We start from the raw sequence: 288,358 nt of genomic DNA, 5'->3' as shown, positions 1-288,358 counted from the left end.
GACAGCTAGTGTGGATGTATGTTGGGTGGGTGTCTGCAAGTGTGGTGAGTGTGCTGCATGTGTCAACTACAGTAGAGGTGGTGAGTGCAGGTGTGGTGTATGGGGTGCATGTATGGCTGTCTGCTATTGTGGAGAGTGCAAGAAGAGGAGCAGTAACAGTGAGTGAAGGTGCAGTGCATGAGGGTGTGATGCAGAGGGGACAGACAAGGAGGCGGAAGAGGTGGGCACATTGGGGGAAGTGGACGTTGTGTGTGCAGGTGTCTGTTGGCTGTGTGAACACTTGTGGTGGGAGGTGTGGTGCTTGTGTTTTGAAGTGTGCTTCTTGTGTGTTGATGTGCCTGTCAGTGGGTCTGATTGTGTGCTTTGGACAGGTGAAGGGAGTGGGGTGCTGGAAGGGGTAGAGGAGGTTGGAGGCGGGATGGGATGGCCAGGGAAACTGGCTGCCGTCCGAGAGGAGGCCAGAGCCTGAAAAGATTTCTGTGGGGCAGAAACGGCACCAGAATGCCATCCAGATAGGCATTGGTCTGCTGCACCTCTGATGCTAGCCCCTGGATGGTATTGACAATGGTTGTCTGCCCTACAGAGATGGTTTTCAGGAGGTCAATAGCCTCCTCTGTGAGGGCAGCAGGGCTGACTGGGGCAGGGGAGGAGGTGCCTGGGGCGAAGGAGACGCCCACCTTTCTGGGTGGGCAGGCACGGGCAACTCGGTGGGGAACAGAAGGGAGGGCCGTGAAGGTATGGGGGTGGCAGAAGATCTCACGGTAGTGGAGTGTGTACTAGGGTTCGCCACCAACAGAGGACCCCCATCGGAGGAGGTCTCAGAGTCACTACCTCCTGTGGTAGTAGCCTCCCCCGTGGAAGTCCCCTCACCCTCCCACCCACTGGTCCCCTGGGCGTCCGTTGTCTCTGCCTCAGAGGATCCGTGGGCCGCTGCTTCCCACTTGCCGATGCCTCAGCTCCCTCGCCTGATGTTGATGCTGTACCAAACCAACACAAGAGAACAGGGATGGGGAGACAAAACAGGGGAGCTACTTGTAAATAGCTGAATGCTGATACAGAATGGCCAGACATACACCAACCCAGCAAACACACCCAACAGGCAGCACGGTACACTATGCCCATGGCCATGCCCCTGACTACTGACTAGATTACTGCTGAACACCCATCCCCTGAAATACTTTTGGAGCTGAGGTAGGTGAAACCTGACAGGGACACCCATACACCCTTTGGGGGAACATACAGTAGATGGACACCAGTCAAATTCCCTGCTCTAAGCAGCATGAGCTCTATTGCACACCCAGTCAATCTTCCAGACTGAAGTATGTGAAATGAGTACTCACCCCCTTGTGACTGCTGTTCAGCCTTCGAGCGCCCATCCAGATCTGGGTACGCTACCTCCAGGATCCGTCGCATGAGGGGGGTCAATGCCCGACGGGCACCCCTTCCATGTTTGGAGGACTTCCCCAGCTGGGCCTCACTGATCTTTCACGCCCAGCGCCGCAGGTCTTCCCACCTCTTTCGACAGTGGGTGCTTCGCCGGTTTTAGACCCCCAGGGTCCGCACCTCCTTGGCGATGGCATGCCAATGTGCCCTCTTCTGGTGGGCGCTGACCTAGAAGGGTGACACAGAAATGGAACACAGAGGTCAGGCACTTGCACGATAGGAACAGCTGGCAAATTGTCCAACATTGGACTGACAGAACTCTCAGACATACAGGACAGTCACACGCAGCATTCCATGCACCATGGCCCATGCAGGCTCAGAGGAGCACACATATGTGCAATCCACACCATCCATTACACACACAGTGCCACCCAAACCCAGACTCACCTGTACCTCTGGCCGTCCGTAGAGTTTGCCGTACAGGGGCAGGACCTCATCCACTAGCTTCTCCAGTTCTTCCTGGGTGAAGGCCGGGGCCCTTTCACCTGCACCATGTGGCACATCCATAGCCAGAGGCAGGCCACAGCAGTTCACAGAGTGGAGTACCTGTCCGTACGAGATCAGGGAGTCAAGTGATCAAACTCGCCGGCGGCGATCATGATACGCCAGGATTCCCCATTGGCATCCATGTTAGCCAATGAGGGTGCGAACAGCCGTCAACCGCTAGCGGTATGTGGTCACTTCCATAACGAAGCGGCAGATCTACAGTTGGCAGACATTTTTCCATCACCTACGCATCTTGAAATTCCTACTACTCACAAACCAGGGCCTACTAGCCACATGAAGCACCTAGGCCTCTATCCATTCCGTATAGTAGCACACATGAATTACTCTGTTCCCTCCTAGTGATGTACATGTATATCTGTCAGGTAGCAGTTATTGTAGAGACACTACAATGAACAATGCAGTGCAGAAATGTTCAAAAGTGTGCCTATGTATGTGTCTACATCACTCCTTTTTGTAACCCCTCGTAGGTACCGACCCTTGTGGCGAGGAAGGGCACCATTGGTGTACAGAACACTTGTGGATATGGGAATCATGGTGGAGCGTCAGACTCACACGTGCAACTATTCAGGACCTTTGTGCATTACTGGATCCTGCACTAACTCCGGGAAATCATAATCAGAATGCCATTCCAACTGAGGTGCAGGTGCTCTCCGCACTCCATTTCCTGGCCACAGGCTCATTTCAAGTGACAGTGGGCATGGGTGCTGGTTTCTCCCAGCCAATGTTCAGCCAGGTACTGACAAGATTTCTGAATGCATTTGTACAACATCTGCAGTCCTCTGTGCGATTTCCCCAAAGTACTGATCCCCCTGCCATCAAGTCTGACTTCTATGCCTTTGCAAACATTCCCCATGTCATAGGTGCCATCGACGGCACACGCATAGCTATCATACTCCCAAGAGTTGTACAGAAACAGGAAGAACTTTCACTCCATGAACATCCAATTGGTGTGTACTGCAGACCAGTACATTTCCCATGTGAATGCCATATTTCTGGGTTCAGTCCATGATTCATTTGTGTTGAGGAACAGTAGTGTGCCACAGAAGATGGAACAACTACAAGAGGACAGAGGGTGGATCATAGGTAAGTTTGCCTGTCATTAACTGACACATTGCAGAAAACCAGCCTGTCTGACTAAGGGACATTATAATGACGACTCTGTATTGAACCATTTTGTAGGTGATTCTGGCTATCCAAACTTGCATTGGCTCCTGACACCAGTGAGGAATCCCAGGACGGGTGCAGAGAGGAAATACAATGAGGCCCATGGACGTACTAGGAGGGTCATAGAGCGTACTATAGGTCTCCTGAAGGCTAGATTCCGGTGTCTACATATCTCTGGGGGTTCCCTGGCCTATGGGCCTGATAAGGTGTGCAGAATAGTGGTGGCTGGGTGCATGCTGCACAACATAGCAGTGAGACATTCTATCTCCCTTTTGGAGGTGGAGTGTGCTATAGGTCCTGATCAGATACCTCAGAGAGGTGAGGAGAGCGATGATGAGGAAGGGGAAGATGTCAATTCCAGGAACCAACTGATACAACTCTACTTCCAATAACTGTGTGGGACTTAAGCCCGTCAATGGGGTTAGTGACTAATACTGTCAGTGTGCTCTGTCATATAGGGGGGATTGGTCATGATAGGCGATACATGGACCACTTCTGCATGGTACTGACAAAAAATATATGCATTCCCTCCTTGCCAAAATTTGGGCACACAGTACCACCATCAAGCACAATAAAGTTGTTCTCTGCCAGTTGCATCCATACTCCACTTTGTTCACAATTTAAGACAGGGGACAGTGTTACAGGTGTGACATGTGTTTTATTGGTAGAATTGAGTGAATTGTGCTATATACAGTGATGGGAGTCATAAGGGTTGGGTGTCCTCAAAACCAACTTGGTGGCAGCCCTGTTGGATGTTATAGATGGGTCCATTTTGTAGAACAGTACTTCAATTTGCCCTCAGCTAAGTGATGTTGGGATGGTTGCTTTGCAATAGTAACAGTGTCAATTGTTGGAGGGGGCCTTGTTCTTAGCTGGGTTTTCAGTGCCATATCTTGGCCTAAGAGTAAGTTTGGGCACCTGCTGTGGAGCTTCTTGGGGTGGCCCTTGGGTTTCCTGGGAGGGTATTTCCTTTGGTGTTTCTGCTGCTTGGATCATCAGTTGCTGGTTGTCCTGGGCTGTTGTGTGGGCCTCTTGTCTGGTGTGGGTGTCAGACTGTTTTTTTTACCAACTGCAGCAGTGCCCCAGCAATGGTGGCCATTGTGGCATTGTGCTCTTTCCACTGCTCCATGGCCTGTTGGTGTTGTTGCTTTTGAATCCTCTGACTTTGCTCCAGGGTGGACACAATCTGTGCCAAACTGGCTTGGGTATGTTGGTAGGCCCCCAATACCTATGCAATAACATCCTGACCTGCTGCATCCATCCGGTGGCCTCCCCCCTGACCCACTGGGACAATTGAACTTGCCCTAGCCCCCTGTGCCTGTGTCCCCTGCACAGGTCTGGACGTGCCACTTGTACTGGGGCCCTCGCCTTCCTGCATGTTGGGAGTGGGAGACTGTGGCCTCTGTAGCTGTGTTCCACCAGTCTGTGCCCTGGGTACATTGGTGTGGGTAGGCCTCCCCTGGCCTGCTGGTTTTGACTGGGTGTTAGGGGTGACAGTGGTTTCCTGGGTGGGGCTGCTGCATGGTGAGAATCCAGGACTGTGTGAGGGGCCTGCTACTCATCAGTGTCAAGGGATCCTTCTCCAAGGTCTTGTGAGGTGGCTCTGTCTCCCAGGTGGGCAGTGGCACTCCTTGTCCCGTTCATTAGGGTTGCATGGGTGGGGGTGCCTGTTGGGGGACATACACATGTCTGTTACATATGCATGTAGGTTGGAGGTGTACAGGACTGTGCTATTTTGTGCTGGTGTTAATTTCAGTGGCCTTCCAAGGTGCCTTTGTGAGGTTGACATAGCATTTAGTGGCAGTGGTGGGGTTGCATTGTGGTTGGGGGTATTATTCCATTGTGGGTACGTGCAGGGGTGGGTGGCTGTGCACAGCAGGAGGGATGTGGGCCTGTTAGTGGGTTGTAGGTGATGCCGGGTGGTGGATGTGGTGGGTAATGGCTGGGTGGGGTGTAGGTCCGTGTGGGTGGGGTGGTGCATGCATTGCAGATGTGTTCTATATGGGGGAATTGTAGATGACTTACCTGAGTCCATTCCTCCAGTGAGTACCTCTGGGTTCAGGATGGTGAGAACCTTCTACTCCCAGTCGGTGTAGTCGGTGGTTTTGGTGGCGATCCTCCCCCAGTCTTCTGCACTGCGATGTGGTGCCTAGATGCCATGGCCCTGACCTTCCCCCGCAGGTCATTCCATCTCTTCTGGATGTCGTCCCTGGTGCGTGGATGGTGTCCCACTACATTCACCCTGTTGCCAGTGGTCTGCCACAGCTCCAATTTCAGCGCAATGGGTGTGTGCTGCACCTCGGACCTGAATATTTGTGGCTCCACCTGCAGGATCTCGTCCACCATGGTCCTTAGCTCCCTTTCGGTGAAGCGTGGATTTTTGGGGGGTACATGGTGAGTGTGGTGGATGGTGTCTGGACTGGGGACGGGGTAAGGGTGCTCCTCTGTGGGTCAATATGCGTTTCCTGTATGCTGCTGTTCGCTGTCTGACTCTGGTGCTCTCCGTCTTCTGGTCCTGATTTCGTTGCAAGGTATTGTGGGGGTGTGTCTGGGGGTGTTTTATGGGGTTCTGGATGTGTGTCAGGTGTGTGGGTGATACGCCTATCCAATGTGTGCACTTGTTGCTGTTGTGTCCACTTGCTGCCCGTGGCGGTCGCACCCGCCAATGGTCGTCTGGCCTCTACTGTCCGCTGAGGTCATTTGTGCATCATTATTTGGAGGGCGGGATGTGGGTGTGCTTGGCGGTCGTGTGGTGGGGTGGGCTGGGATTCCCGCCGACCGAGTCCTGGCGGGGAGTGGTGGTCTGGGAATTTTTGGCGGGGTTGGGTTTTTCGTTCACTATATGGCGGGTTTCCATTCACCGCCAATGGTGGGATTCTGTTCACCGTCGACACGTTGGTCAGCGGTCTTTCCCGCCATGTTCACAATGACCGCCATAGCCTGGAATAGAGTTCAATGGCATTGAGTGTCGTAGAGTGAAGTTGCATAGAGCGTTGCAGAGTGGTGTAAGGCAGAGTGGAATGGAGTAGAGGGTTTTGTGCAGAGTGGAGTACAGTTTTGTAGAGTTAGATTGGCATAGAGTGGAGTAGTGTAGGAGAGTGGAATTGCATAAAGTAGCATAGAGTGTTGTAGATTTGAGTGATGTAGAGTGGAGTGGCATAGTGTTTTAGACTGGAGTTGCATAGAGTGGAGTAGAATTGAGTAGAGTGAGGTGGAGTAGTGCATCTTAGAATAGAGTGGAGTAAAGTGGCATGGACTGGCATAGAGGGAGTTGTGTAGAGCACTGTAGAGTGGGATAGTGTTGTAGAGTGGCATAGAGGGGAGTAGTGTTGTAGAGTGGAGTGGCACAGAGTGGAGTAGATTTTAATGGAGTAGATGATCTTGGAGTGGAGTATTGTAGAGTGTAATGTTGTAGAGGGGAGTAGAGTGGCCTGGAATGAAGTGGTGTAAACTATAGTGGTACAAAGTAGATTGGCATAGAGTGCATTGTTTTTGAGTAAAGTGTTGTAAAGTTAATTGGCATAGAGTGCAGTTACAAAGAGTTCAGTGACATAGAATAGAGTGGCTTAGAGTGCAGTGGCATTAAGAAGAGTGAAGTGCAGTGGTGTTGAGTAGATTGTTTCAGAATAAAGTGACGTGTGTTGTGGTGCAGGATTGAGTGCGGAGTACAGTGGCAAAGAGTGCAGAAGTGTGGAGTACAGTAGTGTAGAGTGCAGTGGCATTGAGCTCAGTGGTGCAGAACAGATTAGAGTAGTTTGGAGTCATGCAGAGTGTAATGGCTTAGAGTGCAGTGGTGTAGAGTGGCACAGAGTAGACTAGAGTGGCATAACATGCAGTGGTGGAGAGTGTGGTCTTGTGGAGTATAGTGGCACTGAGCAGAGGTGCGAAGAGTAGAATAGAGTGGCGCAGAGTGCAATGGCATAGAGTGCAGTTATGTAGAGTGTTGCAGAGTGCAGTGGTGCAGAGTAGTTGGCATAGAGTGCCTTGTGTAGGCATTTGTTTTGAGTAAAGTGGTGTAGAGTGCATTGGCGTAGATTCCAGTGGTTTACAGTAGAGTGGTGTAGAGAACAGTTGCACAGCATAGAGGGAAGTGGCATAGAGTTCAGTGGCAGAGAGGGTAGTGTTGTCATAAAGTGCAGTGGGGTATAGTAGAGTGATGACGAGTGAATTGGAATGGAGTGCAGTGGCATAGAGTGGTGCAAAGTAGAGTGGCATTGAGAGCAGTGGTGTAATGTACAGTGGTGCAGAGTAGAATAGAGTGGTATAGAGTGCAGTGACATAAAGTACAAATGAGTAAAGTGCAGTGGTGCAAAGTGTTGCAGAGTAAAGCATAGTGGTGTAGAGTGTAGTGGAACAGAGTAGATTAGCATAGAGTGTAGTGGCATACTGTGCATTGGTTTTGCATCAAACGGATTCGAGTGCGTTTGCAGAGAGTGGAGTGGCGCTAAGTGGAGTGGCGCTGAGAGTAATGGTGCTGAGCTCAGTGGCACTGAGTGCAGTGGCATTGAGTAGAATGTCTCAGGGTTGTACATGGTAGAGTACAGTGGCATGAGGTAGAGTGGCAAAGAGTGCAGAGTATGTTATAGTGGTGCAGAGTGGATTGGCATAGAGTGGAGTTGTACAGAGTAGAGTGCAGTGGCATAGAATGGAGTGACGGAGAGTGGAATGGTGTAGAGTGAAGTGGCAAAGAGTGTAGTGGTGCATAGTAGAGTAGTCTGGTGTAGAGTGCATTGGCATAGAATAGAGTGGTGTAGAGTAGAGAGGCAGAGTGAAGTGGCATAGAGTGGAGCTGTGTGGAATAGAGTGCAATGATGCTTTGTGGAGTGGAGTAGCGTAGTGTGGAGAGGTGGAGAGTGGAGTGGAGTGGTGTTGAGTGGAATATGCATGGTGTGGTAGCACACTGCCATTACAAACAGCACATCTTCAATTGAAATGACCATTACATTTGCACAACATATAGCTTCACTGATAAAAGTACACAGTGCACAAACAGTAATGTGTGGAAATGTCAACACCTACTGTATTGATTTGTTTGAATCGTATTAAATTATGTTTCCACTACACTTCAGAATTACAAAAAAATGTGCTTCATTTGTGCTTATCTAATTCTGAGATCTGCTGAGTTAATGTACAGTCATTTACATGTTGTAAACATTGTACATTCTTCCCCAAACACTCCCCCAGTAGCCAGCATGATTGTCTCATAATTCCTCTCAATTTGCAGTCAGAGAAAGAAAAGTAAACTCCAGGCACCCTGGAAGACAGAGCCTGATATTTGACCTCTGTCTTTGAATGCACAGAAATCATGAATAAATAAGAACGAGAGTTAAGGACTGTTTACAGAAATCCAATACTAGTGGAAGTGTACAGCAAATAGGATTTGAACACAGGGGGGACACACTCAAGCTTGAAAGCCTAAAACAAACATAGCCAGTAAATAGAAAGCCAGTGGTAAGCAATGGGTGGCATACATTGCACTGAAGCTTTCCAAATGTTGCCAAGATGTTGTTAGCAAAACACGGGCCCTCACATATGGTTGTTACCCCTGTGATGCGATTTAAGAAATATCTATACATGCTGTACCTGTGTAACGACATTAGCTACCTAAAATCTGAGTAGAATGAATTTATAAACACCCCATCATCCGAGGCTTCAAAACAAAATCTGAGGTCTGCATGAAAGAATAGAAAAGCATGTTGGGGAAGAGCCCCATGTTTGTTCACTATGCTTAAGAGACCAGCTCGCTTTTGGGTTTTGCTTTGCGTGCCTGCTCATTCTGTGAGTCCCGGTTCCACTTATGGAAGGCCAGACTGGTATGCATGTGCACCTGTCTGCGTCAAGTCATAATGGGGTTGTGGCGATGCTATTGCAACTGTGCACATTTTCAACCTCGCATTTAGACTGTGCACACATTTAGTAAAATGGGCCTAGTCAGCTTGTTTTTTTGTACAGGAATGTAACCATCATGGATCTACTGTGTATACAATGTACACTGGCAGCTCATGGAACCTGGAGGTTGAAGAGTGAGTCAGTCTGTTGGCAACTGAAGAAGGACTCTTGTTTGCATCTTTCAAAAAGTGTCTTAATGTGCCAGAATATACACACACCCAAATGCAAGGAAAGCAGTGCTGTGCACTGGAGCTTGTGTTCAGGAGATGTGAGTCCTCGTCACATATATTGAAGGTACACTAGGAGTAAAGTAGATGTCTTCCAGTGAAGTTGTCATATATGGTACTTGTTATATTGAAAAGCAGTAAGAAGTAACTTGTTCATTTTGCATCAGAATAGTACCTAGCTGTAGGAAGTTGGCTCTGTATGCACTATTTCAAAGTAAGGAATAGTATGCACAGAGTCCAAGGGTTCCCCTTAGAGGTAAGATAGTGGCAAAAAGAGATAATACTAATGCTCTATGTTGTGGTAGTGTGGTCGAGCAGTAGCTTATCAAAGGAGTAGTGTTAAGCATTTGTTGTACATACACACAGGCAATAAATGAGGAACACACACTCAGAGACAAATCCAGCCAATAGGTTTTGTTATAGAAAAATATATTTTCTTAGTTTATTTTAAGAACCACAGGTTCAAATTCTACATGTAATATCTCATTTGAAAGGTATTGCAGGTAAGTACTTTAGGAACTTTGAATAATCACAGTAGCATATATACTTTTTACATAAAACACAATAAGCTGTTTTAAAAGTGGACACTGCAATTTTCACAGTTCCTGGGGGAGGTAAAGTAATGTTAGTTTTTGCAGGTAAGTAAACCACCTACGAGGTTAAGATTGGGGTCCAAGGTAGCCCACCGTTGGGGGTTCAGAGCAACCCCAAAGTCACCACACCAGCAGCTCAGGGCCGGTCAGGTGCAGAGTTCAAAGTGGTGCCCAAAACGCATAGACTTCAATGGAGAGAAGGGGGTGCCCCGGTTCCAGTCTGCCAGCAGGTAAGTACCCGCGTCTTCGGAGGGCAGACCAGGGGGGTTTTGTAGGGCACCGGGGGGGACACAAGTCCACACAGAAAGTACACCCTCAGCAGCGCGGGGGCGGCCGGGTGCAGTGTGCAAACAAGCGTCGGGTTTCCAATGGGAGTCAATGGGAGACCAAGGGGTCTCTTCAGCGGTGCAGGCAGGCAGGCAAGGGGGGGCTCCTCAGGGTAGCCACCACCTGGGCAAGGGAGAGGGCCTCCTGGGGGTCACTCCTGCACTGAAGTTCCGATCCTTCAGGTGCTGGGGGCTGTGGGTGCAGGGTCTTTTCCAGCCGTCGGGATTTTAGAGTCAGGCAGTCGCGGTCAGGGGGAGCCTCGGGATTCCCTCTGCAGGCGTCGCTATGGGGGCTCAGGGGGGACAACTTTGGTTACTCACAGTCTCGGAGTCGCCGGAGGGTCCTCCCTGAGGTGTTGTTTCTCCACCAGTCGAGTCGGGGTCGCCGGGTGCAGTGTTGCAAGTCTCACGCTTCTTGTGGGGATTGCAGGGGTCTTTAAATCTGCTCCTCTGAAACAAAGTTGCAGTCTTTTTGGAGCAGGGCCGCTGTCCTCGGGAGTTTCTTGTTCCTCTTGAAGCAGGGCAGTCCTCTGAGGATTCAGAGGTCGCTGGTCCTGGAGAAAGCGTCGCTGGAGCAGGTTTCTTTAGAAGGCAGGAGCCAGGCCGGTAGGACTGGGGCCAAAGCAGTTGGTGTCTTCTTTCTTCTTCTGCATGGGTTTTCAGCTCAGCAGTCTTCTTCTTCGGTAAGCTGCATGAATCTACATTCTTAGGTTCAGGGAAGCCCTTAAATACTAAATTTAAGGGCGTGTTTAGGTCTGGGGGGTTAGTAGCCAATGGCTACTAGCCCTGAGGGTGGGTACACCCACTTTGTGCCTCCTCCCAAGGGGAGGGGGTCACATTCCTATCCCTATTGGGGGAATCCTCCATCTGCAAGATGGAGGATTTCTAAAAGTTAGAGTCACTTCAGCTCAGGACACCTTAGGGGCTGTCCTGACTGGCCAGTGACTCCTTATTGTTATTCTCATTATCTCCTCCGGCCTTGCCGCCAAAAGTGGGGCCGTGACCGGAGGGGGCGGGCAACTCCACTAGCTGGAGTGCCCTGTGGTGCTGGAACAAAGGGGGTAAGCCTTTGAGGCTCACCACCAGGTGTTACAGCTCCTGCCTGGGGGAGGTGATAGCATCTCCACCCAGTGCAGGCTTTGTTACAGGCCACAGAGTGACAAAGGCACTCTCCCCATGTGGCCAGCAACATGTCTCGAGTGTGGCAGGCTGCTAGAACCAGTCAGCCTACACGGGTAGTTGGATTAGGTTTCAGGGGGCACCTCTAAGGTGCCCTCTGGGGTGTATTTTACAATAAAATGTACACTGGCATCAGTGTGCATTTATTGTGCTGAGAAGTTTGATACCAAACTTCCCAGTTTTCAGTGTAGCCATTATGGTGCTGTGGAGTCCGTGTTTGACAGACTCCCAGACCATATACTCTTATGGCTACCCTGCACTCACAATGTCTAAGGTTTGGCTTAGACACTGTAGGGGCACAGTGCTCATGCACTGGTGCCCTCACCTATGGTATAGTGCACCCTGCCTTAGGGCTGTAAGGCCTACTAGAGGGGTGACTTATCTATACTGCATAGGCAGTGTGAGGTTGGCATGGCACCCTGAGGGGAGTGCCATGTCGACTTACTCGTTTTGTTCTCACCAGCACACACAAGCTGGCAAGCAGTGTGTCTGTGCTGAGTGAGGGGTCCCCAGGGTGGCATAAGATATGCTGCAGCCCTTAGAGACCTTCCCTGGCATCAGGGCCCTTGGTACTAGGGGTACCAGTTACAAGGGACTTACCTGGATGCCAGGGTGTGCCAATTGTGGAATCAAAAGTACAGGTTAGGGAAAGAACACTGGTGCTGGGGCCTGGTTAGCAGGCCTCAGCACACTTTCAATTTCAAACATAGCATCAGCAAAGGCAAAAAGTCAGGGGGTAACCATGCCAAGGAGGCATTTCCTTACACAACCGCCCCCCCAAACGAAAGAGGATGAGACTAACCTTTCCCAAGAGAGCCTTCATTTTCTAAGTGGAAGAACCTGGAAAGGCCATCTGCATTGGCATGGGCAGTCCCAGGTCTGTGTTCCACTATAAAGTCCATTCCCTGTAGGGAGATGGACCACCTCAACAGTTTTGGATTTTCACCTTTCATTTGCATCAGCCATCTGAGAGGTCTGTGGTCAGTTTGAACTAGGAAGTGAGTACCAAAGAGGTATGGTCTCAGCTTCTTCAGGGACCAAACCACAGCAAAGGCCTCCCTCTCAATGGCACTCCAACGCTGCTCCCTGGGGAGTAACCTCCTGCTAATGAAAGCAACAGGCTGGTCAAGGCCATCATCATTTGTTTGGGACAAAACTGCCCCTATCCCATGTTCAGAGGCATCTGTCTGCACAATGAACTGCTTGGAGTAGTCTGGAGCTTTTAGAACTGGTGCTGTGCACATTGCTTGTTTCAGGGTGTCAAAGGCCTGTTGGCATTCTACAGTCCAGTTTACTTTCTTGGGCATTTTCTTGGAGGTGAGTTCTGTGAGGGCTGTCACAATGGATCCATATCCCTTCACAAACCTCCTATAGTACCCAGTCAAGCCAAGGAATGCCCTGACTTGAGTCTGGGTTTTTGGAGCTGCCCAGTCCAGAATAGTCTGGATCTTAGGCTGGAGTGGCTGAACTTGGCCTCCACCTACAAGGTGTCCCAAGTAAACCACAGTTCCCTGCCCTATCTGGCATTTGGATGCCTTGATAGAGAGGCCTGCAGATTGCAGAGCCTTCAAAACCTTCTTCAGGTGGACCAGGTGATCCTGCCAGTTGGAGCTAAAGACAGCAATATCGTCAAGATAAGCTGCACTAAAGGACTCCAAGCCAGCAAGGACTTGATTCACCAACCTTTGGAAGGTGGCAGGGGCATTCTTTAAACCAAAGGGCATAACAATGAACTGATAATGCCCATCAGGTGTGGAGAATGCTGTATTTTCTTTTGCTCCAGGTGCCATTTTGATTTGCCAGTACCCTGCTGTTAAGTCAAAGGTACTTAAGAATTTGGCAGCACCTAATTTGTCTATCAGTTCATCAGCTCTAGGAATGGGATGGGCATCTGTCTTGGTGACAGAATTAAGTCCTCTGTAGTCCACACAAAACCTCATCTCTCTCTTTCCATCTTTGGTGTGAGGTTTGGGGACTAAGACTACTGGGCTGGCCCAGGGGCTGTCAGAGTACTCAATTACTCCCAATTCCAGCATCTTGTGGACTTCCACCTTGATGCTTTCCTTAACTTGATCAGACTGTCTGAATATTTTGTTTTTGACAGGCATGCTGTCTCCTGTGTCCACATCATGGGTACACAGGTGTGTCTGACCAGGGGTTAGGGAAAAGAGCTCAGCAAACTGTTGCAGGACCTTCCTGCAGTCAGATTGCTGTTGGCCAGAGAGGGTGTCTGAATAGATCACTCCATCTACTGAGCCATCATTAGGGTTTGATGACAGAAGATCAGGGAGAGGCTCACTCTCAGCTTCCTGATCCTCATCTGTTACCATTAACAGATTTACATCAGCCCTGTCATGGAAGAGCTTAAGGCGGTTCACATGGATCACCCTCTTGGGGCTCCTGCTTGTGCCCAGGTCCACCAGGTAGGTGACCTGACTCTTCCTCTCTAACACTGGGTAAGGGCCACTCCATTTGTCCTGAAGTGCCCTGGGAGCCACAGGCTCCAAAACCCAGACTTTCTGCCCTGGTTGAAATTCAACCAGTGCAGCCTTTTGGTCATACCAAAACTTCTGGAGCTGTTGGCTGGCCTCAAGGTTTTTACTTGCCTTTTCCATGTACTCTGCCATCTTTGAGCGAAGGCCAAGTACATAGTCCACTATGTCTTGTTTAGGCTCATGAAGAGGTCTCTCCCAGCCTTCTTTCACAAGAGCTAGTGGTCCCCTTACAGGGTGGCCAAACAGAAGTTCAAAGGGCGAGAATCCTACTCCCTTCTGAGGCACCTCTCTGTAAGCGAAGAGCAGACATGGCAGGAGGACATCCCATCTCCTTTTGAGTTTTTCTGGGAGCCCCATGATCATGCCCTTTAATGTCTTGTTGAATCTCTCAACAAGGCCATTAGTTTGTGGATGATAGGGTGTAGTGAATTTATAAGTCACTAAACACTCATTCCACATGTGTTTCAGGTATGCTGACATGAAGTTGGTACCTCTGTCAGACACCACCTCCTTAGGGAAGCCCATTCTGGTAAAGATACCAATGAGGGCCTTGGCTACTGCAGGGGCAGTAGTCGACCTAAGGGGAATAGCTTCAGGATACCTAGTAGCATGATCCACTACTACTAGGATGTACATATTTCCTGAGGCTGTGGGAGGTTCAAGTGGACCCACTATGTCCACACCCACTCTTTCAAAGGGGACCCCCACCACTGGAAGTGGAATGAGGGGGGCCTTTGGATGTCCACCTGTCTTACCACTGGCTTGACAGGTGGTACAGGAGACACAAAACTCCTTAACTTTCTGGGACATGTTGAGCCAGTAGAAGTGGTTGACTAGTCTCTCCCACGTCTTGGTTTGTCCCAAATTCCCAGCAAGGGGAATATCATGGGCTAAGGTCAGAATGAACTCTCTGAACTCCTGAGGCACTACCACTCTCCTAGTGGTACCAGGTTTGGGATCTTTTGCCTCAGTGTACAGGAGCCCATCTTCGCTATAGACCCTATGTATTCCAGTTTTCTTGCCATTGGACTCTTCAGCAGCTTGCTGCCTAAGGCCTTCAAGAGAGGGACAGGTTTCTTGCCCCTTACACAACTGCTCCCTTGAGGGTCCCCATGGGCCTAAGAGCTCAACCTGATAAGGTTCTAACTCCATAGGCTCAGTTCCCTCAGAGGCAGAACTTCTTCCTGAGAAGAGAGGTTCTCTTTTTGTTGTTGTGTTGCAGCTGGTTTCCCAGCTGGCTTTCCTTTTCTCTTGGTAGGCTGGGCCCTTTTTCCAGACTCCAGCTCTACTTTTTCACCCTGTGCCTTGCACTGTGCCCTTGTCTTGACACACACCAGTTCAGGGATACCCAGCATGGCTGCATGGGTTTTCAGTTCTACCTCAGCCCATGCTGAGGACTCCAGGTCATTTCCAAGCAAACAGTCTACTGGGATATTTGAGGAGACCACCACCTGTTTTAGGCCATTGATCCCTCCCCACTCTAAAGTTACCATAGCCATGGGATGTACTTTAGTCTGATTGTCAGCGTTGGTGACTGGATAAGTTTGTCCAGCCAGGTATTGACCAGGGGAAACCAGTTTCTCTGTCACCATGGTGACACTGGCACCTGTATCCCTCAGGCCTTCTGCACTTGTCCCATTAATTAAGAGTTGCTGCCTGTATTTTTGCATGTTAGGAGGCCAGGCAGCCAGTGTGGCTAAATCCACCCCACCCTCAGAGACTAATGTAGCTTCAGTGTAACACCTGATTTGCTCTGGGCACACTGTTGATCCCACTTGGAGACTGGCCATTCCAGTTTTAGCTGGAGTGGAGTTTGAAGTGGTACTTTTCTTGGGACAGGCCTTGTCTCCAGTTTGGTGTCCAGGCTGATTACAGCTACGACACCAGGCCTTTTTGGGATCAATGTTTTTACCCTTGTACCCAAAATTGGTTTGTGAAGAGGCTCTGGGCCCACCCTCCTGTGCAGGTTTTTGGGGGCCTGTAGAAGACTCTTTACTATTTTTGTTTTTGGATGTCTCAACACTCTTCCCCTGGGGAGGCTTTGTGACCCCTTTCTTTTGGTCACCCACTGTGGAAGTCTTGGTCACCCTAGTCTCGACCCAATGGTCCGCCTTCTTTCCCAATTCTTGGGGAGAAATTGGTCCTAGGTCTACCAGATGCTGATGCAGTTTGTCATTGAAACAATTACTTAACAGGTGTTCTTTCACAAATAAATTGTACAGCCCATCATAATTATTTACACCACTGCCTTGAATCCAACCATCCAGTGTTTTCACTGAGTAGTCTACAAAATCAACCCAGGTCTGGCTCAAGGATTTTTGAGCCCCCCTGAATCTAATCCTATACTCCTCAGTGGAGAATCCAAAGCTCTCAATCAGGGTTCCCTTCATGAGGTCATAAGATTCTGCATCTTCTCCAGAGAATGTGAGGAGTCTATCCCTACACTTTCCAGTGAACATTTCCCAAAGGAGAGCACCCCAGTGAGATTTGTTCACTTTTCTGGTTACACAAGCCCACTCAAAAGCTATGAACCATTTGGTGATGTCATCACCATCTTCATATTTAGTTACAATCCCTTTAGGGATTTTCAACATGTCAGGAGAATCTCTGACCCTAGTTATGTTGCTGCCACCATTGATGGGTCCTAGGCCCATCTCTTTTCTTTCCCTTTCTATGGTTAGAATCTGTCTTTCCAGAGCCAATCTCTTGGCCATCCTGGCTAACTGGATGTCCTCTTCACTGGAGTTATCCTCAGTGATTTCAGAGATGTTGGTCTCTCCTGTGAGGGAAACAGCATCTCTGACTATTATGTTTGGAGTCAGGGCTTGAGCAGCCCTGTTCTCCCTAAGTAGGACTGGAGGGGGGGAATTTCCCTCCAAGTCACTATCTTCATCCTCTGTGTTGCCATCCTCAGAGGGGTTGGCTCTTTCAAACTCTGCCAAAAGCTCCTGGAGCTGTATTTTGGAAGGTCTGGGGCCGATTGTTATTTTCTTTATTTTACAGAGTGACCTTAGCTCCCTCATCTTAAGATGGAGGTAAGGGGTGATGTCGAGTTCCACCACATTCATCTCTGTACTAGACATTATGCTTCTAAAAGTTGGAATACTTTTTAAGAATCTAAAACTAGTTCTAGGTTCTAATTCAAACTTTCACAAACTTTTAAACTCTAAAAGAAATGCTAAACAGGATCTAACACAAGGCCCTAGCAGGTCTTTTAAGAATTTAGAAAAATAGTTCAAATTGCAAAAATCTATTTCTAATGACAATTTTTTGAATTTGTCGTGTGATCAGGTAGTGGCTGAGTAGTCCAGCAAATGCAAAGTCTTGTACACCACCGCTGATCCACCAATGTAGGAAGTTGGCTCTGTATGCACTATTTCAAAGTAAGGAATAGTATGCACAGAGTCCAAGGGTTCCCCTTAGAAGTAAGATAGTGGCAAAAAGAGATAATACTAATGCTCTATTTTGTGGTAGTGTGGTCGAGCAGTAGGCTTATCAAAGGAGTAGTGTTAAGCATTTGTTGTACATACACACAGGCAATAAATGAGGAACACACACTCAGAGACAAATCCAGCCAATAGGTTTTGTTATAGAAACATATCTTTTCTTAGTTTATTTTAAGAACCACAGGTTCAAATTCTACATGTAATATCTCATTTGAAAGGAATTGCAGGTAAGTACTTTAGGAACTTTGAATAATCACAGTAGCATATATACTTTTTACATAAAACACAATAAGCTGTTTTAAAAGTGGACACAGTGCAATTTTCACAGTTCCTGGGGGAGGTAAAGTAATGTTAGTTTTTGCAGGTAAGTAAACCACCTACGAGGTTAAGATTGGGGTCCAAGGTAGCCTACCGTTGGGGGTTCAGAGCAACCCCAAAGTCACCACACCAGCAGCTCAGGGCCGGTCAGGTGCAGAGTTCAAAGTGGTGCCCAAAACGCATAGGCTTCAATGGAGAGAAGGGGGTGCCCCGGTTCCAGTCTGCCAGCAGGTAAGTCTTCGGAGGGCAGACCAGGGGGGTTTTGTAGGGCACCGGGGGGGACACAAGTCCACACAGAAAGTACACCCTCAGCAGCGCGGGGGCGGCCGGGTGCAGTGTGCAAACAAGCGTCGGGTTTCCAATGGGAGTCAATGGGAGACCAAGGGGTCTCTTCAGCGGTGCAGGCAGGCAAGGCGGGGGCTCCTCGGGGTAGCCACCCCCTCGGCAAGGGAGAGGGCCTCCTGGGGGTCACTCCTGCACTGAAGTTCCGATCCTTCAGGTGCTGGGGGCTGCGGGTGCAGGGTCTTTTCCAGCCATCGGGATTTTAGAGTCAGGCAGTCGCGGTCAGGGGGAGCCTCGGGATTCCCTCTGCAGGCGTCGCTGTGGAGGTCAGGGGGGACAACTTTGGTTACTCACAGTCTCGGAGTCGCCGGAGGGTCCTCCCTGAGGTGTTGTTTCTCCACCAGTCGAGTCGGGGTCGCCGGGTGCAGTGTTGCAAGTCTCACTCTTCTTGCGGGGATTGCAGGGGTCTTTAAATCTGCTCCTCTGAAACAAAGTTGCAGTCTTTTTGGAGCAGGGCCGCTGTCCTCTGGAGTTTCTTGTTCCTCTTGAAGCAGGGCAGTCCTCTGAGGATTCAGAGGTCGCTGGTCCTGGAGAAAGCGTCGCTGGAGCAGGTTTCTTTAGAAGGCAGAAGACAGGCCGGTAGGACTGGGGCCAAAGCAGTTGGTGTCTTCTTTCTTCTTCTGCAGGGGTTTTCAGCTCAGCAGTCTTCTTCTTCGGTAAGCTGCAGGAATCTAAATTCTTAGGTTCAGGGAAGCCCTTAAATACTAAATTTAAGGGCGTGTTTAGGTCTGGGGGGTTAGTAGCCAATGGCTACTAGCCCTGAGGGTGGGTACACCCTCTTTGTGCCTCCTCCCAAGGGGAGGGGGTCACATTCCTATCCCTATTGGGGGAATCCTCCATCTGCAAGATGGAGGATTTCTAAAAGTTAGAGTCACTTCAGCTCAGGACACCTTAGGGGCTGTCCTGACTGGCCAGTGACTCCTCCTTGTTATTCTCATTATCTCCTCCGGCCTTGCTGCCAAAAGTGGGGCCGTGACCGGAGGGGGCGAGCAACTCCACTAGCTGGAGTGCCCTGTGGTGCTGGACCAAAGGGGGTAAGCCTTTGAGGCTCACCGCCAGGTGTTACAGCTCCTGCCTGGGGGAGGTGATAGCATCTCCACCCAGTGCAGGCTTTGTTACAGGTCACAGAGTGACAAAGGCACTCTCCCCATGTGGCCAGCAACATGTCTCGAGTGTGGCAGGCTGCTAGAACCAGTCAGCCTACACGGGTAGTTGGATTAGGTTTCAGGGGGCACCTCTAAGGTGCCCTCTGGGGTGTATTTTACAATAAAATGTACACTGGCATCAGTGTGCATTTATTGTGCTGAGAAGTTTGATACCAAACTTCCCAGTTTTCAGTGTAGCCATTATGGTGCTGTGGAGTCAGTGTTTGACAGACTCCCAGACCATATACTCTTATGGCTACCCTGCACTTACAATGTCTAAGGTTTGGCTTAGACACTGTAGGGGCACAGTGCTCATGCACTGGTGCCCTCACCTATGGTATAGTGCACCCTGCCTTAGGGCTGTAAGGCCTACTAGAGGGGTGACTTATCTATACTGCATAGGCAGTGTGAGGTTGGCATGGCACCCTGAGGGGAGTGCCATGTCGACTTACTCGTTTTGTTCTCACCAGCACACACAAGCTGGCAAGCAGTGTGTCTGTGCTGAGTGAGGGGTCCCCAGGGTGGCATAAGATATGCTGCAGCCCTTAGAGACCTTCCCTGGCATCAGGGCCCTTGGTACTAGGGGTACCAGTTACAAGGGACTTACCTGGATGCCAGGGTGTGCCAATTGTGGAATCAAAAGTACAGGTTAGGGAAAGAACACTGGTGCTGGGGCCTGGTTAGCAGGCCTCAGCACACTTTCAATTCAAAACATAGCATCAGCAAAGGCAAAAAGTCAGGGGGTAACCATGCCAAGGAGGCATTTCCTTACACTAGCTTATTCTGCTTGGAAACCAAATCTAAACATGCATGTCTCCCTGAAGACATTCATTTAGGATACATCAGGAGAAAGGCTATATCCTGGGATCTTGGTTGATTTTGCCTTGGTGAGCACAGAAGAACAAGTGTGCAATTTGTGAGAGTCCACGCTTGGATGCTGTTCTCGGTAAATAAACCATGTTTTGGGAATTTAGAGATATTTAATTGAGGTGCTTGGTTGGCAGGTTGGTGCTGCTAATGTTAAAGGATTTATGTTGCAGAAAACGTAGCTGTGCTAGCACAAGACATCCTATGAACAGGAGGAGTGTGAAATTCTCAGTTCAGTTCAGGTAAGCCCTAGCTTCTTCCAGGAAGGGTAAAGTGCAAATTAGAACACAGTGTTAGGCACCTTTTCCTCTTTGCCTCAGATGGTCTGAATGGGTGGTGGGGTGAAATTGTTACTGTAACATGATTTGGGACTCTGTACCTTATTTGATGAGTCAATTTTGGGAGAGGACTTTAGTCTCACTTGATGCATTCTTTGTGCTTTGTCTAGAGAATGGGTCCTTGTTTTGGTGGTGTGGTATCTAAGCAATGTTGTGAATGTTCTAGGTTTGCATTCTGGTGAGGCGATTCAGAACACTGGGAGTGGAATGTACAGGGAGACAAGGACGGTTGAAGGGAGGGACAGAGTTGGAGGCTGGCATAGGGCTTTTACATGATATTACTTAAAGAATAAATACTTCTTTCATCCCGACGCTAACCTACTGGACTTTGGAGTGTTCTCTTTATTACTCAGATGTCGCACTTCACATTGGCGACGAGCGACGTGCAGGCGACAGAAACGAAGACAAGCCCTAACAACACAACAGTTCTCCGAAAAGGGAATCGCTGACTTGAGGAGCGCTTTGCCCGCAGAAACGCTTGGAAAATTCAAAAGGTACATTAATTTTAGCTTGATTTACCTCTGGATCGGAGAGCACTCAGCAGAAAACGGTTTCTGCACGAGCGCGCATAGCAGGCACGCAAGCTCTGGAGGCACGAGCACTTGTGGCCGCATGTCGCACACGCTTGTTCTCCTTAGTAACGGGCGATCAACAAAGGGTGCGCCATGAATGAGGGCCGGACACCTCCAGAACAACAATTTACATGTTGCGTATGCTTGGTCTCCATAACAGTGGGAGATCAGCAAGTAGTACGCGACGTGTGCTAGTTGGACGCTTCCGCCCTAACTATTTACAGTACGTGCCTTGCGGTAATACGCACACCATAGCAATTGGAAAAAAAACGCTTCAGTGTGCGTTCAAGCGGTGTTATGCACACCATACAGAATTTTGCCTGTTATTCACCCTAATAATTACCTTTGGCTCTTTGTGGATTTGGAACAGTGAGTTACATACGGTGATACGCACACCATACAGAACACACCTTATAAAGAAAGTATCAAGGGACAACTCAACTTTTGTGCTGTCAAAATGCAAAATGTGCCAGCTGCTCCATTTTTTCTATCATCTCCTGGTGATCCGCCAATACCTTGGCAGGAGTGGAAAAAGGTTTTTAACAATTATGCCAGTATGTGTGGAACTTCTCTCAGCATGGAAAGGAAAACATCTCTTTTAATGCACTGCCTGGGCACAGAGGGCCAGGGGGTCCATGACAATTTACCAGATTTATCGGATGGAGACTCTACAGGTCTCAATGAATTTGAAATATGTATAAAAAAACTTGATTTGCACTACTTACCCAAAGTGAGCACTGTTTTCCGAACGGTATCAGTTTGGGAAAAGGATGCAACGTCAAGGTGAGACAGCAGAGCGATATATAACAGAGCTACAGAAACTTGCGTCTACTTGCATGTTTGGGAACTCCTACGAGGAACGATTAAGAGATCTGTTTATGTTAGGCTGCTCACTAGAGAAGGCAAATGTGGCAAAAGGACAATCCATCTTTGGCAGAAATTTCAGTTGGAGCAAAAACCTGGGAACACTCGACAAAATGTGTTGAAGTACTTCATAAAGACAATGCTAACACTGACACAGATGCAAAAGAAGAAGGCGCTACTGTAAAAACAGTGCAGAGCGGCTCAATGATGTATAATTACAATAGAAGTAGTAATGAATTTATGAAATTAAGAAAGCCCTTTGCTGGGAAATGTTTTAGGTGGGGGGGTGTTGGTCATATGGCCAACAACAAAGAATGTCCTGTTTGGAGGATGACCTGCAAAAATTGTGATAAGACGGGTTATCTTGCAAAGTGTTGCAGGACAAAGAGCAACACAAAAACCTGGGAACACTCGAGAAAATGTGTTGAAGTACTTCATAAAGACAATGCTAACACTGACACAGATGGAAAAGAAGAAGGCGCTACTGTAAAAACAGTACAGAGCGGCTCAATGATGTACAATTACAATAGAAATAGTAATGAATCTATGAAATTAAGAAAGCCCTTTGCTGGGAAATGTTTTAGGTGTGGGGGAGTTGGTCATATGGCCAACAACAAAGAATGTCCTGTTTGGAGGATGACCTGCAAAAATTGTGGTAAGACGGGTCATCTTGCAAAGTGGCAGGACAAAGAGCAACACTAAAAAAGTAAGGGAGATAATGTGCAAATATGACACAAGCGACGTAGGGGCAGTAGGTGAAGCGCACATTTTGTAAACAAGATGTGGGTCTTTCGATGGTCCCGTAGAATCAATCTTAGTTAATGGTAAGCCAGTCAAAATTTTATTTTATCCTGGGGCAAAGATCACGTTGATACTAAAGTCAATCTATGATCTGCATCTGAAGGGGAAAGTTAACTTGTTGAAGCCAGATGTGAGACCGAAAGGTTATGGTGATGAACCAATCAAATTGTTAGGTTACTTTTGGGGAAGTATAGAATGTATTATACCAGCAGAAGTATATATCTCAGTGGAGGGAGACTCTTTAATTAGTTGGTTTCATCAACGTGATCTGCGTGTCCTACTAGACCCAAATAAAGATCCACCAGTTAGACTTAAAGATGCCCCTGTGGTTCAAGCTGTGTCTGAGGATGTAAGTGGGTGAGTGAACAGATTCCCAGATGTGTTCAGCAGAGACTTAGGCTGCCTCAAGAATTATATGCATAAGATCAGACTCAAGCCTGGAGTGCTACCCAAGGCAACAAGGCTGAGGTATGTCCCATTGATGGTTAGAGACAAAATGAAAATTGAGATTGATAAACTCTTTATGAATTCAAGAAGTGGAAGCTTCGGAATGGGTGGCACCGATAGTTATGGCAAGGAAGGCCGGTGGGGAGGCCAGGCTTTCTGTTGATCACAGAGAATTAAATAAGTCGGTCATAGTAGATCATTATCCTCTTCCTAAGATTACGGAGATGTTGTGCTCTCTTAATGGAGCAAAGCACTTCTCAACACTTGATTTGGCTTCTGCCTACCACCAGATAAACTTACACAGCTTATCTCAAGAACTGACCACCTTTATAACTTCTTTTGGCACATTTAAGTTTCTCAGGATGCTGTTTGGCTTGATATCAGCTGCCTCGGTGTTTCAGAGGGCCACAGAGAAAATATTGAAGGGTGCAAAGAGAGTGAAGGTATACCAGATGACCTGTTGATCTTTGGGCCGATTTTGAAGAACATAATGAAAGGTTAAGGGAGGTCTTAGAGAGGGCGACAAGGACGGTTGAAGGGAGGAACGGAGTTGGAGGCTGGCATAGGGCTTTTACATGATCTTACTTAAAGAATAAATACTTCTTTCATCACAGTGCTAACCAACTGGACTTTGGAGTGTTCTCTTCATTACTCAGATGTCACACTTCACAGGTTCACAGTGTTCGTACTTTCTTGTTGCATGAAGTGCAGTGCGTGTGCACATGTATATGTACTGTCCCTTGTTGGGTGGCATCATAATAAAGGAGGGAGAAGCGTGGTCTCTTGTGACTTGTACTATTCTACGTCTGCCTGTCGAGTCTTCCCTTTGTCACTGCTATTTTTAAGATGTGTGTATTTTCATGTCTTATGAGAAACTGGCATTAGCCAAGTGATGCCAGACCCAAGTGCTCTATGGAGCTGAACAAGAAACCACATTGTTCCTGGTCCCATGCATATTAGTGAAACGTTTGACTTATATGTTATCTACTGCCATACATATTAATGAATAAAAAGCAACTTTTTTGACTTTGGGTTCAAGTGGTTCCTGCGTGCTTTCAACTTTTCTGCTCCACTTCCAACACTGTGCTCTATGAGATAGCATGGTGAAGTGCCTTTCCAGTTGGTTTACTAAGCTGAGTCACTCCTTGAATTGGTGAAGGGCAGATGCAAGCTCCAGGCCCAAACCACAATGCATGTTTACTCTTCACCCGGACTCTCCACTCTAACGTGCACCCCTTACAGCACCTGCCATTCTCAAAGAAGGCTCCATCTTGCTTTTGCCATTCTTGTTGCAGCATCTTACGAGCAAGGATTCCACACAGGCAGCCTCTGATGACACAAGTAGATTTCACTAGTGGAGTCATTATTGCCTGGACAGCCATACGGGGATCAGCGCTGCCATTTTTTAATCCAACCACCCAGTCTCGACTTCATCTTCCAGGTTATTGCTGTAAGAGGCAGTGAAAAATAAAAATGCCTCGATGTTTTGCCTTTTTGTGGATTATTCTTTTAAGAGGGAACCTCCTACTTTATCTAGGCAGTTAGAAAGTCACAGGGCCAGAGGTCATGAAAGTACACTTTGAGGATTGGCTCTTCCTTGGATCCTGGCCAGCCCTGCCCACTTGATCATTTTTAGTTCGAGCGCGCAAGCGCTCTGACATGTTGTAATCTATCTGTGGGTTTTTAACCATGAGCATCATTATCACTCGTTCATGGGCTTGCCTTTCAAAAATTATTTTTTACCATTGGTAAACGCTTTACGTTTGTCCCTCCTTTGGGGGGGGTTTGTTACCATCTCCTTGAGGACTGCCCCTGTTACTTGCATAATTGCATGATTGCCGATATATTTGACTGAGAGCGAATTTCTTTTTCCTTTTGTGTCTCGCCTTCGCGCACATGCTCATGTGGCGATTTGAATGGGCTTGCATATATCAACTTTTTTACTTTTCATTTTCAATTTGTGTGGCAAGAAAAGTCCAGTTAGGAATTTACAACGTTAATGGCTGTAACTCGAGCAACCGCGATACTCATTGTATTGAGAATGCTTGCTTAAAGATTGTAGCAAGCTTTGAGTGCAGGCAATGATCAGGGAAGAAAAAATTGTTGTAAGAAACACCAATACAATATTTCTTTTGGCTCCTTTACCTACGTTTGTCCCTTGGTCATGCGTCCCAGGCTTTCAATTCAGCATTTATGAGGCTCTAAAGGAGGTCTTTTACCCCTTCGTTTTTCTGTCCATGCTGAATTTTGCTTTTTGCTTTTTTTGTTTTCCCCATCTCCCGTTTGAGTTACCAGGGTTATCACTGCTAGCATGCTAATTATCAGTTAACTAATGAACAAGGGAAATTTCCCTCGAGAATGCAGGTGCAACATTAGACTCCAAAGAATATTTGTAAGTGCAATGTCACAATAACAGATGAAAAACGTTCAGTTTTCTATGTTTATTAATGTAATAGTTTAATGTTTCAGTTGTTTCAAGGAGTGCGTCTGCAAAATATACATTTTATGCTCCCATAAAAGAAGTTAGATGAAACATCTTTATGTTCTATGGAACACGATGCTGTGCGTCGTGGAAAAGCCTGAAAAGAGCCAATGAAGTGTGCCAAGTGTAGCAAACCGCCGCCCGCGCTGGCATCCGCGGTACCTCTAGCTAGAAGGAGTAATGCTGGCCCTCTTCGCTTCTTTGAGCTGGGCAACCAAGAGACTGACGAGAGAAAAGAGTGCAATTGTAGCAGACATGGCGGAAGCAGAGTGTGAAGAACATTTTACAGCTTGCACAGGCTTGGCAAATGACTGTAAAAGGCTGGGCATGCGCTCAAGTCTTAGGCAGGCAGGCACTGCCATGACAAACACGTTTTCAGCAAATTCCATTTGCAACGTTCTATGTCACTTTGATGACAATGATGAAATATGCCAGCTAGAATCGAGATTCTGTCGCCATTGATCTTGATGCAGCAACGGCTGCTCAGGCACATTCCTTGGAGATCAGGGACCCAAACTGCTATACTTGGAGCCCTCCCTGACAGCAGAACCCAACCAGATTCATTCAGCAAGCGCCTAGAAACTAAATTGTTTAAACTAGTTTTTCAAACGGACTCTTGAGTGGTAATCACCAAATATTTGTATGGGCACCGCCCTAGCTGACTAGGCACTTCTCACCCACACATCGCTCCCTTGAAAGACTGTATCATGACTTGCTCTGAAGTAACTAGGTTTCTGCACTTAGAATACTGACCCCCCCCCCCCAAATAAACAAATAAGTATCTGGTTAAGTACAGCTATGCCTTTCGGAATGATCGCCTAATGTACAGTGCACGGAATCCCTCAGATGCCGCGGTTGCAGGGGGCGCACTGGCACTCAGTTTTGAGGGAAAGGATTTATTTTTCATCATCAGACATTGACCCAGTGCAAGAAAGAGAAATGTATGAAAGGGAGAAAGGAGGAATACAAAGAGAGAAATGCTGACAGAGGGATGAAGCATCGACAAGGCCAATAAGTCTGGTCTATGAGACCTATTGGCTTTACCAATATTTTAGCCATGATTTACAGCATCAAGGCTGATGGGCAGCATTGCTAAAAAAAAAAAAAAAAGCACATTGATGCTGCCACCGCATCATTTTCTTGGCACGCGCATGTGCTCAGTATGCAAGTGCACTCCCTGGAAAATGACACAGGCATTTTTTTGTTTACCAATTCCAGATGGATCAGTCAATAAAAAAACAAAATTAAAAGTGCCTTTAAAAAAACATTTTTTTTAAGCATCTGAACAGTTGAGCAGGTTAGTGGTACACGAATACCACGGTCGGTGGGAGAAGCAATACAACGGGCAGGGGGTGAAGTAACACAGTGGACAAAGAAGCAACATGAAGGAGACAACATAGGGCCAAAGAGGAAGAACCAACACAGTTTACAGAGAAGCAACATGAGGGAGAAAATATAGGGGACAAAGAGGGAAACACACAGTCAAAAGAGAGGGACGTGGAGTGATGGGAGGAGCACCTGGGTGAGATGAAGCACTATAAGTGCGGGTGGAGGGAGAAAAGCACATGGGGAGAGGGCAATGTGAAGGATACAGAGAAAAGTACACAACAGCGACAGACAGAAAGCACATGCACTCTCATGTAGTGGTAGAACAAAACGAAAAAAGTAGTTCCGTAAAAGCAAGTGGTGGAAGCATAGAAGTCAGCCGATGAAAGAGATGATAAAGAGCCTATGCTACAGGGGAGGGAAAACACAAGATGCGCAGGCTGAACCAAGGGAAGTAATGGACTAGTCAGCAAGCAAATAAGAGTGACAATAAAACAAGCCAGTGGTAAGCAATGGATGGGCTTTAAAACCCACATAAGCTCTAGGAAAGCCCACAAAATGTATTTGCAAGGAGATAGCTGTGCTGTGCAGTAGGCTCAACCTAAAAAGCAAGAAAGAAAAAAGAACCTACAGGAGTGACAGAAAGTACTGGAAGGGTGGGGTAATGAGGTGAACCCAAATGTGCAACCTTCCCATTAGGGAACACTGACATTCAACAGAGGTGGTGGTGGGCTCCTAAGAAAATCTTTGGTCTCCTTCACGTATTGTTATAAACAAATTTAGCTCCGAATGCACTTGTTGTGTCTTGAGTTCTAGTAGGAGGATTTTTATTACAACTGCTGAACAAGGTTCACTGTGTGAAACAAACATAACCTGCAGTTAACAGAAACAAAAGCTCAAGGTCTAACAGTCTGGGCAGTGCCTGAGGCAGAACAACAAATAATTTATTGAATGTCTGGGTGGTCCTGGTTACATTCTGTGCTTGCATATTTCATTAAAGCTTGAACCACAAATTTAACACAAATATTTTTCCTAAGGCATCCCTGAGCAGACAAAGAGCTTGGTAAAATAAGAGGAATAATTAACAACAGTTGTGTTATTCACAGAGTCGCTCTACATTATATTTTGAGTGTTTTGTGACGTCCAGAAATTCATGCTTGATGAAGCAACATTTTGATAATGTAAAGATATATTTGCTTTTAAAAATAGTTTAAAAGGCCTGTTGGTATTTATTTACCCGATAATTGAGAAAGTTCATGCTTATAAACCACTGAATATACAGCCATGTGTCTTTCCAGTTCATAAAATATCGTAAACATACAGTTATATATTGAGAGGTGTAACACATTTTATTTATTTAGCATTTCTATGTAGTGTGTACAAGCCCCAAGAGCATTAGCTTTCCAAGAGAGACGCTCTACAAGTCAGAAACACATAAGCAGGTGTTTGGTAGCACCTGGCAATTGAAATCCAATAGTATGTTAAACAATTCCATACAAACCATTAGCTAATTTAGAAAGCCATGAAAGGTAATTTAAGGATAGAGGGTGACCATATCAATGGGGCGATCCTCAATTTCAGTTAAATAAGAAGACACAGTTTCAGTAAACCTTTGATATCCGCCAAAGATCACATCCTAGTGAGAAGGTGGATGGAAGGATTATTCGAGGAGACAGAGGTTTAGTTCCTTTTGCCGAAAATTCAGAGTTGATGACGTGGATGGAGGGAGGAACAGAGTTCCATACTTTGTGTGTGTGTCACCAGAGCGATTAGTTTAAGGTTTGCCATTTGTTGAAGACTGGGAATCGCTCTCCTTCCTCAGAGGAAAAGCCCAGAGAGCCAGGCTGCCACCATTCACATCAGAGACCAAGAAGCTGACATGCAGTGTCCCACAGTGTTCATCCCTCAGCCCCACTCTTTTCAACACATGCTTGACACTGTTCGCCAACATTATCTGGTCACAGGACATCACCGTCAACGCCTACCTCAATAACACCCAACTCATCCTCTCCCTGATGAACAAGACAAACACCACCAGAACCAACTTCACCAACTGCATGACCATGGTAGCAGGCTGGATGTGAACCAACTGCCTGAAGCTCAATTCCTATAAGACGGAAGTACTGGTCTTTGGCAACAAGATCCCCCCCATGGGATACCATCTGGTGGCTGTTGGAGCTAGGATCAACACCCACACCCACAGACCACACACGAAATGTAGGGCTCATCCTAGAAGATAAGCTCAACATGACGGCTGAAGTCAACGCAACATTCACCTCCTGCTTGCACATCCTGCGCATGTTGCGAAAGATCTTCAAATGCTTGCCTCAGAACACCAGACAGACTGTCACAAAAGCACTCATCCCTACGGCAACATTCTCTATGTTAGAATCTCCAATCAACTCCTACACAGACTCCAGACTATCCAGAATCCAGTCAAAAGACTCCTACTCGACTTCCCAAGCCACACTCACATCACATTGCACCTCGGAAAGCTTTACTGGCTTCCTATTCACAAGTGCAGCCAATTCAAACTTCTCACGCACACACATGAAGCCCTACTCAATACAGCACCAGAATACCTAAACAGCCACATACACTTTCACCAACCCACAAGACACCTATGCTGTGCCTCATTCTCCCTTGTACACACATCTCACATCCACCAAAGCCAAAATGGAGGTCGCTTATTCTCTTACATTGCACCCAAGACATGGAACAGAACGACCTCCCTCAACACATCAGTGTTTCCTTCTCACTTATTGTGTTCCACAAGAAACTGAAGATCTTGTTTTTCATGTAAGCACCTTGGGACCACATACCATCACACCTTGCCCGAGCACATGGATACCCTCTCAGGTGATTAGTGCGCTATACAAATCAACATAACATACAATAACATCATTTAAGCCTAATCTGAGGCATCAAACCTTTCTTACCAAAAATGGATTTCAAGAACTTTGTTCAAGCTTTGGTGGCATCCATACTTGACTGTGCAAATGCCGTCCTTTTGGGCAACTAAAAAATTGACGCTGCCCCACTTATGACATCCTTACAGACAGCAGCATGCCTGATCTCTGGGACTTGACACCATCATCACAATTCCAGTACTAAACTAAGATGGCTCCCTTGTGATGGGACATGCTCTTACAAACTGACTTGCATAGCGAATAAGCTGTTACTACATGTCCAATCTCACCAGATGGCAAAAAATTTAAAGAACGCAGATGGCTCTTGCAAACTTAGAAGCTCCATGCCATGTCTTCTAAACACTACATGCAATATATGTTAGTCATCCCTCTAGCAGGCCTTACAGCCCTAAGGCAGGGTGCATTATATTACAAGTGAGGGCATATATGCGTGAGCAGATATACTCCTGCTATGTCTTTGTCACTTCTCAGACATAGTAAGTGCTCAGGGAAGCCATTTTAATTGCATGTGCTAGACTCTGGTCACTACGAGTTCCCCAGCTACACCCAGTGACCCAGGTCTCTCCAGATGGTGAAAATGACCAACCCCACTGTCCTGACCCCACTTTTGGTGGCAGCACAGGTGGGCAAATTAGTTAAGTTAGGAGGAGTGACCACTCCATGCCAGGCCCACCCCTAAGGTGGACGAGCTGATGTGGACACCACTTTTAAAATCCCTTGCTTGGAAGCAATTAGGCCGCTAGGGTTAGGGTTATAACCACTTCTCAGAGCAAGTGGTCATAAGAAGGGTGCAGTCACCCTAAAGGTGGTCAGCCCAATGGCTACCACCTGGCACTCCCTGCAATGCATCTAAATTGAGTATTTAGCTGGCACCCCTAAAACCTTGAAATAAGATTTTGACAACCCAAGAAGACCCGGACAAAAAAGAGTTGCAACCACAGAAAAGGAAACAAGAAGCAGCTTACCTGGAATCAACCTCTCCGGCCTGCCTGCTGACCTCAAAAGATCCTGCACAAAATGCTAACTCACCCACCCTTTAATTAAAGACTCAAATCTCCCCTGGGCAGCGGACTTGCCCTGCAAGAAGAAAACTCCAAAGAAAAGTCTCTGCAGCTGCTGGACCCCGGAAACCTGACACTAGAAGTGACCAATGCACCTGACATCCACGACCTGAGGTGAGGCAAACCAATGGTGCCAACAAAGGTCCCCAGCTGCCCAGAGACTGAGTCCAGTGTGGTCTCACCCATCTTGGACTCCCCCAAGACGCCTGCAGCTTCTGCACACAGACCATCTTTCCCATAGTGTGTGGAGAGAGAAAATCCGACAGCTACAGCAATCACTGCACCCGTGACCCCAGCTGAGATGGGTCATCAGTGCCAACGATGTTCTGCGGCTCCTAGGAGCTTGAGTCCACCCTAGGTCCACTCCTGCAAGACTCCCTCAACACTTGCAGCCTCAACGTACAGGACCCCCCTGAACGCGAGTGCTCTTGGACGTGAAAACCAATGCCTAAGGATACCACTGCATCCATCGTGCCTGGGCACAGAAGAGGACCAAAGGTGCACCTACATTCCAGAGCACCCTAAGTCTGGTACCTAGCTGTTTGTTGTCACTGATTGGCTTCCTAGCCAGAGCCTGCAGCCTGTCTTCATGAGGACCAAACTCCTATAAGGAACCATTGAGCACCCAACGCCTTACTGCACCTCTGCACCTGTTGGTGTGTTTCTGTTCAGTGCTCAGTACTCACCTTAACTCCCTGAGGTTGGCTTCATAAGTCGGTGTTAACCCTGTGTTTGCTGAACATCATTTTCCTCCATAGGATAACATTGAGAGAACTCTGAAAATTGTACTATTTCTGAAACAAACAGTCTTCATGCTTAAAAGTCTACTTAATTGATTACGAAGTTCTTGGATTTCAAACATATATAAAAATAAATGCTATTTTCCTAAATTGGTCTCAGAGTTATTCTTTGAGCGTGTTTCTCATTTATTGCCTCTGTGAGTACAACAGATGCTTAGCGCTACCCTCTGATAAGCCTAACTTCTCACTCATGCTACCACAAATAGCACCTTAGTCCTATCTACTTTTGCCTCTGCAATACCTGACGTTCCACTGGAGACTCTGCACAGTGCACTTCATTTTAGTGCACTATATATAGAGAGCCAGCTTCCTACAGAAATCAATAATAAAACCTGGCCTGGCAGACCATAAAACAGGTCACAAACAGCCAACAACTTGGTCCACAATCCTGTCAGACCAGCCCATCAGGCACTACTTGATTGCCCTATAAGCCAGCCCGACTGTGGTGGGGTTGGTCTGATAAACCAATAATAACTGCCCTTAAGTTGGGCTGCTCAAAAAATTCAATAAGGATGATTGGTAACGATCACCTGGTGAGAAGTATTCCAAACCTGTTGCTGGCATGTTTTCAATGGTATCTCTCAGTTGGACTCCTTTAAATAGTGCATAGGTTTCCTTGCACGCATAGCATTAGAAGTTGTGCTCTATGCTTCTTTTGTGAGTTTTCATGTTAGTGAAATTGGTGGTTGTTAGACCTGACAGCCTTAGGGTGGTCACCCCTTACTTTTTGCCTTCCTCCCTCCACTTTTTGGACTCTGTTTTTGCTGGCTTTTAGACTCTGCACACTTTACCACTGCTAACCAGTGCTAAAGTGCATATGCTCTCTCCCTTTAAACATGGAAACCTTGGATCATACCCAATTGGACTATTTAATTTGCTCATAAGTCCCTAGTAATGTGCACTATATGTGCCTAGGGCCTGTAGATTAAATGCTACTCGTGGGCCTGCATCACTGGTTGTGCCACCCACTCAAGTAGCCACTCTTACCTTGTCTCAGGCCTGCCATTGCAAGGCCTGGTTGTGCAGTTTCACTGTCACTTCGACTGGCATTTAAAAGTACTTGCCAAGCCTAAACCTCCTCTTTCTCTACATGTAAGTCACCCCTAATGTGTGCCCTAGGTAACCCCTAGGGCAGGATGCTGTTTGGGTAAAAGGCAGGACATGTACCTGTGTAGTTTACATGTCCTGGTAGTATAAAACTCCTAAATTCGTTTTTACACTACTGTGAGGCCTGCTCCCTTCATAGGCTAACATTGGGGCTGCCCTCATACATTGTTGAATTGGTAGCTGCTGATCTGAAAGGAGTAGGAATGTCATATTTAGTATGGCCAGAATGGTAATACAAAATCCTGCTGACTGGTGAAGTTGAATTTAATATTACTATTTTAGAAATGCCACTTTTAGAAAGTGAGCATTTCTCTGCACTTAAAATCATTCTGTGACTTACAATCCACGTCTGGCTAGGTTTAGTTGACAGCTCCTTGGGCATTCACTCAGACACACCCCAAACACAGGGTACTCATCCTCACTTGCATACATCTGCATTTTGAATGGGTCTTCCTGGGCTGGGAGGGTGGAGGGCCTGCTCTGACACAAAGGACTGCCACACCCCCTACTGGGACCCTGGCAGACAGGATTGAACTGAAAGGGGACCTGGTGCACTTCTAAGCCACTCTTTGAAGTCTCCCCCACTTCAAAGACACATTTGGGTATAAAACAGGGCCTCTGCCCTACCACCTCAGACACTTGCTGGAGAAGAAACCTGAACCAGAAGCTGCATCCTGCCAAGAAGAACTGCCTGGCTGCTCAAAGAACTCACCTGACTGCTTTCTACAAAGGACTGCTGCCTTGCTGTTGGCCTGCTGCCTTGCTGAACTCTTGCCTTGCTGCAGAAGTGCTCTCCAAGGGCTTGGATAGAGCTTGCCTCCTGTTCCCTGAAGTCTCAGGACCAAAAAGACTTCTATCTTTCAACTGGACTCCTTGTGCGCTGAAAAATTCGACGCACAGCTTGCTCCGCGGTGATCCGGAAAGACGCTGCTCGACCCCGCAAGGAAAAGATCGACGCGACGCCTGCGGTGCAACCGGAACTTTGACGCACGGCCCGCCTGGACAACACCGCCCGACTTCCAGAAAGGAAATCGACGCAGCGCCTGCCGTGAGGAAGAAAATTCCACGCACAGCCCACCGGAACGACACGTAGCCGGACAACAAGCCCAGGATTCCACGCACAGACCCTGGGGCGTCTGAAAACCCCACGACCCACAGAAGAGACCTGCCCGTGTGCCAGAAATCGACGCACGTCTTCCCCGCGTGAAAAATAATGACGCAAGTCCGTGTGTGAAGGGGTGAAACCGACGCACACACCATTTTTTCACGCATCTCCTCCTCTGCGGCCCTTTCCGGAGATTTTTCACTCCAAACCAGGTACGTTGTGCTTGAGACTTTGTTTGCTTTTTAAAGACTTAAGACAGTTCATGTCACTTTTCAGTGATATCTCTACAATTTCTTATTGCATCTTTTATCGTTTTTGACCTGCAAATACCCAGATAAATATTATATATTTTTCTAAACACTGTGTGGTGTATTTTTGTGGTGCTATATTGTGTTATTGTATGATTTATTGCACAAATACTTTACACATTGCCTTCTAAGTTAAGCCAGACTGCTCAGTGCCAAGCTACCTGAGGGTGGGCACAGGATAATTTGGATTGTGTGTGACTTACCCTGACTAGAGTGAGGGTCCTTGCTTGGACAGTGGGTAACCTGACTGCCAACCAAAGACCCCATTTCTAACAGTGGTGTTGTGTATTCTTGTGGTACTGATGGCGTGGTACCTTGAAAGACAGTTTGGGGGAATATCTGGGGTGGGATGTGTGCAAATAATTGGTGCCATAGTAGGGACATGTGTATTATCCTTTGCTTTCGGGCACCTCATGTACACATGGAGTTCACATCATGGAAATAACACTTGCAGACCTCTCTTATTGTGACAGCCTGCAGTCTTCGTTGCATACCAGACTGTTGTCCCAGTAACAGAATCTAAGTGCTATTCACTGGTTCCAGCTCAGTAAATAAAGTCCCATAAGCCATGATGGGAGGAAGGTGGTGTGAAGGAGGAGTGGGATTGCATGTTTAAACTGGAGTTAGCTTGCTGGCAAGAAGTTGGTGCAGGATCAGGGTGTAGTCATGAGTAAGAGAGAAGACAGGAGATAGCTGGACTTGGAGTGGACCTAGTTGGTACATAAAAGAGGTTAGATTAACTGAGACAAGTTACCCAGGCAGTTTGTCTCTCTCAAACAGCACCTAATCATAGAGTGTGCCTTGGTGTGTAGGGACTGCTCAAGGCACATGTGAACTCAAAAGAAATCCATAGGAGGTGGAGAGGTCCTTGGATTGGCTCAGATGGCTTTATTGTTTCTCTTTTGAAAGCCCACAAAGTCCTTGGGGGAGTTCATAGGTGAAGGAATTATCTGACAAATACATAACAGCACCGTCTTGACACAGGGCTTACTCTTGAGGAGTTGACATATTCTTGTCAGGTAGTATTTTGAACCTAAACATATGCATATATGTTTTTGACATTATTTTTTTCAAACAGTGAACATTGACATCTTAATCACACATTAGTGAGCATAGAAGGTGGCATATACTGCACCCTGTAAATATCATTACCTCATAGTGTTGGAATACCTCCTATTGTAAGTTTATCAGGGACAAATGAGGCATATAGTGTGAAATTGGTGTTTACAGCACTCATTTCAGCATGTTTCCCTTTTCCTGGCTGTATTCTCCTAATACAATATGGCCTAATCTAATACATTTCTGGCCTAATCTGTCACTGAAAAAATTAGGTGATTACAGCTTTAATGCGTAACTCAGAATTCTTATCTTTGCAGAAACCTTTATTCACCCAGTGATCGGAATTCATTACTCAACTTATAAATAGAGCCTTGGTCTTTTTCTTGAAATGTACCTGTTTGTGGTAGAAGATTATTACATTTACTTGTTGCATGTAGGGAATCTCCCTTTTCTGTGTGGACACCCAGTACTTAACTCCTTATGCTGGATGCTGTATGTTTGCTGATTTTAGAACTTTAACCCTACCAACCAATGCTGAACTTTAACCTTACCAACTAACTTGTGCTCGCCCCTTTAAACATGACTGATTTGGAATATTCCTAAATTGGTATATTTAATGTACCTGTAAGTCCCTAGTATATGGTACAAATTATACCCAGGGCCTGTAAGGGAGGTGTCTTTAATGGACTACGGCACCTATTGTTCCATCCACTAGAATGACAGTGTAAAACATGGCTTCATGCCTACCACTGTAACCTGACAATGGCAGTTTCAAAACTACAATTTAATCTGTCCCAATAAACCCTGTTGACAGTTCAACCTCCACTTTAAATATCAATAAGTATCTCCTATGTAGGCCTTATGGCCTGCAAGGCAGTCTGCATGGTAATAAAAAGTAGGACATGTATAAAATTAATGCTAACATATCCTAACAGTGACTAGCACCCAATAACTATTCAATATTGATTTGTACATAATCTGCCACTTTAGTAGGTGGGAGCCATACAGAAGACCTAAAGTGGATAATATCCTCTGGCTTGAAGGTGAGGACCTCTGGAGGTTGTTGGGCCATGTGGGAGTGGCAGGACTTCCGTTTTTCACTTGCACAGGGCCTCGATCGTCCCCTTTATCCGAACTCTGGGAGGAAGAGGATGAACTAAAATCATTCTGATGGGACACATTTATGGTGGTAAAAGATGTGCTATAATCGTGATCTTTTGCAAGCGATCTCACCAACTTCTCAAAATTCGCCACATGGGGGTCCCTAGTGACGCTGGCACTTGGGCTGGCCTGAGAGGCCGAGGTTTCGCCTTCACTGCCTGTAGGAGGGGGAGGGATCTAACCTTGCTGTTCTGTAAAACCCATACAGGTATTGTTTTATTGGTTGAATGGCCTTAAAAGGGCCAAAAGGGCCAAATTGACAGTGTTGTACCCCAGTGTCCAGTGCAGACACCAGGTCTTGCTCAAAATAGTAACCATCGACATTTTCATCCTTATATTCAGACATGGACACAGTATGTAGGGCACAGATGAGTTTTCCTGGAGGTAAGGTCCAGAATTAAGAAAGGCCCGCTCCAATCCAATAAGAGCTAATAATGGGGAAGTCATTCAATAAAGAACCCCAAGGCAGGTGATAGACAGAACCAATGAGGTTTCTGATGCAGAACAATAAAGCGTGGAGGGAGACCTGCCAGTACTCTAGGCAATGCCTGTAATGGTTATTGCAACCCTGTTAGTAACAACCAGAGCTTATACATGGAGTTGCTGGTTTTGTGGTCTGGAGACCATCACATGCGTCTCTCCCGTGTAGTGCAAAACTCAGAATTCCGGGGGTCGAAGCCGGCAACTTGTGCATGCGTGCTAGACCCAAACAATAGTAATAGAAAGAGGACAGCACAGCAGGCAGCTGCGCATCCTCACTCCCCTTCCCCACAGAAAAACTCAAACGAGGCAGCTAGCCGCCTCGATGGTAGGAAGAACGCTCCGTCTGTGATGGCAGTGTGACGCTGCGGGAACAATAGCAAGGCCAATGTAAATAATCTAAATAGAAATGAAATGTGAATCCTGCGCAAGATGCGCTTAGGAAACACACAAAGCTAATGCTCTAGATAAAGTCCTTAACAAAAAAAGTCCATAAATTATGCGGATAGTAAGTATGTAAAATGACACATAACAGAAAGCACAAAGCATGTACAGCACTTAACTGATTGGGAAGCAGCAAAGAACGGGGAAGATGTTTGGCTGCATAAGGTTTACATAGGGCTGGGTCTCTATGGTTAGTCATGGGACTGAGATGTGATCATGAAAATTGTAGTGTTTTTAACTTTCACTTGAATGGCTGCTGAGAATAGAAAGTGAGGAAAGAGAAGCATACTCAGAGCCTCCGGTCCTGACATAGAATTGTATAATATTTGTGTTTCCAGCTATCTAACCTTGTATAAGTGGCCTACTTCTGCATTTACATACCCTTGCTCACTATCAATGTCTTTCTACACTGTGTGAGCTCTGAGGCACTCAGCACCATCGTTTTTTTTTGGGAAAGTAGCTTTTGGTTTTGAGAGAGTAGATATTAAAATAATCTTTTCACTGGCTAGCTACTTGTCCACCATTAATTGCAATAGGTCTTAATTTGCTGTGATATATATGCTTCAACATATACAAATGAGTGCATAGGGAACCACTATTGTGCATCTATAATTGTACCCATGTTCTTTCTAGGCGTATTGAGATGCCCTTGTCTTCTGTTACTACTGACTGGATATATGCTTCTGAAATATGCAATGGCTTAATTTCTTCATGCTGCTAAGAGACGTTCAGCTGCTTTGTGCACATGGTGTGTGCTTCCTGCTCTCACGACCTTCCTATAGATGCTGCAGACGAATTAAAATCACCGTGCAAATGGCTGTGAAGGTGTGTCACAGAAACTGAGCGCTCAAAACAGTGTTTACCAGTCACATTTCACATCTGGTCTGACGAAATTAGCTGCTCAATGAGACTGTTTCAAATACGGGTAAACAGAATGAATTTCCATGGCAGCAGAAAAACAATATCTCCAGACTGCAATGACATTCGATTTGTTGCCTCCACAGTCCCCATGAGTCTTAAAGATAATTAATTTGAAACAAATGTTGTTCGGCCAGAGCTGTGTACTCAAGTTATTTAGCAGCGTTTTCACGAGGCCCTGGTGGCCCAGAAAGATGCATCCTCTGTAGTATTTGGAAATTCAATTTTGTGTGCACTCTTGAAAATCCAGTGTTATGCTATTACATTTAAACAGAAGAGCGCAATAAGGGATGAGTGTTACTTCTATGTTCAAAGCAAGTAAAACAAGCATTGGCAACTAGGGCAGCTTTGAAATTCTTGAGCAGTATTTAATATTTTTTCTTTTTAATTGCACACATATGCCATGACAACAAAAAGAAGAAAAGAAGGCAAAGACGCCGCCTAAATGTGGCAGCCATATGCTTGCAATAAAAATATTGAAATTAGAAAAAAATTACCATGCATACACTTCTACTAGAACAGTACAAATGTCCTCTAGAAGACAGGTACATTTACAACATGTACAGAAACTCTTTTCAGTTTTAATGCACCTCACACACTTATGATACTCGGTGCAAATAAAAGAGACTATCGCCTTTTCTTCTTCAAATATTTTTATTGAACATTTTCAAGTAGTGTTATAGTACAATACATCGACAACCTCTCGACTCTTCTTAGTAATGCAAAATTAATAAGAGAGAAAAAAACATTTAACCAATCAAGCTTAGAAAAGCCAAATAAAAACTGGCAATGCGTTATATTTTCTGAAAAAGGTAAAACAACCAAATCAAAAATAAACCAACAATCGTCCCACCCCCGCAGACAAAATCTCGGGAGAAGAGGTGAGAAAAGTGAGAGGTTTTTAGTCACCCCTGGGAGGGGAACGGGGAGGGCGTCTCATCTTGATCAGACAAGTTGTGAGGTGAGGGGCCAATACGGACGGCTGCCAGTGGGTCTATATGTCGGAATGTCACGATGCTCGATTCCTACCAGCGAGTTGGAAAGGGTGGTGAAAAGGTGGTATTGATTCAAGAGTCCCCTTGCCCCCTCATTCAGTGAAAAATATGAAGCGCTCTCAATCTTGGGCAGTAGGTGAGGTGAAGCAGAGTAATTATAGTCGGGATATATAGTCAGCTAGGGACTGCCATTGAACTGCAGACCTGCCAACTTCACCAAAAACCTCCCAGTATGAGGAGGGGTCGTGGCTTCATGCTGAGAAGCACCTAGGAGGCATTTTTGCCCCCATCCTGGCCCCAAACCCCCACCTAAAAAAAAAAAGCATGCTGAGGCTGCTTGGCTCGCACCCATTGGCGGACATGGGCAGTTAAAAGCCTCCGAAAATGGGCTGAAAACCACGATTTACAATGGTTTTCAGCTCGTTTTCCCTGCCACCGTGAGATATTGGTCCTTCACTGAGAGATATGTGAGGGGAGCCAATATTGTGTGCCACATGTTGGCACTCTGTGAATTGGCAGGTCTGGAACTGTCCATTTTTGTTTTCAGAGGGGTGAATTTATGGGTTATTTGTTTCATGGCTAATCTCTACCATAGTGTTATAGCGGACGGGGGGGCTTTCTTTATCCAATATAGAGCAATAACTTGCTTAGCTGCACCTGACGTAGGTCAGATTAGGGCTTAGCCTGCCCTTGTCACACGCTCCATATCTGATGGTTGTGCAGACTTGAATCTGCTAGGATTTAGTATTGTAGTGTTCCCTTAATATGACCCCAGAATTCCTTTGCAGAAGGCTTGTTTAACAACACAGGTCCACCAAATATGTATAATGGTACCAGTGGCTCGATCACAATGCCAGCATTTTGTGGATGTCAAAGGCAATTTTGGCCCAGCCTTGTAGGGGTTAAGTACAACTGATACACCTCTTTATAAGCTGATTCCCTGTGAGGGATGCTTCTGTGGTTTTGTGGAATATTGTGTCATACTTGTTGCCACTTGAGCACCTCAATTTCTCTCTCCCAGTGATTACTGAATGGGTGTCTAATGAATGGCTTGGACTACTGAAGAGTACTATTGGTTTTGAAAAAAAGACCCTATGTCCACCTCATGTGTGTATATCACTTTTTCAAAGTATGTGAGGGACCTTATGTCAGTGCATTGAGTGGGTGTAATGCCCAATGTCGTAGTTGGAATTATTGGAAGCGTTTCCACTGACATGAAAATCCTATTTGTATTGTTCAAACAGTTTTATTACTGCAGCCTTGAAGAGGTAGCTCATGCCCTGTGTTCACCCCAGCTGACTCTTGTATGGACAAGGATGCCACTGCTGGGGTGAAGTCCAGGTTCTTAGATGTATGGGTGATTCCCTTTTTAACATCCAGTTGGTCCTAAATGTTTGGTGTTGTTTTGGTAGGAGTGGCAAGATACACACCCTTGGGCCTGTGGTGTCATGGAAGCAAAGGTATGCCCCAAAGCGGGTGACAAGCAGCCACTCAGTCATATAAAGACCATTTTCTTGGTCTCTTACATCATCCAGTCTGAAACAAAATGGAAATGTGCTGCCCAGTAATATTCTAGAAGGTTGGGGCAGGCTACGCCACCATGTTCCTTCTGCAGCATAAGAAGGTTGGTTGAAATTTGAAGTTTATTCCCTCCCCAGATGGTGTCCCTCAACCTCTTCTATAGGGTGCTAATATCATGGGTGAGGATTAGAGTTTGGGAAGGTTTGAAAGAGGTATTTAGTATATTAGGGAGGAGATTCATCTTTTTGACATTAATGTGACCCAACCAAGAGATCTAAAGAGGGTGCCACCGTCTGAGTCTCCCAATATATTCTTGCAGTACCTGGACCAGTTAGCTTTGGTCCACCTATCTAGGTGGCTGGTTATTTTGAAACCAAGATGCCTGAGGGAACTGGTGGCCAATTGGAAAGTTGCAGGGCCTGTAGTTGTGGCAGGGCTTACCTAAGATCATTAAGTTTAAAACATGGGACTTTTCCTTATTAACCTTGAATCCTGAGACTTGTTCGTAACTATCAAGCAGATTCAAGAATTGAGGTAGGGATGCCATGGGATCTGTCAGCATGAGCAGCAGGTTATCATTGGATAAATAACTCCTGAGGAACCACAAATGTGATACCCAACTAGGGCTGGGCAGATGTCACGGAGTTTCACTCTGAGGAATTCCACAGAGTCATAAAAAAACTCTGTAGAATTCTGCAGAGTTCTAGTTGCAGGTGGAGTACTCAGCCACCCCTACTTTAAACATGTTGCGTTTTGACTGGTGTTAGAGATCTTATTTAAATTAACAGACGCTAGCCATTTTAGGAGTTCTGGGAGGCCGGCAGACTGCAAATGACAGAATATTTAAAGATTAATTTAATAAGTTACGGCACCCACATTGTACCATTTCACATAGTGAAAAAAATGACATCACTCACATGCACAATTCGGTTGCTGATCCCCTGACACCTGGTAGACTGTAATGATGTGGGCGATTAGAGTTGTTGTCATAAACCTGGATATAAAAGTCCGTGCCTCTGCCTGTACTCCAACCTACGTACAACGGTTAACGCTATGGAAACAGAAGAAAGGCAATACAGCCAGTGCTTAATTTGTAAATAAAGAGGGTCCGGTGCTCAAAGCCCTTCTCTTAAACACGAGGCTGTTGTAATTTAATCTCCCAGCACTGAATACTGAGGCAGCGTAATCCTGAAGCCATCTCGGGCCTCTTCAATCCATTTACGGCCACCCATGCCCCTTCAGCTCATCCTGCAGCTTTCTGCTTTCCCCCTTTGAGACGCTTTTTCGTTTTTCCCTTCCTCCGTCTTTTCTATATGTGTCTTTTGCTCGCAGCAAATGCGTGAGGCAGAAGAATAAGTCCCGGCCCTCACAAATAAGTGCTGGTGCTCAGCACCGGAAACAACAAGTATAAATTTAGCACTGAAGACAACCCAGCTGTCACAGGCCACAGCTCACTAACGCAACCTGGTGGCCATCTTTAACAAGCATTTGCAATGCAACGGGTCTCGCGTTTGCTCATGTTAGAGCTGATAGCGTTGTAAACTCCTAACCCGACTTTTCACCTATCGGGCAAAAGTGCATTTATATACGTAACCCGAAAAAGTGCAATTAACTATGTAAAGCGCTCGACTTCTGCCTAGCGAGATCGCGCTCGTAAATTCGAGAAAAAGAAGTCCACGAGCCCGATGGAAAACAGCAAGCCTCGCCTGTTTTCTGTACTTGGTCGCTGCGCTCGAGGAGGGTTAGCCACCGGAAAAGGCATGACGTACGCGTGCCTTCGACTAATGAAAGCAAGCAGATTTTAATAGTCAAGCCCACGAACCAATAAAAAACACTGACGTGACGTTGACAGGGCTCCGAGCCCTTTTCTGAACACTAAAGAGTCTCGCTGCGATACGCATGAGTGAGCGCATGCAACGCAGGCTCGACCCTAAAAAGTGATGTGATTATTGAAGCATTGTAGGTAAGAAAGTACTCATCAAAGCCGTTGATGGGATCGAACCTGTGCCGAGCTGAGATCCACAGCTTTGAAGGTGCCCAGGGGCAATGGCACAGGGCGCTGGATGTGCCATCTTCCCAGCTCTGTGGCATCGCTCCCTCTCCGAGGCTGCTGATGATTTGAGTGAGGGGTGTCTTTTTTCACCCTGTTGCTGCAATCTCTCTCCTTTCCCATTAACTGTGTGGACTCCCTGCCTGTAAGTAGTCAAAGTAACTTTCTGTGGAATAATCAGTTATGGTTGCAGTTTTTTAGGGGTGAGCGCGAGCGTGCCAGTAAACTCCGTTCTGCCGATGGCAAGCAGAGTTTTTTTTTTCAAACTTCACACTCCAAGCGGGGCACGGGGTAGCAAAAACTCCGAGAACTCCGCCAGTTGAGCAGAGTTTGCCACCCACCTCTTTTCCCGACGCCTTTTATGAATGTCTAATTGTGATTGGCCAAGGCTCTATGAAAAGAGTAAATAGACAACACCTCTGCCTTGTTCCCTTCACAAGCATTAGAGCACTGGGCAATAATTATAATTATTACTGCAGTATTTGCCTTTATAATCTTATTTTTCATCACAAGTCTCAATTGGATTTTGCCTGGGACGGTATTCAAAACAGCCCAGCTGACCAGATGAATGCTTTCTCAGTGTCTAAGGACAGAACTAGGTCTGGAATATTACATAGTAACATCAACAGGTGGCTGGGTATTTGATGTCAGATGCACACCCACTGTCGCATTGAAAGCCCATCTACATGTATCTCATCCAACCTTTGGCACTCTGAAAGGGAAGGTGTCCACCACACAGTCTTCAATAGCCAATATTATCTCTTTTTTGTAAAAGCCTTTGAGCATACTGTGACTAATACTCCACAGTGAAATTATCCAATATTGCATCTCCTTAGATATATTCTTCATACCTCTATCTTACTCAAGATGCTTTTTCTACATGGAATACTCTGGGTTCGACTGGTGCTGAGCACATATCGATTGGTCTTTATCTATTCTATTTAAATTACTTCATGATATGTGTGACGAACTATACATATTTTGTACACTGATGAAGTTGAAGGAATAACTCCAGAACTATGAAATACGTGTTGGCTAGAGGCTTGAAGAATATAATAAAAGAGATACAAGATTGGATAATTTCATTGTGGACCATTAATCACAGTGTTCATAACAGCTAACAGCTTTTAAAAAAATAGAGCTATCACCGGGACATTACATCTCCAAGATTTTTCAACCAGGTGTGCGAGCCTTCTAATGCTGCCTGTCTCTTGGCAATTGAGAATGAACTCAACTTGGTCTGAATCTATCAAGTTAGGGATATTGGGGTCCAGATACAGTGCAAGGGTTGTTTTGTATAGATCTCTGTTTGTGATAAGCAGTCTTCACGAAGTGGGATTTGTTGGGCCTTTACCTGGTTTGAGGATCAAGATGATTTTGCCTTCACCCATGGGCAGTATTGTGGTGAAGTGCATAAAGGCCTTTATTTTAGATTGTACATTTTTAACTTGACATCTCTTTCTAATGGTGACTTTTTGCATGTTTTACACTTATGCAAAAATGTACTTATTTCTAGTAAGTCTTGCTGTCTGTACCCTCTGTCCAAGGCTGGGCACATGGAACTTGATGCGCTTGTGTCATGATTTTGTTGGAGACAGAGGGCCTGATTCTAACCTTGGAGGACGGTGTTAAACCGTCCCAAAAGTGGCGGATATACCACCTACCGTATTACGAGTTCCATAGGATATAATGGACTCGTAATACGGTAGGTGGTATATCCGCCACTTTTGGGACGGTTTAACACCGTCCTCCAAAGTTAGAATCAGGCCCAGAGAGTCTCCAGACAAATCATTGCATCAGCTTTGCACCTTTGACACAGTGCAATACGAACGGTGCTTTTATTATATAAACTGCCTTTGTGCTACATTTGGCAGAGGATCACTTCTGCTGGGATTATCCTGGAACACAGTGCACTGTGATTGAGATGTAGCCCTGCTAACTTTGACCCCCATCCTGTAAAGTACGATCAATCCATCAATCAAGTGGTATAGAGTGTGGCTTGCCACCCGTGAGGGTATCCAGGTGCTTGCTGTAGGTTTAATTTGAAGAGTGAGGTTTTGAGCCCCTTCCTGAAGTCGGTCAGCGAGGGGGAGGTGCAGAGGTGGAGGAAAAGGGTGTTCCAGGCTTTGGCAGCAAGATGGGAGAAGAAGCATCCTCTGGTGTGGCAGCAGTGTATGAGAGGGAACTGCGCAAGGGCGTGGTGTGCTGAGTGGAGGTTCCTGGGGGGGAATGGTGGAAGTGCAGACTGTGGTTCAAGTAGGCGGTTCCTTGGTCGTGGAGGGCTTTTTAGGCGTGGGTCAGGAAATTGAAGTGCCATCTCTCCTGTACAGAGAGCCAGTGAAGGTCTTCCAGGTGCTAGGTTTTCTTAGGCAGGTCAAGGATCAGGATGGAGGCTCCATTCTGGTTCGTCTGGACCCTTTGCATGAGTTTGGTGGTGATTCCTACAAAGAGTGCATTGCTGTAGTGCAGTTGGTTGGTGATGAGGGCGTGCGTTACTGTCTTTCTGGTATTGATGGGGAGCCACTTGAAGATTTTGCAGAGCGTTTGAAAGCAGGCTGAGGAGATGGCATTGACCTGATGTTTCATGGAGAGTTCACTGTCTAGGATGATGCCGAGATTGCGGGTGTGGTCTTTCAGCATGGGGTCTGGTCCGAGTTCAGACTGCCACCAGGAGTCTTTCTGGAGGGCGGTGTGTTTGCCGAAGATGACAACTTCCTTCTTGTCCGTGTTGAGCTCCTTCCATGCTGAGACATTCTTGTGGAACTTAGTCTTCATTGAGGTGGGGTCGGCAGAGAGCGATAGGATGATCTGTGTGTCATCAGCTTAGCAGATGATGTTGATGTCGTGCAATCTGACGATGTCTGCGAGTAGTGTCATGTAGACTATGAAGAGTGTTGGGCTGAGCGATGAGTCCTGGGGAATGCTGCAGACGTTGCGCTTGGCTTGTGATGTAAAGGGAGGGAGGCAGACTTTCTGGGTGCCACCTGTGAGAAATACGTCATCTGTTATACCAATCTGGCACAGGCGATCGATGAGTGTGTGGTGGGAGACCATGTCGAAGGCGGCAGAGAGGTCAAGCAGGATCAAGGCGGCTGATTCTCCTCTGTCCAGTAGGGTGAGGATGTTGTCTGTTGTGGAGATCAGAGCTGTCTCGGTGCTGTGATTGGTTCTGAATCCTGATTGGAAGGGGTCAAGTAGGTTATTTTTCTCCAGGTGTTTGGTGAGTTAAAGGTTGATGGCCTTCTCCAGGACTGTGGTGGGGAACGGAAGCAGTGAGATGGGGCAGTAGTTTTGGAGTTCCTTGGGGTCTGCCGAGGGTTTCTTGAGGAGGTGTCTGACCTCGGTGTGTTTCCAGATGTCGGGAAAGGTGGTCGTGGTTAGCAAGGCATTGATGATGGTGGTGTTTTGGCAGCTGATCTCGTCTCTTCCGAGGTTGGAGAGTCGGTGGGGCAGGGGTCGTTGATGGAGTTCATAAGGGCGGTTGTGGTTGATGAGCTGAGTTGTTTCAAAGTGGTGAGCGGGTGGTCAGCTATGGTGGGTGATCAGAGGCTGTAGGGGTTGGAGGGTTGGGGATTGAAGTTCTTATCGATGGTTGCTATCTTGTTGTGGAAATGGTCAGCGAGGGCATTCCTGTGATGTGGAGATTGAGTTTTTGGTGGCTGCGGGGCAGGTGAACTCTCTGACAGTGGTGAACAGTTCCTTGCTTTGTTTGGTGCTGGTGTTGATTCGGTGGGTCAGGGCCACCCTTTTTGCTGCCCTGATCTGTAAATGGTAGTTGTTGAGGGATGATTTGAAAGTGGCTCTGTACATTTGGTTCCTTCTGCTGGGCAGCCTTCTTTCAAGTTGTTTGCACCTATGTTTCTACATGCTGTGTTCGGGGTGGCTTGTTTAGAGAGTCTGTGCATTTGTCTGGTTTGGTGGGAGTGACTTAGTCGGTGCGCTGGTGATCCAGTCATTGAAGTTCTGTACTGCGTGGTCCAGGTTGGTGGTGTATTTGGGCAGTGTGATGCCGAGGGCATCAGTCCATTGTTGCTAAGTGACCTTGGACCAGATGCTGAAGGGGACGTTGTGACTGTATGGGACAGTGCGAGCCTGTCCAGTGATGGGGAAGTGTACGATAGAGTGGTCCGGCCAGGTGAGATCTGATTTGTGGTTGTAACTGATTCTGTTGCTAGATGTTAATATGGGGTTCATCGTGTATCCTGCTGTGTGCATGGGGTCAGTGACTAGCTGCTTGAGGCCAATGTTGTCCAGTCTTTCCAGGAGGTATGTGGATTTGGTGTCAGTGGGGTCGTCTAGGTGGAAGTTGAGGCCTTCCAGGAAGACGTATTGTTCAGATTCCATGGCGAGTAGAGTGATGAATTCAGCAATGGTGTTGCTTATTCTGATCTTTACGCGAGGGTTCCTTTGATGGTGGTGTCATTGTCGTTGCGGAGCTGGAGGTTCATGTGTTCCATGATTGGTGTTGTCTTTATTTGTGATGGTGCAGGTGAATGATTCCTTGTGTATCATGGCGATACCGCCTCCATGTTGTGAAGTTGCGGTGTTTCATCTTGTAGCCAATGGGTTTTGCCCTGGCGATGTCTGAGGTTGATTCTGGGGTGAGCCAGATTTCTGTGTTGAAGGTTACATCTGTGGGGAGGGTAGAAATGATGTCCCAGATTCTGGTGGTGTGTTTGCAGAGAGATCTGATGTTGAGCAGGGAGGATCTGAGTTGATTGGTGGGGATGGTGATGTGTGGGACCCTGCAGAAGGGACCGGTCCTGGAGTGAAAGAGAAGCAGAAGTGGAGACAGGTGAACGTTCCTGCTGTGGAGCAGGGAGATGTGAGGCAGCAGTTGTTGTTGCAACCGAGATCTAGGGTATGAAGATCGGAGGCGGAGTACCTGTGGAGTCTGGAGGTCTAGGGTTCCTGGCGCTGGGAGTGGTCCAGGTATGGACAGGCACAGATGGGCTTGCTTCTGGTGCACCAGTGAACCGGCTGCTGTGCAAGTAGGTCCTGAGAGTGGCCCTGGGGAGGCAGGAGAGGGGGTATCTGGAGAGTGGGATGCAGGAGAGTAGGTAAACGGCGAGGGGGCAAAAAGACTGCCAAGGCTCCTAGTGTCAGGTGACCATGGCGCTATTCCTGGGAGGCAGAATGAGCCTAGCATTTACTGCTGCTGGACGACTGTCAGGTCAGGCAGGCAGGCCTGCAGTCGCTGGCAATTGTCACGGGAGAGCTGGTCTGAACGATAGTCTGCACTACATCAGACCGGCTTCCTGGCATATCTTACCCAGGTATGGGGGATTAGGCTAACCCAAGGGATCTGGCAGAGGGTACTCCCACTATGCTTTTGACAGTGTAGGCAGTGACAGATAGGAGTGTCACAAGGTAGTAACATTACCATGGCTGAATTGTTTAACTTTGTCATCATTTTTATAATGCTGGTTTCATCTGCCTAATAATAATTGCAACGCATGCTTTCTATACAAGAATACAGTTGTTTCAATAAATGTTTGAAAAAACATTTTCGTATCTTTGTTATGTTTACCTTGGGCTTGCAAAGTAATGACAAAAGAAAAGGTCTGTTTGCACGATTTCTTTGTAAATCAGAGTGGCCTTGTTCAAGGATGCTGATACCATCTGATACTCTGATAAGGTTAGGGGTTCAGATGTGAGCACTGTGAGCTAGCTAGGAATTGTGTCAACATTTCCTGATGGTATAGATGGACTAAGTCCCTATATCCTGAAGTTCATGTTGACCTAATACACAGTCCTACTTAATTTGTAGGAACCATATAACATGGCACAACTAATGTTCTAAGTCAGGTACTTATTTAATGGCTCTCCTGAATAGTTTGTGCGCATGTCCAAGGTCCCCTTTACACCTTTATACAGAGGCGTCTGTGGTGTCAGGGGTCAATCCTCCTATTTTTGTCTGAAGGTTGTTCAAACTTGAACTTTTAAAAGGATCACCCACCTATAGTATTTTCCTTTCTCTGAATTTCACTCATTAAAATGACAAACACGGTTAACATTCCTGTTAATTGTAAACATGTTATTACAGACATTTGCTGGCACAAGGGCTCCCTATTGTGGTTGGAGATGTTACGTTCATGGTTGAGGCACACGAAGCATATAAATGCAAAGCTTTTTATTCTTGGGTGAATTTTCCTGCAGCAGATGCTACTACACAGTGATTTCATACACACACTGAGGCCTCAATACCTAATCAATACAGACATTATTAACAATTAAAAATAGCATTAACTTTTCAGGAACATCAAACTTGATTCCAAGTTGCCCTCCTACATTCGCTTTAACATGTAAGGGTAGGTCCTGCAATGATGGGGCAACCTGGCAAGTCCTAGCTGGCTATACACCATAGCCAAACTTGGGAGCATTAAATGCTCAAGAATTAACTACACTAGATAATCACATTGTTAAATTATACTGTCTCCTAATACAATACATTATTCACACACTGACTGTTGTCCCAGGACAGGCTGTTCCAACTGGGCAGCCACAGTCATCTGTGACTGCAATTAGTCCTGTTACTATCAATGCAATTATGGGTTAGGTTCCCATCAAGTGGGAGGAAATTCCATTTTCGATAGCACTCAAGGTTTCGCAGACAAACTGGCAAACCATTATACAATCAAGTCAGACATGTTGAACTCCTATTTAAAACAAAGGAAATTCACTGGCACCAACCCGTTTCCAAAAGTTCCCTCCAAGAGTAAGCCAACCCAGCCTCAGCACTCCTTCAAACAAATATCACAAAGTACATTTATGGATCTGGTCAAAGCAAGCAGGCCTGCAATTAGTCCTGTTACTGTCAATGCAATCATGGGTAAAGTTCCCATCAAGCGGGAGGAAATTCCGTTTTGGATTGCACAAAAAACAAATCAGCTTGAACTAATGTTTCCCCATACAAAACCCACAAGACAAACGGAATTCTCACAATGTGTCTACCTCTCTGTATGGTTCACCCATAGAAGACTGTGTATATTCTGTTAAGTTTGCATAGCTGCAGTTTGTCTTGAATGTTGTTTGATTCGTTGCAGCCTTCTGATTTGTTGTTTTATCTTTTTTAATTCTGTATTTCTCGAAGGTGCTTGTTTTCTTTTGTCCTGTTTAGTTTTGCTTAGTGGTGTAAGGATATCAAAAGCTTCCTGTAGCCTCTTGTAAAGTTTTTGAACAGAATTTATTGTTTCTAAATCTGTGTTGCCTGTTAGTTGTGTATGTAAGTGTTCAAAATTTGTTTCATGGTCGATAGGTGGAAATATGTAAGGTGGTCTTGGGTGTGTTGATGTGTGGTGTTTTATGTTGGAAAGTAACCAAATGGTGGTCTGACCATGTGACTGGTGTGATGCTTTGAACTGTAACTAGTTTTGTGTCTAGGATGTGTCCAGCAATGTGTGTGGGATTGTATAAAATCTGAAGTAGGTTCAATGTGAGCTTTTGGACGGGGCATATCGGGTTTGTCAAACCAAATGCGTAGATCCCCAAGAATGCATAGATTAGAGTATGGCCTTAGAAGGTTTGAAACTGCTTATATAAATGTGTCTTGGAATGTAGAATTGCTAGGTGGTGGTCTGTAAAAGAGGAGGAAGTTACAGGAGGAAGTTGGTGTAGGGTTGAATCTGATGATGAGGGCCTCACAACCTTGTATGGAGATGTCATCTGTTTTGCTGAGATTTATTGCTTGTTTGAATGTAACAGCTAGTCCACCTCCTTTTTGCCTATACGATTTGGTGTGATGGTTTGATAGCCGGGAGGAACGACTTCATGCATTACTGGGGCCATGTCATCTCCCAACCATGATTCAGTTATGAGGAATAAGTCAGTTTGTGTGTCAAAGAGTAGGTTGTACATGTGGTACTTGTTTTCAGAGAGTGATCGAGCATTTATGAGTAGTCAGTTTAGAGATTGTGCATTGGTGGTGGTGTGATTTTCTTTTGTAGAGGAGTAATCAGTATATTTTGAACTTGTAGCAGGTGTGTCATTGGTGTTCACATTAAATATATGGGAGTCACAATATTGTTGTTTTTCTAGATTGTCTTCCGGACCACCAGGCTTAGAAGGCATTTGGTTGGGCATGTGTGTGTTGGCAGTGGAGATGGTGGTTGTGAGCAAGATGGTGAGTTGTGTTGTTTCTGTAGAGTAGCCTTCATTTGTAATAGACATGGGGATGCAAAATTGTAAAGGCTGTCATGTTGTATATTTGTTTTGCGTCTGTTTAGGCTGGAAGGTGCATGGTATAGGGGTGGTGGTGGAGCATGTGGGACATATTGTAAGACTCTAAATTGTACAATGGATGAGAGCGGGTAAATGAATGTTGCTGTGTTGGGGTGTTTGTGGTAGATATTGGTGAAGAATGTGAATGTTGGGGTAAAATTGTTTTTGGATTTGCATTATTTGTGTGGTCAGGAGGGTGGTAGTAGGTGTGATTGAAAGTATTTTTTAAGTGTTTGTGATTTTGATGTGCTTGTGTGTCAGTGTTGTTTTGTTTTTGTGGAGTAGAAAGGGGAGATATGGATATAGTTTTATTTTGTGAAGGATTTGTATGTGAGTTACTGCTGGTGAGTGTTGTCTGAAAAGTGTAGAAGTGTGTGTGTTGTGAGTAAGAGGGGATGGACAAGAGTTATGATTGTTTGTGTTAGATTTGAATACTGGAAAAGGTAATATGTGTGGTGGATTGGAGTGTAAGAAATCTATAGTTGGGTGTAATTGGTAAAAAGAGGAGGAGGTTGTTTGTGGATGGTATGATGGAAGGCTGAGTATAGGTTTTGTCAACATAAAAAGGGGTCTGTTATGAGTATGTAGAGGGAAGAACTGGTGATTAGTATGAACATGGAGTGTATGTCTGCATGCATTATAGTGTTTTTATAATATGGCTTTGTATTATGTTTGTAATGTGTGGATGTGCTGGTGTATAGGACAGAGCTGTATTTTTTCTTAGAATGAAGGTGCCATAGTATTGTAAATGGGGTAGAATGGAGTGTAGGTGTGCTTTTGTAGTGGTTGTTGGGACATTGAGAGTTCAATCAATCAATCAATCAATCAGAAATTTGTAAAGCGCACTACTTACCCATGAGTGTCTCAAGGCGCTGAGGAGGGGAGGGGGGAGAAGGGGAGGAGGTGCTGCTATTGTATGAGGTTTGTTTGTGGTGTATGTGTAGAATGCATTTGCTGATATTGTGTTTGGATATTGGAGGATGTAGAGGTATTAAGTTCCTTTTTACAAAATGGAAGATTGGGCAGCATCTCTGACCCTAGGTCAAACCAGTCCCGACTAGGCTCAAACAAGCAGCTGACCTTGTCCTATCCACCTTTAGCCTCGACGCCCAGGCTGAGACACCATGAGACATAGGCTTAAATAGCCGTATTGGCCAATGGAGCCCTAACCAATCAGAATCCTAACCCTAATCTAAAGAGCTAGTGGGAGATCTGGCCCTATCAACCAATCACAACCCTAACCCTAACAGCCAATCAGAACAGTAACCCTAAACCCTTAGGCCAATTGGAACCCTAGCTCTAGTACCAATCAGAATGCCAACCCTAGACTCTTACTCCCTTAGGAAACCCTAGCCCTAGGGCCAATCAGAATACAAACCCTAAGCCCTTAAGCCAATAGAAATACTAGCCACAACCAATCAATACAACAAATACAACAACCAATGGAGACTTATATAAGGGGAGAGGTGCTCCTATATTCAGTCTCCTTAGATACAGACAGGCACAAGCCACACTTCCAAGCTAGCAGATTCTACTTTTCAGGTAAGGGACAAATTTGAAACCACTAAAATACTGCTTGTCGGGCACTCAAATATATGACTTTTTATATAAAACATGGTACTCTGTCCATTGCTGTTTTGCCTGAAGTAATAAAGCAGGTTAAAAAGTAATACAGGGTTGCCCTTGCTCAGTGTTTGGGAACTTAGGGCCAGATGTAGGTACAAAATAATTTGCGACTTGCAAATTGCAAGTCCTTCCGACTCGCAAATTGCAACTCGCAAACTGGTATGCAGAAAGGTGTCTCAGACACCTTCTGCGACTCACTATGGGGTCGCAAAGACCCACCTCATGAATATTCATGAGGTGGGTCGCAGTTTGCGACCCCATAGTGAGTCTAGGCACTCACGGGGATGGTGGCCTGCTGGAGACAGCAGACCACCATGTCCGTGACTGCTTTTTTAATAAAGCAGTTTTTTTTTTCTCTTTGCAGCCCGTTTTCCTTAAAGGAAAACGAGCTGCAAAAAGAAAAAATTCCGAAACCATTTGGTTTCGTTTTTTTCAGAGTAGGCAGTGGTCCATAGGACCACTGCCTGCTCTGAAAAAATATTTTTGTGGGCATTCACATAGGGGAAGGGGTCCCATGGGAACCCCTTACCTTTTGCGAATGAGTTATCCTCCACCTCAAGTGGATGGTAACTGCGAGTTGGTTTGCGATCGCATTCGCGGTCCCAAAGCAACTCTACATCACGATGCGGTCGCAAATAGGAAGGGAACACCCCTTCCTATTTGCGAGTCGGAATCACATTTTGCGAGTCGGTACCGACTCGCAAAATGTGATTCTGCATCACGTTCAGCCTTTTGCGCCTCGCAAACTGCGTTTTTCGCCGTTTGCGAGGCGCAAAAGGCTTCCTACATCTGGCCCAAAATTATTTGGCAACTTTTCCACAGTTTCCTCAATTATTTCAAGTAATATCAAAGGGGAGGCAGCAGCGCTGGCAGTACGCCAACGCCTCGTGCAGGTTCCCGTTATGGACAAAGAGCATAATTTACTAAAAATGATTGCCGAAATCTATACATCTATAGATCAGGATAATTTGAGAGCCAGGCCTAATAAGCCACAGCTTAAAGGTAAATTGGAATCAGATAATACCAAACAGACACCAGAGTCTTCTAAAAAATGCTGCGACAAAAGGAAAAATAAAGATAACAAAAGAAAACATGAGGTGTCTACTGAAAAACGTAACAGTGATACACTTAAACAGCCTGATAGGCATCAGTACACTGATACACATCCTTCTTGTTCCTTTCAGGATTCACCAGACAAATGCTCAGAGAGAGGAGGATGAACAGAAGGCAGGCATTAAGAGAATGTGAAACCAAAAACAGACTCCCAGTGCTCATCTGACATCATCATAAAAAAGGAAGAGAAACTTTCACAACAAAATGCCCCAGTTTAAATAGAAGGTAGTGGCAGGTATTTCAGCTAAATATGCCATATATATTGTGAATACTCTTCAGAACAAGACGTGGGCATTGAAACTTCTAGACAGAGCAGCAAAGGTCATGATAGTTTGACAGAATCTTCAAGTTTTTCTGGTTTTGAGAGCAACTAATGAATTTATGCAAGTTGAAACACCAGATCAATGGATTAGCTCTCCCGTTAGGCTTTATGACTTGGACATCCAAATTGAGGGTGACATACCACGCACTATTAAAGTAATTTTCTGGGAAAATGTAACCACCACCTATGAGAATCTTGTGGCTGAGGTAGACTGGCCACCTGAGTTTTATAGAAAAGTTCCACAATGAGAGGATGTAATTATACTTTCATTCTCTGTTCTTGTCCCTCAAGCTGTTAAACTGGCATATGCCGTAGAATGGGCTCTTCCTATCATATAGTCTTAGACTATAGACATTTGAACAGTCATACACACACTTTTGGAATTCAAAATTCAGACAGTACAGCTTTAATGAAAAATATTGTCCTTAAAAATATAAAACATTGGAATTTTCCAATGCATTTTTCTGCCAAACCATAGCACCTGAATGCAGAGGCTTAACTGCATTTAGCGCTTTAGGGGTCCAGAGAAAATTCTGTCTACTCCCACAGTGGTATGAGAACAGTCCAATACGGTTTGCTGTCCGAGTAAGGTCAATTCCTCAAGAAATTGCATCAGAAGCATGGTCCTACGTTGATGACATAAACCTCACAGACGATGACTTGAACACACATTTAGCCAGAGTAGATCCATAGTGTTGGAAATTGTTGAGCATGGCTACAATTTCAATTTCACAAAACAAAAAAATACCTTTCTCAGTGTGCTGTTTTTGGAAAAGAGTTATCAAACTATGGCAAAAGAAATGTGCTCTCTTGCAACCACTAAACATGATAAAAAAACTACAAACACTTTTGGGCGTTCTGAACTCTGGTATACCATACATACCAGATTATGCACAATGGGTTAAACCATTGTATGATTTATTTCGTCCTGACTCCTCGAGTACGCATTGGACATCAGAAAGCACACAGATTCTCAGACACTGCAAACTGACATGCTTGCATCCAAACATTTACACACTTGTGTCAGCACAACTAACCTGGTGATCTGCATAGTTGCAGGGTCCACTGGATATACTTATGTCTTCTTTAATGAGGGTGATATTGTGCTAATTGCTTATAAATTGTATTTATACTCCAATGCTGAAATGTGTTTTGCATCAACAGAAAACACACTGACTGCAGTTCAGACAGCTGTTATAAAGGAAAGACCATTGATGCTGTTACCCGGAGTGTAGATCGCATTGGTGCAGTCGATGCAGTGGCCTGGGGGCCTGTTGAACCATGTAAACTTCTGTATTTTACTATCCCAAGAGCAGTGGCCATTTTCCTTGCTTGCAGCAGAGCCCATGGCATCCTTGCTGCTACTGGCTATTACTACTCTGAATCCAACTTTTTCCCAAAAATGGGCATAACTCAGAGTTGTGTCGCTGCTAGCATTTATGGAGGATTATATTTTTTGTAAGGAGTGGATTTGCTTAGAAACTCGCACAGATAACAATAAAAATACTATGACTCACCAAAGCACCACTGTCTGAGTGATACCTCTGCCTACGCCTTCTTGGTTAATGCATGCCTCCCTTTCACCTAAAATACGTTTTTTTATCTCATTTGCAAACACAGTTTACTTTAATAAATGTAGGAGTAATAGTAGATTTTAGTGTGTATGATTTTAGAAACACTGTCCATACGATTATAAATACATGTGTTTTAGATATAGACACCACACTCTCTCTTACACCAAAAGTGTTTACAATATCCTGGCCCTGTATCAATTATACTGTAGTCTATGTAATGTTCATGATTGTCCAGGATAGGGAGAAAACACTGTTACAAAAAGTTGTGGTGCACTTTAAGTTGTGTTGCACTGTAGAAGAGATCTTATTACTATATTATGTTATGTTTATTTATAAAGAGTACTATCACCCATGAGGGTATCCTGGTGATAAGCAGGTGTTTGTGGCTAGTCCTGCATATGGTAGGTTGGTTAATTGAAAAGCCAGGTCTTGAGCTTCTTGCGTAGTTCCTAAAAAGAGGATGATGTGGAATGGAAGGGCTGTTCCATGCTTTAGGAGCATCCTCCTGATCTGGTTCTGTACACGTGCAGGATGTGTGCAAGTAGGAGTCCTCTGGAGCAGAGGTCTCTAGGTGGTTGGTGGAAGGAGAAGTGACTATTCAAGTAGGTGGGAACTAAGCTGTGTAGTGCCTTGAATGTGTCTGTGAGGAGTTTGAAATAAGCTTGTTTGTGAATGGGGAGCCAGCGGAGCTCCCTGAGGTGTGATGTGATGTAAGTTCTGTGTGAGAGGTTGAGGATGATTCTGGCTGATGAGTTCTGGATGGTTTGTAGTCCTCTAGTGAGTTGCTTGGTGATCCTGGCATCAAGGGTTTTCCTTTAGTCCAACTCATTGTTCACTAGAGCATGAGTGACAGTTGTTCTAGTGTTGAATGTGTGGAAGAGTTCCACAACTTTCAAAATACATCACCAAAGGGGGATTTTGAATTAGAGGAGATGAAAGAAAGTATGTGCAGAAGAAAGTGGAAAAGCAATGCTGCAGAGGAAACAGATGACGTGTGAGATATGCATAAGAAGGATTTCATTTAGACATGGAGAAAAGGGTATACATGTTTAACAGAGTGAGAGACTGCAAACAAAAGTAGTGTAAAGGGCAGAGATTTTGAGTTCACATTATCACAACAAAATCAGTGTTACTCATTTATTTGATTCTGCCAAAAAGCATTGGCAAAGCCAATAGGTCTGGCTTGTTTTTGGAAGAGGTCCATTGTTGTGTTGTGTGTGGATATAGTAAAAGAAAACTCCTACAGGCACCCAAATGATGGTTAGAATTGTATGTCTTCTCAACTCCTTCACACATGCACATAGGGTCAGGGAGACAGGTTCAAACACTCCCCCTTGATACCGATGATGGAAAAGTGCATTTGTGGTCCACCACATAATATGTTATGATGGTATGGTCGTGGTCTCAGGGACCTGTTGTGATTTCAATCTCTCAGGTTTCTAGGGTGATGATTCAGTTTGAATAGCTCTTCGGGTAACAAATTGATGCTGCATCTGCGATGTAATGTCACAGTTGAGTGTCAGGTTTTAGGACTGTGGAAGTCTGCTACCCAATTATTATTGTATCGAAGTCTGTCATCTTCATTTTGCAATGCTATCATCTATACTCCTACAAATAAACTTAAATGCCAGTGTTAGAAAAATAACCTAATTTTGATTACAAAGAGCCTGTATCATATTTGGTTCAGGCCATTTGCTGTATCTTTTATAGTGGGATCTTCTGAAGGATAGTATCTGGCTAATTCCTTCATATGAATTTACTAAATCGGCCAGCTCTACCACTTGGGCAGCATGAATGCCGGGGGAAAAACTGCATCACAGAAGGTGTAACACACAATGCAGTTTTTTAAACCTGCAAAGCTTAACAAATGTTAAAAAGGAACACACAAGAACATGCCTGATTGGCCTAAACTGGAAACCTAGGTAACTTTTGCAGGCATTGTTGGTTTCTTGCCGCACATAGCCTTGGCTGCAGTGCACAGAGAACTTACACTATTACACAAGGAACAAAAAAATAAAAGAAGCATTGGTCACAATCTTTAAGATATGCCTTGATATCAGTTGTGTGTTTATTCCTTTGGCTATAGAGTGACTGGTAAAAATTATGAAAGGCCTCCTGATTCTCCCTTTTCTTCGTTGGCCAGCTCCCCGTCTATGTTTTGACCTTAGCCGTCTGTAATTTAGCTCTGCGTAGGTGTATTTTACATACAAGGAGATTACCTACTCTCCTTTCTCATAAAAACGTTGTCCAGGGGTGACTAAATACCTTTTTTGGCCGGTTTATTCTCAGGGGCTTATTTACAAGCCATGTGTGTCGCCAGTCTCGTCACTTATTGTGATGCACTGGCAGCGCATTGGGCAGTCCCATATGTACAAGGCCTCGCAAAGCCACTTTGCGTGGCTTTTCATGGCCTTGTAGAGATGGTGTAAGTTAACACAGCGCACATCGCTGTATTGCCTTGAAGTGCATCAGGGAGGCATTCCATGGGCGTTGTGATACATTTTCCCATGCAACACCCATGTGTTTTGGCGCATTCTTAGATTTACAAAGCACTGTAAACCTGGGAATGCGTCAAAATCTTTCGCCTCCATAAGTGAGGCACAACAAGGAGAAATATCTTTATATTCCCTCTTTCGATGTGTCCTGCATTTTGCAGCACACATAGAAGGGGAAAAAAATCTCCATGGACTATTCTTGTGCAGGAAAGTGTCCCTTCCTGCACAGAAACAATCCTGTCTGTGATGCAGGCATCCTTGCACCATGGTGCAAGGGTGCCTGTATCAGTGCTAGATGCTCATTGTGAGCCAGCACAGGCAGACAAGACAGAAGTGAGCTGTATTTTCCCTGTGGTGCAGGGCAGAGCAGCAAGGTCACTGCACTGCCCTGCGTCACGGAGCTTATAATTAAGCCCCTATGTGCTTTGAGTTGCCTTCTTAAAATAGCCAATTGACTATCAATGCTTTTGGTTGGTTACTGCTTATCTTATTCTGAAAAAGCCTTCATTTCAGAGGTCAGATTTTGCTCCAGACTACAAACCTTGCATGTTGTGTCTATCACAATGGCACTAATAGTGCCCCTAATGCTGGATTTGAAGATGTCTGAGACGGGTGAGGTGGCATGTCAGGATTAGTGTTGAGAGAGAAGTACTCTTTGATTGCTATCATAGTTGTGGCTCTATTGGGTCTCTGAGGATGTTGGACATTATTTTGTGGGTGTGGTCCATACTTAGATCTCCTGGAAAATGTGTTTAGTGAGGCTCATGATATTATCTTCTTCCGCGCCCCTCACCATGCTGCAGATGTATATGTTGTTTTGCCTGTCTCCTGTTCTCCAAGTCCTCCTGTTTGTTTGCAGTTCAACATGTTGTTCTTCCAAGGCCTGGACCCTCTGTGACAGCGCTGGTGTCTGCGTCCACTCGAGGTCATCCACTCTTGTACCTAGCTTCACTCTTGTATCACTGTTGATCCACTCTTCTACCTAGTCCACATACCCTCTTCGGAATTTTCTGCATACATGTCTTAAAGTCCGTTTTTATGGAGGCAATCGTGGTGTGTATTTTGCTCAGGAAACGTTTCACATATTCTTCAGGTAAGGAAGCTCCTGCTGCCAACACATTACCCTGCAGAGAGCCTTCTTCCCACCTTTCTCCATTTCTTGGTATGAATTGTTATAATATCTTTGTCACGGGTACTCACTCTGTGGTGTACCCTTAACCGTCATGAATATCACTTGTGGGACTTTGGTGCAAAACAGGGATAGAAAGGTTGGTGAGAGGCCATTGCTAGGAGCAGGGAAGAAATATCACTATACTATCCCCTCTGACCTATATGGTACTCTATTTAGGCCTCTCATGGGAGGGTGCTAGTTGTTTATTTAGAGTAAAACAATGTTTTGGTGGTTTCGTCAGTGCCAAGTGAGCTTAGATTTTGTGGAGCTTTTCACTTTCTTCTGCCTTATGTTTTTTCAATATTTTCTCCTTTGGATCAGCCAGATAAATGTATCTTTCTAGGTTGAGAAGGCAGGTTGTCTATTGGAAAGCAGCCACAAAGTCCTGCCAACAAAAAGTCTAGAATGAGGTGTAGAAGTCAGCCCTCTCTGCCACAGGGCAACCTTCATCCGACAGTTTATGTGTATCAAGTTGCAGTATTCTCTATAATGCCTCAGACACAGTCCCCTGGGTCCAACCTTGCAGAGCAGTCAGGAGAAGTGCATGCCTTAACTTCTTTTGAACATCCATGGGGTCTTGGGGTCCTGGTCTACTGCCTGACCGCTAATTTGTTTCAGTCTTGGTTACACTGCGGGCCACCGATCACTGTGATAGTCTTTAAGGATGGATAGGTTATAAGGCTCTACAGGGTCTGTGCCAGAGGGGCTTGGTTGGTCTTGGCATGCCCCATCTGTAGATTAAATGTGCATCTCCTAACTGTGCCAATCTCTTCCCCTTGACTGCTCACCACTTTCAACCCAGCAAAGTTGGGGTGTCTCATTGGGTATTGGTATCCAAGGTATCCAAGGTGCTTCAATATCCACCTCTTTCAGGTTCTTTGTCTTGCAGTCTCAAGGGACCCCAGGGCCTTTCATCTGTCCCAAATGTTGCCAATGTTGCCACAGGGCCTCTCTGCGTGTGGCCTTCTCAAGATCTTTAGTGTCACCTCCTCTGTGCGTGTTACCACCTCCTCCGAATTCAAACCCAAGGGTTTCTCCAAAATCCCAAGGTCTCCCCCACTGGTCTGATCCTGATTGTGACCCAAATGCAGCTTCAGCTCGTGTGTTTGGCACCATCCAGAGCTCATGATAGTGGACAGAAACTGTTGCTTCAGGGGGCACTCTGGAAGCTGCATGACTCGATTTGGTGAGGAGCTGCAAGGATCTGCCTTCTATGTCATGCCTGACATGGCCACACCCCACTGCTGACTTTTAATAACTATAAACTAAAGACCTAATTTAAACACATGAGGAAGATTAAAAAAGCAGTGGTCAATTAATATATTGCCCTATCAGCCTTGGTACTAAGATTACCTTCTTTTTAGGTGGATGTGCGCATAGGATCAGGAACAAATGTTGTCTCTCACAGTAGCTGAAGGGGGCTAACCTATTGCCCCATATTATATGCTGTAGTGGGTGGAAGCAAAATATGAATGACAGATTAATAGCTAAGGATGGTTGAAGTAGTCAGCCTATGTATCTGTATACACATGTATTTGTATATAGGAAGTGTTTTGATTACATGTACTTGTAAAATGGAACATTCTCCCAGAATGGATTGCACTACTGCTAAGAATAACAAGATACAAGAATATTGTGGACAAAATATTTAAGGCCAAAATGTTGAAACGTAAGTGCATATAGTGGAAGTATAGATTTACTAACTCCACATCTACGTACCTTGAAGATTTTCAATTAGAAAACATAGATTAAAGCTTAGTTATAGTTAGGAAAACATATTTTCCTTATGCAAACCTAGTTTAAACTACAGAAACATTAAAAAACCTAAGTTATAGTTATCACTTTAATTTACAATGTATGCACCACCTTCAACTTATTATTAGTTGTGGACCTCTTTACACACTCTTTTCAGCTCGCTACCCTAACATTACTAACTACAGTACAGTGGATTACTGTAAAGTCGAGTAGAATACAGTGGAACATCTTTTAGTGGAATACTGTACAGTGAAGTGTAGAAGATTGGAGTGGCATAGAGTGGAATAGCTTAGAGTGGAGTGGTGTACAGTGTAGTAGCAGAGAGTGGAGCAGGGTACAGTGGATTAGAGGAGAGTGGGGTGACATACATTGAAGTGGCATAGCATAGAGTCAACAAAACTGTTATAAATTAAAGTGGCATCTCATACAGTATAGTGGAATGCTGTGTTGTACGGTGTTGGGAACTATCATAGAGTGGAGTAGAGCGTTGTGCAATACAGTGTATGGGCATAGAGTTGAGCACAACTTTCGAAGGGAAGTGTACAGGGATAAAGTGGAGTAGAGTCTAGTAGAGTGGCATAGAGTGTAGTAGAGTTTTGCACAATGGAGTTATATAGAGTGGAGGAGAATACACAGGAGTAACATAGAGTGGAGTAGCCTACAATGGAGTGGCATAAAGTGGAATAGCGTAGAGTAACATAGGATGGAGAAGCATACAGTGAAGTGGAGTGTAATAGCGTATAGTGTAGTAGAGTACAGTAGAGTGGCGTATAGTGCAGAAGCATACATTGAAGTGGGAAACAGTGGAGTGGTTTCGACTAGACAGGCATATTGTGGGGTGGGGTACAGTGTAATAGCATACAGTGAAGTGCTATATACTAGAGTGGAGAGGAGAATACAATACAGATGACGGGCAAAGGTTGAAGTTGCGTACACTGTAATAGCACAGAATGGAATGGCATACAGTGGAATAGGATAGAGTGGACCACTATGGAGTGGCATAGAGTAGGATAGCGTAGAGTGGAGTGGCATACAGGGAAGTGGTGTGGAGTGAAGTGACATACACTGGAATGGGGTAGAGTAGAATAGCATAGAGTGAAGTGCGGGCCTCAAAAAATCTACTTGCCGACGCGCTTTGGTGAGTCATATTTTATGGGGTCAAGCTATTTTTAGGACCTACTTGCCCCTTCTGGTAAGTCGACAAAGAACAGTTGTTCTGTTAGTCAGAAAGTGAAGGAGCAATAAAAAAGCCTTTAAATCTTGTTCTTATCTTGTCACATTTGCTCTGTGTTCAGAAACAGAGGTCAAAAGTCAGTTTGTCTTCTCACATTTAATTTTCCTTCTGACTGCAGAGTTCCAGGATTTTGTAATGTGATCTGTCTGACCTGCTGTACAAAGAGTGTGAAATGAAAGCCTGTAGAGTGTTCTTTTTTCCTAACACACAACATTTAAATAACAAAGGGCCTGGTTTAGAGTTTGGCAGGTTGGGTTATACGTCACAACAAATCTGCTGTCTTACTATTGCGTTATGTCCAGTGGACATCATAATACAGCGGAAGGGATATCCGTCACGTTTGTGACAGAGTAACCCCTCTTCCAAAGTCTAAATCAGGCCTTAAGTCAACTCTACAAACATTCTGAAATATATTTCAGTGGTTGTGAAAGCTCATTTGTTGTACTTCTGTGTGATGAAAAAAAAATTAATAGTATGAAAACAAATCAGAACATTTTACTTGGTGATATGCTAAGGACAAATATGTTTTCTGAAACCCAATTTTCACAGATTATTGTTAATGCACTAAACTGTTTTTTCAGTAAAGCTGTAAGTTAGTGGTACAGTTCTTGAATATTTCTTGGAAATTTACTGTCAATAAATGACAGTGTGCTAGCATGTCATGCTTTAGTAATATATTTGTTAAAAGTGAGTGTTTAAACATAAACTGAGAAATACTCCTTCCCTGATGGCAATGCTATTAGTAAGCTAAGAGGCAAGTCCTGGATCATGTGTCCCCTGTATATGGGATAGTTTATTATTAATACATGGGGGAAACATCTAGTCTATTTAACCAAACAAAATAGGTTTTCTGGTACAGCAGAAATGCTGAGCTCGCATGTCTGAAGGGGCACTTTTATGAGAGAATGTAGAAAAAGGTGACTGTAAACTAAAATATTTGCCTAGGATCACAAAATTTGAGACATGTTTACGGGTCAAGTACACTACAGTTAGGTTGGGTAGATTATTCAAGTTACTCGACCTGCAAGTCTAGTAACATTTTTATGATTTTTCAAGGCCTGGAATGGAGAGACATACAGTGGAATCACATAACATGGAATAGCATATACTGGAGTAGTGTATAACGGAGTGGCATACAGTGAAGTGGCGTACACTGAAGAGGCATAAAGTAGAGTTGCATTCAGTGTAATAGCGTAGAGTGGACTGGCATAGAGTGGAGTTGTGTACAATGTAATAGTGTGGAGTGAAGTGGGGTAGGGCATGGTTTTGCACAGTGGAATTGCATAGAGTGTAGTAGTGTATAGTGGAGTAACATACAGTGGAGTGGCATATACTGGAATGGTGTAGACTGGAGTGGCATACAGTGGTGTGGGGGCAGAGTGTAATAGCATACACGGGAATGCCGTATATTAGAGAGGTGTCCAATCGAATAGCATAGAATGAAGTGCCATGCACTGGAGTGGCATAGAGTGGAGTGGTGTAGAGTGGCATACAGCCGAATAGCGTACAGTGTAGTGTTGTAGAGTCGAGTGGCATACAGTGGAATCAAGTAAACTGTAGTGGTGTACAGTAGAATGGCATAGAGTGGAATAGTGTATAGTGGAGTAGCCAACAGTGGCGCAATATAGACTGGTGTGGGGTACAGTGGCATTGCATACAGTGTAATAGCGTAGAGTGGAGTCTCATACAGTGGAGAGGCATAGAGTGGAGTAGTGTGGAATGGAATAGCATTTAGTGGAGTGGCTGCAGCGGTGTGGCATATGGATGTATGTGAAATTTAGCAGCAATGCAGATAATAGTGTGAAGAGCATCGCAAAACAGTGAATTACACTGACTTGGCCACGCATGGCAGCCTTGTGTTTCTTTGTAAATATGACTACAGTATTTTCATTGCACATGCAACACCATGAGTGACGCAAGGCCTTACTTATAGTTTGGGCCATGTTATACTGTGATAACTTTGCAGTATACCATAATGACAAGACAGTATATAATTGGGTAAAAGCTGTTTCTAGAGAATGGAAAGGCAGCAGTATTGTTGTTACTACACTTTAGCTGTGTTCAGTGTTAGATTAGGTAAGTTGTTAAGTAAGTAGGGAAACTTTTTAAATATTTGTTTCGATATTTTTACATACTTTTATGGTCATGTACCATGGTAGTTTTACCAAATTTTGTGAAATTCTGTGAAAGTACTGCAGTAACATATATCACTAAGTTTACTTGTCCTTATAACTTAAAAATACTTACCCTACTTAACAGCAGTATCCAAAAAGCATCATTTCTGACCCATAAGGTATAACCTTGATAAATTTCATGCAAATCCATCCAGCCGTTTTTGTGCTACGTCAAATACAAAAGCCTGTGGAAAATGCATTGGTGAAAAAACATGTTTTTGGACTCCTTTTTTATCTTTGCACCCCCTGAACTAATCACCACAAATATTAACATAATCTCACAATGCTAGAGGAGTGGAAAGTTTTGTGGTGATTTGTCAAACAAGTAGAAAGTTATTAGAGAGTTAATATCAGAGGAATTCCTATCTTTGGGAATGCTAACTAAAACTACAGAGTGGAAATCAGATTTAATGAGATTGTGCTACATGTGAAGCCCAAAGTGAATGACAGGCAATCATTGTTGTTATAAAAATGAAGATTATTTTGTTTCCTAATGGCTAATTATCATGTCCTCCACACAGCAGTTTGTGTAGCTCACTGCTATGTGACATTTCCATTGTGTTGCACTGGAGTACATAAGGGAGATGGTTTTAGTTTGGCTTGTTCAGCCAGTTTTATTTTGTGAGCCAGACAGCATGCAAAGAAAATGTAAGTAGATTCAGATGTATTCTATTTGTTGTCTATTTGTTTATAGGTTTCATTTAGCTTGTGACCATAAATGAGTCTTTTAGCTGTTCATGTAGTAAATCTGAAACTTTACATATGCAGCCTAGTTTATTTTTAGGGCTTCCTTTCTACTTTTAGTAGTATTGTGATACAAGATATTGCTAAGATAAAAATATCCCCCACACAATCATCTGCACTCCCTAATATGTAATACTGCCAAATTTAATAAAAATCCAGTTGATGTTTTTGTGCTATGCAAAATACAAACGTTCATGGAAAATGAATTGGCTTTGAAGCCCGTTTTGTGACCCCCGTCCCCTTTTTTATTTGCATCTCCTTGACCAAACACAGCGAAACTTTCAGTCCTCCCAAAATGAAACTGGGCAGCAGGACTCAAAATTTCACACACATCTGTCAAACTGGTTATAATGGGACACAAATCCAAAAACCCTATCCCTGGTCACCCTATTACTACAGTATATATATGTGGAGTTAGATATAGAAAATCTTTAAATACTTGCCTTTCAGTATTTCGCCTTTGATAGTTGCATACCTCAATAGTCTCACTTCGATATTCAAGGGGCATACCCCAGAAAGCAGTGGCGGCTGGCAGCTTTAGGAGGGAGGGGGTGGGCGGGAAGCACATACACACAACGTCATTCATTTACACACAGACACGCACGCACGTACGCACATCCATTAACAACACTCATAACATTCAAACATGCACGCATGCACCAAACATTAATTTTAAAACATCACACACACTTACTTAGAGCCTCAAGGTCCTAGGAGGGTTGGGACTACTGCCTTCCCTAGCCAGTGAGGGAAGGCAGCAGTCCCAGCCTCGTCACAGAGTGGGATGGGGTCAGTGATACTGCTGACCCCACCCGACTCTGTGATGAAGTGTCACTGATTGACACTCGCCCTGGGCACTTTAGGGCTTAAACCTGAAGCCCCCAGGTCGAAGTCAGTAGGTGACGCTTTCCTCGTCACCCAGGGGAGGGCCTCGAGGCACCTTTGCTGAGCAGAGGAGGTCACGCCCATAGGAGCTGTGACCTCCTCAGCCCAGCAAAGTTCAGCTCAGGCAGCAGGAGTCTGCGCAAATCACGCATGTCTCACTCCTGGCTGTCTGAGCTGAAAATGAAGAGTGTCTGTCAGGCTGACCTTTGTTCAGCCTGACAGACACTCTTCATGAGGGGCAAAAGGTGGGGGGGCGTGGCCCCTCCACCCTAAAGGACGGGCCACGCCTGCCAGAAAGGTATCTTAAAGCTGAATAATAGATGCTCAACTCAATGATACTCATTTCAACGATCTCAGAAAGATGAAAGGGTGAGTGGACCCTTCTGGGTAGGACCTGTGACCATGAGGCCAAACATGGAGCCTGCAGTAGATGCATTGGTTCAATAAGCCACAAGATCCTCTCTGAGACTAGTAGGACAGCTAAAGCTTTCTATGAGCCAGGCCTAATAATGGGAATGCTCCCCCTTTGGTACAAAATGCATTTGCAGATGTGGGAACTAATTCACAAATATTGTTCTTTTTGATGGTTTGACTTACCCCTGATGCAATCCTCCCTTAGTGGTTAATTATCTTGAGTCAATCAATCAATCAATCGAATTTCTTAAGTGCTCTACTCACCCGGTAGGGTCTCAAGGCGCTGTGGGTGGGGCGGGAGGGTGTTACTGCTCGAAGAGCCAAGTTTTGAAGCGCTTTCTGAAAGTTAGGAGGTCCTGGGTCTTGCATAGGTTGGTGGGGAGGGAGTTCCAGGTTTTGGCGGCGATGTGGGAGAAGGATCTGCCACTGGTGGTAGTGTGTTGGATGCGGGGGACTTTTGCGAGGGCGAGGTCGGTGGAGCTGAGCTGGCCGGTTGGGATGTGGAAGTTGATTCGTTCGTTGAGGTAGGCCGGTCCGGTGTCGTAGAGGGCTTTGTGTGCGTGGATTAGGATTTTGAAGATGATCCTTTTGTTGATGGGCAGCCAGTGTAGGGTTCTGAGGTGGGCGGAGATGTGCTTGTGGCGAGGGAGGTGCGGCGGCGTTCTGGATGCTCTGGAGTTTTCTCTGAAGCTTGGCTGTGGTCCCTACGTAGATGGCGTTGCCGTAGTCCAGTCTGCTGATGATGAGGGCATGGGTGACCGTTTTTCTGGTTTCTATTGGAATCCATTTGAATGTCTTGCGTAGCATGCAGAGGGTGTTGAAGCATGAGGACGATATGGTGTTGATTTGCTGAGTCATGGACGAGACGAGTCAAGTACGATGCTGAGATTGCATGCGTGGGTGATGGGTGTCGGGGGTGGTCCTAGGGTGGTAGGCCACCAAGAGTCATTCCATGGTGTCTTGTTGGGTCCGAAGATGATGATCTCTGTTTTTCCTGAGTTCATTTTGAGGTGACTTGCTGTCATCCAGCTAGCGATGGTGAGGAGTCCAGCATGTAGGTTGTTCTTGGCCGTAGATGGGTTTCTCGTGAGGGAGAGGATGAGCTGGGTGTCGTCGGCGTATGAAATGATGTTGAGGCCGTGGGGGCGGACGGTGCTGGCGAGCAGAACCATGTAGATATTGAAGAGGGTGGGGCTGAGTGAGGATCCTTGGGGGACCCCACAAATGGTTTTGGTGGCTTTGGACCGGAATGGGGGGAGGTGAACTCTTTGGGTTCTTTTGGAAAGGAAGGAGGTGAGCCGGTCCAGGGCTTTGTGGTGAATTCCGGCGTCGAAAAGGCCTGTACGAAGAGTTTGGTGGCATACAGTGTCAAACGCTGCGGAGAGGTGTAGAAGGATGAGGGTGACGGTTTCACCGTTGTCCAGTCTGGTCCTGATGTCATCTGTGCAGGCGATGAGGGTGGTCTCTGTGCTCTGGTTTTTGCGGAAACCAGACTGGGAGACGTTGAGTATGTTGTTGTCCTCCAGAAAGCGGGACACTTGTTTGTTTCCTATCTTCTCTATGACCTTCACAGGGAAGGAGAGTAGAGAGATAGGTCAGTAGTTTGTGAGGTCTTCGGGGTCTGCTTTGGGTTTTTTGAGCAGGGCGTTGACTTCGGCGTGTTTCCAAATATCTGGCAAGGTTGCGGTCTCGAAGGAACTGTTGATGACGGCCTGGAGCTGGGGAGCGATGATTTGGCTAGCCTTGTTGAAGACAAGGTGGGGGCAGGGGTCTGTTGGGCAGTCAGAGTGGATGGAGCTCATGGTTTTGCTGGTTTCTTCATCGTCAGTGGGGGTCCAGGTGTTCAGCCAGATGGTGCAGCAGGGTGCTGCGTCAGTGGTGGTGGGTCGCGATGATATGAAGCTTTCTTATATGTCTGCGATCTTGCGGTGGAAGTAGCTGGAGAGGGAGTCGCAGAGGTCTTGAGAGTGTGGAGGGTGGATGGTGCAGGATTTGGGTTTGGTGAGTTCTTTAATGATGGTGAAATGTTCCCTGCTGTTGTGTGCGTTGTCTATGCATTCTTTGTAGTAGGAACGTTTGGTGGTCCGGATGAGCTGGTGGTGTTTGCGCATGGCTGATTTGAGGGCGGAGAAGTTGCTCGCTGATGGCTCTTGTCGCCAGGCTTTCTCAATTTTCCGGCATTCTCGTTTGGAAGTCTGAAGTTCTGTGGTGAACCAGGGAGCTGTCTTGTTGGTGCGGGTGTTGTTGGTTTTTTTGAGAGGGGCTAGGGAGTTAGCGCATACGTTGAGCCATCGTGTGAGGTTGAGGGCGGCGGCGTTGGGGTCGTTGGTAAAGGGTGGTGGGGCTTGGGTGAGGTTGGACATCAGTTGTTCCTTGGAGATCTTGTTCCATTTGCGGTAGGGGATAGGATGTTGTTGGTGGTGGGCTTCAGGAATGAGAAGTGGACGCAGTGATGGTCAGTCCAATGGAGTTCGGTGGTGTGAGTGAAGGTGATGTGTTTGCTGGACGAGAAGATGGCGTCAAGCGTGTGACCGGCTGAGTGGGTGGGTGAGGTGAGGTGACCAGTTGCATGAGGCCGAGGTTTGCGAGGTTGTCCAGCAGGGCAGTGGAGTTGCAGTGGTTAGTGTTCTCTAGGTTTAAGTTTAGGTTACCGAGGTGGAGGCGAGGGTGTGGGAGCTGATAGCATTGGCGATGGTGTCACAGAATGGGGGGGGCGGAGTCCCGGTGGTCTGTAGATGAGGGTTCCTCTCAAGGTGGTGTTGGCATTGATGTGTATCTGAAAGTGTAGGTCCTCTGCGGCGTCCAGGGTGTCGTTGGTGTTAGTGGAAATTCTGATGGAATCTCTCTGTATTATGGTGATTCCTCCTCCTGGTTTGTTGATACGGTCTCTTCAGGTGATTTTATATCCCTCCAGGATGGCTATGGTGATGTTGGGTTCCGATGATGGGTTCATCCATGTTTCAGTGAGAAAGGGGATGTCGGGAGAGGTTGTGGTGAGTAGGTCCCAGAGCTCGATGGTGTGCTTGTGGACAGAGCGGGTGTTGAGGAGGATGCAGTTGAGGTGATAGGTGTATTTGGTGTTGTTGTGGTGCTTGTTGGTGTGAGTGCAGGAGAAGTGGCATGAGTGACATGTGAAAGGTCCGTGGGTGTGTCTGGGGTCAGCTTGGGTTCAGGCGGTGTGTCGGCCGGGGTTGAGAGCAAGAAGCTCTGTGGAGGAGTAGAGGCGCTTGGGGACGCAGGCGGTGCATGGACCAGGGGGACGGGCGCAGACGGGCTTGCCTCTGGGAGGGAGGAGCAGCTGGGAGGCGGGAGGCGGAGGGAGTGGCGAATGGGGGCGGGGCCGCAGGGGACACAGCGGCTGGGAGGAAAACCGGCAAGAGCCGGAAAATACAAACCGGGCAGGACAAAAACAGGCAGAAAAGCGGAGCAACAGCAATGGGCACAGAATTTTAAAAAGTACGGGGAAACAGAGTGCAAAACAACAGAATACAAAACAGTTTACATAAATACAGTAATTACAACAAATGCAAGATATGCCTACCACTAAGTCACATCTTCTCATCCTATCACTATTCTGAATTCTCCACTTAAGAATGGAAGATACCACTGTAATAAGGCATGTGTTCTGTATCCCAAAAGGTGTAAAACTAAGAATGTTGAAGCCAGGAGTGGCTTGCGGTGCTTGGAGGGGGCGGGGCGGTGCACGGGGGGGGGGGTAGGTGGGATGGGCATGCGAGAAATAAACATTAAAATACATTTTTTGAAAATAAAACACTTACCTCGTTCCTCACTGTGCCCACGCTGCTCCTCTCCCGTCTTGCTGTTGTAGGCAGCCTGTGCAGGATCTCTCCAGCCCGGCAGAGACAGCCTTCCGTGCATGTATGTTTGGCCGGCCAAACATACATGTGCTGTGAGGGGGAGTCCGTGGCCCCGCCCCTTCAAAAGAAAAGGATAATAAACAAAGTTTATTATCCTTTTTTTTCAAAGGTTTGCAGCTGCTGCTGCTGGCGGGGGTGGTGGGGAACGCTCCTCCACCCTAAAGGAGGAGCCGCCCCTGCTTGTAGCGCTATCCCCCGTACAATTTGTGCAAAAAGTATGTGGTAATTTTGCACAGGTTGGAATTTCAATTTGAGTTCAAACTCCTATTTTGTAACAAATCTGGATTCTCACAGCACCGGAAAGAGGCTTTTAGCCTAGGACATAAATCTAGACATTAAAAACAAGCCTTCTTTAAAAAGTTCACTGTGCCTGCGAGGTTTTCTGTATGGGTTTGTAGGAGAGCGGTACAAGATGAACAATAGAAGAAGAAAATTATATATGTTATCATTTATGTACATGCTTTGGCAAAGCCTGGAGTCCCAATAACTAATATTCATTTATGCATTATGAAATTAGTCCTGCTTAAGGAGCACAATGTAGTAACACAAGTTGGATTTAAAGATCTAAACCTTGCCATCCATTATTCCTCTGACTAGTTAGATCATAGCGCCATGACCTAAATTAAGCCATTTCACTATTTACATGACTGACATCATCCAAGATATTTCCAGACCCTTCATAATTATAAACATTTTTGTAATGTGCCCTTCCGGTTCCTGCGAACAGTTATCAAATCAGGAAATGCCACATATTTTAATGTGCAATTTTGATGGAAATCTCGCAGGTACCAGGATTCGGCCTCTTATTATTGAATCCAACAAAATTAGGCTTCTAATAACCCCGTTTATCATATAAGACAGACTGTATTTTGCTGCTCCGCCATTTTCTGTCCACACAAACGTAAGGTCTCTGCTCAAACAGCAGCATGCAAAGTTGTGATCCTGGAACGACAGCAAAGTGTATTTTGTTGGTCTGCCTTGGAAGTTGTACTTCCAAATAGTGTGCCCAACCCACTCAGCTGAGGTCAACTCCAATCACTTTGAATAGCAATGAGGGCCTGACAGGCCGAGTGGGAACTTTTACTTTTTCCAAGTACCCTGCAAGGTAAGGGGGCTGCTTTCGGGTCTGGGTGAGCTGTCATGACCCATCCTTGAGAGCGCTGTGCCAATGTACTAGAAACAAGCATTGGCGAAGCCAATTGGTCAAGTGGTGGCTACCAGCATTTTGGCTTTGTCACTGCATGCTTTGCCTTTTTTATTATAAAATGTTACTGCCATGGAGATGCTGTGTCTACACCAATATGAAATAAACACATTTTCAGCCCCAAAATGCATACAGTGCCCATAAGTCCTAGCACTGAAGGGAACTACATTGTATGTGGAAGTGTTTCTTGTGAAAGAGCAGAATGCTGTCACTCAGAGTGAAACTAGCCAGTGATTGAATAGGGCTGACCCATTGTATTATACTGTACCCTGTTTTAGGGGACGAAGAAAAATGTGAATGACACAACAGCCGACCAGTGGACCAAAGGCTGACAGAGTGCACACAAAAGTATATTATATATGCATTTTTTTAGTAAAATCGAAAGAACTTTGGAAACCCAGACCTTAAAAAGGTCTTGTAAAATGCACTCGTTTTAACCCATTTCGCTACACTCGCTGTACTGGCCAATACGTGGCTGATTTAAATGCGTTTGATATAGTTTATGTTCTCTGCCGTTGGGTTAATATACCATTAAAATGGACGAGAGTCACAAGCATGCAAGACAGCTACGGCATCCATCTGGCTTCACTAAGTGTAACTGGCACTACACTATCCATGCAAAATGCAAACAGAGGTTATTTCACATTCTCCGGACTTTCTCATTAAGGGACACACTACTTTACTATACTGCCTAATTTGTAAAAAACTAAAAAACAATAAAATAAGTGCAGAGGCTCAGGTTTTACTGACGAACCCGTCGGCGATTCTTTTGTATGTTGATGTTGCTGAATACCAAGGAGAGGCTTAACACAAGGCACTGCAGCCCCAGTTTTGAAGCGTGCCCCCCTCCTCCTTCTACCCAAAGTTTATAAAGCTCTGTGACATATGGACAGTGTTAGGGCCCCCTCAACACATTCTGTAGGGGAACACCATCATTTTCCGTTACACCACTGAGGCACCACTGATAACAAAGCTCTCCCAATTTCATTTTACCTTATGCCTCCTTCTCTCACGACCCTACAGTTCCTGTCTCTTTATCTCACTCTTGCAGGCTTTGTCGTCTCACTTACTACTGTTTTTACTGATTTTTTTTCTTTCTGTTCCTCCCACCTCCTCGCTTTTCTGTCTTCCTCTGTTTTGCGTAGAGTCAAACTCTAAAGACTAAAAAGTTCTAATTCTCAAAAATGAGTGTGTGTGCCCACCACTGGCAAATTAAGAACTGCAAAGTGCATATATGTTAACTGTTGCACATTAAAAGGGTGGTAACAAGTCAATTACAAACTGACATTTATCTTGTAATGTCGGCGGTAGGAAAATATGCTTACCACAGGTTAGGGGACCGAAAGCAAGCGAGACTCAAACCAGCCACTCAATGGTATCTACATCAAAAGTTTTCGGAATGATCGTGGGCTTTTAGTATCAGTCCATTGTATTGAAAAACCTTGAGACATATTTAACAAACTATCATGCAGCAAGTCACCCTGCTGTGCTGCATGGTCTGGAGAATGCAGGAATGTGCCATACTTAACATTGTGCGTGCATTCCTGTCTTTTCCCTGCGCTGGCACACAATGTGCTTCCCAGTACCAATACAGGCACTCTTGCACCATGGTGAAAGGATGCTGAGTTGCAGACAAAAATGTTTTTGTGCAGGAAGGGGCACCTTCCTTATAAAAACAATGCTGAGAGGCATTTTCCTCTTTCTATGTGTGCTGCACTGTGCAGCACACAGAAAGAGGAGAAAGATATGTCTTCTTCTTACGCCGCACCTGGGGGAGGCGTAGGATTTTGACACATTTCCAGTCTACCAGTAATGGTAAATCTGGGAAGGGGACAGAATTCATGGGTCGATGCGTAGGAACACCCACGCTCCACCATTGGAGCACCTTCCCAGGGTAGAGTAACGCAACGCAGCAATTTGTGCTGTATTGTGCTACTCTAGATTTATCAAGCCAGGCAAGGGCACACAAGGGGGCCTTGTGTAGCTTGATAAATCTAACTTGTGCCTTGTTGCATGGAGCAAGAGCAACACAACTCTTTGTTAAATCTATCTATCTATCTATCTATCTATCTATCTATCTATCTATCTATCTATCTATCTATCTATCTATCTACCTAATCATAGGTATTTGCAAAAGGCACAACGTGTATCCCTAAAAAGGGAGTTGAAACTACAGAAACCACAAAGCCATTTTACCGAGGTGTCAGGTTTAAAAGCAAGCTTTAATTTTTCTGAGAAAATATAATATGTTTGGTTCCACTTTACGTGGCAGAGGGAGAGATTTTCATAGTTTGGAACCCTACACTAAAAAGGACTACACTGCATATCTGTCTGGTTTAAAAGATGAAATAATACAAAGTATCTTAGTTGAATTTAAAGGTTGATACATGAAAAAGAGTGTCGGAACAAATATGCCAGGAAGGCGCATAAAGCAGGCCATTTTCAACATTTCCTTTTTTTTACATGGCCAGCCGATGGAGACGTCTGAGTTTCCTGGAATTAGGCTCAACTATTTTCAGGCCCATGACTCTCACTCTGGCATATCATATTTATTTGGTTGAAGTGTATTCTTTTTGCTTTAAACATGTTGTTTCTTGCAACTCAGAGTGGTTCTTTGTGTAGAACTCATGCAAATCGAGCATAGATGATTCTGGGATAGTTTTACGACGACAAATGAAGATCAGTACAGTTATGGAATACATAATTAAAGAAATATCTTGATTTCTGATTTAGAAGGGGATAATGTTGTTCAACCGCTCTGTAATTGAAGATTTGGAGGTCTAAAATGCTATATACCTAGAAATTTGTATATTGCCTTTGCCGCTTGAATTTTTTTCAGGCAGCTGTTTGCTCATTGAATGGAAATTCCTTTTCAGATTATATAGAGCCAGCTTCCTCATTTAGGCCAGGCCACAGTTCCATTACATTTTATTCTTGGTACATTAAGCTTTGACATTATTCTTGGCTTCTGCCGATAGACAGTTGAGTCCTTATGTTCTGTATTATCCCTTTTCATATAATTGAAGCCTACCCTTGCCACCTGGTTCTACAAGTTCTGGAGCTCATCACTAACTTGCCAATGTAAGATATGTTCACTGGGGCAGTGGACAGCTGTAAATTCGGAGCACAGTTACTCCAAACTTTAAATCAGCCCTTAGTCTTTTTATGGAACTCAAAATCCTCCAACAGGGCAAACCTGAATCTGTATCCCATAAAGGTGTATCAAAATAGGACTCCTTTGCCACAAAATCCTCCTGACAGATCCAGAGGTCTTGGAAGTTCAAAATGTTCAAAGTCCTGCTTTTTCAGGTTTTCTGGATCAGCTTCTCTGAGTCATTTCTAAGAGTCCCAGAACCTCAGGGTCTTCACTTCTGGAACAAAGGCCTCTTGCCCAAGTTGCCACACAGGAGATCAGCCAACTGACCATTGGAGTCTACTTCTTTTTTCTGGGTACAAAAGGGAGCAAGCCCAGTCCTTCAGGGCTCATCGCAGGTCACAGACAGCAGGTCTCGTCTCTTCTAATCTTCCACAGGTCCATAAAGTGTTCTAAGGAGGGTGCACTGAGGTAGCACATTTAAGTGTGACACTAGCTAGTGAGTGGCAGTCACTCCGGACGTCTCCCTACCCAATAGAGTAAAAGTACCCTGGGGAAACTCTACTCACTTTTTCAACAAATCTTGTTTTAGTTGTGGTTTAGTTAGTTTGTGAAACTGGTTTGCATTTATCTCTTTAAGCCATATGAAGGTAGATTTGTGTTACATTTGTGTGCATCTGAGATCGCAACAACTGTTGCTTGTTTACCTAGGCTATGGGTTCATGTAAGCATAAAGAGCAATAGTGGCGACTCTAAGGGAATGAACATGGGATCCTATCCTTAGAGAACTCTGAAAACATCATATATATTTCCTGGATATGACTACCAAAGAGTGATAGCACATACTTTGTAGTCGCACCAAAGATTCAGATCCATTGTTTTAGTCTTTTTTAGTAGGGTGTCACCATCTATTAGCATATACGCAGATGGTAGGTTAAGCTAAATGAAGGCTGGATGGTGGTTTTCATAGAGGGGACTCAAGAGATCATCTGTTACATTAATAATTGATTCTGTGACTCTGCAGAACTTGTATTTTAATTCTTAAATTCCAAGCCGACACCAAATATTAAGGTTGCACTCTATTCCTGTGTGGAGCTAATCTTTGATGAGGTTCATTAGCCATAGGGGATGTAACTCTAGTAATTTCTACACTGAAAGCTTTCATTGTGTTTCTGTATTAATTACATCCTCAACTTTCCTTAGCTTTAATATCGAGAAGTCTTTAATTGCTTGCGTCTGCTAAGGTAAGATTTGTCATTAGGTTAAGTGAGATCTGAAAGGTCTCTCTTCTGGCGTCCCAATGTAATTAGTATGGAAAGTAATTTTTACAAGTCCTTTAAAGGGGGTGCATTCCACATCCCAAGTGTGACAGTCTAGAAAATCTCCTTGTTGATGTGCACTGATTGGGTAGTTGTTTTGTGGCATCTAAGAAAAATAGAATCCCAAGGCTCCTGGAACCTTTCGTAGTATTCTTTCATAAGTAGGATTGGATACAAAATGCTGGCAAGTCCATGATGATGATGTTTGGTCGGTGTCTTTTGTATTAAATAGTTTACAGAATGAAAATTTGAATTCTGAAAAGCAAGGGACTCCCTTTGCTCCTTTCTGCTTGATCTTTACAACATCAGTTAGTTGGTTGGCTCTGGCTGCTCTATCTACATAGAAGGTGAAGAAAGTTATGGGAAGTGTATTATGTAGGGATAGTTCTGCAGATTCCATTCTGATACAATTGTGGAGAAATAGAACAGATCCGTGAAGCAGCTGCTTAGAGTTCTCATTTACACAAAAGTTGAATGGGTCTATCTTGAACTGGGGTGGGTTCCAGTGTCAGATGAGTTAAATGCATTGCCAGTCTTATACCAGGTGAAAATATGGACGCGTTTAGAAAGAGAGGTAGTTTGTTTCTAGTTTTCATTTCCCAAACTCTGAACTCGGAGGGAAGACCATATAGTTGAATATCTAACATCAAACATGTTAGATTTACAGCTTTTTAGGTAGGCCTTGTTAGCCATTGCATATAAACCAGTTATTATATCTAAATCCTCCTTAAGGAGCTAATTGATAGCTTGGAGCCACATTTTCACCTCGTTGGGAAGGTATAGAAGAGCTTACTCCTCATATCTGCATTTGAATACTCTTCCTCTATGTGGTAGGTTGACTAGATGGGGAATGTTCAAGAGTAGATGATTTACAAGTGCTCACTCCTCACATATCTGTAACTAGTTGCCCTGCTCTTATGCTGTAGGATGACTAGATGGGGAATGTTTAATGGCATATCTCTTACAAGTGCTCACTTCTCATATATCTGTAACTGAATGCCCTTCTACTATGGCATAGGATGACTAGGAAGGAAATGTTGATTGGTAGATCACTAACAAGTGCTCATTCTTCATATTACTGCAACTGGATCCCCTGTTCTTATATCATAGGACTAGGTGTGGAATAATTAATCGTAGATCCTTTATAAGTAATCAGCCATAAATCTGCACTTAGATGCCCTGCCCCTATGGCGTAGGATGACCAATAGATAATGTTTAATGGTAGATCTATTACACGTGCTCACTTCTCATATATCTGTAACTGAATGCCCTGCTACTATGGCATAGGATGATTAGGAAGGAAATGTTGATTGGTAGATCACTTACAAGTTCTCATTCTTCATATTCCTGCAACTGGATCCCCTGTTCTTATGTCATAGGACTAGGTGTGGAATATTTAATCGTAGATCCTTTATAAGTAATCAGCCATAAATCTGCACTTGGATGCCCTGCCCCTATGGCATAGGATGACCAATAGATAATGTTTAATGGTAGATCTCTTACAAGTGCTCACTCCTCATGTATCTGCAACTGGATGCCCTGCCCCCAATGAGTAGGATAACTAAGTGGGGAATGTTTATTGATAGATCTTTTCTAAGTGCTCCCTCATATATCTGCATCTGAATGCTCTGTCCCTATGTTGTAGGTTGACTAGGCAGGAAACATATAAAGGTAGATCTCTTTATGAGTGTAATTGCTATGACTTCACTAGTGTCTTACATTTTTGCACCTAAATGTACAATAATCTATAGACTTATCTGACATTTTTGAGCCAGGATATTGATAACTCTCCATTCAAACTTTTAGTGTAAGTTCTTATCTGTTGGTGTCTATATCCCTTTTATGTAACACATAGGTTTTCCTAAAATGTTTGATTGATCAGAAATATACATGTATATAATAAGGTATTGGCTGTGTATAGTGCTTCTGAGTTGATGGGAATGAGTTCACGTGGTTTTATAACTGCTTCAACTCTGGACAGTAGAATGTAAGGATGTTGGAAGTTATTAAGCCATACAAGCCTTGGGGCACATTTTATTTTGGTGTGACGCACTGCTGTACTTGCATCATTGTAATATGACAGATCATTAACAATAACAGATGTTATATAATTTTATGGTATTATCGTCATGTGTGATGTTGGGTTATTGTGACTAAGTGCAATACAGTTGCTTTCTGTTGTATTATTCGGTTTCATCATGTAGAAGATGCTCATCAAATCAGTAGTTTTCAGTGACTGACTACTTCACTCATTTGATTGCTTGTCTAATTGATGTGTTTGCATACAACATTGTTCTTTCTTCACTGTTCCAACGGTCCAAATGAATATGACAATTTGATTTCATACGTTCCATGCCACATTGTTGGACTACTGCTATTTCTTTGGCATTTTTGCATGGGACGGAGTCTACCCAGTGTCTTTCACATATTGCACTACAATGCTTCTAACCAGCCCACCTTGACTTTAGGGTTGTTGGCTTTTTGTCTAAGATGTTGCATGTTTTTTACCTGATTGTTACAAATGGGGTCAATAGTTTGCAGTGGTTTGTACCCTGTCCAGGTACGGCCCTCACTCTAGTCAGATAAGGAACTCACACATCTAAGATAACCCCAGCCTCTCCCCCTTGGTAGCTTGCTCAAGCAGTCAGGCTTATGGCAATGTGTAAAGTATTTGTACACACACACACACAGTAGCACAGTGAAAACACCACAAATGTACTCCACACGAGTTTGGAAAAACACCCAATATTTATCCTAGTAGAACAAGACCAAAACGACAAAAATCCAATATACATAAGCAAAGATATGAATTTTTAAAGATTAAATCTCAGTAAAGCGCTTAAAAACACAATAGCTCCAACAGGGGATATCACAACGTCTTGACAGAGTCATTCCCAACTGTCCAATGCCACTCATGAGGGTGTGCGGCCCAGTCACAGTACCTTTGAAAATGATAAGGAAACAAAGACTTTGCACCGAGTTGGGGAGTTGAGGCGTCACTGGAGCTAATGTGGCTTCGGTTCCTTACTGCTAGCGGGGAGGTGAGGCATCAGTTTCTTACTGCTAGGCAGGTGAGGTGAGGTGAGGTGTCGGTTCCTTACGGTTCCAGGAGAGACGATTCGGCGTCGGTGGTGAGGCGTCAGTTCCTTACATTCTGTTGGGGTCAGTGAATGCAGCAGATCTAGACGCGAGGCGTTTACTTTGCAGTGTTGCGATCACACCACTGGGCCACAGGTGCTGTGACGGAGCAGGGTGTTCTGGACGTAAGTGGCATGGCACTCGGGACTCATGCTGTGGCAGACTCTAGAGTCGCTGCAGCAGCATCGGGCCAGTGGTGTCGGTCACGGTTGTTGCGCTCAGTGGGGCCCATGGCTCCGGTGGAGGCAGCAGCATCTTCTTCGGACAGCGACACTGGCTCCAAACTCACACTGGAGTCAATGTTCTTGGTTTCATCTTGGTTACACTAGAACTCCCTGCCAAGGGCACAGGAACTGGAATTAGCACCACTTGGCCAGTAAGGACTCTCAGCAAGAGAGCCCAGGTGCTGGCAGTTGAAGTCCTTGATGCCTCTAAGACTTCTAACAATAGGAAAGCTCAGTCCAAGCACTTGGAGAACCTTTGGAAGCAGGATGTAGAAAGCAAAGTCCAGTCCTTTCAATCCCAGGACAAAGGCAGCAAACAGCAGGCCAGCACAACAAGCAACAGGCAGAGTGGCAGTTTCTCCTACATAATCCAGCTTTTCTTCCTGGCCCAAGACACACTCCAGGGGGCTGGGGACTGCTTTGTGTGAAGACAGACACATCCCTATTCAGGTGGAAGTGTCAGCTCCTCCCACCACTGTAGCCCAGGAAGACCCATCAGGATATTCAGGCCACAACTCAACTCCCTTTGTGAGACTGTCAAGAGTGGATTCACAAACACCCCAACTGTCATCCTGATCCAGATGTGTATTCCACAGCCAAGCAAAGGCACAGAATGGTTAAGTAAGAAAATGCCCACTTTCTAAAAATGGCATTTTCAAACTTACAAATTAAAAACAAACTTGACCAAAAGATGTGTTTTTAAATTGTGAGTTCAGATACCCCAAACTCCATATCTCTACCTGCTCCCAATGGGACATTAAACTTCAAAGATATTTCAAAGCAATCCTCATGCTAACCTATGGTGGAGATAAGCCTTGCAATAGTGAAAACCAAATTTAGCAGTATTTCACTATCAGGACATGCAAAACACAACCGTACATGTCCTACCTATTCAATACACTGCGCCCTGCCCATGGAGTAGCCTTGGGCCTATCTTAGGGGTGACTTACATTTAGTAAAAGGAAAGGGTTTGGGCCTGGCAAGTGGGTGCACTTGCCAGGTTTAGCAGGCAGTTTAAATCTGCACACACAGGCACTGCAGTGGCAGGTCTGATACATGTTTACAGTGCTTCTCATGGGGTGGCATAATCAGTACTGAAAGCCCACTTGTAGCATTTAATTTACAGGCCCTTGGCACACACAGTGTGCTTTACTAGGGACTTACTGGTAAATTAAATATGGCAATCATTGGTAAACCCATTACCAATACTATTTATACAGGGAGCACTTGCTCTTTAGTACTGGTCAGCAGTGGTAAAGTGCCCTGAGTCCTAAAGCCAGCAAAAACAAAGTTCAGCACAGGATCAAAACAGGAGGTCAGAAGCCAAAAAGACAGGGGAAAACATGCCAAGAGCTGACAGGTGTAACAGTTATGCACCCCAGCTGAAAGTGGGGAGAACTACCCATCCTCATGGGAATTCTCATCACTAAGGCAGAAGAACCTGGACAGACCATCAGCACTGGCGTGTTCTGTGCAAGGGCCATGTTCCACTGTATAGTCCCTTCCCTGTAGGGAGATGGACCACCAAAACAGTTTATGATTCTCACCCCTCATCTGCATTAACCATTTGAGGGACCTGTGAACTGTCTGAACCCAGGAGTGACTCCCAAACAAGTAGGATCTTAACTTCTTCAATGCCCAGACCACAAGAAAAATCTCCCTTTCAATATCATTGCACCTCTGCTCCCAGGGAAGTAATCTCTTACTCATGAAGGCTACAGATTGATCTAAGCCCTCTTCATTAAGTGGTCTTGATAGTGAGGCCTGCACTTTGCAGAGCCCTCACCATTTCCTGGAGGTGGTACAAGTGGTCCAGGGGTGAGTGAGAACATAGAGATGAACTGTCCCAGCAACTGGTGACAGTGCCTCTGCTGTTCTAAGGTCAGAGTAGGGGATAGGTTAACACCCACTAATGACCCATCCTGCTCTTTTTCAGACAGGAGGTCAGGGAGAGGCTCACTCCACCCCATCATCCGTGACCAAGAGCATGGTCAACTAAGACGTCTCAAAATGTGGCTTGAGGTGGTTCATGTGCAGGACCCTCAAAGGGTTCCTTGAAATCTGCATGTCCGCCAGGTAGGTGACATTACTCTTGCGCTCCTTTACCTGAAAAGGCCTAGACCAATGGTTTTGGAGAGCACCATCACCCACATCTTCTGGCCAGGCTGAAACTCAACCAGAGTGGTATTCTGGTCATACTAACGCTTCCTGTCCTCCTGGCTAGCTTCCAGATTCTCTTGGGCAAGTTTCTGGAAGAGGGCTGTCTGGTTCCTGAAGGGCCAGCATGTAACTGAATACATCCTGGTGTGGCTTCTTGGGAGCTTTCTCAAAGCACTCCTTCACCAAACTGAGAGGCCCTCTGACCGAGTGCCCATACAGAAGTTCAAAAGGGCTGAAGCCAACCTCCTTCTGCACTACCCCCGTAGGCAAACAGCAGCATGGTGACAGGACATCCTACTTACACCTCATGGGTTCCAGAGAGACCCATAATCATGCCCTTGAGGGTACGGTTGTATCTCTCAACCAACCCATTGTTCTGGGGGATGTAAGGCGTGGTGAACTTGTAGGCAACACCACACACCTTCCACATGGCCTTCATGTACAGCGACCGGAAATAGGTACCCCTGTCAGATACCACCTTCCTAGGGAACCCCACATGGGTAAAGTTCCCCATCAGTTCCCTAGCCACAGTGGGTGCAGCCACTGTCCTCAGAGGGATAGCTTTCAGGTACCAGGTGGCATGGTCCGCCAAGACCAGGATAAACTTGTTACCTGTGGCTGTCTTGGGATCTAGAGGCCCCACAATTTCAATGCCCACCTGCTCAAAAGGGGTACTCACAACAGGAAATGGTTGAAGAGGAGCCTTGTGCCTCTTTCCATATTTGCCACTTGCCTGGCAGGTCTGACAGGTCCTGAAGTACGCATCTGAGGCCTTCCTCATTTGGGCCAATAAAAGTGGGTGACAAGCATGTCAAAGGTCTTGTCCTGCCCCAAATGACCTGCCAGTGGCACATCATGAGCCAGATCCACTAGGAAGGCTCTGAAACACTGGGGTACCATATGCACACGGCCTGCCACAGGCTTAGCAACCTTAGTCTCACTACACAGGAGATCATTCTTCCAGTAAATCAGGTGAGATCCAGAGGTGTTACCAGCTTCCTGGGCCTCGGCTTGTTTTCAAAGGCCCTCAAGATTGGGGCATGCTTTCTGCACTGCACAGAATTCATCCCTGGTGGGACCTCCTTTCCGCTGCCAATGGGACAGCTCAGGCAGGAACCCCAGTTCGGCCACTTCTTCCCCTGTAGTTTCTGGGGTGTCCCCCCTCAGGTTCAACCTCCTCCCAGACTTTGGAAATGTCAGGAGTGGGTTTCCTGTACCCCCTACCCCTTCTCCTCCTGGTAGGAACCTGGGCCACTGTTTCAGGCTCCAGGTTCTTCTGATCACCATTTCTGGCGGCCATGGACTGTGTGGTCATGCACGCCCACTCTGGCAATCCTAACATTTCCAAGTGGGACCTGAGTTCTACCTCCTTCCAGGCAGTATGTTCCAGGTCATTCCCTAGCAGACAGTGAACAGGTGTAGATGGACTCACAGCTACCCTTAATAAATCAGAGACCCCCCTGTTCAAAGGGAACCTGAGGTACCAAGCATTGGCACTCACTGTTTTGCTATAACTTGGTGGGCCACATTAGGGATTACCTTCCCTTGAAACACCAGGTGACAGTGGACAGCTGTCATACTGGCTCCTCTGTCTCTCAGAGCCTCAACCAGCCTCCCATTGATGGTCACCCACTGCCTGTACTTTTTAGTGTTGTCAGGCATGAGGGTTCTCTGGACCATCTCACACAGGGAGACAAGGTTCAATTCGGCTGGCTCCCCACTATTAACTGGGGCCAACTCCTCCCCAAGTGCTACACTCGCCACCCCTAGGGTCTGCCCACCAGTGGGGGGCTGTGTCTGCTTTGGACTCCCCCTGAATTGCCCTTCCTGGCCACAGGTGAAACACTTCAGTGGTCCCTTCCCTGCAGGCTTACCTGAAGGGAACCAACTTTTCTTCTGAACAGGGGGTTGGGAATCCTTACCCTGGGAACTAGTTTGAGGCCCTTTTGAGAACTCCTTACGTTTATCCTTGTCTTCCCCCTTATTCTTCTGTTGAGGACCCTGCCCACCCTTGGCTGAGTCTCCCACCTACAACTACTTTTGGACCCTGGTGCTGAGCCAGAAGTTGGCCTCCTTGGAAAGCTTCCTGGGTCAGTAAGCTTGCTGTCAATCAAGCGCTGGTGCAGCTCTGGAAACAACTACTAGACAAGTGCTCCCATGCAATCATACTGTACAGCCCCTCATAGTCTGTTACCTTGCTGCCCTGCACCCAACCCTCCATTGCTCTGCAGAAAGAATCAACATACTTTACCCAAGTTTAGCACTCACCCTGAACTTGACACTGTAACTCTCTGGGGTGAGACCATACCTCCTGGTCACAGCATCCTTCATGGCAGGGTACCTCATCTGATCCTCCACTCCTAAGGCCAAGAAGGTGTCCCTCCCCTTTATTGAGAAATACTTCCACAGGCCTGCCCCCAATCTCTTTCAGGGACCCTGTTCATCCTCAGTGCCATCTCATACGCCCTGGACCACTGTCCAATGTCGTCACCCACAAGAAAATCTTTCACCACATCTCTGGGTACATGCACCTTCTCCTCAGACCACATTGAGGAACTGCTGCCACCATATGTGCTGGCCTTAGCTTTCAAGTCAGCTCCTTTAAGCTCAGCTTGTGAGCAAACATCATTTTTCTCTCCTTTATGGCCAGTTTCTTTGTCTCCATTTCCAACTGGAGCCTTTCAATCTCCAAAGAGTGTTTCCTAGCCTACCGCCTGTCCTCCAGCTCCTCTGGGGTCAGACCCTTGGAAGAAACACTGCGTCCTGCCCTAGAGGGTGCCTTTCCCCCAGGCAGAACCTGTTGTACCACAAAATCACCATGTAGACTCTGCTCCTCCAGATTCACATTGTTTACTTCTGCATGCTCACCAGCCTCCCTGGCTGCCAACCATGCCCTCAGTGCCTTTACCAGCTCCTCCTTTCTAGTAAGGCCTTTGAAAGGACACCTGAACTCTTTGCAGAACTTTTTGAGCCGAGGCACCGTATAGGTTTCCAGCCTCTCCTGCAGAAACATCAAACTTGCAATAACTGCTGCTGGCTCACCAGACTGAGTCATTCATGACTGTGGATGAAACTTAGAGGTTGCACAAAAACTCCAGACAGCACAAAGAAAAAGGTAAAAAAAGAAAAAAACAGTATGTGATTGCGTAATGGTCAGCAATATGAAAATAGCTACACCAATCACTGTATGTCAATTACAAATACAAGTCCTATCCCACCGCTGCCACCAATGTTAGAAATCGGGTCTCTAGTTGGGAGTAGTTTGCACACTCTCCAAGTAGGGACCCCCACTATAGTCAAGATAAGGGGGTCATACAGCTAAGATAACCCCTGCTCACACCATTGGTAGCTTGGCTCAAGCAGACAAGCTTATCTCAGAGGCAATGTGTAAAGTATTTGTACACACACACACACACACACAGTAACACAGTGAAAACACCATAAAGTACTCCACACCAGTTTAGAAACATAGCCAATGTTCATCTAAGTAAAACAAGACTAAAACTACAAGAATCTAACATACACAAGCAAAGATATGAATTTTTAAAGAATAAGGCGGTCAGTATGAACATGGCGGGAAAGACCGCCGACTGCGGTGTTGGCGGTGAGCAGAATCCCGCCGTTGGCCGTGAATGGAAACCCGCCATATAATGATCGAAAATCCCAACCCCGCCAAAAATTCCCACACCACCATGTCGGTGGGAATCCCAGCTCCCCCCCACCCCGCCACCGCCAAGCACACCCACATCCCGCCCTCCAAATAATGAGGCACAAATCACCTCGGAGGCCAGACGACCATTGGCAGCTGCGACCGCCACGGGCGGCAAGTGGACTCAACAGCAACAAGTGCACACATTGGATAGGCGTATCACCCACACACCTGACACACATCCAGAACCCCATTAAACACCCCCAGACACACCCCACAATCCCTTGCAACGAAACCAGGACAAGAAGAAGGAGAGCAGCAGAACTGCAGCATACATGAGATGCACATCGATCCACAGAGGAGCACCCTTACCCCGTCCCCAGTCCCGACGCCATCCACCACACTCACTCACTATGTTCCCCCCAAAAATCCATGCTTCACCGAAAGGGAGCTAAGGACCATGGTGGACGAAATCCTGAAGGTAGAGCCACAAATAATCGGGCCGAGGTGCAGCACACACCCATCGCTGCAAATTGGAGCTGTGGCAGGCACCCATTGTCAACAGGGTGAATGCAGTGGGACACCATCCACGCACCAGGGACGACATCCGGAAGAGATGGAACGACCTGCGGGGGAAAGCCAGGGCTATGGCATCTAGGCACCACATCGCAGTGCAGAAGACTGGGGAAGGGCCACCACCAACACCACCCAACTACACCGACTGGGAGGAGAAGGTCCTCGCCATCCTGCACCCAGAGGGACTCATTGGACTCACTGGAGGAATGGACTCGGGTAAGTCATCTACAATTACCCCATATACACCACAACTGCAATGCATGCACCACCCCACCCCACCCACACCCACCTGGACCTACGCCTCACCCAGCCATTACCCACCACATCCACCACCCTGCATTACCCACAACCCACTAACAGGCCCACATCACTCCCACTGTGCATAGCCACCCACCCCTGCACGTACCTACAATGGAACAATAAGCCCCATCACAATGCAACCCCACCACTGGCGCTAAATGCTATGTCAACCTCACAAAGGCACCCTGGAAGGCCACTGAATTTAACACCAGCACAAAATAGCACAGTCCTGTACACCTCAAACCTACATGCATATGTAACTGACATGTGTATGTCCCCCAACAGGCATCACCTCCTATGCAACCCTAACGGACGGGACAAGGAGTGCCACAGCCCTCCAGGGAGACAGAGCCACCTCACAAGACCTTGGTGAAGGATCCCTGGACACTGATGAGCAGGCAGACCCCTCACACAGTCCTGGATTCTCACCATGCAGCAGCCCCACCCAGGAAACCACTGTCACCTCTAACACCCAGTCAAGACCAGCAGGCCAGGGGAGGCGTACCCACACCAGTGTACCCAGGGCACAGACTGGTGTAACACAGCTACAGAGGCCACAGTCTCCCACTCCCAACATGCAGGAAGGCAAGGGCCCCAGAACAAGTGGCATGTCAAGACCTGTGCAGGGGACACAGGCACAGGGGGCTAGGGCAAGTTCAAGTGTCCCAGTGGGCCAGGTGGGAGGCCACAGGATGGATGCAGCAGCCCAGGACATTATTGCACAGGTATTGGGGGCCTACCAAGATACCCAAGACAGGTTGGCACAGATTGTGCCCACCCTGGAGCAAAGTCAGAGGATGCAGCAGCAACAACACCAAAAGGCCATGGAGCAGTGGAAAGAGCACAATGCCACAATGGCCACCATTGCTGGAGCACTGCTGCAGTTGGTAAAAGACCAGTCTGACACCCACACCGGATAAGAGGCCCCCACAACAGCCCTGGACAACCAGCATCTGATGACCCAAGCAACAGAAACATCACAGGAAATACCCTCCCAGGAAACACAAGGGCCAACCATGCGACCCCAAGAAGCTTCACAGCAGGTGCCCAAACGTACTCTTAGGCCAAGATATGGCACTGGAAACCCAGCTAAGAACAAGGCCCCCTCCAACAATTGACTCTGCTACTATTGCAAAGCAACCATCACACACATTCACCAACAACACTTAGCTGAGGGCAATTTGAAGTACTGCTCGACAAAATGGACCCATCTAAACCATCCAACAGGGCTGCCACCAAGTTGGTGTTGAGGACACTCAACCCTTACGACTCCCATCACTGTATATAGGACATTTCACTCAATTCTACCAATAAAACACATTTCACACCTGTAACACTGTCCCCTGTCTTACATTGTGAACAAAGTAGAGTACGGATGTAACTGGCAGAGAACAACTTTATTGTCACTTTTTGCTTGATGGTGGTACTGTGTGCCCAAATGGTGGCCAGGAGGTAATATATTTTTTGTCAGTACCATGCGGAAGTGGTCCATGTAACGCCTATCATGACCAATCCCCCCTATATGACAGAGCACACTGACAGTATTAATCATTAACCCCAAATGACAGGCTTAAGTCCCACACAGTTATTAGAAGTAGAGTTGTATCAGTTGGTTCCTGGACTGGACATGTTCCCCTTCCTCATCCTCACCATCACTCTCCTCACCTCTCTGAGGTAGCTGATCAGGACCTATAGAACCCTCCACCTCCAAGAGGGGGATAGAATGCCTCACTGCCACGTTGTGCAGCATGCAGCAGGCCACCACTATTCTACACACCTTATCAGGGCCATAGGCCAGGGAACACCCAGATATATGTTGACACCAGAATCTAGCCTTCAGGAGACCTATAGTACGCTCTATTACCCTCCTAGTACGTCCATGGGCCTCGTTGTATTTCCTCTCTGCATCCGTCCTGGGATTCCTCACTGGTGTCAGGAGCCTACGCAAGTTTGGATAGCCAGAATCACCTACAAAATGGTTCAATACAGACTCGTCATTGTTATGTCCCTTAGTCAGACAGGCTGGTTTTCAGCAATGTGTCAGCTATTGACAGGCAAACATACCTATAATCCACCCTCTGTCCTCTTGTAGTTGTTCCATCTTCTGTGGCACACTACTGTTCCTCAACACAAATGAATCATGGACTGAACCTGGAAACATGGCATTCACATGTGAAATGTACTGGTCTGCAGTACACACCAATTGGATGTTCATGGAGTGAAAGTTCTTCCTGTTCTGTACACCTGTTCAGTCACTCTTGGGGGGATGATAGGTATGTGTGTGCCATCGATGGCACCTATGACATGGGGAATGTTTGCAAAGGCAAAGAAGTCAGACTTGATGGCAGGGAGGTCAGTACTTTGGGGAAACTGCACATAGGATTGCAGATGTTGTACAAAAGCATTCAGAAATCTTGTCAGTACCTGGCTGAACATTGGCTGTGAGAAACCAGCACCCATGCCCACTGTCACTTGAAATGAGCCTGTGGCCAGGAAATGGAGTGTGGAGAGCACCTGCACCTCAGTTGGAATGGCATGCTGATTATTATTTCCCAGAGTTAGTGCAGGATCCAGTAATGCACAAATGTCCTGAATAGTTGCATGTGTGAGTCTGTAAGTGATTATGATCTGACGCTCCACCATGGTCCCCATATCCACAAGTGGTCTGTACACCGATGGTGACCTTCCTCGCCACAAGGGTCGGTACCTACGAGGGGTTACAAGAAGGAGTGATGTAGACACATACATAGGCACACTTCTCAACATTTCTGCACTGCATTGTTCATTGTAGTGTCTCTACAATAACTGCTACCTGACAGATATGCATGTACATCACTAGGAGAAAACAGAGTAATTTATGTGTGCTACTATACAGAATGGATAGAGGCCTAGGTGCTTCATGTGGCTAGTAGGCCCTGCATTGTGAGCAGTAGGAAATTCAAGATGCGTAGGTGATGGCAAAATGTCTGCCCACTGTAGATCTGCCCCTTCGTTGTGGAAGTGACCTCATACCACTAGCGGTTGACGTCACAGCGTAAGGCGGTGTTGACTGATGTTCGCACCCTCATTAGCTAACATGGATGCCAATGGGGAACCCTGGTGTATCATGATCGCTGTCGGCGGTGACGGTGCATACCGCCGTGGAACGTACATGTGCTCGTCATCGTTTGATCACTTGACTCCCTGATCTCGTGCGGACATGTACTCTACTCTGTGTACTGCTGTGGCCTGCCTCTGGCTATGGATGTGCCACGTGGTGCAGGTGAAAGGGCCCCGGCCTTCACTAAGAACGAACTGGAGAAGCTAGTGGACGGGTTCCTGCCCTTGTACGGCAAACTCTATGGACGGCCAGAGGTACAGGTGAGTCTGGATTTGTAATGGATGGTGTGGATTGGACATATATGTGCTCCTCTGAGCCTGCATGGGCCATGGTGCATGGAATGATGCATGTGACTGTCCTGTATGTCTGAGAGTACTGTCCATCCCATGTTGGACAATTTGCCAGCTGTTCCTATCGTGCATGTGCCTGACCTCTGTTTTCCATTTATGTGTTGCCCATCTAGGTCAGCGCCCACCAGAAGAGGGCAAATTGGCATGCCATCGCCAAGGACGTGCCGACCCTGGGGGTCTACAACCGGCGGAGCACCCACTGTCGAAAGAGGTAGGAGGACCTGCGACGCTGGGTGCAAAAGATCAGTGAGGCCCAGCTGGGGAAGTCCTCCCAAAGTGGAAGGGGTGCCCGTCGGGGACTGACCCCCCTCACACGAAGGATCCTGGCGGTGGCGTACCCAGATCTGGGTGGGCGCTTGAAGGCTGAGGCACCGGCAAGTGGGGAGGCAGCAGCCTACGGATCCTCCGAGGCAGAGACAACGGACGCCCAGGGGACCAGTGGGTGGGAGGGCGAGGGGACTTCCACGGGGGCTACTACCACAGGAGGTAGTGACTCTGAGACCTCCTCCGATTGGGGTCCCCAGCAGTGGCAGACCCTAGAGCACACACCACTACCGTGAGATCTTCCGCCACCCCCATACCATCACCGCCCTCCCTTCTGCTCCCCACCGAGTTGCCCACCCACCCAGAAAGGTGGGCATCTCCTTCACCCCAGGAACCTCCTCCCCTGCCCCAGTCAGCCCTGCTGCCCTCACAGAGGAGGCTATTGACCACCTGAGAACCATCTCTGTAGGGCAGACAACCATCGTCAATGCCATCCAGGGGCTAGCATCAGAGGTGTAGCAGACCAATGCCTATCTGGATGGCATTCACGGTGCTGTGTCTCCCCTACAGAGATCTTTTCAGGCTCTGGCCTCCTCTCGGATGGCACCAGTTTCCCTGGCCATTCCATCCCCCCTTCAACCACCTCTACCCCTTCCAGCACTCACTCCCTTCACCCGTCCAAAGCACACAATCAGACCCGCTGACAGGCACATCAACACACAAGAAGCACTCTTCAAAACACAAGCACCACACCTCCCACCACAAGCATTCACAAAGCCAACAGACACCTGCACACACATCAACGTCCACTTCCCGCATGTGCCCACCTCTTCCGCCTCCCTGTCTGTCCCCTCTACATCCACACCCTCATGCACTGTACCTTCACTCACTGTTACTGCTCCTCTTCCTGCACTCACCACAATCGCAGACAGCCATACATGCACCCCATACACCACACCTGCACTCACCACCTCTACTGTAGTTGATACATGCAGCACACTCACCAGACTTGCAGACACCCACACAACATACATCCATACTAGCTGTCTGTCTTCTCCCACTGTGTCCACCACCCCACCTCCCAAAACACACAAACGTACCAAGACACCCACCCATCAGACATCCACCACACGACAGCATACTGAGCAGTCACCTGCACCCACTACACGCACCCCTACACCCCATACATCCACTCCCTCTGCCTCCACTCCCACACCCTCATCCACACTCACCCCAATTGCTCCCTAGAAACTTTTCCTCTCCTGTGCTGACCTCTTACAACCCACTGGCCCACCCCGTCTTGTCCCCAAACGTGCCCACCTCCTTGCCCTTCCCGCTCCTTCCACATCACAGCCCACCCCGGTCCACCCTTCACATTCCCATGCCCATTCCCCAGAGAAGAAGAAGGGCCGGTCAGAGCCCAGGCCATCCAGCTCCACCGAGCCAAACAGCCCCCACCCCTTCAAAGGAGAAGCCCACCCCCCCTCCACCCTCCACAAGAAAGTCAAAAGCCCACCCCGTTGAAAATCCCCACCCCACAACCTCCTGCCCCCCTTCTGTGAGGTGCCTGGATCCCCATATGGTGCCCCGTTCTGTGGAGTACCCAGCACTTGTGGGAGTCAGGTGTGGGCCATTGTGGCCCATGCCAATTGGGAATTTACGGACTGGCCATTGGCCCTGTTTGCACTGTTTGGCTCAGTGAGCTTCTTATTAAACTTTCTGTGTGGCCTGTGTTTGGGCTGCACGCAGTTACACCCTGTTTATACGTAGGTCAAATTGCATTAGCCTTCGGTCGGGTACGTCCCTCTTGGTGTGGGGTGTATGACTTGTGCTGCTGGGAAGGGTTGGGGGGCATTGCCTGATGGGTGGAGTGGGTGGGTATGTAACTGTGCCCTTTCCTCCCTTGTTTCATAGGTTGCGGTACTTACCGTCATTGTCTTCGTCGGCGGTCTCAGTCGTGTAGGTATATGGCAAGGAGCAGGGCTGGCATGATCTGCAGCTCTCTATCCATGGCTGCCGCTGCACGTTCTGTGGGACTGTGGTACGTGGTTCCTAATATTTGGTTAATTTCCGTCTGGCTTTGTGTGGCTGTGGTTCCCGCCTGGAACTGGTGGCGGAATGGTGGTTCATAATTTGATGGGCGGGTTAGGCCTTTCCGACGGCCTGTGGGCGGACTCTGCCGTCATCAGCGGGACTCCTCTCCTGGCGGTGGGTGGTTAGCGGGATGCATGTGTTTTGTTTGGATCATTATTTGGCGGTCCAGACCGCTCCTCTGTTGGCGGTTTCTACCGCCAGCGTAGCGGAACGGACCGCCATGTTCGTAATGAGGGCCTAAATCTCAGTGAAGCGCTTAGAAACACAATAACTCCAACGGGGGCTAATATGATGTCTTAACAGAGTTGTTCCCAACAGGTTGATGCCACTTGCAAGGGAGTGCGGGCTGGTCACAGAGTTGCACAGACCTCAGGCACAGTACCTTTGAAAACGGTGAGGAAACAAAGACGTTGCACAGGGTCGGGGAGATGAGGCATCCCTGGAGCCGGTGTGGCATGAGTTCATTACTCTTAGCGGAGAGGTGGGGCGTTGGCTCCTTACTGCTTGGCAGGGGAGGTGAGGTGTTGGTTTCATATGGTTACTGGGGAGGGTATGTGGTGTTGGTTCCTCACGATCCGGCGGGGTCAATGAATCCAGCAGGTCAAGAAACAAGGCGTCAACTTTGTGGTTTCGCGATCACATCACAGGGCCACAGGTGCTGCGGTGGAATGGGAGTTGGGTGTCCTGGACGTCGTGGGCATGGCGCTCGGAACTCATGCAGAGGCGATACAGCGAGGTTGGGCCTGTGGCATTGGGCACGGTTGTTGCACTAAGTGGGGACCCTGGCTCCGGTGCAGTTCCTCCTACAGCATCCTGCTCTTCTTCCTGGCAGAATGTCCTCAGTCCTGAAGTGTTCTGAAGTTGTGGTCTCAGAGGCCCAACCTAACAGAAAAGCTTTGTGTCATTCAACGTCTTTTCTTCTTCTAGAATAGGGAGCCCTGTACTTACATAAGAGGTAAACTCAGGCTTCCACCTTGAGGCTGTGGCAATGCTTATTCCCGCTTCCACAAGTTACTTGTCAGTCACAAGTAATTGTTCTATTTGAGTATATTGCCTGCATGCACAGTGAGACATCATGACAATTACAATACCTGGTCCCATGGTTCCCTTGAGAGTGAGGCATAAGAAAAGTGCATACACTGCTGATATAAACATGTCAAAAGTTTAGAATCTGATTTTAACACAGCGACTTTTTATACTTTGCTCCTATGGTCAAATGTTTTTGAAGGTATTACATGAGCACCAGTTATATCACACTAGGACACATTCATTTTTAAGTCGAAGCCGACCAGACAGCACAGCTGTCTGGTTGCTAATTGCTTCTTGGAGACATTGTGACTGCTGACCAATGAATACATTCCGCCCATTGCTTATCATTGAGTTTGTGGTTTGTAAATGTGTTTGCTGGCTTTATTTGTTTTAGGCTGTCCAATATGTCTTTGTCCCTCCTGTAGAGCATTATCTGTTTACTATATTCTTCCACAAGTGTTCACTTTCTGTTACCAGACTTTTATATTTTGTTTGTATCTTGTCACATTTGCTGTGCATTCAAAGATAGAGGTATAATTTCAGGCACTGTCTTACGACGGAGATTAAAGTTTACTTTTCTCTCTCTGACTTCAAAGTGAGAGGTTTTATCTTACAATCTGAGGGTGTGAATGAAAGGCTTTTTCTAGCGCAAAAAATAAATCTAAATGTCTGTAAATTAACTGTACAACTGTTTCAGAATATATCAGAATTAGAGAAGCACAAATGAAGCACTTTTTCTGTAATTCTCAAGCGTGGTGGAAAAAAATATTTTAATATGATCAAGACAAATCAATACAGTAGGTGTTGCCATTTCAATATACTATTGTTTGTGTGCTGTATAGTTTTATCAGTAAAACTATATGCCTGTGCAAATGTAATGGTCATTTCAATTGAAAATGTGTTGTCTGTAATGGCAGCACACTACCTCCATGCATACTTTACTATATGACTCTCCAGTCTAAGACACTCTACTCCACAATACTCTCCTCTACTCTATGCCACTCTGCACCCTTTCACTCTAGGCCACGCCACTCTATTTCAGTTCACGCCATTCCACGCCACTCCACAGTACCCTACTCTATGCCAGTTTACTCTACTCTACTCTACTCCAATCTATTCCATGCCACTCCACCATACTCTACTCCTCTCTATGCCACTCAACTCTAATTTGCTCTGTCACTCTTTCCACTCTACACTGCTCCACTACTCCACTCCACTCTACGACACATTACTCTACGACACTCTATGACCCTCCACTTTATGACCTTTTACTCCACTCTACAACACTCTACTCTTCTCTATGCCACTCAACACCACTCTGGGCAACTCTACCTCACTCTATGACACTCTATGACACTCCATGCTACCTTACAACACTGTACACCACTTGTCTTTAGGCTACTCCACTCTATGACACTCCGTGGCTATCCAGTCTATGCCCCTCTACTCAACAACACTCTGGCCCTCATTATGGCCTTGGCGGTAGATACAGAATACCGCTGTGCTGACTACCACCAGCATACCGCCGTGGAGGCGGACATCTGTCTGCCACATTATGACACATACATACAAAATTAACAGAAAACATCCACAACCATAAATCTGCCAGGCCCACTGAACGTGATAAACCGTCAGTACTACCACCCAAAACATTAAGCACCAACACTACGCCCTCCAAATAATGACCCACCGATCACCACAGCGGACATTCAACGACGGTGAACCATTGGCGGTGAGCACCGCCGCAGCGGATGAGGCCACCCAAAGACAAAACAAGACTACATTGGCCAGAACAAAAAATTCCACACCTGACACAATAACACACACCCGCACACCCACCAACAGCACCATAAAACACACACCCACAATCCTTTGCTCACACAAAAAGACTGCTATAGCTAGACACGCAAATCAGAGAGACAACTACACACACACACACACCACAACCACCCATTTACCCATCACGCACCACACCCCCCACACACCACCACATTACTCAACACCCTCTGCACACCACACACCACACAACACCCATGGCCCTAAAAAGGCACCCCGTTTCACTGATGAGGAGTTGCGGGTCATGGTTAAGGAAACAGCCATGGTAGAGCCACAGCTGTTTGGAGCACAGATTCAGCACATCTCCATTGCCAGGAAAATTTAGCTATGGCGGAGAATCGTGGACTGGGTGAACGCCGTGGGACGGCATCCATGAACAAGGGACGACATCAGGAAGAGGTGGAATGACCTAAGGGGGAAGGTATGTTCCATAGCAGCAAGGCACCAGCTCACTGTCCGAAGTACTGGCGATGGACCCCCACCTCCTTTCCTCCAGCTGATAGCATGGGAGGAGCAAGTTTTGGCAATCCTGCATCCTGAGGGATTCACTGGAGCTGCCGGAGGACTGGACACTGGTGAGTCAATATTTACTACTTATCCTTCCCATACCTGCATGCCACCACCCCCCCTCACCCCGACACTCATAACTCCACTCCATCCCACACAGTGCACCACCACAATTAACCAACCTAAATGCCCAGCCCTGCATGCCATACCCACTGCTTGCAAATCCCTTCCAGCCCTGCATGTACACCCACCACCAATGCATGCACAGCATGGAGAACTTACAATACTACAATACATCACCATATACAAACAAAGGTGGCAGGTCAACACCAACAATATAGAGGAAGCTAGGGCTGCAGAATATGTCACAGACATGTAGCATAAAACACCACTTACAGGTGCACCAGCCAATTTCAGCTGCACGGCTACCCAGTCCCCCATCAGAAGATGCCCCCAGTGATGACAGCAACTCTGGAGTTCTGGATCTGATTGAACTCCCTGGCCCATCAGGGACCACTGGTCAGTCGGATACCCCAGACCACACCCAGTCCACCACAGAGCCTCCCCCCTCAGTATCCAACACCACAGCAGCCACCCAATGTCCAATGGCAAGACAATGAGGGTCCTGGGGACAGTGGCAGTGGGCACCCCGTTCAGGAGACACAGGCACAGAGGGCCAGAGACACTTGGAGGACAGCTGTGCGCCAGGGGGAGGACAGACCCAGGAAACCGACTGTCCAGGAGGCACTCACTAATGTCCTGGGGGCTTACCAACAATCCCAGGACAAGATGGGTCAGGTGATAGACATCATGCAGGAGAACCAGTGGCTGCAGAAGGAACACCACCAAGAGATCAAGAAAGAATTGCAGGCCCTGAACACCACCATGGTCTCCATAGCAGGGGTGCTGGGTGATATGGCCAACATCATGAGGGAGTACACATCTCACCAGCAGGCCCCTTCCACTAGACAGTCAACTGACCAGCCCTCCACATCTGCTGCAGCTAGTGGACAGGAGGCCCTGCCACAGGACCCACAGGCCACCAGCACCTCTCCCCCTGCAAAAGGTGAACAACCCCGCAAACGGTCCATGCAACCCAGACAGACACCAGAGACACTTGCCATGACCAAGACCACTGCCAGGAAATGAGCTCCTCCTGAATGTACCCCTTGTGTTCCACTGTGTCACCTTGTCTACTTTGAACTGCCATTGCTTCCTTTCCTATGGCCCCTTGGACACTGGACCTGTGCTACAAACAGTCTGGATCACTACCCTGGACTATTCCCAACCATCAACTCATTCTATTGCACTTCCCATTGTAGAACAATTTTCAATAAATACCGTTGGACACAACTTGAGTAATAATGCTTTATCTACAGGTAATGTACAATGTAATGAACATTAATGAACTTCATGATCCTGTGGAACATGTTGATCCATCCAACAAATGTGTCTCGGCAGTCTGCACACATTACAGCAGTACACTGTTGAAACAACACCAACATCTGCAATAAGGGAAGGCATAGGCGACAGTCAGGAGGGATGCAAAGGAATTGACTGGCATCATGCTGCATTCACACTGTACAACACTAAAATGTAGAAATGTTCAGTTTAACAGTCTTACCTGAGTGTCATTGGAAGTACAGTTGGATCAAATGAGACCTGTTGTCCACATCCTCCTCCTCTTCCTCCTCCTCACTGTCCTCAGTGTCCACTGCTACCACAGCTGCATTGTCACACCCCTCCTCCTGCAGATAGGGTACATGCCGTCTGAGGGGCAAAATTGTGCAACATGCAGCATACAACAACGATTCTGCAGACCTTCTCAGGGGAGAGGCATAGGGATCCACCTGTCAGCTGGAGGCACCTGAACCTAGCCTTCAGGAGACTGAAGGTCCTTTCTACAATCCTCCTGGTATGCCCATGAGCATCATTGTACCTATTTTCAGCCCCTGTTCTCGGATTCCTAACAGAGGCCATGAGCCAGGACAGGTTTGGGCAACCAGAATCACCTGCAAGAAGTAAGGGACACATATTAGCCCTGCAAAATGGCATGCACCATGACTCCTGAAGGCATACACTCACAAACACTGGGTGGGGACACAGGCTCACCTATTAGCCACACTCTGTGCCTCTGTAGTTGTGCCATCAGCTGTGGGACACTGCAATTCCTTAGGACAAAGGCGTCATGCACCGACCCTGGATACTTGGCAGTGACGTGGGAGATGTACTGGTCAGCCAGGCACACCATCTGGACATTGAGTGAGTGGAAACTCTTCTGATTCCTGTACACTTGTTTATTGGCCCTGGGGGGTACTAAGGCAATATGGGTCAGTCGATGGCCCCAATAACATGAGGTATATGTCCCATTGCATAGAATCCAGCCTTCACAGTGGGTAAATCATCTACCTGGGGGAATGCAATGTAGCTGCATATGTGTTTGAGCAAGGCAGACAAAACCCTTGCAAGCACAATAGAGAACATTGGCTGTGACATCCCTGCAGCCAAGCCCACTGTCACATGGAAAGAGCTTGTTGTCAGGAAATGGAGCACTGAGAATACCTGCACAAGAGGGGGGTTTATTGTGGTGCTACAGATAGCAGGTAGTAGATCAGGCTCCAATTGTTCACACAGCTGTGTGATTGTGGCCCTGTCCAGGCCCTGGGTGAGTATGATGTGCCGGTCCTCCAGTGTAGCCAAGTCCACAAGGGGTCTGTACACGGGTGCTTGCCTCCTCCTATTCCTCTGTAGTGGTTGGTACCTAAGGGACCCAAATGTAAGAAAGGAGTGACAACAGGAACCATGAACACACTACAGCAGTGTACACAGAGCATGTTTGCATGTTGGACACTGGAACTGTGTAGGTGAGTACATTCGACTTCAATGATGCACTTATTAATCTGTACATGTGTACCAGCATTAAAACTTGGCACCCACCTGTCCTGTATTCAAGGACAGGTGGAAGTGACCTCACACAATTCCTCATTGGCTAACATGGCCCTCTATGGATAATGGGGACCAATGATGATCAACGCCGGCGGTGACGGTGTTCACCGCCGCGGACGTGACTACCATTTCCTTTCTATCACTTCACTTGATTCTTGACTTTCCACAAATCGACATCTCCACTGCGTGTGCTGGTGTGACCTGTGTTTGGAGCCTGCCATGGCTCGTGCAGCAGGGGAAGGGACCCCAGCCTTCAAGTCGGAGGAGTTGGAGTGTCCTCCCCCAGTATGGCCAGTTGTATGGGCCTCCAGACCAATAAGTGAGGACACCATGGGTGCAATGACTCCATGGAGATATGTGTGTGTGCTGGCAGTGTGTCAGATGGGGGTATGGCTGATGGCAGCGTCATTGCAGGGGTATGGGTCATGTGTGTGCCTGATGAGGAGAAATGTTTTCTGTGGGCCATATGTGTGACAGGGTGGATTGTCAGGTTCATGGTGTACCGCCTTCTGTGTTTCCTCTGCAGGTCAGCGCCCATCAGAAGAAGGGATTGTGGTGTGCCATCACCAAGGACGTTCGGTTCCTGGGGGTCTTTAGCAGGCGGAGCACCCACTACAGGAAACAGTGGGAGGACCTGAGACGCTGGGCCCAGAAGACTGCAGATGCCCAGCTGGGGATTGCATCCCAGGGAGGGAGGGATGCCCGATGGAACCTGATCCCCATGATGGCCTGCATACTGGTGGTGGCCTATTCAGAGCTGGATGGGCGCTTGAGGGCATCACAGCAGCAAAAAAGGGGGTGAGTACAGTGTGTTTGTCAACCATCTCTGTTGCCTGGCATGAGATTTGGGTGTAGGGTACCAGTCAGTGGATGCCCCAATATGCCAGGTCGGATATTGCTGCGTGATCCCTCTCAGGTTGATAGGGTGTAAAGCATGTATTAGATAGCTAGGTAGGTGGCTTCTAATGTCAGACAGGGCTTAGCAGGTCCCAGTTGGTGTGTAGTTGGCAGTGTTAGCTGTGACATGCTGTGGTAATTAGCCACTGGTATGCCAGTGTGGTTCGTACTGCCCATTCTCAGTCTCAATGTGTGACAGTGATGTGTCTGCCATCTGTGCTGTTGGTGCTGAGATTAACCCTGTGCTCCCTTCCTCTCCCCCACCTCCATTTGTCATCCTGTCCATGTGTGCATTAGCATCATCTGGTGAGGGAGCAGGGGCGTCGGCGAGTGAGGGAGCTGCAGCCCACGGGACCCAAAAGGCAGAGTCCACTGATGCTGAGGGGACCAGTGGGACAGAGGGCGAGGGGAGCACCATGGCGGGACAGGAGGTGACAACACTGACTTTGATTCGTCCTCCGATGGGAGCTCCCTGGTGGTGGCGGACCCCTCTGGGACCACCCCAGCTACGGGTTCTACCGCCACCCCCGTACCAGCACTTGTCTTCCCAGTAGCCCCCCACCGAGTTGCCCATGCCCGCTCCCCAAGGAGGTTTGACATCTCCTTCACCCCAGGCACCTCAGGTCTTGCCCCAGTCAGAACCTGCTCCCTTCAGTGAGGAGGCTATTGACCTCCTGAGATCCACCTCTGTAGGGCAGTCAACCATTGTGAATGCCATTCAGGGGCTGGCATCCCAGATGCAGCAATGCAATGCCTTCCTGGAGGGCATCCACGGTGGGTTGGAGGCACTACAGAGATTGTTTCAGTCTCTGGCCTCCTCATTGATGGCAGCCAGTGTCCCTGTTTCATCCTTCACCCTCTCCAAGAACCACTTCCCAGTCCCCTCACCCCAACCCATCCAACGTACACATTCTGACAAGCATGCATCCAAAACAACACACAAAACTCGCACAAACACAAGCAGCACACTTCAGTCCATAAGCACTCACACAGCCAACAGACAGATGCACACACAATATTATCCACTGTCTCCCCTGTCTCCCACTCCTCCCCCTCCTTCACAGTCACATACTCACTCACACCTGCATGCACTGCATCAACAGTCCTAGATCCTGCCACCTGCACAGCCTTGTCCACAGTCACAACAACAGCAGACCCACAGACATGCACCCCACACACAACATGCGCAGTCACCACCACCACCATTTCATGCAGCACAACCACCTCACTTGCAGACACCACAACTTCCATACACATGTCATGTTTGTCCTGCCTCACCCTGTCTGCCTCCCCCTCCAGTAACACACACACGCTTGCACTCAGACCCCCAACAGCCATCCACCTCACACATGCACACTGTCCATGCACCTGCACCCAAGTCCAGCCCACCTCCTCCTCCTACAACCACTCCCTCTACCTCCACTCCCATTCCCCCTCCCACATCCCACCCCATTGGCCCTAAGAAGCTTTTCCTTGCCCGTCTTGACCTCTTCCCCCCCTCCTGCCCGTAAGGGTAAGGTCACACCACCCCAGCCCAGAACCTCAAGCACCCAGCCCAACACATCTCCATCCCCAAAGTCTCCAGCTGACACTAAGGGGCACATGAGTGAGAAGCTGGACCCCCGCAACAAGGACCCCTCCCCAAATGGAGGGCTAAAGTGCCGCCCCCCTCTCAACCAGAATGGCAGGACCATGAGACCACCTCCAAAACCGAGGGCCAAGGAGGCCCCAACGAAATCCCTGCCCATGGAGGCCCCACAAAAATCAAACGCCAAGGAGGCCCCCCAGAAATCAAAGGCAAAGGAGGCCCCCCAGAAATCAAAGGCCAAGGAGGCCCCCTAAAAATCAAAGGCCAAGGAGGCCCCCCAGAAATCCCTGGAAAAGGAGGCCCCCCAGAAATCCCTGGACAAGTAGGCCCCCCAGAAATCCATGGCCAAGGAGCCCCCACTCAATATTGTGGCCAAGAAGCAGCATCCAGAACCAGAGGCCAAGGAGCAGCATCCAGAACCAGAGGCCAAGGGCCTTCATCAATAACCAGTGGGCAGGCACTCCCCTCCTCATCCGGTGGACAGGAAGCCCCATCCTCAACTTGTGGGCAGGAAGCCCCCTCCAGAACCAGTGGGCAGGCAGCCCCCTCCTCATCCTGTGGGCAGGAAGCCCCATCCTCAACCTGTGGGCAGGAAGCCCTCTCCAGAACCAGTGGACAGGCAGCCAACTCACAATGAGTTGCAACCCCCACCGACTCCATCCCCCCACCCCCTGAGGTGCCTGCCCATTACCAACATGATGCGCTGGAACAGTTGAGTCCCAATGTTGTCAGGAGTCAAGCTGGGACTTGGACTTTGTCCTGTGGGCATTAGTGACTTTGGACTGGCCATTGGGCCTGCATTTATTTATTTCTGCAGTTGTGCATGTTTTTGCATTTTACATATTCGTGCAAAAGGAATGTGGTTGGAACCATGTATGTGTCCTGCATTTATTTACTACGGGGTTCTGTTACAGTTATATTTCTGTGCATGTGTTTCTGGGTGTGTGGTGTGTGTATGGTGTGTGTTGTGCATGTGTGTGTGTGTCACTCTTCTCCCCCCCTCTTTCCCGCCCTTGTGTGCTAGGCGGCTGTACTAACCTTCATCGTCTTCATCGGCATTAATGCTCCAAGACGGCCATGGCGTGGTACAGCATCGGGAATACTTGCAGTTCAGGTTCCATGGTGGCCGTGGACTCCTGTGTGTCCCTAGAGGTGAGTGGCTCTGTTTAAATTATGTGTTTCTGCCAGGCTTTTGGTGTTGTTGCTACCACACCAGAAATCATGGTGGTGTGCTATGTCATAATGTGGTGGGCGGATCCTTGTCTTCCGCCTGCCTGTAGTTGGATACCGCTGAGTTCAGTGTTTGTACCGCGCTGGTGGTTGGTGTGGTACATTGGCTGTCTATGGGATGGATCACCGCCGTGGTCATAATTTGACGGTCATTACCGTGAGCCTGTTGGTTGCCTGTGATATGGCACTCTACTCTACTCTCTGCCACTGTGTGCTACTCCACTCTACGTCACTTCACACCGTCACACTCTACTCCACTCGACTCTAGGCCACTTTACTCCTCTCTATGTCACTCCACTCTATGACACTCCTCGACACTCCACTCTATGGCACTCCACTCTCCGACACTCCACGATACTCTACACAATTCCACTCTACAGTATGTCATCTGCGACACTCTATGCCACTCCCTGTGATGCCACTGTACTACACTCCACAGCACTTTACTCCACTCTACTCTATGCTATGCCACTCTACTCAGCTCTACAACACTTTACTCGACTCTACGCTGTGTCACTCAACACTCCACTCTACATCATTCTACTCAATGACACTCTATTCAACTCTATGCCACTCCACACAACTCTATGCCACTTAACTCTAGGCCTTTCTACTCCACTCTACGACTCTAATCCTCTGTAGGCCATTCCACTCTCTGACACTCCAATGTATGGGATTGCACTCTATGAAACGCCATTCTACAGCACTCTATGTCACTTCACACTAAACCACGTGACTCCACTCTAGTCTACTCCACTCTACGACGCTTTACTCAACTCTACACCCCTTACTCTGCAACACTCCTTTCCGCTTTGACACCCCACAACCCTCTATGTCACTCTATTCTCCTTCACTCTACTCTATTCCACTCTACGACACTCCGTGCCACCCTACAACACTCTAATGTACACCGAGCTATGCCACTCCACTCTAATTTATGCCACTCCACTCTACTCAATAACACTTTACCCAACTCCATGCTACGCCTCTCCACTCTGTGCCACTTCACTTTATCCCACTTCACTCTTCAACACTCCTCTCCACTCTACAATACTCCATGCTAAGCCCCTCCGCTCTACAACACTTTACTTCACCCTACTCAAAGCCCCCACGACACTCCACTCTACCCCATGCCACTCTACGTCCCTTTACTTCACTCCACTCCATGCCACTCTACGAACCCTCCACTGTACTCTATGACACTCCACCCTAAGACACTCTACACCAAACCAGGACACTTTAATCCACTCTGTGCCACTCCAGGACACAACACTCTACTTCTACATCACTTTACTCCGTCTATACCACTCCACTATACTTTACATCATTAACTTTTAGCCATGCTGAACAGCAGCCATGCTGGTGTACAACATGGCTAAAACACATTACAAAGCCAATAGATCTACCTATTGTTTTTTTTCAATGCTTGTTTTTTTTTTCTAGGCACAGTAATTTTAAGCGATTTGCCTAGAATCATAGAATATTGAGCCAGCACTGATACTCAAACCTGGTTCCCCAGTTCCAAAGTCTGCAGCTCTGGCCATAACACCACATCCTCTCCTTGACAGGCAACAAGCACATTGGGTTTAGGGATTAATATAGTGTTTACATGCAAAACTTGAATTCACAGCTGGAGGGAATTTGCTAATGATACAGCCAATATGTCTCGTCTTTATAGTGTGAGGGACAAGCTGTGGCTTTTGCCATTGTTTGACTGTAAAGTATTGAGTGTGTGTGTGTTGTATTTCGTGCGCCTGTCTCCGCTATATATGCTTTCATTGCTGCAGTGTGTGCACTGGTGGTCTGCGTTTTTATTCTAATGCAAGTGTTAATGGAGTATGTATTTGTGCGTGCTGTGTTGCCTTTTCCTGGATGGCCACAGTTTGTGTAATGGATTTTGAGTGAGAGAGATGTACAGAAAAGTGTGTTGTAGAGTATTTATCTCCGACACATGGGTTTATTGACACAGTGGTTTTGTGTTTGTATAATATAAGGGGATTGTGAAGCAGAGAAAGGGAAGGCAGGATAGAGGAGTGCAGGAGAGCGAGAGAGTTGCTGAAAACCACCCAGTCAGATAGTTTTTTTTCCAATCCGTTGTTTCAGCAAGTGTGCTGCCAAAGGTCACATAAAGGAGCAGTGGTGAAGTCACCAGGTACTGGATAGTTAGTAAACAAGGCTGTGGCTGGTACATAGAAACCTTCAGATTCATAGTGTAGCTGGGGAGCACTGCCGGCCCCAGGGACAGTGATATGATCTCTTCCAGCATGTTAAGTTTCAGGGCTGCAGTTACACACTACTTCCTCTTGTGGACCGCAGTTTTTTAACAAAGGAATGACTGTTGGTCAGATGTAAAAAAGTTCAATGACTTAGAGTGAAAAAAGAGCACTTCACTTACAAAACACACAGGGAAGGATGAACAGAGCGCTGCTATTCAGTGACCCCGGTGATTTCTTCTTGTATACAGTTCACTGGGGGGGTGGGACTTTGTGTTTTCATAAGTGCAGCGCACTAGCATTGGCTCAGAAATACGTTTTAAAAAGCTATGACGTGGCCAGCATTGACTGCGTCATAGCTCCAGAAAATAGTACCTGAAATCCAGCACGAGCTGCAGATGGCCAGTGGAGTGCCACCACTCAAAAAGGTTATTAATCTGTACTTTGTCTGTGCGCCAATGCCAGCAATGGGCGTGACATATGGCAACAGCTGCCCAACAAGATGGCATCAAGGAAAAGTGACAATGATGTAGAGAAATGGAAAACCATGGGAGGTGTTAGACCTGAAAGCCTTAGGGTGGTCACCCCTAACTTTTTGCCTGCCTCCCTCCACTGTTTAGATACTGTTTTTGCTGGTTATAAGACTGTACACTTTACCACTGCTAACCAGTGCTAAAGTGCATATGCTCGCTCCCTTTAAACATGGTAACATTGGATCATACCCAATTGGACTATTTAATTTACTTATAAGTCCCTAGTAGAGTGCACTATATGTGCCCAGGGCCTGTAGATTAAATGCTACTAGTGTGCCTGCAGCACTGATTGTGCCACCCACTTAAGTAGCCCCTTAACCTTGTCTCAGGCCTGCCATTGCAAGGCCTGTGTGTGCAGTTTCACTGCCAATTTGACTTGGCATTTAAAAGTCCTTGCAAAGCCTAAAACACCCCTTTTTCTACATATAAGACACCCCTAAGGTATGCTCTAGGTAACCCATAGGGCAGGGTACTGTGTAGGCAAAAGGCAGGACATATACCTGTGTGGTCTACATGTCCTGGTAGTGTTAAACTCCTAAATTTGTTTTTACACTGCTGTGAGGCCTGCTCCCTTCATAGGCTAATATTGGGGCTGCCCTCATACATTGTTTGAGTGGTAGCTGCTGATCTGAAAGGAGTAGGAAGGTCATATTTAGTATGACCAGAATGGTGATACAAAATCCTGCTTACTGGTGAAGCTGGATATAATATTACTCTTTTAGAAATGCCACTTTTAGAAAGTGAGCATTTCTCTGCACTTAAATCTTTCTGTGCCTTACAATCCACTTCTGGCTGGGTTTAGTTGACAGCTCCTTGTGCATTCACTCAGACACACCCCAAACACAAGACACTCCGCCTCACTTGCATACATCTGCATTTTGAGTGGGTCTTCCTGGGCTGGGAGGGTGGAGGGCCTGGCACTTGCATGTCAAAGGACAGTAGCCTGCCCTCACACAAAGGACTGCCACACCCCCTACTGGGACCCTGGCAGACAGGATTGAACTAAAAGAGGACCTTGTGCACTTCTAAGCCACTCTTTGAAGTCTCCCCACTTCAAAAGCACATTTGGGTATTTAAACACGGCCTCTGCCCCTACCAACTCAAACACTTCTGAACAAGACACTTCCTAGGGAAGAAACTGGAATCAGAACCTGCATCCTGCCAAGAAGAATTACCTGGCTGCCCAAAGGACTCACCTGTCTGCTTTCTGTGAAGGACTGCTGCCTTGCTGTTGCTCTGCTGCCTTGCTGCTCTCTGGCTGTGGTGAAGAAGTGCTCCCCAAGGGCTTGGATAGAGCTTGCCTCCTGTTCCTTGAACTTTCAGGACCAAAAATACTTCATCTCTACAAGAAGGACTCCTTGTGCTGTGAAATTCGACGCACAGCCTGCCAGAAATGATGCACAGCCTACACCGCAGTGAAAATTTCACCGCACACCGAACCGGAACGACACAGCCTGACTTTGCATCGAAAAGATCAATGCAGCGCAGCGACCAGAAATTCGACGCACGGCCCACCGGATCGACGGACAGCCGAGCCGGAACGACGCAGCCCAACTTCCACAGAGGAATCGGTACAGCGCCTGCCGTGCGGTAGAAAATTTGATGCAGCGCCCACCGGATCGATGCAGCTCCTGTGACTTCGTCCTGCCAGTTCAGGAAATCCACGCATCATCCCCTGGGCATCCAATAACCCCGCAACCCAAAGAGGATCCACGACTGAGTGCCAGAAATCGACGCGCAGCTGTCCCTGCGTGAAAACTAAATGACGCATCGCCATGTGCGGCCTGAGAAATCGACGCACACCCCTTTGTTTCCACGCATCTCCTCCTCTGCAGTTCTTTGCAGAAATTTTTCACGTGAACCAGGTACTTTGTGCTTGAAAGAGACTTTGGCCCTCATTACGACCCTGGCGGTATAGAACCGCCAGGGCCTCGGCACGCGGGAGCACCGCCGACAAGCCGGCGGTGCTCCAATGGGCATTCCGACCGCGGCGGTAAAGCCGCGGTCGGACCGGCAACACTGGCGGTCTCCCGCCAGTGTACCGCCGCCCATTGGAATCCTCCAAGGCGGCGCAGCTAGCTGCGCCGCCGAGGGGATTCCGACCCCCCCTACCGCCATCCAGTTCCCGGCGGTTCTCCCGCCGGGAACCGGATGGCGGTAGGGGGGGTCGTGGGGCCCCTGGGGGCCCCTGCAGTGCCCATGCCAATGGCATGGGCACTGCAGGGGCCCCCGTAAGAGGGCCCGCTAGTATTTCACTGTCTGCATAGCAGACAGTGAAATACGCGACGGGTGCCGTAGCACCCGTCGCACCTTCCCACTCCGCCGGCTCGATTACGAGCCGGCTTCATGGTGGGAAGGTCGTTTTCCCCTGGGCTGGCGGGCGGCCTTTCGGCGGCCGCCCGTCAGCCCAGGGGAAAAGTCAAAATACCCGCCGCGGTCTTGCGACCGCGGTACGGTATTTTGACGGCTGGACTTTGGCGGGCGGCGGAGTCCGAATGAGGGCCTTTGTTTGCTTTTAAGACTTAAGACACTTTATATCACTTTTCCAGTGATTTCCCAACATATACTTATTGCATTTTAATCGTTTTGACCTGCATCTTATCAGATAAATATTATATATTTTTCTAAACACTGTGTGGTGTATTTTTGTGGTGTTATATTGTGTTATTGTAGGATTTATTGCACAAATACTTTACACATTGCCTTCTAAGTTAAGCCTGACTTCTCCATGCCAAGCTACCAGAGGGTGGGCACAGGATAATTTGGATTGAGTGTGATTTAGCCTGACTAGAGTGAGGGTCCTTGCTTGGACAGGGGGTAACCTGACTGCCAACCAAAGACCCCTTTTCTAACAAGAGGGTACTAAGGGCCACAAGTTATATCTTTTCTCTCGGGACGTTTGCAATGAGAAAAAGGCATTTGGGTACGTACAGACCGAGCTCTGCGATTCGGTAATCTATTTACCGAATCGCAAAAAGGGTTTGCGAGTCATAATTAGGAAGGGGCGTTCCCTTCCTAGTTGCGAGTCGCTGTCCGATGTATGATTGTTTTGTGACCACAAATGGGGTCACAAAACAATCGAAGTTAGCACCAGTTTCAAATTGGTGCTAATCCATTCACAAAGAGGAAGGGTGAATGCACGCTAAAACATTTTTTCAGAGGAGGCAGTGGTCCCTGATTTTTGTTTTTTAAATGCATTCCATCTTCCTTTAAGGAAAACAGGCTGCCTTTAAAAACAAAAAAAATACTGTTTTATTTAAAAGCAGTCAAAGACATGGTGGTCTGCTGACCCCAGCAGGCCACCATCCCTGTGGGGGTCGCAAATTGGACCTACCTGATGAATATTCATGAGGTAGGTCATTTACGACTCCATTGGGTATCGCAAACAGTGTGAAGTACACTTTTGTACATACGGTTTTGCGACTCGCAATTTGCAACTTGCAAATGAGTCGCAAATTGTGAGTTGCAAAACTTGGGGTCGTACATCTTGCCCTAAGTCCGTTATTGACTGCAAGAGTCTCGGGAGCACGACCTAACAAGGAGGGTTCCTGCTATTCCGTATGCGTGCATACTTCTCAGGAAATAAACAGATCAACAATAGTTTTCCTTCTTGTATGGTAACACTGGACAGATTTTGATTGGATTTTCACCCTTTTCTCTGTGAGAGATGATCCAATCCTTGTTTGTTTAGTTTAATATTTTTATTAAAGATTTTAAAATACGAGGTAAACTTAACCATTCAAGCAGTATAATGAAGAATAATATAATAGTCGTCATTGTCCAATCTTATAACTAAAAGTTATATATATATACAGTATACACACTCGTGCAACATATAACTATATACTGGTAAACGTAGGTCTACAACGTATATACAACTAAATTATTAGAAAAAAAGATAAGGTTAAATGAGAACATAAGCAAAGGAGAACGAGCAAAGGAAGGGCTAAGAACAGATTAAGAGAAAGGCAGAAAGGAGAAATGAAAAAAGAATTTGGAATACTATAATTAATTAATGGATTTCCTTTTAATGCGCCATTTTATGTCAGTCTGACAACTGCACGAATTAAGTTTCTGTATATTTGGAGGCTTCTAGTTCCCAGCCTGCTGTCGATGAATTTCTAAAATCTGGAGGTTGGAATCTCCAGAGAACAAGCGCCGATATCTTGTCACGCATTAAACCCCCCTGGGAAGATTGTCAAACAACGCCGGTTCGTGATAGGATACTACGTGGGCCCAAGGGTGCGGCGGAAGATCCTGAATCCCTTTTAAACATTCCCTGCGGAGGTTCAAATAGAAGGGGTGTTTATGATTCTACGGAAGCCGCAGGAGAAACTGACTTTGTTCTTCCGGTGTTTCATCACTGCTGTCAGCCGCAAACAGCTGCCGCAGGAGGTAGAAGGCGCCCTCTCCGTTTTCTCGTGCTTTCCCACATCTTCTCCCATCCAGGAAACAGGATAGGCCCTAGCCTGCACTATCACCTTTTGTCACTAAGGTTAACTAAGGTCTAGAGGAATCCATTTTTTAAACAGACAATGTTATATCGATTTGTTAATTGGTGTGACATTTGGCAGCGAGAGAATGAGATTTACCAGTGTTTACAAGTCGTAATTAATAATATTTAAACATTGGCCTGCAGCACTACATAATCATAGAAACTATAAAAGGCAAGGTAGAGCGGGCGGGGACATTGAACTAGCAGACATTCTACCACCATCAAAATGATATGGATATCATCCTCCCCTTTTGCCCCAAGCAGACTACGCGCATATCCCGTGAGCTCAGAGTCAGGCATTGAGGCCTCCTAATTATGTCATTTTAACCGAGCAGTGAATATATATGGGGTTTAAGGTCAGTTTCAGTAGTAAACTAACTGTGCATCCACCCAATTTCAGCCTTCAATATATCCATCAATAACATCAAGATAAGCTTGAATATTTCACGCCATGGTTGCCATTTTAAGGGAGGAGTAACCTGCAAATACTAAAGATGGTGGCGGTGGTGACACATCTTCAGTGGTATTCCTTTATAGATTGTACATACAATAGGGATCGGAGTTGCTGCTCACAAATGGAATCTTTGTGTCATTCATCTTCTTATTGAGGTGGCAGACACGGAACTCATAATCCCCCAGGGCAGCGCTGCCCTGGCGGATTAAAATGACCTGCACCGTCAGACCATCGGCCGGCGTAAAAGTGGCGGGGCTGGTGGTCGGACCGAGGCGCTTTTGCCACGGTCTTAATGTGGCTGTCGCACTGCCACCGCGGGTCTGGCGGTCCTAGGACCACCAGACTCGTAATAAGGGCCTAAATGTGGGGTAATCCACCAAATTTCAATTCAAATAATCAGAGCAATACACATATTGTCTGATCTATTTTATTTTTGTGCTTTATTTTGAAGTGAAACATTAATAAAACAAGAGCCATTCATCTCGATTTGTTTATAGCTGATGTGCCTTTTGCATCGTACATTTCCCCTCCAACTGATAGCAGCTAGCAATGTACACACAACATCCAATGCCAGCAAAATTCATGTGACCTGATTTAGATCTTAACGATAGTCCCCTTGTCCTACCGTGACAGTGGCTCCAAGTACTCTGTCAAGCTGAATGACTTCTCACTGCTGTATTTAGTTTTATGGCGGCTGAGCCTCTGTCTGCGTCGACAGAGGTTCAGCCGCCATATGGCAGGGAGGAAGACTCCACATTTTACATAGGGAGACTTGTCAGTCATAGTGGTTGAAATAATCAGAGTAGAGCCATAATTGTTTGCAGCCCAAGTACAAAATACAACCATATCTAAGAAAAGGCAAATGTGGGCCAGAATAGTTGACAGAGTGAATGCTGAAGCAAACAACGTCTGCACAATGGAGGAAATTAGGAAGAGTTGGAGAGTGCCTTCCCTGGCCTCCGAGCGTCACCTCGAGGCCCTGAGGACCAACATCACACGAACACACCACATCAACATAGTCTCCTACGCTGACGACACTCAGCTCATCATTTCCCTCACAAATGACCCCACTACTGCAAAGGACAACCTCCACAACAGACTTCACGCCATCGCCAGCTGGATGGAATCAAGCCACCTCAGGTTAAACGCAGACAAAACAGAATTACTCATCTTCAGCATCAACCCTTCAGCTTGGAACGACTCCTGGTGGCCCACCACCCTCACCCACCACACACGCACGCAACTTGGATATCATCCTGGATTCCACACTCAGCATGACTCAGCAGGTCAATGCCATCTCCTCTTCCTGCTACAACACCCTCCGCCTGCTCCGCAAAATCTTCAAGTGGATTCCCATCGAAACCAGGAAAACCGTCACCCACGCCTTGGTCAGTAGCCGATTGGACTACGGAAACGCCCTATATGCAGGAATAACAAACAAACTCCAAACAGAGCTGCAAAGAACCCAGGCCCATATTTATACTTTTTGACGCTAAACTGCGCTAACGCAGTTTAGCGTCAAAAAATTTAGCGCCGTCTAACGCCATTCTGAAGCGCCATGCGGGCGCCGTATTTATGGAATGGCGTTAGCCGGCGCAAGCAGACCGGCGCTGCCTGGTGTGCGTGGAAAAAAACCACGTAGACCAGGCAGTGCCGGCGTTGGGAAAAAATGACGTTAGGGCGTCTTAAAATGGGGCAAGTCAGGTTGAGGCAAAAGAATCGCCTCAACCCGATTTGCGCCATTTTTTTACGACGCCCAGACGCCATTTCATGACTCCTGTCTTAGTAAAGACAGGAGTCATGCCCCCTTGCCCAATGGCCATGCACAGGGGACTTGTGTCCCCTGGGCATGGTCATTGGGCATAGTGGCATGTAGGGGGGCACAAATAAGGCCCCCCTATGCCACCCAAAAAAAATTAAAAAATATAAAAAATTATACTTACCTGAATGTCCCTGGGGTGGGTCCCTCCATCCTTGGGTGTCCTCCTGGGGTGGGCAGGGGTGGCAGGGGGGTCCCTGGGGGCAGGGGAGGGCACCTGTGGGCTCATTTTGAGCCCACAGGCCCCTTAACGCCTACCCTGACCCAGGCGTTAAATAGTGGCGCAAATGCGGGGTTTTTTGACCCGCCACCTCCCGGGCGTGATTTTTGCCCGGGAGTATAAATACGACGCATTTGCGTCGCCGTCATTTTTTTAGACGGGAACGCCTTCCTTGCATCTCATTAACGCAAGGAAGGCGTTCATGCAAAAAAATGACGCTATTTGCCCATACTTTGGCGCTAGACGCGTCTAACGCCAAAGTATAAATATGGCGTTCGTTTTGCGCCGAATTTGCGTCGAAAAAAACGACGCAAATTCGGCGCAAACGGAGTATAAATACGGGCCCCAGAACGCATCCGCCTGCCTCATTCTAGACATCCCACGCTGCAACCACATCTCACCCCACCTCAGAGACCTACACTGGCTACCAGTATCAAAGAGGATCACCTTCAAAATCCTCATCCACGCACACAACGCCCTCCACAACACCGGTCCCGCCTACCTCAACGACAGACTCACCTTTCACACCCCCACCTGCAACCTTCACTCCGCCAACCGCGCCCTCACCTACGTTCCTCGCATCCGTCGCACGACCACCGGAGGAAGATCATTCTTTCACCTTGCCGCCAAGACCTGGAACTCCCTACCGCTCCACCCGCGCCTGACCCAAGACCTTCTATCATTCAGGAAACACCTCAAGACTTGGCTTTTCGACCAGTAGCTCTCCCCCCTCCCAGCGCCTTGAGACCCTACCGGGTGAGTAGTGCGCTCTATAAATCCCTGATTGATTGATTGGTTGTCTTAGCCCCCATACATATTTTTCCCTGCGAGGAGTAGGTCTTGCAGATCCTATATCCTGAAGGCTTGGCAGGAATCCCTGGTGGAGTGTGGACTGGTAAGGTACACTTCTCAATGGCCCAAAAAACAGAAATATAGTGTTTGCTCTTAAGTTAGCTGTTGATAACGTGTTTTCCACCTTTGTAAAACATATAAACCCAAATTTAGGTTTTACAAATCTAATGTCATCATCGAAATAGTAGCAGTATGGTACTATCTCTCGTTTCACCACTGGTCAATATGTGTGGACAATATGTGTGGTGTTCTTCATTGATCATTTTTTGCATTTGCTTGTTTGTTTGAATGTAGTTTGTTCCACTTAAGATAACAGGTCCCAAACTCCATCTATTAGAACATGAAGGTATGGTGATTGTAAGCGTATCTTCAGCTATCAACATATTTCACAAAAGGTATTGTTTTTTATATTATGTGTACATCTACATAGCATATATTTCACTAGGAATGATCAATTAACATTTTTTCAAAGTGTTGGTAATGGTAAATTGAAATGACTGCACCTACCATGATACCTTGTTTCTGTATCTGGGAAACATGTTTGCACTGTGATGTTTCTCATCCTCTCTTTTTAACATAAATACACATGTGTTAAAGTCTCATACATGAGACAAACCCCGTTTGATGCAATGAATGAAAATGGCATGATTTCAAATATTTTATGCTGTCAATTGCTTGTCAGTACATTGAATTGATGCAATTGGTCTCGCAACTCAAAGTATGTTGATTTTTATAGGTTTTCTTACAGGTCATGTTGCATGCAGAACCCATTATAGTGTACCTAACAAAATTGATATGATGCCTAATGGCAGAAATCCTACCAAGTTGTATGAGAGTCTGGTTGTTAGCATGCTAGGCCTTGAAATGGTTTCCTTCACATTTCTCCTCTCTACTGAGTTTGGATGACTGTGCGGTATATCACATGTACATTCCTAAGTATTATTTTCCAGACATCTCTTTAGATGTATTTTTTTTATGTTTGCCTGAGTGTAATTTCTAATGTGCTTGGAAATTGCCACAGACAGTGAAAAGTCTAATCCTACTGTTATTTGTAAAATTATTTACTTCAGGTTACTTCACATGTTGCTTAAAAGCCATTTCACTCATAATCCAGATTCTTACAACATGATTTTCTTGCAGTTTATCTTAGTACCTACACCCAGACTACATGGTGGACCATCAGCCGCAGAGGATACCTCCAGCCAGGCTAGAATCAAACCTACGGTGAGGACCGCTGATCCTAGGGGTGATGTAAACGATGTGCTAGACCCTGACATAGACAGATGGTCCTGAGTGCAGACAGTAAGGGCGTGGGCACAGTGAGGTACTTTGCATCAGCTATGGGACTGACTGATATTTGGCAGGCACACAACCCCACAGTGCGACAATACATACGCCTATTGGCGGCACATGGGGGCATGGCACAACTGGACTATATATTCACCCAAACACTGCATGTTGGCCGCTTCAGCGCGGTGGCATTGAAAGCGCAGGAAATATCTGACCATTCCCCAGTAGAGGTGATGCTGACTGGTCCTAGCAGAAGCCGTGACTTGCCTCCCAGAGTAGACCCCTGGTATTTGAAGAACAGGGCATTCGGGGACAGGGTACGTGATGGGATAGATCAATGTTTCCAGGATAAAGCATTATACCTAGAGTTAGCTTGTGTTTTGTGGGAAGCCTTTGAGGCGGTCCTACGTGGTCAAGTCCAAGCTTTGATTGGGGGAATACGAAAGGAGCGGAGGCTGAAATGTGAGGCCCTGGAACAAGATTGTGCCTCTCTAGAGGCTTGACTCGTGACCGGAGATCTGGACTCACCCTTGCTACACCATGGACTGGCCCTGAAACAGCACAAACTTAGAGAATGGACTCAGGACAATATACTTGCCATATGCTGGCCACTCAGCGCCATCTGTATGATATTTTAGATAAAGCTAATAAGCTACTTGCATGGTTGGAGGGACCAGATGAAGGCTGTAACTGGGTCCCTGGGTTCCTCGATCAGAAGCAACAAGGCAGACCACGGGTGCCACAATAGCTGAAACGTTTGCAAAGTATTATGAATCATTGTATTCCTCCTCCACTTCTATGTCAATTGAGGACTGTGGCGGCTTTATGAGAGACATTACTCTCCAAACCCTGACAGCAGAGGATTGTGCGGCATTAGAACAAGACCTCATGGTAGAAGAACTGATAAGGGCTGCCCGAGCCCTGCAGTCCGGGAAGGCAGCTGAACTAAATAGCCTGCTGGTAGAACTATATAAATGCCTAACTGACAAAATTGGGGAACATCTTCTGCATATGTTTCAGACAGCTAGGAAAGAAAGGCCCCTCCGGCAGAACCAGAAAATGGCCACGGTAGTGCTTATCCATAAGCAGGGTAAACCACCAGATGAATGTGGGTCAGACAGACCTATCTCATTGTTCATTTTTGAAGTCAAGGTCCTAGCAAAGGCATTGGAAACCAGACTGAGGACGGTAATCTGCAAGATAGTCCATCCGGACTGGTCCGGGTTCATGCCGCATAGAGGGTTACAACTAAATCACGCCACCTTTATGGCATCCTGCATGTCACTAAGGACTCATTACACAGGCAGGCTGCATTGTTGTCATTGGATGCCAGGATGTCGTTCAGTAGTGTTAAATGGCCCTACCTATATGCTGTGCTGGAACCGATGGGCTTTGGCTCCCAGTTATTCGGATGGGTCAAACTCCTGTATACAGATCTACTGGCTCGGGTGAGAGTCAACAACACCATATTGCGGGTCTTTTCCTTGAGTAAGGGAACAAGAAAGGGATGCACTTTGCTCCCCATGATTTTTGTGTTGGCTGTTGAACCCTTGGCTTCCTGGGTCCGGCAGGAACCCCTTATATGGGGCATTCCGGTGGGACAGGAATGAGACGAAAGGATATCCTTATATGAGGACGATGTCCTGCTATACGTGACAAGGCCTGAGCTCTCCATAGACCGGATTTTACAAATTTTTAGGATTTTCAGAGAGTATTCAGGTTACTGCATTAACTGGGAGAAGTCCCTGGTCTTCTGGGGGGCTCATTACGGTTGCCAAAGTGATGTACGGTGCCATTGGTGATTCAAGGCTTTAAAAACTTGGGCATCTACAGGGAGTGCAGAATTATTAGGCAAGTTGTATTTTTGAGGATTAATTTTATTATTGAACAACAACCATGTTCTCAATGAACCCAAAAAACTCATTAATATCAAAACTGAATATTTTTGGAAGTAGTTTTTAGTTTGTTTTTAGTTTTAGCTATGTTAGGGGGATATCTGTGTGTGCAGGTGACTATCACTGTGCATAATTATTAGGCAACTTAACAAAAAAATATATATACCCATTTCAATTATTTTTCATTACCAGTGAAACCAATATAACATCTCAACATTCACAAATATACATTTCTGACATTTAAAAACAAAACAAAAACAAATCAGTGACCAATATAGCCACCTTTCTTTGCAAGGACACTCAAAAGCCTGCCATCCATGGATTCTGTCAGTGTTTTGATCTGTTCACCATCAACATTGCGTGCAGCAGCAACCACAGCCTCCCAGACACTGTTCAGAGAGGTGTACTGTTTTCCCTCCTTGTAAATCTCACATTTGATGATGGACCACAGGTTCTCAATGGGGTTCAGATCAGGTGAACAAGGAGGCCATGTCATTAGATTTCCTTCTTTTAAACCCTTTCTTGCCAGCCACGCTGTGGAGTACTTGGACGCGTGTGATGGAGCATTGTCCTGCATGAAAATCATGTTTTTCTTGAAGGATGCAGACTTCTTCCTGTACCACTGCTTGAAGAAGGTGTCTTCCAGGAACTGGCAGTAGGACTGGGAGTTGAGCTTGACTCCATCCTCAACCCGAAAAGGCCCCACAAGCTCATCTTTGATGATACCAGCCCAAACCAGTACTCCACCTCCACCTTGCTGGCGTCTGAGTCGGACTTGAGCTCTCTGCCCTTTACCAATCCAGCCACGGGCCCATCCATCTGGCCCATCAAGACTCACTCTCATTTCATCAGTCCATAAAACCTTAGAAAAATCAGTCTTGAGATATTTCTTGGCCCAGTCTTGACGTTTCAGCTTGTGTGTCTTGTTCAGTGGTGGTCGTCTTTCAGCCTTTCTTACCTTGGCCATGTCTCTGAGTATTGAACACCTTGTGCTTTTGGGCACTCCAGTGATGTTGCAGCTCTGAAATATGGCCAAACTGGTGGCAAGTGGCATCGTGGCAGCTGCACGCTTGACTTTTCTCAGTTCATGGGCAGTTATTTTGCGCCTTGGTTTTTCCACACGCTTCTTGCGACCCTGTTAACTATTTTGAATGAAACGCTTGATTGTTCGATGATCACGCTTCAGAAGCTTTGCAATTTTAAGAGTGCTGCATCCCTCTGCAAGATATCTCACTATTTTTGACTTTTCTGAGCCTGTCAAGTCCTTCTTTTGACCCATTTTGCCAAAGGAAAGGAAGTTGCCTAATAATTATGCACACCTGATATAGGGTGTTGATGTCATTAGACCACACCCCTTCTCATTACAGAGATGCACATCACCTAATATGCTTAATTGGTAGTAGGCTTTCGAGCCTATACAGCTTGGAGTAAGACAACATGCATAAAGAGGATGATGTGGTCAAAATACTCATTTGCCTAATAATTCTGCACTCCCTGTATGTCACCATAGAACCCAATGACTTCATAGGTTGGAATCTGCTCCCGTAGTTGGAGTTCTTTCGTCGCAATGCCTCACACTGGCGGGCGCTCCCACTCACCATAATGGGGTGCGTAGCCCTTTTTAAAATGATGATCCTCCCGAGGCTGCTATATATGTTGCAAAATACACCATACAAGACCCCCCTGGATTGCTTACATAAAATTTATCAAGAACTATGTTAACTGCTCTGGGATGGCGGCACCTCGCGCATAGCTTTGATTAAGTTGCAGAGTGGTGTCTACGAGGGTGGACTGGTGGTCCAGAACATCATGCAGTACTACTGGGCCACCCAACTGGTGGCAGTTAACGACTGGGACTTCGCTGACAGGGCAAAGCCTGCCTACTGAGTAGAGATGACGACCTTGGACCCTGGGGGCTATTTGAATATCTTATACCATAAAAAGAGGGAGCGGACGTTGCCTTCACGCACTCAGTCGGTGGCTAAGGGCATGGAGGGAGGCCAGCAGGTTTCTGGGTTGGGAGGGTAAACTCACAGAGCTCACCCCATTGTGGGACAGTGACCTGGGCTATACGGTAACACAATTTGCATGAGGGGGAACAGATTGTACTATGTATTGATGTATATAATACTTGACCAAAATTGTTATCTACGTCAAATGGCGAAACAATATCTTATGTAATATTTTGCTTTACTGCTGTTGATTGAGCTGTTCTTTAATAAAAAAAGATTTAAAAAAAAGCCCACAGTGAGGACTCCACTCCTGCAAGTCTGGATGATAGTGAGCAGCCTGGTCCATCTGGTCTTTCTAGGCAGATGGCTCCAGGTAAGTCTCACTTGACCCACATCTACACCTCTCAGTCCCTGCTAATCTACTGTATGCTACTCAACTCCACTCTACCCCACTCCACTCTATGCCACTACGCTCTACACCACTACACTGTACCCTACTACACTCTACGCCACTCCATTTTATGACACTCCAGTGTACACTGTACACACCTCCACTCTATTCTACTCCACTTTATGGTATTCCACTGGACAAAGCACCATTCTATGAACTAGACTCCTATTCATAACAATTTACTTGACTCTACACTATGCTTGTGCACTCCATGACACTCTTCCTTACTCTACTATACAATAATTCACTCCACTCCACTCCACACTACTCCACTCTAACCCACTCCACTGTACCCCACTTCACAGTACAACACTCCATTCTATGCCACTCCAATATACACCACTCCATTGTACACTATTCCCTTCTGCTCCACTCTATGACACTATACTATACAACAGTACACTGTACCACACTCTCACCCACTCTGCTTTAGGAGACTCAACTTAATCATACTCCTCTTGATGACAGGAAACTGTGCAATTTGAAACAACATTTTATTTTAAATATAAAAACATTGAAATTCAATTAAAAAAAACAAAGCTTAAACCTTTGTTTTAGTTATGAAAACGTTATTTATTCTTTCTATACAAACCAAAGTTAAAATATACCAACATTACAAATTCTTAAGTTATATTTGTACCTTTAATTTATCATTTACACACCACTTCCAAAATATTGTACATGTATTTATTCTTTATCTACAAACCAAACTTAAACTACACAAAGATGAAAGTTTCTAAACTTATATCTTTTAATTTATAATTTATGCAAACACCTTCAAATATTATATCTTGTGCATTTACATACACAGTGTATTCAACTCGGTATCCACACTACATTAACTATAACTTGCACCTTCTAAAAGCACTGTTTATACCGCTTTATATTATCTCACTTATGCTATTGAAAACAATATTATTTACAAGAACAGTTATGACATTGCAAATCAAATCTTTTGTCAGAACAGAATGCATGGTAGAGTTATGAGTTATAGTTAATATATATATATATTTATTTTACCCACTGGCCACCAGTAGGTAGTTATAGTTAGGACTTAGTTTCTATAAAAAAGCGTTTTTTGACTTGGCTATATCTTTGGCGTCGTTTGACTGATCATCGTGAAATTTCCCCCAAAACATGTCAAGTTGAGTCTTGTATTGTTGTGCATGGAAAGTTTCGGGGAGATCCGTCAAGAGAGGTGCCTTTAAACGGGGTGGCAAAAAATCCAGGTGGTTCTCCCTAGGGCCCGTGGAGGGTCTGCATGGCTCCCACAATTTTTCTTAGGTAGCCTCTGGGAGGTGGTGGTCCCCGGGAACCAGGGGAGTTCACACGGTCCCCCATATATTTATCACATCTATCCCTGGGGAGGTGGTGGTCCCCGGGGACCAAGGGGAAGTCCTCGGGGCCCCCCTAACATTTTTTCTTGTGTAGTCCCGGAGAGGTGATTGTCCCTGGGGAGGGGAGATTGGGGTTCTGCACGGCCCAACCATATATTAATTAAATGTAGCCCCATGGAGGTGGTGGTCCTCTGGGTTTTTAAAAGCACTAGGAAGGGTGCCCTCGTGCACTCTTTCCTCATTTATTTGATTGGCCATGCCCTCAGGGGAAAACTAATGAGAAGCGCATGAGATCGCATTAAATTTTTTTTTTTTTAAATGGCAAATTCCACCAGTAGATTCTGCCAAACAAATTCAAACAAAATACTTTTTGGTTCAGTCAGGGTGCTAGGGGGATCCCAGGACCAAGGCAAGGGTGTTATGGTATTTATACCCAGCCCCCTTTTCTTTTTATGGTGTTTGGTGAAGGCCGTGTATTGCACGGCATTTGGTGCTTCAAAGGGGTTGGCTGCAGGGCCTGGCTGTATGTCTCCTGGGTTTTTTACATGAATTTCTTTAAATTCTATTTCCTAACTATACTGTCCCTGTAACATTAGGTGCTTTCAGTGAATTTCTATAGATTTTTTAACATATAGTAATTTTCATTACTATACGTTAATCCAAACATTGCAGCGCACAGCTTTTGGATGTGTGCGGTGGCGGTTGGCCACAGGGTCTGGCCGATGCTAACCCTGTATAATCACCCAACCTTGCACCATGCATGGCCTTGGCCCAGGCTGAGCGGAGGTTGCCCACAAGACCTGGCCTGCAGCCAGACCCTGCGGCGAACCCCCTTAACCACCCAACCCCATGCTGTGCACAACCCTTTGGCTGTGCGTGGCTGAAGTTGGCCGCAGCCTTTCTGGGTGCCAGAATAAGTGTGGGTGAATGTATCTGGGAGGTACAGTGGCTGTGAGAGTGTCTCTCTAGGTGTGAGAGTGCGTACATCAGTGTTTTAGTGGGTGCGTCATTGTGTGCGTGGGTCTGTGAGTGGTTGTATGAGGCTGTCAGTGGGTCTTGAGTGGGTGTGTGAGAGTCAGTGGGGCTGAGTGGTTGTGTAACTGTCTGAGTGGGTAACTGAGTGGGTGCTTGAGTGTCAGTGGGTCTGTGAGTGGGTGCATAAGTGTCTGAGTGGGTGTGAGAGTGGGAGAAATTGATTGAAAGAAGACAGAGAGAGAAAGAAAGTGAGAGCGAGAGAGAGATAGAGTTTTCAGGCTTTGATGTATGATATACTTAGAATGAGATATTTCTGTACAATTTTCCCTTGCGGTGCCATTGCTTCAGCAAGCCCACAGCTGCTTTAACAGCAGCTCCCTGCTTGCTGAAGCATTTCATCTCTGTCCCCTGCATAGGCGCAGGAGACAGAGATAAAAGCTTCAGTTTTGTGACAGTGAAACCTGTTTGACAGGTATATATATAAAACCTAGTGGCAGTCGCTACTAGGTAGTTAAAGTTTGGACCATGTTGCCATAGAAAACACGTTTTTTTGACTTGCCTATATGTTTGGCACCATAAAAAGTGCCCCTGTGATTCTTGTTGTGCACAGAATGTTTCGGGGTGATCCATGAAGCGAGGACCTAGAAAAAGGGGGGGTGGGTGAAAAACGTTGCTTTTCCCATGTTAATTCCCATAGGACCTTTGAACAAGGCTATAGCCCAAACCAGTGGACGGAATTACACCACATTTGGCAGAAAGGTAGCTTTCCATGCGCAGATTGTGCTTTCACTTATTTGGTGTAAATCTGTTCAGTAGTTTTTGAGATAACAAAGGAAATCCAAATTTGTATATCTGAGATTGTGAAGACTTCACGAAAAAAGACAAGCTCGTTCAGAGAAGTTCACAGCTCCGATTGGCTGCCAACATGCCCTGGCTCCCGAGGCTATATTTACATTGTGTGTGGGATGCCCGTCGGCCTCCCCTACAGCCTCGGAGACAGCCACCTCCCCGGGGCTATTTTGAAATTGTGTGCTGGGGGCCATGTGGCCTCCTCCTGCAGCCCTGGGGACCACCACCTGTCCGGGGCATTACAGCATTTTGGTGTGGGCCTCGTGGCCTCCCCACAGCCCCGGGTACCACCACCCCCGGGCAAATAGTAAAAATGTAAAGGGGGTCAATTCAGACCCCAAAATCCTGGGGATCACCACCTCCCTAGGCCTCTTTTTGTTGGAGGGGGGGACATGCAGCCCCCCTCGAGGAGCCACATATGGCCCTGGGGACCGCCACCCCCAGGACTGGCTCCTACTATGTCTCGGGGTGCCCGGCCCGGGACGCAGCTGTTTTACGTGACTTGGCTGCAGCTTTGACAGCTGCAGCCAAGTCACAGCAAATTTAACTCCGCTTTCTGACAGCAGGACATGTCAAACAGGTCCCATTGTCAGAAAGCGGGGTTTTCAGCCACAAGGAAGCAGCTATTAAAGGCAGCTCCTTGCTTGCTGAAGCGGTCCCAGATAGCCCTAAAGAGTGGGAAAAAAGGGAGGGACTGCAGAGGGAGGCCTTGAGACTCTCCCCATTGTTATAGATAGCCCATAGAGGGCCACCAAAAATTGAAAAAGAAAAATGGGGTGGGACCAGAGGAGAAGCCTTGAGGCTGCCCCACGGTCCCAGATAGCCCGTAAAGGGCAAAGAAAATAGTTTTTTTTTAAATTAAAGCGTAACAGTAAAGGTGACAGACCTTCACTGTGAGAGTGAATATATAAGTATATCATACACCAGAGCCTAAAAAACTCTCTATCTCTCTCTCTCTCTCTCTCTCTCTCTCTCTCTCTTTCAATCTCTTTCTCCCACTCACACACCCACTCAGACACTCACGCACCCACTCACAGACCCACTCAGACACTCGTGCAACCATTCACAGCCCCAGGCAGACCCTCGTGCACCCACTCACAGACCCAGATGCTCAAAAACCCACCCAGACTCTCACAGACCCACTCACAGACCCACTGAAACCTTCATGCACCCACTCACGGACCTGTGCACACACTGACACACCCACAAAAACACTGATGTACACATTCTCACACCCAGAAAGACACTCTCACCCCCAGATACAGTCTCTCACATCTATTCTCACACCCAGAGAGGCCGCGGCCAACTCCCACCACGCACGGCCAAAGGGCCGTGCGCATCGTCGGGGTTGGGTGGTTAGGGTCTGGCTGCAGGCCAGGTCTTGCGGGCAACCTCTGCTGTGCACGGGAAAAGGCTGTGCACGGAGCAAGGTTGGGTGCTTATAGGGGGTTGGCCTCAGGTCTTGCCGCAGGCGGTGGTTGGATTAACTTATCGCAATGAAAATGACTATACATTTAAAAAAACATAGAAATTCACTGAAAAAAACAAAAGTTACAGGGACATTATACTTAGGAAATAAAAAAATTCAAAAATTGAAATTCACTGAAAAAACAAAGGTTACAGGGATGTTCTAGTAAGCTCACATTTTAAATGAAGAAAACCATAGAAATTCACCAGTTATAGTTTGTGTTATCTCAAGTAACTACAACTCGTGCCCTAAGGTAACTATAACTCGTGCCCTAATGTAACTATAACTCGCGCCGCTGCCATGCACAGTTTTGAGTTATAGTTACATTAGGGCACGAGTTATAGTTAATGCCCTCACTTGGCATGGGCAGGTCACGGGTCACCCTGCCCAGTACCATCGAAATGTTCACTGTCTGCTTTGCAGACAGTGAACATTGTGAGGATGCTAGTGCACACTGCGGGTTACAGCATTGCCGCTGGCTCGATTATGAGCCGGAGACAATGCTGTAGCCTGTTTTGCGTTAGGCCGGCGGGTGGAAACCAAGGTTTCCGCCTAGCGGGAAACTCCTAATAGGTCCAGCAGAGTAGTCACCACGAAGGTGGCAGCCACCCTGTTGAGAGTTTGACGGATGGGTTTCCCGTCTGTTAAACTCATAATGAGGGCCTTAATTTTGAAGTTTGTGGCTACCGGGGGCTCCCGAGGTGGTAGCCTGGCTAACGCAGCAAATGGAGCTGGAGTGTCTGAGATATATATATATATATATATATATATATATAACAATCAATAGATCACAGGTGGTAATAGTGCATGTGTACTCATGGTTAGGTAAAACATTCCACCGAAAGATAGTTTTGCTTAATAACTTTGGGACCATTTGACAAATCTACACAAAACTCTCCTAAAGAAAGTACATCCACTTTGAGTTCTTCATGACAAGTTTCATGCAGATCTGTTATGTGGGGACCAAAATAAAGACAGTGGTAACAAAAGTCACAGTTCCAATTTAAATTCTGATAGGATTCTGGACTACTAATTTACAGCACTGGTTACAGGTTTCCAGACCTCCAAAAATTAGAGAATTTATTGAAATCCCATTGAACGAGGGACCTTTTTCTCCTATCATCCATTTTGGGTTCTCTAACCCACACCCGAGTCTATGTACTAGGAACAACTTCCAGAAATAATGTTGGGCTCGCCATTACTAGATGCAGGTACTTATTCGGTACGTCCCCATGGCCCATGTAGGGAGGGTCCTCTTTTTTGGAATTCTAAATAAAAAAAACAGTTTTGTCATAGGTCTGCAATTCCTGGCTCTAGACCCCAGTGTTGCCCTTGAGACCCTCAAATCCTGGCCTGGGTCTGCAAACCCAATGCAACCTTCAATGGCATGAGACTGCAAATCCACAAAAAGTGTTAAAGGCCCTTATTTGTTTGTCGGGCCTGCAAATCTAAATTCAGGTCCGTAGACTCATCTGGAACCCAAGGTCCAGCAGAGCAGGTAACAGCTGCTACTCAAATCAAAGGGTAGGTTTAGCTTAGTACTCTTGCTGCGGGTCAAGGGTGAAGTGCAAGGTGTGGAATATGATTACAAATTCTAGAAATTCACTAAAAAAAACTTTAAAAAACAAAGATTAAAGTACAGTCACAGTAAGACTTGCTCATAAAAGCTTAACGTATGTTTAAAACACCTCTGAAATTCACTGAATAAAACACTGTTAATGTCTAATTTTGGTTCCAAAACAAAACCTAAAAACCTCAGAACTTCGCCAGTTATGTTTAGTTAAACTAACTGTAACATACACAAGATCACCCATGACACATTAAATGACATCCTTGATGAGATCCCTTATGACATCTCAAAATAGGTAATTGATGATACTAATGATTACATATCCATGATAATACAAGTGACCTTAGCCTGCAAATCTTAAGAAAAGGAAAAAGGAGCCTATGGCCACATGTGCCAGGGCCTGTCTGCCTGACAAGGGGTGGGTGCCGAGCCTGGCCTAAGCCTAAGCCCAGTGGAAAATGCCTGATGTGCATGGCCAAGGCCAGACACAGTAGGTGTTTATTACCCACAAAGGGTTGTTCACAGGTGCTAAGGCTAAAGCCCGTGTGCAGCAGGGGTTGGCCACTTGCAAATGTTTTAACTCAGGTCATGGCCTAAAGCCACCCTCTACAGCCAATCATCACTGTGTACAGCTGAAGGTTTTGCACAGTGAGGACTGGCCATCTATGGAGGGTAGGGTGCAGGGCCTGGTTTTTCAGGCTCTGAGTCTACCCTGAGTCTAACCCCTGCTGCACTTGGATGTAGGCTATGCACAGTGGAGATTGATTTCCTGTCAAGAATTGGATGCAGCCAACCTTCAAGGTAATGCAAGAGTGGGGTTGGCTGCTTGTGGAGGGTTGGGCTCATGGTCTAGCTCTATGCTGGCTCTGTTCCAGTCACTGCTGCACTTACCTGATGGCTATGTGCAGCAGAGACCGGATGCCTGTGGAGGGCTATCTGTAGGATCTGGACGAAGGCCATGCCCTGCAGACAACCCCCAACTGCACGTGGCCAAAGGCTGTGCAAAGTGAGAGTTGGTTTGTTGCAAGCTGCAGCATCGAATGCCCATGTGTATCTTCTGACAGCCTTTCGAGCTCCTCCACACGAAAAACGTAAACAGCTTGTCATGCTGCACCAGGGAACAGAGGGAGGAGTAGACAGTGAGTGGTGGCTCTTAATTGGGACAGACTGTTGTTAGCCAGAGCGGCCTGCACCTGGGCTTCCATTCTCCAGAGACAGATAACCCACACTTCTCAAAGAGGGAGCCTCCAGCACCTTTTATTTTCTTAGGGAGTGTCTACAGTCTATTCCAACTGTATTAATCAAGCCAGCATCTATAAGAATGCAAAACATAACCGGGGACCTGAGGTATCTTTACACTTCACATTACAAGTGACGTGTGATGAAACTTAACAGAAAATTCTGACAAAAGAGCAATGGGCAAAAGCAACCGATGGGAGTATGCCGTCTCCAACGTTACTGTAGTTATCTCTACGAAGACCGTGTGACTGGGACTGTTCAGTTCAACACTGAAGCTCTGTTGTGCGCACCTAGTCACGGCATGTTGACTTTGCTGAAGTGACACACTCAGTTAATTTTTGCTTTACGTGCCTATTTTAATCGAGCGCATTCTATAACAGCCTTTGGCTAAATTTCCAAAATGTTCTGTGTCGTTCGTCATATTTAAAGGAGCCTTTCTGTAACTGTCGTGTGAAAAAATAGAGGTCTACCAAAGGGCAAACTTGCTTCAATAAGTGCAATTTATTATGAAGTTACTTTTAGTTTTTGTAGTCAATTATTAATTCAGAGCAACATTTCTAAAATATCTTATCAGAATAAATTCAGAAACAAACTGAGCACCAAACGATCTTGGCATGCAGCACTATTTTACATTTCATGTCTGCCATGTGTGAATCTGCCCAGTGTGTCTCCTTATGTCTGACAGTATTCAATTATCACTCGTTCTGTTAGGGATTGGCAGAAGAACATTGACAAACTGTTATCTCTGGGGACCTGTCAAATCTAGATTCGTTTCATCACAGTGTGACTTTTTCGCTGAGCTGTGCTGTTTTTGAGGTTTAACGATTCATTCTTCCTAACCCTGATTTAATCTAGTTATCCTTTGTTCTAGCAGCCGGACGCTGATAGTGTTTTGAGGTGTCATCTTTTTGAAGGATATTAATTAACTGTAAGGTTAAAATGTGTGTTTGTCTGGAACACATGGTCAAAAGGCCATGCGTATATAAAGATATATTTGTACTGATGATTTGCACACTCATTTCTCATGTTTCTTTCCATGCATATCACTTTGCACTCGTACATACATTCATGCCATGGGAGCCAACGATTAATTTAATTGCATAACATTTTTGGTTTCTCTATAAAAGCAAGAAGAGTACATATGAAGTACGACAGACTGTTGTACAGCGAGTTTACAAAGGCATTTAAAATACATACAAATGACAACGTCATTAGCCATTTCTGCTGTGTACAGCAAAATTTAGTGCACATTCGTTCAGGGAGGTAAAGGTGTTGTCAAAAAGGGACCTTTTCCCATGTAAACTCCTCTAGGAAACTTTCCTGCTGTAGAAAAAAGTCACTGCGCAGAAATACCTCAAACTGCAATGAAGTTAGAACTTTCCACAGACGTGTGTCTTTGCGCTGGAAAACGTTTGCACTAGAAAGATACCTTGGCTGTTAATATGTGTATCCTTTGTGGATTCAGGATTCGTGAAAAACCCTAGAGATTTTCAAATCTAACTGCAGATTTGTGAATCCGGTTGCTCTGCTTGGCTGGTCACCTAAAATAATTTCTGTTGAGGTTCCGAGTATCCAATGCGGTGCAAAAAACACTGTTCGAAACAATAAAACAAGCATGACCTAAAGGGCCGGAATGAGCATACCCTAACCTCTGAAGCCCATATGTTGGAGGGGGTGGCCCAAAGTACACCCCTCGGTATTGAAATACATTATTAAAAATGAAACTTTGTTATAGGAATTACTGATCCTGGATTAGGATCCATATTTGGAGGAGGGTAGTGGCGTTCAGGATCCATGCATTAATATTTTTTCAACCAATTTGGTGCCAGGCCTTGCAGCTAACCCTCGCTGTGTTTGCTGAAAGGCTGTGTGCAGGGGGTAGTGGGCATCTAAATAAAGTGCCATCACAGGACTTTGCCAAGGCCTAGGCTCCTTCAACAATCCACACTGTGCACAGCTGAAGGCCACCAGAGAGAGGTTGCTTTTATAGAATTAGTATGTAATATATCATCAGAAAACCTGTCAGGTTTTAGAAAAAGTGGACCTGCTGAAAACCCTCTGCCATCCCTTACCCTTTAAGCAGCACAATGGGGAGAATGTTGCAAGAGAAATAAGGAAATCAACTAAACGGAAGATGAGGCTCAACATTTAGGAAGGGTAACAATCATGAAACAATTTAAATTAAGCTCTGAGTAAAGGAAGAAAGGCTTACCTGTTTCTCTGGCAAATGGTTTGATGCTCCCCTTTTGACAGACTAAGCCCCAGGCAAAGACCCCTGGACGCCAGAGCAAATGAGGTACCACTGAGAACGAAGCACAATTAGAGGCACGACAAAGGGGAAGGAACATAAGAACCAAAGGCAGAGAGGACTAAGGGCCTGATTTAGAGTTTGACAGAAGGGGTTACTCCACCACAAATGTGACGTTGACCAGTTCCACCGTGTAACAATCCCATTATATCCTATCCTATGGGAATCATAATAACGCCAGACTGGATAGTCACCACGTTTGTGATGGAGTAACCTGTCCGCCAAATTCTAGATCAGGCCCTAAGTGCCTTTCCTGTGGAGAAATGGGAAGGAAGGAAAACAACAAACGAGAGGGAACAAATTTGAGTGAGAACACAAGTGAAAGCGGGAGAACCTAAGCAACAAGACAACATGTTGGACGACACCTGCTCTCTGTAGAAAGGGTCTTAAATACTGTTACTATTGCCCACACACAGGAAGTGCTCACAGTAACGAGAAAGTAGGAATCTATCCTGAAACTAAGTATGTGGTGTAGTTGATACAGACATTTAGGCCCTCATTACAACGCTGGCGGTCGGTGATAAAGTGGCGGTAATACCGCCAACAGGCCGGCGGTAATAAATATGAAATTATGACCACGGCGGAAACTGCTCATACAGATAGCCACTTTAACACACCGCCCACCATGTCGAAATCAACAGGTGCCACGGCGGTAACCTCCAACAGCCAGGCGGAAGACAATGTACCGCCCACAGTAATATGACACACCTATCTGCCACCGTTTCCGGGGTGGTATCAACGACATCAAAAGCCTGGCGGAAACACTGCACAGAAGGTAAACAATTCATCTCTGGACACTAAAGGAAGAACGACACCGCCAAGGAGCCCGAGTTGCCTGTCTTCCCCATGCTTTTCTACTTTCTGCTCCATTACGAACACCAATGCCGGCGAAGACGAACACGGTGAGTACTGCCATCTAGCACACAGGGGAGAGGGGAAGAAAAAGAGAGTGACACACAACACGCAACACCCCACCCCCAACACCACACACACAACCAGATACAGTAACATAACCTATACACCCCGTATCCCTCAGGAATAATGCAAGGACAACTACTATAGTGTAAAAAGACTGTAATAAGATAAATATAGGTGAAATACGTGCATCCAAATAAAAAATTATATCCATATTTACAATGCAAGGGACACTGCCCAGTCCTCAATGTCCGTGGGCCACAGGGCCACATCACAAAGTCCAAGGGCCAGCTTCACTCCTGCAACAACATGGAGAGAACACTGCAGGGGCATCAGGCCAAAAACAGACAGGCACCTCAGGGGGAAGGGGAATGGGGGGCACCTCAGCCGGAAGATGGTACAACGCCACTGGTCCTGGAGGGGCCAACATGCCCTGTGCTTGGTCCTGGGGAGTGCATCACCACAGTCTCTCTATTGGGTGATTTGCCCACTGCATGGTCCTGGGGAGTGCAAGGCCACAGTCTCTCAAGTGGGTGATTTGCCCACTGCCTGGTCCTGGGGAGTGCAAGGCCACAGTCTCTCAAGTGGGTGATTTGCCCACTGCCTGGTCTTGGGGAGTGCAAGGCCACAGTCTCTCAAGTGGATGGCTTCTTCCACTGGTTCTGGAGGGTGCATTGTGCCCAGTGAGCTTCATCCTGGGAAGGATGGGGTGAATGGATGGCTTCTTCCACTGGTTCTGGAGGGGGCACTGTGCCCAGTGAGCTTCATCCTGGGGAGAATGGGGTGAGTGGATGGCTTCTCCACTGGTTCTGGAGGGGGCATTTTGCCCAGTGAGCATCATCCTGGGAAGGATGGGGTGAATGGATGGCTTCTCCACTGGTTCTGGAGGGGGCAACATGCCCTGTGATGCAGATTTTGGGGAGTGCAAGGTCACAGTCTCTCACCTGGGTGTCAGTCCCATAGGATTTGCTGGGGCCAGGCCGCACTACAGCCTATGGACGCAGGACTACACACTGTCTGCCTGTGGTGACGGCTGCTCAGTGGTGGCAGTGGTGGTGCCGGCAGTGGTGGAGGAGGCTCCAGCCCTTCCCCTGCAGCCTCAGACGGCTGCCCATTGGGGCTGCTGCTGCTGGCAGTGGTGCTGGTGGCAGTGCTGGGGGGAGGCTCAAGCCCGTCCCCTGTAGCCTCGGACGGCTGCCCACTGGGGCTGCTGCTGCTGGCAGTGGTGCTGGTGGCGGTGCTGGCAGTGGTGGGGGAAGGCACCAGCCCTTCCCCTGCAGCCTCAGACTGCTGCCCACTGGGGCTGCTGCTGCTGGCAGTTGTGCTAGTGTCTGTGCTGGCAGTGGTGGGGGGAGGCTCCAGCCCTTCCCCTGCAGCCTCGGATGGCTGCCCCCTGGGGCTGCTGCTGCTGCTGGTGGCGGTGCTGGTGGCCGTACTGGTGGTGGTGTTGGTGGTGGTGCTGGCTGTGGTGGGGGGAGGCTCCAGCCCTTCCCCTGCAGCCTCGGAGGGCTGAACCACCATGGTTGGTGGTGGGGGCTCCAACTGAGTCCCAGCACCAGGCCTCTTGTCCTTTTTGCCTGCTGGTGCAGGCCCCTTCCCCTTCCTGCCAGCTGCTGGGGATGGCTCCTTGCTCCTTTTGGCAGCAGCTGGGGACTGCTCATGGCCCTTCCTCTCAGCAGCCGGGGATTGCTCCCTGTCCTTCCTTTTTGCAGCTGGGGACTGCTCCTTGCCCTTCCTCTCAGCAGCCAGGGGTTGCTCCCTGCCCTTCCTTTTTGCAGCTGGGGGTGCCTCCTTGCCCTTCCCTGCAGCAGCTGTGGGTGCCTTCTTGCACTTCCTTGCATCACTTGGTGCAGACACCCTATCAGTGTGGCTGCCTGGTGCCCGGGATCCTCTCCCACCTGGTGTAGCTGTGGGCACATTTTGTGCCCCTGGACTGGGTGGCTGAGGTGCTTGCCTGGGTTTTGACCACCCTGGCCTGACATGAGGAACGGGGGAGAGGTCTAGGGAAGAGGTCAGTGCTGGCGAGGAAAAGCTTCTTAGGGACATTGGGGTGGGACGAGGGAGATGGTTTGGGAGTAGAGGAAGGTCTGGTTGTAGGAGGTGTCCGTCTGCTGTGTTTGGGTGCATGGGCTGGATGCTGTTGTGAGGTGGATGGCTGTTGGGTGTCTGAGTGCTTGTGTTTGTGTACTTTGGAAGGAGGAAGCACAGACACAGTGGGAGAGGACACGGGACGTGTGCATGGAAGTGGGGGTGGTGACTGCCAGTGAGGGGCGTGTGCTGGTGATGGGGGTAGTGGATGAGGATGTAGTGCAGGTGTGAGTGGAGACGCAACTGGGAGGGAGGTGGAGGACGAGGTGGAGGGGGACACAGTGGAGGCAGTGGATGTTGGTATGCCTCAGTGAAAGCTGATTTCTATGCAATGGGACATATCCCCAACATTATTGGGGCAATTGATGGTACACATATTGCTTTTGTCCCCCCCGGCGGAATGAACAGGGGTTCAGAAATCGAAAGAGCTTTCACTCCATGAATGTGCAGATGGTGTGCCTGGTGGACCAGTACATCTCCCATGTCAATGCAAAATATCCTGGGTCTGTGCATGATGCCTTTATCCTGAGCAATAGCAGCATCCCATATGTGATGGCTCAACTCCAGAGGCACAGAGTGTGGCTAATAGGTGAGCCCTGGTTCCCTCCCAGTATATGTTGGTGTATGTGTATGGTGTGGGCCCTAAGGGTTAGTATTTGCAGGTGACTCTGGTTACCCCAACCTCTCATGGCTAGTGACCCCTGTGAGGAATCCCAGGACAAGGGCAGAGGAACGTAACAATGAGGCACATGGGCGAACAAGAAGAATTATAGAATGGACCTTTGGCCTCCTGAAGGCCAGGTTTCTTTGCCTCCATCTAACAGGTGAATCCCTGTACTACTCACCCAAGAAGGTCTGCCAGATCATCGTGGCATGCTGTATGTTGCACAACCTTGCCTTACGTCGCAAGGTGCCTTTTCTGCAGGAGGATGAGGCTGGAGATGGCTGTGTGGCAGCAGTGGACCCTGTGGACAGTGAAGAGAAGGAGGCAGAGGATGAGGATGAAGACAACAGAAGTGCAATACTTTGACAATACTTCCAATGGCACACAGGTAAGACAGTGTAACTTCACATTTAAATGACTGTTTTGTGTTTGACATTGTCACTGGCAGGATGATTTTCCCACTTCTATGGCCACTCACTGTATCCTTTGGCATCTCTATTTGCAGATATTTGTGCCCCACTATTGCTCCTGGTGTGTTGACTGCAGCCAACTACAGGTCATTCCTATGTATACATTACTGTACTGTACAGTTGATTTTCAATGTTTAAACCTTGTTAAACGAATACATTCTTAAATCATTTGACATACTCCATACTTGTATTTTTTCAAAGGGTGTTTATTTAAGTGCTAAGAAGTAGAGGGGGATGTGCAATGGGCTGGGCTAATGGTGGAGGAAAGTTCAATTTAGAGTCTAGTCTATTTGTATCACAGGTGCATTGTCCAAGGGGGCACAGGAAGGGGAGCAATGGCAGTTCAAGGTGGACAGGGGGACAGAGTGGGACACAAGAGTCTTATTTCCTGGCAGGGGTCTTGGCAATAGTCTCTGGCTTCTGCCTGGATCGCAGGGAGCGTTTGCGGGTTGGTTTCTCCTTCTGCAGGGGGAGGGGTGCTGGTGGCCTGTTGGTCCTGTGGCGGGGCCTCCTATCCACTAGCGGCAGCGGAGATGGAGGGCTGTTCATCGGTTTGGCTAGTGGAAGAGGCTCGGTGGGGTGCCACTGCCTCCCTCATAGTGTTGGCCATGTTTGCCAGCACCCCTGCAATGGAGACCAGGGTGGTGTTGATGTCCTTCAAGTCCTCCCTGATCCCCAGGTACTGTCCCTCCTGCAGCCGCATGTTCTCCTGCAACTTGTCCAGTATCCGGCCCAGTGTATCCTGGGAATGTTGGTATGCTCCCAGGATCGCGGTGAGTGCCTCCTGGAGAGTCGGTTCCCTGGGCCTGTCCTCCCCCTGTCGCACAGCAGTCCTCCCAGCTTCCCTGTTGTCCTGTGCCTCTGTCCCCTGAACCGTGTGCCCACTGCCACTGACCCCAGGCCCCTGATTGTCCTGTGTTTGTGGGGTGGCCTGGGGTCCCTGTAGTGGTGGACACACTTCTGATTGACGTGTCCTGGGGACAGAGGTATGGGCCCGCTGGGTGGGTACTGTGCTGGTGTTTCCTGAGGAGGGAGGCTCTGTGGTGGTGTGAGAGTGTTCCTGGGTACCCAACTGTCCCTGATCTCTGATGGACCAGGTTGGTCATAAAGATCCAGGTGAGCAGAGCTGCTGTCATCACTGTGGGCCTCTTCTGTGGGGGGACTGGATGTTGCTGGCACCTCTTCTCCGGTGACATTGGCTGAGGGACCTGTGGGGATGTAAATGCAGTGTTATTGTTTCAGCGTGTGACATTATGTGCATGGGTGTGTTGCCCTCTATGGTTGTTGTTGCCCTGGCAGATTGACTTTGTGTGAGTTGCTATTTGGTGGGCTAGGTGATTCTCTCCAGTGTGCATGCAGTGGTGATAGGTGTCCATGCAGGTCTGTGAGGGGTGTCCATGCATTGGTGTTACATGCTGGGCTTGGTATTGGGATGAGTGGGTTGTGATGGTAGGATATGTGGGAGGTGGTGAAGTGATGGGGGTTGAGGGTAAAGGTGGGGGTTTGTGATGGCATGCAGGTGGGGGGTGATAGTAATAGAGATTTAACTTACCAGAGTCCAGTCCTCCTCCTGCCAGGCCCTCAGGATGCATGATTGCCAAGACTTGCTCCTCCCATGTTGTTAGTTGTGGGGGAGGAGGTGGGGGTCCACCGCCAGTCCTCTGTACAGCTAGTTGGTGTCTTGCTGCTGTGGAACGCACCTTCCCCTGTAGGTTGTTCCACCTCCTCCTGATGTCATCTCTTGTTCTTGGGTGCTGCCCCACGGCATTGACCCTGTCCACGATTCTCCGCCATAGCTCCAACTTCCTAGCAATGGATGTCTGCTGCACCTGTGATCCAAATAGCTGTGGCTCTACCCGGATGATTTTCTCCACCATGACCCTTAGTTCCTCCTCAGAGAATCTGGGGTGTCGTTGTGGTGTCATGGGTGTAGTGTGAGTGGTGAGGGTGTGTGGGGTGATGTGTTGTGGTGTGTGATGTAAGGTGCGTGGATGGTGTATAGGTGATGATGTTATGTGGCTCTGGTTGTGTGGGTGCTCTTGCTCTCTCTCTCTGTGTTGGCAATGGTTTGTCTTCGTAAAGGGTTGTGGGTAATGTGGGTGTGTGTTTTATAGTGGTATGGGTGTGTGGGTGTGGTGCGTGTATGTGTGTCAGGTGTGTGTAGTTTGAATTGTCCAATGTGGTGTGGTTTTGTTAGGGTGTGTGTATTTTGAGCGCGGCGGTATGTATCGCCAATGGTTTACCGCCATTGAATGTCCGCCACAGTGATTCGTGGGTCATAATGCTGTAGGCGTTGTTCTGTTGGCGAAACGGTGTGGGTTTTGCTACCGCCAGTTTATCACTGACCTTTGGGTTGGCGGACTTGTGTGTGTGGCTGTATAGTGACAGATTGGTATGTGTGTGTCATAATATGCTTGGCGGTTATCCGGCGTGGCAGCGTTATGTTGGTGGCAGTCGGCATGGCAGTAAGCAGGGAATTACCACCAATGTCATAATGTGGGCCTAAGTTTTTAAATCTTCCACCCTCTTGCCAAAGTATAGTGCGCTCACTGTCTGCAGATCTTGCTAATCCTAACAAAAATCCAGAATTTCACTAAAACCACCTTTAAAGTAAATTTATGATTAGCTTTGATCAAAGCACTTAATTATATGTTTTAAAAAATGCAGAAAGTCATTTAAAGACAGCTAAATTGCTGGTAATGTTACAAAATAAAATAAAACCCTCTAAAATTCATTAGTTATGGTTAGCTCCACAAACCATACCCACTATGCAAACTATAACTCATACATGTTTTTTTAACACAAGTTAATGTGTTATGAGCAAAGCTAACCACATCTTTATTTGAACCATGTTTTACAGTTGCCAGTAGATAGTTATAGTTATGACCATGTTTCCATAGAAAAAAGCCTATCTCTTTAGCACCATTTGACGAATCTTTACAAAATGTTCCAAAAAGAAGTGTGCTGCTGATTCTTATTGCGCACGCAAAGTTTCGGTGTGAACCATCAAGCGGGGACTGAGAAAAACGACAGGTAAAAAAACATGCGTTTTCCTTGTTATTTCCCATAGGATCTTTGAACACGACTACAGCGCAAACCACCGGACAGAATTTCACCAAATTTGGCAGAAAACTAGCTTCCGGTATGCAGATTGTGCTTTCACTTATTTGGTGTAAATCCATTTAGTAGTTTTTGAGATATTAAAGGGGAAATAAATTTGTATATCTAGGGCCATCGATCCATTGTGACGTATTTGTGATTATCTCAGTGAATTCGCGAATGCACATTACAGCAGGAATGCTGTGATTGGCTGTCTGCAATCTGTCTAGAAAGTTGCAGTCGCCATTTTGAGTAACAGGACACGGTCTCTTGGGCTGAAAAATAAAATTAAAAGTGACCTAAGGGGTCAGGATGGTGGCACCCTGACCACAGGGATGTGATAGAGAGGTGTTTGAGGGTCAAATTATAGGCTTAAAATGATTTTTTTCACCACATGCGATATGCGCAAATATTCAAGAATATTTGCGAACATTCAGGATATTTGCGAACATTCGAGAATATTCCAGAATATCCTCGAATATTCGAGGCTATTCCAGTATATTCGAGGATATTCTTGAATATTCAGGAATATGGATGAAAATAAAAAAAACATTCACAGACTCATTCATACACTAATTCATTCACTATTACATGCACTCAGAGACTCATGCGCCCACTCACACACCCACTCAGACACTCATGCACCCACTCAGACCCACTCATAGACTCACACACCCAATTTCAGACCACTCAGACACTCACACCCCCACTCACAGATCCACTGACTGAGAAAGGTCCTGTGGCCAACCCCGCTGCGTACTGCCAAAAGCTGTGAGCGGCGCGGGGTTGGGTGGTTATAAGGGCTTGGCTGCAGGGCCTGGCTGCAGCCATGCCTTGCCGCCAGTGCCCACCATGCACAGCCGAAGGCCCTGCACAGTGGTGGTTGGATTAACGTATAGTAATTAAAATTACTTTATGTTAAAAAACATGGAAATTTCCTGAAAAAAACCAAAGGTCACAGGAACGTTATACCTCGGTTCTGATTTTACTCGTACAAAACCATACAAACCATAGATCTGGTGATCAATAGTTAGAGTTATTTCAAGTAACTATAACTCATGCCCTAATTTGACTATTACTCACGCCTTCGCCATGCACAGCTAATTGCTCCACACATTATAGGGGTCATTATGAGTTTGGCGGGCGGAAAAGGCCGTCCACTAAACTCCCGCGGTCAGGTTGCCGCCAGTGCGGCCGCCTTTCCGTGGGCACCATTACAAGTTCCCCACTGGGTCAGCCCACAATGTTGATGCCGGCTCATAATTGAGGCGACAGCAATGTTGCGGTGCGTAGGGTGCAACAGCACCTGTCGTGCTTTTTAATATGCTTTTTAATGTCTGCAATGCAGGCAGTGAAAAGCACGATGAGGCTGTCCATGGGGGCCCCTGCACTGCCTATGCCAAGTGCATAGGCAGTGCAGGGGCCCTCATGGAGCCCCCTGGACCCTGTCTCTTCCAGCTTTTACATGGCGCCATGTATAAGCTGGCAGAGAGGGGACTTGTAATCCCCAGGGTAGCACTGTATGGAAAAAGTATAAATAAGGAACAGTAATATTTTGGACAAAAGTGGGACTGCCTCCTAAATCTTAATGTTCAGATGCCTATTTAATGTGAATAAATGCAACACACACATTCACTGTCAAAATCATCTCTAGATTCCAAAACACAGTTTTTATACATTTATTTGTTAAACTTATTTAAGATTTGTGAGGTCTGCATCCAAAAAATGTGAGAGGGGTGCATTTGAGAGTGGGGCAGCTAATCGATTTTTATTTTCCAGGACCTTGAAAGGCTTTTTCTAGGCATGGGAGGCAATGGTAGTAATATTTGTGTTGGGCTTTCACTAAAATCCCTTGAGGTCTGCCCTCTAGCGAAATGTTGTGATCCACAATAACAGAGGCAAGGCACATGAATATGTGGGCGTTATCATAACAATAAATGGTGCTTGAAACAAAAAGTACATAAGATGTGAAATTCTGGTGATCAATTGGGTAAATAGGATTTCACCAATATGAGCAAAAAAAGGATGAAGCAAACACCTTTAACTTCTGTAATTGTGGCCAGGGCAGTCTGCAGGTTTAAGGGAAGCGTGTGGGGAAAAATTTACAGCAGAGCTTTCTTTGTGTCACTGTGATTTCGCAAACAAGCCTTAGACTATTCAACCACTCCCCTTGATAAGAAATGAATCAAACTAATAAGAAGAGAGGGGGTGGGCATATACATCCAGTTTTATCACATCTGGGAAAGGAGGCGAAGTAGAGGGCAACTGTCAAACAAGAGGGAAACAAAACCACACACCATATTACCTGGGTGGGAAGCCAAAATGCGTCCTCACACATCAACATGTCTTTGTGAAATGCAAAAACGCTGTGATGGCATGTTGGTGATTTATTACATGTGATGCGTGCCATTACGTTGTCAAGAATGGAAACTGATAACAGACGGGAGGCGGGCCAACTAAAATTTTCTCTTAGTGAAAGCTCCCTGGGTGGGAACTTAGCACACAAAGGAGAGACATTTAGCACAATGCACTAATAAAAGTGAATAATTTCAGACAAGTACAACAAAGAACGACTGGCAAGAGTGGGCATGGTTAAAAGCCCATATTGAATACGACATGCTTGCAGACAGCGATGCACACTGCCAAGCTTGACCTAAAAATTTAGGGGGTCCAATGGACCCTCTGGGCCCCCGGTACCACCACCTCCCCAGGGCTGCAATAACATCTGAGAAGGGGGTTCATCGCTGACCCCGGGGACCACCACCTTCCCAGGGCTAAATTCAAACTTGGAGGGGGCTCAGGGCCAGCTTCTGCTACCTCGGGAGGTAGCTGTTTCATTTTGCTTGGTGCAAGCTAGCAGCTCCCACCAAGCAAAAGTAATCATAACCCCGCTTTCTGCAAGCGGGAGCTGTCAAAGGAGCTCCAACTTTCAAAAACTGAGTTTTCATCTGTTTTCCTGCACCCAAATATGTGTGCAAGGAAAGAGATGAGATCATTGCTCCTGCAAGCATGGAGCTGCTATTTAAAGCAGCTTCCTGTTTGCTGGAGCAATGCCAGCTCCTGCAGGATGCGGGGAGATGGCTAGGACCGCGTGGGCCTTCAGGCTTCCCCTGAGGTCGACTCCTGGCACCAGACATCTTGCTTGTGTGCCGCTTTGAAGTCATTCTATAGAGAGCGCATTGCAATAACAGTAGCATCTCCATAGAATGACTTCAAAGTGGCACACAAGCAAAATGTTTGTTTCAAATGTTATAGTTAAATTTTGATACACAGCAGACCAGACTCATGTCGGCATACTTGTAAAGCTCTTGGACTGTCACTCTGTAGGTTGAAGGTTCAAATCCTGGTATCTCATGGCAGCGTGTCTGTTTATTTACTAGTGTTTTGACTATTAAACTTTCCTAGTGATGGAACATTTATGTCTTTTTGTCATCAAATTCTTTGGGTTGGATGTCATATCTATGTCTGGAAACTGCATAGCAAAGAGTCACCTGTGGCCTAGAGGTTAAGGTCTTAGGCTTTTCACCCTGAAGGTTGAGGGTTCCAGTCTAGCTGCACCAGTAGTCACATTCCTGCTTTAATTATTTTTCATATTCAAATAATTAAGGTATATACCGAAATGTAATTGCACTCTTTGTACATGACAGTTAAATTTTTCTTTTCAATTTGTCCTAAAATATCTTATTCTAAGTATCTCATCCATCAAAGTCTAGAAAAACTCTTTAGATGGTTATAGGGGGTCGGCTGCAAGGCCCTGTGGCCCACCCCTGCCACGCACGGCCAAAGACTATGCATGCCCCAGAGTTGGGTGGCCGCACATGACCAAAGGCCGTGCGGGGCACAGAGTTGGGTGGTTATAGGTGGTTGGATGCAGAGCCAACCTGCCAACTCCCGCCGTGCACGGTTGAAGGCCATGCACAGCGGAGTTTGAATTAAAAAATAGTAATTAAAATTACTTTACATTAAAAAAACATAGAAACTTAAAATCCAAAGGTTACATGGACTTTATAGTTAGGCAATAGAATGAAAAAAAACATAGAAATTCACTTAAAAAAACAAAGCTTACAGGGACGTTATAGTTAGGCTCACATTTTGAACGTGTAAAACCATAGAAATTCAGCTGTAACTTACACCCTCGCCATGTACTGTTAACTACCCCACAAATGACAGGACTCATGACATCTTTGATAACATCATTGATAACGTCACTGTAACATCTGCAGTAAACATATTGATGAGATAACTATGCATTTTGGGGGGGTGAGTTATTGAGTTATAGATACCTTAGGGCAGGGCATGAGTTATAGTTACTTGAGATAACTCTAACGAGATATATATATATGTATATATCAAACAAACATCCACAAGGGAAAATGGAGCACTCACAGATAGTAATTTATTCAACCTCACAGATGCATTTTTGGCCACTGCCTTCTTCAATGTAGGTAAAAACAACTTTGTCAGCTTCACAACCTTTTACATATCTTATCTATCTCCCAGTGGATAAGTAATTTGGGCTATAAGAGAGAGGGCTCCCCGTACTCCATGTATTGATTAATTTGGCATCTGCCATGACAGCATGTGCTATTCTATATTGTAAAATGCCATAAACATGCAACAGTCCTTCCATTTATTGTTGCAGTAGCAGTCTCACTGGTGAATTTGTGGGCAAATTACACCTACATTGATAAGTTGTGTACCATCCATCACCTTCATTCATAGCCCCCAGGAGTGAATGACATGATTTTCCAACAAAGTAAGTACCCTCCATCTGGCTCCTGGTAATCCATTTTGTGGCACAAACCCGCAAGCGGGGTCTAGTGATCAACAATTCTCCATTTTGTGATCTCCCGACTTGATGTCGGCGGGTGCGCCCTTCTATATTGGTTGCGACGGTTCAAGCAGTTCAATCAGATATTTCAAACATTGCCACTCTATCACAGTTGAATGCTTTGCACGACGGGTGCTTCCTTTGTGAGAGTGGTGTCAGGTGCATATAAATCAAGCAAACCTCTGCAAGCAGGGCACAAGTCCTAAAAAAAGAAGTGGGGGGACTAACCAAGTTAGGCAGTATGTAAGTGACGTCATGGCACACGACATCACGGTGTGTGACATTGTAGTTCACATTACAACCCATGACCTCACAGGAAGTGGCATCAGATCTTCACATCTCAGACATATGTTTAGTAGTTCGATCAGGACAAGATTTGAGTGCATAGCGAGATTTAAGAAGTGAGATTTTGCATTGGGGTTGTGCCAAAAATGTTATGCAACCCTGACACAAATTCTGGGCCTCAGTTTATACATTTTTTTTAAAGTTCTGCCTCAAAGAAATTGGCAGAAAGGAGAAATGTGTCAGTAAATCATTTCTGCTTGATTGGTTGCAAAGTCTGTATTTTAAAATATCTTATGGGGTTAAGTCACCTGCTGCAGAGATCTTTGTGTGCCCAGTAAATCTCAGGGAATAGGAATAATGACAAGATTAGTATGCAGGTTAACACACTTGCTGGAGGGATCTGTCCATTGCCTAGTTCCAGTTGAGAGTAAAAGTAACATTGAGGGTTATTGTGCCTCCTGCAAAGCACATCGTGTAATTTGTAGATGAAATATTTTTTATTTTACTGCTTGTAACTTGCAGTTCACAACTTCTAATCCTTCTAATATAGTACAGTGAGCAATGAAGGACTTGTGATTCCTACACCTTGTAACCCTCACTGTATTATGTAACACATTCCGTACGTTGATTTACACAAAGCATTTATTGCCAATATATAATGTTTACGGGTGCTGTAAAGTGCTTGGACACTCTGCAGTGCAACAAAAGAAATAAAGCAAAATAATTGTATTTATGTAGTTATTTGTGTAAATACTGGGGCAGACCAACACAGCAGACATTCTTACAGTGCATGCATAGCTCTTATATGCAGGGAGGGAACAAAGTGAAAACCATGCCTTTCTTAAGCACCTGTGAAGTGATAACAAGCTGTGTGCCTTTGTTTCCTCCATTGTAGCTAGGAGTGAGGCTCCAGGCTGCTTCAAGCCAGGATAATCAAACAAAAGGAGGCCTGATGGCCCCTTAATTTCGGCCTTTGTCCTGGCCCAGCAGGAATTAAAAATAAGAAAGTCCTCTCTGGTCCTGCCTGGTTGATGCTCAGAAGGAAGGAAAGCATACAACCTGCAGGCCCTGCAGAAAGTGTAAGCAGACGCTGCTGAAAGTGTACACTGGGACGAATTCCCCATATTTTACTGAGGACCAACTCCTTGGCAGGGTGGACGGCGTCCACCCTGTGAAAATAGTGGGTGGATGCCATCGACCCACGTTTACCCTCGACTCGTGCCCTTTCCACAAGGTAAAAGAGAGCACTCACATGTAGTAATTTATTGAACCTCACAGATGCGTTTCGGTCACTGCCGTTTACAATGCAGGTTAAAACTACTTTGTTTATTTCACAACCTTTCAAATGTCTTATTTCGCTCCCATTGGATACGTAATCCGGGCTAATAGAGAGAGGACTCCTCATACTCCATGTGTTGATTAATTTGGCATCCGCCATCACAGCGTGTGCTATTTCATATTGTAAAATGCCACAAACATACAAAGCGCTTAGATTTATCGTTGCAGTAACATTCTTTAGCTGGTGGATTTGCATGCAAATTACACCTACACTGGTAATTTGCGTACCGCCCAAGGAATGGCTGCATGCCACCTCACCCCTGCTGTGTACCGCTGAAGATCATGAGCTCCAGGGTTCTCAGCTCATGCCAAGTTGAATGCAAGACCTGGCTGCAGGGAGATGGAAGGTCAGTGTGCAGCGGGCTTTGGAAATTAACTCAAGTAAAAAAAACACAGTAAAATTCACTGAAAATACAGTATCAAACTGAGTTATGGTGCGGCCTAAAACATAATACTCCACTGAAATTCGCAATTTATGGTTACCAATGCATATAACATGCTCTGTAACTTTTGTCACCATCCAGGTTGTTCTCTTTTTTGTTTTTTCCCTAATGTCTGGACTGTTTGCAAATTGGTGTTTTGAACAAAGCCAGAGCCGGTCCCTCTTCAGGGGATTAAGGGCGTACTCTTGCCATATGTGAGATGCCAGGAAGCCACTGCTAACCTCAGTTATAGCATTTTTAAAAACTGAATTTAGCAGTGTTCATGCAACCATAAATGTAATGTTTACATGAACTCGGCAGAGCGCAGGTCTGCCGCCCCAGCTTCTCTTCCAGACTCCTGGTGACAGGAGGAAGGGGTTGACAATGCTGTGGACTATCCAGCTACAGATTGTTGTTTAACCCCTTCGCTGCCAGGCCTTTCCCCCTCCTGTGCCGAGCCTTTTTTTGGCTATTTGGGGCAGTTCGCGCTTAGGCCCTCATAAGGTTTTCTCCACATAAGCTACCCACCCCAAATTTGCGTCCTTTTTTTTCCAACATCCTAGGGATTCTAGAGGTACCCAGACTTTGTGGGTTCCCCTGAAGGAGACCAAGAAATTAGCCAAAATACTGCAAAAAGTTCGTTTAAAAAAAAAAAAAAAGCGAAAAAAGGGCTGCAGAAGAAGGCTTGTGGTTTTTCCCCTGAAAATGGCATCAACAAAGGGTTTGCGGTGCTAAAACCACCATCTGCCCAGCTTTCAGGAACAGGCAGACTTGAATCAGAAAACCCAATTTTTCAACACAATTTGTGCATTTTACTGGAACCTACCCCATTTTTACTATTTTTTGCGCTTTCAGCCTCCTTCCAGTTAGTGACAGAAATGGGTGTGAAACTAATGCTGGATCCCAGAAAGCTAAACATTTCTGAAAAGTAGACAAAATTCTGAATTCAGCATGGGGTCATTTGTGTAGATCCTACAAGGATTTCCTACAGAAAATAACAGCTGAAATAAAAAAATATTGAAATTGAGGTGAAAAAAACAGCCATTTCTCTCCACGTTTTACTCTGTAACTTTTTCCTGCGATGTCAGATTTTTGAAAGCAATATACCGTTACGTCAGCTGGACTCTTCTGGTTGTGGGGATATATAGGGCTTGTAGGTTCATCAAGAATCCTAGGTACCCAGAGCCAATAAATGAGCTGCACCTTGCAATGGGTTTTCATTCTATACCGGGTATTCAGCAATTCATTTGCTGAAATATAAAAAGTGAAAAATAGGTATCAAGAAAACCTTTGTATTTCCAAAATGGCCACAAGATAAGGTGTTGAGAAGCAGTGGTTATTTGCACATCTCTGAACTCTGGGGTGTGAATTACAGAGCATTTCTCACATAGACGTCTTTTTTACACACTGTCTTACATTTGGAAGGAAAAAATGTAGAGAAAAACAAGGGACAATAACACTTGTTTTGCTATTCTGTGTTCCCCCAAGTCTCCCGATAAAAATGGTACCTCACTTGCATGGGTAGGCCTAGCGCCCACGACAGGATATGCCCCAAAACACAACGTGGACACACACCATTTTTTCACAGAAAACAGAGCTGTTTTTTACAAAGTGCCTACCTGTAGATTTTGGCCTCTGGCTCAGCCGGCACCTAGGGAAACCTACCAAACCTGTGCATTTTTGAAAACTAGAGACCTAGGGGAATCCAAGATGGGGTGACTTGTGGGGCTCTGACCAGGTTCTGTTACCCAGAATCCTTTGCAAACCTCAAAATTTGGCTAAAAAAAAACATTTTCCTCACATTTCGGTGACAGAAAGTTCTGGAATCTGAGAGGAGCTACAAATTACCTACCACCCAGCGTTCTTCCAAGTCTTCCAATAAAAATGATTCCTCACTTGTGTGGGTAGGCCTAGCGCCCGCGACAGGAAATGCCCCAAAGCACAACGTGGACACATCCCATTTTTTCACAGAAAACAGAGCTGTTTTTTGCAAAGTGCCTACTTGTAGATTTTGGCCTCTAGCTCAGCCGGCACCTAGGGAAACCTACCAAACCTGTGCATTTTTGAAAACTAGAGACCTAAGGGAATCCAAGATGGGGTGACTTGTGGGGCTCTGACCAGGTTCTGTTACCCAGAATCCTTTGCAATCCTCAAAATTTGGCTAAAAAAACACATTTTCCTTACATTTCGGTGACAGAAAGTTCTGGAATCTGAGAGGAGCCACACATTTTCTTCCACCCAGTGTTCCCCCAAGTCTCCCGATAAAAATGATACCTCACTTGTGTGGGTAGGCCTAGCGCCCGCGACAGGAAATGCCCCAAAACACAACGTTGACACATCCCATTTTTTCACAGAAAACAGAGGTGTTTTTTTGCAAAGTGCCTACCTGTAGATTTTGGCCTCTAGCTCAGCCGGCACCTAGGGAAACCTACCAAACCTGTGCATTTATGAAAACTAGAGACCTAGGGGAATCCAAGATGGGGTGACTTGTGGGGCTCTGACCAGGTTCTGTTACCCAGAATCCTTTGCAAACCTCAAAATTTGGCTAAAAAACACATTTTCCTCACATTTCGGTGACAGAAAGTTCTGGAATCTGAGAGGAGCCACACATTTCCTTCCACCCAGCATTCCCCCAAGTCTCCCGATAAAAATGATACCTCACTTGTGTGGGTAGGTGTAGCACCCGCGACAGGAAATGCCCCAAAGCACAACGTGGACACATCCCATTTGTTGACAGAAAACAGAGCTGTTTTTTGCAACATGCCTACCTGTAGATTTTGGCCTCTAGCTCAGCCGGTACCTAGGTAAACCTACCAAACCTGTGCATTTTTGAAAACTAGAGACCTAGGGGAATCCAAGATGGGGTGATTTGTGGGGCTCTGACCAGGTTCTGTTACCCAGAATCCTTTGCAAACCTCAAATTTGGCTAAAAAAACACATTTTCCTCACATTTTGGTGACAGAAAGTTCTGGAATCTGAGAGGAGCCACAAATTTACTTCCACCCAGCGTTCCCCCAAGTCTCCCGGTAAAAATGATACCTCACTTGTGTGGGTGGGCCAGGTGCCTGCAACAGAATAAGGCCAAAAACTTGTAGAGATAGAGGGGATAGCACAGCGAGTTTATAAGGACATATTCTTCTTTTATACATCTTTAGGCTGACTCTGCTTTGGGGACCCACATAAGTGAGGTGTCATTTTACTTGGGAGACTGAGGGGAACACTGGGGAGTAGGAATTTTGTGCTTTAGCGGTGATCGTACAAACGAAAGTCAGGAAAATATGCTTTTTTAAGCAAATTTTGAGGTTTACAGAGGAGTCTGGGTAAGAAAATGTTGGGGGATCCACGCAAGCCACACCTCCCTGGACTCCTTGGGGTGTCTAGTTTTAAAAAATGTCTGGGTTTGGTAGGTTTCCCTAGATGAAGGCCGCACCCAGGACCAAAAACATAGGTGCCCCCTCCCCCCAAACACAGGTAGTTTTGTAATATATCATTTTGATGTGTCCACATACATCTGTGATGTGCCAAACACTAAAATTGTGAAAAGAAACGCACTTAGGTTATGTGAAAAAGACCCCTCACCCACCAACCAAGTTGGTGGCATGCTTCATCATCGAAGTCCCACCCGAGGCACCTAGCGTGTCACAGGTGTGCTGCGACGCCTGATTACGGCGGAGCAGGTTTTGTAATTTTTACCACACATACTGGTTGGATTTGGCACGAGGGTGAGTGATGGTTCAGTGGATCAAATTTTTTTAACAAGAGATTTCACAAAAATGAAATGCACTGTTAATAACTGAAAGGCAAAAAACTGAACCAATGACTCACAGCTCGTGAGCTGTAAAGCTGCGACAAGGCACCAACAGCTTTACAGTCCATTCACACACCTTTCATACATGATATGCACAAGACCATTCACACCGCCAGCCACGGGCCCAGCACATTACAACACTCACATCGACAGACAGCGCCACTCAAGGGCCCATCACTTACATACGCCCACATGCCTGATACAACAATCACACCAGCTGATGGGAGTGTGTGGACTGGTGTTTGGCTGGCAGTGTGTTGCAATAGCCAACAGCAAGTCAATATGTACACTATGTACACCCTCAGCCAAGCCCCACTCCACACACAATGGCATCATTTTTTTGTTTGTTTTGTTTTTGAACAGAGGAACCCCTAACTAAGTAGAAATAATTACAAAACTACAAACACAAAAGCTCTAACTAAGTACATGACAGAAATGCTAACCATGAAACTGAACACATGAAAATACAAAACAGACATGAGTTTACACTCATGGTTGTTCCTAGTAATTCTTCTGGGTGTGGTAATTCTTAAAACAACCACCCACACACAGCCCAGGCTTTGAAGGACAATCTGGGCAGTACATTCGAGCCTCCCTCCGGATACCTCTTCGAAAACACACTCTACATTTCTTAGCTGGAAAGTCTTTTTTGGGTGTGGGAGGAATGTGCTCAGCAAAGTGGCGATCTTTCAATCTAGCCACATCCACCACCACTGCTTCTCTAGGAACTCTGGCCTGTTCCACCACAATAAGGCTCTCTATCACTGACTCCTGAAATTTCACAAATGTCATCTTTGACTCTGGAGACCTATCCTTAAACACAATAAAAGCATTAAAATTTGCTAAGTGGAAGAGGTGAATTGCTAACTTCTTATACCAAACGTAAGACTTACGAGTAGCAGTATAAGGTTCCAACCTCTGATCAACTCTATCTACACCTCCCATGTGCTTATTATAATCTAAAATGCACACAGGTTTGCGCACTTCAGCAACCTGGCCCCAAACAGTCACGGGGGAAGTACTCTCATCATGGATGGTACTTAGCATGTAGACATCCCTCTGGTCTGAAAATTTCAAAGCTAGCAGCTCATCATTCCGCAAGGCACAGCACTGTCCCCTCTCAAGTTTTTTACAAACAAGCTCCCTTGGATAGCCTTTCCGGTTACAACGAATTGTGCCACAAGCAACAGTGTCCACTTTAAACAATTCCTTGAACAACTGCACTCCAGTGTAGAAGTTATCTACATACAAATGGTGACCTTTGTTGAACAGTCGTCTACCAAGATCCCACACAATTTTCTCAGTGGCTCCAAAAGTGGGAGGACAACCAGGGGGGCTCCCTGGAATCCCTACCAGTGTAGACATGGAAACTATACACATATCCTGTACAACTTTCAGACAGCATATACAATTTAATTTCATATCGTGCCCTTTTGCTAGGAATGTACTGCCTAAAAACCAAACGACCCTTGAAGAGGACCAAAGACTCATCCACACTTATCTCTTTGCCTGGAACATAGACCTCCGAAAACCGATCTACAAAATGATCAAGGACCGGCCTAATCTTAAAAAGACGGTCAGAATCAGGGTGATCTCCTGGCAAGGCTAATGCATTGTCAACAAAATGCAGCATCCTAAGAAGAAGCAAATACCGATTACGACTCATGGTCGCAGGAAATATAGCTGTTGCCATCAAGGGACTAGTAGACCAATAAGAAGCCAGTGACGGCTTCCTTATCAACTCCATCAAAAAAGTCAAACCCAAAAACCTTTTTTATCTCCTCCAAATTTGTGGGAATCCACTGGGCAGCTCTGGAGTGTGGCCTAAGTCTAGCAGCGTTGTCCCTCAAGTGCTGCTCCGCATACAAATTAGTCTGCTCAACAATCTTTTCCAAAAACACATCATCCATGAATAACTCAAAGAAATTGACAGGCAAAAAGTTCTCTGTATTGGCACTACACCCCGGGAGACCAGTAAAGGCAGGTAAATCTGGCTGCTCCATGTTTGGGGCAACCCAGAGATCAGGTCTTATAACGGGAAACCTTTCAGCCCCAGGTTGCTGCACTAATGGCACATCAGTGTCCTCCTCTAAAACAGGCTCTTCATCTGCACTGAGTGTGGCTTCCTCATCAGAAGATTCCTCTCCAACAGAAACATCACTGCCAGAATCTCTCACTTCCTCCTCTGCCTCAGATGCAGAGTCCATCTCATAATCATGATCAGACAATGACTCAAAAAGCATACCAACCACCTGCTGAGCGGTCATCCTGCGACTAGCCATGATCTTTCCTACTGAAATTAACTGGACAAATTCACCACCAACAACGAGCACTGTGTAAGATAAGTAATAAAGTGTAGCTTTATTAGTAAGAGTTATAAACTCAAAAACTATACCGCTCACTTGCCTGAAAAAGCTTGAATCACCAGCAACTACTCTGCACAGACACAGCAATCACCAATGATATCCCACTAGAAAGAAAGAAAGAAAAGCAAATTAGAAATAAGACAAAACAAATATAATTGTGCACAAATCTAAGGACAATTTCACACACAATCCTGCATTTAGTACACCCCTACAAACATGTCATTCATGCATGGCAACAATACTCCTTTGGAGTAAATTGTTTTTACTTACCTAAAACATGCAACTATGCAAACCGCAGGTCAACCACTGCCAAAACCGCTAGAAGCCACAGCAAATAAAGCAAAAGCTTTGATCTAGAACAAAAAGGAGGAAAACATTTTTTATCACAAATGCAAATACTTCATCAGTTGACAAACACGCCACCATCAAACATTTAGAAATTGGTGCCTAAGTGGATTCTGCCATAGAGGCAGATGGGCCTACTAAAAAAGTAGGCCTATCTGCCCCAAGGAGGGCAGAAAATACCTTTAGTAGTGTGTCCCCATGGGGAGCGACCCTTGCCCAAGGGGACAGCCCCAAACAAAAAAAACAAAAACACACACACACACTATCCCTGGTGCCTAAGTGGCTTCTGGGCCTAAAACAATGGGCCCATCTGCCCCCAAAGGGGGCAGAAATGGCCAACAGGTCAATGCCCCCCACAAAAATAAACATTAAAAAAATCCCTGGCGTTCTAGTGGTTTCTGCCCCCCTTGGGGGCAGATCAGCCTAAAAATAATAGGCCGATCTGTCCCCAAGGGGTGCAGAGATGGCCTTGGTACATGTGCCCCCAAAGGGGGGGGTGACCCTTGCCCAAGGGCCTCCCCCCCATCCATTAACACACACACACACTATCCCTGGTGTCTAAGTGGCTTCTGCCCCCCTTGGGGGCAGATGGGCCTAACAAAATAGGCCCATCTGCCCCCAAGGGGGGCAGAAATGGCCAACAGGTCAATGCCCCCCCACAAAAATAAACATACAAAAAATCCCTGGCGTTCTAGTGGTTTCTGCCCCCCTTGGGGGCAGATCAGCCTAAAAATAATAGGCCGATCTGTCCCCAAGGGGTGCAGAAATGGCCTTGGTACATGTGCCCCCAAAGGGGGGGGCGACCCTTGCCCAATCCACTAACACACACACAAACACTATCCCTGGTGTCGAAGTGGCTTCTGCCCCCCTTGGGGGCAGATGGGTCTAAAAAAATAGCCCCATCTGCCCCCAAGGGGGGCAGAAATGGCCAACAGGTCAATGCCCCCCTTGGGGGGTGCCCTTGCCCAAGGGGACGCCCCCCACAAAAATAAACATATAAAAAAAATCCCTGGCGTTCTAGTGGTTTCTGCCCCCCTTGGGGGCAGATCAGCTTAAAAATAATAGGCCGATCTGTCCCCAAGGGGTGCAGAAATGGCCTTGGTACATGTGCCCCCAAAGGGGGGGGCGACCCTTGCCCAAGCGGCCACCCCCCCATCCACGAACACACACACACACACACTATCCCTGGTGTCTAAGTGGCTTCTGCCCCCCTTGGGGGCAGATGGGCCTAAATAAATAGGCCCATCTGCCCCAAGGGGGGCAGAAATGGCCAACAGGTCAATGCCCCCCTTGGGGGGGCACCCCTTGCCCAAGGGGACGCCCCCCACATAAATAAACAAATAAAAAAACATCCCTGGCGTTCCTGTGGTTTCTGCCCTCCTTGGGGGCAGATCAGCCTAAAAATAAGAGGCTGATCTGCCCCCAAGGGGGGCAGAAATGGCCCTAAAAGACATGCCCCCCAAAGGGGAGCGACCCTTGCCCAAGGGGCCGTCCCCCCCATCCACTAAACACCCAATCCCTGGTGCCTAAGAGGCTTCTGCCCCCTTTGGGGGCAGATGGACCTAAAAAAAATAGGCCGATCTGCTCCCAACGGGGGCAGAAAAGGCCAACAGTTCTATGCCCCCTTGGGGGGGGCGCCCCTTACCCAAGGGGGCACCCCCCCACATAAATAAACAAAAATAAAAACATCCCTGGCGTTCCAGTGGTTTCTGCCCCCCTTGGGGGCAGATCAGCCTAAAATAGTAGGCCAATCTGCCCCCAAGGTGGGCAGAAATGGCCATTTATAACTTGCCATCAAAAGGGGAGCGACCCTTGCCCAAGGGGCCGCTCCCCGACACTCAACAATCACATGAAAATAAAAAATAAAAAAAATCCCTGGCGTCTAGTGGGCATTCCTGCTGCCCGATCGCAATGCGATCGGGCAGCAGGAATGCTCAAAGAGACACCGGGGGAAAGGAAAACCCTTTCCTTTCCCTCAGCGCCTCTTTCTTTCAAACCCCCCACCCACCAGGAAGAGAAACTCACCTCTTCCTCCGTTGGCGCACAGGAAGCAAATGGCTTCCTGCGCGACCGGCACCCTGTAATGAAGTCAGCACGCGATCGGGCGCTGATGTCATCATGGGGGCGCGGGGGTGGAAGGGGAAGGGCTTCCCCTTCCATCCCTGCCTTTGGGGGTTGGGGGGAAGCACACAGAGGGAGAGGGAGCGAGAGCGCTCCCTCTGAGCTGTGTGCCGAGGACGTAATGGTTAGGTCCTCGGCACAGCAGCACTGTGCCGCAGGACGTAACCACTACGTCCTTGGCACAGAACCGGTTAAAAACACAGCACCCCATAGGTGTATATCAGGATTGTGCATGTGAGGGACATAGCTAACTATGATCTCCTAACACAGACACAATCCTTTGTATTTAGCACCAAAATGTGCATGCCTTATGCATAAACAAATGGCTAAGTAAGACCAAGTCAGGCCATTTTCCGAATGCAGCACCAGCATAGGCACAAACTAGGTCAAAACAAAAAAAACAGTACCCATAAATATGTGGCAACAATGCCAACACATGAATTGCAAAAATCTCAATGTGATTTACCTGATAAGGTGCCCATGAGAATTACAGTACATAGGAATGACTAATAGTAAGATCAGAACAGGAATATTTCTACACATAACCACCATTAGATGTGGGAGACTTTCAGTCACACTGATCATCCTCTCCTTTGAATAGGGCCACATGGAAAATTACCACAAATGTACTGTAGCATTTAAGTCAATATTATTGGGAACACACCAAGCAGAGATCCTTAGCCCTAAAAGGAAAAGTATTTTATTTTTAGAAAAGGAGAACTGGAAGGTGTCTCACACTCCTGGTATCGTGAATTATGCTTTGTTAGACTTGGAGTTTTAGGAGTCAGACAAACCTTGAGAGACTTTCTTATCTGCAGGTGATATTAAAGCACCCCTAAATCACTATGTAAACATGATGGATGGTAGTTTACAATTATATGACTAATTAGTAGTCTAAAATCATATGTATCAGAATTATTCTAATTCTTATAAATAACTCAGCAGAAAATATGCATATTAAGGCAAATGTTAGTGCAGCACTAATCATATTTCATCACAAATTCCTAACTCACTGACTATTACAGGACTCTCCAATGAATAGCTCAGGAGCAGGCTCCCTAGAAGCAGCTTTTAGAGGTGAAGCCAAACTCATTATCTAACCCAGAGGGTCTACGAATATCAAAGAATGCAGCCCTGCTCATCTCATGACTCTTAGAATGGCAGTCAGCCAAACTAATGCCAGGCAGTGTGGGACTAAAATTTCACTCTGGCACTGCCAGATGTGCCAGCTAGAAAAGGCCAGTGTGTTGGGCTCTTTTCGTTTGGTCCTGTGGCCCACACACTTGCCCAGTTCAAGATGGCCTATCTGGAAGTGCCAGAATGCCTGAAATTCCAGTCCAACAGTGATGCTAGAGCCTCTTGATATTACTCATATACTACACACAGTTTATGGGGTTTGCTTTATGACCTGTCTCTAATTTCAGCCTAGCAAAGTTACAAGGAGAGTGGCCATGCCATAGGCCCTGCTTGCTCAGTCAAACTAAGTGAGTGAACAATGGGGCAGGAAAGAAGTTTACCAGTAGTAGTCATACCAGTACCCAGTGTGGTCTCACTGGAGTGTGAGACTGGCGGAGCCAGAGTGAAAATGTGAATTTGGTGCATGATCAGCACAGGAGCTGAGGAGAGTAGGGTATAGATCCAGAACTCTGATGGGATTCTGTCCCTCCCTAGAAGACAGTGTTGTTCCTTGGACCTATACCTGGTGTCAAGGAGCACCAAAGGTATACTCTGCTCCCATCATAAGGGTTCATCTCTGGCCCAATTGTGTCCATTCATGGCATAATATTGATCACCCTTGACATATTTTGGACATTGTTGGCTTAGCTGTGTCATGCATACTCACAGCCTTCATTGAGATATTAAGAGCATGAGTGGTCTAATTTTAGACATCACTGATATAATATTGCCCCCTTCCCTATTGTGGCAAAATATTGCCTCTTAGCATACTAATGGCCATGACTGATATGTTGTTGTCACCCTGACCATTATGATGTGCAGCCTTTGCATAGTGATGGCCTTGGTATAATGCTGACCTTTATTGGCAAACATTGGACATCCTTGGTGTCATGGTTGGCATCCAAAACCTATGATTGTACTACCTGGGCATTAGTAGTATAAACCATCCATGTGTGCCATTCGTACATGTAATTATGTGTTGAAAATGGAAAGCTGATGTCTGGAGACTGTGTATTTCCTAAAAATGAAAACCAATAATTAAATTTTTTTCAGAAATTCGTTTTCTTCTGATAACTGAATTGTTTGCCCAAAATAAAAAGTGGAATTTGAATCTGAGTACAGAACAGAGAGAGACGAGAGACGAGAGAGACGAGAGACGAGAGGAGCTCAGGCGTACGGCGCTGGTGCCGGGTGGCTCGCGTCGCGGTTGGCTCACCGCGAGTGCAAGTGTGAGCGCGAGGTGCGCGGCGTCCGGCGTCCAGCGCACACGGTCTGGGGGCACTCCCCGTGTTAACAGGAGAAAACAGCCGCGGGAAGCCGGGAAGCTGAGAAGCCGAGTGAGCACGGTCCGGGGTGCAGAAGCTGCTGGCAGGGGGAGCAGCTTCCGCGAGCAGGCGAGAGCGACCAGGGCTGCTGCCTGTTTTCACCAGCGCCGTCACGGTGCGGACTACGGCGTGGTCACTAACTAAGTAAGCCAGTAAACCAGAAGGCAGTAAGCCAGAAGGAGCACCAGAGGAGTACCGGAGTCCCAGAGCACGAGAGGAGCACTAGAGGGGTACCAGAGGAGCTTGGAGTTGCTCCCCTGCCCTGCCCTGCCCTGCCATCACATGGACTAGGTGAAGCCAAGGAGATTATTAAACTAGTCAGAGGGAGCCAGAAGGAAGGCCGTCCCCCTGTGGACCTCCTGTGACCTCCAACAGCCCCCTCCTGGAAAAAGACGCTGAGAAGGAGAGCAGACCGGGTGAGACCAGGACTGAGACCAGGACTGAGCAGGAGAGGCCGGGTAAGCAGACTTCGTGGGAAGGGGGGGGGTCCCTGTCCACCATCCCGGCCATTGAACCCCTCTCCCTCTCCCTCTCCTGCTCCTGCCCTCGGCTCCGGCATCGGTACTCAACCGCGCCACGTCGTCTCACCCAGCCTTACCCAGCCACGGCCACGGCCACAGCCACAGCAACAGCTCTAGCCATAGCCCTAGTTGGCCTTGGCCTTGGATTGGGATTTGGACTGGGACTTGCCGTTGTTGATTGGTGGTCTCTTCTAAAGACCAAGCAAGGAAGGAAGGAACCCAGTAAGGAACCAAGGAGTCAAGGGGAGGGGTGCGGTGAGTGGTGGGTGGTGAACGGTGAGTAGTGAGCAGTGAGCAGTGAACGGTAACCGGAGGATGGTTGGGACAAGAGGAAAAACAAAGAAGGCTAGGGAGGCCAATAAGGCGTTCACTCACCTAGCGGATTCCCAAAGACCAGAGCAGGAGCAGGAGCTCAAAAGTCTACAAAGTCTAGGGTTAGACCAGAACCAGGATCAGGATCAGGACCAGGACCAGGACCTGGACCAGAACCTGGACCAGGACCCCAGAACCATCCAGCAATCCCAGGGGGGATTCGCAAACCTAGGTGAGGACACAGCAGACACAGCAGAGGGTGTCCAATTCGGGTCTCCCGCCAACAAAAGCGATTCCGAGCCAGGAGAAGAGTCAGGCGGGACATTAGAAGTGGTGACACTGCCTTGCTTGCCAGCCCATACTGACTCTGACGATACAGGGGGTGCCCTACCGAATGCAGGAGAAACTGTAGGCGGAACTGTGGGGGGCCTTCTAAGTCCTCTGTGCAGGGGACATAAGTATACACCGACACACCCGGGCCCGGGTGGATCTACGGGAGTAAGGAAAACTAGACCAAAAACAAACACTATCACTAACTATTACAACCAAGTGAACTCGAACTCAGAACAGCCGCAAACGCAAAGTCCCAGAGCCAGTGGCCTCCGATCACAGCCACCGGGGGAAGTGGGTGGCTACAACATGGGGGGGGGGTGAACTGGAGCTACCAGCGACCAGGCTCCAGGATACTCGCCCACTTCAGCAGCAACAGCAACCGGCTGGTTTATCGCAATTATTCTGCCCAATGAGTAATCCTCTTGGGGATGGTGAAGTGGAGTTAAATAACCCCCCAAAGTGGAGCAACTTTTCGGGAGAGCAAAGAAAAAGCAACGATTCACCTTATCCTGACCCCCAAACGGGACTATTGAACTCCGGGAATTTTTCACTAACATCCTCTCCACAATGTGCCCAAGCAGAATTCACAGCACTCCAAAATGTAATGGGTCCAGAAACAGACTGCTTACCATCTAAACAGACCCATAAAACCCCAGCGCCACAGCTTCACTGCAGAAGACAAATTGTTAAAACTAATTCAATGCTGGGCAGACTCAACAGTAGCTCTTTCAGTCTGGAGCTGTCCTCACTCGACAACTCCGTTATTGGCAACACAGACCCTCAACTAAACAGCATAACATCAGAAGATCTAAACTTCCTGGAAGGTAGTATAATCATAGGCCACATAGGAAAGGAAGGTAAAAATCCAGAAGGTCAGATAACCAACGAACAAAGTGGCATTGGAGACGACCTCTCACTAGACCAACCAATTCTTAGTATCATGAAAGTTATATGTGCAACACTGGGCTCAATCGCAACAACGATCATGGCCCAGTCTCAAAAATTTGATGATCAACTTGAACTGACCAAACAACTTACATCCTCAATACAGTCTATAGATTACAGGATGGCCCTAGTAGAGGGCGTAATTAGGGAAAACCTGTTGCACCAAGCAGTGGCCGATAAAATGGACAAGTTGGATGGACAAGTTTGTGGACCACTGCTGGAAAAACTATTGGAAGTCCCAAAAGTAATCAAGGACATAATCGAAGACTGCAAACATAACCTTAAAAGCACACAGGGGTGCATTCACGAGTTAGGAAAAACAGAATCTAGTTTAATCGAAGGGCCAGCAGACAAAGAAAATATAGAAAGTCACTTCGGCCCAGGACGAGAGAACTACCCAGATGTAAAAAATCAGACACCTAAGAGGGAGAGAACAAATGGAAGTCCTGAATTTGGAAGCAAAGTCCCAAATACAGTAGAAAAAAGGCCACTGGGTAAAAGGCCTCAACTAACAGGCAGATGGAAAAACACATGGAAGAAAGCTAGAGGAAAAAAAAAAGCACCAGCAGGAAAGGCCTTAAATATGTTACGACAGATAGGCCTAATAGGAGAAATCAGGAACACAGGTGACGAGAGCGCCCAACATCAGTATAAAGATAAAAGCATTAAGTCGGAGATCTTTGAGAAACCTACTGATAAAGTGTTTAACTTTATAAATAAAAATCCCGGATTATTGTGCGACAAAAGTTGCACTCACCATTCCCATATAAACCGCATACCCACTGGCCCCAGGGGACACCAAGCATCTGGGCATGACTTAGACAAAGAAAGGTGGTCCGGAAAAGACCCTGGAACAAATCATGGGATAAACGAGGTAAATGATCCTCCAGCCAACGAACAACCCAAATGGAGCCCAGGAACATCCAAACCCAGCATTTGTATCGATAAGCACCTCCCAGCTACAAAAACTGAACATTTAGTTCAGGTACACTACTCAAACATAGTAGAAGACCACTACGGAAAATACCAGCAGCCTCCGAACCCCATTAGTGAGGGGGCAGAACAAGATAATAGCAAAGGCGAAAATAGAAGGGCAGAGACCCCAGAGTATATACGAAACGGACAAAGTATAAGAACAACCATGCGCGTGGACAACACAACAGCCCCAGTTCCCGCACCCCGGACAAAGGCAAAATATTGTTCTCAGGGCAGCCCTGGAAATTATAATCTCAGCAACCAGCCTGGGTGGATCACTGATTCGCCTGCACCATCGCGCCCAGCACTGGTCCTGGAAACCAATGAAATCAAAGGAAAAAGGGACAATTGGCCTCCAAAAAGGCAACCCTACGAAGAACAAAGGAACAAAGAAGTGCAACAGGGGAGGGAAAAAGGCCAGGTAAATCGAACATCTACTAGTCGGGCAGCTACCACTCAAGACAGACAAAATGAGAACACCCAACTCCAAGGAAGACTGTCGCAGGAAGGTGGCGGGCACACTGTGATCCGGTCTGAAACAACTAAAAAGCCCGAAGCCACGATCTTGTTTATGCCTGAGTACTCCTCAAGAGGAAGTCACGACATCCTGAATAGGTCTAACATCTTATGTCTTGTTAACTCCCTGCCAGCCTTACAGAATGTAACAACTAAAGATCTCCTTTCAGTAAGATTCATACCAAAAAAAGAATTAGAGAACGGGGAATTAACAGAAACAGTCTGGGCCTCACCTTGGATAGCAGAACAGATCTTAAAATGTTCAAACACGATGAAGACCTGGGGAATATCCATTGCTACTCCGCAAAAAGAACTATATCCAACAATACTTCTTGAAAAAGCTACAGACCGAAACATGATGCGTAGGCAAGAGGCAAAAGGCAATTTCGGCTCGATACTTCAGGGAGCAATCAGCTCCAAACAACAACTCCCTGAACGAATAAACTTGAGTAACATGAGGTTCTGCCTGGTAGCTAATTCCCCTAGAAACAGTAGGGGTAATTCCCCACAGTTACAGAATTGCAAAGAGCAATCATTTAAAAGCTCGTAGCAAAAAATGGATAACTCGAACATAAAAAATAAAACCAGTCCCATATTAAAAATTCTAAGCGGAAACATAGCAGGTTTAAAAAACAAAATGGAAGATAAAGACTGGGTTGAATTAATTAAAAAACAAGACATCAGCTGCTTCCAAGAAACTTGGTCTACACATGCTATTGACCTAGATGGGTTCGCCACCTTCCACTCACCTGCAATTAAGCAAAAAAAAGGAAGACCCTCGGGAGGTCTGAGCATTTGGATTAGAACTTCATTACTGAGGAACTCCGTAGTAACTCACACCGTACAAAGCAAGGGAATCCAGACGCTCGCAGTCAAATACGAGGAATGGTCACTTGAAATAGTAAATGTGTACTTCCCACCTATCAGCCGGGCTCAAGTTACGCCAGGGGTGCGGCTCCTTAAAGAACATATCCTAAACAAAAGAACTATGGATCGGAGGAACCCAGTACCAGGTCACATGAACAATCGCTCTCTCCAACCTTGTAAAACCTTTTTATTGATATGTGGTGACTTCAACACTAAACCTCATTCTATCCTCTGGGACGAACAAGTAGCAGAGGAAGATTATGCTTGGAATATCCCAACGCCTCTTATCCAACGTTGTAATGACTCCAAGAAAGGAGAATTAATCTTTGAAGCATTAATAGAAGGAGGACTTCGCACATTAAATGGGAGAACAAAGTCAGATAAAACCTTTAAATCTACCTTTCGAACTGGAAAAAGGCAAAGCATAATTGACTATATGGCAATAAACATCGAAGCCTGGCATTAGGTCATCGATATGGAAATAAGGGACAGAATCGAGAGTGATCACGACCCACTGCTAATGGAGATAGTCCATCCGGACACGAGCCCAGGGAAGGCGGAGTCTCCATTCAACGGAAATAGCCTAACAATAACTATGAGACCAAACAGGAAAAACATATTAAGGTCAAATGAGGATGAACCTTATATGAGTGTTCCCAGCCAAACCTGGTTGTCATCACTTAGCACGTTCTTAAACCCATCAGATAATGACGCTATACCCCTCCTGCATAACTTTAATAATTTGCTACTGCAAACAAAAAAGGAAAAGATCAAGCATCCTCAAATCAATCCTAAAATGATGGAGGGCTGGTTCGATGAAGAGTGTTTAAAGCTAAAAAAGACCTTATCACAAGCACTGAAGAACCGGCACTTGAATGATTCCAACGAGCAACATTTTCATGGATGTAGGCTACAGTACAAAAAATTATTAAGATACAAAAGGAAGATATTTCCACATAAACTTTGGAAAACTTTACTGCAAGCAATAACGGCAGGGAACTCCAAAAAGTTTTGGGAGATAGTCAGGTGGGGATGCGAAGGCCCCCCGAAAAACCTAGAACTGAATATTAACCCTCAACTTTGGGTAAAGCACTTTACTGCCTTGTATCAGGAAGTGGCCAAGACAGAACCAGGGATGACCATTAACTCAAACATCCTCACTCAAGGGCTGGGAGGCAGAAATCAAAGATCAAGCAAAGAATTTCCTCTTCAAAAGACCCACGCAGCATCTTCAAATTGTCTTTTTAGATTGGTAAACGGAACCCAGAATGTACTAGTCTCTAACAAATTTTCCAGCACAAATTCCACGCAAGTAGCCCACGTCATTCCACGTGCAATGAAGTTAATACCGGAATTTAGTGAAAAAGAGATTAAACAAGTTATCCTCCTTCAAAAGCCGCATAAGGCTGCAGGCCCAGATGGCATCCCTTCAGATGCTTACCGTAACCAGCTAACGTTATGGTTACCTGCTCTAGCCCGTCTATTCAACAGTGTTTGGCATTACGAGGTAATCCCTCCTTCTTGGAAGGAATCAATAATCGTTCCAATTCACAAAAAAGGGCCTCGGGACATGGTGAGCAATTATAGACCTATCTCACTGCTTGATAGTGTTGGAAAGATTTTTGCCAAATTGATTCAGTCGCGTCTAGACCAATGGCTAGAGGACGGAGATTTAATATCAACACACCAAGCTGGTTTTAGGAGAGGCCAAAGTACAACAGACCAACTTTTTAAGCTAAACATGATCTGTGCTAAATACGCCACCCTTAAAAACAGTCCATTATACCTGGTCTTTGTGGATCTCCAAACAGCCTTCGACAGCGTAAATCGCCAAACATTATGGCAGCTATTGTCGGACATGGGCATACAGGGAAAAATCTTAAGGCTGCTAATTCTATTGCATACAGGAAACACTGCCAGGGTCAGATATTCTACGAGAAATGATTATACGGCCAAAATTCCAATTGAGCGAGGTGTAAAACAAGGCTGCGTTTTGGCTCCAACCTTATTCAATTGTTATATAAATAAAGTAAGTCAAGTTTTGAAGGAATTAAATCTGGACGTGCCAAAACTAGCCAATGAAAGTATACCTATCTTGCTCTTTGCTGATGACGCCGTATTACTGGCAAGAACAGAGATAGCAATGCATGGTCTACTTAGGGGCTTCGAATCTTTCTGTACCTCAAGGAGCATGGTAATCAATGAGGGGAAAACAAAGTTTATGATTCTCAACCAAAAACAGACGTTGCAATCGACTTTTAGGGTAAATAATAAGCCTTTGGCCCGAGTGGCCTCCTATGATTACCTGGGCTGCAGATTAGATGAAAAACAGACATGGAAACCACAAATCTACAAAAGCAGAATTTCCTTGGCCCAACAAGCCGGAGCAGTACTCAGATTTGCAAAGGCTACAGGCAATCACTCCGTGAACTCCGCGCTGCTTGCATACAAAACAAAAGCAAGAGCCGCAGCACTTTACAGCGCAGAGATCTGGGGATTCAGAAAGATTCCATCAATACAAGTAACCGAGAACAAATTCTTACGCCAATTACTTTGTCTAGGTAATGCTACACCAATGAACGCAATAAGAATTGATCTACAGATGAGAAAGGTTGAGGACTACATCGCTCTGGCTCCAGTAAGATACTGGATCCGTATTTGGACAAAAGAGGCTCTCAAACCATTCAGAGACGTACTTAAGGATATCATGAAGCTGCAAAACCATCGGAAACTGCCCTGGTTCAAACATATTTCAACTATCCTGGCTGCTATTGGCCAGGATGACTTTTGGCTCCATCCTGAAAAAATCGGAAGGCCTAGTCTTGCTGTCATAAAAAAGGCATATTGGGAGCGAAAGACAGAGATTATGTGCGAGTCATTTAGCCCTTTATTCAAGCGGTATATTTTGTTTAACCAAGAGCTTAAACCAGCAATATTCATAGACAGTATTTATCCGGAGGAAAAAAGGGCTCTCTACTTCAAATTCCGTATGGGCACACTACCAGTGACAGCGGTGGTCAACAGATGGCAATCCGCTCCTCCGGGTAGTTTAGAATGTTGTCCATGTCTTCATGGTGGTTCGGAAACACTTTCCCATTTCCTTTTACTATGTCACTTTACGCTCAGACTCCGTAAATTGTACCTTCGTCCACTTTTCAGAACTTTCGGAGTTAGGAAGTGCAAGGAGGCGGAAGCGCTATGTATGCGTTCAGATGAGAAATACATTGTGACAAAGGTCTCAACTTATATCTTGGAAGCATGGAAATTACGTCTATCAATGCACCTACAGTTGGCACAGGCACAATAGCCTATGTTATTCCGTACCTATTTAGCTTGGGAAATCGGTGCAGGGCAATGTAAACTGGGTTAGGCCTCGGTCTTTTATTAAATGGCTGGAAGGCAATGCAAGGCCCCAAATGACTCGTCCCATAATAAGACATTTTAAATATTAGATTCATAATGTTTTTCTAGAATAAGTTAAGTTTTTATGTAAATTATGGTCAAATCAGGTTTTACGATAATGCATGGTAAATTGGATACATTTTGGCACATGTTAAATCAAAAATTCAAGCATAGTTCCTTTTATTGAGATGTTTTTATCTTAATGTGATTTTTATTGAGTTCGAGGGATTGATATCTATTGTGTGATTATTGTTAAGGCCGGATAGGCTAATAACAATTAAATAAATGGTAAAATTAAAAATAGGCTTATTTTCAGAACATGATATGTTGATATAGACAGAAAGTTGTCTTTCCAACACAAATTTAAATCTGATAGTTGAATGTCAATTCAAGCTGAGTTGGGGGGACTTATTGCTCTCTTTTTGTCCTTTGCACCAGACCACACCAGCTGTTTTTATCATAATTTCATTTAGCAAGTGGTGGCAGTCGATGTTGATAAGCTTTTAATGTAATTTCTCATCTACAATAACTGGGTGTGTGGTCAGTACTGATAACTCTGCTTAGTGTGGTCATAGTGTAATGTTAACAGATGTGTTGACTACTATTTACAGCTTTTGATTTGTCAAAAGCTGTGTGGTTCCACAGAAAGGGTGCTTAGCCTCCAACCATGTTCCTTCGCAAGGAAAGCTATTTTGTTTGAACATTCAGTCAAACATAAGTCACTATGATGAAGAGAGCTTGCAATTAGGTCACACAAATGCTACTGTCATTGTAGTAAACATCTTCTATTATTAGACATATAGGTAATTATCGTGTTCACCTTGTTGGCATGTGTGAAAGCTTATGCTCAGTACAGGAAGGCTTTGTTGGTTATGGTGGCAAGCCAGTGACGAAGACCATCTATTAGATCTATTTATTATGAAATGTTACGCTAAAGTCAGTGGGCCTGACTTATTTATTGTGAAAAGGAAATGTTACAGTCAATAGGCATTTTACAGTGGATTTTTATTACTTGTTACATGGAATCTCAGAGTTTACCACAGTAGACAAAGACTTTAATGTTGGTTACCCCCTCTTTACCCCCTCTGACAAACCATGGGCATTGACGATTTGCACTGTGGGTATCCTTGTTAAGCCCTCTAACGAGACGTGATGTGTTTTCTTTGCCAACTGTCATGATGTTTCCTTTTGTAATATTGTGACCGTGTGTCTGATGATTATCTTGTTGGAAAGTTTACCCTCAATACAATAGGCCTGAGTTGTTTATGGTGACAAGCCAATGATATAAGTGCAGGCCAGATTGGCTCACAAGTGAAAGTTATGTCTGAAGCCATAGGTCTAAACTATTTATTATAAAACATTAGGGAAAAGGCAGTGAGTTTGATTTATTTATTGTTAAATTCATTTGTAAAAAGCTAATAGGCCTTTAATGGTGGAGTGTTGTCAGGAGTGTTACCTGTGTTAAAGGCTATAGACAGGTATTTTGTTACATGAATTCTCACATATTACCATAGTAGGCAAGAGTTTAGTGTTTGTCGTCTCTTGTGAGAAATCCTGGGGTAGAAGATTTTCATGGGGATAATCATTGTGAGGCCCTTTTGAGAGGGATTGTGTTTTGCTTAGACAACTGTAATTGTGTACATATTTGTAAATTTAGAACTGTATGCATGATATTTGTTAGGCTAAGAACACTTGAGTAGTCCCGTATTGGTTATGTTATCAAGTCAATGGTAAAAACTCCAGGCCTTATACGGTTTATTAGGAAAAGTTGTGTAAGATTTTATAGGTTTGATCTATTTATCATGACACATTTTTGGAAAGCCAGTAGACCTGGCTTACTTATTGCGAAAAGCATGTGTTAAAGGCAGTAGTATTTTGATGGTAGATTGTTATGACTCTATGGTCAAAGCCTTTAACAGGCATTTTGTTGAATGGAATCTCACAAATTACCATAGTAGACAATAGCTTTGGTGTCGTTGGCCTGCTGAAGCAAATCATGCACCTAGAGGATTAGCAATGTGATAATCCTTATGAGGCCCTCCTAAGAGGGATTTTATACATGATTTTGACAATTGTAATGTTGAACATATTTGTAAATGTATTTCTGTGTGGGGAATGGTTGTCTTGTGTGAAAGCTTATACTCAATACAGTAAGTCTGAGTTAGCCATGATGACAAGCCAATGACAAAGGCTTCAGTCCTGATTGATTAATTAGTAAAGGTTATGCCAGATGCCATAGTTGTGATCTGTTTTTATAAAAGTTACAACACAGCATTTGAACTCATTTATCTGTCAAGAAACACATATATTAACGACAATAAGCATTTATTGGTGCATTGTTCTGTATTGCATTATACCTGCAGACATGCATTTTCCTACATGAAATCTCAAACGAACAAAAAAAAAAAAAAAAAAATATATATATATATATATATATATATATATATCCTACTGCATACTTATAGGTTAGCCAGTTTCCATAGGAAGATAATTTTTGTTTTGTTAATAATGTTGGCACTATTTGATGAATCTTCACAAAACTACTCTACAAAAAGAATATCATCCACCTCAGTTCCTTTCTCAAAAGTTTCAGGGTGATCTCTCAAGTGAGGGATGGGTGAAAGAGTGACTCCAAAGCACATTTTTCCCATGTATTTTCCATATGAAAAATTAGACAAGGATACAGAAAAAAGCGGTTGAACAGAATTATACCAAATTTGGCAGAAAGCTTTATCTTTACTCGGAAAGCGTACTTTTCATGATTTGATGTAAATCTGTTAAGTAGTTTCTGAGAAATGTAGGTTTTAAGATTTATAGATATGTCAAGAGTTGATCCTGTGAGACTCCATCGAGAGTTCAGTGGGGCAGCAAATTAAAAAAATAAAGCATTCCGACTGGCCAACAGGGCCCGTTGGCTGTGTTACTCCAGCAGGAGTAAAACTCTCCTGTTGGAGGGAGCAAAATGCTCCTAGTGGAGTACGCCATCATTACAGGACATGTTCCTCTGCAAATTAAAAAAAAAGCTGGACCTTGTGTGGAGGAGTCCCAGAGGGACTCTGCTTATGACCTCACATATTACATAACTCATGAAATGTTCTATGACATCATGGATAACATCGCTGATGACATTTCAGATGACATCAACAATGACAATCCTGTGCAAGGAGGGTGTGCAAGTCATAGTTCCTTTACCCTTTGTTTTTTTTCTTCAGTGTACAGCACATATATATATATATATATATATATATATATATATATATATTCTGAAAAAACAAAGGTTATAGTGACATTATAGTTAGGTGAATATGTCAGTGACTACATTAACTTTTTGAACTAAAAAAACCACAGAAACTCGCCAATGATCGTTAGAAGAGCTAACTTGCACACTTGCCATTTACCGCTTATGACCTCATATATTACATCACTCATGACATGTTTTATGACTTCATATATGACATCACTGATGACATTGCAAATCCAGCGAGTGTGTTACATTGTTTCATAATTTACATAGTGACAGATAAGTACCATATTATTTTCTTTACTTAATTTTATACAGCCTGTATCCAGCTAATGGATGTAAGTATTTCCAAAATGCATGTGCTCCTAATACAGCATAGGTGTATAGAAGGATTGAACATGTTATAAATCTTCATATTCAAGTGTAACTCTGTGTGCAGGCGACAGTTGACGCTTGTGTCCAGTATGTTCCACACAAGTTTTATGGTTATGAAGAAAAGTTTCCAACAGGACAAAGATTCTGCATACTGGATATGAAGTATTGTAAGCAGCTTGGAATTTTTAGACAGAAGTGTCTCAGCATGGCCACTTCTACATAACATAAAAGACTGTGCACCAGGTACTAACTTAAGCACATAGCCTTGCTTAGCTTCAGGAGATGGGTTTCTGTAAAGTTTTCATCACACTGTGATGGCTGCAAGTAGTATGACCTTTAGTATGACCTTTAGCACCTTCAGACAATGGGTATTTGTACTGCATAGTGTCTATTTGGACAAGTTTTGCATAGAGTGAACACTGTTGTTAGTAGATAGTTTGTAACTCTCTGTTGTGTATTTGTAATGAGAGTTACTTTCAGACCTGTAATGCCATACTTATTTACAGAGTAATGTGAATAAAAGAAGCTTGGTAGATGTCATCAGTGATGTCATAAAATATGCCATTGAACATGTTATCAGTGATGTAATATGTGAGGTCTTAAACAGTACATGGAGGGGGCACAAGTTATAGTTACCTCTGCTAACTATACCTGGTGAATTTCTGTGTTTCTTGTGTTCCAATCATTATTGTTGTTACGGACATATTCACCGACCTATAGCATCACTTTAACATTTGATTTTTTCTGAGAATGTATATGTTTTTTCTAAAACTTAATAAGATCTTTTTGTCACACTTAACTATAAAGTTACTTTACCCTTAGTTTTTTTCAGTGAATTTTTAGTTTAAAAAAAACCTAAAGTAGTATGTAAAGCCTATCCCCACTGCGCATGGCAGCCTTTGGCATGTGTAGAATAGTAGACCCCATCTCCTGGGTCCAAAAAATATATATTAAGGGAAGGAGATGTGCATCCTCCCTCCGCGAGCCTTAACTACTCAGGTACCCCGTCCTCTGGAGCCAGATCAAATTCCAATTAAGGAGGAAGCTGTGTGGCTCCCTCAGTCCTTAAAAAGCACCATCCCAGGGACCAAATACAATTAAATACAGGATGGGGCATGCAGCTTCTCTCCCTGTGCCTTCTTTGTCCAAGGAGGACCCCGTCCTCTGGAGCTGTGTGTTTTTTTGAAGTGGTGGATGCTGCACACCCCACCCCTCCGTGAACCTTCTCAAGCCCCCAGGGAGCCCATCCCGCAGGGACTTCTGTTTTTTTTTTAAGAGGTAGGGAGGCATGTGACCTCCCTCTCAGACCCTATTTGGGCCCCGGGGACTCCATCTCCAGGTCCTACATTAATTATAGGTAGCTGCCCACCCAGCACAATGTTGGGGGTGGGGGAAGCACAAGGGCCCCCGCGGTCCTAGCCGGATCCCCGCTTGGTGAGGGAGCTGCCATTGCTCCTGCCCGGAGGGAGCAACTGCTTTTTGCATGATCCCTCTGGGAAGGGGGAGCAATATGTGTTCTGTTTCCCTGTCTGCATCCATACGGGCAGGGAAACAGAACACATGTCTGCCCCCCACCCCGGCGGGAGCATTTTTGAATCAAAATTTAAAGTGGCAGAAGATCTAAAAATGCTTCCATTAGATGGGAGCAAACACATATTTCCCTGCCTGGGCTAGTACAGGCAGGGAAACTACTGTGTCCCTGGGGGAGGGGGGTGGAGGGGGCATTTAAGGTTCCCTTTTATTTAGAGTCACTGCATAGGGGGATGGGGTCTTCAGGGCCTCTTTAGGCTCGGGGAGGGGGACCACGTGCCCCCCTCCCCTTAAGAAATACATTGGGTCTGGAGGATGGGGTCCCCGGGGCTAAAAAGGACTGGAGGAAGGGAACACACACCCCCTCCCCTTCAATAACATTCTCTGTCCTAGCCGATGAGACCCCCCGGGACTAAAATGGGCTTCGGGAGGAGGGCTCTACTCTCACCTCCCCTATATAAAAATAATTAAATGGTGTCCACCATTTTGTTTTGTTTTTTGTCCGCGATCCTGCAGGGCTCGTTGTGTGATTGCAGCAAAAATGCAGAATGTTTTTGTATTTTGGCCCCAAGGGAATCCCTCTGGGTCCCACCCACATGGCCTAGACGGCAGGGTATGCCTGCACTTTGCCCTTATGTTATTTGTTTTGTAAACTTCAGGACAGGGGACTAAGGGGGTTATTCTAACTTTGGAGGAGGTGCTAATCCGTCCCAAAAGTGACGGAAAAGTGACGGATTTACCACCAGCCGTATTACGAGTCCATTATATCCTATGGAACTCGTAATACGGCTGGTGGTATATCCGTCACTTTACCGTCACTTTTGGGACGGATTAACACTCCTCCAAAGTTAGAATAACCCCCTAAGTTCTTGAGCCCTGTAATGGCTGCCGGCAATATTTTTCTCCTGTTGCTGGCAGCCAATCTCAGCACTCACTCCTGTAAGAGTCTTACCCTTAATATTGAGATGATGCAGGGGAAAAATGGTCCCTGGACCATCAGAATGCTCTATTTTTTAACTGGTGCTCCCGCAAGAGTCTTGTGGATCCAACTGTCCAGATACACAAATATATTTGTTCCTTTATTTTAAAAAAAAAACAACTGAATGAATTTACAACAAATCACAAAAAGCACAATCTGCTGACCAAGATCTAGCTGCCAAATTATGTGTAATTCCGTTCAGCAGTTTTTGTGGTAGTGCTGCTTCAAGGAGTCTATGGAAAATACAAGGGGGAATTTGGTTTTTGGACTGCTCTTTTTTCTCAGCCCCCACCCGACGGATCACACAGAAACTTTCCAAGGACCGGGGGGCGAGTCATTACGTTTTCTATATTTTTCTTCTCATTCCTTTCCATCTCTGTTTTTCCTTTGAATTGTTTTTACAGCAAGCATCAGCAACCGAGACAGTGCAAACAGGCTGCTTGCTTGCAATTAATTTCATCTGCAGTGTGTGCATCCCACAAGGCCGCAGGGTCTAGACCAGGCCTCCATCTTTGAATGAGATTGTCCATAGTTTCACTGGTTAGCCAGTTCAAAACGTGGCGACCATGCTGGAAATTCATAACAAGGAAAACACCATTTACAGTACCATTGCAAGATGGCCTCCTGCTGCTATGTTTACTTTTTTGTTATTGCAAGCATATACCTACCTTTTTTATGTGGGTTGCAGTTTTCTTTTTCTATTCTTTTAATTTAGCTCATATGAATTGTTGCTTTTCCTGTGGTTGTGTAAGTGTATGATTGGAAGAATGAGTCAGTCGGTGAATGAATGGGCACATGCTTGCTAAGATGAGAGACACAGTGTATGTATGAAGACTTATTGAATACCTAAGTGCATAAATGACTGAAGATGCATCTAAACACCAGTCGTTTCCGTTTTGCCAGTGGTTGGTTTTCTTATTTGATGATTACAAGCACTCATTATCGATCTGCAAGAAGCTTAATAGTTCCTTGATTTGAAAGCCTACTTACCGTTGCAACCATAAACTCTTGCTTCAGAAAATGAGCTGCAAGGATCAATTTATTGTCAATAAATGAAACTGGCAAGCCATCTCTAACAACCCTCAATTTCATGGGCGATTAATAACTAAATAGGTGAGTCAGAATATAAAGAAAGGCAAAATGTAATATGCACATTGAAAATATTAGGGTGCGTTTTTCTAAAAAATTAATCCACTGCACTAAACTCTCCCACGTGTCAAAAAATACTTTCTATCAGACCCTTTTGTTTGTGGCACACCCTGACCTTACATTCTAGCGTTAAATAGTTCACTATATACCTATTGATCTATATGGCAGAGTATCTTTTCGTGAGTGTTCTCCCCACCTCCTGCCAAGAGCATTTACTAGCAGTGGAGCCCCAAGCAAGTGAGTTCATCAATGTCTGCAATTGAACAATTAGCTAGGTAAACAAAGTTCATGATTTATGAATTTAAATCCATTTAACAAAACACATTTTGTAGTTATTTATACTCATAGGTGGCTTTACTAATCTGTACTTTAGCAGTTTCCTTCAATATCACATGAAAGTAAGTCTGTTCCCAAAGGAGGGCGTCAAATCCAGTGAAGGAAAACCTTGCAGAATCCATGCACACAAACCTATGAGATTGTGGGTTTTCACATGCCCAGGCAGGATCCGAAAAGAGATTTACTCACAGCAAGGCTAGGAGTAAATCAGTATCATGGATGAAAATGGGGAGGGAACCCTTTAGAATTGTTGGTGCTCTAAAGAAATGGGCTTCATCACAGGAAAACATATTTTCCAGTTGAGAAGTTGGTTTATTTTAAAAGTTTTCAAATGCCATTTTGTTAAACTTACTCATGCATAAACGTGGACTTTATATAGGTACAAATCAGTTCACGTCAGTGAAACTATGAATTCACAAAAGGATTATGAGACTCCACCTGGCAAACTGTGACCATCACAACTTCCTTGCTGATTTAAAAAAAATGAAAAAACACAAATGTGAAACTACTTTAGTTCCTGCAGTGTGATTATGATAATTCTGTTTATGAAAGATAGGAGAAGACTCCATCACCTTCTTAATCATTCTTCAAGTGCTTCAAATATGCTTAATTAGCACTTAGCGTCAACTTCGATATCTTCAGCATTTGATACCTCTTTTTCTTGTATTTAAGACTATTAGTAATTGATTCTCTGGATCAGACAATACTATCCAAAAATCGAAGGTAGACATCTTTACATAAGTAAGACTCAGGCTTCACGGTTTCCTTTAATACTCTCTCCACCTGCCAATTTCATCATGCAATACACTGATCTTCGAACCTTCTATTGTAGACTCCCGCCGTTCACATCAGAACTGAAAGACACTTGCTGCGGAGTGCCCCGAGGATCTTCACTCAACCCGACGCTTTTCAATGTCTACATGGCCCCACTTGCCAAGATCACCAAACAACACAAGATAAATATAGTCTCCTACGCCGACGCCAGCCCACCCAACTGATCCTCTCCCTCTCTGAGGACTCTGCTCAAGCCAAGAGGAATTTCCACAATGGGATGAGAGCAGTCACTGCCTGGATGGAGGCCAGTCGCCTCAAGCTCAACTCGGACAAGACAGAGATCCTCGTGATCGGCTCCCCCCCTTCTGTCTGGAATGACTCCTGATGGTCCAGCGCCCTGGGTAATTCCCCCGCCCCCACTGACTATTCGCTCAACCTGGGCATCATCCTGGACTAATCTCTATCGATAACCCGCCAAGTCAACGCTGTCTCTTCGTCACACTTCCACACCCTCCGACTCCTGCAGAAGATTTTCAAATGGACCCCCCCCGACACGAGGAAGACAGTCATCCACACACTCAACCCCAGCAAACTGGACTATGGCAATGCACTCTCTACAGGCATCACCAAGAAACTTCAATCACAGCTGCATCTCCTCCAATCTCAGAGACCTACACTGGCTCCCAGTCAACAAGAGCATTACACACAAACTCCTGATCCACATCTACAAGGCACTGCACAACACAGGACCGGCTTACCTCAACCATCACCTCACCTTCTATGTACCCAACAGATGTCTCCATTCCTCCCAGCTCGTCCTTGCAGCCGTCTCCAAGATCTAGAAAAGTACAGCAGGAGGAAGATTAATCTCCTACCTAGCAGTCCAGACATGGAATGCACTACCTCTCGAGCTCAGGCAGACCGCATCACTGAAGCAGTTCAGGAAGGACCACAAGACCGGGCTCTTTGAACAGCATGCCCACATACAGTCCCTTGAGACCCTGTGGGTGATTAGCTGCGCTATACAAATACTGGATTGATTGATTGATTGCATTAATCAATTGATAGCAAAGAATATTCTCCCTCCACAAAGCTTTTTGTTAGGTTTAGTTTTAAATTGACTGTTACTTTTTCAGAAATATGCCTTTGAAGAGGAACCTTTTTGAGTCTAAGCCCTGTTTGGTATAACCCTTGTCTTTAACACTTGAAGCAGAAGATTCTAATAGACACTCTAAAAGAAGAATATATCATCTAATATATTAGCCCTTTGTCAAGACTATCCAGGCTGCATCACTGTAAATTTTGTACCGAGGCAATCAAACCCAAGAATTATAGGTGTCTACACCAAACATTAGCATGTCCCTTCCAAACCCCTCTCTTATTCTCCCTTAATCCCGCCAGTTTCTGAGTGATTATTCCCACTTTTCCACCACTCCCCTTTGTGCCACCCACATTTACTACAAAAAGTATTCTTAAGCGTATGGCGATCCTTGCCTCCAGATATGAACCTTTAATGCAAACATAACCCACGTATTAACACTTGATACACCCAGAGCAGTATATAACACATGCAGTTGTATAGAGCACTGGTTCCCAACCTGTAGTCTGCGGACCCCTGGAGGTCCAATTAGCCTCCTCAGGGGGTCCGCGATTGCTCAGAAAATTAAATAATATTAAGACAGTAGGTACTCAGTTTTCAGTAATGACTCAGTGGGGGGTGCCCGGATTCCAATAATGATTCAGTGGGGGTCCCCGGGTTCTAGTAATGATAAAGTGGAGGTCCACAGAAGTCAAAAGGTTGGGAACCACTGGTGTAGAGGGCCCAATTCTTTAATAAACAGAAATATGCATTTGCAAGGTTACTGCTTTTCATGGGTGCATATTTCCTATTTTTAAGAATTCAAGTGTTTTTAGGAACGTTTCCAGGAACTGGCATGACTCCATTTGTTAATTCTATTTTTGCATGAACTGATATATATATGTTAAACATCACAGAATAAGTATATTTGCGATTTTGTTTTCCTTTTTCCCACCAGGGAAGGAATTTCATTCCGTCCTTTCCAGGAGTAGGTCCCTGGCAATATTCAGGATGGAAGTGGGTGGATGAAAGCTTGGCACGTAAGAATCAACAAATATACTTAGGAGTGTGCGCAAACCTGCAGGGAATTACCTCCCTAAAACACCTACTCCTGCCCATGGGAGCATATTCTTTTTGTTAATAAATCTTTTTTTATCACGTGTAAAGCCGCATTTAAACTCTTAAACATAAAAATATTGAAAGTATTTAAACTCTTAAACATAAAAAAGGTTATTTGCATGTAGCAGCTAAAGTCACACATGAACAGAGCTTTGTAAATAAAGCTCTAGGCTTAATATTTGAACAGATGACCATACGAGTGTTCAAGACGTTATTACTGCAGTGCACACACCGAACGCAACTTTGATTGAGTTATTTTCACTTGCACAAAAATAAATAAGGTGAGGTATGCTCATTTCCCTCTCACTCATCATGGACAGAAAAAGCGGGATTCATAAAACAAGTCGTAAATCTGCACCCACAGTCTACGCCCTCGCATGGGTGCAGATTTATAGCTTTCAGGAATTCACAAAAGTTTCCAGAAGTATGCCTGGAAACCTGAGACAGTCCGAGCCTTCCAGGCCAACAGCTGTCAAGCTTTGTAGCTACTGCTTTTTTCTCAACTGTGCAAATACATTTTTCTTGTGGAAAGAACCTTTACCATGCACCCCCACCAATTTAGGGAATGTCCTTTCAAATTCCACCCTGGAAAGGAATACATTTCCAACCTTTTTCAGGATCGGAGGGGTTTGGAGAAGTGTTTGTACACCCCGTCATCGGACACGCCTACCCTGGAACCCACTCCCTAACTCAGAACACCCACTACCCATCCTTATGAGTAGAAAACAAACTTTTGAAAACACACATAAAAGGGCTATTTATGCATATAAGACAAACGCAGACACACAAATAGCTTTCCGAATCCGACAGCAAAGGTTTTCAATCAGGCTCAGTGACACTGACATCATTGGAAAATTATGTTTAATTGATCAACAGCTTAGAACAAGTCTGGAAGTGCTGCAGCGGCACCTGCCCCTGTTTTGCACAAGAACTTACTGTATAATTTTAGGCAGGTTTTAAAGTGTGGGGTGATTTTTTCCCTTTTTTGGGGGGCCCCCCTCCCCCTATAGATCGTTTTTTCCACTAACATGCACCAATCCATATCTTTTTTCCCATTCTGTCACTTCCGGTGTCTGTCTTGCTCCTCACTTTTGGACTATGTTTCGCTTGACCACTCCCGGCCCGAGGGATATCCAGAGCTTGCCATACTGAGGCAGGGGAATCATCTCACCAAATATACAGTATACAGCACGTGGCCCTGTCAGGGACCGCGGACACCAGGATGTCTCTCATAATCCCCTGGAATGCTGTCCAGTAGGGTCTTACCTTTGGACAGCTGGTTGGACAGGTCCATACGATTTGAAAGAATGTACCTACCTGCCCCGAACCCGAGACAAAATTTCGTGGTACATTTGCCCATGGAGTTCAGAATCATGCGGAATCAAAATGCCATGTTTTCCCCTTGACAAAGCTTCACTGCTGGCCTTTTAGTGTGAAGTCCAGAAACAAACTGAGCATGGTGTTTTCAAACTTCAGGTCTGGGTTTTGCCAGGCGGCCTGAAGTACGGTGACGCGATCTCTATAGTTGAAGACACACGTGATTATCGTCTGCGGCTGTGCCCCTGGCCCAGGAGGGAGCATGGACACCCTGTGGGCTTGCTCCACAGAGAAGAATTTTGAAAGTCCCCGTGGCTGAAGAGTGTTGAGGATGAAATTCTTCACAAATAGGTCAACACTTGGTCCCTCCACTCGTTTAGGCACCCCTCCTAGGCAGAGATTGTTGCGTCTGGACCTTCCCTGCATGTTCTCCAGTCTGGCTGGCATAAGGGCAGGCAGTGCACTTGCTTCTGTAGAGTATGGTAGAGTCAGTGATGTCAGTCACCTTTATTACTTTTCTTTCTTTCTTCCTTTCTTTCTTTCTTTCTTTCTTTCTTTCTTTCTTTCTTTCTTTCTTTCTTTCTTTCTTTCAGACAATCCCTCATTTTGTTGATGTCAGCCTGCAGTAATGACATTTCTATAGCAAAATAATCTACTTAACAGGCACACAGATCCTTCCAAACTTGTACTTGCCCTCCACTGTGCTGCAGTTTGGTAGACCCCTGAGCCCTCTCTCCCACCTCAGCCACTAATGAGCTCCCCGGTCTCTAAGTTCAATCACAGATTTCTCTCACACTCCTCTCCAACTTTATGGTAAATGTAGCTGATGGAGGAGTCCCCAACTGTTCGCCCAGGCCTTCAAGCACTGCATGCTCTCCCAGTCGCAGGCGTCCGCTGTCAGTCTACATCTAGGGGCCCTTGGGGCCCTTGGGGCTCGCCACAAGGCACTGTAGATTTTGGGCATCTGTTTGGTAGGGGAGAAGCAAGCCTAGCCCCCTCATCCATGCAGCATCCCTGTGGTTGCTTCCCGGCTCTCCGTGGTGAAAGCCGATCTCAAAATGGCTGTCACCACTGTGTTTGACCGCCAGTCTCCAGGGGGCTCACCATCTGGCCTGCCAGGTGTTTAGGGGGCGCAGCACCCCACTTTGCTTCCCTCAGGGTTCCGGTCACTGGCAGGTGCTACTGCCTCCACCCCAGTGATGATTGGGGCCTCTCTTCCTTAGCCCCCCAGTCAGCAGGACCCACGGCTTGGGTGAGCTCCCTCCTCATTGGAAGACACTGTTCAATGAACCTATCAGATCATGTCAGCATGCAGTCTGGCTCCCTTTGTCACTGTGGTCACCCAGAAAAGGTTGACAAACTTGTGTCCTCTCGGGGTACACTTGACACTGACTAGATTGCTCTAACCTGTGATCATGCCCACAAAAGGTGCGGATGCCAGTCCTGAAGAGGCAATGATTTATAAACAAACTAATACCCCAGTTGTCTCCTAATGTTCAATCATTAAACATATAACACTACTGAAACGTTTTTAAACTGTTTATACTAATATGTGCACAACAATTTACACCTGAAGGTTGGTTGACATTTGTTGCACTTAGCATGCTACTACAGTATTTGTTCATAAATTATTGGTACTGGTCTAACCCCTGTCATCTTTAAGTGAGTCAAGCACCCTTTTCATTACATACTGCCCTGAATAGACAACACACACACACACACACAACCTCTTGGCCAGAGCCCAGCTAGCTATGGTGCAGGGATGGCAATGTCCCTGTGGACCCCCTGCATCAATGGATAGGTGACAACAGGTACATTTACAGGGCAGTTTGTGAAGGGATCCACACCCCAGTATAGAGCATGGTTACCACAAGGCCCAACACTGTGGGTGTTCCTTGAACAAACCATAGAATACAGCTTTTAACTGAACTTTTTAAATATCCAGCCCAGAAGAGAAATGGTACAGAAGACACCATGTTTGTAGTGTAAAACAGCAACACCACGTATTTCTGATACCTAAAAACTAACATTTATTAATATAGCAGGCTGACAGCATATCCAGGCATTCACAAATACATCAACCCATCCCTAGGAGTCCTGTACTTGTGGAATTGTCTAGGCACACTAGTGACCACATTCGTTGCATTACTTGGTAGTAGCATAAGTAATTAAGTTATTTAAACAGGTCTCCCATGGTATTGTGGTCTTAGGGGGAACAGCCTAGTAATAGCAGTGCTAGAAGCTGAGCAGTGCAGCAGTATTAAACAAGCATTTGTAATGCAACGGGTCTCGCGTTTGTTCATGTTAGAGCTGATAGCGTTGTAAACTCCTAACCCGACTTTTCACCTATCGGGCAAAAGTGCATTTATATACGTAACCCGAAAAAGTGCAATTAACTATGTAAAGCGCTCGACTTCTGCCAAGCGAGATCGCACTCGTAAATTAGAGAAAAAGAAGTCCACGAGCCCGATGAAAAACAGCGAGCCTTGCATGTTTTCTGTACTTGGTTGCTGCGCTCGAGGAGGGCTAGCCACCGGAAAAGGCATGACGTATGCGTGCCTTAGACTAATGAAAGCAAGCAGATTTTATTAGGCAAGCCCATGAACCAATAAAAAACACTGACGTGACGTTGACAGGGCTCCGAGCCCTTTTCTGAACACTAAAGAGTCTCGCTGCGATACGCATGCGCGAGCGCATGCAACGCAGGCTCGACCCTAAAAACATGAATCACACATAAACTGAACTGAAGGTCTCCCATGAACAATGTTCAGATCTAGTTGGATGTAAACCTAGGACAGCAATTGCAGTCTCACTTGCCAGTTTTTGATTACTTTGAGAAGACCAATACACAGGGCCGGCTTTAGGTTCAGTGGCACTTGGTGCAACAGTCTTTGTTGGTGCCACCCCCCATGACCTGCATCTTCACACATTCTCTCTCTGCCACTCTCCAGTGGTGCCCCTCATCTTTCCTTAGCCCCTCTCCCACATCTATTTATTTTATAGCGCTACTTATCCCATTGGAGACTATCAGAGCTCTTTACATCACAAATATATTATAAAAACACATTGAGTCTTACAAGTGTGTAAATCGATCAATAGGAAATGTCACTTAAGACGATGAGGACTACAAGGTGTAGGAGTCACGTCATTAATTCTGGTAAGCACTATATGTAAAAAGTGCTTGTTTTGGAGAAACAAAGGGCGGGATTAACTACGTTTTTAATTAAGTTTCTAACTATGTTTTTACTATGCGCAGTAACCAAAGTTACTGCACTACATTGAGTCAAAAGTGGATGGCAAAACAGAACAATATCTACTAAGATATGGCACTGTTGCTCTTTCACCTAGTGCTGGCATAACCTTAGGTTGCCTTGCACCAGTGTACACACCCCTGCACCACAGGGCAAGAGTGTTCAAGTTATGTCAAAGCTAAGGTTTTATACTTGAATGGGTACCCTTTAAGCACGCAAATGTATGCTTTAACTAAGTTTAACACTTTACCGCTTTGTATGTGTGCTGCATGTTGCAGCACACATGTAAAGATGGAAAGTCATGGAAAAAATTAATATTTTCTCATACTTTATGCCTACCTCAAGGAGGCATATTTTTTTGCCAAGCACTTTCTACCAGAGATAGTAGATAGGTACTAGTAATCCATTGGTGAGTTCATTGGAATGGTCATGTACCACACATGTTACGCCGAAAGTAGCATATAGTGCTACTTTTGTCTTACTTTAGGGCTACTGTCCAGCACAATTCAGAACTTGCGCTGGAAAGTAAGTCCCAAAACAACACTTTACACTTTTGTGATGCAAATCAGGCACAAAATGTTAGTAAGTCAACCTCATAAACGTAACACTATGATTGAGATGTCATACTAATAAAACTATTACTACCAAAGGAACTCTTTCTTTTTAGCAACCTTAAAATAACAAATGATTGAGGGGGACACAATAAGATTCTCAACCTATGCTATTCAATTTGCATGCAGCATTTTGAAGCCAGTCTACAGGTCAATGTGTTATATGAGAAAAAAGTGTTAGTAATGAACTCCAGTTAACAAAATGACTCTGTAACGAAAGCAATGCCCGACTGAGCAGTTTGCATGAAGTCCGCATAAAGTACGTTGTGCTTTGCAGCAGGATCATTAAGCATCTATGCTACTGTACCATGAGGTAAAACTGCAGATCTCATCCATCAAGTGCATTATCGAACAGAGCTGCATGCCATTGTAATTATCGTCTGAAAAATGCTGTACACAGAAGATCTCTTCAGACTGCTCTTATCTCGGTTCAGGCTGCCTCGCAAAGGGCGCCCTATTGACCTTGGCTCCCAGCGCATAGGCACTGCTGCTACAACTCCATGCACAGGGCTTCGGAGTGCTATGGGCGCTCTAGCTGGATGGGCCCGGACTGGCTTCAGAGTCCCAGTGCTGATGGAGCAGAAACTGCCCAGGTAAGAGCACAGTCTAGTGCCATACACTGAATAATTTCACACATGCTTTCTGGTTTCATCTCATCCTTACTCCACGAGTTATGAGAAGAATGACATAATAATAATAATAACAACAATAGTAATAAAATCTATACAGTGCTTGTTGTCTCAGATTTGCCATTTTGTAGGATTGTAGGTAGCAGGGGATCTTATTAGCCAATTTCATTTACAGATCCAAGAAAAGAGTACGCCAGCCCTCCTGCTGTGATGCCACAGACCACCCAGTGAGCACCCATTGGCTCAGTTAGGGGTAATTTATCTTAAAGACACAAGAACACGTTTAACGCTCTCTAACTCAAAGCATATCTGTGTACAAATGTAGCAGAAGGGTCCTTGTTGAGTGAATTATTTTTTTGTAAAAACCTCCCGGATATTGCTTCCTACGTTTTTGAAACAAAGTTAAAACTCTCGTGCTATAAAGTCAGACTCTTGTGTCATTGAGAAATTACTGGGCAGCACATGTTCTTTTCAGTGTGATTTAGTTTCCACTTCCTGGAGGGGTCACACTAATCCCAAGAAGTTAGGTCCTTGCGGATTTGTCCAGCAAAAGTATGTAATGCGTTCAGTGCTTTTGACTGGCTGCAAGGGACCCTGCGGCATTACCTCATGGTCGAATAAGCAGACAGGATGCACACCAGTACGTTTCAGAATGTTTTACATTTTAGCAGTCCTGCTTGCAAAGGGAAGTCGGTGATAGGTTTATGGACATCCCACATTTGTTTTTCCTGTATTTGGCCTTCTCCACCCATCCCCCAGCGGACACTACTAGTCCTACCTGCCAAGAGCTTTAATAAATGTGTTTTTAATGGCTCTGGAAGTCACGAATGACGCGGAAGATGCTGGCTGGATTCAACGGCAGCATTGCACAGATTATCTAAAAATGAGGCTGAACCGTATTGCAACGGATGTGAACACGGAGCCAGTTTTCTGCAATCGTCAGGGGCACGCGCTATATAAATGCAATTACAAAACCAATACAACGAAGAACTGGCTGAATAGCCATTAAGTGGCCTTCGAATCTCACTTGTGGGAGAAATTAACACACCTTCCCCAACGATTGCTCTTGATTTTACGTTCTCACCTTTTTAAATCCCATTTATGTATTTTGTTAAATGTGTCCATAAGCAGGGACTTGGTTATTTATAAGGCATGAGTTGCTGTGGCAATGGGGCCTTGCAGTGTAAGGAGCACTTGCACCACAATAATAAGTGTCTTGTGCAACCCAAGGACACTATCATCTTCCATTGAGAACTATAGCGCTCTTTCCACTGTCGGTAGACAGGGCTGCCACAAGGAGGGCAGTAGCTGTGGCTGTTTGCCCCAGGCCCTACTCTTTTGAGTCTCTCATGATGCCACTGCTGAATGTATACATTTATCACAATAGTAGGCCAGGTCTCAGGAGGGGATTCAGACATTCTGCATGCTTGATTCCTTAACTCCTATGGCTGTGCCTCCATGTTTAGAAAGACTTAATGCGGATTGGTGGATCAAATGGGCAGTTGCACACCTAAGGGATGGGATCAGTTTGTGCAGATGTTCTGGGTACTAGTGCTGGCTCCAGTAAGCCATGAGGGTGGCAATGGTGTAACTCACAATTATGGTCTCCTGCTGCAGACCGTGTTGAGAGGGCCCTAAGTCTCCTACATCTTATAGATACTCCTTGGACCTTAGGTTGAATGGGGTCCCCCTTGAAGGTTTGGGGCTCAGTTGAGGGCTGGGCCTCTCTTCAGGCTGCAGGGGCTGCTAGGGTCTGTGTTACAAACCTGGTTGGGGGTGCATATGACCTGATCACCCCCTTCTCTTCTGGGAGTCAGGGAAGGGCTTTATAGAGTGTTCACGTTTGGGGTGGGTTAGCCACAGTCTAGATGCTTGGTCCTGCAGTCTTTGCAGGCTGGCTGTGATGTACTTGGTAGGGGCTTGTAAATGATCTTGTGATAGTCCAGACATGCCCTGAACTGAGCTCTTGTCAGCTCTACCCAGTGACAGGTTTGCAGAAGTGGAAGGAGTTTGTTGTGAATGGGGAACTGGAAGTTAATGCATCTTATTTAAGGAATTAGCAAGAGTTCAGAGTCAAAAAGTATCCCCAGCTTCCCGGATATTTGGGCTGCTCAAGGGTGGTGTAATATGATGTAAAATGTATTGTAATTCATCTTTAAGTACTGTATTTTGTTTGGAATCTTTGTTTAGGTGTCACTTGGTGATGGTTACAGATTCCAGTCACTTACAGCTGGTCTTGAACTAGGTTGTGTGCTGTTCTCATCCTTTATGAGAATAAATAAGCTCTAAACCACTGAGCTGCCTGTCATTTGTGAGTGGTGCCCAAAAAATGTCGGTACCTGGCCCTTCGGGCCACTTGAAAGATAGGCACTGGGCTCAATTTGTTCCACTACAAGAATTTATATTATATTTCTGCTCAAGCACAGGCCTCACTTCTTCAATCAACGGAGCACACAACCCAGGAATGCATTAATACTGTTGGGATTTCCTAAGTGAATCTCCAGCCATGCTTGCATTTCTAAATTATCCACATACATTTGTGGCAGTTGCCAGAGAAGGGACAAATTGTTTGAAGCATCTGGGTGAGCAGGGGAGCATGGACAAATGGATGACTCAGTCTTGGTAGCCAGGCTACTCAGCTCAGCAGGCTCCAGTGGTTTAAAAGTAGAAACGAGAGAATGTAATAGTGGCTGGGAGATGGGTGGGAAGAGAGGTAGATCAAGAGTGTTGGTGACTCACCACCAAACCTTGGCAATTTTGGATGCGAAAAACAAAAGGTTTTCTCAATGTTGCTTCTATGTGCAAAGATTGCTTTTTAGGGTGTTGGAGTTGAATCATTCATGGAAATTATTGAACATATCCTTGATTTTATTGGACATTTTGTTTATGCAAGTTGTGAAGTAAGCCTTTTTGGCTCTTTAATTTGATCTATGTTAGCCCCCATTTTTTAAACATTTTTAAGCTTTTTTATACTTGGACTCACACCATTAACATTACAGATTTCAGTTAACCTGTGCCAGTTCTGTTAGTTTTTCACTAACCCACTTACTGGATTTTTCAGTAATTTTTTTTGACTTTTTGCTATTTAGCTTGAGCTAAACTTACAAACAATGTGCTATGTTGAGGTAGAGGTGTTCCTCAATAGATTATGGGTCTGTTGAGTTATACATGTTAATCATCACAGCATTGTAGGTTGATTCAAACTGTTTGAGATGTTTCTGATGTGCCCTAAAGAGCTATTAGAGGAAGGGATATTATTGAGAGTGGAAGGTTTATATAGTAGGAAGGTAAGATTCATGTAGAGGAAGACATGTACACTGATAACGACCACAGTGCTTTCGAAATACCGTGATGAAGGGTGGTTGTATCATTCAAAAAATGGTGTGTCAATTGGGAGCCAAAAATATATTCATGAAGAATGAAAACTGAAATAACCTTTTGTAAGGAAAAATAATAGATTGATTTGATTTGTGACTGACAGTGTAGCTGTGTGGTTGAGTTTTTAGTTTGCTGGTTCTGCCAGCTTTGGGAATTTAATATTAAATTAATCATAAAACACTTAATTTACCAAAAACTGTAATCCTGAAGCATGGATTACATTTCAAATCTTGACAGCCACACACAAACCATTGTGGCAAAATGGCCCAAATTACATAGCAATGCAGTCAATCCATGGCACCTCTTTTGAGAATGTACGAACAGCCAGCGCAGCCCATCTACCAGAAGAAATCCAAAGGCCCGAAACATGTGAGTAGACACTTACAACTGTGCTTAATCCCTGGTAACGTGACACCTAGCCGCCAGGCCTAAATCACAGGCAATGTGTGAAGTATTTAAGCAGTATATACAATGAAGAAAAAGTCACAACCAATATAAAAACAAAGAGCAAGGATTTATGAGTAAAACAAGACCGAAACAACAAAAATCCAATACGAGGAACCAGGGATACTAATTTCTACATATTTAAGCGAAAGTAGCATAAAAAAACAGAAAGCGCCAATACTACTCTGTGGAAATGGTAGACCAGGACCTAGGTAGAATTTGAGGCCAGCAGCCTCAAACAGCCTTGGAAACAACAAGTAGTTTGGTCCTGGTGAAAGTCAAATAAGTTTAAAAACATCTTAAGTTCAAATGTAGAAAGGGACTTTGCAACTTTTGGAGAAGAAAAAGTACTCCTTGAATGGGCCGCTGCTGAAATTGTAGCCGCTGCAGTAGTACCGAAGGCCAGATTCTTTAAGCTGGTTAGTCCTGCTGGAACTGTGGAGTTTTGGAAATTTCTTGCTGAAAATGTTCTGAATACCAATGCAGAATGTGACTTAGGGCCAGATGTAGGAAAGGATTTGCGCCTCGCAAACGGCGATAAACGCAGTTTGCGAGGCGCAAAAGCCTCTCCGCGATGCAGAAATGCATTTTGCGAGTCGGATCCGACTCGCAAAATGCATTTCCGACTCGCAAATAGGAAGGGGTGTTCCCTTCCTATTTGTGACTCGCAACGCTATGCAATTTCATTTGCGACCGCAAAAGCGGTCGCAAATGAAATCGCAGTTGCCATCCACTTGAAGTGGATGGTAACCCAGTCGCAAACGGGAAGGGGTCCCCATGGCACCCCTTCCCCTTTGTGAATGGAAACAAAAAAAAAATTCCAGAGCAGGTAGTGGTCCTATGGACCACTGCCTGCTCTGAAAAATACTGAAACGAAAGGTTTCGTTTTTTTTTCTAAGTGCAGCTCGTTTTCCTTTAAGGAAAACGGGCTGCAGATAGAAAAAAAAAACTGCTTTATTAAAAAGCAGTCACGGACATGGTGGTCTGCTGTCTCCAGCAGGCCACCATCCCCGTGAGTGCCCATACTCGCAATGGGGTCGCAAACTGTGACCCACCTCATTAATATTAATGAGGTGGGTCTTTGCGAACCCATTGCGAGTTGCAGAAGGTGTCTGAGACACCTTTCTGCATAGCAAATTGCGACTTGCGAGTTGCACGTACTCGCAAATTGCAAGTCGCAATTTTAAGCCTACCTACATCTGGCCCTTAGTCACTTTTTTGAAGCTGCTTGAAGCTTTGACCATGATAAAGCTGAAATTCAATCTGACACTGTAGAATTGCCCGTCGGATACTTTTTCCACAGGTCCCCCTAAAGCTCCGTAGCTCTGGATGGAAAGTTTTTTCAAAGTTTCCAAACATTTTTCTGGTGCCCAAACAACCACAGCAGTACCTTTCAAAGGCCCCCAGGCCCTCAGGGTAGGGCACTTGGAGTCCCACAGGTTCGGTGTCCGGCAGAGGCCCATAGCAAAGCCTGGTCCAGTTCACACTAGTCAGCTGGGAAGGTCCAGGAAAAAGCCTCTGGCAGGTTTTTGTGTCTGTTTAGCCGCACAGGAGGTCAGTCAACTGACCCTTGGAATCCACTACTTTTTCCAGGAAGAAGAAGGAGCAGATCCAGTCCTTCTGGGCTCCTCTCTCATCGCAGATGGGAGGTTCATTTCTCTTCTGGAGTTCCTCAGGTCCAGAAAGAGTTCTGAGGAGGACCAGCTAAGGGTCTTGCTTTATAGGGTTCACCAACTTGTGGGCAGGGGAAACCCTTTTTCCTTCGTCCTGAGCCTGTGTGCCCACCAAGAGGTGTGACCATTGTAATCAGCAGTGCCCTCATCTGTGGTCACTCAAAATTTGTTCGAGAGGCAGCTTTCATCCCATTGAATTTGTTGCCAAGCTGACCAAAGAAACAACACTGGGGCCTTTCCAGGCATCACCTAACATTTACTTGTGACAGGGAAACAAATTAAATTCCTGGGTGTAGAAAATAATGATGTCCTGAATGCAGAATGTGTTGAAGCAGTAGTATTTATTTAACTACTGAAATACCCACCCACAAGTGAAGAGCACAGCTCACGACCTCCCAGATCATCGTTTCCCAGCTCTAACTGCCACTTGGCCACCCCTTAACTACATTCCACTCTTAAAATTTCATAGAACTCTTTACTAACATTTTCACATTAACTCTACCTTAACCCTACAATGTTTCAACTTAAAAAAAAAAATAATCACACCAAACGTAAGATGTACAAATTCAAAGATATTATGATGCTAAAATATAACAAAGATGACGCATTTTTAGAAAATCAAAAGCATGAACACACTTCAATATAAAACCATATATTCCAGTTTCTTTGGGTACTTTTTCTCTCTTAGATTCATCTATTGACAGTAAGCACTCCTTAGAACTTTCTACAGGTTCTCATAAACATGCATTTTCTTGGTCCAATTCATGCTCATTAACATTACAACCATGCTGTTCATTAACAGTTGTTTTATAAAATGTAGCTTCTTGTCTTTGACCACCTGTGGCTTGTCAAGGTAGTTTCTGTGCACCCTCCATATTAGCCAGGACCTGTTCTTCCTGATCAGTTTGCATATTTCTCCCATGCAAAAATTCATCATCAAAATACACTCCATTATTCACAGCTCTAGATTTCATGCGATCTTGCCACACCTTCTCTTGATCTGGTTTGAGAAAAATGATAGAACTCTTATTCCACCATCCTCTTCCATGCACTGCTACAGCCCTAGCAGTTACCTTTATATCTTCTGCAGGATCCATACATTTTGATTCACCTTTGTAAGCAATTAAGGATTTAGATATTAATACCCAGTCACCAAAATTGACTTCTTTAGATTTTTTCTGATTAATGTTATCAAAATATTCCTTACAACTGCTCTGTTTATCCTGTAGATTATACCTGGCTTTCTTAATTTATTTTTTAATTCATCATGTGTTACCTTGGACCCATACACACCTGAAGTAGCCATTTTAGGAGTAACCATAGTACAAGCCTTTCGCCTCATCAAATAAGAAGGAGAAAATCCAGTAGCTGAATGTGGGGTGTTATGATAACCCCAGACCTTTTATAAACAATCCTCTACTTCTATGTTATTAGATAAGGCTCACTCAAACCCTTCTTTTAAAAATCTGTTGGCCCTCTCTACCTCACCATTTTCTCTAGGGCAATAAAGCGGTGATCTCTCAATGTTAATTCAATGTGATCTCATAATTTGTGTCATTTTTTTCAGAAGCAAATTGTACTCCATTGTCAGACATCACAATGTTTGGAAAACCCTCAATTTGGAAAACAGAAGTTAAGAAGTTTATCACTTATTCTGTATTTGGGTTACCAACAAATTTATGATATATCCATTTTGAAAAATTGTTAATAAGTAGAATTAAAAATATTTTCCTTTGCCCCAAAACGTTGTATGGTCTACATAAATCAACAGACACCTTTTCTCAAGATGTACTAGGAACTTCAGATGGATTGGAAAGTTCACAGCTTACCTTCCAATGTTTATCAGAACCAACATACATGGCACCGGTATCTATGAATCTCTCCACGGCAGAGTCCAATCCTGCCACCAATATTGTTATTTGGTAGCTTTCCTAGTATCTGTAACTCCAAGATGTCCTTGGTGAACTTATTTTACAAGTTTCTGCCTAAGACCTTTTGGAAGAACAAATAAATCCTGCCTCAACATTATGCCATTTTCCACGCTCAATTCTCCTGTAACTTGGGCAAAGCTTTGCAACTCAGTACATAAATTCCTGGGCAGTGGCCATCCATTAATAATATATTGTTTAATAAGTGGAAATTGAGTATCCTCTGCACTTCATGTAAGCCATTCTGATTCAAATATAGCACCATTACACTTATCAGTGGCATCTATTGCAACAATAACACACTCATGTTGCTCCAACTTTTTATCCTCCTCCATCTCTCTCAGGAGTAATCTGGGCACACAATCCACTGTAAAAAAATTCCACTAACAATGAGTTAAACTCCTGCAGTATGGATATTAATCTCACCAATCTTAACAAAGCAGTGTTAGATTTACATTCATCCATCATGTACAGTAAGGGCTTATGATCTGTCACAAGAACAAATTCTTTACCCCACAGAAAATTATTTAATTTTTCTACAGCCTATACACAAGCGAGTGCTTATCTCTCAGAAATACTATACTGCAGCTCAGCTCTTCACAAAGCCCTGGATATAAAGAACACAGTGTTCTTTTTACCATCTCCAAGTTGACTAAAAACTGCCCTCAAACCTAGCGAATTAGCATCCATTGTGATATAACATTTGGTGGAAGGGCCAAACGGTTTGAGTGCAGGGGCCTTAGTTATTAAAGATTTGGCCTTTTGTTGTTTCGTCAATACAAACCGTTCTCTCTTCTTAAGCAATATATGCTGGGGTTCAGTAAATATAGCATATCCCTGAACAAACCTGGCATAATACTCCCCTAAACCTAAAAAAGATTTCAGAGAAACTTTGTTATGTGGTTTACTTACTTTGGCAATAGCATCTACTAAAACTGTTTTATGTTTGATGCCATCTGTTGTGAATTTGTGCCCCAGGTAATCAATTTCTTGTACCAGAAATCTACATTAGTCCATGCCTACAGCCATACCTTTCTCTTCAAGACCTTGCAACACATTGTCTAGCAATATGTTGTGTTGATTGTATTTGCAAAAATCAAGATGTGATCTTAGAAGGTTTGAACACCTTTTATTCCTTGGAAAAGAACATTCATTAGCTTCTGGAATACACTGGCCTCAGAGGCTAAGCCAAATGGCATCCTTAAATATCTGTAGGCTCCAAATTGTGGTATAAAAGTGGTTAGTTCTCTTGATTCTTCAGCTAATGCAACCTGATGGTATGCTAATTTGTGATCTAGAATAGAAAAAAATTTCTTTATTGACAGCTGCCAGTAACTCTTTTATCCTGGGCAACGGATGACAATCTACTAAAATACTCTTATACAAGGACCTCAAGTCAGCCCACAGGCATAAATCACTGACCACTGCAGAAACCCATTCTGACCTGTATGCATGATTTACTTATGCCTTCACTACACAGTTCATCCAGATATTATTTAATTCACCATGAACACTAAGTGGTATCATGCGTACTTTGTGCTGTATAGGGGACACACCCTTTTTCAACTTAATTTTGTGCTCATACTCCTTCACTTGGCTAACTTTGGGGGGAAACACAGCTCCTTGTTTATTAAGTACATCCTAAACAGTTGACTGAAGTACTTCCACCTTATTTACCAAAATGCCTCTCAACCTGATGGGGCAATCTGTCCCTGGACACATTACACAAAGCATTCCCAAGTCATACCATCCTAAAATGTATAAATACACTATAATCCAAAGGGAGAGAAATAATAACACAGTTTGTGACACGCTTCCTTGATATGTGTCTTGATATCACAGCTGAAATATAATATGCCTGTGACACACTGTAATGTGTGCGTATCGCAGTATTCAGAAATACGTGCAGAATGAGAATAATTACATTCTTTCTTATAAGATGCCAAAGTGTGCATATCACTGATAAGCTGTCATTTCTAATAGCTGGTGATACTGTTCCAATAAATAGTGTGCGTATGCTGATACACAGTGAACTAATTAAAAATGGTCACCAAGGAAACATTGCATGCGTGGCTCTATGTAAAGCCAGGTAGACCTTGCTTGCCTAATGTTAAAGAAGCAAATGTCTCTTTTTATGATGCAGTAGATCTTCAGGGTGCACAGCCGTGTGATGCAGGGTATCCATGCAATACTCCCAGCACGTTTGACAAACTTGCACCTCCAAGGTTCCCAAGCAATTGAATAACTGCAAAGATAAATATAAGTACAATACCTTAACTTCTTGAATTTTCACCTAAAAAAAAATCACAGCACCAGTCCAGGACAAAATCGATCAAATCAACCTTACAACGGTATTTCTTCGTCACCGAAAGGACGCTGTTGCTTTTCATCCTCTGTGGCCAGAACATTATATTTTCTGATAGTCGCAATTGTAGAAAGTAATGATGTTCCGCACGCAAAATGTGTTGAAGCAGTAGTATTTATTTAACTACTGAAATATAGATCCACTCGTGAAAAGCGCAGCTCACGACCTCCCCGATCATTTTCCCCCAGCTCTAACAGCCACAATGCGACCCCGTAATCACATTCCACCCTTAACATTCCGTAGAACTCTTTACTAACATTCTTTACATAAACTCTACATTAACCCTACAACACTTGGCCCTCCCTAACTGCTGTACCTACCAGGAAAAAAAAAACACTTCCCTACTCCCAGTCCATCGTTTCTGCTCTGGTAGACGTATTGACGCATACTTCACACCTAATTTTGGCCAAGGACACTGGCCAAAGAGCTAATGCAGATTAGTTTCTAGCAGCTTCTGAAAGGGTAACGGTAACTTTCTAAAAGTTACATTTCCCATCTATTTTTTTTATAACTCTGTTTTATTGAGTTTATCATAAACAATTTAAAATAAAAAACAAAACAGGCAGTGCATTTTCATGTGAGATATCACAATGTCCATTGTTCTCCCGGGCGGAGGCTGATGATACCTGTAGGCAAAAACATGGGACATATCCAATCAGACCACAATAGCCACCTCCTCCCCTCCACTCCCCTCCATAAGGACCTCATATATAACCAAACCTTTCCTACACCTCGTTTACCAGCGTGACTCTTTTACCACAATTGGTTGTCACTTATAGGCATAGTATAACATCCTAAGGTCAAGGATCCTCATCCGTGCTCCAGTGAGAGCTGGATTCCTGGCCCTCCATGAAGCGTTCTAACAGTGCACTCCAGGCCGTTATGTCCACCAGTGCCCCTTCTTCCCTACGTGTGAGTCTCATAATTTGTTCTTCGGCCACACCCCATTCCAAAACATCATGGGACCAGTACCTCCCTGCAGGCCCAGGCCAAGTGGAGAAAAGAAGCACCCGTCTCCCCACATCGAGGACACCCTGCCTCCCTTGTCGGGTCCACCTTATTATGTCAAGCAGGCATGATGTTTACACGATGGACAAAATTAAAGTGCAATAACTTAAATCTGTGGTTACAAGAGACGGTGTGTACCAGCGATAGAGCCAAATTCCAGTCCACATCTTCTATGGGCTTCTCCAGCTCTAGATCCCAGGCCCTGTGCGCTGCACACACTACCTCCACACTATCCCCGCACAGCGCTCTATAAAACAGAGTCACCAAATGGGAATCATCTCCCCAATTTATCAACCTGTTGAACATCTTTGATGTCACAGGGGATACCAGAAACCCAGACCAGACCTCTTGAGCCACACTCTCAATCTTGGCATATTGCAAGAACTGGCCAGCGCTCAATCCAGACGTATCTCGTGCCTCCTGAAAGGAAATAAACTCACCATTGGGATATTGATCACCTGCCAGGAAGCAGCCACCCATTCTCCAAGCCTCCATTGACATGAATCTATCCATATCCTGAAATGGGGCTAGACTCCAGATCTTCAGTTCCATATCAAAGGGGGCATGTCAGAGTATCCTCTTTAACACCTGTTCCCAGATCCCAGCTGTATTCTTGACCAGGTAAGGGACAGGAGTCACCCACCAACCGCCTGACATCAATGCGCGCACCAGTGCCTCATCTCCCAACATGTCAGCAAACAGTCGCTTCTCCCCATTATCTGTCTGCGTCATCCACTTAGCAGCATGTTCTAAATGAGCCTCATAATAATAGAGTCTAATATTAGGGAGTGCCAAGCCTCCATCTTCCATATCCCTTTGTAACGTGGACAACGCCACCCTGCTACGGTGGCCAGCCCAAACCAAGGAGATCAACAAGCTATCTAGGTGATCAAAAAGCTGAGCCGTCAATGGAAAAAAGGAATTCTGAACCAGGTAAAGACACCGTGGCAAGAACACCAACTTGGCCACAGCTGCCCTTTCCATCACGGATAGAGGCAGTTTATTCCAGAACGAAACAGAGCGCTTCAACCCCTTCACCACCCGTTCCATATTGTGCATCAGATGTGCTGTCACCGTATGTGTAACCCATATGCCCAGATAACGAAAACTTTAAAGTTCCCACCTGATCCCCACCTCAGGCAAATCCTCTGGCGGAGCATCACACAGCGAACCCATAGGAAACAGAAGTGACTTCTTCCTATTCACCCTTAGCCTAGACACAGCCCCAAATTCTTCCATCAATTGTAACAATAGGGGGACCGAGACGCGTGGCTCTTGGAGGTATAGCAAAGCATCATCAGCATACAAGGAGACGATATGATTGGCCCGACCCACCTGAACACCCCAGGGCCCCAATTCCTCATGCAGCCAGGCCGCCAGCGGCTCAACCGCTAAAGCAAAGAGGAGCGGTGACAATGGGCATCCCTGCCTGGTTCCCCTACCAATCATCCAAACATCCGATAGCTCCCCGCTCACCCGCACACGTGCAGTGAGAGCAGTGTACAATAAACGAACCCAAGCACAGAATTGAGAGCCAAATCCCATTCCCTGCAGAACTGCCAATAAGTACTCACACTCCACAGTGTCAAAAGCCTTCTCTAGATCCAGTGTTACTAATACCAATTCTTCTTCCGACTCTGCTGTTTCATGTAAAACTTGTGCCAAACGGCACAAATTGTAAGTCGTACTACGACCGGGAATGAATCCTCATTGATCCTCGTGTACCAGATCCCGGATCACTCCACGCAGTCGAGTAGCCAAACTTTTAGACAGAATCTTGACGTCTGTATTGAGCATAGTAAGTGAGCGATATGAGGAAGGGTCATCAGGATTTCCCCCAGGCTTAAGCATTAGACAGAACGCCCTGTCGCATGGTCTCAGGAAGAATACCCTGATCCTGAGCTTCCTCAAACAGCGGCAACAACCTCTCCCTCAGCAGTAGAAGAAACGTCTGATACAACTTGATCAGGAAACTGTCCCCACAAGGCAATTTAGATTTTGACAACGCCTCCAGAGCCGCACCCACTTCTTCAACTGTTATCTCAGCCTCTCCACACCGTCCAGCTCGAGCTATGGAAGTCTCATCTGCTTCAGAAACTCTCCTAATCTAACATCCGAGACAGGGGGGCCAACCCTGGACACCACCTCCACTGAAAAATATCTGTGCAATTAGTAACCTGTACCCCCTCAGCATTCCTAATATGCAGGATGGGAGGAGAGGCAACCTCCTGCTTAAGGAGCCATGCCAACAATTTACCAGACTTGTCTCCCTCCCTGTGAAGATGCTGTCTATTCGATCTAAGAGTAACCTTATCCAGCGTGTCCCAGCAGTTACTGACTTTCTGAAACAACCGAAGCTGCTCTTGCTCAATCTTTGGGGTTAGCGGTTTCTGCTGCTGTGCTACCTCCAGTTCACTTTCCCTTTCTGTAAGTTCCTGTTCCATTTGTTTGTGCACCCCACATGCAGTTCCAATGCACACTCCCCTTAGGACTGCCTTCATGGCATCCCATTCCGTGCCTCTTGAGTTAATCGTACCCCAATTTAATTCCAAATAGCCCTTGAGAGCCGCCGCCATTTTCTCACTACAGCCAGCCTCCATCAAAAACGAGGGAGGCATACGTCACCCACGGGACACATTAGCATCAGATCCCCACAGCACATGCATCAGCACCGGTGCATGATCAGACAAAAACCTCCCCAAATGCTTAACATACATTACCTGTGAACAAGTCAATCCGCCCAAGAGGAAACAATCCAACCGACTGTCAGAGTCACCAGATCCTCGGGGTCTGCGCACGTTCCCAACACGTCCACCACTGAACAGCTCCAAGACTCTGATAGATAAATCACAGAAGCTAAGAGAGTTCAAGAGGGGAAGAGGGGACTAGGAAGGGAACAGCTGGGAAGGAGACCTGTAGTAAGAAAAAGGTTAGAACACACAATATGAAAATTATATCTCCTGAAATCAATACTAGACTATGATTCTAAGCCTAGTCATTCTGAAAACATGAACAAGCTAAGAATTAAGCTTAAAATTGCTTAATTTCCAAATGGTCGGATACCTGTAAGGGAATCAAGATGGATTAAATGAAAACTTCCTTATTCAAGTACTTTCCTTTACATGAGAATCAGAAAAACATTCTGACTAAATTTTAAACCGGTCATATAAATCCTTTTTTTAAGAATGCATACTAGGACCATACAATATTGCATCTAGAAACTCTGGCCTTCTGTATACTCTGAAAATGTTTCAACACAAATTGTGAATATTGCAGATTTATATATATATATATGGTAAACACCATAAAAGGATTGTGCACCATGAATAACACCAAATGGATTCAGGAAACAAATCATATAACTTGTCAATTCGAATATTACATAATAAATATCTTATAATAGTGGCATACAATAAACAACATGAATTAAACTCGAGGAGAGAATCATGCGTCTTGCCAATTCGAGTGTTACCATGTAAAATGTCAAGAAATGGTAGCACGCAATGAATATCAAAATCAAATCATCATTAAACGAATCGCGCGTCTTGCCGATTCGTAAACCACAACGTTAATGCCAAGAAATAACAGCTCACAATGAATAACAAGATCAAAGTACAATGAAATGAATTGCGCGTCTTTTACTGATTCTCAAGATACCATGTAAATGTCAAGAAATGGTAGCGCGCAATGAACAACAAAGTTAAGTCCTCATGAAACGAATCGCGCGTCTTGCCGATTCGTAAGACATCATGTAAATAGCAAGAAATACCAAGAAATGGTTGCGCGCAATGAATAACAAAGTTAAACCTTTATGAAACAAATCGCGCGTCTTGCTGATTTGTAAACCACCATATAAATGTCAAGAATGGTAGCGCGCAAGTAATTTGTTAATCATTACAGAATTAAACCAAGTATATGAAAATTCTCGATAACGGTGTCGGAACAGTCCAACCACCTTTTTACCGCCTGGAACAATGATCACCAATGAAGGATGAAGGGCAGAAGCCTGGAAGATCCAATAAGCCGCCGGGACAGGAGCTCAGGAAAAAGCTGCTGCTCTGCACCGGGACCTCAGAATAGTGAGCACTGGGAGTTGGACTGGCTCTCTTTTATAGAGTCTTGGCCCAGCCCACAACCACGCCCAGGCATGTTGCAGGGAAAGTCTCTGGAAGGCCCTGGAAAGGGGCCACACCCTAACACACTCTGAAAACCTGCAGCAATACATTGCAAAGGAACAGTATTTGTAAGCATAATAAAAAAAAAAATTCAGGATTGAACTCTGCATTGCAAAAGGTTAAACCACAACATATCAGCACAATGCATAAATTACGTTGTTTTGAGAGTTGTTTGAGAGCGCGTACTGCTCTGGTGTTGACACCGACTATATGTATTGTGAGTCTTAGAGTGACAGGTGTATTCCCTGGCCTTCGTATGCAGTTCTCTCTAACCATCCCAAAGCCCTAGATTATGCATGACCTCTGTGAGGGATCTCGTCATCAATGGTTTTGTTCCCCTCTTAGGAGGAGAACGATCCACCTCGCCATCCAATATGCAATTATATTCCCCAGGCCATATCAGAGGGGAGACTATCCCCTCCCCCAGCATTTCAGGTATGGTGTCATAAAAGGAGGGATCATCTATGTTAGGTGCATACGTATTTAGAATGGTGAGGGGCATTCCATCCAACATACCATGTAAATATATATATCTCTATTCCACATCTGCTTCACTGTAGATATGTGTAAACCCGACCCCAGGGGCAATCCAGATCAACACTCCCCGTGCATAAGAAGAAAAGGATGAAGAGAACACTGACCCTGTGTGATTTCTCTTCTGTCAAGTGAGTTTCCTGAAGACACAATATATGAACCCTATGCAGTCTCAGGAAGGAGTGTACTCTGTAACGCATTGTGTAACTCTGCAGACCCCTAACATTCCATATCAGTATATTAATCTGTCGACCCATGTTTAGATTGTAAAGCCACCAGTCCCGCTAGGTCCCCTACTCCAGCCCCACACCCAAACGAAGAAGGCGAGACAAGTCCCAACCACCCATCTCAAACTCAACAATGCATTCCTGTTATAAACATCAAACCGTTGAGAACTTACACAAACTTTGCATCCCTGAACCCCCGTACCCACCCCGGATGAACAGTAAAACATGCTTATCAAAATATACTGTAGATGAATATATATGTACGGTACCAAGACAACAGCCCACACCCCAACACCCAAAAAGACTACCACAACTGTGGAAGTGAACACCCCCTGTCCCCACCAGCATACACAGTGCCATCCACCCCATCCAAACATCATCTAGGATAAACATTTCCCCCCTCAACCATATAGTAAACAGACATATGAAGCCCCTTTAAACAACTTCCATAAGGGTTTCATTACTCTCAAACATGCAGGACATGGACCACAGGCCGATCACAAGGGCCCCGGCCGAGCCGCACGAACAGTATTAAATTTCCCATCTATAAAATAAAATTCTGACTTACGTTAGATGGAATTCTTTTTATTACAGATACAAGTAAAACTTCCAATGGAATCTGTAGCTAATACAAGTCTAACGTTATAGATTAAAGTGCAGAATCTATACTTTGACCTTTCCTATGTGCCTGCACTAGCTTGATCGGTGACAGTGTCACGTTGGGTCTAGTTACTAAGGCATCATGTCATTTTTAATGTTACACATGTTCCACTCTTAAATTGTATCCACCCTACCTGGTGGGCAGCAAGCTGCTCTTATGTGTGACTTATTTATGATTTATAATCAGGTTTTTCTATCTCTCAAAAGGGTAATTTTAATAGGTGTGTGCAGTGGGCCTCAGGTTGCTACAGTGTGGCCATATAGTAGGTCTGAAACCATGTATATTTTCACTGCCTCTGTACTGGATGGCACAATAGGTGTAGCAGTCCACAAGTGGCCTTTAACTTTCCATACCATGGGTGCACTTCTGTATCATATACTATGTCCTTATAGGAAATGTAAATGTGAAATCAGGTTTTAAGCTCATTTTTGACATGTTTAAGGGGCCAGAACACAAACACTGGGCACTGGATAGCAGTGTCCCAGAGTTAGAGTTCAAGATTACCAGCAAGAAAGTCTAAATAAATTAAAACCTTGGGGTGACCACTGAGAAACGGGGGCAATTTGCAACAGAGACAGTGTGGAACACCTTAGAGCCACCTATTAGAAATTTGACATATTGCCTTTATTGAAGGATCTGTATGAATACAGAGATTTTTTAAAGAATCTTAGAATAAAAGTTTGTGGACTATGGAAAGTAATGATAGTGCTACACTGAATGGTGTGACTGCCTATTTGTGCTTAACAATGTACTGTATCCTGTCCTCTGTATGATGCTAGTCCACCATACATGTACTAGTGAACCCCCTACAACATTGACACCACCCTTAAGTACATCAGAATTAAGCACTATAACATCATTAATCATACTAATCCCACATAATAGAAAATATAGATCCAGAGATAGCAACATTGGTGTGGAATATTGTTTTCAAAGTACAGCACAATAAAATACCAGCAAGATAACATCTGGAAATTTAGAAAACAAAATTAAATAATAATGAATATGGTGCACTAGTTTGCAATTATTAATTTATCATCGGAGAGATGCTGGGATTGGAAATAGTTTGTTGTCGATTATGTTGTCTCTTTCTTTCAGAATAAGCTTGATACAAAGACTTTTCATTGTTTCCCTTCCAAAATATCCATAATAGAACTAATAATTTTTTCACCATTTCAGAATGTTTTTCTTTTTAAAAGTAGGCTTTTCATTAGAACCAATATTTCTTCCTCCGTCTTAGGTAGCACTGCTAAAATGTTATGGTCAAAGATTCACAAAATCAGGATGGACACTTTTTGTGCCTTTGCATTAATTATCATAAAATATCTGTCATTCTTTATCCTTGTATGTGGCTTCTGAAGGGTTAAATCACCTGCTGATGGTTCAGTTATCAGAAAACTGGTCAAAATGTTCCATTGCACATTGTTGTGATTGCTTATTTTTACTGTGGTTTTGGTCTATTGCTTATTTTCCCTTTCATACCGGGGTGGCTCCTTTATAATGGTGAAGGAATGTACCCCCTCCCCCCCCCAGCTAAGCCAGGAGCTGAAAGATAAAAACAATATTTAATTATTGTTTTACCTTTCCTCTGCTGGATCAGCCAGCAGCGTGTTCAGGGAGGGGAAGGGCTAGGCCACAGGAGATGGGAGGGGGAAGGACAGAGTGCACCTAAGTGCACATGTGTGTTTGGCCGGCTGTGTCAGGCCGGCCAAATACACATGCGCACTTAGGTTTCTCCAGCCCGGCTGTGTTGAACAGCCAGGCTGGAGAAACTGCACAGACCCCAAGGTTGTGTCTGAGACGCAGTAAAAGCTAAGTTAAGCATTAAATCAGTGCAGGAATTTCTGGGGAGCCTGCGCTGGTGTTCCAGTGATAGCTAGGATACCAGACGAAGAGGGGAGGAGGACGGCATCGGGAACGAATATGTTTTTTAAATTAATATATTTTGTATTCTCTTGTGAGAGACGATAAGTCAGGCTCACTGATCAGTGTTGCTTAGTTTTAATTTTCATCATTGCATAACAAAGGTGTAAATTACTCCAATATCAAGGCCATTTTTAAATTAACAAAGTATCAGTAATTTTCAGAAGAATTCATGCCTTTAAAGACATACTAGCTGTGCTACATTCATACACCATCATAAAGGCAATCCTATGTTCCTAGAGGTCATTTGGAAATATATATATATTAACAATTATACATTTGGATATGTTTTGAACAATGCTAAGTTTAATAAAACAAAGGAAAATGCACAGCAGTATGTACAATGACAAATACATGTTTCTGAAATGCTACTTACAATGTAAAAATTAGGAAGAAAACTTGGCGCTCATGCTGACCAATGAACAACTCAACATTCCTGACTGAGTAACCTACCACCACTAGTACATCCTAATAATACCTTTCTCTTTTGTACCCCACCGAGCCCACTAGAAATCAGCAGGCTGCATAGGGGATGGAAATGCACACATAGGCACAGAACGTTGCTTAGACCATAGCCCTGCAAGGAGTGCAAATATTGGAGCTTGCCTTGACGCAGTCAAGAATTCAAAATTGTGCCAACCATAAACTGAAGGAAACCATCCCCATCAACTAGGGAGAAAGAGGAGCATAAGGAAGAAACATATTGCCAATAAAGAAACATGAACGTTGTAATGTATAGGACTGATTTCTTGGACCATCAAAAACAGCTGATAAAATGATGGATTAGGGGTATTCCGGCATTTTCAACAAACAGGCTGAACTGACAGGATTATATCAGGGAGCAGGTACCTTGTTTAGACTGTCAGGAATCTCCTCAACATTCTGTGCTCAAGAAAGTGAAAGCTAACAGGGGATGGCATAGATTCCTTTGCTTTAGATTTCAATGGAAAGAGTAGAAACTGGCCAGTGTGGCAGGTCAATTTATGCAGTCAGAATGAAATGACATTGCTTAGCAACATTGTGTTGTAAGGTTCCTGCTGGTGCTCAGCCTTTGGCACCCTGCACATTTATTTGGTTTATCCCTTCTCTTTGTGTCTATGTCCATAGTTCGGGTTTATTGATCTAACCTGTGTTTGCTCCTCCAGCTGGCAGTTTCCACTGCTCCCATGTGTCAAAATATTTCTTGGTTGTTCCAGTGCTTCTCAATGCTGTTGTTGCAGAGAAAAAGTCATTGTATTTGCTGGTTTTTACACTCACCTTGGTTCCCCTACTGGTGAGACCTCCTTAATGGGTTAAGCCATAGCCTGTTATGGCATATTCCAACTTGCATCGCACTAACTTTGGGCCTGATTTAAGAAAAGTGGCACTGCATCCAATGCAGCACCACTTTTCCTGTGCCCCTTAGTGCTCTTTAGCACCTCCCTACCACCCCCATGTTTGCGTCTTATTTAATATGCACCATGGCGCAGAGTAGGGGAAATAGCCTCAACATTTTTGACGCTCTTGATCTACTGTGTAGGATTAGCACCAAAATGTTGGCGCTAATCCTGCACAGTACCTAGGGGCCCATTGAAAGCAATGGTGTGCCCCCTTTTAATGCCTGCTCTGTGCAGGTGTTAAAAGTAGCTGCAAAAAGTGAAAAATATCGCAGTAGAATCTCTTAGATTCCCCTGTGGGATGTTTGTGGTCCCCCTTGCATACATTATGCCTAGCGTAGGCATAGTGTGGCACAAGGAGGTTACAAAGTGGCACAATGCATGCATAATATGGTGCAGTGATTTTGGCCTTGTTGGGCCACATTAGCGTAATAAAATAATGACGCTAATGTGGTTCAAGGAGGCGCTAGGCCCTCTTAAATCTGAACCTTTTTCTCTTTTCTCATTCCTATCCTCTCTTCTCACTATGGGTATAGTTCCAGGAACACTTGTTCTGTGCTCTTGGGTTATATCATTGTGATGGCTTGGGATATGCATCTGAGTTCCCTTCCTAGAGCTTGTATACTTGCAGATCACTAGGGCCACATTCCTACGGCTTGGACTCAGATATGACTAATACGTTTTGGTGCAAGCCATTGGTATTATACAAGATAATATGAATGCATCAAGACAGGAAATGGCTTTCCTCATAAAATAAACTTGATGAGTTAATAGCCCTGGGCTCTCCTCCCATTTCCTCTTAAAATACCTCTTCAGGAGCTTCCCAGGGCTCTAACAGGGATACAGTCACAGTGGGTATATGACATCCCTCAGTTCCTATACTGTTGCTGTTGCCACTCCCTGAAAAATTGTAGATGATCCTGCATGTTTTAAAGCCTTTATTGCATGTTTTATCGCCTTTATTGCACTGTTCTCTCAGCTCAACTTATTCAACAGGGCTATCTAAGGTGGCATTTATGCTTTCAAACATAGTTAAACAGGTATTGATGTGGGCAATGCCAATAATAAATAGAAATGATGTTCTACTTAATAAGAATAGCATCTACTGACCTGATATTTTGTCAATTTGTCAATTTCTGGAAGCTACTGTTGATGGGAATTTATTTGCTGACAAAATGCTTTTACAAATAATGTGCAAAGTTTACATTTAAATAAAACATATGCTGAATGTACAATTTATAATAGGTAATTATTCATAATTGTTATAGGCCTACAAATTAATTAAAGTGCTGATTTAAGTTCGTCTAACAGTCGATGCTAGGTTAACTAAAAAAAATGCATTGACACTGAGAGACCTGTTTTTCCACAACGAATAGTTTCCTGCACACAATATTTTTCTCTTTATTTCAAATGCTGTACTTTCCCAGAAGTCTGCTTTTAGATAGTGAATATGTGTTTGTTATGTATTAGACAAATGATAGTGAGTTCTCACTGAGAGAAGAGGAGGTGATCGGAATAATGATTCATGGGAAGAGCTGTCTGGACCACAAAAATCATGAGCAATGTAATTTTTCAAGGTTTAGTGTCTGAAAGTCTATTGTACACCCCTGAGAAAATGGGGAGTTAACTTTTTCCCAATAGTTTGCTGATAGTCTATTGGGGATGAAGAAGACAAAAGAAAATAATGTTGCTCCATAGAATTTGTGTGTTTATATTAATGTGTGTTCATTGAGTAGCTGGCTAGATTCTGGATTCCTTCCCCGACTCTCTGACTGGACACTTGCCTAGGAGTTTCTGATGCCTTTTCTTACTGAGAGGCTGCCTTATTTTAGTTTTACTGGCATCTTTGAGCTGAGAATACTTTCCAGCTTATAAGGCACAGGATTCATGCTTGTGCATATAGGGCCAGATGTATCATCACGGCCCTTTGCAAGTCGGAAATAGCGTTTTTTAAGAAATCGCTATTTCCGACTCTCAAAGTGCCATGTATCACATTTGCGATTCGGTAATAGCGATTTCTTGAAAATCGCAAATGCTATTACCTAATCGCAAATTGCGATACCGGCCCCATTCGCACCTATGGGCCTGTTGGCCCATAGCTGCAAATTTTTTGCATTTCCAAAATTGCGATTTCTGAACCAGAAATCGCAATTTTGGAAATGTAAAAGCCCAGGGTGCTGGGGGCCTAAGGCCCCCTCTGCTGCACCCCAAAAATGTCTTGGGGGACATGTAAGGTGCACACATGCCAAAAGGGGATGTGTGCTTTACATGTTCAATTTAAAAATGCATTTTAAATGCATTTTTAAATTTTGCACCAGGTTACCACCTGGTTTCTTTTCATGGTATTTTGCATGTGCAAAATGCCATTCTGCGACAAATCGCAATTTACGATTTTTTGCAGCATCGCCTTGCGATGTGGATTTTGCGAATCGCAAATTGCGACTCGCAAAACCAGGTCGCAACGCAAGAAATCGCAATTTTAGCAATTTCTTCTTTGTGGTCTGCGAATGCCTTTCATGCATCACAGACCACTTTTTTGCACTCGCAAACGGCCGAATTTTGCGATTCGCACCGTTTGCGAGTGCAAAAATATTTCATACAACTGGCCCATAGTGTTCTATCTCATCATAACTATTCATTAGGTTTCTGAGATGACGCCTTTTTTTCTTATTATACTTGTTTATTTCGAATAGGGATTTCCCTTTATGGAACATGCTTGTTGTACCATTACTATATCAACTATGATTGTGACAAACATTTTGTTCTATTTTATAATCAACCATCGATTGATAGATTATATTAACTTTTAATGCTAAAAACTAAAGGTTAATATCTAATGAATAAACAAGTGAAAGACTAAAAAATAATAATAAAACCCTTTAACTCATACCAACTCTCTTCATTGACTGAACTAAAAAGTCTTTAAAGATTTATTGTTATGTAGATGATTGCTCCTCATTTCTCTTTGTTAATGAACAAAGGTCCACAAGATGAGTGACGGGGTTATTTAATGATTATACCCAAAGATCGAGATATAGAAACCCCTGTTCACTCACTACTGTGTGGTGCAAACCACACACATGGGATTGCAAACCGTGAGGCAAGGCACAAGAGATATTATTGCATATATAAGTGATTTCTAGTAATTAAGAAATTAAATAGCGTGGACTTGTGTGACATATGCAGTCATTTTGTAATGGTCTTCAACAACAATTAACAGATGCCGTTTCTGTAGTAGGTGACTGGCATTCATGCATAGAGCATTTGATAAATCTAACTCTACAAATTGAAGCTGAGCTAAACCTCCAAAAACAAAACGGTGTTGGCCTGTTCGGAATGGGCTGATTCAAGTAAATCTGGAAACAGAAAAGCTAGATGGACTTTGTTTCTTTTTTTGATTCAACTATGAGGTTACCTATGAACCTGGGAAGAAATATGAAAAGGCAATGCTCTTTGTCAACAAGATGAACCAGGACAAATAAATGAACAACTTCCATTGCCTCTAGTAACAGCACACTGTCAAGGAGAGAAGGCAGCTCAGATATTGGAAGAGATACCTCAGGCTCCACAACAGAAGATTGCTTAACTTTGGATATACAAGGATCGTAGTTTACAAAATGTTCTGAAATGATTTCAGGGCATTCATGAATTAGGAGACACATCAAAAAGTGTTTCACACAGATCATACATTGTCTGCAGGTCTCTTCCAATCTTTTTCCAGTACCCACACACCCTGGTCTCACATCTTGATTGATGTTATTGTGGAATTGTAACCTTGTCTAATAGACTAACCAGTTTGTTGTAGTAGATTACTTTCTCAAGCTTGGTCATTTTATATAACTAATCTTTCATCAGCTATAGAATTAGCCAAGGTGCTCATCGTCATGCACTTTCTGAAATCATCTTATGGATAGAGGGACAAACTTTATAACAAGGATTTAGAATGAGATATTAAACCATTGAGGGAATCAACTATGCATCATCCACAGACAGGGGAACAGGCTGAAGGGGCTAATCAAGCTATCAAACAATATCTCTGTTCTTTTCTGATTGACTACCCTCTTGATTGATGTATTGTGTGTTGTTGCAGACTATGCTTATAATAACTCTTTACATTAGGTTTTCTTCCTTTATTTTATACCTAATGTAGTCATCCAAGTATATGTGACTTCTGCACAGGTCAAGTACTTTCAATACAGTTACTCTTATAAGATTTGAGGAAAATGTTAAGTTCCGTTGTTAGTCATCTCTTAAAAGCTAAAGTAGACTAAGCAAACTATGCTGATAGATACAACCTGCCACCCCGTTTGTATCAGAAACCATATTCATTCTGGCCTCTTCTGAGCATTTGACATTTTTCAGTTTCCATCCTAAGTTTGCTCCTAGATTTTGGGACATTTTTGGATCACTAGGATAGTAGCTCAGCTAAGTCTCCCTTAATCATGGTGCAGGCATCCGGAACAACATGTCTTACAAGTTAGACCATCCCACTTCATTATATCCAATAGCAGTAATTGATGGTGCACCAGAATTTAAGATAGAAGCTAGGTTAGACTCTAGGATCTCAAGGGGCTATTTACAGTATCTAATTGGAAATTATATGATGTGGCAGGTCAATGCTGGGAGCTTTTGTCCATGTCCATTTTATTGATGCCACAAGGCTAGTGTCAATTCCCAGGCGTATGTTTCCACACAAATCATCACTTCTACCTTTAAGGGAGGATTCCTCCATGAGGGTGAGATACTGTCAGGAATCTCCTGAGAGATCTATACTCAGTGCAGGGAAAGCTAAATCTTGACAGGGGCTTGCGTATATTCCTTTACTATAGATTTCAATGCAAAGGTTTGAGACTGGGCCAGTGGCAGCTTGGACACCCTGCAAGGTGAGACTAGGTACTCACAAAGACTGGGTAGTCATTCCAGGTGAATACAGAAAGGTCAAAAGGAAGTCACGTTGTCTAGCGATATTGTGTTGCAAGTTTCACATCTTTCTCTTCTCTGTTCCCCTAGCATTCCGGTTCTTTACAACTTGTCACCTGGCCAACTCACACAGCAGGACACATCCTTAACCCCATCTTCACAGCCAGCAACCAGATACTTCTAACACACAACGGATCTCATATGGACGGCCCATCACCTGGTACATTTTACCAAATCCACCAAACCAGAACATCCTCCCCCATCCCCCCCTCTTCGCAGATGGGGAAAAATCACTGAAACTCAATGGATCAAGACCCTCCACAACAGCAAACTCAACCTCTCCGGCGACCCTGAGTTAGACGCCCGCGAGCTATCAGAATGGATCCACAATGGCGCCAATGAAGTCGCCCCTACATGGACTCCACCACCAGAAGATCTGGCAAAACCTACAAGGTGGTACACCCACAAACTCTGCACACTCAAGAGGGAACGTAAACGGCTAGAAAGATGCTGGCACACAAGTAGAGACCAAGCTGACCATGTTACCTTCAAAGAAGCACTGAACTCATCATCTCAGCCTCAAAGAAACCAAAAAGGCCACCCTTCTCAGTCGCATTGAGGAAATCTCCAACCGCCAGAAGGAGATCTTCAAGATTGTCAAAGAGTCCTCCCATCCTACAGCTACAGAAAACACAATCCAACCTTCTCAGGTTCTCTGCTGCTCACTGGCCGATTACTTCCATGACAAGATTATAGCCATCTACAGAAACTTCCAGCCCCAACCCACTGACTTTGACCACCTCCTGACAAACAACTCCCCAATCACCTGATTACTGACTGGAAGACACTTTCCACCCAGGACACAGCAGCGCTCATGGGTAGGACCCACTCCGGCTCACCCAGCGACCCATGCTCCCACTACATCTTCAACCTGGGCCAGAAGTAAATCAGCAGCATCCTTTCCACAATCCTCAACACCTCCATCAGGAAAGCCACTATCCCTGACGCATGGAAGAAAACAGAAATCATGCCACTCCTCAAGAAACCCTCTGCTGACCCCAGTGAGCTAAAAAAATACCACCCTATTTCCCTGTTTCCCTTCACAGCCAAGGTCCTAGAAAGAGCCATCATTCAACAGCTATCCAAACACCTAGAAAGACATAACCTTCTGGACCCTTTCCAATGCGGCTTCCGGACCAACCACAGCACAGAAACCACCCTCATTGCCGCTACGGACAACATCCAGACCCTCCTCGACTATGGAGAAAAGGCCGCCCTGATCCTCCTAGAGCTCTCTGTTGCATTTGACACCATCTCCCACTACACCCTCAGCTCCAGATTGCACCATGTCAGGATCCGAGGCAACACTCTCAAATGGATCCACACCTTTCTCATGGAATGCACCCAGAGAGCTCGGCTTCCCACCATTCACATTGGAGCCCAAGAGCACCATCGATGGCATTCCCCGGGGTCCTCACTCAGCCCCACTCTTTTTAACACCAATGTCACATCACTGGCAGAGATTGTGCGCTCCCTCAGACTCCACATCATCTAATAAGCCGACGACACCCATTTCATTCTCTCAATCTCTGATGAGCACACCACCCCTGGAGACGACTCTCGCAACACCATGGTCCACGTCGCTGAGTGGATGAAAGCCATCTGCTTGAAACTGAACCCAGACAAGACGGAAGTGATCATCTTCGGAAACAACACATCCCCCTAGAACGACTACTGCTGGCCCTCCACACTAGGACAACCCTCCACCCCGTCAGACCATGCTTGCAGCTTCAGCATCATCAAACGTCAAGTAAACACAGTTGCCTCCACCACTTTCCACAACCTCCGCTTGCTACGCAAGATCTTCAGATGGATCCCCATTGAATCCAGAAAGACAGCAACACAGGCCGTCATCACCAGCTGACTAGACTATGGATATGCCCTCCATGGCGGACTCCCCGCCCAGCTCCTCCACCGCCTCCAGAGCATCCAGAACACAGCAGCAAGACTCGTCCTGAACCCATGTGGACCAACATCACCCCCCACCTCAGAAGTCTTCAGTGGTTGCCCGCTCACAAGAGATGTAAATTAAAGATTCTCACCCTTGTATACAAGGTGCTCCATAACAACAGACCCAATCTCATCAACCCCAGACTGTCCTTCCACTGGCCCACCAGGCAACTCTGAGCCTCCTCCTGTGCCCTTGCTCAGGTCCCAAGATTTCAACGCAGCTTCTCCCACCGCGCCGCCACGTACTAGAGCAAACCCCGCGCCTGCCTGTGCAACATCCACAACCTACTCAACTTCAGGAGGAAACTCAAGACCTGGCTTTTCGATGAGTATCCACCTATGCTCTGCAACCTCCCACAGCACCTGGATACCGTCCGGGGTGAGTAATCGTGATTTACAAATCCCATGACTGATTGATTGATTACTGCCCCCCAGCTGTGGGTTATTGCTCCAACTTGTGTTCGCTCCCCAGCAGGGTGTCTCCATTTCTCCCATGTGTCAGGGTAAATCCTGGTTGGCCCATTGCTTGTTAATGCCATTGGTCTGGAGAAGCAGTCACTGCCTTCACCAGTTCTTCCACTCACTTTCGTTCCCCTTCTGCTGAGTCCTCCCTTGTTGGGCTCAGAGTTGCCTGTGAGACCATATGGTGAATTTAAACTCTTACCCAGCTGCCTGTGTCTCTTTTCCGATGCCTACTCCCTCTCTTCCCCCTTGGATATAGGTTGAGAAATGATTGCTCCGTACTCTGTAATTATATCAATGTGGAGGATGAAATATGCATCTGAGTTAACTCGCTACCTGCTTGATTTGTGACCTATGGCAAAGCTTTAGTAGAGTGAAAAACATAATATATTTCCCCAATATGTGATTTAGTAGGCTACAATATGCCACTATCAAAGGAATGTGCGAAAGCAATACCTTCACCAAATCTTATTTCGTTGTTATATTCTACAAATCATAGATTACACATATGTGATTACTTAGATCATATTAAAATGTTTAAAACCTTATAAATCACTATTGCACCATCTCACAGTGCCTAACAACAGACTGCATACTTAAACGTGCATACATTATGCTGGCCATCATCCACATACACGGTAATGTGGTAAATCATCACTGTGTTTATTTTTTATATTTTATTTGGCATGTTAGTTTCTCCCCAAACAAAAACACTTTGGTGTCTGTGTTGTAACACTTTGACACAATAATGGTGCAGCAGGTTTCTGTCATCACAAACAACTTTGGTGTCATCTGGTATGAACAGTCATTATCCACCCAGACTGTAAGATGGTTATGATAACTCACGTGAATAAGACAGTTTTATGGCCTTTGACAATTCCCAAATTCAAAAGGGAGGCTCTCTCTGATGCCCACTCCAGTTCAGATATCCCAAAAAATAAGTTCAGACTTTGGTCCACACTTTATAAAAAGAAGAGCTCTGGTTTAATAGTGACTCTTTCACAAAGAAAGCAGAACCTGCATGCAAACGTTGACACTGAGCTTTACACCATGGATATGCTAGGCCAAAAGGCTGCTGGCATTTTGGATCCCCAGTAAATTGCTGTTTACTTTAATTACTATCATTCAACCTCTGGAAGACACCCTTGGTGTTTTGAGTTTACGCTGAAAAGGCTGGAATCATTCTTAAAAGACAGTTTGAAACAGGTAAATATATGGAGTATGCGTAGTTTCTTCCCTTTTCTTTAACACACATGTAATTTAACACACTAAATCCCCTGGCCCAGTGTTCTAGGACTGTAAGTTGTGGTGTGAAACATGCACAGACAACATCCAGATGCTGCTTGCCTTGCACTCTATGGTGATTAAGTGGCCAAGGGTTTGGATCTGTCTTTGTCTCAATGGAGAGAAAATTAGGTCTTGATCTTGGTTGTGATGTCCCCCTTTTTACCAGGCCCGAAGCCTTAGATACTTTAAGCAAACTAATGTCTCCTACTTATAATTCTGGAAAAATCCAAACTGATCAGACTTTATGCACCACACATGCAACAAGGACTTCAAATTAACCACCTTCAGAATGAGTTATATTGTACTGGAGCATTGGTCCAGAGACTAACAGGAGCTAAAAAGTAGAATCAGCTTCCTACAAATTTTGCTCCATTTACATTTTGTTTCTCTTAAAATAGGCATAACATCTCCACTTTGGGTGTTAATTGAATATTGTGTGACCACTGTATTTTTGGAGTAGAGTTGCATGTTCCATACGTAGATTTAGATGTGCTACCACATCTTGTTGCATGTTTTTGTTGGGTTTGTAGTATCTTATTGACTTCTCCTCTTTAATACACCAAGGTAGTGTTTTTTTCCAAACAATACCATTTTTTTCGAACGATACAGGTTTTTTATGTGCTTTTGGACTATGGAGGTAGAGGTAGTGTTTTGCAGTGGTTTTAACCTTTTATAATGTATGGGTTTATTTTATCACTGGGACATTCTAATAAATTAGTTGAATTTATTTTCTTTGCTCATGACCCTTGAGATTGTTTCACACTTTCCGAATACTAACAAAACCCACAGCCTGCCCACTGGAAGAGGGAGTGCCATTGGGGTGTTTATTTCCTTTCTCCCTTTTTTAGCATATACCGGGGTCAACTTAATTATGTCACCTACATCGTTTCACGACCTCAATTTTATCAGATGCTTCCTGCTGGAAGGCTGATGATATTACAGATCGTTCTAGTGCAAGTTAAGATTTAATTTTATTTTTGACTTTTATCAATATGTTCAGGGAATTCGTCACTGAGTTTTATTTTTTTATATTGTACCAATCAGATTTCAGGTCTAGGTGTGCTTTATGTGTGGAGATTCCGTGTACATTCCTATTTTTGCACCTCCTTTTTCCCTTTTTATTCCCCTTTTTTTCTGCCACTCCTCCCTCTATTTCTATTCTTTTTCTGTAGCTTCTGTGTGTTGGGGTTTTACTTCCCTATGTGGTATGTTTATTTTTGTGTAAGTACACAACCTTGAAGGTGATTTTGTACTTAGAGTGTTAGTGTGTTACACTGGGCCGGGGAGTCATTTACTTTAGATGGAAGAGAATGCAAAGCAGCGAGTTTGTTTTGTAGAGTGTTTTGTAACCTGGTTGGACTTTGATTGAGGTGCTGTATCATTGTTTTCCTCCAGATGTGTCCTTGTCTGCCTTCGTGGTTGTGAATGAGGGAGATATCCTGGGTCATACTTCTCTACGTGTGCTGTCTGTCTGTGTGCTTCTGCTCAGCCAGAGTGGTCATTCCTCATATACAATGTGACTGTGTCAGACAAGGTCTGGGAGGAGGAGGACATGTAGTGAAGTAGAAGTGGATGTTGACATAAATGTACTTTACAGCTGAATTAGTACTACCCACATAAACTATGAATCTACACTTCTTCATAGGACATCTACCTGTCGCTCTGCATTTCCTTTTTGTTACTATACAGGAATACCCCCGTGCGATCTGTTAATTCCACTGTCTTTGCACTCCATCTGCCCTCCGTGTCCCTCCTCACTGTGCTATCTTTCTTCAATGGTAGGATCATACTGTAGTGTTTGATGCACACTACTGAAAGCTGGCAAATCAAGGCTGGTTTGTATGCAACCTAAAATTATATATTGATCTATATGCCCATGTCCCTTTACCATTAAACTATCGTACTTCCCTGTTGGTGGCCATGCCTTAGTGTGAAGTGTAAGAATGAGTCTAAAGCCACTGTCCAGTGCAACCAAAATCTAAATTTTAATCCACCAATTTGATCTGTTCCCAATTATTCTTCAAATGAAAAAAAGATGTTACTGAGGAATTAATTTTACCTGTCTGGTCCTGAATGTTTCCAAAACTGAATTTATGAGCTTCAGCAACACCACCACCTTTATCATTACCTTGCACCTGGCTACCCACCTTTGCATCTTCATATGTTCTTCTGGCCACTGTAAAGACCTTCAATTCAAGAAATTCCCTAGCTGGGTCCTTGGCTTTCTGCCTAGCTAATTGTAAATTCTAACACATTGTAATCCCCAATACCCTCACCAATACCTTTCATCTTGTACAGATTAAAGCAGTTGAGTGATATGCACATTGTTGTTAACAGATTGCTCTCAACCTGTCCTTCATACCCCTCACTGACTGTTCGGCAATTAAGAGTGGGAGTCAAGTTTTCTGCACTTGTCAAAAAGGGCCTTTCAACCACGTAGAACCTAAATAACTTTAGTACACGATTAGAACGATATATATTCCTAGCATATATCTTTGTTCATCCATTCAATCAATCAATCAGATATTTGTATAGTGCGGCTTATCACCTGGGAGGGTCTCAAGGCGCTGGTGGGGGGGAAGTGGATTAGTCAAAGAGCCAGGTTTTGAGGTCCTTCCTAAAATGAGCCAGCAAGGTGGAGTGCCTGAGGTGAAGCAGCAGCGTGTTCCTGGTCTGCTCAGTGAGGTAGGGGAAGGATCTTTCTCCTCCAGCCATTCAGTTATCCATCCATTCATTCATTCCCTCCTCCACACTCCAGGGAGCAAAGGATTGTACAATAAGCATTGCAGTCCAGTGCCTGAGACTTAGAAACGCTCTTGAGGCAACCACCTTGCACCCAGGATGGTCTCTAACAACCTAACTCTTTCATATTGTGGCCATTATTATTCACACTCTGCTCTTCCAGTGTGAAAGGTCGTACCGAGGTAGCCTTCAGCATCACAGCAAGTTAAACAAACAACCAATGTTAACAATTATGGGGCTTATTACTTATATGAGGCTGGCTTGTCAATGCTGTTTCAGTCCTAAAAAATCTTTGAAAACATGAACAGTCTTATTGAGTTTCCCAGTATTTGTTTGAATATTGTACTGCAATTATTAAGTTAGTTAAGTCATGCCATTGCCTAGAATTTGCCATTCAGCAAGTACACAACTCCCACAAAATGGCTCACTTTATATGTTCACTGTAAACTCGGACCTCACAATTAGGTTTCTCTGCTGCATTGGGAGTGTGGAATAATTATCCAAAATAAATCTCACACTCAGTTATTTTCCTTCAGATTGACTCTTCTCCAAGCTAAATCTTTATGGAACTGCATCAGGATTATTTGTACATAATTGATAAATCGATTTAATTGCCATAGCAGACACATTACAATAGCAACATGAAGAAGTGGTCATTGACATCATCAACAGAAGTAGGGGTTAGACAACTCTGCAGTGAAGTCAGATTTAGGCATGGAACAATGCAGCATATATGTCAAACACAATAAGAGGCAAATAATTAATGTATGCTTTAAGCAAATCATCCACTGTCCGCATAACTTGTCATGCTGCCAGGGACTACGATGAAACTCGTTTATTTAGTTTTCAAAGGGTCCACCATTGTCCACTTGACAAAAGTCTATAATTAGGCGCTCTGGAATGGTGTAAGGACTGATAGACTTTGCCCAGTGTTGGTGATTTTTACCCAAATGGCATCCCTACCCCTTAGTACTGGTCCAACACCATCGAGAATTCCCGAGGTTGGGAATGTTGCCTTATACTCAAATTAGCTTGGCTTCTCTCTGCTGTCAGAAGAGGCCACGCCTTTGTAGAGCAGCATTGGAGGTGGGCAACTAACCTTCAACAAGTTTGCGACTTCAGAAAATTGGTTGTCTTAAGTTTCTACTAACAACTGGGCAACTGCGAGAACATGCCAATGGCTAAACTGATTTCTTTTAACTAATCTTGTGTGTCTAAAACAGGCAGTTGGATGTTGGTCCTTTTCTAAGCTTCGACTTCGAATTTTAAGAATGTATACTTTTTGAGCGGAGGAGAAGAACTAAAATACTGAAACGAAAAAGGGAAAAAGTAGAGAAATCCTCAAAGAAAAGGAAGATCTCCAGCCATTTAATCTCAAAACCTACATAATATATAAGTAGATGGTTCATTTGCAAACTCCATCCTATAAACTTTGGATTCATAAAAATAAAGAGAGCCCACAATGACATAGATCCTCATTTCGAACATAAATCTCACATAAACTCACACGGACAACCACTTAGGAATCACTGGGGCTGCTATAAACACAATCTGACAGTATAATTACAGCGTTTTTAGCCGAACTATAGATGCGCCTTGCATTTGTACATCGTCACCTAAGTGCACGCAATGCAAATTGGTATAAATGAGGAAGGAAAAAATAAAAAAAATAAAACACTTGCAATCAGTTTGTTAATCCAGGATATCTGTTTTACATTATGCTGCTCAAATTGAGGCTACTATGGCATCCAGAAATCATCAGCTAAACAAAGCCAGGCATTTGTAATAAAAAGGATGTGCCAACAGTTGGCTCCCGTTCATTCGCTGTTGGGAGTGAAACTTCAATAGATAGTTTGTTGACAAGTAACCGGTTTTTGGCTACAAGCAGGGCCACTGGATCTATGCGGAATGACAGGACCACATTATGCGGCACGGTTTAGTAAATTATGCGACAAGAAAAGTCTAATTATGCAGCATAATGCAGCACATCTTATTATGGTATTACTTCATTATTTCAACATTTTTAAGCTTGGTAACACTGTCTGGGCATCAGTTGCACCTCAGTGCCATTTTAATACCCAAATATAGCAATAAACAATAAAAAAGTGATCAGTCCAGTTTTGCAAAGTGCCTTTCACCGCCCTGCCACATGTGTTGCTGCATTTTAAGTAACTTTTTAACCTTTGGCTTAGAAACATTTTTTTTTTTAATCTGCAGATTATGCAGGAGACAATGGATTATGTGGCAAATGCGGCACTTCTGTAATTATGGAAACATCTCTGCAGCCCCACAATCTTAAAATTCCAGTGGCCCTGGATACAAGTTAGAGACAGATATCAATGTCTATGTGCTCATTGCCAACTCCTGGGATAGGATCGTTGTCAACTGTTCTACCTTTTAGGATTTTTCTAGTTTTTTTATTTTTCCCAACTAAATTACGCTATGGAAAGCACAAATTTTCGTAATGCCTTCAAAGCTCACCCCACCCACCCACTGATAGTTGTGCTTTTTCACAGATTTGACCAGAACTGATGTATTAGGGACGACCTATGCCATAGGAATCAAGTACCTTATCATTGGTTATCCTGAAAAGCTGGTTGCACACTTAGGACTGCTCCATTTCAGATGTTCAGCATATTGACATAAAAGATATTTGAAATGATGACTCAGAATAGAAATGTCTTAGTTATTACATACTTGGGTCCATATTTATTCTTTTTTGACGCAAAAGCTGCGCAAACTTACTAAATACAATTGTATTTTATGTTTGCACCACGTTTGCGTCAAGAAAGCGGCGCAAATGCGGCGCTAAAAAAGTATAAATATGGGCCTTGGTCTTCTGCTCTTTCGTTGAAGGTATATGGTAAATCTTTTAACAGCACAAATTTGAGATTTTGTAACTTATGGTAACTATAACCAACCCACACGAGAGTCTAAACCACTTAGGTTTCAACTTGTTTTCTCACTGGTTTACATTTTACATTGGATGACCATGTGGCTGCCTGTCAGGTTTGTGTATACGTAGTGCAGTAACTAATAGCACTATTGGCTAAAGTCAGAAACTCCAAAACCTTAACATTTGCAGATCCTCAGTCCCCACTGTGCATGTTAACACCAAAAGAAATGTTTATGAATGGGAAATGAAGTTCTGATTACTTTTCGTTCTCCAACAATAAACATCAAAAGAAAACCCGTGGTCCATACAGACCAAAAGCATGCTGTTTGGCCGCCCCACAAAACCTCACGCAAGGCTTTCTCGCATGCGAGTGCAATGGGAATGCTCAGGATGTTACTCCAAGCTTGGTGGTCTTGGTTTTAATTAAAACAAGTGAGGCTCTTTCCAACCGCTGCAAATAAATATTTGATGAAAGCGGCATATGTTAGAAATTGCAGGAAGTACAGAGAAAAGCAAATGGAACAACGTTTTGGAGCAGCAGGGGGCCCTTTGTGTGATGTCGGATGAAAGAAACTGCAAACACGCCTCTCGCTCAGCGAGATCTTTAAAGATCTAAGATAGCCAAGAAAAAAACGCGTATTCTTTATTTAAAATGATTCTAAATCAGTTGTATTCATGGTTTTTAAACGTATGTTTATTGAAATGTTAAACATTTACCGAGGCACCAATCACAGTTTTATCTATGCCTACTCCACCAATGTAGGACCATGCTAGTGATATGTATTATTTATTTTCTCTTATTTTAATCATCGACTTTCACACATAAAAACCATCTTGTCCATCATAATTGTCTTTCTCTAAACATTATCGATCACGAAGAGACAAACCAGTTTATGTTGTGCACTCTTAAAATGGTCAATATCTTAATTATTTTCGTATGTGATGTATGTCGTAATTTACTTCATGTTTCCCCGATGTGCTATGGCAGTTTTAGCAGGATCAGACCATACAATGTTTTCACTTTGTCCCTCATTGCGAGTTGCCAGGCGCAGTACCCCTATAGGGATATTTCTTTGGGCAACTGTGTGTGGTTCAGTACTTCCAAACCCAAAATTGTCAGGTTCAGAAACATCGGACCCGGTTCTATCGGGTGCATATCCACTCCCAATACAACTGCTGCTCGAGAAAGGCTGTGAGTGAGGGCAGAGGCACAGCCCAGACCTGAGTGACCCTATCCAGCACCCTGTGAGGGACAGATAGCACTACGCCTGAACTATCCTAAACTGTCCCGACGAGCTGTCCGCTTTCACCCCAAGATCTGCAACGTCCCATCCTCTCCTACTGAGGAAAAAGGCATTCAATGCATTGGAAGCTGACTACATGTATTCTTTTTTTAATATTTCTCGTTTTCAATATATCACTTTTCAAGCTAACTCAATAACCATTCAGTATGATAGCATCACATGGGATAACTCTGATATGAATGCACATCAGTTACAGCACATTTAAGTTCAATGGGATGAAGTATGGCCTCGACAAAAAGTGAACCAGTAGGTGAGGAGAAACATGAATAACCATATCAAAATTAATCTTAGGTCAACCTATATGCAACCTATAAGTGTTCATTTGTCTTGGCCAGATAGGTGAGCAATGGTCCTTCATAAATCTTTAGGTCGACGAGACTCTGGCAGCAATGTATCATATATTTCCTCCATTGTCCGAACAGTAAGCAAGATCACGCAACCACAGTGTAGAGCGACGTGTTACTTGCCCTGTAGAAATGCCATAGCACCCAGTTTTCTATAAGTCTTGTCAATATCCTTTACTCATCCCAGCATGGGCATAAGTGGGGAGACAGAGGACTCAACTGGAATGATCAATTTAAGCTTGCTCAAAAAGGTTTGCCTGACGGACTGCCCCATGCCACACGTAAAAAGTCTGTGTTCTTGGTTTTCCATCCCCAGCAGTTAGAGTTCATGGCCAATCCTAACTGTACATAGTAGCTGCGGTGTAATATGCTCTGTGACCATTTCTAATGATATAAGTCTGTGTTTCCCATTACGTTAAACTATATTAATTTGCTTACAGCTGTATAACAACTATGCATAAGTGCTGTCATGTCCTAGGTCCCTTTCCTATCTATTCTTTATGTTCGGAATCACAGTGTTACCCTTACGTCTTATGGTATTGCATATTCAAGTAATGAGTTGGTCACGCCAAAAGTGACCATAAGCTTACTAAGCAATTCCCAGTCAGTCAATTCTGCTGGCATGCTTGAGTATATGTTTTTAAAGATTCAATCAATCAATCAATCATAGACCTGGATAAAGCGCTGCTAATCACCCTGGTGGGTACGCCGTTGCTCAGGGTTGTCGCTGTGTATCTGACATGCTCCTCAAATAGCCAATGTCAAAGTTGTTGGTATTTGAGCATTTCCATACAGCTAGGTGGGAAATAATTTTTTAGGGTCGAGCCTGCGTTGCATGCGCTCGCGCATGCGTATCGCAGCAAGACGCTTTAGGGTTTAGAAAAGGGCTCGGAGCCCTGTCGACGTCACGTCAGTGTTTTTCATTGGTTTGTGGGCTTGTCTATTAAAATCTGCTTGCTTTCATTAGTCGAAGGCATGCATACGTCATGCCTTTTCCGGTGGTTAGCCCTCCTCGAGCGCATCAACCAAGTACAGAAAACATGCAAGGCTCGCTGTTTTCCGTCGGGCTCGTGGACTACTTTTTCTCTAATTTACTAGCGCGATTTCGCTTGGCAGAAGTCGAGCGCTTTACATAGTTAAATGCACTTTTTGGGCTTACGTACATAAATGCACTTTTGCCGATAGGTGAAAAGTCGGGTTAGGAGTTTACAACGCTATCAGCTCTAACATGAGCAAACGCGAGACCCGTTGCATTGCAAATGCTTGTTTACTCTGTGAGTGATATGAGTAGTTTATTTATTTAAAAAGAGTGAGGCCATGGTTTCCAATTATTCAGTGTGCATTTAACAAATCACACCAACTTCATTTGTCATTGTTAGTAATGAGTGTTTAATTAATGGAAAGTGTGGGGAATAGATTTAATTTATCCCAGCTGTTCTGGCCACCCAGGCCCATGCCCATCTTGTGCACTTAATTGTGTGTATTTCGGTAGTGGAGCAGCATGGCCTATCCAGCAGAGCTGTCTTAAGTGGGTGGGGTGAGGGCACCAGTCCGACCTCTAGTCCTGATGTGACGTTTGCCTTGTGGAATGAAGCCAATAGTGAGCTAAGTAGTAAACCTTAAAGTTCTAGGCTGAAAAGCGCCACAGAGCAAATGGCAACTGTGATTTATCCCATGCAATTCTTGCTTGTCACTCATATCGTCCCATGCCACTAAGGTAATCAACAATCAGAGTTGTTCTCAAAAGCCTTATTTAACGGGACAGTGGCAGTCTGGAGCAGATATAAAGGTTGATCCCAGGAGGACCATTTTGATGAGTGCCACCCTGCCTGCCAATGTTAATGGTAGTTGAATCTACTTATAAGCCAGACTACTAATGTTAGTCATGCATGTTCTGTAAATTTCCCTCAGGATTCCCTCTATTCCCAATGATATTAACTGGCCAGGTATTGTGTGTGTTCCAGTTGCCACTGCAGTGGAAAATTCAGTACAGCGAGCTGCGTATCTCTGGTCAGTGGCATCAACAATGACTTTGACTAGTTAATTTTTAGGGCCGGCCATTTGACAAATATTGCTATTTCTTCAAAGATGGGGGGCAAATTTGCTCCAAGGTCTCTTACTAACAGCATGATGTCTGTGTACATGGATAGTTCTACCTTGTGTAATGTACAACGATATTCTTCTATGATGATGATATTAACTTAATATGCTAGCAAGAAGCTCGACATGGATGGCAAAAATTAGAGGACATGGGGCAGCCCTGTTTAGCCCTGCTATTTATAGGGACTGGTAGTGAAATCGAGTTATTAACTTTACCACTTTACTATTGCCTTACCCAATCCCATCCTCTGTAGAAATGTAAGGAGAAATTGAAATGAAACAAATGGTTTAGCCGGGTCTAAAAAAATGTCACTGCTGCTTGGATGTTAGGATCAATTTAGTGGGTTATGGCAAATAGCATGTGGAGATTGCCCGAAGTGGACCTGCCCGGGATGAAGCCAGACTGGTCAAGTCTTATCAAGTAATCTGTTGGCAATGAGTTTAGCCCAAATCTTATCAACATTAATCATAGATAGCGGTTGGTGTGAGTCACACTTCTTGAGTGGCTTTCCTGGAGTCAGGAGGGTTATTATAACAGCTTCCCTTAGTGCTGGTGGTAATTCACCATATTTAAATAGTTCGTTATACACCTCACGTATAAAAGGCGGTAGTTCTTGTATGAACGCCTTATAAAATTCTTTGGGAAATCCATCACTCCCATTAGCTGGACCATTACGTTTTGATTTTCTGACTCCTTTGACTTCTTGGACCGTGACTAGGGAACAGAGGGGTTCTCGTTGGCAAGTCTCCAACCAGGCTAGAGTTGCCCTATTAAATTTATCATGTATATCAGAGACGGTTGCATTGCCCTTCACTGTGTGTAGGTTACTATAAACGTTGGTGAAGTCTGTGGAGAATATCAGTCTGGTTAAAGCACAATGCAGGAGGTGCACTTATCTGGATGATGATATTAGCTGCCCAAACTGGACAAACTAAGCCTGCCAAGGTGTGGCCGGCCTCTTACCCTCAACATATCGCCTAGTGGCTGTTTATGTTCTCAACAAGTTAACTTCCCTGTCTGCAGCCTCACTGAAGATCAGTCTTTGTAGGTTGAGTTCTTTTAAAAGAGACAGCTCAGAGCTTTTTCAAGGGACTTGATTTCAGCCTCTAGCCTAGAGATCTGTCCCTGCAGTGACTTGAGAATTCCATGACTCTTCAAAATGAACTCACCACTAATTACTGATTTGGATGGCGTCAGAACCCTATTTAATTCAAAATAGTGTCTGACAGCCTGTCTAATGTCTGCTATGAATACTTGGTCCGGGAGTTCAGAGGATTGTAATCACCAAAGCCTGTGTGGACTTGCATCTGTGGGAACCCTTAATGTAAGAACAACCGGTGAGTGATCAGATAGCGTTCTATTCTGCACTGTGACCTACGCAGGGTGGAGTAAAATGAGTAATTACGGTCTAACGGCTGCGTAACTCTGTACAGTTCCAAGAGTTTGAACTGCTAGGTAACATTACGCAGTCCCTCAATACTTAACTGTACCTTCCGGGGCTAATCCCAGTTAGCCATGCGTTTGGTGCCCCAGGGTTTTCCTCGAGATTCCCTATGATGTTTTGATACATATTATCATCAAGATGACTTTGAATGTCTTCCATTCAGTCACTTTGCCTTGTGCCAAGCACTTGTGTTCTGCAAAATACTCAAAATTGCATCCCTGAATGCGTGTTTGAATGCTGTGTCCTGAAGTCTGGCTACCTGTTGCTCCTTGTGGGTCTAGCGGATGAAGTTCTACCCCGGGCTGTGTCACCAGCACTGGGTTATAGTTCCACAAATTTGTGGTCCATGTATTCTGAGGTATGCTCCCTATGACCCAGCTCCTGCGTAGTCATAATCATATCTAGGTATGTGTGTGTGTAAATCACGAGGAGAGAAGTAATATGAGCACTGGGATGCTTTTTCCCCAAATATTTATTAGCTGTCAGTGATGCAGCCAAGTTTTGGAGCCGTCTACTCTGTGCAGCTAATTTAGGTTCGCTGATTCAAAAACCTGTGGTTGAACAGAATTGGGTGTATTGACAGTGGCTAATGATAAAGGCTTCCTACCCAGTGTGCCTTCTGTTATCACAAATCTTCCATCTCGGTCTAAGGTCCTCATAACAACTTTGATGATCTTTTCTCAAGACCACCAAAGCCGCGGCCGCCAGATGACCGCCATATTACGAGTGCTGACAGACATCCGCCAGAAATAAGGCGGACAGCTGTCAGCAGTCATGCTGGTGATCTGCGCTAAAGAGGTGGTCCTGATGCTGGCACCACCACACCAAAAGGACGCCGCACACTGCATCATGACCAGTAATACGGTGTGGCGGTGTCCTGATGGCAGGGTGCTGCCGGCGGTGGAAGCGCCGGGACCCCATCCCCCCCGAAAGACCTCCTCGACGGACGAGGTAAGTTGATCATCAGACAGGGGAGGGGGATGAGTGTGTGTGGTGTCTGCGTGTGTGTTTAAATGGTAGGGGTGTTGAATGCGTGCATGTTTGAATGTATGAATGCGGGCTGAGTGGGGGTCCGTGTTCGAACGTATTAGTGCGTGGGTGAGTGGGGGTGTGTGAATGCGTTTTGTGCATTGTGGAGGGGGAGTGAATGCTTGCATGCAGCGGTGTATGTGTGAGTGTGAATGGGCATGTATGTTGAGTTTGCGTGGGTGAGGGGGTGTTTGTGTGCGTGTAGGAGTGTTTGGGTGGAGGTATGTTGATGTGTGTGTGAGTGTGTCCTGGTGACTGGAATGCTTAGTCCTGTTGTCAGGATGCAAGACTGCCAGCATTTTGCTGGTGGTTCAACCACCAGAAAAAATTTGGTGGTCTCCCGCCTCGTAATACTGCTGGCAGTTTTGCGGGGTTGGCCGTGCTGGAGATGCTCACCTCCAGCACGGTGGACTGTGGAAAAGCGGCGGGACGGGCAACCTCGTAATATGGCGGTCTTCATCGCCGGCCCATCGGTGGTGAGACCGCCCGAGGCCCTTGCAGTCTTTGGACGGCCAAGGTCATAATGAGGGCCTAAGTGCTCTTTGGTATGCATGTACAGTATAGGAAATCTGAAGCAACCTAGATCAGCGACCCATTTGTCGACATGCATGTTTCTATGCAGTTTTAAATGTAATTTTTGTAGCAAGCTGTTGACCAGAGAGGTACATAAGAAGAATGAAAACAGATATATCTGAAACACAGATGGAAGTTTATTGGCTGCACACTAAACCACCTCATAGTCTTGTCCAATAGAAGATTAACTACTAACATGTTGGGACTTTAATTTAGCAAGCTTTAGGTGATGAGATTCAGATTCATTTTTAGTTCCACTGAGAGTCAGTTTAGCTTTTCATTTAACTCCATGTAGATCAGCTCTTTGCAATTTGTTCATGTCTAACAGGTCAGATACATTAGGCCCCATTATTACTGAGCTATTGCCCCATGTTCCTGAGGCTGCTGTCTGAAGACCTGCAGCTCCTGCGCTCTGCTGATGAAAACCCTGCTGACTGCTGTTTTATTTAGGAGAGGTATAACCAATATGCATTTGTTTCCCTTTGCAGGTTTTTTCCTCTTTAGAAAATCCAACTGGTTATTTTGGTTAGCCCCATAGTTAGATGTTTTCCAAATTAATTTTTGTCTTATTTGTATTTTTGCATGAAGCCCATACATTCATTTTGAAATAGAATGATAGCTAGGGATGCCTGATCTAATATTTTACTTTGAATGTATATTAATTGATTGTGATTAATTCAACTGCACAAACCAAATGTATACTGTTTCCATTATTCACTTAATTGTGTTGTTATTCTGTGTTGTTGTTTTGGATAGTTTAATGGTAAATGCATTGGCAAGATTGAGATTCTTTAGACGCTTTGGACAGCCTGTGTTAGTTCGGTATTTCTATCATTTGGTCTTGCACATCATTTACGTGACTTTAGCATTGTTCATTTGAGGGCAATAAATGTTCAAACTTTACCAAACTGGTGTAGTCATTCATGGCCACATAGGTGTACATTGAATATGTTGATTATTTGATGTTATATTTGATGATTATTGGTTCATATTGTCTGATTGGATGATCTCACACTCCTATCTGAGTCAAAAGGGTAGTAACTGCCACTGCCCTATTACAGGTCACACCACCTCCTCAGCAATTAGTTTTGTTGCAGATGCACTACTATGTGTTCCTGCCAATGTCTTAGGTATGCATAAATTCTGTGCAATTTCAAGTGGAAGGCCTACCTCTCATGTTCCAGGTTAATAATGTGTATATGGGTTGTGTCATCATGATTTGAGTACGTGAGCTGGTGGGGTGTATTCTTAACTTCTAGGAACAAGTTGCATCTGTACTTTTACAAGGGGGCTATTATTGATGTTCTTGGTGGGGCCCCAGGCGGGGGGGGCTTTTTTTTCACCACCCCGTGTGTCCTCTACTCTATGAAATATTTTGAAAAGCCTCTGGGGCCACATCCTTGCTGAGACACTGTACCTCACCCCTAACTCCCACACAGGCCGCTGAGTTGCATGGGTTCTGAGGTCCATTAAACTCAGGACCATGAAACCTCAGACCTCCTTATACATCTTTGCGGCATTGCAAGAGTCACAGCAGCAGGCCCTTAGTAAGGAGACTGTCCATTTCACCAGTGTCTAAGCGGCAAGATATGGATTCCAGGCAGCTCCTTTCTGGGTCACATACTCCTCACCGGTCCTCCACCCTGTCGAGCCCTCAGGATTCTTACAGTATGGGCCTCAATCTGTAGCTCTTGGGTCCTATGATTTACCTCAACACTAAATGAATAGACAATAGCTACTCACCCGGCTTCAGTTGAAGAAACGCTAGATAATTCAAGGGATTTAATATATTACGACCAGCAAACTATTCCCCAGTAATTAAGGAACATCCTACCCAGGACCTTTCACATTGGGGGATACCTTGAAGTAAGTCTTCACCTAAGCAATGCTTGAATACTGAATTCCCAGAATATGGAAATATGGTTCTGCATCTTTCCTTCGATCTCCATTTCAGCTTCAACTGAACTCTCAACACCAACAGAAGTCATTCTCAACTGACAGACATCTAATCATCCTGATTCTCAGATAGTTCTGACTTTCATGCAGAGAATTAGACAGCAGCAATAAACTGTGAATGGGAACTTCCTGATGGCACACCTAGACAGCGTGCACGCTTTTGTGGATAATGGAGAATGAAAATGCATGCCAGCATAGCTGAATCTACAAAGAGAAACTCAATACACAGAACGCCTCTCTCAGGTAATGAGATTTCATCAGAAACAACCGAGTACTGTATGAAAGGGTCTCACGTGACATAACAGTAAGTTCAATGTGAGTGCCATTATAGGCCATGTATAGAAGTATAGAGCACCACATGGAGCCATGAATAGAAGCAGTTACATTAAACTAACCATGAGGTGATCACTGTAACTATCAAGGCAAATGTGTGGTACAAGTGTAGTAAAGGGAGATTCCTCCAAGTAGTCAAAGGGAGTGAAATACATTCTGGATAAGTAAATTGATCTGATGAGTATAAGAGAGGGCATACCCTGGAGGCACTGGGTGCAGGACATGACCTTCAAACATGTATTTATGCATGTCTGTGTATACATAGTGGCATTTATACAAAGCAGTTCTAGTAGAGAAGCAATAGGGCAAATCCTGTTCTGTGTTCAGCAACAATGTCTGCAGGACACATTCATAACCATGACCTTTACAATGGTCTACAGGGCAGACTGCACAGTACACAGCCTTTGGCTAAGCATACTGCCTATACACACTAACAGTCTGTGGACATTCCCTGAGGATACTTAGTAAAGGGCAGTTTACTAAGGGGCCCCGCGGCACCCCCTACCGCCATCCTGTTCATGGCGGGTTTCCCGCCATGAACAGGATGGCGGTAGGTGGTGTCTGAATCCCCATGGCGGCGGAGCGCGCTCCGCCGCCATGGAGGATTCAATGGGGCAGCGGTAAACCGGCGGGAGACCACCGGTTTACCCTTTCTGACCGCGGCTGAACCGCCGCGGTCAGAATGCCCTTGGGAGCACCGCCAGCCTGTTGGCGGTGCTCCCGTGGTCGGTGACCCTGGCGGTCACCGGCCGCCAGGGTCAGAATGACCCCCTTAATGTTAATATCTTCTCCCCAAAACCACTTTAATTTGAGTCTGATCTTGGAATATTTCATGCAGACTGATGAAGTGAGGGAAATGGGAGAGATGGGCCTAGGACCAGGTAACAGGCCTAGCTCTCTCTTGCTGTCGGCCCCTGATCAGCCATATTCTTGCCCTCCTTGTGCCTTGTTTTTTTCTTTCTTCTGGTCTTTGCCTTTTGTGCCTTTTTCCTTTGCAATAGTGCTTTTCCCTTGTGTGCCTGCCTGTGCCTCCCTCGTATTTCCCTCGTTTTTCTCCCACTTGTCTTGCTGCCGCTCATTCCCACCTCCTGCTAGCCCTGCCAACTACCACCTAGTGCCCCTCCCTTCTTTTATGACCTACTGAATGGAGGTTGAAGTGCAGCGGCACAGTGGGTGCACCAAAGGCAAGCCCATCTGCAACTGTCCGTGCATGTACCATGCCCAGCACCAGGAACCCTGGTTTTCCTACACCCCGCAGTTAGACCACCACCAAACTCTGAACCACGGATGCCACAACTACCGCTGCCCACAATACATAGTGGGACCTTTCTCCTGCATCCACTGCTCCTTCTCCTGCATCATCAGTTCACCCACCACCACGTCAGCCACCACTATGCAAACCAACAAACACAGTGCATCTACTTCACAACAACTTGCCTGCCTCCCCCTCAATACAAGCTTGCTTTGCAAACACACCACTGAGATCTGCGACCCCATCACCACCTTCGCCCCAATGTTGTCTTCTTTACTCAGCCCTGGGTCACACCTGCATCCACCCCTGACATCGCCACAGCAACACCTAAAGGATACAAGATCACACACCGAGACTGCACCAACAACCCCGGAGGAGGGATCGCACTCATTGACAAAGAAAGCATCCACTGCACCACCGAGACAGAAGACAGCATCCAAACCCTGGGACACCTCAACTTTGAACTCTGAACTGATGGAAAAACTACCATCAGAGGCACTCTCACCTACAAACCACCTGGACCATGCCCCTGCTCCTGCACCACCATTCTTGGCTTTATTACCACTCTCACCATTGACTCCAAAGACTACATCTTCCTCGGAGATTCAAATTTCCACCTTGATGATCTCAATGACACCAACACTGCCAGCCTCCTCGACAGCATCAATAGTATCTGACTCACCCAACTCATCACTGACCCCACTCACAAAGCAGTACACACACTACACCTACATCTACACCTTCAGCAACATGGTCAAGTACAGCCTTGTCACTGAACTCACCTAGACCGACCACTCCATCGTTCACTTCAACATCTCCAGCCCCTGCACTTCCACTGCTGAGCCACCCAGCACCCCCACACCACAGCTGGAGCAATGTATAAGAGAGCCAATGGGCCTATACCCTCAACACATCATGCTCTACCACTACATCAAACCTGGAACAAACTGTCAAAAACTTCAACTCCTAGATCACCAACTGCGACAACATCATTGCTCCCATCAACACCAGCAGACACAGGAGATCTACCAAGTAGGCAAAATGGTACACCAAAGAACTGAGAACAGCAACACACCACTACAAGCAACTGGAATAAAGGTGGCACACAAACAAGGACAGCTCAGAGAGGGCCAGCTTCAAGACCTCACTCCACCACCAGCTACTGAGAGAGACAAAGAGGAAAGCCCTAGCTGACCACATTGAGTCCAGTTCAGACCACAGCAAAGAGCTCCTCTACATTGTCAGAGAGGTCGCCAACCCAGCAACCACAGAAAACAACACCATCCTCTAATAAGAACTATGTGACAGATTCTCTGGCTTTTTCCACGAGAAGATCACCACCATCTATAAGATCTTCGAACCTCATTGCAAGCTGACAGACTTACTTCATGCACTCATGAAATCAACAGGGGAACACCAACTAACCTCATGGAACCAGTTCACCCCCGGGAGACCACAACTATCATGCTCTTAGTTCAGGCAGGAGCCCCCATAGGCCCCTGCCCACACCACATTTTCAACCTCAGAAGCAGCAGAATGAGCAGAGAGCTTACCACCCCCTTCAACTCCTCAATTGTCACAACCACCTTTTCCGAAGACTAGAAAAGGCAGAAGTCAAACCACTTCTCAACAACCATCTGCTGACCCGAGGTAACTCATAAACTACCGCCCCTTCTCCCTTACCCCATCAAAGTCCTGGAAAAAGCCATCAACCGACAACTCACGAAATATCAGAACCAGACCTTCTCCTTGAAACCTCCCGATCTGGATTCTGCACCAGCCACAGCACCAAGACTGCCATGATCACAGCCACCAATGACATCAGAGCCTTCCTTGAATGGGGAGAAACAGTGACTCTGATCCTCCTTGACCTCTCTGCAGCCTTTGACACCATATCTCACCACACCCTGACCAGAAGACTGCATCACATTGGTATCCAAAGAAACACCCTCAAGTGGATATCTTTTTTCCTCACCCGAAGAATGCAGAAGGTCCACCTGTAGACAGGTGCCCCTTTTTAAGATGGCCATCCCCACTTTTGCCTGGAATTGGATGCAGTTCTGACTGAAAGTGCACTGGGTTCCTGTTAACCAGGTCTCTGATGCCAAATCTCTTTCCCTAAAACTGTGCATTTGTTTCCCAATTGGCATTACCGTTGGCCTCCATGTAAGACCCTAGTAAATGGTACCCTTGGTACCTAGAGCATGGGTACCAAAAAGGGTCCCCAAGGGCTGCAGCATGTGTTGTGCCAGCCTCTGGAACCCCTCATCTAGCACATGCAGACTGCCATTGCAGGCTGCGTGTCTAGGTTGAGTTAAAAGTGGAAACACAACATGACACACAGCCTGTGTGCCATGTCCCCTAAATACTGCATGCAATACATGTAAGTCACCCCTACAGCAGGCCTTACAGCTCTAAGGCAGGGTGCACTACATTGCATGTGAGGACATATCTGCATGAGCAGCAAGAGTCCTGCTATGTCTTTGTACATTCTTAGACATCATGAGTGAGCAGGGAAGCCATTTTAAGTACATTGCTGGACACTGGTCACTACAAGTTCCCCAGCTACATGATGGCTTCACGGAGCCTAGGGATGTTTGGTATCAAACATTTCATATTAATAAACCCTCAATGATGCCAGTGAAGGATTTACTAATTCATACACCCAGAGGGCACCTTACAGGTACCCCTTGAAAACCTACCAGCTACCCATGTGGGGACTGACCTGTTGGTGTGGTCCTGACCCTTGCCCAGTACTTTCCTTACACCCAGGAGATTGGTCCCATAAGTAGCTGTACTATACCTCAATGCAGTACTTGTTTTTCTGTCCCTAGGATAACAATGCAGCTTTTCAGAAATTGCACTGTTGACTTTTCTAAAGTGTAAAGATTTTTCTTGCAAAATGTACTTACCTTATTGTATTTATTCTGGTGCCAAAACACATATAAAGATACTTGTTATTTTTGTAAATTGGTGTGGATTTTCTTCTGGCGTCATGTGTCTCATTCATTGATTGTGTGTGTATTTGCAGATGTCTCAACCTCCTCGCAGATAAGTCTAAGGCTGCTCGACCACACTATTCCCTAAAAGAGAACCTTAGGATTGCTAGGGTAAGCCCCTGACTACTTGTAAGGGGCCCTTTGCACAATGTATCTCATTTTAATATATAATATAAAGAGACAGCTTCCCACACTGCCTACCTCCATTCACCTGTGAACCCAAGGACATTATCTGCAGTGTCCCTTAAGGATCCTCCATCAACCCCACACTCATCAACATCTACATGACCCCCTTAGCTAACATTGTCAGATCCCAAGGACTAAACATCATATCCTGCGCAGACAACACCTAGTTCACCCTCTCAGAAGATCCCGCCAACACAAAAACCAACTTCCACAGGTGCATGCTGAGCATCGCCAACTGGATGAAGGACAACTGCCATGGACAAAACAGAAGTGATGATCTTCGGCAACAATGTCACCTCTTGGAATTAATCCTGGTGGCCCTCAGGACTAGGACCATCACCCAAACTGACCCACAATGCTAGAAACCTCGGCAAAACCCTAGACAGCAAACTGACCATGAAGTCCCAGATCAATGAAGTCACCTCTGCTGGCTTTCGCATACGTGCTGCAAAAAAATCATCAAATGGTTTACCCTGAACACCAGACTTACTGTCACTCAGGCCCTAATCACCAGCAGATTAGACTACGCCAACCCACTCTATGCTGGGAGCATCACACAACTTCTGCAGAGACTCCAGATCCTATAGAACTCCACTGCCAGACACATCCTCGACCTCACCAAAAGAACCCACATCACCCCCACCTCTGAAAAACTCAGAAGAGATGCCAATTCAAGCCACAAGTACAAATACCTGCACAACTAAGGACCAGTCTACATCAATTGTCGCCTGAACTTCCACCACCCTACCAGACACCTACGCTCCACCTCCCTCTCACTCACCCACACCCACTGCATTCACCAGAGCAACAGCGGAGGGTGCTCTTTCTCCTACCTTGTGTCAAAATCCTGGAACAACCTCCCTCTTCAGCTACAGACCACCACTATCTACAGGAATACCAGAGAGCACTCAAGACCTAGCTGTTTGACTGAATCACCTGAACCATCATGACCCTCTAGTGACTGGATACCCTCTTGGGTGATTATTCATGCTATATAAATCCATTTGAGTAATTGATGGGGGAGATAAAAAACAGTTAATTTCATAGTTAAAATGCCATACTGAAGTATTTGGAAGCAAAATAATAACACTCACTCAACCGATCACACCAAATAGAATCCATAAAACGAGAAACAAAAATAAATAGGGTTCTCAAACTGAATCAAAGACTAGAAACTGATGGCCTTATTTAAAGTTTGTTGGATAGGATACTCTATTAAAATGTGGCTGCTTTCTTTTCTATAGGCTATAATGCCCTTGTATTACTTTGTACTTTGTACTGGACATCTGCCACATTTGTGGCAAAGTATCCCATCTGCTAAACTCTCAATAAGGCCCTAAATCTGACTTGGTCATCTAATTGCCTACCAGGAGATAGTCAGTCCTGCTAAGGCAGCCATTTTGATGTTGGCAGATACAAGTTTCCAGAATGTATTCCTCATTTGACAATAATTGGTTGAGACCATAAGGACAAAAGCTGGGTGCACTCCATCCAGGGAGTCAAAGGGTATAATCGAGATGTTTATAAAAATTCTCACTTTGTAAAAAAATAGTTGAATTGTAGCTGCATATATAGATAGTGGCTGATGCAATAATGCACATTGTTGGACCAATGGAGGAAAAAAACACTTCAAAGGTCAATGAATATATACATGGTAAACTTTACTGCACATTTGCCAGTGCTCATTGACCAATAGCATATTGACAGGCCATGAGGTCTTGTCTGTGAGCCCTGCTCTTCAGACTTTATCAAACACAATGTCTTGTGCCAAGTGCTGGCAGAGCCAGCCTTTGGCCACACCCTGTGGGTACTGTGGGTATTGGAACTACGCACAGAAATGTGTATGTTCTCTTCGTACTGAGTATACAAAAGAGTGATTGATGGAATGCTTGACTTAATCTCAGCCACTGGTATTCACTCAGGGCCACATCCCAATCCATCATTATTTTGCACAACATGCCACCTCAGTTTGAACCCATCTATGTTCAAATCAGTCTTGACCCTGCTCCAGAAGGAACCACCTAGCCCGAACCTCCAAGCCAGGTGCTCCCCAACCAGAATACAAGCAACTCAGGACTTATTTTGCCCTAGTTACAGCTCATCAGCGGAGTACAGCCAGTGATACAGTGTGCACAGGGCTCGAGTCTGGGCATGCCCGTCCCATTCAGGGTAACTCGATAAGTACACAAAACAGTGATGGATGGACTGCTTGAATTAATCTCAGCCACTGGTAATCACCAAGGGCCTAATCTCAATCCATCATTATTTTACACACCATGCCACCTCGTTTTGGACCCGGCCATACGCAAATCTGTCTTGATTCTGCTACAGTAGGAACAGTCCATCCCAAACTGCAAAGCAAGGTCCTCCCTGAAACAGAATACAAGCAACCCAGGGCTGATTTTGCCCTAGTTGCAGGTCACCATCTGTGCACAGCTTGGTATCTGGGATACAGTGTGCACAGGACCCATGTCTGGGCATGCCCGTCCCATTTAGGACGATACAATAATGTTCGCATGAGGAGCAGTCTCAGGTCTGATTTGCATTTGGCTGGGTCCAAACTGAGGTGTTATGATGGACAAAAACAATGGTTTGAGATGCGGCCCAAATGATTGCCAGTAGCTGAGATTAAATCAAGCATTCCATCCATAACCTTGTTGTTTTGTATTTGATGTGTGATGTATACCCAGACGTGGGTTCTTGGCTCACTGTGCCACAGGAGTCAAGCTATACCATGCTGAAAACACCTAACTAGGGTGAAACCCCGACCGGGGTCCTCCTTCAGGGAGGGCCTGGCAGTTCGAGGTGGATTGTTACCATTAAGAGCAAAGTCAAGACTGATTTGCATATGGCTGAGACCAAACTGAGATAGCATGGTAAGTGAAAAAGGATGGATTGGGATACGGCCCCAAGCAATTGCCAGTGGCTAAGATTAATTCACACATTCCATTCAGCCCTTGGATCATCCCTATGTCCAGACGTTGCCGAATGTGTGGATGGTATTGTGGGCGTAGGCATTGGTCACAAGGGATGGCATGGACTATGCCCTATAAGTACTGTTGGAATGGGCTCAGATCATAGTGCATGGATAAAGCCATTGGTCCGTGGGAACCGTGAACAGTGGAAAATATATTGGTATGGAGACAGGGAATTTGCAGAAAAACATTTGTGGAATGGACATTGTGGTTCTTTAATAAATTCACATACTAATCCTTTTTTATTGAAGATGTTCACATTCCTGAAAAAAACATACATTGAAAGATTAGATTTATAATTGAAATGTATTAACTGAAATGTGCCTGCTAAAATCCAGTAGGCAAATAAATTCCTGGTGAGCCACAACTCCCTTTAAATGCACAGCTCATGACCGACATAATGCTGCATTTTACATCACTAATTGCATCATCACTGGCAACATCACAGGTTAAATCAATATCATAAAGGTATCGTGAGTAAGGAGAAGTTCTTGTAAAGAATATAATGAAAAGGAATGTCATGGCCTCCACCATGTTCCTCTGCCTACAGAGCCTGTGACGCATGGAAACAAGCCGGTGTTTTCCTCTCAGCAGACATACGTCCAGCGGTGCTTGTTTGCAGCTTGGACTATGCTATTGTTCATGTAAATGGTATCGGTCTTATGTTGATAGTGATGCTGTTTATTATGCCATTTGGTTGCCATTGGTCTATAAGGATAATAAAAGCTGCTGCAATTCCACTAACCAGCAGAACAAGTCCGGATAAACATTCATTGTAGTTTGAAGGTTGAATTACACCTTTCAGCATCTAGATTTCACTGCATCAAATACAACAGAAGCATATGCAACATGCAGATGCCCTTGAAAATCGTATAGAAATAGGAATCTATATTTACATCGTTAGCAAAAAACATGGAAAAAACCACCTGTGTACTGTTTTAGTGATTTCATCAATGATATCTTTTCAAGGTTGTCATCAAATATTTGTTGTCAATTCCGTAGCCTATGACAATGCTCTGTTCCAACTGCTCCTGAACCTAGACCCCATTATTTGTAGCTAATAGCCACGGCCTGGCTGATAACCATGCTGCCTAGCCACTCTGTTTTACCCTCCGCCGTATGAGCTCCGAGTACAGGATGTGGCATGTGCCACAGTCTGTTCAAACAGCATTTACGCTACACCCCACTGGGCACAGCCATTGGCTGTGCATTGCAGGCCCTATGCACATTACAAAACAAACTTGGGTGTACCCTGCTTAATATTCTTGCAAAGGGCTCGAGTGAACAGTAAGCTAACATACTACAGAAATCATCCTTGGACATTAAAACAAGTTTTCAGAAATAAATTAATTTAAAAAACGTATTCACCACAAACAATTTCGAAGAGGAGCAACACAAAGAACTATACCTTCTTCTACTTTAATTTTGTGTATAGAAATAATACAGTTCAGCATATCATTAACAATGACATACAGATAACCTATAAGTACCTCTCCTGAATAGTGGTTTGTATAAGGTATGTTTATTGTACCAGAACCCTTCCCATAAGGCTGGAAAATGCAATTTGGTCAGAATTAAAAAGATGAAATTGGCATGTCAGATATGAGAACTTTAACCCACTTCTTGAGACCGTTGTCTATTCTCAAACAAAAACAGTGGTAAATATCAGATCAAAATCACTAACCAAAGGGTATTTCGTTCACGTACAAACTGCTAGTTTTTGCACCACAACTGGTCTCAGAGTCACTCTGCACTCTAATTTCACTGCGAAAGTCCATCGGCTGTGTACTTGTTAGGCTCCTGCTACAGTTGAATCCAACGCCCCTTCTCCTTTGCAGGAGTTTCCAGTTTACAGCAAATCACTGCAACAGGTAAGGTAACACCGAGGCCTAGTTCAGTTTTCGGTCCACAGCGTGGTTCCCATTCCTTGGGGAACTGGGATGGGAAAAGAAGGAAGGCTGCGAAAGACAACAACTTCTAGAATAACAAGGGAACACATTATCACTCATTTTACAATGAAGGAAGTCACAGCTGAAATATTACACTTGATATATTGGACTTAAAAGTACTCTCTTCTGTGGTGCTCTGATGATTGCAGCGAAATATCAGGAACTCTCCCACACACCCAGGACAGAGGAAAGGTGGCAGGACCATTGCAACTTATTAGTGGAAAGATGAGAAAAACAGGACACATGTCTACCCTCTAGTAGCAATGGGCCGGTGACATGAAAGAACCAAGGCAAAGAAAAAACACAACAAACGTGAGGGAAGGAAGGCTGGGTAATGTACTGCAGCAGGAGAAAAGAAGCATAGCAATATGCACATTACCTGCTTGTCCTGCCTTGCTCTCTTTTGCTGCTCTTACTTTCTGACCTGGATGGCAGGAGTCGGTGATAGAACCTAACCCTATTATATGAATCATATATTGCTAACTGCTATGCCTTTGCTGCCATCTTCCTGCATGCCATAATCTCCAACCCTTTATTGAGATTCTTCCTGTTTAGGATTGTCGGGGATCTTTGTGTGAGTTGGGACCTGCTAGCTCTTAACGCACTCCTCGACCAAGTAGGCCCGACAAAAGAGGAATTGGTCTTTCCCAAGAGCATAGCCCGTATGTAGTGGGATTTCAGGGCAAGCAGGCTGGATACATAGCTTGGCCTTTGTACCGAGAACCCAGGGGCTTAGCCTCGGGGAAGACGGGGGGTTGTATGTGGGGTGTTACTGCCCCTAATGTATTTTGTGATAAATAGTTGGGTGCAGGTGGTTTCAGTCGGGTATAGTGAGGTATCTGTCGGATTTCACCAGGAAGCTTTAAACACACAGACAAAAACGGACAAACAAGCCCTCCCTCTCTCTGAAAAGACTTAAAAAATGTTGGTTATTTCACAAAATAATGCACTTTCTCTCACTTAGCACACCAATCAATTTGCATTCTTCTCCCTTTCCACTGCCACTTAAGCCCCTCTCTTGTGCTTTGCTTGTCTTTCATGTATTTCAACATCATGTGGCAACTTAATTTTTGGGAAATCTGAAGCTAACAACCCCCAATCATTCTGACCAAGCTACACCCTCCCCCCAATCATACTGACCAAGCTACGCCCCTGCGAGAACCCACTGCCATGGGCCATCTGCAGCTTATCCTGTGGGCATTCATCCTTGCTGCATGGTGTTTCCTGTACTCACAGCTGTGAACTGGAGGCATAAGGGCATGCCAACTATATGCTGCCAGAGGCTACACTCCTTACTGAAGGTTATGGGTAGCAGGGTCTAGATCACACAGCTGGGGTGTGTAAGGCTAAATGTCTTGTCCAGTATGTTCTTTGATAATTGAGCAAGGTGCAGGGCATGGTCAGACACCCTACCAGATACCCAGAACCCGCTGTTCATTGACCAAGCCCAAACCTTTGCCCAGTGGCTAATACACAGAACAGAGGGCATCTGTGGTGTTGGCCTTGTCACAGGGCTCATGATGTGGGACTGGGAGCAGGAAATGGCCACAGGCCATGCCCTGCACCTTTGACTGCTTGACATGACTGTAGGGACTGCGAACATTTCTGAATTTGATGGGTGGAGCAAAGGCAGGGTGGTAGGGTGGTAGACATAAAGGCCTGATTACAACTTTGGAGGAGGTGTTAATCCGTCCCAAATGTGACGGATATACCACCAGCCGTATTACGAGTTCCATAGGATATAATGGACTCGTAATACGGCTGGTGGTATATCCGTCACATTTGGGACGGATTAACACCTTCCTCCAAAGTTGTAATCAGGCCCAAAGTCTTCTGCCACCCTCTCTGCCTTTAATCCACCTGCCAAACCCTACATCAGGCCCTTAATTATTTTAATAAACTTTATTATTTTCCCTATACTTAACCATATGGAGCTCGCCGTCCTGGTACCAAAGACTTCAGCCTAGTGTGAAAAGTTACTACTGATGATAAATCATGTTCTGAGGTGGTGGAGACATGTAAATCTGCACCTAGTAGTAATTAATGCTTGAAAATGGTAAATAGCAAAAAATTGTAAAGTGACTTGTTAAATTCTGTTTTAGAATTCTTTATAGAATGCCGCACAGCATTCTTGCAGAGCTTTTGGAGTATGGCAGTGATTGCTGACTCTTGGATGTGCTGCTGGAGTTGTTGTGTGCTGTCTTAAAATAAAGGTAAGAATTAACATATACTACCTTGTGTTTGTGTTGTGATTACAACATGTTTTTGACACGCTTATTCCCTGCATGCCACAGACAACACCTGTACAGCCCTGAAAACATGTACTGAGGTTTCCTGTATTCAACTCTTGGTCGATGAGTGGTGTGTGATCTTCAATGCTGCACGTACATCTGTGCTACATTCTACCTTAGTAAAACCCATGTGGGTGTGAGTTACAAGAGCTTTCTGCCACATTGGTTTCATTTACTTGACATCAGAAGTTGAGTTTACCTCGTTTGGTTCCTTACACCCGCACTTCCTGACGCAGTGATTCATGAGATTCATACTTCTTCTTAAACGTGCACCTCTCTGCATGCTCCTTCATGAGCTGTGAGCGTGTCGTTGCATTCCATGATGTAGTCCTACAGAGACGCTTCATCACACCGCTACAGTGAGCCCAAATTCCTTTAAGGAGCCCGATATCGACATCGTGGTAATCATCCTTTGGGATAAAAGTTGTTTTTCTTGCCTGCCAAACAGCGATAGGCATGCCATTTCAAGCAAATTTGTTGGATCCTTAAGTTCAGTGACAGGCATGCTGGTTTTCAAAATATCTTACCTGTCTTCAACAACAGACACACCTTCGTTAATAATACTAATGAGCCTTTATTTCCAGTAACAGGCACGCTTTCTTTAAAAATGTATTGTCTCTCTTCGGCAACAGAAATGCCTCCTGCAATTTACATAAATACTGTCAAGCACTATTTAAGATTTATAGATCAGGCGACATAGGTGATAATTTCATGCCTTTTAGTTTATAGATTTCACATTGTACTTATTGAATTTACTGTGTGTATTGTTTTATTCTACACTAATTTTAAATATATTCACATTTGATTTGCAGGGTAAAATGCTATTCCCCTCCCATTTTTTAGAAGACGCAAGAATAAGAAAATATAAGTAGCATCAGTGGTTCCAATATTTTAATAGTTATCTGGTTGCTATTGATGGTGACATTTTCAATGCAAAAATGAAATTAGCTCTTCTTTATAATTACTTGGGTGCTGAAGGTCAATGCATAATTGATCATTTGCCCACTGCCCCAGCCCTCCCGATACAGAGTGGGATATCTATATTGAAGCAGTCACTAGACTAAAGAATCATTTTAATGAAAACTCTAGTATTACTGTTGAAAGACACTGGTTCTTCACCAGGGAATAATTGCATCATGAATATCTTGACACATTTGTGGTAGAATTAAGAGTACTAGCGGCTGCTTGTGGGTTTGATGGTAACCTTGACAGTTATTTTAGAAATCAATTTGTGGTAAATTATTTTGACAAACAACTCCAATAAAAGTTGCTACTCTGCTGTGATCCTGATCTTCAAGAAACGTTGGAGATAATCAGAAATATTGAAAGATCCATTCAAGCCTCCAAAGAAATGAACAAAGACAATGATCAAATAACCATTGAACATGTTAGCGCAATAAATTCCAAAGCAAATCACACAATGTACTTGACAAACATTACAAGAAAGGTGGAAGAACACTGGGTTCTAATGTTTGTTTTAGATGTGGGCCTTACAATCACATGGCCGATGCAAAGAACTGACCAGCTATTAAAAAGTCTTGTCTCACGTGTATAAAGAAAATAGTGCACTTTGCTAAAGTTTGCAGCAATGTTCCAAAAGGGTGATTTGTCAAGGAAGAAAATACTGTTAACACTGTTGAGTTTGCTAATGACTTTGACAGTAGAGTGGTTTTATCCGTGAATATGCTAGAGGTGAGTCAGGATTACAGTAGGATGGGTGACCCTGCTTGTGATGTACTTATTGAAAAGATTAAAGGTCAAGATTGACTCAGGTCACCTATTACCATCATCACTGATACAGTATATAAATCTGAATGGAGTTAATCCCATTTGTTCCCCCCACACATTCATACTGTCACTTTTGGGGGACATAACATTGCTTTGTTTGGTTATTTTAAAAAATCTGTACAAATTCAGGACAGATCTGTGATGACAAAAATGTATGTGGCAAAAAAAGGTTATAATATTTTAGGGTGGAGAGACCAGGGCGCACTCAGGATGGTATTAAGACCTGTTACTGATCATCCTATTTCACAAGTGTAACCTGTCATTCAACCTCAAGGTTTGGATGAAGTTCTCGGAAAGCACAAGATTATTTTCTAAATTCGGCTGGGATTAGTGAAAGGGTTCAAGCATGAGATCATATTGAAAAAAGATGTCCCCCAATTGTACACAAGGTGAGGAATGTGCCTTTAAGCGTGACAAGTCAGCTAAAAGAGCATTTAGATAAATTGTGTTCAGATAGGGTTACTGAACCTGTCAATTGCTCTGAATGGGTCTCTCCAATAGTGGTAGCCAAAAAGAAAAATGGAAAAATTAGACTCTGTGTAGACCTTAGATCCCTTAAAAGGAATATATTGGTGGACTGTTTCCCTCTCCCTAAGTTTCAAGAGATGGGGGCACAAAAGGAGGACGCAGGCATGTTTTTCACCTTTGATTTAAGAGCAGCATACCATCAGATTGATCTTTGTCAAAAATTCAGACATTTAACCATGTTTAGTACCCCATATTGCACATACAGGTTTTTCCGCATGCCTTTTTCGTCTTAGCATCAGCACATTTGTTTTCCAGAAATGAATGTTCCCATTTTTGAGGCAAAACAAACAGGTTGTAGCATATTAGGATGCCAGATTTTACAAGCAATGAACAGGATCATTTAGTGGTCTTGGATGAAATATTGGGTACATTAGAAAGATATGGCTGAACAGTGAAAAAATAAAAATGTTGCTTCATGAAATCTGAAGTAGAGTATCTTGGGCATGTACTGTACAAAAGACTGTTATCAAACCTAAATCATGACTAGTAGATGCAATCAAATTTATCCCAGAACCAGTAGACAAGGATCAACTCAGGTCCTTTATTTGTTCATGTGAATATTATTCTTAGTTTATAGAGAACTTCGCTTTGCAAACAAAACCACTTAATAAACTTTTACATAAGGGGGCTGAGTATGTTTGAGGTTCCAATGAGAGAGACACTGTCGCGTAGGCTCTCATTATTCTAATGTGACTACTGGATTTGAGCGTCAGAATCGCCTGCGTTGTGGGGGACTGAGTCTGACTCACTACAGGTGCCACCTGCCGGCCTAATCCGGGTTTTGCTCCAGCCAAGTAGCAGTGCCTCACACAATAGCAGGGATGATTGGGCAGCCGAGCGCATGACACAATTGATTCCTCAGGGAAATCGTGGTCACTCAGATCTCAACCGTTTCTATCAGTTATTGGTCTCACATATACAATGACAGAGGCAGTGTATGTTGCAATAAGGTTTTAATGAAGCAACTGCATCTTAGATAATAAAGCATGTACTGCAATAGACAGGACGATAAAGCGTGACAGGATTAAAATTATGACAAGGAGAGTAAAGCATAGAAATAACACTAACATATTGTCACTAGAGTCAATAGACTAATTGCTACCTAGGCTATATTAGAGCACAGCATGTTAAGCTCTAGTTCTGCCCTTCAGGTTTCCCTGGGAGGACATCATCCCCCATACCTGAGCAAAGTCCTGAAGTCTGCATAGGCATCTGTAACAAAGCATTAAGCAATCAGCATACAGTCCTGGTCATCTGGCTGGAATCTCCCTCTAACGTGTATGAGACAGGGAAGTGTTTTTGTAATAAAACAGCTGATGTTCTGAGAAAATGTCCCTATGTAAGGATGTGTATATTTCTACGAATACCAGAGACAAAGCGCTACCACCTTTTACCGGCAACCTATCTCACTGCAGCCTTGAGAGAAGCACAGAGTGAACAAGAATGTTTTGTTTAAGAATGTAGAGCTGGCCTAAGCAAAAAACAGTTAGATAGAGAGAAATAAAACAAGACCGCAAATGTGGCTATTGTTAAAATAATAAACAAAGCTGAATAAAATATATCTGGGTTAAAGTGCACAGCGGCAGGCCTAGTGTGCTAAAATAACGTGCATGGACCTATACTAAAAAGGCTACACAGCTCCCTCCCCTTGCCGGTTTAAAGGAGGTTCCAAGCCTAATTGTGTATAAAAGATATTGATATCTAACCTAGGATATATTTCAGACATGTCAATAATGACAAGTTAAAAAAGACATTCCAGCAAATATAAAAGGACAATTTTAAATGTTAACTGTGGTGTAAAAGGGCCGAATTTCAAGAGTCAGAATCATTTTGGAAGTTGCCAATCGAATCCGGGATAATTGAAGACAGGAAATCTTCCACTTCAGCAGGTGGTAGAGTAAAAAACTCATCGCCAAGAAGAACCAAGGAGCATTTGTGCTCCATAGCCTGAGCTTCAGCCAAGGCAGCAGCATTCCGTGGTGTGCCCAATAATAAGTTCAAAGCTGCATCCTCCTGGAATGGCAACTCATAAGCAGCTTCCCATAGCAAACGTACCTTCAACGTGCATGTCCGGTAATGAACTTGTCAAAATTCACATTAGAAGCAGCAATATGGAGCCAAATGTCAGCTACCTCTCTTTGTCTAGTGGGAAGAAAGAGTACGTTCCCGCAGCATGTAAAAATCTTAGAGACCGAAACGACATAAACTATTCCAGCTCGCATCCCACAACAGTCTTCGCTATTGAGGAGAACATAGCTGCCATTTTAAAGCACCTGGAACGCAGGTCTAATCAAGGGGACTGGTACTCCCTTCAGATAACAAGCCAAATTCGCTGCCAAAGCTTTACACGCCTCGTGCAAGGACAGCTGTTTACAAACTGTTGAATGGCAGAAGTCTCGCATTCGCTACCACTAAGAAAGACTTCTTTCATGCCACTGAGACATTTGTACGAGAAGGGCAGCTCCCACATCTCATGGATGTAACTATCTCCTAGCCTTTCATATCTGCCTACTGGAATGTGTTTTAAACAGGACGTGGATTGAAGTGTTGAAATAGGCAGATCCATGACCCCATGTATTAACCATTCATCAGATGGTATTTCAGCAAAAGTAAAAGGCAACTTTTCGAACTTTTCGATGTTCAACATGACATAAGTCGCTTCTCTCTTAGCCATTAGTTGTTGTTGTCGCGTTAAGTTAAATGTAAAAAAGATGTCCCTTGCGCTAATGTGTTGCCAGGGAACGTGACCTGCCTTCAGTGTTTGAAGTGTCCAACCCAACTGCAGAATGAACCTTCGTTGACTCTGTCCATGGTGTAAAGAATACATCTCACTTTGTATTATGTCTATTGCAGAAGAGACAATGTTATTTGAGGTGTGTATCCAGTCGATTAGGATATTAATCATCCCATTATCTACAACAGCTAATGCCTTCTATACGTTTTTCTGGTCTATTTGCTTTCACCGGGAAGCAGCGTCTTTTTTGGGAAAGTTTCTAAATTTCATTATATACTGCATACAAGAAGCACTTTCTGCGTTGTTTCCTGGGGCCTAACAGGAACTTCTGTAAGTCAGTGTTATTAGACAGGAGACTGAGGTGTTCTCTAACCTCATCTAGTGAGGAACTCTTCAACCATTGCTGGCATAGTTTCCCCTTCACTGTATGTTGTTACTATACCCGCATGTTCGGATGATACGTAGCAAGGGTCTGGCCTTCTAGTTCTAAAAACCCCCGTGGAGTTTATAAAACATTTGTGACACCCATTGGTGTCTATTGGCCACAATAACCACCCGCCAGGACGTGACAGTGAAGTATTAAATATACCATTCTGGACCCATTCATCGAGCTGATCTTCCGTTGCATATATATATTTTTGCCATTTGTGAAATTTTGCAGGGGCAGGAATACTGGGCACATTCAATTCCTTAATCTTTGTTAAGCCTAAACAACTTGTTTGTTATACAGTTTCATTTAAAAATATCATTTGAACAGGTATCAGGCATGCTCTAAATAAAGCTTCCTTCCCCCTTATTTGCCAATTTCGAGTTCCCCACACCCTTTTTAAGTCAATCAACTTCAGCCAATATTCATAGCCTTTTATAATCAACCAGGAAACAAAAGAATCTGAATAAATACATTTTGTATCTATTAATAATATTTTTACATTTTCCATCAATGGCAATTTAAAATAATATGACTCAGTATTTTTAACATTGTGCCCAGAAAAATATGCAAACTTTTCATAATATGTTTTAGAAATCCCTTGTGGTGGATTTGTACAATGTTCCCATTGTGTGTAATTAAATATAGTCTTTGGGGTACTTGCTCTGTGAATGAAATGGTGCCCATAATAATTATAGCAAAACAGTTCATCATAATTCTCTTTAGATTGGTAAACATCTTCGTTTGCAAATACAGTATAATACTGTAATTCAGTCATCATGGAATCAAGTGTTTTCACATCCCAGTCATCAGAAACATCTCTGGGTATTATTACATCATTCATTGAAAGTTTAAATACATATGGTATTTGAATGACCTCTGTCGGGCCATATATATCAAATCTTACTTTATCTCAAACAATCCCATCAGGAATTCGTACAGCGGAAATGTTCACAAAAGACAAGTCTCTGTGGACCTTGTGATGAGAAGAAAAATTGGGTTTTAGGACCTTATTCACCAGTTCAACTGTTGGTCTTTCAGGAAGAAAATAACCATGTATTAATAAAAAGAATGTTATGACAAACTCAATCCAAAGGAGGAAAGCTAGTACAGCTAAAGAAAGCCACAGATAGTTCCATGGAAGAATAAAGTAATTTGTTTTAAGCCAGTTTATCAGCTTACGTGGTCTTGACAGTTCAGATGTAGAAGAGGCAAACGAGTGCAAAAAGGTGTCGTTGACATCGGCAAAGTATCCAGAAGCAGTTTTTGCAAAAGCTGGAGCCATGTCTGTAGGTGGAGAACCGATGGCTGTTTGCCGTGGTGGTTCAGAATAAATGACACCATCCGACTGTGTTGAAGTTGTGTTGAATCAATCAGGTATTTCTGTATTGTTTGTTGAAACAGATGTTAGTGGAACTGATGCAAGATCATTTTCCACCCTCCCCATGATCGGAGAGGTATCAGTGTTGCTGCTCACAACTTGTAGAGGGACTTCCTGACCCATAGTGAGAGGGATTCGGGAACTACTGACTGTTCCTTTTGGCCTGCTGTGCAGGATCGGCCACATGGTGTAACTTGACATTGTCGATAGATACAAAGCAATTTTATTTGGCACCAGCCAACGGTGGTAGATAGACAGTTCTAGTATTGTGTATTCCCAAATCTGGGACCGGTGAACGATAGGAAGGACCAAACTCCTTTTTCACAGCAAACTTTTCACGTTCTAGATCCCCAACTTTAGGAATACAGCTGGTGGGTGTTATTAGCGCATTCTTAATTCCTATGGAGGCTGCACTGGCAGAAGCGTTGTCGTCACAGAACTGTTGTATTTCCTGTAAGACTTGACATGTTCATTTATGTCAAAGGGTGTTTCCGCCGCCTCCACGCCAGGACCATCAAGATTTGGAACATACATTCTAGTTCCGAACAGACACTCAGATGAAGTACGACCCCCCAGTGACCTTCTAGGCGGATTGTTAAGTGCTCTCTGGACTCCATACAGGTGGTTAAGCCAACTACGACCCATACCTAAGACTATGGCTGTTAAGGACTGCTTTAAATCATGGTTTAGTCGCTCCACAACACTATTTCCCTCGGGATGAAATGGAGACGAGTAATGGAGTTGGACCCCTAACGAAGCCATGGCATCCCTGAATGCCCTTGAGGCAAAAGCAGGGCCCTGGTCTGAGTGGAAAGCTGCAACTGCATATATACCGATAAAGACTCGCAAATGTTTAATAACAGTCCGAGCGTCAGCCGAGCATTGTGGCCACACCCATAGAAACCTGTAGCAAGAGTCAACAGCGACTAAAATGTATTTGTATGCACTATCCGGTTTTAGGGGACCACAATGGTGCAACTACACACATTGTAATGGTCCAGTGGAGCGGAGGCGGGGTTATTAGGGTGCGGTGGCAGACGGTGTCAAAGGCAGCCGAGAGGTCTAGGAGGATGAGGGCGGTCGTTTCTCCGTTGTCCATCAGGGTTCTGATGTCGTCAGTGACTGCGATGAGGGCAGTTTCCTTGCTGTGGTTGGCCCGAAAACCAGACTGGGAGGGGTCGAGCAGGTTCTTATCTTCAAGGAAGTTGGTCAGTTGCTTGTTGACGGCCTTCTCGATGACCTTGGTCGGGAAGGGGAGGAGCGAGATGGGGCGGAAGTTCTTCAGGTAGTTGGGGTCCGCCGTAGGTTTTTTCAGGAGAGCGTTGACTTCCGCGTGTTTCCAGCTCTCGGGGAAGGTGGCAGATGCGAACGAGCTGTTGATGATGCTCTGGAGGTAGGGGGCGATGATGGCGTCAGCTTTGTTGAAGATGTGATGGGGGCACGAGTCCGAGGGGGAGCCGGAGTGGATGGTGTTCATGCTGCTTCTAGTCTCTTTGGAGCTGATGGGGGTCCAGGCGTTGAGGGTGATGGCTGGGGCTGTTGGTTCAGTGGTGGTCGGCGGGATCTGGAGTCCGAAGCTGTCGTGCAGGTCGGTGATCTTTCGATGGAAGAAAGTAGCGAGGGAGTTGCAGAGTTCTTGTGAGGGCGTGATGGTGTTGGAGCTGGCGTTGGGATTGGAGAGCTCTTTGACGATGTTGAAGAGTTCTTTGCTGTTGTGGGTGTTGTTGTCCAGTCTCTCTTTGAAAGATGCCCTTTTGGTGGAGCGGATCAGCTGGTGGTGTTCACGGGTGGCGATCGTGAGGGCTGACATGTTTTCTGCAGTGTGTTCTTTGCGCCAGGTTTCTTAGAGGGAACGGCAGGTTTTCTTGGATTCTTTGAGGGCGTCCGTGAACCAAGGTGGTTTCCTGATGTTGGTCTCTCTTGGGTGGCTTCTGTGAGGGGCGAGGTTGTCGGTGCAGTTGGTGATCCATTGTGTGAGGCTGAGGGCTGCGTTGTTGGCGTCGGTGGTGATGGTTGGTTGGTTATGGTTTAGATTGGAGAGTAGCTGTTCTGTGGAGATTTTGTTCCAGGGTCTGCTGGTGATTAGTTGTGTGCGAAGGTGGAGGGTCTCGTGTTTGAAGGTGAAGTGGACACATCTGTGGTCGGTCCAGTGTATCTCAGAGGAGTGGCTGAAGGATACGTGGTTACTGGCAGAGAATATGGGGTCGAGCGTGTGGCCAGCGGTGTGGGTGGGGGTGTTCACCAGTTGCTTGAGTCCGAGGTTGGCGAGGTTGTCGAGCAGGGTGGTGGTGTCGTTATTCTTCTCCAGGTAGAAGTTCAGGTCCCCGAGGAGGATGTAGTCAGGCGAGGCTAGGGCGTGCGGGGTGATGAAGTCAGTGATGGATTCGCTGAATAGGGTGCGTGGGCCAGGGGGCCTGTAGACGAGAGTGCCTCTGAGGGTGGTTCTGGGGTCGGTGTGGATCTGGAAGTGCATGTGTTCGGCGGCGCGGAGGGTGTCTTCGGTGGAGGTCATGACGTTGATGGAGCTCTTGTAGATGATGGCGATTCCTCCCCCGATTTGGTTGGTGCGGTCTTTCCTGGCGATCTTGTAGCCGTCAGGGATGGCTAAGGCGATGTCGGGAGCCGGGGAGGCGTTCATCCAGGTTTCTGTGATGAAGGCGACGTCAGGTGCTGTTGTGTCCAGGAGGTCCCATAGTTCGATGGCGTGCTTGTGGATGCAGCGTGTTGAGGAGGATGCACTTGAGGTGGTTGTTGGGGCGTGGGCCGGTGGAAGGATTGCAGGCGCGGTGGAAGGTATACTTGCAGGCTTGACAGGCGAAGGGTCCGTGAGTACGTTTGGGGTTGGATTGGTAGCAGGTGGTAGTTTGCCCGGGGTTGAGTGCGTTGAGGGAGGCGGCGTCGTATCTAAGCTGGGGGTTTTGGGAGCGGTGGGGGCCAGAGGTTCTGGCGCTGGGAGCGGTCCAGGCGCGGACGGGCGCAGACGGGCTTGCCATAAGAGGGAAGGGGGGGTGGAGGGGTCAGCTGGGAGGTGGGAGGGAGGGTAGCGAATGGAAGCAGGGGGGGCGGTGCCGCACGGGAGGCAGCGGCGAGAAAGCGGGAAGGCGGGAGGCAGGAGAGCGGGAAAGCAGCGGGAAAGCGGAACGGGAGGGAAAAGGGAGAAGGCGCGACAGGCGAGAAAGTGGAGAAAGACAGAAGGCCAACAGGAGCGACAGAGGAGAAATTAAGGAGCACAACAGGAGCGACAGAGGAGAAATAAGGGAGCACAACAGGAGAGACAGAGGAGAAATAAAGGAGCCCAACAGGAGAGACAAAGGAGGAGTAGAGAAGTACCACGAGAGAGAAAATGGAGGAGTGGAGAAGCACAACAGGAGTGAAAATGGAGAAAGGCAGGAGCGCAGCAGGAGAGATAAAGGATCACTAGAGAAGCACAACAGGAGAGACAGAGGTTAACTGGAGAAGCACAACAGGAGAGACAGAGGTTAACTGGAGAAGCACAACAGGAGAGACAAAGGATAACTGGAGAAGCACAACAGGAGAGGTAAAGGAGAAAGACAGAAGCACAACAGGAGAGGCAAAGGAGGAAGACAGAAGCACAAACAGGAGCAAAAATGGAGAGAGACGGGAGCGGAGCACAACGAAGACCTAGGACTTACAGGGCCAGTGGCAGGGGCCTGGGCAGGTGGAGCAGCAGCGGCAGGGAAGCCTTTGTCTCCACGTGTTTGTCAGTGACAGAGTGCAACAGTACCATTGAACTCGAAATGCTAGCTTTTGTGTCGTCTACCAGACACTTGTTGACATATTTGTAGGGATAAAGATTTCCCTTATCACTGACCATAAACCTTTTGTTTCTGAAAAGAATGTAGTGAAAGCTAGCCCCAGGTTTGTCAGATTTTTAGCAAGGATTTGGTGTTAAACACATCCCCGGATCAAAGAATAATAGGGCTGATTTTTTATCCAGGTGTCTTGTTATGAGTGATGAAGAGAAGGAAGTTGTGGAGGAGATCGAATGTGGGGTAGGTGTGGTCGATGGTATTGTGGTGACTGGTAAAAAAAATTCTTCTCAGGAATGGGGAGATTGTGTGAGGAACGACAGTTGTCTAACCAAACTGGAGAGGGTCGTATTGGAAGGGTAGCCTCAGGAAAGGTATATTGGTAATTATATTAAGCCTTTCTTTAAAGTTAAAGATGAGTTGTCAGTTGACGATTAATTGGTGCAGCGTGGCAACATGCGCATTTCCCTGAGTGTATATAGGGATCGATTAGCAAACTTTACACACCAAGGTCATGTAGGCATGACTGGCATGAAAACAAGTTGCAATTTTTACTGGTGTCCAGGCCTCGATAATTAAATTAATCTGTGGGTAGGTGAATGCCTGAATTGCAGTCAGGCTGATAAATCTTTACAGGTTTACAGCACACCATCATATCTAGTTGAGTTTTCTAAGGTTTATTGGAAAAAACTTTGCTTGCATTTTGTGAGTCCTATGTTTGATTTACCAGTGTGTGAGAGGTATGCCGTGGTACCCAAATGGGTAGAGTGCACATTTTTGAAAGAACCTAATACAGAGTTGTCATTGAATTTCTATCTTCCTTGTTTCGAAGAGACAAGTGATTGTTACTCACAATGAGGTGCAATTCAAGTCATGCAGCAGTTTCTTAACATCTGCAGCATAAGGCACCTTACTGTAGCTCCTTTTAGCCCACAAGGAAATGGGAAAAGGGCGAATAGGATGTGGAAAGAGTGTATTCAAGTGGCAATTGCTTCGGAAAAAGGATGTCTTTAAACCTGTTCAAGACAGAAAATGGAGTTACTGTACCACTCCACATTCGTCTACAGGAGTATCTCCATTTGTCTTAAGAGGAAGACACTCTTTTTGCGATCTACCTCCTAAATTGCTGTTAGACAAAACAGAAGCCTGTAGAAGGATACCTGGTTCTTTTATGTCTTGCACAAGGTTAAGGATGTTCCTTTATGTGTTGGTGATTTAGTAAAGATAAGGAGACCTCATGGGCAAAAGAGAGGTGGTTCCAATTTTTTCCCTGCCTCCAATCATGCCATTATGGGTGAGAATGGTAAATGGTGGAGCAAGAGAAGTATGGCCTTGGTTAAGAGAGTTACGGATGGTGAAGCTCAGAAAGAGTTCCATCCTCAGTTGTTTCGGGGGATGCACCCAGTTTGTGGTTGGAGAAAGAGTGTAGGATTGTTGGAAAATAGAGTACGCTCCGTAGAGAAACTACACACAACAGCAACCCTGGCACAAGTGCTGAGTGTCAGGGGTATTCTGACAACATTCTTCGTGGTGAGTCTATTCCCGATTCAGGCATTGGTCCTACTGGTGGACCACCCAAGGGAGTTCCGGGAACTGTGGCTGATTTTTCTGGGTCCTCTACTTGCTCTAGGAGGATGAACGGCAGAAGGAACTCTGCTATTCCCAAACATTTAAAGGATTACATTTTGGATTAGGTATGTTGTTAGGATCCCATTACATGCCATATTTTCTTGCACATTGAGATAATATTTTATGGCTGTATTGGCAGGTAAATGGTTATTACATGTTTTATGTTTTAACATGTTTTAACATATACTGCCTCGTGTTCAAGTTGTGATTACAACATGAGAACTAGGTGCAGTAGTAAGTTTACACAGTTTATAAATAGGGCTCAGTGTGTTTAGTGAGGCCTTGTTTTGCTTTTTGTCTTTTCTGTGTAGCACAGAATCCACTGGTGGCAATACCCTGACATGCCCAAAAAACTTGCAAACATGTGCCTTTGTCTGGACCCTGGGAAAATGCAAAAAAAGCATTAATTCTGTCCGTACAAATTTGTGAGAGACCAAGCTATATGTTGTGTACCCAATAGGGGACTAAGTGTAAACATTCTTGCAATTTATCCTTAGAAATTTGCTTTTATGTGTGGGAAGGTGCTTAAGGAGCATACTGGTTATGAACACAGAATTCTTAGGTAAGGGATCCATGTAGAAGATCATGCACATATTGTATAAATTATCAACTTCAAATTTAGTCAATCCAGGTTTTTCTTGAGGATCCTTGATAAAATGGAGTGAGATTCAGTATCCCCCTGGGTTAGGCACATTCAAGTAAATAGCTGATTTTGATAAATGACTGTAAAAAAGAATAGACTGTCAGGGTGCAATAGTAAAGAAAAGAAAGCTTCAGGACGGTCTATGAAAATAAAACACTGTTAAAGTTGAGGACCACTGGGAATATGGGTTGCAGAAGAGTGTTTTGAGGCACTCAGGTCCTGCACACATCTATACTGTTATATCTGTGATGAGAACTGTACCAGATCAGTGGCTGTGACAAGAGCTCACCAAAGAAAAGTAAACACTCCTGGTTCTCTCATGTAACATATGTTAGGAGTTTCAGGACAGGTGCATTGCCATGCCTTATAATCAGCCCTTTCCAAGACGGTTGTGTTTCCCTAGACTGCAATTAGAGGTTCACAATGCATGACGAAGGAGAGTCTTTTCCTGTAATGTCATTTCCTATTTGAATCATATACAAAGAGGCATTTCTAAGTGCTGAATGTATTGCATCACATTTGCGTCCTTATTTTTCCTTGCATTCTTCATGCTCTTGCTAATTATGCTTCTTATGGTTTGAACTTTTAATGGATCTAGATGCTTGCCTCTTCATCTTTAGATAAGAGTTACTATATTGCCTGGCAGTTTTCTTTTACCCCATGTGATTTTTTTCTTCCTATCCAGAACCCTCCTAAGTAGACACTTGACACCTTTCACACGTACTATTCTGTATGAGATGGCACCAAGACTACTAGGAAGAGTCACACTTATTCTGGGAATCATGAAAGGTACTCAGGCAACTTACTTAGTGTTCAACCCTTGCAATGTTGTGATGCCAACAACTCTAGGTTTTTTATGCTAAGGATTCTTCCCACCACATGGCAGAAGAATTACAACAGTTATGCTATGATAATTAATCATTAAGGCAGACCTTGGAATTATACTCTACAGGTATTCTGCAAGTTCCCCATGTTTTTCTGATGGATCAAGTAAAGTTAATAGAACTTGTTATTACTTTCACAGTGTAATTTGATTTTTGGCATGCATTGGTTAGTAAAGATTGTGTATAACTGGGTTAACTGGTTGCCTTACTTGATCAGCATTGCCCTTGCCAATTCCTTTAGTAATGAATTCAGATGCTCTGTTTGCAAACACAAGATACTTTCGTACCAATGTTTAAGAAGATGTTTGCACGTTCAGACTTGACGGGGTTAGCTGCAGAAGCATTGTTAAATATCCAGCAAGGAAACAACCAGGGTTAAAAGAACGGATGACTCATTTTTTTACGTGGCTTGACAGAAGACATTTAGGACAATTTGAATTGTTTCCAATGAATTAATACTGCTGCATTGTTAGACAGTGATGCCGTACAATATTTATTGATCAGGATTGAGCTAGTAAAAGTAATATTCCTAAGAAAGTAAGAAGGCTCTTGCAGTGATTTGCACTGTCGTTAGCTCACTTCTCCACTGCGATGTTCACTTGGGGATCATATAGAAGTTTTACCTTTCATTACTGCCCCTCCCTTTTACATTGTCATTTTTATAATTATTTGATTAAACAGGCATAATCCATACTCGAACAACGTCTTGCCATCACAGTTTTACCATGATCAGTACTATGCTTTGGAATATTAATGGTCACTGGGAGATGAACTAAAGGGCTTTACATCTTATGTAATAGTGGCTATTTTTCTTCTGCTTCATTGCAGTGCTGTACCATTTCTCTAGTTTTTGATAAGCTTAAAGTTTGTACACTTCATTCTCATAGAGCATATGATTGTGCCATACCTTTTGAACCAGGTTCTAGCATTCCTTTTGAAAGTATTTAATTCTCAACAGAGAAAGATGCTGAAGGCTTATTTATTTACAGGACAGTTTGCCCAAGTAGTTTAATTGTACCTTCTTTCACATCTGCTGGGGCATCCTTTTACCCTAAGAAAGATTGAAATCTTCAACCTTGTATTGATAATAAAATTCTTACATCAGATCACAATTAAGAATAAATATATTTTACTGACTATAAAGAATATCTTGGAGTCAGTCCATAGAGCACAAGTCTTTACCAAACTTGATTATGGGGAGCTTATCATCTGTGGTGTTTAAAAGAAAGTGATGATTGGGAAACAGCATTCCACGCCCCATTAGTGCGTTTTGCATATCATATAATGGAGTTTGGCTTATGCAATGCTACTTTAATTTTTCAGATTTTTAAGACTCAATATTCTCTGATCTTTTGAATCAATTTTTATTTCTTTATTTGCATGATACTCTAGTGGTTTCAAAGAATATTGCAGAACATGATGGATACTTCCAGCATCAGATTCCTCACCTTATGAATATCCCCAGGCGCCGGAAAATGTAAAGCTTTGCACCTGTGCACGGGCAGGTAGCACTGTTCAACTCTATGTCAATGCCGTTCTGCTCTGGAATGTGAAAAATGGAGCCACTTACAAGCGCATGCTTTCAATTACTTTTTCCGGTCCTTTCATATGGGGATTTGGAGCTCTGCTCCACGTTTCTTCACACTGTAAAGACATTTTTCTTGAGAAATGTTTCCAGAGTGAAAGTGATGTCACCCCTTAAGACTACAGGGTCTAAGCTTTGTAGGGACTGTCACAAACACATCTCCATGAAAGATCCCTATGACGTCTCTCTTTGTGCTTAGGCTCACTCTGTGACTTCAAGGCTTCCAACGACTGCACCCAGGTGAACCACAAACCATTTACGATCACAAGTGAAGTTCTGTGAGGGAAGCATCAGAAGGTTCCGTGCTGGTTGCGCTCAAGTCAAAGTCGAGAGTACAGACCCACTCCCATTCCTGCTCGCGAAGTCCTTCTCAAGGTAGATCTTTCTTGTGGTCGAAGTCTTTGAGTAAATCTTAAAACAAACATAAGAAGTCCAAGCGAAAAGAATCACAAGAGACTAGATGGGAGGAAAAGTTGGGGATACATTGTATAGATCTACAGGCCTCAATTGAGGTTTGAATGGATGTGATTCTTTCCTCTAGCTTGAGCACTACAAAAACATATTTAATTTGTACTTCAAACCAGCCAAACTGTTCAGTTGGGGCAAGAGAGTCCCCCACCAAGGGATGGTGTCTGCTGATTTGGTGCGTATGTTTTATGAATGTGGTGGGTTGCAGTCATTTAAAGAAAGTATTGAGGCCTTCTGGCGGAAGTTGTTTACAAAGGAGATCCATATAATCCCAGCAATGATGCTATTTGGTTTTGATCAGGGCTTTTTGTGGGACTTGGGGCAGCTTTATTTCATTTTTATTTCCATGGCTGTAGCACATCTCCTTATAGTGACAGCATGTAAAAGTACTGAGCCACCAACAGTGATTTTTACATTTCCTGAGCATGTACAATTTAGAGAAAACTCTCTACAACTGCAAATGAAGGAGAGCTAGGAAAAGAATGACGATAATCTGGTCACCAATGACAGATTGGTTGAAAGACAGTCTGGTGTTAGCTGCAGGGCCAGGTCATTCTGGAGGGCACAAATTATTTTCTGGTGCAACTGACCAAGTTTGGAATCATTCTGTCTCATCATGTATTGCTTTGTAATTTAAAATTTCTCAATAGGGACTATACAGGATTTTTTTAATTTGAAATATTTAATCATATGTTGTTTTATGAATGGAATAAGACTGCTTTTTTATCCACAGTACGCTGATATAATTTATGTGATGAATTGTCCATATGATCATTTGATGAATTAACTCTATGCTGCTGGATGTCAGTCATTCATGTGTTCTGGCACTGTTGATGTATGATAATGAGTTGCTGGAACTGGTTTAGCATAATGCTGTGTTGAGTTTCTAATGTTTTTCGTGTCTGCTACTTTTTGCCAAAACAAAAATAAAAAAAGAAGTCCAAGCGGGGCTTAGCCCCTTCTTGCCACTCTCCAGAGAAAATGCAAGGTTATCACCATGCCTCTCAGTCTTGTTCCCGTTCCACCCTGGAAGTGATTCCATTCCTTGCCCTAATGTCTCCCGAGTTCCCAGGCCCATCGATGATGATGCAGCAAGTCAAAGCATTTTGAAAGGCCATACTCTAAGTGTGCCAGTTTTGCTAAGATGTTGTCAAGCACCAATCTGTTTGTCCCACGGAGACACAATGTTGACCAAGCTGCTCATTCCCAATTCTACTTAAACGTTGCGTGCCTCCCACTTAAATACACATGATCGTCACCGCAACATTCAGTAGGGAAAGGGTATGGATGAGAGAAGGAGAGAGACACTGGAATTGCACGGCTAGTTCCGGACTCCTAGTGATGGTTCTTGAAGAGCCAATCTTTCCTATGATAAATTACACATCAGTCAAATAACTAATATCTCGTAACCCATGTATGCTCTACTGTTAAACTATGATATGCAAGTTGGGGTCCCATTTCCCGCTTTTGATGGCTTTCCCTCTCTCTAGGAATTTCCGGAAACTATGTGGATTACCTGTAATTAATTAAGAGCCTTGAACGACCTTGACAAGAATTCCCAAGATGCTGACTCACTCGACTAATAGACATTTACATAGGCAACAATAATAACAACAAACTCTCAGGGAATTAGATTCTCCAGATGTTCATGGGTAAATTATTGTACTGTGCTAGTATTGCGAGGAAACGCAATTCGGTGTTTAAATCTCACTGAAAACACAGGGTTAATATCAATGATTATGTTTCACGTTGTATTACTATGAAAACATAGGGTTAATCAATAGCGTTCAGCTTCATGAACAACTGGATTATCACTGTCACATCACAGCATAATTTTGAGCATGGCAAAGATAAGCTTCAACTTTTTAAGTGCCAAACACAGAATGTTCTGCATTACCAGCAACAATTTGAAATAATGCAAATTCCACTTTGAACTCAGCATTAATAACCGTATTCACAGTACATCGTATCGCTAACAACAATAGTAATGCCACATACAACTTAGTGATAATAAACAAATTCACAGTGTGTTATTTTCATAATAATTGTTCAATAGAAACTCCTTTCTGTGGTATTTAGGCACATCACATCCTGGAACATTCACTTTCAAGTTTCAAGTCAGCAAGTATAAAGTTTTAGCAATAAATGTTCTTGAATTGCGTGCAGCACTTTACAGGCTTTTAAGGGTTAACAAAGCAGTAAAATTTCTAGCTTGAGCTCACAGCCAGGGATATTTGAGCTTAGCACTCTACTTAGAACATTTCGTACAACAAAAGCAGCTAATGCTGCCAATATGACAGGGGCTACTGTCCAATATAATTCCATGGTTTATTATGAAATTACACCTGACGCTGCATCATTTGAGCTGGTACCCTTTTGAGAGCCTCGATTGAGCAAGAATATTGAAACTGACTGGGTATTTTTACAGGAGACTTTTCAACCCTTTTTACAGTCATTCACCACCAGAGACTGCTTTGCGCTTGTCAAGGATTATGGAGCAAGTATTTGAGTCCTCCATGCCTGGATCATTTTAGGAACTTTTCTTTTCATCCGATCTAAGTGCTACTGCTACTTAATGGACATTTCGTCCATGCAAAAATAATAGTTTTGTAGTGAATCCTATTTAGTTTTAATGGGAATCAGGAGTTTAGCTTAGCATTCTGGCTTGCAGGCCTGAGTCCCCGTCACCTAGTGACTTTTAACCTACTTAGCTTGCTCTGTTTTAGCACATTTATTTAAGTATTTCTTCCAAGATGGCTGCCACGTTTATAGTTAGGAAGATGTTTTAGTTTCACGTTATCAGTGCCACTCTGTAAAGGCATTACTATCAGCATCAAAGATAAATGAGATACATAGGTGTTCACATCATGTACATTCCCACTTTCGTGTGAAAGTAACATAATGTATCTTTTCAGGAAATTGTTTATATAATTGCTGCCCAAGCATGCTTTCTTATGAACATACCTGCGTCAGGGGTCCCACAAGATCTGTATAAAAACATCTCACACAGACAAGATAATCAGGGATTCGTACCAGATGCCATCTATGCCACACGTTGCCTTGATGCAGACTCAGTCTTCGTGTTACCACAGAGTCTGATCTAGAGACCTCATTCCAAAGTAACACGGGTTCGGGGGCTCTTCTCATGGACATGGTACTGTCCGTTTAGGTTTAACACACCTAGCTCTCTTTAGGTTAGAGAATAGGTTCATCATGCTAGGGTATTAGGATTTATTTCACACCTGCTTTACATCTTGTATTATTGCAAGGTGGTGGGGGCCTTTGTATTCATGACTCTCGTTTTTACCATTCTGTTTCATGCATTGTTCATTATCCTAATCATTGCAACCCATGCAATTTACAGTAGATTGTAGTCTTGTTAATAAAACCTATTGAAAACTTTACTGCATCTCTTTCATTGCCTGTGTGTGACAGAGACTTCTTGCTCATGTGAGAAAAGGATAATCACCGTTTAAGCACGACCTCCCTGAGATGTCGCACTCTTGAGTCTATGTGTAAAGGCTGCCACAAATCACCTTTTACCTTTTACTGTTTGGGTTTTTGGTGAGGTACTGCTTGTGAGCGGGGAGGGTTGGGCCGACAGTTGCTACTTGTGGTAGGATTGGCCTAGTCACCTACAAACATAAGTGCTGTCATCCGTAAACCAGCAGTCTTGCCTAGAGCCAGAGTACAACTACAACAATTTCACCTGTGGTTCATGAACTATAGCCACACTTCTCATCCCACAGAACCCAAAGCTGCGAACATTACAGCTTATCCAATGCCTATGGGCATAGTATGGGAAAAGTTTCTGTTTCAAAATATGGGACCCACTGTGCGCTTGCATTATGTGATCAAAGTTTCAATGAGCGATATTATAATATCCGGTTTCGTTTCAGATGATTGAGACTTTGAGATTGTGAAGAGAATGATGTTTGATTTACAGGCATATGCTATTTTTAATAATGAAGATCCTCTGTTTGAATTCAGCAAATGTATTGTCATCATCACTATGCACAATATTTCATGGACTAGCTATCCTAGAGAAATTCATAATTGCATACAGTGGGAACATTGTGAGGCTCCGTCTCCAGATAGTCTTTCTAATTTCTTGAAGAAATTCCATTACTTCCAGAGTGCTGACACCATTCAACCTTTTATTTCATACAGAAGCCACTTCAGCTTCCGAGAAAACTCATCACTCTCAGCAAGCTCATTTACTCTACTGAGTTTAGTCAGAACCTATCTATTCAAGGATATGAATATTGTAAAGCAAATATTGATGAAAAAGGTATTTGGGGAACCAAATCTTGTCAGTTCCAGGACACATAAGCCTTATTTAAAGCCTGTACAATACCAAAAGAAATAATCTTTCTAAACAAAACGATACAGCAGGTAACCTGTCTGAGATTTGGAACCATGAGGGACTTAAAGAAACCTTCTACATTATACAGGTTCACTAATAGGCAATCCTAAATAAATATGTATCAAACATAAATTGATACGATACGACAAGGAACCTAGAACTCAACCCAATTTCATGTTGGAGGTTTGGCACTATCTCTTATTATTCTGATAAATGCATGCAGCGATTCCTTTCCAACACTCCTAGACCTAAAATTAATCATCCTAACTCATGTTAAATACGTATTTAACACATTTACTGTAGGTAAGCTATGCCAATGATGGCTAGAACATTCTACCCTTAATGCAGTCAAGGAACACTTTTCCTTAGTTTATGAAAACATGGATTTTTCTGACTTTCTTCTGTGACCACATCCTAAAATAAATAAAAGATTCCTTGCCACAGAAGTATATTCCATTTATGACATGTTAAACACATATTCAGAGAAGGAAGGTGTAGAAAGAATTAGTCAAATATATCAAGAAAACCTGCAACCAGTTTTTAAAGTTAACAACAATAGAATGCACACACTTTCTAAGACAGTGTACTCATTAAATCACATTCTTTCCTCAGCCTTAGACCTCATAAAAGGAGACCCGGGTTTAATACAACATGGGTAGGCTCAGTTAAAAGCAAACAAACAAATAAATTGGGCACTACAAACACTTAGATCAGGCGTGGTGCCTTGGATGCTTCTCAATGAAGTGCCTGTTTAAATTATACAGTTTGACCCTCACTCAAAAAACAATGGCCACGAAAGAATCTACATACACCATATTAAGTATAGAACAAGTTGAAGACACACCATTTAACGTCAGTGACACTCCATCTATTAGCCGGGTAATACATGGCATTATGTCCTTGCCTTTTACAACATTTCATTTTCATGACTGTCAAAACTATAAATCCATAGGCTGGTATGAAACTATGTACAATTCACAATTGTTCCATTAGTGGAAATTTCCCTTTTCTCATATCTGTTTAAATGAAAATGAAGATGACCCTGTTGTACATTAGTACAGAAAATTGCAAATATCCCTTTGGATACTTCATTCTATGTGCCAGCATATCACTGCATGGAAAGTGTAATGCATTGATGCTAGGGTAAGGCTGTGTTTTATTGGTTTCCCCCATTGCATCCATTCCCACACATTATGAACTCTTGAATTCATTTATTTATAACAAATGTTACCTGCTATGGGTTGTTAACCGGCCAGCCATACCTGATAACAGTTTTTTTCCACAATACAATATTGTGGAAGTAACTTGTACCTGCCACCTTGAAATAGCATTAGGAACATCCCTTGGCCTAGTATAAACATGAAGTCTATGCTTTTTGGTGATCTAAACAAGCTATCGTTTGTTCTATTACAAAAAGAAGTCCCTTTGACTTCAGAGGTTGAAGGGTATAATCTGCAAACAACCAGAAATGTGTCAGATATTCAGAGGCTGTTACACACAAAATCCCAGACACATTTTGCAGATATCATTCTTATGATATTTAATTAATCCGTGACAAACGATGTTGTGCATCTTTTTCAGAACATTGCATCTGGTCTGGTGAATAGATTTAAAGCAGTATTTGGACTTATTCTGTAATTTTTCATTCTCTGTTCTCCAGCCTTTTTGGAGGATTTCCGATCATCATACTGCCAATCAGCTGTGGTATCATCATCTCTCTCCGACCTGGAAATCAGCAACACCGAGTACAGCTATCCAGCTGAGCAAAGCTGCTGAAAGAGTCTAGCACAATACATGGGACAGGCTTGGCTACCTGAACTCATCAAGCACTGGATCCTCACATTTAGTACAATTGTTGCTACACAAGTGAAACCTGTGTTCTTGTCTATAGACTGTCAAACTGTCCAACCAAACTCATCTTGGAATTACAGTTGTAACAGCACCCAATGGCTCATTCCTCTGTGGAGACAATTGCTCAATCTCCACATGAGCACCATAGAGAATGTGGAGCAATGCATCTGTCCCTTTTTCAAGATGCTATTTATGACAGAGCAATATCACCAGTAGCATTTTTCGATGCAGCTTGACTCATTGTTATTGTTCGAACCTCTTGGAGAGGAGCCCGCAACTTCCATTGAGTGCCTCAGATGAGCCACCCACTGCTGTTCTAACAAATACACAAACTGGCAACTATGAACATGCTCTCTATGGTTTTTGCAAAGATCACACGTATGCTGTGTGTGCACCTGACAACAAAGTCTTGCTTTTCTTTTTTTACTTTTTGTTTTTTTATACGGCATATGCATATTTTAATGTGACTTACACATTAACACTGGTTTGCTTGATCGCCATCATGAATAAAATATTTTACTTGAAACAATGCAAGGCTTAAAAGCATTCAAGCTTAACTTTTGCCACTTACATATGTGATATGTTGACTTCCTTTGTTTTATTTTACACATATAGTTGTATCAGGTCTTTCAGCTTTAAGCATTTTAGACATTAGTACCTTAAGAGCATAGATTTTCTAACACTTTGTCACTCACTCAACTGGTTCCAACCGTGGAGATGATGCCTTTAATGAGTACTGTACCTTTATGTGTTGGTGCGAGTGCAGAGCACTAGAAACAACAAGAAGATTAGTTTACCAACAGTTCTCAGCAGAGGTGTTTAAACTTTTTATTTACAACAATATCACTTACAGGCTTCATCATAAATAAGACTTGAGAACAGATACAAATTCAAAAGACTACCAGTGTTTTCTGGCTCTCCGCAGAAAGTCTAAAACAACAATGTTTAATTTGAAACTCAAAAGTCAAGATTATGCGCTCAAAGTCTTTCAAACATGAAGACCTTCAGTTCTGATTCAAATGGAATTCAGAGCGTCCACGAGGCAAAATGTTCGAAGCTCTAGGAATTTCAAAACGTTGAACACATAGGGCCTCATTACAACCCTGGTGATCAAAGACCGCCAGGGCTGTTCTGGAGGTTGCACCGCCAACAGGCTGACAGTGCAAACTCTCACATTACTACCGCGGCGGAAGCGCCGCGGTCGCACCACCGGGACTGGCGGTTTTCCGCCACGTTGGTCCCAGCAGATTCAATCCACCAGGGCAACGCTGCTTGCAGCGCTGTCAAGGGGATTATGAGTCCCCCTCCCAACAGCCTTTTGAAAAGGCTGGCAGAAAGGGGAGTCGCGGGCCCCTGGGGGCCCCTGCACTGCCCATGCCTTAGCTTTAGGCATGGGCAGTGCAGGTGCCCCCTGGCACAGCCCCATGAAGCTTTTCACTGTCTGCATGGCAGACAATGAAAAGCACGACGGGTGCAAATGCACCCGTCGCACTGCCGCAACACCGCTGGCTCCATTTGGAGCCGGCTCCCATGTTGCGGGCGTAATCCCCTCTGGGCCGGCGGGTGGAAATTCGGTTTCCGCCCGCCGGCCCAGCGGGGATGTCGAAATGGCCACCGCTGGAGTGCGGCCCTATTAGCGGCCGCGCAGTGGTTACAACTTGGCGGGCGGCAATCGTTGAGGGCCATAATGTCCATTTTCCAAGAACGGGTATTTTCATGAAGGTACTCAGTTTTACACAATTCTCAAAACTTAACTAAGAATTAGTGCTCACTAACCTGAGAATCAAGTACTCAGCCTAGTCTTTGATTCTTCAACTGGAATCTGGAGGAAGGTTGAAGGCTGAGGAGCAAGAAGCCACAAGAGCAGGTAGAATTGAAGCTCTAGACATGAAGACACTGGAGACGATTGTGCGAGTCAGGATCATGAGATCACAGGAAGGCTTGGAAGACTAGAGCGCTGATGGTTCTGAGCTACTCAGAAGGTGAGTGCAGTGAAGATGCTTGCGCAGGACTGGAATGAGGCCAAGTGCCGACTCAGGTTCAAATTAGGTATTTAAAACCGATGCAAACACTGTTCCAGAAGGGCACCTGGCTTGCATGGAAAAGCTGGAAAGTTCCAATGGGAACCTGGGAGAAAACACGTTAACCTAATGGATGTGACTCATACTGGTGGCAAGTGCAAGTGATGGTTGGAATCAATTAACCAAAAAGCCTGAACCAAAAGCATTTACGGTTAGACTCAATAGGCCACACCAGTTGACGCCAGTAACCACGGCAGGTGGAAAAAACTGCCTAAAAGGTTACATGTAATAGTTAATGGTGAATGGAGCTCATAAACAAGGAAACACATGATATTCTTACAAGAGTGCAACAAGGGAGAGCAACAGTACTGCAGGTTCAAGGGGGTGTGAAGGCTATAAGAAGGGAATAATTGTCTGCAGGAGGCTGTGAGGTGCCACATGGTAAAAGCAATATGACTGCAAAAACAACAAGTGATGGATGGAATGCTGAGCATTGTCAAACATTCACCCCCAGTCACAGATCTGGGTTTAATCCATCGTTTTTTTGCTGCCCATGCCATTCCAGTTTGGACCCAGCCATATGCAAATCAGTCTTGACCCTGTTCCCCATGGGAACAGTCCAGCCCGAACTGCTAGGCCAAGTCTTCCCTGGACTGGAAACAAGCATCCTGGGACCGGTTTCGGGGTTTCACCCCTCATCAGCCAGGCTAGCTTGAATCCAGTGGCATGGGAAGCACAGGACCCACGTCTGGGCATACCCTTCCCACTTAGGGCAACAAATGCAAAAACAACAAGTGATGGACAGAATGCTGAGCAATGTCAAACATTCACCCCCAGTCACAGATCTGGGTTTAATCCATCGTTTTTTTGCTGCCCATGCCATTCCAGTTTGGACCCAGCCATATGCAAATCAGTCTTGACCCTGTTCCCAATGGGAACAGTCCAGCCCAAACTGCTAGGCCAGGTCTTCCCTGGACTGGAAACAAGCATCCTGGGACCGGTTTCGGGGTTTCACCCCTCATCAGCCAGGCTAGCTTGAATCCAGTGTCATGGGAAGCACGGGACCCACGTCTGGGCATACCCTTCCCACTTAGGGCGACAAATGCAAAAACAACAAGTGATGGACGGAATGCTGAGCATTGTCAAACATTCACCCCCAGTCACAGATCTGGGTTTAATCCATCGTTTTTTTGCTGCCCATGCCATTCCAGTTTGGACCCAGCCATATGCAAATCAGTCTTGACCCTGTTCCCCATGGGAACAGTCCAGCCCGAACTGCTAGGCCAGGTATTCCCTGGACTGGAAACAAGCATCCTGGGACCGGTTTCGGGGTTTCACCCCTCATCAGCCAGGCTAGCTTGAATCCAGTGGCTTGTTCAGCATTCCGTCCATCACTTGTTGTTTTTGCTTTGTCACCCTAAGTGGGAAGGGTATGCCCAGACGTGGGTCCCGTGCTTCCCATGCCACTGGATTGAAGCTAGCCTGGCTGATGAGGGGTGAAACCCCGAAACCGGTCCCAGGATGCTTGTTTCCGGTCCAGTGAGGACCTGGCTTGGCAGTTCGGTCTGGACTGTTCCCGTGTGGAACAGGGTCAAGACTGATTTGCATATGGCTGGGTCCAAACTGGGGTGGCATGGTGAGCAAAAGAACGATGGATTAAACCCCGATCTATGACTGGGGGTGAGTGTTTGACAATGTTCAGCATTCCGTCCATCACTTGTTGTTTTTGCTTTGTCACCCTAAGTGGGAAGGGTATGCCCAGACGTGGGTCCCGTGCTTCCCATGCCACTGGATTCAAGCTAGCCTGGCTGATGAGGGGTGAAACCCCGAAACCGGTCCCAGGATGCTTGTTTCCGGTCCAGTGAGGACCTGGCTTGGCAGTCGGTCTGGACTGTTCCCATGTGGAACAGGGTCAAGACTGATTTGCATATGGCTGGGTCCAAACTGGGGTGGCATGGTGAGCAAAAGAACGATGGATTAAACCCAGATCTATGACTGGGGGTGAGTGTTTGACAATGTTCAGCATTCCGTCCATCACTTGTTGTTTTTGCTTTGTCACCCTAAGTGGGAAGGGTATGCCCAGACGTGGGTCCCGTGCTTCCCATGCCACTGGATTCAAGCTAGCCTGGCTGATGAGGGGTGAAACCCCGAAACCGGTCCCAGGATGCTTGTTTCCGGTCCAGTGAGGACCTGGCTTGGCAGTTCGGTCTGGACTGTTCCCATGTGGAACAGGGTCAAGACTGATTTGCATATGGCTGGGTCCAAACTGGGGTGGCATGGTGAGCAAAAGAACGATGGATTAAACCCAGATCTATGACTGGGGGTGAGTGTTTGACAATGTTCAGCATTCCGTCTATCACTTGTTGTTTTTGCAAAAGCAATATGACCCCTGTGTGCAAAACTCCTAGTACAGAGAGCACAAGAGGGGTTCATGACACACAAGAGGGGTTCATGACACATATTAGATAAATCCTTACTGATTAGTTATGCCCCTATGACATCACATTCAGGAATGTAAGTTAAAGATGACGTAGAGCCCCTAAGGTTTGACCCCATCTTGTATACTCAGGGTTGCCATCTAGTCAGTCTTAAAAAGTGGAAGTCGCCATATTCCCTGATTTATGTAGAATAATTGTCATGTCTGCCAGTAGGTGCAGATGTCTCCTGACCTTATCTTCTTTAGAAATATGAAAGCATCAGGTAATTCGATAAATGACATATATACAACACTTGATGCAACATTTTTGTACTTTGCATCAGCTCAAGGTTGAATAAGAACACATACAGACATTTAGCCAAAATACTGTAGTCAGAATTGACTTCTCTTTACCTTATATGTTCATGAGGAAACATCTGGGATGCGCACCTTGATGCACATAATCTATGTCAGACCTTTCTAAACATGTGCATGAAATTTAAAATTCTGAAACAATTTAGTATATAAGGACTGCCACTTGACCCATTCTCAGGAGAGATCTTTCACCCAGATTATTGCCTGAAATTCTGCCGGAGATGGTCTCACATATTTCCAGCACACTTCCCAAATTGCAGATGCTACATCTCACTTGACACCTGAAGCCAATGAAGCTGAGTCCCAGAGGAAGACCTCAGTGGGTGGTTTCCCTTTGTGGAGAACACTGTCTTCACGCCTCTGCTGATAAAGACCGCTTTTGCTGTCAACAAGATATGCAGTGTGTCTCTTCTCCCTAGGAAAAACTCTCTTAGTATAGCGCATAGAAGTAAATGTTAACGTGCTGGGTTCTAGATGACATTTTAAATAACATTTGTTTTTATAACATGTCTTCTTGCTGTTTTTATAATACTCTGTGCAGTTGTCTTAGATGCAATGATAAACAGATTGTTCCTGTAGTTATAAATACTTTTACTTATAAATGTTCAGTTTTCTTAGCACATTTTGTGTGTGATATTGTGAATAACGAAAAGAGTTTGCTACTGTTACCATGGTTCCCTGATCCCTTTATGGGATTGTTATAACCCAAAAGCAATATGTCTATTTTAATTACACACTTAATAGTGTTGTGTGGGGCTACAATAACCTGTCTTTCACATTCATCGCTGGTGTATTGAACCAAGTTCACCCATGTCACCTGTGGCTGGGAAAGCACACCTTGTAGAGCTACACCAGTCGTAGCTTATGCAACAAGACTTTGTCAGCATTGAATCCTTAACAGATAGGTGGCCGTACCTGGGATTTAGTCTTGTAAAATAGAGAGAACTATTGATGCAGGTGTGCATTGGCTGGCAAGAGAAAAACCTCCAGGAAGTCATATATGTATATTATGCTGATCATTACACATCTAGCCAAGAGCTGATGCATCAGAAAAATGCCTCGAAATGACTAGCTTTGCAGATGCAAGCCACAAAATGCATATGGAGAAAGGGCATTCTCCCCCTTTTCCAACTCCTTATAGGTTAAAATATATGACAGGTTCAGCTGGTGGATAGCCTAATTGATCAAGGTCCTAGAATCCATAGGAGTAGATACACAATCCAAGAGAGCCTCCACCTTCGCTAATACTTGATGCAATTGTTTTACCATACATATGTTTGCTGCTGCTGCTTCTTTTCATCAAGTCGGCAATGGGGAACTGTTTTCAGGCCTTAGGAGCCACGGTGAGTTGCTTCGGAGTATCCCTTACGCGTACCTTTGGAAATACCCAACTGAAAAGGATGAGGGATCTGGGCCCTGGGCCCCTGGGTTCCTGGTCTCTCTTCTCTTGGCTCATTATCACCTCCTTTCTATCACTTGATGTGGGGGAGCAGAAAACACTGTACTATTGGATCCTCTTGCATTTTGTCTTCCTCCTTTTGTGGAATATTGTTTCTAATACCATGTTAGATCATACTAAATCATGCTTCCTAAATGGTTTATATTTCTCTTTCAGACTTCCTCACACCAGCCAAGGAAACCCTTTCACGAATGCAAATTAACTTTATTTACCTTTGTATTCATTACTTGTTTCAAATATTGCAGATTCTCCTTATTATCTGAATCTTGTGGGTCGGTGGCTAAAGCGTCCTTTATAGGGATCTGTGTTTGGCCTCATGGTCACAGGATCAAATTCCCTGCAGGTTCACTCAGCCTTACATCCTTCTGAGGTTGATAAAATGGGTAACAGTCAGTTGGATAACAATAGACATCTTTTATCGGTCAATAATGTCAAAAGACTCCAGGGAACCTAAGGTGTATGATCTTTTTCCCTGTGTTGATTTGATATGCACCCATGCCTAGGGGTCCACAAATTGCAAAGTGTTCTATGCTGCGGATGGCTTGGGTTTCTTGGGGTCTAATTCCCTCGATCTTTCCGCCCTTATCTCTTTCTACTAACACCAATCCCACTTCTAGCATGGGGAGGGCCTCTATGGAGGGCGTGGTCGCTAGAATAAGACTGCATTGTCTGCCCATTGAGGGCCGTATTTATACTCCGTTTGCGCCGAATTTGCGTCGTTTTTTTCGACGCAAATTCGACGCTAAACTAACGCCAACTAACGCCATATTTATACTATGGCGTTAGAGGCGTATAGCGCCAAAGTTCCCGGAATGTGCGTCATTTTTTAGCGTGAACCCCTTCCTTGCGTTAATGATATGCAAGGGAGGCGTTCCCGTCTAAAAAATGACTCCCAGGCCTTTACGTGGTATTTATACTCCCGGGCAAAAGAGACGCCCGGGAGTGGGCGTGGCTAAAAACGGCGCATTTGCGCCGCTTTTTAACGCCTGGGTCAGGCATGGCGTTAAGGGACAAGTGGGCTCAAAATGAGCCCAGAGTGCCCTCCCCTGCCCCCAGGGACCCCCCCTGACACCCTTGCCCACCCCAGGAGGACACCCAAGGCTGGAGGGACCCACCCCAGGGACATTCAGGTAAGTTCAGGTAAGTATTTTTTAATTTTTTGTTAATAATTTTTTTTGGCATAGGGGGGCCTGATTTGTGCCCCCCTACATGCCACTATGCCCAATGACCATGCCCAGGGGACAGAAGTCCCCTGGGCATGGCCATTGGGCAAGGGGGCATGACTCCTATCTTTACAATGATAGGAGTCATGTTGATGGGGGATGGGCGTCGTTAAAAAATGGCGCAAGTCGGGTTACGACGATTTTTTCGACGTAACCTGACTTGCCCCATTTTAAGACGCCCATGCGCCATTTTCCCCCTACGCCGGCGCTGCCTGGTGTACGTGGTTTTTCTCGCGCACACCAGGCAGCTCCGGTCTGCTTGCGCCGGCTAACGGCATTCAATAAATACGGCGCCCGCATGGCGCTTCAGAATGGCGTTAGCCGGCGCAAAACTTTTTGACGCTAAACTGCGTTAGCGCAGTTTAGCGTCAAAAAGTTTAAATATGGGCCTGAGTGAGATGGTGTTCGAGTTGCAGCAACCATTCGGGAAGGGTCAATTCATTAGAGTCACACACTCAATCCAACGTCTGCCCCAAGTGGTCGCCCTGATTTCCAGAGTTAGCACAAAGTGATTTTCGAAGGGAGACTGACTTATAGAGACATCCTTGACCAACGTTCGGGTATGACATCTCACCTTAGCGTGGTGTGTTCTGGGACTGTGCACAGTGAGTCATTCAAAGCCATTCTCTGCGGCGGCCCCGCCCCACAGTAGACGGCGCTGGAAAATGCGAGTCACGGCACCAAATTGTAGATGAGACGTTTTCTGAATTATTTTTTGCAGCACTTTTGCAAGGATTATGGAGAGAGCTCACTGCAGCACCAACGGACCTCTCTCCCCTCATCTATTCAAATACTTCTTTTTAAACACATTATTTCACCAAGGGCTCCATCAGATTATAATTATACAAGGCCAGTAGTGGCAGTACACAGCAGCACTTCTGTAAAACTTATTTTACATTGTAATAGAAGCGAAGTTTGCAAGACAGCTTTAATCATAGGAACAAGAAAATGTATCATGTGAGGCAACAATCATCTTCTTACTGGGAAATCTGGATTGGCCACCATTGTCTACTGAGTGTAATCTACGGTCACTATGTTGGTGCTACTGATAAAGCGCAGGGTGGCGAAGCATTGGGGCAGGCGACAGGTGCCCTGCAGGAGCAAATGGCTTCATGACGCTGCCGCCTGCCAGGAGATGCTAGATGTGTGCTGGGAACTCATGCGCGTCTGCTCCTGTCTGAGGGACATTTAGGCCCCTTGACAACTTACTTCAGACTACATGGAAAGGTGACTGAGACCGCTGATGGTTCTGGTAGTGCCCTCTTGACTGCGAATGCGCCTGACTGCCCCTTCTCACATGACGGCCTGCCTGTCTGTCCTGCCCATGTGGGATGATGCTGTGACCTTCCATTTTGATGGGTGCCTTGTCACCAGACCCTACTGCTTCTGTGAAGTGTAGACTTAACTGAGTGGCAAGTTTGCTCATTATTTCCCCTTCCCTTCTCTGCCTGCTCCAGCCCCTTTCCTCCCTCTCCCCTCCTTTCCTTCCCTCTCTTATCCCTTGCACATTTCCTCCCTCTCCCCTCCTTTCCTTCCCTCTCTTATCCCTTGCACATTTCCTCCCTGTGCCCTCCTTTCCTTCCCTCTCTTATCCCTCGCACCTTGCACCTTTTCTCCCTCTCCTCTCCCCTCCTTTCCTTCCCTCTCTTAACCCTTGCACCTTTCCTCCTTCTCCCCTCCTTTGTTTCCCTCTCTTATCCCTTGCACCTTTCTTCCCTCTGCCCTCCTTTCCTTCCCTCTCTTATCCCTTGCACCTTTCCTCCCTCTCCTCTCCTCTGCCCTCCTTTCCTTCCCTCTCTTATCCCTTGCACCTTTCCTCCCTCTGCGCACCTTTGCGTCCTCTCTTATCCATTGCACCTTTCCTCTCTCTCTTCTCCTTTGCTTCCCTCTCTTATCCTCTGCACTTTTCCTCCCTCTGCCCTCCTTGCCTTCCCTCTCTTATCCCTTGCACATTTCCTCCCTCTGCCCTCCTTTCCTTCCCTCTCTTATCCCTTGCACCTTTCCTCCCTCTGCCCTCCTTTCCTTCCTTCTCTTATCCCTTGCACCTTTCCTCCCTCTCCTCTCTTCTGCCCTCCTTTCCTTCCCTCTCTTATCCCTTGCACCTTTCCTCCCTCTGCCCTCCTTTGCGTCCGCTCTTATCCCTTGCACCTTTCTTCCCTCTGCCTCCTTTGCGTCCTCTCTTATCCCTTGCACCTTTCCTTCCTCTGTCTTCCTTTGCTTCCCTCTATTATCCCTTGCATCTTTCCTCCCTCTGCCCTCCTTTCCTTCCCTCTCTTATCCCTTGCACCGTTCCTCCCTCTGCCCTCTTTTGCGTCCTCTCTTATCCCTTGCACCTTTCCTCCCTCTGCCCTCCTTTGCGTCCTCTCTTATCCCTTGCACCTTTCCTCCCTCTACCCTCTTTTGCGTCCTCTCTTATCCCTTGCACCTTTCCTCCCTCTGTCCTCCTTTGCTTCCCTCTCTTATCCCTTGCATCTTCCCTCCCTCTGCCATCCTTTCCTTCCGTCCCTTATCCCTTGCAACTTTCCTCCCTCTCTTCTGCCCTCCTTTCCTTCCCTTTCTTATCCCTTGCACCTTTCCTCCCTCTGCCCTCCTTTGCGTCCGCTCTTATCCCTTGGAGCTTTCCTCCCTCTGCCTCCTTTGCGTCTTCTCTTATCCCTTGCACCTTTCCTTTCTCTGTCCTCCTTTGCTTCCATCTCTTATCCCTTGCATCTTTCCTCCCTCTGCCCTCCTTTCCTTCCCTCTCTTATCCCTTGCACCTTTTCTCCATCTCCTCCCCCCTCCTTTCCTTCCCTCTCTTATCTCCTGCAACTTTTCTCCATCTCCTCTCCCCTCTTTTCCTTCCCTCTCTTATCCCTTGCCACTTTTCTCCATCTCCTCTCCTCTCCCCTCCTTTCCTTCCCTCTCTTATCCCTTGCACCTTTCCTCCGTCTGCCCTCCTTTCCTTCCCTCTCTTATCCCGTGCACCTTTCCTCCCTCTTCCCTCCTTTGCTTCCCTCTCTTATCCCGTGCACTTTTCCTCCCTCTGCCCTCCATTCCTTCCCTCTCTTATCCCTTGCACCTTTCCTCCCTGTGCCCTCCTTTCCTTCCCTCTCTTATCCCTCGCACCTTGCACCTTTTCTCCCTCTCCTCTCCCCTCCTTTCCTTCCCTCTCTTAACCCTTGCACCTTTCCTCCTTCTCCCCTCCTTTGTTTCCCTCTCTTATCCCTTGCACCTTTCTTCCCTCTGCCCTCCTTTCCTTCCCTCTCTTATCCCTTGCACCTTTCCTCCCTCTCCTCTCCTCTGCCCTCCTTTCCTTCCCTCTCTTATCCCTTGCACCTATCCTCCCTCTGCGCACCTTTGCGTCCTCTCTTATCCATTGCACCTTTCCTCTCTCTCTTCTCCTTTGCTTCCCTCTCTTATCCTCTGCACTTTTCCTCCCTCTGCCCTCCTTGCCTTCCCTCTCTTATCCCTTGCACCTTTCCTCCCTCTGCCCACCGTTCCTTCCCTCTCTAATGCCTTGCACCCCTCCTCCTTCTCCCCTCCTTTCCTTCCCTCTCTTATCCCTTGCACCTTTCCTCCCTCTTCCCTTCTTTGCTTCTCTCTTATCCCTTGCACCTTTCCTCCCTCTGCCCTGCTTTCCTTCCCTCTCTTATCCCTTGCACCTTTTCTCCCTCAGCCCTCCTTTCCTTCCCTCTCTAATGCCTTGCGCCTTTCCTCTCTCTGCCGTCCTTTCCTTCCCTCTCTTATCCCTTGCACCTTTCCTCCCTCTGCCCTCCTTTGCGTCCTCTCTTATCCCTTGCACCTTTCCTCCCTCTCCTCTTCTCTCCCCTCCTTTCCTTCCCTCTCTTATCCCTTGCACCATTCCTCCCTCTGTCCTTCTTTGCTTCTCTCTCTTATCCCTTGCACCTTTCCTCCCTCTGCCCTCCTTTCCTTCCCTCTCTTATCCCTTGCACCTTTCCTCCGTCTGCCCTCCTTTCCATCCCTCTCTTATCCCGTGCACCTTTCCTCCCTCTTCCCTCCTTTGCTTCCCTCTCTTATCCCGTGCACTTTTCCTCCCTCTGCCCTCCATTCCTTCCCTCTCTTATCCCTTGCACCTTTCCTCCCTGTGCCCTCCTTTCCTTCCCTCTCTTATCCCTCGCACCTTGCACCTTTTCTCCCTCTCCTCTCCCCTCCTTTCCTTCCCTCTCTTAACCCTTGCACCTTTCCTCCTTCTCCCCTCCTTTGTTTCCCTCTCTTATCCCTTGCACCTTTCTTCCCTCTGCCCTCCTTTCCTTCCCTCTCTTATCCCTTGCACCTTTCCTCCCTCTCCTCTCCTCTGCCCTCCTTTCCTTCCCTCTCTTATCCCTTGCACCTATCCTCCCTCTGCGCACCTTTGCGTCCTCTCTTATCCATTGCACCTTTCCTCTCTCTCTTCTCCTTTGCTTCCCTCTCTTATCCTCTGCACTTTTCCTCCCTCTGCCCTCCTTGCCTTCCCTCTCTTATCCCTTGCACCTTTCCTCCCTCTGCCCACCGTTCCTTCCCTCTCTAATGCCTTGCACCCCTCCTCCTTCTCTCCTCCTTTCCTTCCCTCTCTTATCCCTTGCACCTTTCCTCCCTCTTCCCTTCTTTGCTTCTCTCTTATCCCTTGCACCTTTCCTCCCTCTGCCCTGCTTTCCTTCCCTCTCTTATCCCTTGCACCTTTTCTCCCTCAGCCCTCCTTTCCTTCCCTCTCTAATGCCTTGCGCCTTTCCTCTCTCTGCCGTCCTTTCCTTCCCTCTCTTATCCCTTGCACCTTTCCTCCCTCTGCCCTCCTTTGCGTCCTCTCTTATCCCTTGCACCTTTCCTCCCTCTCCTCTTCTCTCCCCTCCTTTCCTTCCCTCTCTTATCCCTTGCACCATTCCTCCCTCTGTCCTTCTTTGCTTCTCTCTCTTATCCCTTGCACCTTTCCTCCCTCTGCCCTCCTTTCCTTCCCTCTCTTATCCCTTGCACCTTTCCTCCGTCTGCCCTCCTTTCCATCCCTCTCTTATCCCGTGCACCTTTCCTCCCTCTTCCCTCCTTTGCTTCCCTCTCTTATCCCTTGCACTTTTCCTCCCTCTGCCCTCCTTTCCTTCCCTCTCTTATCCCTTGCACCTTTCCTCCCTCTGCCCTCCTTTCCTTCCTTCTCTTATCCCTTGCACCTTTCCTCCCTCTCCTCTCTTCTGCCCTCCTTTCCTTCCCTCTCTTATCCCTTGCACCTTTCCTCCCTCTGCCCTCCTTTGCGTCCGCTCTTATCCCTTGCACCTTTCTTCCCTCTGCCTCCTTTGCGTCCTCTCTTATCCCTTGCACCTTTCCTTCCTCTGTCTTCCTTTGCTTCCCTCTATTATCCCTTGCATCTTTCCTCCCTCTGCCCTCCTTTCCTTCCCTCTCTTATCCCTTGCACCGTTCCTCCCTCTGCCCTCTTTTGCGTCCTCTCTTATCCCTTGCACCTTTCCTCCCTCTGCCCTCCTTTGCGTCCTCTCTTATCCCTTGCACCTTTCCTCCCTCTACCCTCTTTTGCGTCCTCTCTTATCCCTTGCACCTTTCCTCCCTCTGTCCTCCTTTGCTTCCCTCTCTTATCCCTTGCATCTTCCCTCCCTCTGCCATCCTTTCCTTCCGTCCCTTATCCCTTGCAACTTTCCTCCCTCTCTTCTGCCCTCCTTTCCTTCCCTTTCTTATCCCTTGCACCTTTCCTCCCTCTGCCCTCCTTTGCGTCCGCTCTTATCCCTTGGAGCTTTCCTCCCTCTGCCTCCTTTGCGTCTTCTCTTATCCCTTGCACCTTTCCTTTCTCTGTCCTCCTTTGCTTCCATCTCTTATCCCTTGCATCTTTCCTCCCTCTGCCCTCCTTTCCTTCCCTCTCTTATCCCTTGCACCTTTTCTCCATCTCCTCCCCCCTCCTTTCCTTCCCTCTCTTATCTCCTGCAACTTTTCTCCATCTCCTCTCCCCTCTTTTCCTTCCCTCTCTTATCCCTTGCCACTTTTCTCCATCTCCTCTCCTCTCCCCTCCTTTCCTTCCCTCTCTTATCCCTTGCACCTTTCCTCCGTCTGCCCTCCTTTCCTTCCCTCTCTTATCCCGTGCACCTTTCCTCCCTCTTCCCTCCTTTGCTTCCCTCTCTTATCCCGTGCACTTTTCCTCCCTCTGCCCTCCATTCCTTCCCTCTCTTATCCCTTGCACCTTTCCTCCCTGTGCCCTCCTTTCCTTCCCTCTCTTATCCCTCGCACCTTGCACCTTTTCTCCCTCTCCTCTCCCCTCCTTTCCTTCCCTCTCTTAACCCTTGCACCTTTCCTCCTTCTCCCCTCCTTTGTTTCCCTCTCTTATCCCTTGCACCTTTCTTCCCTCTGCCCTCCTTTCCTTCCCTCTCTTATCCCTTGCACCTTTCCTCCCTCTCCTCTCCTCTGCCCTCCTTTCCTTCCCTCTCTTATCCCTTGCACCTATCCTCCCTCTGCGCACCTTTGCGTCCTCTCTTATCCATTGCACCTTTCCTCTCTCTCTTCTCCTTTGCTTCCCTCTCTTATCCTCTGCACTTTTCCTCCCTCTGCCCTCCTTGCCTTCCCTCTCTTATCCCTTGCACCTTTCCTCCCTCTGCCCACCGTTCCTTCCCTCTCTAATGCCTTGCACCCCTCCTCCTTCTCCCCTCCTTTCCTTCCCTCTCTTATCCCTTGCACCTTTCCTCCCTCTTCCCTTCTTTGCTTCTCTCTTATCCCTTGCACCTTTCCTCCCTCTGCCCTGCTTTCCTTCCCTCTCTTATCCCTTGCACCTTTTCTCCCTCAGCCCTCCTTTCCTTCCCTCTCTAATGCCTTGCGCCTTTCCTCTCTCTGCCGTCCTTTCCTTCCCTCTCTTATCCCTTGCACCTTTCCTCCCTCTGCCCTCCTTTGCGTCCTCTCTTATCCCTTGCACCTTTCCTCCCTCTCCTCTTCTCTCCCCTCCTTTCCTTCCCTCTCTTATCCCTTGCACCATTCCTCCCTCTGTCCTTCTTTGCTTCTCTCTCTTATCCCTTGCACCTTTCCTCCCTCTGCCCTCCTTTCCTTCCCTCTCTTATCCCTTGCACCTTTCCTCCGTCTGCCCTCCTTTCCTTCCCTCTCTTATCCCGTGCACCTTTCCTCCCTCTTCCCTCCTTTGCTTCCCTCTCTTATCCCTTGCACTTTTCCTCCCTCTGCCCTCCTTTCCTTCCCTCTCTTATCCCTTGCACCTTTCCTCCCTCTGCCCTCCTTTCCTTCCTTCTCTTATCCCTTGCACCTTTCCTCCCTCTCCTCTCTTCTGCCCTCCTTTCCTTCCCTCTCTTATCCCTTGCACCTTTCCTCCCTCTGCCCCCCTTTGCGTCCGCTCTTATCCCTTGCACCTTTCTTCCCTCTGCCTCCTTTGCGTCCTCTCTTATCCCTTGCACCTTTCCTTCCTCTGTCTTCCTTTGCTTCCCTCTATTATCCCTTGCATCTTTCCTCCCTCTGCCCTCCTTTCCTTCCCTCTCTTATCCCTTGCACCGTTCCTCCCTCTGCCCTCTTTTGCGTCCTCTCTTATCCCTTGCACCTTTCCTCCCTCTGCCCTCCTTTGCGTCCTCTCTTATCCCTTGCACCTTTCCTCCCTCTGCCCTCTTTTGCGTCCTCTCTTATCCCTTGCACCTTTCCTCCCTCTGTCCTCCTTTGCTTCCCTCTCTTATCCCTTGCATCTTCCCTCCCTCTGCCATCCTTTCCTTCCGTCCCTTATCCCTTGCACCTTTCCTCCCTCTCTTCTGCCCTCCTTTCCTTCCCTTTCTTATCCCTTGCACCTTTCCTCCCTCTGCCCTCCTTTGCGTCCGCTCTTATCCCTTGGAGCTTTCCCCCCTCTGCCTCCTTTGCGTCTTCTCTTATCCCTTGCACCTTTCCTCCCTCTCTCCTCCTTTGCTTCCATCTCTTATCCCTTGCATCTTTCCTCCCTCTGCCCTCCTTTCCTTCCCTCTCTTATCCCTTGCACCTTTTCTCCATCTCCTCCCCCCTCCTTTCCTTCCCTCTCTTATCCCTTGCAACTTTTCTCCATCTCCTCTCCTCTCCCCTCCTTTCCTTCCCTCTCTTATCCCTTGCACCTTTCCTCCGTCTGCCCTCCTTTCCTTCCCTCTCTTATCCCGTGCACCTTTCCTCCCTCTTCCCTCCTTTGCTTCCCTCTCTTATCCCGTGCACTTTTCCTCCCTCTGCCCTCCTTTCCTTCCCTCTCTTATCCCTTGCACCTTTACTCCCTCTGCCCTCCTTTCCTTTCTTCTCTTATCCCTTGCACCTTTCCTCCCTCTCCTCTCTTCTGCCCTCCTTTCCTTCCCTCTCTTATCCCTTGCACCTTTCCTCCCTCTGCCCTCCTTTGCGTCCGCTCTTATCCCTTGCACCTTTCTTCCCTCTGCCTCCTTTGCGTCCTCTCTTATCCCTTGCACCTTTCCTCCCTCTGTCTTCCTTTGCTTCCCTCTATTATCCCTTGCATCTTTCCTCCCTCTGCTCTTCTCTCCCCTCCTTTCCTTCCTCTCTTATCCCTTGCACCTTTCCTCCCTCTGTCCTTCTTTGCTTCCCTCTCTTATCCCTTGCACCTTCCTCCCTCTCTTCTCATCTCCCCTCCTTTCCTTCCCTCTCTTATCCCTTGCACCTTTCCTCCCTCTGTCCTCCTTTGCTTCCCTCTCTTATCACTTGCACCTTTTCTCCCTCTTCTCTCCTCTCCCTTCCTTTCCTTCCCTCTCTTATCCCTTGCACCTTTCCTCCCTCTGTCCTCCTTTGCTTCCCTCTATTATCCCTTGCACCTTTCCTCTCCTCTCCCCTCCTTTCCTTCCCTCTCTTATCCCTTGCACCTTTCCTCCCTCTTTCCTCCTTTGCTCCCCTCTCTTATCCCTTGCACCTTGTCTCCCTCTTCCCTCCTTTCTTTCCCTCTCCTATCCCTTGCACCTTTCCTCCCTCTGCCCTCCTTTCCTTCCCTCTCTTATCCCTCACACCTTTCCTCCCTTTGCCCTCCTTTCCTTCCCTCTCTTATCCCTTGCACCTTTCCTCCCTCTCCTCTGCCCTCCTTTCCTTCCCTCTCTTATCCCTTGCACCTTTCCTCCCTCTGCCCTCCTTTCCTTCCCTCTCTTATCCCTTGCACCTTTCCTCCCTCTGCCCTCCTTTCCTTCTCTCTCTTATCCCTTGCACCTTTCCTCCCTCTCCTCTCTTCTGCCCTCCTTTCCTTCCCTCTCTTATCCCTTGCACCTTTCCTCCCTCTGCCCTCCTTTGCGTCCGCTCTTATCCCTTGCACCTTTCTTCCCTCTGCCTCCTTTGCGTCCTCTCTTATCCCTTGCACCTTTCCTCCCTCTGTCTTCCTTTGCTTCCCTCTATTATCCCTTGCATCTTTCCTCCCTCTGCCCTCCTTTCCATCCCTCTCTTATCCCTTGCACATTTCCTCCCTCTCCTCTTCTCTCCCCTCCTTTCCTTCCCTCTCTTATCCCTTGCACCTTTCCTCCCTCTGTCCTCCTTTGCTTCCCTCTCTTATCCCTTGCACCCTCCTCCCTCTCCTCTCATCTCCCCTCCTTTCCTTCCCTCTCTTATCCCTTGCACCTTTCCTCCCTCTGTCCTCCTTTGCTCCCCTCTCTTATCTCTTGCCCCTTTCATCCCTTTGCCCTCCTTTCCTTCCCTCTCTTATCCCTTGTAGATTTCCTCCCTCTCCCCTCTCCCCTCTCTTATCTCTTACACCTTCTACTAAACAGGTTTCTTTAAAGTCACCTAAACTACACCTTTGATACACCCCACACCGCCCACAGTATTTAGCTACACATTGTTTTTCATGCTTTTAACGTGTACTAAGAAAGTACAGTCGGAGTCTCCACACTGCTGATTAACAGTCCGAAACCCAGTGCAGGGCCTGTATCGGTGCACTCTATAAAACAAACACATCTGAACCTGCCGAAGGAAAATACAAAAGCCATCTTGCAGCCTTTGATCGCTCGCTAAGAGGCATGGTTTTTCACAGCACTGAAAGCAAAGGCAAGTAATGGTTCCTGCCAGGATAAACTTAGTCCCAGCGTGAACACCCAGAACATAGCTCTAATTGCATTCTAGTTCATACGCAGCTTTTTGGTACTCACCTTATCACACAGTTGTCCCTTTATTTAATCTTTGATCTCTATTCGTTCTTCACGTAATGTTTCCCACACACTTTAGCACACATCACAAACGTGTTACTTTATTCTACCCCCAAAGTCTTTCTTTTGATTCTGTCTTTACTTCGCACTCTCAAACTTCTGAATGTGGCTATTTTCTCTTTCTGTCTTTGATGAACAAGATTACCTTTAGTTTTCACTTGTCTGGATTCTGGTTTGCCCCAGGCACAGATAATTCATAGGATTCAGCAGTGGAAATTGTTTTCTAAAATATCTTCAGTGCACTTGTGCCTTACTGAATCCTATGGGGTGAACGGTAGATGTAGGTTTGAAGGCACCACTCTTACCTAGTTAAACTCCACCAGTATTATCAGAATGCAACATCACCTTTAAGGCATTTATCTTTTCTTCTTTAGTGAATAAAATCAATGTTGGTGATCATATTAGGATTACTAAGAACAGTGGTAAACTGTGAGTGACCACCCTGTGGCTCTTAAGTACACTATTCTTCAATGGACCTTTCTCAGCTGCTGCACCCAACATGTAGACTGTGGGACAGTTGCTATCTATCTTTTCCTCTCTTTACTGCTTTTCCTAAAAGCTTTATAGCTCACCTATGTACACAAGTCTTTTTCTGCGTGTTATTGAATGCAACCTCGCTGGTCTATGTTTACAGTCTGAGTAGCATCCGATTTACCATACCAGACAATTGCTTTAGCAAATAGCCTTGTGAGCTTCCTACCAGTGCTCCGTGATTGCCTCTGTATCTTGACCTTGGCCATGCTGCCAGTGCCTGTAAAATGTTCACAAAAAAGTGCTGCTTTGGGTAATAATGTTGACATCACCCATGCTTGAACCATACAGGGAAGATCTTGGATAAATTCTGTATGAACTGTATGGGTTCAAGTGATCTGTAGCAATGTAATAGGTGTTTTAATCAGGATTGTTTTTGGTGAAGGACGATGATTGTTTTGGACCTTATCTTCTTTGTACTGATCAGTGCTTGTTAGTTGTTAGGATTTTGAATTTTCTCATAGCCTCTCTCATGGACAATTGGGGTGGAAAGCGCTTGCCTTATGACTACTGCACTTTTGCACCAATAAGGAAGAAACTGCATCTCATGGCCTCCTGTTTTTCCCAGCATACACTAGTTTATTCCGACATATGCGTTACCCTGATTGTGATTTCATTTTTATAACTGTAGATTATCATTGATGAGTGTACATTTGTTACAGAATTTATTAATTATGCCATACTATAACTTAGGGTCTTGTTCACCATTACTCATAATATTAATAGATATTCCCTAACAAACACGTTTATTCAAAAGGTGTAAAAACGTTCACCATTTTTCATGAAATCCTACGAAACATGGTCAACAATGTATAAGGGTATTTTCCACTAATGCACAAAATTAATCACCATTAAGGTTTACAGATTCAAGGGTAATTCAGACCCGACGTCTGATTGGCTGCAGAAGACCGGTATGTTTCCAATCATTCTAGCATGATGGATTTGCCTATCCATGACTGTATCTGTGATTTTAATTCTGCTCTAATATCAAGGTTTGACAGAGCATGGCCAACAAGTGCAAATATTTTGTACTTTCTGAAATGTAAACAGCCGTTTCGGACTCCTGAAACTCCCGGTTCCCTTGCGACTGATTTTGCAAATTAGAACAACCTCCTAAGAGAAACGAAGGCCAATTCATAAAGTTAGGACAAACAGGTATATATTTTATGTCATGTATTTAATGGATATGCACGATCACACATATCATACCTATCCTTCCTACACATACAGAAACTATGCATGTCCAAGTCCAAATCTGAACATTTATGATGCTTATTATCCTATTGATATTCGAGTGCACGCAGTCTCCAGGAAGTCAGGAAGTCTAAATGCCTGCGGAAGGGAAGCTATTTAACCTTTTCTTAAAAATCTTTGGATCTAACGAAAGTTTAATCTATAGCTCTACCCCAACAACCAGTGTGGCTTGACCCGAAGGTACTTCTGCTAAAAGGTGATACTTTCAGTACACCCATCAACAAAGATCTCAGAGTTCTGCTGTGCAAGACACGTCCCTTGGACCACAATATTGATATTCAAGTATGTACTAAATATAACTGTAAATGTACAAGGTACATGCGCTGTTTTCTTGTGCCTATTATACAACTGTAAAGTACATAGCGCATTTGAATCAAATCAAAGCAAACAGGATTTATAAAGCAAGGCTAATCACCCAAAAGGGTATCCAGGCGCTTGATTCCCTTGACCGCTCATTCGAACAGCCAGGTCTTGAGGCCCCGTCAGAATTCCAGATGTGAGGTGATGGTACGGAGTTGGGTGAGGAGGCTGTTCCAGGTTTTTGCTGCTATGTGGGAGAAAGATCGGCCTCTATGTCTGCTTCGGTGGATGTGAGGAGTGTGGGCAATTGATAGGGAGGCTGAGCGTAGTCTTCTCAATGGTTGGTGGTATTTCAGGTGGTGGTTAGTGTAAGAGGGTTCTTGGTTGTGTAGAGCCTTGTGTGCGTGGGCCAGAAACTTGAATTAGCATCTCTTCTAGACGAGGAACCAATGGAGTTGTCTGAGGTGTGGAGTGATGTGGGATCTTTGAGGAAGGTTGAGGATGTCTGGCTGTGGCGTTCTGTATGGTTGGAAGTCTTTGTGAGGTGATTCCTATGTGGAGAGCGTTGCTGTAGTGCAGTCGGCCGCTGATCAGAGTCTGTGTCATGGTGCCACTCGTGTACAGGGGATGCCATCTGAAGATGTTACATAGCATGCGCAGAGTGAAGAAGCAGGTGGAGAAGACAGCGTTGATCTGTGATTTCATGGTGAGGCTGTTGTCAATGATGACTTCTAGGTTTCTGGCATGATCGGAGGGAGTAGGTGCAGGGTGGTAGTTCTGAAGGCCAGCAGGAGTCGTTCCATGGGTTGCTGCTGTTGTCAAAGATCAGACCTTCAGTCTTGTCTGTGTTCAGCTGCGGGCAGTTGTCTTTCATCCAATCAGCAATGCTTGCCATGCATATGTAGAAGTTGGTTTTGGTGGTTCTAGGGTCATCAATGAAAGAGAGGATAAGTTGGGTGGCCTGTGTAGGAAATTATGTTGAGGCTGTGGGATCTGACAATATTGGCTAGCAGGGTCATATGTGTGCTGAAACGCATGGTGCTGAGGGATGATCCATGGGGGTCACTGCAGGTGATATCTTTGGGTTCGGAGGTGAAAGGAGGTAGGTGTATCATCTGGGTTCTTCCAGTTAAGAACAAGATGATCCATCTGAGTGTGCCCCCTTGGATGCCGATGTGGTGGAGTCTTTTGGTCAGTGTGTGGTGGGATATGGTGTCAAAGGCTGCCAAAAGGTCGAGGAGGACCAAAGCTGCTGTTTCTCTTCGATCGAGGAGGGTTCGGATGCCATTGGTGGCTGCAATCAGGGCAGTCTTGGTGCTGTGATTGCTGAGGAGGCTGGTTTGGAAGGCGTCAAGTAGCTGGTTCTGCTCCAGGTATATTATCAGTTGCTTGTCGATGATTTTTTCCAGTACCTTTGTGTTGTATAAGGATAAGTATAGAACAGAGAATGTCTAGGGAGAATGTGGAAGGTTGGGGGTAGAATTCGGGGGTTGGAGGTATTGGCAGTTGCTGCTCTGTGCCCACCCTGTGAAGACGCATCTCAGCTCAATAAACAGCTTCAATAAGGAATTTCAGTATGGCCACTTACTTCAGTTTGGCGACGAGGGAAGAACACATTCAAATCCACACGCTCCTTGCCAAACTATTGGGACTTCCTGGGACTATCGCGCTGGTAATTCACAAAGCTTTCTTGCATCGGCTTCGTACAAAGTATTGGCATCGTAAGGATTTATGTGAATTCTTCCCATTTGTCAAGGTACATAAACGTGAAGAGACTGTGGAAGGTCTTAGCAAATCATTTTAATCATTGACGGTGATTCGCACACCATTTCAAAACTTTCTATTGTGCATCGGCGGTGATTCGCACACCTTTTCTAAAAGACCCTACTGGACATAGTCTGTCATTGGTGGTTTATTGTTGTTTGTTTTTTTGTTTTTGTTTCTCTATATCTTCTTTCTTTAACCATAATAAAAATTCAAGCGTAATAAGAAATCTAGATTGAGGAAGAGAGGAAATTTGGACATTCAAATGTTTAGTCCTGTATGTGTCATATAAGAATACTATACTTTAATCTGCGGTCCTGTATTTATAACAATGCATCAGTCAGTATGCCTCCCACTCCATTGTTAGCATCTCCAGGTTTACCCCTTGTGGAGTGGGAGCAATGGAAGGAAGGTTTTGAGGCATAGTTGGATGCCATTGACGGAGAACTATTTACACAAAAAAAATAGAAATGTGATTTATTGAAGCATTCCTTAAGCATGGAAGGTATGAAAGTATTAAAACACGTACCCCAAATCTTGGTTACTGGTGAGGGCGATGAATTAGATGAATATGAGTCAGCCATGAAAGCTTTAGATGTGTGTTTCAAGAAAAAAAATGTCATAATGGAGCAGCATAAATTTTATAAGAGACAACAATTGCCAGGTGAATCTATAGAAATCTTTGTGGGTGATTTAAGAGTGTTAGCTGCAACTTGTGACTTTAAGACATTTTAGGATGAGGTTATACGTGATCAAGTTGTTGAGAAGTCTAACAATAGGAGAATTCAGGAGAAACTTCCATGGAGTGCTATTAGTGTGGTAGCAAAAGACATTTAAGCAATTCTCAGTGGTGTCCAGCTATGGATAAATTCTGCAATAAATGTAAGAAAAAGGGTAATTTTATAAAAGTTTGCAAAGGCAATTGGGTTACAGATTCTGTGAATAAATCGGTGTACACTGTAGAGGAAGGTACTGCTGAAGGTCCAAGTGACTCCGATGAAGATGGTGTAGTATTTGCAGTACAGGAAATACAGGATATGGGATAGACTGTCAAGAAACCCTGGTGTTCTATCATGATCAACGGGTTCGAGTTTGAAATGATGGCTGACTCTGGGTCCTTGTTTACATGAATTAGTTTTGATGAGTGGAACAAAACACAGAATGGAAAGTTAAAGAAATCAAAGGTAAAACCAATATCTCACGGGGTGAATCTCTTGAGGTTGTAGGTGAATTTGAAGCAACCTTGGATTTAAAAAGTACTCATACAAAGTCAACGGTGTATGTGGCTCTCAAAGGAGGGAATTTGTTGGGGTGGTTGGATCAACGGAAATTGGAGATTGTTTTGGATCCCAATAGTTCTGAACAAGTTTTACTATGCAAGGATGTAATCAGCTCTATTTTCGGTGGATTATAGTCTTTGGGTTGACAGATTTCCAGAGGTTTTTACGGATGCGCTTGGCAAAATCAAGGGATTCTGCCATAGTATACAGTTGAAAGCGGGAGTAGAACCGGTTTTGCACAAACCCAGACATGTTCCAATAGCGGTCAGGCAGGTATTGGTAAAGAAGTTGCAGAAGTTGTGTGATCAGAATATTATCGAACCTATTGAGAGTTCTGAACGGATATCTCCGGTGGTTTTGGCCAGGAAATTGAATGGTAAATTGAGAATGTGTATAGACTTGAGAGATCTCAATGAGAGAATTTGGGTGGATAGGCATACCTTGCCTAACATCACAGAGATGTTGTCTACTTTAAAGGGAGCAAAAGTATTTACAACTCTTGACCTGCCGTCAGCCTACCATCCAGTGGTGCTGCATAAAGATTCGCAACATTTAACATCATTCATTACTCCCAATGGGGCTTATAGATTCAAACGCATGCCGTTTGGGTTGGGTTGGCATCGGCCTCGTCGGTATTCCAAAGAGTAATGGAAGCCATGTAAAGTAAGGTGTTTCCAGGATGATATTTTAGTGTGGGGATCAAATAATGAAGAACATGATGAGACCTTACTTAAGGTATTGATGACTTTGAAAGATAAAGGAGTAACTTTGGAGCCAAGCAAATGTCATTTTGGGGTGGAGAGTGTGGAATATTTGGGTCATAAAGTGTCGGAGAAGGGAGTAGAACCAAAGGAGAGTCTTGTTAAGGCTATAAAGAACTTTACTCCTCTTCAGAATAAGGATCAGTTAAAATATTTCTTTGGGCTCTTAGAATTCTATGCATGCTTCATTATGAAGTGTGCTGAATGGACCACAGTCATGTGATCATTGTTGAAGAATGGGGTCTAGTTTATTTGGACAAAGGAATCTGAAAAAGAGTTCAATGTGATGAAGTGTAGTGTTGCTAAAGCTCTTCCGCTGAAACCATTTGATACACAGGATCAGAGTATAGTAGTGACTGATGCCAGCCAGTTTGGTTTGGGAGCTGTGTTGATGCAATCCAGGAATGGTAGAGAGGAAGTGGTGGCTTTTGCGTCTCGGGCTTTGAGAGGGGCTGAGTCAACATATTCAGTTATCGAGAGGGAAGCCTTGGCATGTTGGTGGGGTGTGAATTACTTCAGAAAATGTTTATGGGATACTGAATTCATATTGCGGCTGGACCACAAACCCTTGTTAAATCTTTTCTCGACAAAAGGGACTTCCAGGGCAACTCCTAGAATTGCGAAGTGGCATTATAGGCTGCAAGAGTTTCAATTTCGTATTGATTGTATTCCAGGAGCCAAAACCGTTTTTGCAGACTGTTTATCTCGTCTTCCGATGGTATCAGAAGTGGAGGAGGTGGATGATTATTTCTCATTGGTCGCTTGTACTATGTTGAATGAAAAGGAATGTGTGATGAAGGAAGAATGGAAAGATGCTGTGTTAAAGGACAAAGTGTTGCAATTATTGAGTGGGTGGTTGGAGGTTGGGTGGCCTAAGACCAAGGTGGATGATGAAGTAAAAGTCTACAAGGAGATTTTTCAGGAATTAAGTCAAGCAGATGGAATTCTGAGATGAGCTAATTTACTGGTGGTACCTCAGGTTATGCATGGGAAGGTGATGAAATTGGCACATGAAGGGCATATTGGAATGAGTGCAATGCAGAGAAGGATCACAGATACGCTTCAGTGGCCGGGCATGGACAGGGACATTGAGCATTGGGTTAGAGAATGTTTATCTTGTGCTTTAAGTGACTGTACCCATTCTTGTTGAAGCGGTTCCGTGCCAGACAAGCCATGGCACAAATTGAGATTAGACATTATTGGACCAATTAATATGCTCAATGATAACTGTAGCTTTTGTATTGTCTTAGTGGACTATTATTCTCGTTGGCCTGAGGTAAAGTTTGTTAAAGCAGCCGATACTAGTGCAGTAATAATATTTCTACGTGATTTATTTATGAGAGAAGGTATTCCTGGTCACATAGTCACTGATAATGGTGTGCAATTCACCTCCAGGGAATTCAGGAACTTCATGTGTGAATGGGGTGTGGAACACGTTACCACTTCTCTGTATCATTCTAGGAGCAATGGCTTGGTAGAAAGGTTTAACCGTGTGATTAAGGATAATGTTCAGTTATTGTTAGTGAATGGGTTGGATTGGAAGAAGGAAGTGGGAGAATTGGTCTGGGCTCTACATACCACTCCCAATGTGACCACAGCAGTGTCGCCATTTGCGTTACTCAGAGGAAGGGAGGCTGTAAACAAACTGGTTCGTCCCTGGAAGAATGATGGGGTTGTGTCTGAAGACAAAAGAAGGAAGGTCGTGGAAAAGCGGGAGAGGGCCCAGAACAAATATTACAGGGAAGAAAGGAAAAGGCTTGGAGGTAAAGGAACGTGATTGGGTTCGAGTTAGTCAAGGGAAATTCCAAATACTCTTCCCCCAAAAAAGGGTTTGTGTGAAAAGATGTGTAGTTAAATTGGATGATGGCAAATGGTGGAACAAGGAGAAGTTAGCGGTACAACGCACAGTGGGTGTCACTCAAGAAAATGACAGAATGGGAGGGATGAAATGTGAAGAAAAAAATAATAATAATGAGTTTAATGGTTGCATGATAATGTAAAATAGACTTTGATGAATGTTTAGTTAGTAAAAACAAAGTTCTTTGTTAATTGTTATTTGAATTTATGTTCTACCAAAGTAATTTTGTTTATAAAGGGGAGGATGTTAATTTGAATTTGTGTTTTCCAAAGAAACTTGTTTAAAAAGGGGAAGATGTGTTGTATAAGGATAAGCATAGAATGGAGAATGTCTAGGGAGAATGTGGAAGGTTGGGGGTAGAATTTTGGGGTTGGAGGTATTGGCAGTTGGTGCTCCGTGCCCACTCTGTGAAGACGCATCTCAGCTCAATAAACAGCTTTAATAAGGAATTTCAGTGTGGCCACTTACTTCACTTAGCTGGGCATGGGAGCAGGGAGATTGGCCTGAAGTTTTTGAGTGCACTGGGGTCTGTGGAGGGTTTTTTGAGGAGCAGTTTGACTTTCCAGGCTCGGGAAACATTGCAATGGTGATGGAAGTGTTAAGCAGAGTGGTGAGTTCCTGACCAATCCTTTGGTTTCTGAGATTGAAGATGTGATGCAGGCAAGGGTCTGTGGGGGTTCCCGGGTGGATGGATTTCAGGGTGGAGGTTGTGTCCTGGGGAGGACGTTCCAGATGATCAGTCTGTGGTTGGTGTTGGTTGTGGTGATGGCGTATCTTTCTGTGCAGTCCGTAGGTGTAGGATGGGGTTTGATGTTTCTGTATATAGTTGCAATCTTGTTGTGAAAGAAGTCAGAGAGGTTGTCGCACAACTCTTGTGAGGGTATGATGTTATGTTGGCTAGCAGCCGGGTCGGAGCGGGCAAGGCAGGAGGAGTTAAAAACGGGCGGCAGGCTAGAGTTGCCAAGGGGAGCAGCACTGATGAAAATAGGGGAAAACTGTAATGGGAAACAAGAGAAAAGCAGTGATGGGAAAACAAGGGAAACGAGAAAAGCAGTTATGAAAAAAGGAGGGAAACATAAGAAAAGCAGTAATGAAAAACAAAGGAAACAGGAGCAAGTAGAAACAAATGAGACAAGGAGAGAAAACGAAAACAAGGCAACAAAAAGAATGCAGAGTAAGGGCGATGCAGGAGCAATGTAAGAGCTGGGCTTGGGATCTGCATTTAGTACAGGATGCATGCATCTATTGTCAATCAATAAATACTCCTGCATAACCTGTCTACTTCACAATAGGAAGTGAATCCTTTCTACATTCTTGCAGGAGGACAGACATTGAGATGAGCACAGCATCATAAAATGTATTAGCTGCTACAAAGAAAACAGGAATCGTGGTTGCCAGCGGAATGCAGTATTTCTGATTGACAATAGAGTTGATAAGTTTAATTTTTGGACCCACATTCTAGGGAGTATCATGGTTCCAGTCCTTGGCTCTTGATACCAATTAGTCTACATCTACAGTTTAACTCTCCATAATGACAAGAAGAGGCCTGAAATCTGGATATACAAGCTTGCTCTTTTGCATATTGATAGGGACAATACTTCTTGCTGTATGAAAAAGATACACAGATATAAGTCCTGAAGAAGGTGGTTAAGAAATTAATTAATCCACCGAAACATACTATGATTGATGTTTGAAGTCCTCTGGCTAAGGCACAGCAATGGCATATTGAAGAGAGTGGTCTCCGTGTTGGGATGAAAGAAAATTTGAGGCGCATGGGAGTTGTTTGGTCTGTGCCTGTTTGAGTGGGGTTGTTTGGTATGGATGAGGAACTGTGGAAGTATAGTGGGCTTTGCATTGTTATGTTTGTATTGGGTGAAATCATTAAATCGTTAATTTTAATGATCAAATGATAACAAATATTGTGATAGAATGAATTTTTACAAGGATGTGTTTGATACTGTAAAAAAGTAAAATACAGTTTCTTTAGAATGAATGTATATGTGTTGATGATATGTTTGGGTCAGTGATTATTTAGGGTTAAATCCTAGTGTGAAGTAGACAGGTTATTTGGGAATATTTATTGATATGCTTGTGTGCACTTTCCCCTTGTTCGCGAACCTAACCAGTTTATTGGCGGGGGCTCATTGTGATGTCTTTGTGTCTTTTGTGGAATGTTGTTTACTTTTTTACAATTGTACTTTTCCCTTAATGGCAAAGTTTTATTCCAGTAAATAGCTCCACGTTCTACATTCAGAAATTAAAAACTGCATGCTTCAGTATATTTTCCCACTGATTCTCCATCACTTTCATATGAACTATTCAGGCGTAAGCTAGAGGCAAAGATAAGTGCGGAAAATTAATTGCAATGTCTTTGTGAAAACCGCAGAGTTATGGGATTATCAACTAGACTAATAGAGGTACAGACACAAATGTGTTGATTACGTTCTCAAAATAACTTGAACTTCTTCCAAGCGCATTAGTTGGACGTACATGAGATGTACATACAGAGCATGACCCTAGATCGTGAGCTGTCTGTTCCAAAAAAATGTCCGTAACATGATCAACAGTCAAAAGCTGTACACCATCTTTGGGGTTCCCATAGGACCTGATTGCGAGTTTGTCAGAATCCAGGTGCTCCTTATCACAACAGATTAAAAGAGATACCCTGTAGTACATTTTTTATTATTAGGTGAGATAAATATCAATCATTGTGAGTTTCTGGGAAATAACTTGGATGTTGGTGCTTGCAGCACCAAAGTCCACATGGTATAGTAAATGCTATGCACTCTACCCTGTCGACTTCTGGCGGGTTTGACCTGCCAAAATTTAACAAATGGTGAGATATTTAACGTGCTTGGTAATTACTGGATGGAGTAAATGCCACCCAACTTGTAAGTCTGCCCCCTGAGCAAACAGGGTTTACACAGGGATCATAAAACATGACCCCCCCCCTTGTAATCAGGGCCTTAGTGTTACATTGTATAAACCACTGAGAGAACCCCAAAGATGACCCATAGCCTTTAAATTGCTCCTCCACTGTGTTCCGTGCACATGTCCTAAACACTCTCCATAGCTGAAGGGTGGAAGCTATTTTTCTTGCATCCAAATGGCACCCATGGCGCTCCAGCAATTCACTCCATATTCAACCCAAATATAGTAAAAAAGATGTCAGTAGAAGCCTGTGAGCTGTGTTCTGTGTATTTGAGGTGCCTTCATATCATGGACAAACTTTACTTTAAAAACTCAGAATTCCTGGAGATTTTGTCATACCAATAAATTATTTTTATATACTTCAGCGGAATTACATCACTTCTGAAACATTACTATCTCAGCCAATGAAAGGTCCAGTAAACTAGTTTCTGCCCAATTTATTTTTCATTAGTTATTTAAAACTTGATTTACAATATAATCAGTAGATATTCCATCTGCCATGTTGGTGAGTTTACAACCTCTTCCAAGGCTGTTTGAACAGCCATCATGTTTGCGGATCTACCTAGGAGATTTTTCCACCAATGTAGCTATATCGACAAATGGAGACTTTGGTTGAATCTTTGATTGAGCCCAAGACAGAGCTGGAAGGGTCTCCAAGTAGCTATATGTCTGCCACCTAGGTTCACTAAATAGGATGATTGTATAGTCAGATATGCAGACGGGTAATGTTCTGGTCTTTGGTGTATAGAGCACACTATCCAATTTAATTATTCACCTTTATTCCTTCTGAATTAATCCCATGAAATGTAAACAAAACTTAATTTAAACATTATGTGCATTTAGCCTCCCAAAGTTAACTGAATATTGGAAAGAGCAGCTGTCAAATCCCCCACTGCTGCTAACAACAATATCCCTTTAAACAGCGAGAAACATCTTTACTGAAATGTCATCTAACGGCTAACACAAATGAAGATTTTCTGTAGCTATTTTTACTTGAGATGGTCAATAAATATCATAGTACAAATTTAAATGATTTCATTAAATATGTTTCCATGTGAAAAAAACGTGTGTTTTATATGACAACTAAATATTTGTATATAGTGATCTGATGGAGATCTTCCCATCAGCACAGAAGTGTGGGAACTGATCCCACAGTTATTGGTGGCAGCCCTTCAAACCTTGGCAAAGTTCTTGAGGGCGAAACAGATATACAACAAGTATCCTCGAGAGTTTCAATATACTGGCATGTGAAAGTACATGTACTGTATATTGCACAATAATAGGGAAATGTGTAGAGGTATGTAGAACATTTTGAACTATGTATGAAAAAGAAATAAGAAATATACTTGCCCAACAAGACTTATTGTGTGGAAGCAATGGGGGCTTTTGGCCCAGGAAAGTGAAGGTGACTTTGATGAGCCCATGGGTTTAGTTGCACACGCTGTGTAGTTTGACAGCACGGTAGTGAGGATAGTTGTTCATCTTCTGAAACCAAGGTTAACCTATATATGTTATCTACGCTATGTTGTTGAGTGAAGTATTAAAGAAGATGGCTTAGGTGGGGAGGAAAAGTAGTACATCAAGGAATAAACTAAATGATGTGCTGGTGAAATGCTAGGATCGCAAATGCATTTCCACCTGTCAAAATCCTTTCTCCTATTTATTTTAGGAGCAGGAAAATGTCTTCTGAGTCCTGTTAGCACGCCCTTTAATAATAGTAAGTGGTTGAACGCTGCTTTAAGGTCGATGAACCTTTTGACTCGTTTAAATTATATTGATTAATGTGTTGATTATTGACACATAAAAAACAACAGTAAACAATAATAATAATAACCAAAGAATCAATATACGACACACATGAATGACCACACCTTTAGTATCAAATTAAAATATTTCATAAATTAAAATATTTATTTCCCTATATTAACAATGCCAAGGTCACGAAAATTAGTCTCAACACCAAATGGTACAAATAAAGAAGCATCACAGGCTGACGGATTGGCCTAAAGAATCTTAGTTTAAACAGAGCAAATGTGATTGGCTAAAAACTTCATATGGAAAGGAATTATCCAATCATAAAACATCAGCTCATCAGAAAGTATCATAATACTAGCTTAAATGGTTTCTATTTTCTGCTTCTGCCTTTTGCGCAAGCCCAAACCATATTAATTGTTGCATCTGAAGCACACTTCAGAACGGTTCATTAGAGACCTTTGTTCAGCCACTCTAAAATACACTACTGCCGGACGATAGTTAGAAAGAAATAGAAACGTTTTCAAATCAGTTATTTCCCTCGAGAGAAACACATTCCATTAGTATGAACACAGAATAAACTCATGATTAAAACAAAACAACCTTGTAATTGACCTCATGCACTTGAAACTTTACCTTTGCTTGGCAGACAGATAACTACACGATATGACCTTGCTTGCTTGAGACACAGCAGAAAACAAGAAATTCTCAAATCAAAAGAAATACATTTTCATTAATAAAAGTTTTAAACAAGTTTGAGATTCAAACAAAGAATGTGTTATACAGTGGACATGAAATAATTCTACTAACGTTGCAGTTTTCAGTGCTTTGGCAGACATTCAACATTAGCTGTGGCCTTTTGCTGCTAAAAGGCACAGCAGAAACCCAAGAAATACTCGTATTATTTCAGTATTTATTTTTGCAGAGGACATGTTCTTAAAGAGACAGAATATTTCTCATTACAGTGTTAGTTTTTTATTATAAACATGTGCAGGTCTTTCACTAAATGACGGCCACTAATACGTCACATTTTGTGTCAACATTAGTTTTCATTATTAAAGCATTTCATATTAGTACATAAGTATGAGTACATAACAAATAATTATTTCACGCTAAATCTGAGCTCTCACAATCCCTCCTCTGATGACTATATATCTCATCACACTTACATCCCAAATAAATGTATTTATTTCATTCACTGATTCTCTAAAACATTGTTTTCCTCACAATTTTATTCAATCTTTTTCTGTTTGAGTTTTGCAGCTATAATCTTTCCAATTGAAATTCCACTCTCCTCTGATTCTTTTCAAATCTTCTTCTTTTGATCACTTTGTACAATTTGCATATTCCCCATATTCCAATTAGACAAATCACAATCATTGAAATGACTTGTAATATTTTCATTACCAATCCTTTTCCCAGGTTGCCAATCCAGTTCCCCACAGCAGTCATTCATTTGCCAGCTTTTTCCCAAACAGTGAGCTCTGTTAATTCTTTTAATTTAGTTTCATCTTTTGTTAAATTGTTAATCAAGCCTCCAACCTCTTTACTGTTGTCCGGTATAAAGGAGCAACAATGACGCAGACCTAGCAATTTACAAACTCCGCCCTCCTTTGCTAAAAGAATGTCTAACGCATGCGGTCCTGAAGAGTCATAGCTCTTACCGCACCCATTTCGGTATCCAAAAGGATAATGGCTTCTGAATAGCTTATCAGCATGTTATCTTCAACTGTAGACAACTGTCAAATTGTAATAGAATTCAGAACAACTCCCATGGAAGAAATTATTGCTCCAAATATGTCTCCAACAATGCCAGAAACTGATTCTTGCTTTTGTCTCTTTGGTGTTAATTCAGTCATTTTAGGAAATGTGCTCAAGTCATCAAGTTGGTACAATTTCGGGAAGGTTATTCCCAAATAACATGTGCCATACCAACCTCTAGGAAGATGGTAATATGCATTTTTCCCACAGATGTAATAGTGCCCAGGCATAGGTGGGTCTTGACCATGTAGCATAAATGTCCAGTTATTCTCAAACAAAAACCCGCCTACATTCACTCGTTCCCACAAATACTTTATCTACCCTAGACTGTGGTCTGTATATACAAAACGTTCCTACATGTTGCACACCTAAAGTTAGTCTCTCTTGTTTAATAATGTCAGTGTATGCATAGTCAATCCCAGGATTACTTGAAACTAATCGTTTTTCTATTTTAGCCTTGATTGCTCTTCTCCTATCCTCTTTGTAATCTAAAAAGCTCTTTTCTTAAGATGAAAGCAAACAGGTCAAATTGTCCCTGTGTGCGAAAGCAGTCCCAAACGTTAATGTAGGTTCAAAGAAACCTTTCACTATTTATATTTTATTATCCTTAGCTATCTTATTGAGCTCCCTAATGATAGGTACAAAAGAAACACTTTATCAACATTAGAATAGAAATATTGGATATACTCCTGGTTATAGGATCGTGTTAATAAAAGACTACAACTTATGCCATAAGTAAGCGGTAAACTATGAGAGGCAATTCCTTCCACAACAGAAGCTGGAATCTGTGTGCAAACATGACGATCTCTTGCATCCATTATATCAGCATACTCATGCAATGAGAGATAGAAGGCATTAGAAGAAAGTTCTCCCTGTGAGTATAAATATTTCTTATCTATCTATTGTTTAAAGAGTAGGTACTAATTCTAAAGATGTAGTTTCTACAGCTGTGGGATGGTTGGTCTCATTCTTATCAAAGACAATCATACCCACAATCAATACCAAACATACAATTGCACAAACAATCACCAAACCAATACCCATGTATTTACAGCATCTATTTTTAGAATTCTGCTGGTTGTGGTTACCCATGGTCTGTAAGGAATCAAGAAGTAAAGTAAATACAAAAATATGTCTATGCAGAAAAAATCAAAACCAAAAAACCCCAAAAAATGTTAAAAAATGTTGAAATATTCTGTCTTCGATTTCAATCCCATCCTTATTTTTTTCTTTTTTTTTCAAAAATGTTCACAGCTTCATTCACACAGGACGACCCTTTTGTCAAAAATCGGAAAGTTGTCAAAATCTGTTTAGCAGCTTGTCAAAATCAGGTTATCAAAGTCTCTCAAAAATATTTTCTTTTCAAAGTCTCTTTCATTTATTTTTCAAATTTTCAATTATTTGCAAACATATCTCCAGCAGTTTTCTTCATGTGCCAAAATATAGACCTGGAATGTCTCTGTCAAAACAAAATTCATAATTTCTTCTTGCCATTCATTAGTAGTTGCATATGCAACTCTATTTCTTTTTGATTTTCGACCTTCACTTGATTCACCATCACTCAGATCTTCATTTCTGGTGTTATCGTCTTCTTCCTGTATTGGTTGCACCAGATTTGTCTTCTTTGACTTTAAACTTGTTTCTGGCCAGTTTTCAGGTTTCAGAGATTTTCTCGTTAATGCTCCTTTTAGTATTGGACTCAAATTCTTCTCCCTTGACTTTCCCACAGCCGGTTCAGGAGGAGTCAAATCTGTTTGGCAGAGATCTTCCTCAACTCCATTCCCGCTGGGGTCAATCACTTGTTCAGTCTGGTTTGTCAGAACATCTGCTTCTGAGCACACCCTACTTTAAGCAGGTCTTCTCTGGACCGGTTCCCTTTCTTGCTCTATCTGGACCAGTTCTTTTACTGTTTCATTTGAGGACATTGATGACGTTTCATCCTCACCTTCTAGGATTCTTTTCAATTCCTCTGACACAGAAGTGGGCAAGTCAACTGGAGCCTGTTCAGGCACGGTCACCAGCTTGTTTGTTCTCTGGTCTTGTCCTGGAATACATTGAGGTGGTGGTAGTCTCAACAGCTCTTCTTCCTCTTCTGTTGGACTGTTCACCTTCCTAGTGTGGCTCGCTTGGTTCCAGTTTGGAAGTCCTGCACACTTCACAGCTGTGGTAGTGATCAATACCACCTGGTGAGGACCCTTCCACCGAGGCTCCAAACACAATTTTCTCACTTGCTTTTGGATAACCACACAGTCACCCACCTTTAGGCTGTGTCCTTGCTCTTTGGATGGTTGCAACGTGATAGCTTCCACCTGATGAGAGAAAGATCAAACCGCATCAGCTAGACCTTTGCAGTAGTCCAATACCATGTCATCTGTAACATTCACAAGAGCATTTGCAGGTGCAGCTGGCAATCGCATGGCCCTTCCCATGAGGATTCAATGCAGCGACAGTCCTGTTTTCTTGTCAGGAGTACTTCTAATTGACATTAGAATCAACAGCAAAGCAACTGGCCATTTCAGAGGCACACAT

The sequence above is a fragment of the Pleurodeles waltl genome, chromosome 3_1 (assembly GCF_031143425.1).
Source record: "Pleurodeles waltl isolate 20211129_DDA chromosome 3_1, aPleWal1.hap1.20221129, whole genome shotgun sequence".
Lineage (NCBI taxonomy): Eukaryota > Metazoa > Chordata > Amphibia > Caudata > Salamandridae > Pleurodeles > Pleurodeles waltl.
This window is presented reverse-complemented; position numbering follows the sequence as displayed.